This window comes from Anopheles coluzzii, chromosome 3 (genome assembly GCF_943734685.1).
Source record: "Anopheles coluzzii chromosome 3, AcolN3, whole genome shotgun sequence".
Classification (NCBI taxonomy): domain Eukaryota; kingdom Metazoa; phylum Arthropoda; class Insecta; order Diptera; family Culicidae; genus Anopheles; species Anopheles coluzzii.
Genome location: NC_064671.1, coordinates 63346109 through 63628660, shown reverse-complemented (window position 1 = coordinate 63628660; position 282552 = coordinate 63346109). Strand labels below are relative to the sequence as shown.

The following is a 282552-nucleotide window of genomic DNA, read 5'->3' as shown; positions in this document are numbered from 1 at the left end:
TTGATGTACGTTACAAAATCAATTTTTTTTGCTTCGAATGTAAAACTAAAAAAAATCCCATATGTGTTTCCTCATTACGCCAAGTATGACATTCATTTTGTCCCATTCAAGTGATTTGGAGGATGGTATTATTTACAATAAATGATTTTTTTTAATTGTATCGATATAAAAATTAAAATTTTATGCAATTTGATTTTTTATCAGCAAAAGGAATCGGAACAGGTTCAATTCAGTTGTTTATTAGCTTGTATACATTTTTTATGTAAGTCAATATCAAAAAATAAATTATTTTGTATGTACACTCTCATGTAATTAAAAAAATAGTAGTTAAAGTTTTTTCAGTATCCAATTTCATGAATGAGTAATAAAAATGTATTGAAAATACCAAATCTCCCGGTTGGTCGAATTATACAAACCGATTCCCATCATACAAACTGCTCCATTTCATATGGTTAACTGATGACCCGCGAACGATTGAAATCACGGTCTTAATTCCTCGAAACGGAAGTAATACCATGCGAAAGCGTCAGCGAAAACAGCAACCAACCAATAAAGTATTCTGTCCAAATCTGCGCCTGCGAATTACCCATTGCTAGTCGTTAAATAAGTTTGCGTCCTAACGTTGCCTTGTGCAACAGCAGAGACATGTTTGCCCTTGCCTATGCCACACACGCACACAGAAATACACATACACACATGTATCAGTTTGGAGAAGCGCTCAGCAACGTATGGTAGTGTGCATGGGAGAAGAATGTGATCGCCCGACCGTGTAGCACACGATGGAGGAACGGGCTAAAATAAATATTTAATTTTCATTGCGCAAAAACTGATGCTGAGCCATGCTGCTGCGAGGCGTCCGCTTCACACATCCCGCCAGCGGATAGGAAGGATCAGCTTCGCGGTACCAAAGCAGCACCGGAAGTTGAAACGTCCTTATACACATCCACAAACACACACACACACACATACTCGGAAAAGTGCTCAGAAAAACAGAACCTAGCGCTCTCGCTGTCACGGCGTGGCAGGTCATTTTCTTCCAGTATTTTGTTGCTGGCTCGGATCGCTTCCTTGTTTCACTGGTATGCTCCCCGCCCTGCACGCTCGCTTACACGAGCCGACAGGACGAGCGACGAACCCGGGTGCCCCGGTATGCGCGAAGAAATTTAAGTTTTCCCCCAGCAAATTAATGTGGCGCATTTCTTATCCATCCATCTTCTGTTTGGGTCACATTCCAGCAGCGACACAGCTCGGCCCGAGATGAAAAACCCCTGCAACCAGCCTTCCCTTGGCACACTTGTTCGTTTTTGTGTGGAAATGGAAAGTGGACCGAAACTTCACCGAGCTTTTGATTCGGCACGACTCGCCAGCTCGGAGATCGGGTGAAAGAAACGGAACACACACATACACAGAATCGCACCCAGCTTGGGCCAAAAGTTGACTTTATTATGAAAACGCGGCAAACGCACGCGACCGCACGCGTTCCGGTTCCGTCGATACTCGCATAGTGCTTGGTTTTTGTAACGAAAGAAGAAAGAGAGAGAGAGAGAGAGAGAGAGAGAGAGAGAGAGAGAAGGGGGAGTAAGAGCGAAAGGCCAAAACTGTAAAATTTAATTAGAACCGAGCCGATTCCAAGCGTCCACGCACACTGCTCAACTGTTTTGTTGTTTATTTGTTGATATAATACGTTTGCGTTGTTTTTCCTGTTTCGACCGTGAGGTTGCTTTCCGAGCTCTCAACTTGGTTTAATTTTTGTTTGCGAGCTTGCTGCTCCAAAGTTTCGTGTGTTCTTTGTGTTGTTTTGCCACTGCTGTCGCCGCTGCTGCTGCTGCTGCTTCTAAAGATAGGCAGGCAGGCAGGCTTTGTGCCCGGAGTGCATTACTCAGACTGAATTACAGTGAGTTTTCTTCATCGTCCTTTACATCTTTCACTGTGGCCTGTGGTTTGACGAACAAAAGGCACCGCTCGCATCGCACCACCGGGGAGGAATGTTCGTTATTAACAAATAACAAATGCGGTTACTTTATAAATCGCCCGGATGAACTCGATTCCGGATTCCGGTACGGTGCGCGCAAACAACGCCGCACTGCTGTGTGTCAATATGCATTAGAAATTGTGGAAGGCAAGGAAGGAGGAGAAAGGAAGATACAGCTGTACGAAAGCTTCAAATCAATATCCTCGGGCTAAAGCGGCGTAAAGCTGTAGTGTATTATTTATTTGAAGCATTGTAAAAGGAACCAGGCATATAGGAATAGTTTCACAGCCTCCCGATCACTTAGCAGCTGTATTACGGTTTGACGCACAGGCTTTTCATGCCTTTTGACATGAATGGCTTTTCAGCTTTTCAATTTAATTATTAAAATGTGTTACCTCTATTACTGCATGGAAGAAAACCACTCTATACATTGCATACATTTAGGCGTTAATTTTCTTTACAGGGTTTAATAGCTAATTCGATAATGTAAACCAGTTATCGGTTTTTGTCAAGTGTGGCTTTAGCGTCGTGAACCAATTGAGGGTTTGCTACGCCAAAGCCACACTTGACGAAAACCGATAGCTAGTTTACAATATCGAATTGGCTATGAAAACCCTGTATCAATCCGTCTGTGTTCGCTGTACAAGGATTTGCAACGCTATGTTTATCTTTCAGGTTTGAATCATTTCTGTCAGTAGTTCCATGGAACCTATTCGACAGTTTGCCTATTTATTGCTAACATTTCTATGTTTTTTTATTCATCACTACTACTGTACTACTAGGTCTAGAGTCGCTTGAAGCTTGACGCAGAAACACCCAATGCAGATGCACATGAAATTATGTTAAACTCGATTTAATAAAAAAATATTTTGAATTGTAATCAGAAACAGATGAAAAGTTATTTTTTCAATCAAATATTATAAATCAAGCAAATAATAATAATTACTAAACATTCTACAGGGTCTAACAATAGCTTTCATTTGCCTGATATTGAACCTTCATGCTTTGCCTTGATTTGGGTTTTGAACAAGTTGTCGTTTTTTTTTGTTAATTAAAACAATCAGTTACCTAATCTCTGGGATTTATTCATTAATTTTCTCCAATCTAGTTATACGCTCTATTGTTGTGTGTTTGAAAAGCATAATTAAAACATTCCACATAAATTATTTTAAAAAACATTAGATTTGGTCAAGAAGGGGTAAAAACGGTTTAAAAACAGCTTACAAAATAAATATGCAAGCAATAAAATTTAAGAATCATTTACCAACACATAAGAAAACACATGTATCAATTGTTAAAAGGACGAATAGATACAATATAATTTATATTACTTGATGCAGGTTTAAAAGATGTATGTACAATATTTCTGTTATATAAGTTCTTAACTCCAAATTTGAACCTATGCTATTTGTGTAACTAAAAATCACATACTTGATTACTTTTTCTTCTTATTATGCGTAACCGGTTTAGGCCTGTCAATGGACTTATTGATTATACACAGCAGGAGTCAATGAATTATATGTATTAATATTTGTATAGTTCTTATTATTATTTTATCATTATTATTGTTCCAGTTGTCCCCCAAAATAACACTGTATTTGAAAAAAAATCCCAAAGCAAGGCGTAAGTCGAAAAAGTTGTATGTCGAATATCTGTGAATATAAAGTTTATAACCAAAGTTGAAACGTCAAAATATTTCTTCTAAATGATAGCTTTTAACTGTCAAAATCAAAATCATCGTATCTGCGAATCGTCATAACTCGGGGATTGCATTATTATTTTTTATTATTATTATTTTATCATTATTATTTTCATTATTATTATTTTTATTATTATTATTACTATTATTATTTTTATTACTATTGTTATTTTTATTATTATTACTATAATGAAAACTATTTTCTTATCATATATTATTATTATGAGTAATAATCATACATAAAACATTCATCAACAACTTTAAAATTTTCATTTTTTGTTTGATAGATTATCTTGAATCTGTAAGAAATCAGCGTAACTTTTCCGCTTTGTTTCTTTATCCATAGCCGGCCACACTGACATGAAATTATCCAAACCAGCACATATGACAAAGTTGAGAAAAACCTTCTCTGAATAAAAGACCTTACACATGATTGATATGCAAACAACATTTCCGCACTAGTTCAACCTTTTGAAGCGTTCCCGCACACACACAAACACTAAAAAAAGCATCCATTCCACAAAAGCAAACAGAAAGCAGATAACGATGTCCAACGTATTCACTTCAGCAGCTAAAAATTCCCTCACCTTCGCTTCATTCCCACCTCAACTTTCAACTTCTTTGATAAGACGAAATCGGTCCCACCAACGTCAACTTGGGAGGAACGGCACGCTGGGAAAACTTTTCACTTAGAATGCGTTCCAGCCGTAAAAGGAAACGTTTGCGATACCGACGACTTTCGCCACCAAGGGATCCAAGTTAGTGATCCAAGGCCACACGCAGGCCTCGTGGAACGCGGGATGGTTTGGTGCTGGAAATCGTGTAATCAACACTTTTCTGCCTGAAAGAATGTTACCAAGCTTGCGTTACATCAAACGAAAAGACATAACTCTCCGCAGATGATGGAATAGGTAGGGTTGCGAAGGGCGCTGCTAGTCAACAACGAATGAATCTGCGGAAGAAAAGAAAAAAAAGCAGGTGCTTTGTATCCAACATGGCCCAGACCCCGGCCAACCCATCACGCATGCAAACGAGCAAAACCAATGCAAAATGAAAAGTGCAAACAAAATCCCAAAACTTCACCACTGTCACTCAGGCGTAACCTAGAGCAGGCCGGAAAAAGATTCCTGTGGGTTTGATCACGGCACGAAGAACCTTCCACCCCGTCCCCAACGGTCTGTGTGAGTCGCTGGTGTCGGATGAAACCAGTAAAGTTTTTCCACAGTAATCAAACGTCTCTTCAAACGACTTGGGCACCGCCTGGAAGGGGACGTTTCGCTGGTACTGGTTGCTGGGCTTAATTTTGTTTTCCTGCATGTTAATGAACATGTTACTTTGTGAGGAGAAAAGTCGAGAGAGAGTCGAAAAGTTTTTGTCCCTAAGATGCAAGACAAGAGATAGTTGAAATCTTCTAAACAATTAGTCAGTAACGAGTGACAGTAATGCTGCAGGGTCGAATGAACATTGCAGTTTTGTGCCTTTGAGTTGTGCCCTTTTGCTGCTATGAAACTATGGGTCACAAAATTAAATGGAGTTATCTCCAATTTTACTACCCTCAAATATTATAATCTTAAAAAATCTTTAATCTAGTTTGTGTAGATCATGCACTGAAAACTACAGATATTTCGTACTTCTGCTATTATTTTTTTTATTCCTGCACAGTAAACCAAGATAAAAGCATAATGAAAAAATGTTGATGATTATGATTTGAAATGTCTCAATATACTACTTGAAGTAGTAACACGAGTAACACGTAACAAGTAACGTAACAAGTAACACGAGTATGCCATATTTATTGAGTATAAGTAAATCTCATAATCGATAAGTGGCAGAATGTCAGTTTTATGTAATACCCTCGCGGGTAATTCGACTGGAGTTCTTTCATGTACGGTTGAGTTTTTAATCTTTTTAGTTTTTTTTTTTTTAAACAGCAACACTGTGTGTGATTTGTGCCCTGCATCAGTGTCCTATGAAGATTTCCCCACTCGGTTAAACCGGAAATGCAATGTATATTTTAGTGATGGGCTCTGTGGAGCACCATCAGCTCAAAACCGACTCCGGCAGTTGTTTGTTGCGTTCCGGCCGTAGTTGAAATCGGTTGCTTGCAAAAACTTCTAACAAAAAAGTGAAAACAAATCTGAATCCATGTTTAGATTTTTTTCTGTATTTTTTTATACCTGTTTTTTATCGAGTTTAGTTAAAGGTGCCGGTTAATTTAATTTTCAGAGTCGTTATGCGACCTTCATGATCGTTCTTTTTGATAAAAAAGAACAGTTTGGTCTTATAAAATAAGATAATTATAGTTATTTATTTTTTGTTCGCAAAGAACGCCTTGGACCGTATTTCTTAATATAATTGTAGTTATAACACATATAAAAGTACTACACATTACAGGACACGCTATACAAATAATCTCATGTACTATTCCATTTTCTGCCTATTCATTGAGAATAAAAGCCTTTCAAACTAAATGCAGAAAGTCAGGTTCCTTGAAAGCATTGCCATTTCTATAAATGACAAAAATACTTAACTGCGAAGCTTCACAGCTAAAAATACAAAAAAAATCCTTCACCCTGCTGGCATAGGGAAACGCGTGACGCGTTTGATATGTGCTCGAACACAAATCTGCTTTATAAATTCGTAGAAACACCAACGGTAGCTACACAAAATCCAATACACCTTCCATTTGAACTTCTGACTGGACGCGTGAGCTCAGTTATCAGGGAAGTCAAACACCACGGTATGACATAAGACCCACTAGAAAACCGAGCGCACCAGTATCCTCATGCACCCAAACGAATGACTGTTGCTTTTCGTTCTCGTTCCAAGAAACTGGACAAAACTAGCAACAATGTGAGCACAGTGAAAGACGAACCCTTCACTTCCATGGTAATGCCATTCAGGGCAGCTCGTATGAAGATCGATCTATTGTTGGAACTCAATCCCGAGGAAGGGAGGAAGAATAGTACTTCGAACCTAAAAACTGACTCTTAAAGGCAATGCAATGGGACAAAATAGCTAAATCGATGTACCAGTAACGCACAGCATTGACGCAACCCCGGAGAGAGGCGGTTTCTTGTGTATTTGAAAAATAAGTCGAAAAAGAAAGACTTCTCACTCTTCGTTGGCTAACCGAGCGCAAAGCAAAAGTCTTGAAGCGAGACTAGCAAAGATGCGGTACTTTGGCAACAATGGAGCAGCACAAATGCAACAATTGATTCACAATCCTTAACACTCTAGCAAACTCTAGCTTCTATACTATTCCGATCGCTCCGACACCGAAGTAGCAGCTACACCGAAAAGAAGTATGTTAAAACTGAGGTAAAAGGGTAACCAGGTAACGGGTTTCGTCGTAAGAAGATGCTCTCCCAACTATCCCAACAGGTAGGGGAACAGCAGGACCGAAAAGTTAAATCGAGCAGGTCGAACTTGCCAACCGTCCCAATCCCCAATCCCTTAGCCACGCTGCCCAACGCTAATGCTTCTTACCGGTTCCAGCGAAAGGAAGAAAAGCTTCCATCCTGACATACCGACATAGCCTCCAACGGAAATGTGAACTCACTGTGCGGAAGTGAAAACGCAGAAGCAACCGAACTGTGACGCTGGAGGTGCCGGGTGGTGCAAGCTGTATGCTTTTTACAGCGGAATTTCGTTTGCCAAGACATTTGAATAACAAAGAGTGAGCGTCTCCGGGTTGTTTGCAACAATGAGCAAAAGCAATGTGTGTGTATGCCAATACCACTGCTACTCCTTCTGCAACGGTAAGGTGAGCCAGCTTTTTCGCCAACTTCTTCGCTAACCTACCTTACCGTGTGGGGTGCAGGTAAGCAAGCGTTTACCCTCCATTGTCCATTGCATTTGCACGAAGCAGCGAGGACAATTCCTCATCATATGCACACACACACACACATGGTGTCGGTGTGTTTGATGGTTTTGCAAGACGGACCGCCGTGCACCGTTTTCATCACGGAAAACATCACCGCACCCGGGAGCAATGAACAAACAGTCGAGCGTGCTTGATGCTGCACGCCGGAAGCGCACAAGGAAAAGTTTTCCGTGGCGGCCGCCACGGATGGATGTGTGTGAGTGTGTGTGTGTGTGTGAGAGAGAGAAAGAGAGTGGGTGTGTATTTTCTTACAAGGGGTAACACCGGCTTAAATACCTTACTTTTAGTGCTAGTGTGTACTTGCACATGCGGCAAAGTTCACTTCAAGCGAGTGTGTCTAGCGGATAAAGCAGCTTTACATTTTCTCCATTCGGTGCGAAGTATGAACGTTTTTCTACTATGTGCGTACAACTTTTTCTACTGCCATTTGTAGATGGTTGAATATTGCTACGACATTCCAAAATAAAGCATTACCCACATGCAAAAATGAAATGAAAGCTATTGCATAATGGTTTGTTACATTTTTTATACATTTAAACAACCATGGTGGCATGACAATTAGAGATCTACTAGCTCATACAAGTCTAAACATTCGGTTTCCATGTGGTATGTTTGGGTATGTTCTCTATTTGAAAGAGTTTAATCATACTTCTTGTAAGGTTAATGTAGCTATAGTGGCGGTAGTACCAACATTGGTTTTATTTATTGCACTAAAATCCGTACTTTACAATAATTTAGAAGTACTTAAGGTATTTATGCTGAAATATTCGTTGGCCTTTAAATTACGTTGTCGTTTTGAAATGTTTTCGAATCCCTCTTCATGTAGTGCCGGCGTACCGCAAGGTAGAGGCTAAAATCCTTCGTTGTTTATATTTTTATGAATGATGTTCATACTGTCCTCTCTCCTGAGTGTTTCCTCTGCTACGCAGACGACCACAATATCTTTCTCCCTGTATCGTCTCCTAGTGATTGTGCTTCCCTGCAAAACATTCTTGGCCTGTTGGTTTTCTCGTAATTAACTCACTTTATGCCCTGATAATTGTAACGTCATTTCGATTAGTTGTTCTCAGTGTCCAATCGTTCACTGGTAGGTTCTAAATTCTGTGAATGTCAATCGTGTTTGTATCTTAAAAGACATCGGTGTCCGGCTTGACAAAGCTCTCACTTTCAACCACCACATTGACACAGTTGTCAATAAAGCGCGGAAAGCATTGGGTCTCCTAAAGAGTATTGCGATTTCTCCGACCCGATGTGCCTGAAGACTCTAATCTTATTCTCTCTAGCCAAATCGATTATGGAGTACTGACGAGTAATCTGGTTCCCTAAAGCTCAAGATCACGATGAACGTATCGAACGGGTGCAGGTACAGGTTTGCTATATGCAAAATTCTGGGTGGATTGTCCTCCCACCTGTCTCATTACGGGAACAGGTGCCAGTTGCTTAGCCTGTACCTACTGGAAAACCGCCGTTCCCATGCCCAATTCTACTTTATTGCCACCTTACTTCCTGATAATATTGATTCTCTATCTCTCCTTTCTTCTATCCCTTTCTACGCCCCTAACCGTGTGCTTCGTAACCATCCTCCGCTACTGATCCCGTCTCGCCGAACAGGAGTGGGCCGTAACGACCCCCATCTTCGTAGAATTGGTCAGTTCAACTGTGTACACTATATGTTTGAATTCAACTTTCCCTATTCCTTTTTCCAATCGCGCCATAGAACCCTCCATAATCCCGTTATGCATTATTTTTTGTTAGATTAGGGTCATATGTAATAAGTATTGTTTAAGTATTTCTCTAACCATCACGTAGGGAAATAAAATATGAATAGGAATATGAATAAATTAAATGGTGCCATTCCGTTACGTAGAAGCCCAAAATCCATCATTTTATTAAATGTGTCTACATTGTTCCGAAATGTACAACATTTCATGAAACTCGTGATTTTGTTACCGCCTTTAATCAGATATGTCAATCTCATCTCAATCTCTGGAATATCGATGCTCAATGTGTTCCTTTTCAAATATAGACTGGATTAATCGTAACTTCAATATACATATATTTCAATATTTTTGGAATACTGTTCTGCGTCCATAAAACCATAAAAGTGCGAAACTTACAGTATTAAAGCTAAGTCAGCTAAAGCGCTTGGAATAAGCTTATTACCTACATCATGAATTACATCAATCAATAGTACTTTTCCGATCATTTTAGAATCATGACAATGGAGTTCAATATCGAACATACACCCGTTTTCAATTTCAAGCCTATAAGTTGCAATTTCAGCCTGTCAGTGGAACAAAATTTATCATCGGGCTGTATAAATTAGAAAAATACGTTCTGCCATATTGGATTTCCCCATTTGTGTGCAAACAAAGATGCATTTTATAACCGTTTGTTTTCCTTTTCTTCTGTTTGATATGGGTCATAGTACTTATAATGCAGTTTAATCTTTAGAATCAAACAGTGTTTAACCTTTATTGATAAATGTTTTCGTTTAAATTAACAAACCTTCACAAGCTAACATTTGTTTACATATTTCACAGGCTGAAAAAAAATTATGTAATTCAAACTCGATGTAAAAAAAACTGCCTAGTATCGTAAAACTCCCCACAGCAATAAATCCTTCCAAACAAATTCAAACAACATTGAAACATGAACATTTTAGCCAAGAATTCTAAGCTTGAAATAAAGCTTAAAAAGAGCTTGGAAGATGGCTTGATCATTCATACTTAGCAAAAAAAAAAAACAAAAACAAAAAACAAAAGAGTAAGTCGTTACTAAAGAAAAAAAAGTTACCAGTTAGTGTTTATATTTCTCCAACAGATACGATCAAATACTTTATTTAATTCAAACACACCTTTGCACGATAGAGATATTTCAAAAAGCTTTATCGCTAAATGAACCAAACTATAATTCTTCGAACTTTTACCCTTTATCATGCTCTGTGATCTCATTTTACAGCACTAAACACCTGCTACAATTCTTCTTAGCCAATTTTCTTCTTCTTCTTCTTTGGCTCAACAACCGATGTCGGTCAAGGCCTGCCTCTACTCACTTGTGGGCTTGACTTTCAGTGACTAATTGATTCCCCCCATAGCAGGATAGTCAGTCCTACGTATGGCGGCACGGTCTATTTGGGGATTGAACCCATGATGGGCATTTTCTTAAATCGTACGAGTTGACGACTGTACTACGAAACCGGCTCAATTTTATACTCCGGAAAATCATCTTCTAAATGGCAAACATCGGAAAAGATCCTCTCGTCATTCAGGCGCAAATAATACTTTGATGTTTCATCTTTAACAACTTCAATGTTGTTTATGTTAATTGCAAACGTGTAATATATGAGGAGCTGAATGAAGAACGTCTGGTGAGCACGGTGGTTGAAATGGTAGAGAGCTTAGATTCTACTTTATTACGAAAATTCTTTAATTTCTAACACTAATACTATTACGTGACCGCTCGGTTCGCATCGGGTGGAAGCCGACGACGCCACTCTTTATGTTTTTGGTTGTATAACTTTAGGCTTCAACAAATGTTGTTTATCCACTTTGCGATTTAATTGCATCTTCATATTCTAAAATAGTTCCCTCTTCATGATGTGCCACATGAAACGTTCCCAACCATCCAATTTAGTTGCTTAAAGCCTGTACCTAGTTTAACACTTCGCCTCGTCAAAGCTGTCCACCGCAACCAGTATCCATTGACAGTAAACTTTGCCAACGCGTAAGTAAACATGTTTCACCGCTACTCAAAATTTATCCATTTCAGCACAAATCTCTACACCACCGTAGTTCGTAGTGTGAAACATTCGGATTACATCCAACCGATGTGCATATTCCTTTCACATCCTTCACCCAGGTAAGATGCAAGAGCGAAAAGCACTTACAACCACTCCTGTAAGCACTGGCAATGGTATCCGGTGCTATGGTGCAGAAGTATGTCTCAGATTTATCGCCTCAGGTGACAACAGATTAGTGTGATAGTGACTTTAGCGTGTTGCCAACCTGCACAAATTCGTGCTGCCATCCTGCGGGCACTACACCTGACACTACACTCGGCACCATTGGCTACCGAGGGTTCCGAGACTTCCCGTAGTTTATGTAGTGCTTATGTGGCCCGTATATCTTTGAAGGTACTGAGAACCATGTCTTTCACGGCATCTTAGCTCCTCCGTACCTCTATCACATTCGGTATGTTTGTTTTTGTGTAAGAAAATTCAAAATACGATGTTGATTAAAATCAAACAAACTTTATTCCCAATCTTTGGCAGTCCAACGCAATTCCTGGCGGCCAATAGCCTACTCCACATCAATTCCCCTACGAGTTCCCGGTAAACGAACTGCAATAGCAGTTGGTTCAGACTTGACGAGAAATGCAACAGTGCAAAGTGCTCTTCGCCTCATTCGTTTTGCCAGGAAGCTTATACTGAATACTTATGTGGGTGTGTATGTGTGCCGATGCGCTTGTTTTGTTGAACCAATGTTAATTGGAAAATGATGGATGGTAGCGGGTAGCAAGTTTGAAGAAACTATCTCTACCGCCCAGGCTAGCAGCAAGTATGGTAAGATTATTTATCCTAAACTACCATAACCATCACCACCACACAGACGGACACCGTTGGTCGTGGTCTAATGTTTGCTCATCAAACAGAACGAAGTAATTAAATTTCAAACACAACCACGAGCATTGGGACAGTAATTAGCGAAACTGTAACCGTTTATCGTGGACTGAAGCACTGATGCTACGACGTTACGGGATACGACGAGAATGAAATGTTTGGGAGATGGAATATGGAGAAACCACTGTTACCAACGAATAATCTTTTTCTACACAATTTACTGCACATACCGCACTGTTTGATATCTCTGGTTTGTAACGAGTCGACTCTTGATTCGTGGAAAGATATTGAATGATTTTAAAATCACTTCCAGATGAGCTTGCGTTTCCAATTGCTCCACGGCTTTTCATAAATAACAAATGATAAACATTCATTAAGACATTTGAACATATAGTCAAATTTTATTAAACTCTAATCAGTGTTACTGTCCAGCGGTCGTTTGGATGGCTTTTGCTGAATATACATCCATAAAATGGAGGCGGTCCTATGGTACAGCCTTCATCTCTATAACTATACCATGCCGGTTCGTAGTTCGATCCTACAGTGAACCCTCTCTGTAGCTAGAACTGACTACCCGGCTGCGTGCTACTAAATATGTCACGAAAACCTATATAGGCCGGCACGTCCATTTAGAACGTTACGCCAAATAGGAACATCCATACCATGGCAATCACTTTGCATACAGGAAACGTAACACAAACTAGGTTTTGAGTGTTTCGAGAAGTAAAGAAAGAACGATACAAATTTCATTTCATTTTTTGTGATACTTTTCTGTTATACTGTGATACTTTTCTGGCGGCCACCCTAAAACGTGTGTTTTTTTAACATTACACCATATATGTGCTTACTTTAAGGCTTCCGGAACAGTTCTTTCAATAAGAAACAAACTGTACAGAAATTAGAATTTTCAGAACTAGTGCTCTAAATGTATATTGTTTATTACGCTAAAGAGGTACCAATGATAACCCTGATGGACCCAGCATCGGTATCAGAACCAGAATGGTGTCATGGTCAGTTACAGGATCAGAATATGATCACCATTAGTTCCAGGATAAGTATAAGTTAATGATATTAACTTATACTTAACTCAGACCTGCAAGTGTTATATAAAATTTTCAGGAACGAAACGCGATAGAGAACAGTACCAGGATCGGCATGGGATCTGAACCAGATTCTTTAAATGTGTCTCTTGGATTTAAGTGGTACTTGTAAATTGCGTCATCTTGAAAACACTTTTGTGCGCATCATTAATTAAATATTTTGAAAATTAGATCTTATCTGGGATTTGGGTTCACATCTGATAAGAAATCATATCGGGTAAAAGCTAACAATCTCGAGAAGATAGATTCAGTCAGTTTAAACCCCCTCGTTGTTTCGAAGCCGTTAGTTCGGAGCCGGCTGCAGAGTTCTTACTGCGCTCTGAAGCGCACATCACTGGTCGGAACAGACGCAAAGGTCAGATGGGTGGTATACGCAAACTGCCCAAAGTGGCACTTTATGCAAAACTAGTCGAAACAAACGAATACAACGTTCAAATCAATCGAGATTGTAACAATGCTTGAATACGTCGCGCAACGAGTTCGCTTCAATCATGTTATCAACTAACCTAACGACGCCGAATCCGATGATCTATATCTGCTTCGCTTTTCACGCTGCATTGTATTTTCCTGTAAATACCCTATCACATTGAATAATGTGAATAGAATTAGTACGTCAAAACTCGTTCAACAGCTTTTATCTCGGCCGAAAAATGTTTTTTTTTTCTGGCCCAATGTATTTTCTGTTAAGAAGGAAAATTACACTGTCAATGTGTAAAACGGTATTTTTAGTGAGAAACACATAAACGAAATGTGAGAGTGTCATCGCCAAACACAGTCTTCTACACATAAAAGTTATTTGAAACTGAAAGACATGATTCACATACAATTCTGATGCATTATTCCGTATGTGTTATTACACTTGTGGAGTGGATTTTTCTGTCAAACGAGGTCAGGGACGGATAAATTCTAAAGTTATGCCTGCAATGTAATAGGCACTTAATATCTATCTTTGGGTTATCCGCGCATGTAAGTGTCCGATATAATGTGTAAACAACCTTTGTTGTAAATAATTTGTAATTAGTTTGCCAATTGTTAACCAACTTTATTATAAAACATCAAAATAATCAAAACTTAATGAAGTAATATTTCAAGAGTTTTTTTTATAATGGAGTCTGTTTTAAATTGTTATTAGATTTCAATTGCAAAACAGTAACAAAAATGGGTCACACGAAAACGAAGATGTTAAAGTAATAGGTAATGGAAATACTTCGAAGGCTGCAGCAGTAACCACTCTACACTTGTACATACACTATATAAACTGACGGATGGTCAATCGAAAGACAACAATCAAGCAAGATCGATGTGTTTGTAAGTTGCGTTGCGTTTTTCAATGACTTTGCAAAGGTTTACCAATCATAACATATTTCATAAGTATCAACGATTGCATTTATTCGTTTTATTCAAGAGAACCAACCTATGTGATACACATGATTTCACCATTACTGAATACAACTCACGTGGAACTATTACCACTCTATCATGGAACGAAATATGCCTTTGCGACGCACTGTACAGTATATCTGCAAGTTTAATAATGTTACGTTATCTTCTAATCGCCAATGAGCTGTTACTCTATAATCTCCCGCCGGTACAGAACGGGGTGACAATCGTTCATCCATCGTCCATAAAATATCATAGGTTCGATTCTAAAAATGTATTGTAAATATTTTTTTAAAGGCATTATCTATCCATTCTTCAAGAGTGATACGGTCCGACTGTATCACACTAATTGTGTTCAAGAATTCCAAATACTTACCCCATGCGGACATGGCCGAACCACTGTTGGAAGTGTTTCCTCAAAAATATTGTAAAGATACGTTGATAACGGATCGACTGGTCTTGTTCGCAAAAACTGACAGCCTTCGATGATTGTGTCGAAAAGAAATGGTTGATATAAGTTAAATTTGTACTCAATTTTGAATGATACAAAACACTTGCTAAACTCTTCAGGAATGGTCAATGAAAGATTTAATAAAGTTGGTTGATTTCGACGCAAGACTGTTTTACAGTGATGTAAAATAGCACGTGTATAAGGTTGATCTATGCACAACATTTTCACGAGACGTAATTGAAATGGTCTAGACAAATTATCTTCAGACGAAATGTCGCATATGCAGACAAACGTTACACACACCAAAATGTAACCAAAAGTCAGTTTTTTCATGTTTCTTCAATATCACCGGAATGTAAACAATCGTCAGAATTATATGAATCTTCAATATCACCAGAATGTAACCAATAGCCAGATTTTCATTACTCTTCAATATCACCAGAATGTATCCAATAGTCACATTTTTCATTACTCTTTAATATCAAACAGGTTTTACAATGCCAATCACAGTGAATATCATTCTAAACATTACAATATTTATACCCGTTCGTTCTGAATATATATTGTGACAGTTTGTTTGTAATTGTTGCTGAAAACAGAAATTATTAACGAGTATTTTGTGATCATAATCTAGCCCAATCAAAAACAGCTTAAACTTTTCCGATGCAATGATGCAATATTTTTGCTAAAGATTCATTTTTTCCAAAAATAAAATGCACTAAATAAGTAAAACATGTGTTTTTATGGTATTTTTGTGGTTTGGTATAGCCCAAAAAAGTACGCTTTTTTAGATAATTACAGTTTATTGGTGTTGCTGCTGGAAGTACTTTAAGTGGAGTATAAATTGCTTGGAAACAATCGAATAGAAGTTATTTTGCTAAAAAAAACTGTACGTAACAAGGTGGACGAACGACGAAAATCCAAACGCCGTTAATGGTTGTGATAATTAGAAGAGTCACTTGATTTTGAAAAATATCAAAAATACTTTGAGCATAATGGATTTTGAGTACATTGATTGCAAAAGAATAAATCTTTTATGTAACGAGTATTTGAAATTCAATTAGTAAGAAACTTAATTGGTCAAATATTTGTCTAGTTTCGCTAACTTTGCGCAATATAATCATTGAATGTAATTAACCTTTACTAAATAGCACTTAAAAATTATGAATTTTAATGATAAATTGTTTTGCAAAATTCAATCGATTGTGAGACCTAATCCAACAACAGTATTATATGTAAACTTTTTGATTTTTGTATTATATTATACGTAAAGGAATTACATTACACTATTATATGTAAAGGAAAAAAGATGGGTTAAACATGATCAAAATTGTATTCGTTTTTACTTTCTTTTTATTTACTTTATAAGTTAAATCATTGATCACACCGTTATTACTGTTCCAACTCCATGAGCATGGTAAAATTCTTTTTTTTTTTATTCTTTTTTTGCTCCATGTTCTTTTTTAAAATTTTTATTGTGCTTTTATACGATTTTTTTTTTAATTTTACATATATTTGAAAGGCTTATTTTTTCGATATACCCCACGATATATACAAGTATTTTAGCAAAAATATGGCATATATTTTTTTTCGACATTTTTCGACTCTTTCACAGGTAGTATAAAGTATGTTTCCATTGGTATTCGGTATGCGTGAAAACTCGAGATACGCTATTCTGCTCATTCTCCTACAATATAGTATGATGTGTAATTACTTGGCCGGTCTGGTGGTACAGTCGTCAACTCGAACGACTTAACAACATGCCCGTCATGGTTTCAAGCCCCGAATAGACCGTGCCCCCATACGTAGGATTGACTATCCTGCTGTGGTAACAATTAAGTCACTGAAAGCCAAGCCCACTTCACTAGTGGGTACAGGCAGACCTTGACCGCCAGCGGTTGTTGTGCCAAAAAGAAGAAGAAGTAATTACTGTACGTCACTTTTCTAAAAATTATTACCTAAACTAAATTCTAACTGCGATATGCACTAAACTAAATGCATACAAGAGGAAACAGCTAGTTGAAGCAAACCATCCCGTTTCTATGGAGGTTGTAGCTAACCTAACAAGCGGTCCGTGTTTGCCCGCCTTTTTAAATGCGTAGGTACGTTTTGGGCGTTTTTCAGTTTGATTATACGCCGTGATAATAGCAACGGTTTTGTCTGTGTTGTTATAAGTGTAACAATCTGTCAATCAGTTATTAGACAATTATATAATTGGCTTTCATGTGTATTCAACATTTGCTGCACAGTTAAAATATTAGTCAGGTCTCTCTCGCTCATTTTTTACTACTGTCAATTTGTGATTTGACCGCGATCAGTTGTTCCCCTTGACCCTATTTGCCCTTTTTAGTGATCAAAGCTGAACTACTCTGGTTTGTTCTGGTGGCAGTGTTATTGATATAATATACTAAAATATACAAATATTATCCTCAAAATAATCAAATATTTATTGGAACAAATTCAGAGAACAGGCTTGACAAAGGAAAAATTAAATAGTATAGTAGTATAGTTTATTGTGGAAGTAATTGGCCGAGCGAGGTGGCCTTATTACTTAATACTACCCTGTAACTTAAATCTAGCAATACATAGCTTATCAGTAACCGAACAAATACATTACATAACGCACAGTACAGTAAACAGTTTAAAAATGAGTCGCGTGATGCCAGTCAAAATTATCATAATTAGCATTAAATTTAAGAGCCATAGCAGTCATAGGATCATTTTCACTATAAGCACGTCTAGCCAGTTGAGTTTTAACTAGTTGTTAGTTACGAAATGTTCTAGAGGGTACATTTAAGTAAATTCTAGCTAGTAGTTCGGGTGCGTCAGTCTCACCTAAAATTAGCTTAGACATAAATTTCTGCTGAGCTACTTCTCGTCTCTTTTCAAGCGTCTCTAACCCAAACAGTAAACACCTAGTTTCATAAGACGGACGAGGATCAAGATTGCGACACGGGGTAAAACGTAGGACAAAACGTGTAAACTTTCTCTGTACTGACTCCAATTTTTTGGACCAAAAGCTGGATGAAGGAGACCATACTACAGAACAAGACTCAAGCAGTGGACGAACAAGAGACTTGTACAACATTAAAAGGAAGTGTGTGTCGCCAAATTCTCTCGATTGTCTGCGGATGAAACCTACCATTTTGTTGGCCTTGTTTAAATATCGGAGTAGTGTTGATAAAAATTCAATTTACAGTCTAAGGTAACGCCTAAGTCCCTAAAAGTCTGGCAACGTTGCAGTATGGTTCCAGATATATTGTAGTTATGGGTTATGGGACAGACAGTTCGATGGAACGACTTACACATACACTAACTACAGATATTACAAGGTCATTTTTCTCACACCAGTCGGAAAAGCAGTTCACTGAACTTTGCAGGGAGATAACATCGGATGCTTCACGGATTGGAAGGAATAGCTTAAGATCGTCCGCGTACAATAAATATTCAGAGTTGCTAACAGCCGAAGTAATGTCATTGAAAAAAAGTGAAAAGAGTAGTGGTCCCAGGTTGCTACCCTGTGGAACGCCAGAAGAGCTCTCAAACACGGTAGAAAAGAAGCAATCAACTTGTACGCAGTAGCTACGAGCTGTTAGGTAGGATCTAAACCACTCCACCATGAAAGCAGAGAACCCAAGACGTTCCAGTTTAGCTAGCAATAAGCTATGGTTGACACGATCGAATGCAGCTTTCAGGTCCGTGTAAACAACGTCCATTTGAGCTCCCGAGGTAAAAGCCGCATGACACTTTGATACGAACTCAACTAGATTAGTTGAGACACTACGTCGAGGAATAAAGCCGTGTTAGTGCGTTAAGATAAGAGAACGGCATCTGTTCATAATCGAGTTTTGCACGACGATTTCAAGAACTTTGGCACCAGCGGGCAGTGTGGTAATCCCGCGATAGTTAATGGCAGAATTTTTATCACCTTTTTTGTACACAGGAAACATCACAGAAGATTTCCAAGCTTCGGGAACAGTGCATTGGTTTAGCGAGAGTTTAAAAATGCGTGCCAGAGGGTCTGCTAATATGTCACCACAGTTAACAAGGACTGCCGTTGGAATGCCATCTGGTCCAGGGTTGAACGATGTTTTTACTTGCCGAAGAGCACGAATAACCGACTCCTCAGAAATATCTATGTCACGTGTATCTATGTCGACAGCATCACGAGGTACATTTTCCAGGGCTGCATCAAGTGAGAAACGAGGATCATCCGCAGCAAAACAGCTTTTGAAACGTTCAGCGAATAGATTGCACATTTCTTCCTTGCTGTTCGAGGACCGCTGGTTGTAAGTGAGAATGGACGGAAGTGAATTATTACCACGTTTCGATTCAACATACTTCCAGAAGCGTGTAGGGTGTCTTTTTAACGAGAACTGGATACGAATAAGAAATCGAGAGTGAAGCTTTCTGTTATAGCGTCGGTATGCGTTGTGTGCTGCAATGAATCTCAACCTCAAGCGTTGCGTTTTATTTCTGCTGAAGGACTGGTAGCACGAAGCGTTAGTTCTTTTCAGGCGGTGCAAGCGTGCATTACCCCAGGGGGGATTAGTTCGTGGTCATCTAAGAGGGCAGCAGGTTTCTATAATTTCCATAATGATGCAATTGAAACGTTCCAGCGCAAAATTTACATCAGGATTTCCCACGAGAAATGACCAATCTATCGACGACAATAACTGCATCATGTAAGAGAAGTTTATTCTTCTGAAGTCTCGTAAACCGGGAACATGTTGCAGCGAAGCTTCATGTATGCTAGCAGCACTCGAGGCCTGAGTAATACGTATTTCTAACGGTGGGTGATGGTGGTCAACAGCAACAACAGGAAAATGCGAGATTTCGGTTGCACACACGTTCAGGGTCTCACCGCACACAAAGATCAGGTCCAAAAGATTATCAGATGCGTTAAGGATATTATTGATCTGAAATAGTCCATTACTGTTTATGGAGTCGAGAAGATAACGTGAAGTCTCAGTAATCCGTGAGTTTGAGTGATCAACTTGTAGAGCAGGAGAGTGCATTTCATCGAGTTTCCATGTGAGCGATGGCAAGTTAAAATCACCAAATAAAATTCAACTTTCATTGGCATTGCAGGCAACATCATCGACAGTAGAACAGATAGTTTGTATAACGACCGGGTTATTAATCAAGTCCGGGGGAATATATACTGCGCCAATGACTAAAGTGCGTTTATTGCAGTAAACTTTTATCCATAATTGTTCAACAGTGCCGGGGGTTGAACACAATAACGTACGCAAATGAACGGCAACAGCGATACAGGGTTTACCAAATCACTTTGCGATGTGAGCTGCACAATTCATCTCACTTGAGACGTATTTCTATTCTGACGTGCTACTTCATTTGGCCCGAAATAATTTTCTATTCCGCCGCATTCATTTTCATCCATTATATGAAGTCTTTTCACAGGGGATGTTAGCTGGAGCCGTCCGCGATGTTTACATTTTTTCAAAAATAAATTTTTGGGCTTTTAGTGCTGATTTGTGATACAAGTATGTTGTTTAACAAAGAATAGAAGTTTATCTTTGCTCCGCTGTAGCATTCTAGCCGAAAAATGGATTATTCGTTGAGGTATTAGCAGTTGAACCTGCTCAGTCAAATCTGCTAATAATAACAAAAATTTTGCTGAAAAAAAACACAGCACCTGGACTGGATAATATGTATATTTTATGGCATGAAAATTAAACAAAAAACAATACAAAAAGACCAAACTGAATGCTTTACCCAAACCAGGGAAAGTTTAATACTAACGATAAAAAAAACTACAGTCCTTTATCACTGTTACCAACTCGAACAAAAATGGTCAACATGGCGTTAAAACTGGTTAATAACTATTGCATGAATGTGTCATAAAAAACCATTATCCCAATAATCTCACTTGGTTTTAGAGCAAACCTTAAAAATAGTTAGGATACCATCAAAAAATTAAGCGTAAAATTAGTAAAAATATTGTAAGGGGAACAAATATCTTTGGACCTAATCAGATGGATCACATCGTTCCTAAATAACCGCACGGTTGAAATATCATCAGAAAATAAAACTATAAGAAAACCCACCGGTCTCGTAGTACAGTCGTCAACTCGTACAACTTAACAACATGCCCGTCATGGGTTCAATCCCCAAATAGACCGCGCCGCCATACGTAGGACTGACTATCCTGCTATGGGGGGGGGAATCAATTAGTCACTGAAAGCCAAGCCCAAGTGGGTACGACATCGGTTGTTGAGCCAAAGAAGAAGAAGAAGAAGAAAACTAGCAAAATATGGACTACCACAAAGGGAATTTTATACAGTTACATAAACAAATAAATTGCAACCCATTATTACAATACGCAAACGATTTTGTCATCATACAAAAATCAAAAACACCTCAAGAGCTACAAATAAAATTATAAAGAGCCTTAATTATTTTTATAAAAGAAAGCAATAAACTAAAGCTGCGCACAAACATAGACAAAACCAAACCTATGATTTTTTGAAAAGTAAACAACCAATTACACTAAAAATAAATAACAATAACTATTGAAAAAGTCGAAATCTACAAATACCTGAGTGTATGGATAAATGAAAACATGAAATTGCACAAACAACTAAAGGAACAAATAAAGGCCAGAAAAAGATTACAAATAATCTGTTGTTACCACTCTATCATGGAACGAAATATGCCTTTGCGACGCACTGTACAGTATATCTGCAAGTTTATCAATGTTACGTTATCTTCCAATCGCCAATGAGCTGTTATTCTGTAATCTCCCGCCGGTACAGAACGGGGTGACAATCGTTCATCCATCGTCCATAAAATATCATAGGTTCGATTCTAAAAACGTATTGAAAATATTTAATATAAGGCATTATTTAATCATTCTTCAAGAGTGATACGGTCTGACCATATCACACTAATTATGTTAAACAAAAAAACCAAAATACCTACCCCATGCGGACAAGGCCGAACCACCATTGGAAGTGTTTCCTCAAAAACATTGTAAAGATACGTTGATAATGGATCAACTGGTCTTAGTCGCAAAAACTGACAGGCTTCGATCATTGTGTCGAAAAGAAATGGTTGATATAAGTTAAATTTATACTCAATTTTTAATGAAACAAAACACTTAGTAATCACTTCAGGAATAGTCAATGAAAGATTTAATAAAGTTGGTTGATTTCGACGCAAGACTGTTTTACAGTGATGTAAAATAGCACGTGTATAAGGTTGATCTATGCACAACATTTTCACGAGACGCAATTGAAATGGTCTAGACGAATTATCTTCAGACGAAATTTCGCATATGCAGACAAACGTTATACACACCAGAATGTAACCAAAAGTCTTATATTTCATGTTTCTTCAATGTCACCACAATGTAGCCAATAGCCAGATTTTTATTACTCTTCAATATCACCAGAATGTATCCAATAGTGAAATTTTTATTACTCTTTAACATCAAAAAGGATTGACAATGCCAATCACAGTGAATATCAATCTAAGCATTACAATATTTATACCCGTTCGTTCTGAATACATATTGTGACAGTTTGTTTGTAATTGGTGCTGGGAACAGAGATTACTAACGAGCATTTTGTGATCATAATCTAGCCTAATCAAAAACAGCTTAAACTATTCTTATGCGATGATTCATGTTTTATGCTAAAGATTCATTGTACAAAAATAAAATGCGCAAAATAAATAAATCTTTTGTGTTTATGGTATTTTTTGTGGTATGGTATGACCAAAAAAGTGCAATTTTGTTCTAGATCATTACAATTTTTTGATGTTGCTGTTGGAAGTGCTTTAGTGGAGGATAAATTGCTTGGGAACAACTGACTAGAAGTAACTTTGCTAAAAAAAACTGTACGTAACACGATGGACGAACGACGAAAATCCAAACGTCGCTGATGGTTGTTGTAATCACAAGAGTCTCTTGTTTTTGAAAAATATCAAAGATTCTTTAAGCAAAATGGATTTTTTAATACATTGATTGCAAAAGAATAATTCTTCTGTACAACGAGTATTTGAAATTCAAATAAAAAGCAATTTAAATGCTGAAATATTTGTCTAGTTTCCCCAGCTTTGTACAATATAACTATTGGATGTAATTAACCTTTACTAAATAGCATTTAAAAATTATGTATTTTTATGAAAAATTGTTTTTCAAAATCCTATCGCCTCTCTACTTGTAAGACCTTATCCAACAACAGCATTCTATGTCAACTATTCCATTTTTCCACACAATTTACCAAATATCATACAGAAAGGAGAAAAAAATGGATTAAATATGATCAAAATTGTATTCTTTTTCACTTTATTTTTATTTACTTAATGATTTGGAACATTTGTCACATCGTTATTACTGTTCCAACTACATGAGCATACTAAAATTAGCTCCATGTTTTTTTTGTGCTTTTATACTTTCGTTTTCTTATAATCTAGGGAAACATATGGGATGAGGAATCACGAAGACGGGATCGGAATTGGGAAACTGGGACGTTGAAGTCGAATAGGTGATACGAATCGTTGAATGCAGAAAGAGCGCGCAAGAAAGGGTCATTCTGGCCATGACGAGTTTGGCGGGAAGGAATAAGGAGCGGGGGTCGGTCACGAAGACGACGCGAGGGGGCATAGATAGGAATCGAGGATAGGAGGGCGGGAACATCTAAGTCATTGGAAAGGAGGCAGGCAATGAAATATGACTGGATGTGATAGATACGCGTTCTTAACGTCTCTAGCCCGAGCAAACGACATCGGATAGGATACGAAGGAATTCGATCCGATCGTCCAAGAAAACGACGGATAGCGACACGAGTGAATTTCCGCTGAATTCGTTCGATCCCATCGATCAGTGTTAGGCCGGCAGGCCACCAAACTACCGACGCATTCTCAAGTATCGGGCGGACCCAACAGCAGTACAGGGACCATAGGATCAGTGATTTCAGAGGACATACGAATAATGAGACCGAGCATTTTATTGGCCTTATTAAGGGTGATTTCGATGTGTTCTTAGAACGAGAGTTTCTCGTCGAACCACACTCCAAGGACCTTTGTGACAGTAACTCTGTTAAGTACAGTGCCACAAAGAACGTAATCGTGCTCGATCTTATTAGACGAGCGGCCATTTGAAATCACACAACATTATATATATTTGATACGCTTGATTATTCGAATGGTTGTTGTTGTTGTTTTATTTTTTTACGAGGCTTTTTAGAATTCGCCTCTCGTAATATAAATTCAGAAATCACTAATACTATTTGAGATAAAAAAATTAATTAAAAGTTCAAGAAATAGAAGAAAAAATACAATAGTTCTTATGATAATGGTGAAAGGTGAAAATGTTTGTGAATTCTAATGCTTTTTTCATATCAGTGATGTTTTTTATAAATATTTTTTTCCATATTAGCTACACTTGTTTCTAGAGATTAGTTTCCTTTAAAAAAATCAAAAGTTTTTCAATTTCCTTGCAATTGTTGGAAAGTACTATGTCCAAATGATCTTCAAGTTTCTTCCTTTCTGCGGAATATCCAAAACAATTAATTAAATTTTTTTCCACCGTTGTATCACATCCACAAAATGGGCAGATTAACGGTGATTCCTTTTTAATTACGTACGTATGTGTAAGTCTGGTGTGTCCAATTCTCAATCTTGTTACCACTCTTTGATCGCTGTGATCTAGTGAATCGTTCCAAGGTACCGTGTTTTGTTTTATTTTTTTAAGGTTGGTAATGGGTGATTTGTTCCAAATGTTTTGCCAGCTCTGATTTATTAACCCTTTTCGAATGGTGCAATGTATAGTTATGGATAAAGCGATAGCCATTTTTTATTGATGTAATGATCCGAACACAAGTACCTCTGATTTGCAACTGACCCGCCTCCAGTGTATCAGCCGCGCACGCATCTAATGATGTTCACATTCACTATCACGCGTATGCGTGCAATCCTACAGTGCACCGACATGAAGAACGTAGGCAATTCCCCAGCCAAGGGCAGGTGTGCCTCATGTACATATCTATAAACAGGTTTTTTTTAGCAAAAATATTACATATATATATATATATATATATACATATATATATATATATATATATATATATATATATATATATATATATATATATATATATATATATATATATATATATATATATATATATATATATTCGATATTTTTCGACTCTTTAACAGGTAGTATAAACTATGTTTCCATTGGTATTCGGTATGCGTGAAAACTCGAGATACGCTATTCTGCTCACTCTCCTACAATTTAGTATGTTGTGTAATTACTGTACGTCACTTTTCTAAAAATTATTACCTAAACTAAATACTAATTGCGATATGCACTAAACTAAATGCATACAAGAGGAAACAGCTAGTTGAAGCAAACCATCCCGTTTCTATGGAGGTTGTAGCTAACCTAACAAGCGGTCCGTGTTTGCCCGCCTTTTTAAATGCGTAGGTACGTTTTGGGCGTTTTTCAGTTTGATTATACGCCGTGATAATAGCAACGGTTTTGTCTGTGTTGTTATAAGTGTAACAATCTGTCAATGAGTTATTAGACAATTATATAATTGGCTTTCATGTGTATTCAACATTTGCTGCACAGTTAAAATATTAGTCAGGTCTCTCTCGCTCATTTTTTACTACTGTCAATTTGTGATTTGACCTCGATCAGTTGTTCCCCTTGACCCTATTTGCCCTTTTTGGTGATCAAAGCTGAACTACTCTGGTTTGTTCTGGTGGCAGTGTTATTGATATAATATACTAAAATATACAAATATTATCCTCAAAATAATCAAATATTTATTGGAACAAATCCAGAGAACAGGCTTGACAAAGGAAAAATGAGAGAAGAAAAAGAATCAATCAACATAAAGCAATCAGCAGCGAGATAGAATCTAAGAAAGCTTTGGCACAATTTTATTTTTAAAACTAAACTATCCAGAAAAAATTTGAAGATGCATTAGAACACATAGACACCAGTATATAGGTATTACACCAATAATAAGGAAAACTTAATTAAAATAAACATCGAAGCTGCCAAATAATTTCTAAATAATGACCTAAAATAACTAAGGGGATGAAAACATGTTTAAAAACATACAAACTCTCAAGTATTGCCACGGGTGTAGCTTTTCGTTTATTACAGTTGCTGTTACAGATTTTTTTGTAACTGTCGCTCGCGTATTGAGGGTTCCGCCGATCAGTTCAAAAATTGGTCTGCCTTTTCTTGTCTCTAGTTTGCAACTAAGCGTCTTCAATGGCGCTTTGTTTTTCACCAGCTGATCTACTTGACCCTGAGTAACCTCGCTTAGCGACCTTTCTCGAACTTTTCCCTTATTGGTTATGTTTTTCAACATAGCCTGTTGTTTCATATTTGGGATATATGTTCGTCTTTATCTAATCTTTATCTTTATCTAACAACGCCATCTGGAGTTTCTTTTGCGAATTATTCGAGCTGTCCTTGACAGCTCGTTGTTTTGTAAATATTACGGCAGCTAATCTGCACGAGGTGCACATCGTGCCAACACTCAAGAATATACTAAAAGAAGAAATCTGGCAAAATTTGCTGAAAGAAAGCACAGCACCTGGACTGGATAATATGTATATTTTATGGCATGAAAATTAAACAAAACAAAAACAATACAAACAATACCAAACTGATAATACCCAAACAAGGGAAAGTCTAATACTAACGATAAAAAAAACTACAGTCCTTTATCACTGTGACCAACTCGAACAAAAATGGTCAACATGGCGTTAAAAATGGTTCAAATCTATTGCATGTGTAATAAAAAAAAAAAAAAACCTTATCTCAATAACCTCACTTGGTTTTCGAGCAAACCATTTTTTTTAATTCAGGAGTAACGGTCCAAAAAGGCCGTATTGCTTGGAAACCATAAAATTAGTAAGGATACAAAAAACAAAAGCGTAATATTAGTAAAGATATTGAGAAAGTAACAAATAAATTGCAACCCATTATTACAATACGCAGACGATTTTGTCATCATACAAAAATCAAAAACACCTCAAGAGCTACAAATAAAATTATAAAGAGCCTTAATTATTTTTATAAAAGAAAGCAATAAACTAAAGCTGCGCACAAACATAGACAAAACCAAACCTATGATTTTTTGAAAAGTCAACAACCAATTACGCTAAAAATAAATAACAATAACTATTGAAAAAGTCGAACGGCCTCAGCACAATTTTTCGATCGAAAAAATTCGATAGGCGCTCACGTGACTGACAGTATAACTATTTCTTTTATACCCCTACATGAAGTTGCCCCCCCCCCCCCCCAGGTAAAATTTTTTTAAAATAATTAATAAATAATTTTTTATCACTCAAAATTCTGAAAAAGAACCAACACATTTATCAACTTGCTTTTACATAACGTTTTTCAACAACATCAATTTTGATTTACGGAATTTTTCTGATATTCGATAATTTCCGCAGCTCAATACGTCGCGGATTTTGCCCCATACAAAGCGGAACGATCGAATTTTTGTAGCATAGTTCATTTTGCTCGTGAGTGTCATGGTATACCAGTTTTCAAAAAGACCAGTAAAATGAACACCTTGACGGTGAAATGAGTGTCAAATGACACCAAAATGACAGCCGGATCGAATTTTTTCGATCGAAATATTGTGCTGAGGCCGGAAATCTACAAATACCTGAGTGTATGGATAAATGAAAACATGAAATTGCACAAACAACTAAAGGAACAAATAAAGGCCAGAAAAAGATTACAAATAATCTGTTGTTACCACTCTATCATGGAACGAAATATGCCTTTGCGACGCACTGTACAGTATATCTGCACGTTGAATAATGTTTCGTTGTCTACTAATCGCCAATGAACTGTCACTCTGTAGTCTCCTGCCGGTACAGAACGGGGTGACAATCGTTCATCCATCGTCCATAAAATATCATAGGTTCGATTCTGAAATAATGCATTGAGTGCATGTATTTTACAATTTTATATTACAAAGTAATGACCCGGTCGTAACGCACCTTTTGTATTCAAACTTACTTCCTCCAAATACTTACCCCATGCGGACAAGGCCGAACCACCATTGGAAGTGTTTCCTCAAAAATATTGTAAAGGTACGTTGATAACGGATCATCTGGTCTTTTTTGCAAAAACTGACAGCCTTCGACCATTGCGTCGAAAAGAAATGGTTGATATAAGTTAAATTTGTACTCAATTTTTAATGAAACAAAACACTTAGTAATCACTTCAGGAATAGTCAATGAAAGATTTAATAAAGTTGGTTGATTTCGACGCAAGACTGTTTTACAGTGATGTAAAATAGCACGTGTATAAGGTTGATCTATGCACAACATTTTCACGAGACGCAATTGAAATGGTCTAGACGAATTATCTTCAGCAGAAATTTCGGATGTGCTGAAAAACATTACGCACACCAAAATGTAACCCAAAGTCAGATTTTTCATTGCTCTTCAATGTCACCACAATGTAACCAATAGTTAGATATTATTTACTCTTTAATATCAAACAGATTTGACGATGCCAATCACAATGAATATCATTCTAAGCATTAAAATATTCATGCCCTTTCATTCTGAATATATAGTATGGCTCTATGTTTATTGTTGTTGGACACAACGACTAATAACAAGCATTTTGCGATCATAATCTAACCCAATCAAAAACAGTTTAAACTTTTTTCATACAGTGATTCAATATTTATACTCAAGAGATTTTTTAAATAAATAACATAAGTCCTTTAATTCATGGTATTGTTTTGTTGATTGGTATAAACAACATCGTACAAAAAAATGATTAAATAATTACAATTGATTGATGCAACTATTGGCAGCGCTTTTAAGCGATGAATAAATTGCTTGGAAACAACCGACTAGAAGTAAGCTCGAAACAACTGTACGTAGTAGCATGGTGGATGAATGATGAAAATCCAAACAACGCTAATGGTAGGACATCGTTGTAAAAGAGTCACTTTTTCGTGTTGTGTGCTATACTTTGAGCAAAAGTGAATTTTTAATTCATTGATTACAGGAAAACGATTATTCTGCCAAACCAGTATTGTAAAAACTAAAACTCGATACAAAGTGATAGGTTCTATATTTGTTTCTTTTTCTGTTGTTTGCTAAGTATTAAAATGGTGAAACATTTGTCAAATTTAACTTACTTTTTACAATACAGCCGTTGAATATAATTAACATTAACTAAATATCATTTGAAGTAGTAATAGCACTCAGGGTAGTATTTATTAAACATGATTTTTTTTTATTGTTTTCAAAATCCTAACGCTTCTCAACTTTTAAAGGCTTAATCGAACGACAGTATTTTTTGTGAACTATTTACATTTTCCAAAATATTGTACGAAAATGGGGACCAAAAAGATGGATTAAACATGATCAAAATTGTATTCTTTTTCACTTTTTTTCATTTACTTAATGAGTTAAAGCATTGATTACATCGTTATTACTGTTTCCACTATATGAGCACTCTTCAATTAGCTCCATGTGTTTTTTTTTAAATATTTTCATGTGTTTTATACATACTTTTGAAAAAAAAATACATTTTCCACTCCATGAGCACACCTCAATTAGCTCCGTGTGTTTTTTTTAATATTTTCATGTGTTTTATACATACTTTTAACTGAAAAAACTTAAAAACTTTAAAAACTTTTGTTCAACAACTTTTATTCTTTAAATAAAAAAAATATTTTATTCAAAAAAAAAAAATATGTCAGTTTTTTAGCAAACGTATTCCAGACAAAATTCAAATTTCCACCCTTGAACCGATAGTGTACCTTTTTTCCATAGTTCGTTTTTTTCATAATTGGAACTAGAGATACGCTATAGTGCTCTGTCCCATACGATAGCGTATATCGGATAATTACATCACTTTGCTGATAATTATCACCACAACTAATTGCAAACAAGAGAAAACAGCTAGTAGAAGCAGACCATCCCGATTCTATGGAGGTTGTAACTAACCTAACAAGCGGCCGCCTCACAATAAGCGATCGCTTTTTCAATGCACAGGTACGTTTAGTCCGTACTTGCTGTTTGGTTATACACAGTGATAATAGCAACGGTATATGTGTGTGACAATCTGCTAGTAAGTAGCGTTATTAGAACTTCAGATTTGTCGCACAGTTTAAAAATTGGTCAGTTCTCTCTTGTAATTTGTTTTCTTGTATAATTACTAGCAAAGATTCGTGCCCTCCAGCCACCAGCGGATAGCAAAAATTGAACAAAAAAGATTTCCCTCGAAGATGCTCGATTTCCCGTAGCAATTAGAAACGGTAATTTGAAGAGGAGTTTTCGAAACAGGAATCAATGGATTCAAAGGTACAGGATTCAATGAAAACAAAGCTAAACAATCGTTTCATGGAAAAGGTGCCTGACACAGACCCTCAGAACTGGGTATCATCGTCCTCTGTTGGCACAACATCCATTGTCGGTCGAGGCCTGTCTGTACCACTTGTGGGGTTGGCTTTCAGTGACTTTTGGATTACTCCCCATAGCAAGATAGTCAGTACTCCGTATGGCAGAACGATCCATCTGGGCCTTAAACCCATGATGGAGAGACTGCATAACTTTTTTCGGCAAAATTAAAGCATTCCCATGATGTACGAGTTGACGACTGTACCACGAGGCCGGCCCCAGAACTGTATATAGTTACGTAGACAGAATAGCTGAGTCCACGTAATAAGAAGCCAACACGTGGACACGCGCACCGAGCAACGACCGCATCACCGGAACACGCGCGCATAGCAACATGACGCGCATAGCAACGGGAACCGGCACGTGGACACGCGCATACCGGATATGCAGAGTCAGCAGCTATAGGGTAGAACCGAAGGCTAGGTGCATTGTAGAATTTAAGAAATAAGTTAGTTGTAATTTGGATCAGCTCAGTGTAAGAAGCGCTTGCGCTTAAGCAATAAAGTTTTTTTTTATGAAACGTGAAGCCTTGCACTTATAATTGGCGCAGCCGTCCGGAGTGATTTAAGTGAGTGTAATTGTGTCAAAAGTGGAAAAGTAAGAGACTGGAAAAACTCTAACTAAAGTGATCCCGCAAGTGATAAAAGTTATCCAACGCATCCGGAGTAACACAGGAAGACAACATCGATCGAAGCTGTATTCCGCCGAGGAGTTGAGGATCCCCCACGCAGTTACCCACCTGGAAGGAAAACCAGCATCGTTAAATCACGAACCCGCGACACGACAGCAAGAAAAAAAAAATCGTAAGTAATTCTTTTATTTTCATAAAAAGTGCAACAGTGTTGCGCGTTAGCACAACGCCCGGCCTGCAGATAAATAATTTACCAAAAAACGGCTTTTTTAAGTAATTCAGGATTATTTTATTTTGCCTTTAACAGCACAAAATTTTAGTAGCCGAGAGAGTGAAAAAAAAACTAAAAATTCGTCCGCTTCCACGCAGGTCCGGGATCAAAAAGAAAGCCTTATTTCGCAGTCCATGCGGTCACCGGCTATCCGTCAAACGCTCGGTCGATCCCTTTCGTTCAGTCCGAACGTTTATCGTCCAGTCCGAGACCTCTAGCGGCCGCTAGCTAAAATACGGACGCTCCTTGTCGATCCTCGAACGATCGCGTCGTCACCATAAGTGACAGTCCACCAGGCGTTTCGACGTCGTCAAACGATAACCCTCGGCGCGACGTTCAGCGATACCAGCTTCACCACTGGCCTCTCCAGCATCGTTCCTTTCGCTGTTTTGATGACGACCCGACGAATGACTCCGTCTTTGGATGGGACTACGCGTTCCACCCTTCCTCTCGGCCAACAGTTTCGCGGGCTGTTTTCGTCCACGATTAAGACAACATCTCCGGTCTCGATAGGCTTGCACGACTCGAACCATTTCGTCCTTCTAACCAGGGTGGGGAGGTAGGTTTTGATCCACTTCTTCCAGAGCTCGTTCATTTTAGCCTGTACAGCTCTCCAGTTTTGTTTCAAGCCTGCTGGCGAATCATCAGGCTTCACCAAGGGCTTCATTCCTGCGGAAGAACCTAACAAAAAATGGTTGGGAGTTAACGGTTCCTCATCCTCACCGTCGACTGGAACGTGTGTAAGTGGCCGAGAATTGAGCATGTTCTCGACTTCGATCAATGCTGCCGACAGGACCGCTTCCGTAGGATGCCTCTCCGTGAGGGTGCGCGACAGCATTCTCTTGACCGATTGGATCATCCTTTCCCATGATCCTCCAAAGTGTGGGGCTGCGGGGGGGTTAAACTTCCACACCGGATCGGGCGATCCGAATTCATTTAAAATCGCCGAATCAACACGTTCCGCAGCTTCCTTTAATTCACGATCGGCGCCCACGAAATTCGTTCCACGATCGGAGACTATTTCGATTGGTGTTCCGCGGCGTGCCATGAAGCTCCGAACTGCCATCAAGCAGTCACTCGTAGACAGGGATTGCACAAGCTCGATGTGGACGGCTCGAACCGTCAAGCACGTGAACAAAACACCCCACCGTTTTTCCGTCTTTCGGCCGTTCACGATTACCATCGGACCGAAATAATCAATGCCCGTATATGAAAAGGGCCTGGAGAATGCAGCAAGACGAGCAGCAGGTAATTCGCACATTTCCGGGGACGCTGGCTTTGCGTACAACAATGTGCATGTTCGGCATTGCAGGCGTACGTGTCTACACACAGATCGGAGAGCCGGTATATCAAAGCGTTGTCTCACTTCGTTCACTACAGTTTCTTGGCTGCCGTGCTTATAACGACGGTGGACATCGTCAACGATTAACTCGGAAACACGATGTCGTCTCGGTAGCAGAATAGGTCGCTTCCTCCCGGGGTCGACGTAACGGCAACGATCGATCCTTCCGCTCAATCTCAGCAAGCCGTCCTCGTCCATATAGGGGCTTCGTTTGAACAACAAACTACTTCTGGGAATCGGACTTTTCCACGACGGTGTTGTTGAGTTTTCCCTCGCCTTCCAGAGTATGGCATATTCATCGGTAAAAGCGTTCCTCTGAACGTCTCGCAGAATTACCGTTTCAGCCCGCTGGATTTCGTCGCGGTTAAGCGGACCTGTCGATGGAGATTTAGTTTTGGTAATAATGTTTACATACCGACACACGTAAGCCATCGTCCTGACCAGCCGCGTCCATCGGGAAAATTTCTCGTAGTCGATGAAAATCGGACGCGCTATATGGATGCCGACCAGCTTCAGCCTATCCTTTTTCCGCACCTCCTCGGACGTTTCCGATGGTACTCGACGAGGTATGTTCCATTCTGCTTCGGGTAGTTGCAGGAACTCGGGCCCACTAAACCATCGTTCGGAGGCGAGATGATGCTGCAGGTTGGTCCATTTGGTCGCTTCGTCCGCCACATTAAGTTTAGTTGGAAGCCATCGCCAATCGTCGACGTTCGTCGTGTCCAGCACCTCAGCAACCCTATGTGCGACGAAAATCGAGTACTTACGGTGGTCTGCGTTTATCCAGTCTATAACATCAGTCGAGTCTGTCCAGAAGTAGCTTCCACTAATAGTTTCTCGATGAGCACTAGTTATAGACGAGGCTATTCTGCAACCCATCACAGCAGCCTGCAGCTCTAAGCGGGGCACGGAAAGATACTTTAGAGGCGCCACTCTAGCTTTGGATCCAACTAACGACACCTCGATACGTCCATGGCACTCAAAACGGAAGTACGCGACCGCTGCGTAACCATCTGCACCCGCATCAACGAACACGTGTAGCTGTAGAGATGATTCGGTGAGCGACGCCAGCTGTCGGTAGCAACGTGGTATGATGAAACTTTCCAATTCTGGCAGTCGTTCCATCCAGGCGTCCCATTTATGTTGGATCTCTTCCGGAACTTCGTCGTCCCAGCCAAGGTGTAGGCGCCAGACTTCCTGAAGAAGTACTTTCAAATAAAAAAGCACGCCTGCGATCAAACCTAACGGGTCGTAGATCGACATCAAAGTCCGCAGCATCTGCCTCTTGGACGGTGGTTTGTCTTTGCGTGCCAGCTCCAGGTGTCTTACACGGGGTAGTTTAAAGCCGAAACTATCTGTTGTGGTGTCCCACCACATTCCCAGCACCTTCTCTGGCTTTAGACACGGTTCGAAATCCATTTCCTTGAGGGTTGACTCAGTGCCTTTTACCGCTGTCACGACTTTGATGCTATTTGAGAGCCAATTGTGGAGAGAAAATCCAGCATTATTGTGTATTACGCTCACCTGATACGCCAGCTCAATCGCTTCTGGTTCCGTTTCCACACTTGTAAGCATGTCATCCACGTAATGTTCTTCATGGATACAGCGAACTGCACGCGGGTACAGGGAACGATATTTCTCTGCATTCTCGTTCTTTACGAATTGCGCCGTACTTGGAGAACATGCTGCACCGAAGGTCATCCTCAGCATGACAAACTCCTGCGGCTCTGCATTTGTGTTTCCCCATCTCCATAGGAACCGTTGACTGTGGACGTCATCATCGCAAATGCGTACCTGGTGGTACATTTCCCGGATGTCAGCTGCCACCGCGACTCGATATTCACGGAAACGGAATAGCACGGCTTGCAGCGGCGTCAACAGGTCAGGGCCAGTCAGCAGCTTCTTGTTCAGCGAGATACCTCTAACTTCAGCTGCCGCATCCCATACTAACCTAACTTTATTAGGCTTGTTAGGATTTGTCACTGGAAACACTGGAAGATACCATTTCCTAGGGTAGAAGGTTTTCAGCTCATCCTCTCTTATCGGTCTGGCATAGCCTTTTTTCAAGTAGTCCTCTAGTATCGCGTTAATTTTCTCCGCAAGGCTCGTATCTCGGCTCATCTTACGCTCCAGACACTCCATCCTAGATAGAGCCATTTGACGGTTTTCCGGCATGAAAACGTTGTCGCTCCGCCAGAGTAAGCCCGTGGTGTACCGCCCGTCGACGTGTTTTGTGTTGTTTTGCAGAATCGACATCGCACGTTGATCCTCCTTCGACAACAAAGGCTCCTTCGCAGGACCATAACCTTCCACTTCGAAGTACGCTGCCATCATACGATCTGCCCGTGAGGTCTCTCCTTGGCAATCGCATACGTGGTAGCTAGACTCCGGCTGCACAATGGATGTGTCGTTAGCGTTATCCGTGCATTTGCCAAAAATGAGCCATCCCAAACGCGTCTTCGTAGCTGTAGGTTGTCCTGGCTGTCCTTCTATAGTTTTCAAAGGTCTGGTCAATCTGTAATGGTCGATACCGATTAGTAAACGAGGAGAAACAGCCTCATACGAGGCAGCTGGAATCGCCTCCAAATGCTTATATTTCCGCTTCAACTCGTTCACATCGACCGATTGGATAGGGAGCGATAACCGGCTGACTGTACGCACGTCGGCCATCGAAAATGCGGATGCATTTTCTTCAGCACTGGAGACTTGCACCGCTACCCTTTCCGAATCACGTTCATCGCGTCGCTCTCCCGCACTGTACTGCAAACACAACGGGTCAAGAACGCCGCTAACCCCAAGTTGCCTGGCGAGCTCCTGCTCCATCAACGTCACCGTCGACCCCTCGTCTAACAGCGCATGCGTGTAAATTGGACCATTCTCACCGTGCAGCTTTACCGGCACGTAACGCAGCAATGTACCACCGGAGCGCGTTCCATGATGATTTATCTCCACGCGTTCCTCGCTGGTGACACGATGCAACTTCCGGTGATGCTTAGCGACGCATCCTTGGACACCACAGTCGTCACGCTTCGAGCACGGGCCGTAGTGCTTGCCCAAACATCGTTTGCACAACTTCAAGGTGCGCACCTTGTCCCACCTATCAGCAACGCTTAACCGGTTAAACACCCGACACTCCGCGATCGTACCGCACGTATCACTGTTACACAACGCGCACTCTCGATGCCTATTGGGCTGGGGCTGATGCGTCTCCACGTGTTGCGCATGCACTTGTCGCGTTGTCGTCTTCTTCTTCAGCTGCGGAGGAGTTACCGCCATTGCTCCATCCGTCGCCTTCTGAATCCAGGCACCGAACTCGCTCATCGTCACACTTTTTAGCTCCTGACTATGCATGCCCCAGCTCCAGCGCAGATATGCCGGCATACGGTCCACCAGCTCTTGAAGCAGCGCTGCATCGTACAATCTGTCAGAAGTTCCGCTTGCCTTTATAGTTGAACATATTTCAGCAACTAAATCGCCGTATTCGATAAAACTATCGAGCCGCTCAGACTTAATCGGCGGTGATTCGCGAATTTGTTCGAGCAACGTATTCACTAACACATCCGGTCGCCCGTATGATTTTTCAAGCGCGCTCAATATTTCCTCCAGATTGTCAGCGTGCCGGAGACGGCCTTGCACCGTTCGTAGTGCTTTTCCCCGTAACGCTCCTTGCAATCGAAGGATATTTTCGTCTTCGGTAAACCCAAACGTACGAGACGATCTTCGAAAGGTAGACAGAAATATCGGCCATTCCTCGGGATTCCCATTGAATGAAGGGAGTTCATAGCGCACTGCTTGACGGGCTGCTATTTGGCTTTGGCTCAGGTCACCTTCTTCGTTGACCGAAATCCGTTTAGCCGTTGAGCAAGGAAGCGATTCCCCGGGCGAAAACGAGGTTCGCTCGCTGCTCTTACTGAGCCGAGCTACTTCCGCATCCTTCTCCCGTATCAAAGCTAACGCTTTCTCCGTCGTGGCTTTAAGAGCCTCCATCTCTCTCTTCAAGCGCGCTATCTCGTCGTCTTTCTTGCCGCTCGCTAGTTTGGTCTTCACTTCGCACTCCGCACACCACCATGCCCTCGTCTCTACCGTTTTATCCACGTGCGCACACTCGTAATGGTACCATTTATCGCAAAAATCGCACTGCAATAACGAATCTACCGAATCCGCCTTATCGCACACCGCACACGTAAAGTCCGCGATCACTGCACTTTCCTCTTGCATTTTTGCACTACACGATTCGGATGCGTTGGCTGTGTATTTGTATGTGCGTGTACCTTACCGAACAGTCCTTTGTTCTCAGCGCTTACCGCGTGGTATAATAGAGCAAGTAGAGAACGAGCCGAATTTGCACAGCTCGTGTGAGAGGAATTTAGAAGAATTATAAGACTGAGTTTTTAAATAGAATTTTAGCTGAATTTTTAGAATGTTGCGCGTTAGCACAACGCCCGGCCTGCAGATAAATAATTTACCAAAAAACGGCTTTTTTAAGTAATTCAGGATTATTTTATTTTGCCTTTAACAGCACAAAATTTTAGTAGCCGAGAGAGTGAAAAAAAAAACTAAAAATTCGTCCGCTTCCACGCAGGTCCGGGATCAAAAAGAAAGCCTTATTTCGCAGTCCATGCGGTCACCGGCTATCCGTCAAACGCTCGGTCGATCCCTTTCGTTCAGTCCGAACGTTTATCGTCCAGTCCGAGACCTCTAGCGGCCGCTAGCTAAAATACGGACGCTCCTTGTCGATCCTCGAACGATCGCGTCGTCACCATAAGTGAGTGATTTCAGTGGAAATCAGTGCTTGAAAAACCAGTTTTACTCGCGTCCTTAGGAAATACTACCAGATAGGTTTCTTAGGTAGAAAGTGACTTACTACCAGATAGGAGTAGCTTTTTCTCATCGTGGGAGTACTACCAGATAGGGCCCGTGATACAAAGAAAAGAAAGAGATCAACCCAGTGTCGTACACAACGAAAAATTCGTACATGAAAGCAACTGAAAGGTTCGATTCTCACAGAGATCTTTCAACCTCCGATAATCTTGAAACAGAAGGAGACAAAATGGAAGAGATCGCAACACAATTGGTCGAGATGATGCGAGCCATCACTTCTCTCCAGAACCAATACACAGCGCTAAGCGCAAGTACCTCATCAAGTAATGCAGGTAATAATAGGGCATTTGACGATTATTTTCGCATTCCTGACCCTATAAAATCATTGCCAACTTTTGAGGGCAATCGGAAACAACTAGCACCATGGTTATCAACCGCCGATAACACACTAGCTTTGTTTAAAGACCTAGTACCTGCAGCAGTGTACCAAATGTACGTTACTGCAGTAACAAACAAAATTTGTGGGATAGCAAAAGACATCCTATGTCTTTCAGGAAGTCCACAAAATTTCGACGAAATTAAAGAAATTTTAATTTCTTCGCTAGGTGACCGACAAGAATTGTCCACCTATAAATGCCAAATGTGGCAAAATAAAATGTCCGATGGGATGAGTATTCACAAATATTACCACCAAACTAAAGAAATTGTGCAAAATATTAAAACCCTTGCAAAACAAAACGAACAATACCGCACAAATTGGGTTGCAATCAATGCATTCATTGATGAAGACGCACTTGCTGCATTCATCGCTGGACTTAGAGGAAATTACTTTGGGCACGCCCAAGCCGCTCGACCTAAAGACATTGAGGATGCGTATGCATTCCTTTGTAAGTTCAAAGCGACAGAACAAAAAGCAGGCAGCCTTACCAAAAATGTTCAAACCCCATCCAATAAACCACCTTTTAAGAATAAATTCAACCAAAATGAAAGTACCAGTTATAATAAACCAACTAAAGCCATTTCAGAAAAGAAATTTTCAATCAAAAACTCAGATAAACCTGAACCAATGGATGTAGATGCTTCAATGCGCAGTAAATACGCACAAAATAAAAAGCAATTCCACAACAACGAGGTTGAAACGGAACAAGAGTCCAACGACAGTGACAGTGATGATGAAACTGATCATTTTAACGAAGTAAATTTTCGCCTAGCAGGAAGTCTGAAAAACAATACTTAAATTCCAAAAAGAAATACAACTATCTCCCATATTTACGCACTAAACAAGGTCTCAATCTATTGATCGATTCCGGCGCAAATAAGAATCTTATCCAACCAGGTGTTTTAAAAACAAAAAAGGAAATCAAACAGATCGAAATCACTAACATAGTGGGAAAACAAATTATAGATACCTGCGGAAAAACAAACCTTTTATACAAGGAAATTCCCTCACAAAAATATTACGAATTAAAATTCCACAATTTTTTCGATGGATTGATTGGCTCACAATTTTTAGCAGAAAATGAAGCTATTCTCAATTACCGAAAACAAACACTTGAAATTTCAAAGGTAATTATGCCATTTGAAAAATATTTCCCTAACGAGAAAAACTATAACCATGTAGTAACTCTCCCAACCAATACGGACGGAGAATGGATTGTTTACGAACCGACTAAACTTTGTAAAAAAATTACAGTTCAGCCAGGCGTATACTCAGCCAAAAATAAAAAAAAACTACAATTTTACTACAGACAAATAGACCAAAACCCCCTAATATACAACATAAAGCGTTAGAAATTACAGTAAATAATTTCGAAACTGTTACTCCTTTACCCATGAAACCCGAATCAAAAATTACAAGCGAAATGCTGAGCGAGATAATTCGTACATCTCATCTTTCAACTTTGGAAAAAGACCATCTTTTTAGAACAATTATTAAAAATCAGAACGTTCTATTAAAAGCAGGAGAAAAACTTTCAGCTACACCAGATGTTAAACACAAAATAACTACCACTAATGATGCACCAGTTTTTACAAAATCATATCGATATCCACACGCATTTAAAAATGACGTAGAGGAACAGATTAATGAACTACTACGAAATGGTATCATAACCCATTCGACAAGCCCCTATTCCTCGCCAATATGGGTAGTCCCCAAAAAGGTTGATGCCTCGGGAAAGAGAAAAATAAGAGTAGTAATCGACTACCGCAAGTTGAATGAAAAGACCATTGACGAAAAATTCCCCATCCCACAAATTGAAGAAATACTAGACAGTTTGGGTAAATCAGTTTATTTTACAACACTCGACCTCAAATCAGGATTCCACCAAATCGAGATGGATTCTAACGATAAAGGGAAGACAGCGTTTTCTACAGCACAAGGCCACTTTGAGTTCAATCGAATGCCTTTTGGGTTGAAAAACGCCCCAGCTGCTTTTCAACGCGCTATGAACAGTGTGCTAACAGGATTAATATGATAGGAAATATTTGTTTCGTGTACCTCGATGACATTATAATCATCGGTAAAAAGTTGGAAAACCACATAGAAAATCTAAACACAGTTTTAGAAAGGCTTTCAAAATTTAACCTCAAAATACAACTAGATAAGTGCGAATTCCTTAGAAAAGAAACAGAATTTTTAGGACATGTTATTACTCAGGAAGGTATAAAACCGAATCCAGATAAAATCACCAAAATCCTAGAATGGAAACTGCCATCAACACAGAAAGAAATCAAACAATTCTTAGGTTTATCAGGCTACTATCGCAGATTCATCAAAGACTATTCAAAATTAACAAAACCTCTTTCAAAATGCCTAAAAAAGGATACTAAGATAAACACGCAAGATGAAGAGTATAAAACATCTTTCAATAGTCTAAAACAAATTATCGCTTCGGATCAGATATTAGCATACCCTGATTTCGAAAGACCGTTCATTCTAACAACCGATGCAAGCAACTACGCTCTTGGCGCAGTTTTATCGCAAATCCAAGAAGGAAAAGAGCGACCAATTGCATTCGGAAGCAGAACATTAAACGAAGCCGAATCCAGATACTCCACTACAGAAAAAGAAGCCTTAGCGATTATTTGGTCTGTCCAAAAGTATAAATCTTATTTGTATGGTCATAAATTCACACTCGTTACTGACCATAAACCTCTTACATTCATCAAAACATCCACTAAAAACTCAAAAATTCTTCGCTGGCGCCTAGAACTCGAGAATTTCGATTTCGACATCCAATACAAGGAAGGAAAGGCCAACGTAGTAGCAGACGCGCTAAGCAGGAAAACGGAAATTCTTACAAATACCAATATTAACCAAGATTCTTCCATTTCAGACACTCCTAAGAACAATGTTTCCAATACAATTGACGTCAACTTCGAAGAATCATCATCTATTTCAGAATCCCTTCAGCATAATAACCCCTCACCGAACAATACTAACTCTGATTAACAAACCATGCATTCAGCTGATACATCCGACGATTATTTTATCCATTTCTCCGAGAGACCAATCAATTACTACAGAAATCAGATAATTTTCCGAAAATCCCATATAACAACTGACATTACGGAAACCCCTCTTAACAACTATAAAAGAGCAATTATTTGCAGAAATGATTTTGACGAATTAACAATACTAGATTCTCTAAAAAATTTCCACAATAACAAACAAACCGCGATTATGGCACCGGATGAATCAACTATTTCACTCATTCAATCCGTTTATCGACAATACTTCAACCAACATGGACATTTTGTTCTTACACACTTACAAGTAGAAGACGTTAGTAACGAACAACGCCAAGACATCATCATAGCTAAAGAACACGAACGCGCCCATAGAGGTATTCACGAAGTTCATAATCAACTAACAAGATGCTATTTCTTTCCACACATGATGACAAAAATTAAAAAACTAATTAATCTTTGCAAGATCTGTAACGTACACAAGTATGAACGCAAACCGTATAACATCAAAATCACACCCCGACCTATTGAAACAACCCCTTTCAGTCGCGTTCACATCGACATCTTTGGAATCGACAAACACAACTACTTAACGTTCGTATGTGCTTTTTCAAAATTTTTACAAACCATAGAAATTCCGTCCAGGAACTTGACAGACATAAGAAAAGCTCTTGCTCATTTTATTACAACGTTTGGCGCACCGAGAAAAATTATTTGCGATCACGAAACCACGTTTAGAAGTCTTCAACTTCAATCATTTTTAGCCAATTTAGGAACAGAATTAGAATTTTCTTCATCCTCCGAAACCAATGGACAGGTAGAGCGAACACACAGTACAATTATAGAATTGTTCAACACCAATAAACACAAGTTCAGAGATTTAAGCTCTCCGGAGATCATAAAAGTAGTGACAGCACTATACAACGAAACAGTTCACTCCTCAACAGGATTCACGCCCAACGAAATCATTTTTAACAGAACTAACAATCGGAATCCAGAACAAATAATTCAAACCACTAGAAACATTTACGAAAAAGTATCCCAAAAGCTCCACAATGCAAGTAGAAACATGCAGAAATATAACGTTGAAAAAGAAACACCACCGGAAAAAGAGACAGGTAAACAGATATTTGTAAAGAAAGGCGTTAGGAAAAAATTAGACCCGCGATTCAACGAAAAAACTTGTCTTAATGCGAATGATAAAACAGTTACAATGGCAAGAAATATCAAGAGGAACAAAAACAAGTTAAGGAGAATCAAGTCCCAGTAATACGTTCTTTCCGTTTTCTTTATCTTTCCCAGGCTTGGAGATCGAAAATGCAATACTTTCCGATAACATTCATGCTAATCCTGCTTACACAAGTCTCGCAAAGTAAAGAATTAGAAATCATAGATTTGAAGAGGCAACCGATATTTTTTCTTAAAACCAGAACTTGTAGATTACAAACAGGAAGCATAAAATTCATACATCCTATAAACATGTTAACCCTTGAAAATGCTATTAACACCATTACACACTTTTCGTACGAAAACATTAATAACGAACTTAAAGAAATTGTCAGACTAAAAGTAAAATTATTGTACTCAAACTTCCAACAATTAAAACCTAAACATAGAACAGCTAGAAGTCTAGAAACCTTAGGAACAGCTTGGAAATGGATAGGAGGAAGTCCTGACGCCGACGACCTCAGAATCATCAACACCACAATGAACGAGCTAACCGAGAACAACAACAAACAGTACCGAATCAACAAACAGTTCGATCACAGGCTACGAACCCTCACTGAGACCATAAATCAATTGACAAAAGAACGAGAACAAGTAATGCTGAATGAACTAGAAACCATTAAAACCATAATGAACATCGATATCATCAACCATGTTTTAGAAGAAATTCAAGAAGCAATCAGTTGGACTAAAGTATCAGTAGTTAGCAACAAGATTCTATCATCACCAGAGATAAACTCCATCAAAACCATACTAGAAGACCAAGGAGTAAAAGTCGAATTACCAGATGAAGCGCTAAAGCTAGTACAACCAATTATCGCGATCAACTCGAATTCGATACTCTACATACTGAAGATCCCTCAGCTAGCTGATGAAGAAGCAACAATGCTTGAAGTATTTCCTCTCAGTATCGATAACAGAATCATAGTAGAGACTCCGACGCACCTTATAAAAACACGGAACAAAGTGTTCAAACCAGCCAAACCTGATGAATACATCCAAAACCAATACAGGGAGTACATCGATAAATGCACATCCAATCTCATCCTAGGGAGAAAAAGCGATTGTTCTACTGAAAGAAAGAACAACACGACGATAAAGCTAATATCCGATGGACTTATCATTGTCGACAACGCAAAAGGAGCAGCCCTGAGTTCAAGCTGTGGACCCGATGATAAACTCGTCTCCGGAAATCTTCTGATACGCTTCAACGATTGCGAGGTAACGATAATGAATCAAACATTTTCTTCTAAGACTATCTCCAGCACAGTAGAGCCATATTGGGGAGCAGTATCCATCACCGAAGTCAGATGGCAACACCATAAACCGATGATAAGGCAAGACGCATTCGAGAACATTGGAACGATGCAGCATTCTTATCTCCAGCAGTTCAACAGCGCATGGAATTGGAGCCTACTTGGAGGAGTATTGGTCTCAACAATCTTCACGTTATCCCTGGCGATCTTCGTTTTCACGTTCTACAAACGATCGATACGGACCATCGCAGACGTTCTACCGAAAATAGCGGACGCATGAGGACACGCTCTTCTTCACCCCCCCGAGGAGTTACGTAGACAGAATAGCTGAGTCCACGTAATAAGAAGCCAACACGTGGACACGCGCACCGAGCAACGACCGCATCACCGGAACACGCGCGCATAGCAACATGACGCGCATAGCAACGGGAACCGGCACGTGGACACGCGCATACCGGATATGCAGAGTCAGCAGCTATAGGGTAGAACCGAAGGCTAGGTGCATTGTAGAATTTAAGAAATAAGTTAGTTGTAATTTGGATCAGCTCAGTGTAAGAAGCGCTTGCGCTTAAGCAATAAAGTTTTTTTTTTATGAAACGTGAAGCCTTGCACTTATAATTATATACTTAGTGTGTGTGTGTGTGTGTGTGTGTGTGTGTGTGTGTGTGTGTGTGTGTTTGTTTGTTTGTTTGTTTGTTTGTTTGTTTGTTTGTGTGCATCACGCATTTCATCCAAGGTATTATTGATAAATGGTTATTTTTATTTATTTTGGTACTGTCTTGATATTGTCTTGACAAGTGTCAAAATTAAAAATTCACGTAGCTTGAATTCGCCTAACTCGAGTGTCGCGTATCTCGAGGAGAGACTGCATCACTTTTTCCCCAAAATTCAAGCATTCCATCGCATTCGCTGATTCAAGTGGCTTCCTCGTTGCTGCAATTGTTTGAAATATTCATATCATTAGCCGGCAGGCAGTTTACCACACACCGAGGAAATCAACCAAACCGACCGGTAAGTAATAAAATAAAAAACCTTCAAATCGTACCACATACGTAAGGGTTTGTTAACGCTAACGCTAACGGTCCGGAATATTGCTAAAAAGCTACCCTTCCACCCGACAGCAAACACACACTCGCACACACAAGAAAGATGAGGCAAACTTACAAACAAGAAAAGCAAACAGCATCTCTCCTCACCTAACATCCAGCGTGTCGCACTGGTAGTAGAAGGGATGATCCTTTCACGTTAGCGGGTTGCGTAGAGGTTGGGAGATTTGGTGGCGTTGCCACATACCGGAAAATGGGTTCCAATTATTTTTATCTCACTTTCCGTTCCAACCTCCAACATTGCCAACCTTATCCCTGAACTTTCCCTCTTTTTTTCAAACCCATACTCACTCCTGGAACAGTGAAAGGTACTGGGACAGTTGGAAAAATTACACTCGATACAACCACATACACACAAACGCACACTCCGGTGAGGAACTGTTAGCGTTTATTCATATGTGCGTACTGTGCTACCCGCTTCTGTGCGTTTTCCTCCCTTACCGCACACAAACTTTGACCTCATCCCCTCAAAACAAAGTAAAAAAAGAAGAAAAAAAGAAAACGACTTACCCATCAGGGCCAGTGCAATACCTTCGCCGCAATGCCGAAACTGTGCCGCACACAAACCGAAAGCTCAAACTCATAATTCAAACAACTCATAATTCCATTATCCTAACGAAGCGTCGCAACCATTTATTACACGCATACTCAGTGAAGGGTCGTTAAATTTGAATATTTCATCGCAAATAACAACAATAAACAACCCTTTGCCAGTCAATTTTACATTTTTATTTGCCCGCTACAAGAAGGTTTTTTGATTCTCACCTCCTGTCTTCCTGGCGTGCGTAGAGGAGCAGCGGTGCAGACTCGTCGACATCGTGCGGGCATGTGTGACAGTGTTGTGGTTTAGACGCAGTATGCATATGTTTGTAAGCAATTCGAGACCGGGTTGAGCCTGCGACATGTTGCCATAAAACAAGTTGCTTTAAATGAATGACTTGTTCGGGAAAGAATTGTTTTTGTTCGCGTAACATTTTTCTTCGCCCCTTGCTACCCCTTGGGCGGATATTTATTACCCTGCTTGGGCAGTTGTATGACTGGCCACACTTGATAGTGCTGGTAAATTGCGAATGGCGTATTAAATTTACTTGAAGGAAAACGGCCGAAGAATGGAGTGGAACAATTTGCTTGAACAATGATTAGGCACAAATGATGACCAAATTGTTATAATCGATTTAATATTTTATTACAGCCCTGCCGAATTGCCATATTATCAATTTGTTTGTGTGTTTTTTATATTTATCTTATGTTTAAAATGTATGTTCGGTCGTGCGTTGTACTTTTTCCTTTATTTCAAATGCCATTTTGGCTGTTTCATTTATTGTAAACATTGAACAAAATTAACGGCTCACTCAAATTGGAAATGATAGCCGCCACCACCGCGAAAGAAATCGCTAAAAATAACCATAGTTGTTAAAAAAAAGCTCGACGTTGGCATCACGAACGCTTTGATTTCATTTGTTAATTTTAATGACTGGTCCCAAGCAAACGACCGTCTAGAGTGTATGTTTATTTATATAAAAAATTTTATGTATGTTTGCTTATAGGCGTTTTCGAACAGTCATTACCTGTTTTCACGGTCGTTTTTTAACAGGAGTGAACAACAAATGAACTTAATCAAACCAAATTGAACTTTAAACTACTGTTAAAATTTAATGATGGCTTCGCGATGCCGACTGATGATTGAAATGCCTAAGCGAACTTAAATTTGTATGAGCTGGAGTACATAGCTGGAGTACATACATAGAGAGTTTAGTCCGCGAACGGATTCTAATCGGCTTGCGAGATGATTTTATGAGAAGTGGGGGTAGCTTCGACCATTGAAATATGCGAAACAAATGAAGTAACAAGCAATAACAAAAATCATTACAAATAGCATGGAACCAGGCTCCAAATAGTAGAAGCTGCGGAGTAAGCATCTCGTTTGCGGAATGAATGGTTCAGATTCCTTTAAAAAGTAATCTTGCAGCCAGTATCCAGCAGTTTTTTTTTTCCTAAAATAACCCTAAAATAACGCACTAAGCGTCTGTATTGATAAATGTGCCATAATCTCATTCAGCCGTTCAAGAGCTCCAGCGCTGTTTAATTATACGCTTGATGGTCAGAACCTCGACAGAGTGAACTGTGTAAAGGATCTAGGAGTCCTCCTAGATGCTAAACTCTCCTTCGAAGAACAGATAAACCAAGTAGTCGCTAGTGGCAATCGGCTACTTGGCTTGGTCATAAACATGACGCGCGAGCTTCCATCGACTGTCCCACAATCCCCAGAAGTAAAGATTTACATCGGCTGTCAATCAAAAGCACCATGAGTTTGTTTTATTATTTATTTTGACAACTAAAACGGCGAGATGTCGATATTACCTGTGTCTAAACTGTGCTATTGAAATGCAAGACTGGCACAATTGCTTGATCTATAGTATAACGTTCAGATGTTTTGAGATCGAGAAAGTTTGCTGCATTCAAAACTCGCCGTCCTGAATATCGTGAACGTATTCATGCATAGTGGTGAAGCAGTAGATTTTGACTCAAGACAAATTGTCCCACTGTCTTGAGCTGAATCGCCAAAACCTTGTATTGAGACTATCATCGATATCTAGGCCTTCCTCGTGGTGCAGTCCTAAATAATAACGTAGCCGTCACGTGTTCAAGCTCTAAATAAACCGAACATCCTACACAGGAAACTTTTTTTTACAGAACTTCAGTAAAATTTTACTGAATTTTTTTGAACTGAAGTTTCAGTAATCCTTTCAGTAAAAAGAATTTTTACTGAATCAAAAGTTTTTATAAATTATACTTATTAAATGCTTCGAGTGCAACAAATTAAATTATCCATTACGGTGCAAAATGGGCAGATTTGTTAGAAGTAATATTATTTGTACTGCTGTGGGCTTGCCAATTGTACTATTATTATCATTTCGCTAGACACCATGCATATTAAAATGCTTTAACGAATCACCAGTCAAAAAAGTAATAACTTTCTCTGACATTTTTATTATTTGCTTTTTTGAAATTTCTTTTCCGATTCTATAGAAAATTAAACATTTTGCACATAGAAATTACACTCATGTTTTCCTTGATTAGTAAAATTAATTAGTAGTTTTTAGTGCTAAAATGTAGGAAATGATGCCATTTTTTAATATTTAAGCCTCAAGTTACATAAAATTACAAATACCTGACATTAGGAACAAGTATTGAAATATATAAAACAACATATTCTGTTTACTCTAGATAGCCTACTAACAATACTGTCTAACCTTGGCTCACGCATTCATGTTACAAGTGCCATTCGCTTTGTCACTAGTGACATGCTCTAGCCTGTGAGAGTTAAAATGAATTGTACGCAATCAATCTCATCAATAAACCCAATCAACCAGAACATGTGATACAATTTTCGGTGATTTATCAACTCTATAAAAATTTCCAAGCTCACAATTCACACTGACAGAGATAGCTCTCCAACACGCAAGATAGTTTGCCGAATTTTTTTTTTCCATTGCAAGAGCAATCTAAAATTTAACACTAAAAGAAAAAAAACCCTTTTCTTCTTTTTAACATTTGTCCGTACGGCCCAATGCCACCGAGTAGCACATACTTCCACGTAGCGTATCGAGGGCACCTGCTTCCAGCCGATTGGCAAACACGAAGCGTTCGAAGGATAATTATAATTTTATTTCAGTTTTAATTTAATTTCTACCACATTGCCCACAATCGTGCGGTACTACACACCAGGTCGAATTCTGCCTTATACAAGCACACACACACACACACACACTCACATACACTACAAACTTCCGAGACTGCGTTTAGCAACTTGCGTATTCGATGTTCGCATTGTTTCACTAGTTCGTGGTCGAAAAAGTTAAATAAAAAGCTGCACAACACTCGAAACACATCCTTGCCTCTGCCACTTACCACTCCCTTCCGCTGCTCAAAAACACAGACACACATACTCATGCACTTGGTAAAGCACTTACCTCACGGCAGATTTTAACCCAATTCGAAACCAGATGTTGAATTTAATTTCGCTCTTAACCGAGCACGGCAAAACTTTCCACCCGTTCACGAATGGGCCGGTGAAAACTCGATCCAAATACGGCGTAACGATTGTTTTCGGGCCGATCTGCCAGCCATGCCAGTGCGATTGTTCGTTGTATTCTGGCTCGTTGTGCCAATATTAATTGTTAAACGTTTCGCCTATGCCAGCCTAGTCTTAGCAATTGGAATATTGTTTATGGGTTGTTAGTGCCTCATGAATCTTTGGAGAAAAAAATATGACATGATTGTGCTCAGCATGATTTTTTCCTCTCTAAGCAGCTAAATGGTACATCGAGTTAAAATTATGATTGTCATTGAAAGTTCTTTCTATGAGTATCTTTCTATGAGTAATCTTTGTTCCAGTTTTAATCCCAGTTTTTCATTATAGCATGTGGCTAATTGTTCGATAACATAATATAGCAGTTAATATTTACAATTTTATATGCGTCCTTACCATTTTTCCACCTACATATTTACCAATACAGGCTTCCGAGACCTGGATCTGGTTTAAAAATATAAAAAAATAACAACCATAACAAAGTGTTAGATGTTTTACCATAAAAATACGAAAAATCTGAAACATAAATCAGTGTTTTATTAAATCTAAACTGAAGAGTCGAGGCTCGATGAGGTCTTTATCCATCCACAGTTCGCACAAAAGAGAGCATATCTAATGGTTACCGCTTTGTCGAACCGTTCGTAGTTGACACATACGTACACACGTTCGCTTAACAATGTCGTACGAGCTTTTTACGTGGTGCAGTCCACTTCTGTGGTACAGCTTTGATATGCTTACTCTTTGGTATATAAGTCTAGCGTTCCAAAACCATGAGCGAACCAACAACAAGAATTTTATTTGAAAAGCAACAAGGAATGTGAGTTAGTTCATGTGCTAGGAATCTATAAACCACAAAATTGGAAATAATTCAAAAAGCTACAACTTTTTTTATACAGCACCATGAGCATAGTTAGAAACATTATTAAACATTTCGATGCTGGTACACGGATCAGCAGAATAGTCAAATTTCAAACGTAGGTCAAATCATTTTTAGGTAGAGATTGTATTATTTGTTTGTAGGTACTTTTAGTTGTTCTTAGCATTCTGCATTCTGTAAGAGAAAAAGTTTGATGGTAATTTTAAATTAAAAAAAAAGAGTTTCTTAGTGGCGGGAAAAATCAACTTTATGATATTAAACTCATAAAAATAGGTACATTGCACAGATCCTCATTTTGCATTTGAATATCTTTATATTTTCCAAGAGTTTTCTTAGAGATTTTTTTCCAACAATATAACAAACCCTATCACAGCCCATGTTATTTAAATTGATACATGTACATTGTGGATTGTCGAAATGTTTAACCAATAGCCTCAGTTTACTTGCTAAATACTGAAATACTGCTAAAACTTTTTACACGTTTATTTTGATATGTTTTTATTCAAAAGTTCAATTAGCCATTCAATTGCATCCAAGTGTATACAGATAGAAAACAATAACGTTTGGATTAAAAAAAAGACATACTTCAGCTGACTATAGAACAAAACCTATGTCCGATAGTTGTTCTTCATAAACATCTTTTGAAGGTAATTACTTACACAAATAAATCTACGGCCTTGCGCGCTCCCTGTCGTCAGTTAACCAGAATTATCGTCATGTTGGATGAAGACATGCGTGTAAGCATGCTTTTATATTCTACCTTAGTTTTCTTATCAATTTCTCAATATTAATATTCAATTTCGATTCAATATCAATTCCGTAACAGGCTTATACTACATCTGCAAACTGTTGCACGATGTCCGTTTTCATCGTGGCGGGGTGCAGTTATTTGATCGCGCACCCTTTCGAACGATATTGCTTCACGTATCTGGCCATCACGGATAGAGTTCAACTAATAGAGCTTTCAAATGTTGGCTTATGAGAAAGTATTATTGAAAATCTAATTAACAATTCCTTACTGCGTTTTTTGAATACAATCGTTAATTAGCGGAAAGTTTGCGCGTTTGGATAGAAAAACTGAGTGTCAAAAAACTCACAAAATGGCCTTACAAGATTTGAATTGATTGAAGATTGAATTGAACTAAGCATGCAACTAAGCATTAAAGTTCATAATATTTTTTGTCCAAAATGTCGCTTGTCAGACAGCCACGACTTAAACGGACAGCTGTCCCGACTTAATAAAGTCTCCTTCCGTTGATTGAGGAAGAAACTAAGTAGCACTCGATTCACGGTCACGGATTGCATACTTCATTTAACCTCAACACACTTAAATTATGAGAGGCATAAAAACGGAGATGGCACACTCGCATGTATACACACACAGACCACACACTAATTTATGGTAGCTCATGATTGTAAAGTTTTATCATGCCACGCATGTACCCAGCACCACCCTATCACACAGGGAAACAAACCACCGATTCCGAACCAGTTTACGATCGTAAAACATCGTAAATTTAGCAGTACTTTACATTTTTCCTCTCCTCCAGAGCATCAGGAACACCCGTTCGATGCGTTTTCACTTGACACTGGTAATGTGTCCATTCGCTTTTCATACCACCCGTATGGAAAGCGAAATGACACAGCAAGAATCTTAAACTGTTTACAGTCTCGCGTAATTGTACTTTGAGGTTAATAAAGCAAGATTTCATGTACGGGAAAACCTCGGATTCGTAAAATCAATTGCGGCCAGGTTTGAGAAATGTGCAGCTGTCTTCGTTTGTTTATGCGCTTTAATGCACAGTTTTATTACATTTTAAATTCTAATTTTATAATTAAAAACTGCCATTTTATTCACTTTAGCAAGGATGATGATTCATTTAAATTTGTGACAGTATTGCATTGGAATGATACATTTAAGTTCTGCACAAAAATCGAAAGATGTTAATGCAAGGCTTATGTCTCAGCGATTTAAACCGTAACCAATCAAGAACGAAAATACTGGTACCAGGTCATTCAATTAAATAAAAACGTGTAATAAACTTAAATAAAACTCCAAACAAAGGACCAACATGGATTACGTAGATCCACACATTCACCATTATACGATGTCCTAAGATTAATTTGTGATAGACTCCTTTCAATATTCTTTACAAGACAATCCCCGTCTATGATTTAAGTGCGAAAACTGAAAATTCACCCTTGCAGTAACTTGTTCCCTTATTCCCCTCTTCCAAGAGATACTAAAAAACAATAAGGAGAGAAGTTTATTTCGGACCCATTGCCCAGGTGGGCCTTAGCAGGAAAGAAACCTTGATAATAAAAATCTTCTTTTTGTCAAGTTATCTTTTTTTCAATGCCAAAAGATTTAACTAAATTTTGGAAAGTCTTACATTTGCTATGCCTAACAAACTGAAGCATTATTTCCAAAACCTTTTTTAAAGGTTTCTTGTTATGTTTACAAAGACCTCAACAACCGCGAGTTTACGCGATTTCTTATTTCATGCAATAAGTACCTGCCGCTCACAGTTGCATCGCGGTTATTGTTCCAAACTACCAACTGTGCATTGTAGCATCCATACACCGCAAAAGTATGAATATTTTGTAAAAAAAATTGTAAAGTAAATTAACAAACTAAACTATCTTACCTTGCGGTAAACCATATGCAACATCCAGAATGTATTGTTACTTACCGAAAATTGTATACAAATCTTTGTTTCATCTCAAAACCACATAGAAGGGTCACACTCGATTAAGTATGTTTAATTACCTGTCCTGAAAAATATTTTTCCTTCGGTTTTTGGCAATACATAGGTATTCAATAAAAAAATAGTGGGAAAATTTCAGTAGCGATCTTAACAAGAAATAAAGTCTTTTGCCCATGAGGAGAAATGGGTGTCGCTTCATACGAGATTTGAACTAAAGATAGACATTGCATTGGGTTGTACGACTTAACGATTATACCACAGACCCGCAATTAGTATCAAATGCACGGAGATCAAATATGGGTTTTACCAAATTTGAAGAATAAATATCATATTTAAACGACGAAAATGATTGGAGCTAATGTCTGGAATTACTGAATTTGTCGTGATACTTCCGTTTGGTAGTTTTATAGTATTTTTTATCATTTTTTTATCCGTTGCACTTGATGTATTATTTAAAGCTATAAATTAGTGTTGGGTCATACGATTCATTTCACGACCCGACCCTGAGTCGGGTGCGAGCCAGCCGGAATCGATTCCGACCCGTGGGTGCAGCGGGTGCGCTAGATCGGAGTCGGAATCAAATCCGACCCGCGGGTGCAATGAGTTCGGGTCGACCCGAAAGATCAGTAGGTGCAAGAAAGCATAAGCGACTCCGACCCGTTGGTGCAACGAGTTCGGGTCGGATCGGGCCACGGTAGATTCAGTTTGACCCGAGGGTGCAGCGAGTTCGGGTCGACCCGAAAGATCAGTAGGTGCAAGAAAGCATAAGCGACTCCGACCCGTTGGTGCAACGAGTTCGGGTCGGATCGGGCCACGGTAGATTCAGTTTGACCCGAGGGTGCAATGAGTTCGGGTCGACCCGAAAGATCAGTAGGTGCAAGAAAGCATAAGCGACTCCGACCCGTTGGTGCAACGAGTTCGGGTCGGGTCGTGCCACGGTAGGTTCAGTTTGACCCGAGGGTGCAGCGAGTTCGGGTCGACCCGAAAGATCAGTAGGTGCAAGAAAGCATAAGCGACTCCGACCCGTTGGTGCAACGAGTTCGGGTCGGGTCGGGCCACGGTAGGTTCAGTTTGACCCGAGGGTGCAGCGAGTTCGGGTCGACCCGAAAGATCAGTAGGTGCAAGAAAGCATAAGATAGGTTAATAAGGTCAAGATAGGTGCAATCCGACCCGACCCGACCCGAACTCGCCGCACCAACGGGTCGGAGTAGCTTATGCTTTCTCGCACCTACCGGAGTCGTTGCACCCACTGAACCTACTTGTACCTTTCGGGTCGACCCGAACGACTCCGGGTCGCTTACGGATGGCTCCGACCCGATAGGTTCGAGTCGACCCGCCCATCACTACTATAAATGCATGTGTAAGTGAACAGATCCGACAAACTAACTAATAAGGAGAAGAAACAGAAATCAGTTGGGACCAGAACACTCTACAAGGCACGATGATATCAGATAAATCAGTCATCATAAAGCGATCGAAGAACAATAAGTAAGAACAAAACAAACGTGTACAATTTTATACTAAATGTCTCATGAATACAGTAACTTAATTTCGTATTTTTATGTGTCAAATTATTAGGAATATTTTCAAAGACTTTTGATGACAAATTAATTATCGATAAGCGTAATGAATGAATGAATGTGAAATGAAATGAATGAAATGAATGAACGTAATGAATATGAAGTGCTGTTTATTCTATGTACTATAGCTATCGCTTTCTTTAAATCAAGTTTCTAATGAATGGAAAAGTAATGATACATAAAATACTTTAAACCTAACTCCCTTTCTCCGCTTCTGCATTATAATAAATCGTAATGCTGAGCTATCCTTTACATTAACCGATCGTCACCGAGCGTTGTAGTTGTAAATTTCAATTTTCATTACACACTATTAGCAAAGCTTTGAAATTGCTAGGATTCATCTGTAAACTCGCCAAAGATTTTAATAACCTGACTTGCCTGAAGGCTATATATGTGTGTTGCGTCCGATCTTGAGTCATACTTGAACTTGAGTAATACTTGAGTCAAACTGTGTGGAATGGAATCACTACTCTGAACTGTGGATAAACAAATTTGAAGCTGTACAAAGTCGGTTCACACATTACGCCTTACGTGTTTATTTGCACGTAATGTCTAATCTCATTTAGACTATAGAACGCGCTGTTTGCTGTTAGCATTAGAATCTGAACTGCGTAGGCATGTCTTCAGTTACAATGACCCTATTCTCGTCTTAATGAGAAATTTCAATGAAAGCTATCATTTATATGATTTCAATTTATTGACCTCAAACTATAAAAACAAAGAGCTTCTTTTGTATTCGGCAAATAGTACATTATTTAAACTTAAGTTAGTGTTCAAGCCGACTAGATGGCCATACACTTATGAATGAAACACTTTAGCACGTTTTTCTTGCGTCCTCTAATATTAAAAAATGAGAAGGGCCCAGCTTAAAAAAGTAAAACACAGATTACCACCTAACAACCAAAGGCAACAGATGTTTTAATATGTTTCATGTTTTAAAACATTTATTCCATCCAAGATCCTTAATCCTTCCCACAGGTGAAAAAAGCAAATACATCGTTATAATTGTGCTGCATCTTCACGTAGGCATAATTTCCACTTATCGAAACTGTACGCCTATTGCCTTTCTCACCATCGGGAAAAGCCATGCTAACCTCCAATCACAATTAATTTTGCCACAGTAGGTCGGCTCTCCCGGTTTTCTACATCATCTTACCTTAACCGCAATAAAGAATAATCGCCACAATCTTGCCACCGCGTAATGCTACCGCACCGTAATTCAAGCAAAAAAGCAACTGCCGGTTTTTCCATTCACCGAAAAGCGCATTATTCCTCTTCCTTCCTCCCAAGCCCGCTGCGATAAAGAAAGAGAGTGGTCGTTGGAGGCGAGAGGGGGGGGGGGAATGGTCGAGGTCTGTAATGTTGAGGGCAAATCCTTACATTACTCGAACCTGCTCGGAAAACAAATTCAACCTCATTGCATTCGTTTTACATTTCATTTGTTAAAATAACTGGGCGGGATTTTCTCGATGAAGTATGTGTTGTTTATTATTATCAAAAGCGAACCATGGCTAAGCTTCGGCTCATCTGTTCCTGTCGTTCGCAGCCGCGGCAACTGACCCGGCACCATTCCATTTGTGGGTCGTCGTACCATTTTCTTGTACGACTGTTTCCTTCCGGTTGCGCTGTTAATGGTATGGCGCTGCGTTTTGGGCCGGCCAAGTTGCTCAAATGTCGCTGGTCCCCACCGGCCACCGGCCACAAGCGGTTTGATATAAAACGCAGAAGACTCTCTATTTGCAAGGATTATGATCATGAATATACAGCTTACTTATGGGGCACTTCATAGCGGCCCGTCTCGAGTGCTTTTATTGTCGTCCGTGAGCGGTAGGGTGGGTAGAGGAAGAAACATGACGTTCACCGAACGACTGCGGACATTTTAGGAGGTTGACCAGAAAGTTGGGTTCCGCTCCTTTTCCGTACGTCTTTTTCGCCCCGCGTTGCATCTTACTTCTTTTGCTGGCTTTTTCAATAGCTTCCCTTCACTTTGCTCCCTCCCGGGTGGTGTGTCCGGCTCTGTGTGACAGTCAAAAAGCAATGCTACCATACCTCCTTCCACCGGAGAGCCGTGCCGTTTACGGAACTTAAATACAAATTAGACGAAACCGGCCGACTCAAAAACCTAAACAACGGGGCACCATAAATTGTACGGGAAAGTGGCGATGACAGCAGTTAAATTTTCACACCGCACATTATGCTTCAGTGTGTGGCGGGAGAGCGTGAAACGGTAAATGGAGTGAAGTGTACGCGCATTCCAAGATCCCTATTTCTTTCGGCGTACTTACACGGGCAGGTACGTTCGAGGGGTAAGGGTTTTCGTGGCCAAGAAAACTTTGCCTGCTCGAAGTTAGGAACTTACAGTGGACGAGCGTATGGTTTTCAACACAACCGCACAATACCCATAATTGTCTCGGTTGCGCTTGAACGTGCTGCCGAATCGTTTCATACATGTAGACATTATTAACCTCGAGTTGATTGTGTAATGTCGAGCTCTCAATTCAGAGGGGACTATTATCATTTAATCGTGATGCATTGTTTTACATTCAACTGAATGTTTGCTAGTGTACCTATGATAAGCTTGCAAAATGAAGCAGAAAAACTACATACAATATTTAGTTACAGTTTTAAAACACATCCATGCTCACAATAATGTAACAATGCAATAAATGTAAGATAGTGACGACGAAGACGGGCGAGAATGAATGGAAGGAAGGGCGACGAATACTTCATCACTAGAGAACAATGCTCGACACAACCGTATTACGACGACCGAAATCCGACCGAGGGGTGGAGGAGGTGGACCGAATGAGGGAGACCGTTGACACAGACTTCTTTCTGTTCTGACGATGTTTCTTTATTGAGTTCTGATCAACGACTGACTGCTCAGCCCAAGTTCTCTTATTTATAACATTATTCCGATTCGCATCAGGCAATACCATTTTGCCACTATTCTTACATAAATATTAGCTACATTTGTTTGTAAAGAAAATTCTTGGGCAAGAAATTAGGGATCTTAATTTGTAAATTAGCAAATTATTATGCAATCGATCCAGATGCATCTCAACAAAAGTCCTAATCGATGAGACAAAATGGGGCACGAAGTAGTGTCCCAATATCAAAGTTAATATTTATTGATTCAATGTTTTTCTTAAAGTCCATAAAATAAGCCAATATCAGCATCAAACTATTAAAATGATAATCATTTCCAATTTTTTAAATAGTTTTTTTTTACAAATACCAAACACTTAGTCTTAAGTTTCTATGATTAAGAATAGGGTGAATGATTATTCTATACATGCGTTCGTATTAGTGATGGGCAAAACGGCTCCGAAGCCGGAGCCGGCTCCGACCGGCTCCAGACAATTTTGGAGCCGGCTCCGCACCAACGGCTCCGGAGCCGTTGGTGCGCTCCGAAACGCCCATCACTAGTTCGTATATTCTTTTATATGCAAATTTTTTAAAGCTAGGAGTTCCATTTTGAATCCAAAGAAAAAAATAGATTTTGTTTCATTTGTACATCAGAATTTGGGTACTTTTTTATCGCAATTTAATTGTAAACATAAAGGGTAAATGTTGTTTGAATAGTTTATAGAGGCTTTGGCTCCAACGGAGTTCTTTCGCCTCTTAAACATAAGGGGTAAATGTATGGATCTTGAGCTCGGACAACCCTTTATACATTTTAAGTAACTAATTAGGCGTCATCCGTCAATTGCGTAACGCAAAACTTACCAATTTTCGACCCCATCCCCCCTAGTGTAACAAACTGTAACGTTGGAAGAACCCCCCCCCCCCTCTATTAATTACGTAACCCACCCCCTCCAACAGCTAGTTTATTGAAGAAAACCAGTTTTTTGTGTGAATTTTTCTTGTTTGTCCCATGCAGCAATCAAATACAAAAAGATTCTGAAATTCGGACCCTCAGCATGTTTTGCAATGTTCTTGCATCACCATTATTAGAAGCGTTTTTTTATCCCGCCATGTTCCTGATCCTCCATAAATATGTCCATTTTTCCAGAAATGTTTGTTTGGCTTTAGATGTTGTATTTCACAGAACATGTGATGTTTATTAAGTTACGCATGTCCTACAAATTACAAATCGGCAATGTTTTCAAAAGTTTCGGCTGCATTTTCGATGTATTTATAAAATTACGACCAACCATCAACTCTGACAAAAAACGGCTCACTGCATCACTCCATTTCTAATTTGTTTTAAATGAATTGGATTTGTTTTAAATGAGTGCGATTGGTATAACACTTGTTTACAGCGTTAGAGTTGATTGTCGTGCCATTTGCCTCCAATCGCGTGTCGTCACTTGCGAATCACATGCTACTATCATGAAAATCCTTACATCACGAAGATGAATTCTCGTTTATTACTCATTTGTTATTCTAAAATAATAAAAATGCAAATATTTTATTTTGCGCTACCTAAAAACAAATCAATTAATTTTAATTTGGTTTCCAGACCAGTAATTTTTGCGTTCTCTTTGTAGTAAAGAGGATCTTTGAAATTTAGCTTTTGTTTCGTAGCCCTTTAACCTGGTCAAATTAACTAGTTTCAAACAAAATGTGCAGACATGTTTCGGCAGATTTGCTGTCAGCCAATAGTTCGGCAGATTTCGTTATTAAGAGAACCAGAGCAGTAAAACAATCAAAGTGTAGTTTTTATGAAAGATTATATGGCTGCAGCAGTTATTCTAGCCCGCTTGGAATTTTAAAATCACGAAAAAGAAGTTAAAGTTTAAAGTTTAAGAAGTTTAGAGTCTCTTTAAATGCTGCCGAAAACAAGTGCACGGTAATTGTTGATTTGACATATCAATGCTGCGGGCTCCTGCCGAAACTTTAAACAATAACACACTTTTATAGGGAGTAGGCGGGAGTGAAGTGTGGATAACCACTCCCGTCTACCCCCTATAGAAAGTGTGTTATTGAAATAATTCAACCACTACAATTATTTTACGTCAATTCCTTTTTTTCAATACCATAAAGAAATCAAATGCCTTTAAATCTTACCCATGTAAGAGATGTGTTAATTAAAACAACCAATGAATTGTAAACACAATTCACACTCCCAGATCAATAAACAGCTCCAGTGGCAAGGGACTGCAACATTGTCCAAACCGTGGACATGATTACTAGTTATAAAATTCAATTAGACCTATGTTTGTTACTGAAATGTTATCCGCAAGCTGTACCAACATACTCATTAAATGATTTTTTTTATTTCATGCGAAAGTTAAATTTTCAACCACAAACAAAACACATTGCACATTAACACCATCTCCCTTCACTATGCTAAATCTCACCAGATGAAAGGAATGCAGGCTCCCGGTTCCGGTAAATAAATTAATTTACCGTATTGCGGAACGCATAAACAAAACTATTCACATATACAGAAACATTTTATGCCAGTTTCCATGAGTAGGGTTTTTTTCGTTCACTCAAAAAAAATAGTGCAAACATTTACCAATTGTCACACCCGAGTTGACGTGACGTTCTGCTTTGAACGGGACAACACACAAACGTATACGCATACATGCCAATACACACACAATGTATGCCGAACGATAGCAGGCAAAACCAATCACTATGCAAAACAGGCCAATAAACATGCAATACTTCAAACGAACTGATTATGGATCAATTTTGCATTTATTTAATTACTGACCGCCATTAATCGGTCGGGCACCGGGATTTTCTCGTATCTTTCGCAGGCGCGCATTTCGTGGGGTGGAAATTCCACAAAATGGTACTAATTGCTTTTAAGCTCTGCACGAGCTGGGTGTACATTTGTACTCCGCTCGAACTTAGAACTGACTGGCGCTATCCAGTATCATCCGTCATGCAAGTCACATATTAGACCCTGCTTCTGGAATATGTAGATTCACTCTAGTATTCAGCAAATGCGTTGGTTGTGCTTCGTGTGAACGGTGAAACTTACTGGCAGCGGTACAAATTACTGTTCTTTCCATCAAGTGCATAACATTTCATCTAGATTCATCACACGACAATTTTGACACGTACGCCTTAAGTCGCCTGTCACAGTGAACTTGATAAAAGTGAATAGTCAATCACCCGACGGTTGGAATTCGTTTAAAGAATCTAAATTATTCGAATCAATGGTGAATTTTTTTTTTTTACTTAAAGAATTTTGTCGATTTTTCCCTGTTTCACGTATGTGCATAGATTATTGACGGTGAAATGAAGTAAGAATCAAGAGCATATGACAAGTGATATTGTTTCATTATGTTATGAAAAAAGCTACATTAAGATACTAGATATATAACTTTTTTGCATTAAAAAATTCAAAAAATATTCTTCGATACAACCATTATTTTCAGAACACCAGCCTTAATATTTTTATTGAGCTGCTGATTATTTGACATTGTTTAAGGTTGAGTCCGTGCTGAGACGGTGTTTGTTCCGTGAATTATGAATCCCATTAATATTTTTTTTTATCATGATTCATGATAGTAACAAGAAACTTTCAATTTAGTAGCATAAACCTCACATTGAATCGCTATCGTGGTATAAGCCCGTCACGGGTTCAAGCCCTGTATGAACCGAGCCCACCAAACTGTTTATCCAGCTATACCTTACAAAGTCATGGATAGTCAAGTTCATTAGTGTCATTTAGAAATCTAAGATTAATAATTTTGAAAAAAATATAAATGAAAATAGAAACCAATTTCAAACCTCGTTCACTAAGCACACCCTTCGCTTAATAATAAATAATAAATAAATTAATTAATTCATAAAAATATTTTACAAATTGTCAAGAACAAAGAACGCTTCGAGAATACGCTCGAGAACACTAAACACGCTGTCGTATAAATGTTTATTAAATTTATATATTTTACATGCTTTTCCGATAGTAGCTTAATTGTAAGACACATAAATACTCATTATAACATAAGCTCTTTACATCAATAAAATAAAGCAATATCACATAATTTTGACACGAAACAAAAGTAATTTTTCGTTGATTTTTTGATTCGGCTATAGCATACAATTTATTGTTTCCTTCAGCTATAAATTTACATTGATTTTACACTTTTAATTAACCTCCGCCCTAATCGTCGAACTTCCGGTTGTACAAAAGCATCATTAAATTCCAATCAACCTTCCCGCTCGCATACAATTCACAAACCACCAGGCTTCTCCATTTGAGGTGAACGACTATTTGCAAATCCCATTTCGAATGTCCGGCTCTTTCTTTCTTGCTTGTTTTTTTTTTCGCCCTCCTTCTCTCTCTCTCTCTCTCGCTCTCTCTCTCTCTCTCTTTCTTTCTCATTTTACGCTCGTAGAAAAACGAAAAGTTTTATAATTTTCAACAATTTCCAACGGCACAATGGGAAACAAGTGAGAAAAGCACAACAGCAACCAGCAAAAAAACCAGTAGACCCCCAAAACCGTACACACAAACATCGCTAAATTTGTTCAACTTTTTGACATTAAAATAACAAAACCACCGAGCACTGGGCGAGTTCGAAATGATCGTTACGTGGTGCTGAATTCGATACAGCCCAGTTCGGGAGCGAACGAACTTTTCCATTTTCCAAGTGCGACCGAGCAAAACCGATGCAACGGTGCCAACTCGCCATTTTCCGTACTTTTTAATCAAGATCCTAGCGGTGAATAATGTTTATTCAAATGAATACCCCAAAAGCGAAGATAAAACAACTTGTACAAGACCTGAGATTCTGTTGGGGGGGTTGGACGGAGAGTTGTGCAGGGAGAGCGGCGAGCTTTCCAACGACCCGACGTCTATGCCTTGAAACAAGTCCGAAAATCACACTATAGGGCCTACCGTGGTGGGAAAGCAAAATCCATCCGTATATTCTGCTCGATGACGACACTGTCGACGGACAGCGGGCTCGTTGACACCACCACCAACACCACCATCATCATCGTCGTACACTCACCCCAGCATCACCCAGCGAGCGGTCGCTTCATCAACATAATGCGCCATTATGCTCCAACCACAGGGCTGGTGCAAAACTTAGCAGAAAAAGGTCGTCGGCCAGTCTGGTGCGATGTGCACGTGTGTATGTATGTATGTATATACCGCTTCCGGTCTCGGGCATTTTCCAAGCTGGTCAAAGTTTTTCCTATTGTCCCCGGAAGCTGGATAAGCACAATTTGAACAACATGATTTTCGAGCCGCTGTCATTTGTTGCCCAGCATGGTTTCGTTTCCCTCCGCCACTGGCCTCCCCTATTGATGGTCACTCTTTCGTAAGGTTGGCATTGTGAAATCGGGTCAATTGAAAATTGGGCTCACAGCCGTACAATGTTGCTGGAAGTTAATTTTTGTTTCTAATTTGTCATATATATATTTTCTAAATGAACCACCGGTAGTTGTTTTTGTATGTTCACCGTGTTCACCAGATCTGTGCACTGCAAAGTTACTTAATCAATGTAATTAAACATACTGTATAGTTGAATATAGCAGCGTTGTACACATTCCACGAATAATACATTTTTTATCCGTAGAATCAAAAGCTTTAAAATAATTTTATTAGTTCATAGTAAATAATGTCATAGTTCACAGCGATGCAAAAAGGAAACATTACTTGAAAAATTTTCTAAACAAAAAGCCCCAAATTAATAAACTGTGTAAAGTGTAATTGAAAAGGTTTTAAGAATAAAAATATGTAAACATAAAATACGCAAACTACATGCTGTTTCTTGGAACATAAGTAAGTAGTAGTTAGTTCGTTAGTAGTAAGTAGTTCTCTCAAACGCTAACAATGAACGTTTTAAGCAGGGATCGGAAAAAATTGTCATGAACCCAAGGCTGGTTTTTACAAACTAACAAACCTGTGAGCTAGTTTCTCGTTGAAAATCATTTATTTCTCTATCTTATTGTATAGTTGTAAAAACCACTGATCATGAAGCATTCAAATACTATTTTTGCAATGATACCGTCTACCGTGAAAAATCAAATATTTTAGATATTTCGTTGTAATTAGATACTGTCAAATTTGATAATTTTTATCGCTATTTTCATATTTTTTGTTTTATCACTGGTACTTTGTTTTATTAATATGCATTTGTTGTTTGTTTAGTACTTTGTTTTAGCAATACGCACAGTAAGCTATTAAATACACAAGAGAAAATCCTTCAAATATGTTTATACATCACCATTAAAACATTCTATAACGTCAACGTCAAATAAAATGTAAATACCTCTTATAGCGAGTTTTGATGAGTTTATTCTTGCATGCATTCTTCATCTACTTGCTCATGAGGGCGAGCATTTCGATACTAAGAATTGATCAATGCATTACTATTGCCACTTGCTGGTGTTCTGTATGGTTGTGATGATCATAAACCATTGATCTTGATGATCTTGACCTGGAACCATTTTTGTCACTTTTGATACAAATTCTATGAAAAAGAGCCTCCCGCATAACGAGTGAGTCATTGGAACGTATTAAACTCATTATGAGGGGTTACACTGTAATTATCTATGTTTTTGTAGCACACTCCACTGCAATGATAATATTGCCTTGATGTTTTTCTATTTTAGATTAAATCTAAAAATTATCAATGCCATGGGTCAAACTTAGATTTCATTAATTTCATTCATAAAAATATTTTACGCAAATACAACTTACATTCAATATGTGTATTATACCAGGAGTTCAAAAACAATATTTTTATGTTACACCATATGAATGAAGCGTACCAACATTTTTCCCTAAAGTTCGAACAAAACAAATCTTTAAAGGTTATGCGTACAATTTATCAGGATATAATTTGTATACAATCGTGTATAACTATCATTATTGCTGTAAGTATTGTTAATATTATTTAAGCAAATTCAATAAGTCATCTTGTGCAAGTTGCTATAATACCAACACAAACAAAGCATTTAAAATGCTCGTTTTTTCATCTTGTCTTTTCTGTTTAATCAATCACCAGTTTTAATCAATGATCAATGATTTTTAAATGGCTTGTAGTATACCTTTTTATTTTATCAATTCATGTAATTAATAACGTAAAATTTTTAATAGCTATTTCACTGGATAGAAATCCGATTCCTTTGATTCGGACCAAAATCAAAATCACAAAACGTCCTACTACGCTCACCAGGCCTGGCCAAATGGAAGTGAAGCACAATTTCAAAGGCATGTTGTAATTTTGATTTGGTAAATGTAATAATAATCAGTTGGATTATACCATCCGCTGATTACCCATTTCACCGAACTGCAGCAGCAGTGCTCACGCCAAACTGCTGGCAATTAAATTTTCTCCCATCCCCTACATGTTGCAAAGTGCGATGTACCGTATTCATCCAACGAAGGTACCGTTCCTGCACATGCTAGGAATAGCCAGCCAGGAACGCGTGTATGAGCTGTAGCTTATCCCCGCACGATGGAACGATTTGCAGGAATAGAAATACACGCTTGCACATTACAAACTGACCGTGACTAAAACTTTTGACAGCTTTCATCCAGCGCGAGTTGAAGGGCTTTACTGAAAGCGGTGCGAGCTTGCCTGCTACCCGTTCCCGAATGATAAGGCGCCAATGGTAATCGGCGTGGCAAAAATTCCTTCTAAAACTCTTTTGCCCTGTTCCCGTTTTTCTGCTGGCCCTAAACCACCGGTACAGCGTGCCACGTGAACCTTCATGGTTTCGTTCTCGTACGACCGCAGCGTACGAAGCGGCAGAAAGGAAGCATTTATGGATTTCGTGTGTGGTTTTCATAATAAATTAAATTATTTCACTCAGTTCTAATGCATCCTTTTCCAGTGCTGATGCAGCTAACATTTCACTTGTAATGTGATATTCATGTTGGCCAAATGTCTTGCTTGTGTTTTGATGCGAGCATATTTCGGGATTTATGCAAAACTATCCCATGATTCGCCGGTCCGAGCAGAGCAGTGGTTACTGTTATTAGCAGCAAAATACTTTAGCATATGCTTATCCACTCAGTACAGCAGCGGGTATAAATCCCCATCTACTCGTCGCAGCCCAACTACTATCAGCATGGTGAAAGGCGGACGAACTACCACCGCCCAATAGTTCCATCTTTATTTTATTTTATTTTGTCTGACGCGATGCTTCCTTTCAAGCGGCAGCTCTTTTGTAGCAAAGCATAATTGAATAAGTTTTGAAATATCATATCGAAAAGAATAAACATAAATTGAAAAACTTACAACGCATTGCGGGCGGCCTCAGCACTGTCTTCGGCATCGAGAAACACCATACCACTACGCGCGGTATATTACTGAGCTGTGTTGCTTGTATTTTCAGAGACGCAATATTCTCTCCAGCTTGTCAGCAATATCCGTAGAGCAGTATTGTTGGTCATGTTGCTTTGTGGTGAAATTATTAGTTCCATTGACCATGGTTTGAAGCTTTGATCTAACTTTTCCAATAAATTTTCTAACAGCTTGGTGGCGGTGATCGACAAAGAGGGTAAAACAATTGTTGCTGCTCGATGCTTGTCAATGGAAATGCTCCACACAGGATTGGTGCAATATTCGAAGCAGCAAAGTAAAACAAACATCTACATGGCGAGTAAATAATATGGCTTAAAAGATTGCTTACCACCAAGTGATGTACTTCCTGAATCAATAAAAGATAGTGAATTAAATCGTTCAATCAGACCGGTTTGCTTGACATCATCTTTTTTTTTTAATTATTTCTGATTTATTTCATATTTTAAGATTTTATAACAATTTTTAAATTCGGTCAGGACGGTTCATTCTAAACTTGAGCCCACGACGGACATGTTGTTGAGTCGTGCAAGTCAACGAGTTAACAACGGGATACATGAACTGCACAGCAGATAAATTATCACAAAGACCACCTCATACCACCTTTCATTTGATGTAATAATTAACAATGGAAAACTATGATTTTTAAATACCGAAAAATTCACGGACCTTTCTTTTGGTGCCTCCCAACAGCGGCCACTCCAAGTATTTGCCTTTTTTGTATAGTATTTCAGTTGAGCAACTGTTCTTGTGTGTTTTCTTGTCCTTTTTAACTTCCGTTTCATTTTTGCCCAATATTTTTTTTTTAATTGGCAAGAAATCTAGACAGTATGGAAGGTTCATAGGGCTTGTCGATCAAATTCACATTTTTGTTGGTGTATCATATAACAACAACCTGTACCACCTCACAACTGTAGTGAAAGCTAGCCAAATCAGGTCATAATTTTATTGGGCCTTAGTAAAGCCTTTGATAAAACTTTCGAGTTCGCGGTGTGATTGATTATAAAAATCAGTGTTTTGAGCCCATACTAACTTAACATAACTTTATTTTGCTGGCAAATTTCTGTGCAAAAACGAACTTAAATTATTGGGAACATCGCCCCGTACCGTAGCAACATACAATTTTTGGCCGTTTCACTATGGATCCAACAGTTGAAGGCGCAATTTTGCAGAAATTTACTATTGAATATTGATCCGCAGTTGAATTTTCTTTTTCAGTGTGTATAATTAATTTACTACGTTAAAGCTACTACGTTATCCTGAAATTGAATACTTCTCCTAATGAATTTGATGTAGATTGTAGTAAATACTTTAAAACCCTAGATAATGTGAAATAAGCGTATAACATACATTTATTATTCAGAAAGAACGGCTTCGGCCGTATTGCTAACGTATAACATACATATTATACATAGAAGTAGTTTTGAGTTAGTTAGTTTTGAGTATGACGGCTTACATTTGTTTTTATTCTGTTTTTAATTATTAGTAAACAGGAAGTACCCTAAATATCAAAGAAATAAAATTTTATTTGCTTGTGGCTTGTTTATTCGCTATATTTACATAAAAAAGTAACCTTAAATTCTCTCAAACGCTAAATAGGGGGTTAGGAATTTTAAATGTACAGTCATTATTCGATATACGCTATCGTACGGGACCGAGCGCAATAGCGTATCTCGAGTTTTCGCGTATAGCGGATTTGTATGGAAAAATGGTTTACACTACCAGTTCGAGGGTTGAAAAATATCGCCACAGAGTTTTGCATTAAAGTTTTTTGTTGTAAAACAGGTATCTTTTGTACAAATTTAATGCAAAATGCAAAAAGAACATTAAGGAAACTCAAAAAGAGCATAAAATATTTCAAAGTATTAAAATATTTGTAAAAAACACATGGAGCTGTCAAATTTAGAGCAATTGCGTACTGCGAATTCGCGTATATCGAGTATCGCGTACTGCGGATAATTGCTGTATATGAGGATACTAGTGGTTTTGTCAATTGAGTTTCAGAACAAATGACATAAACGAGTATAATCCTGCATGGTTCAAACACCCAACAGACAGAATGTTTCTGACGTATTGCCATACGATAAGTGCCAGTTTCTTTTGTATCTTATGCCAAGAACTGCAGCATGTACTTCCATACGCCTTAATTAATGATTTATTTCTTACTGCATCATGTAACATTCACACACATACACACACACACATATATAGACTTATGAACAATTACAAAATAGAACGCAAATTGCTTCATAATAAATTTCTTGCAATTTAGCAACGTAAATTCTATCCCATTGCTTTCTCTTAGCTATAAATTAATTACGTCAACCAATCAGCAATGAAATTATTGTACCATTTGTACCACAAATCTGTCGACAATTCCTTCACTGCAATGCCGATCGTACGTATCAATCATCATGTGTCATGGTTTTTGTTTCTACCAACTTCCACTTGCTAATGAAGAAATTGTTGGAATAGACAATTAAGAAGATGGATGCAGTTCATCAACACAATCGGTAGTATTGATTATGAGGTGAGATCATGCTTATAATAAATTGGATTGCATAACATGAGCATTCTCACTGTCTTTCACACCACACTACCCGCAGGATTCCAAAATTCCCAGCATTACCTAACAAGGGCGATAGAAAACGTCCCCAAATCAGTAACGAATGAGAGCACACACCGAAAAAAAGCCACAAAGAGCCTCTCCTTCACCGGTGCCGTGAGCAATGATTTAATTTACATAATTACTGATTTACCCCGTTATCGATGGCATGCTGTTTGCGTTGTAATTAAGGTTATAAGTCAGCCAAACACATCCATTTCGTACACGTTCGAAAAGCCGTCCGTCATTACTGCTTCGCGTCACCAACGGGCACGGGACACGCGACACGCGGTAAACAAACACACAAACCGTACATACCAACACCGCGGCACGGACAGACGCGCGGGGACACGCGCGCGGTCATGTTGTATGGTGTCAATTTAAATTTTGGGCTTTGATTAATTAGTGTTTCGTGTGATATTTCGCGAAAAGCGCACGCCACACTATTCGTGCCCGTCGCACCGAGCCCCACGGACCCTCTGCCCCGCTTTTGCTCGTGGCACTAGAGCGCTGGCTGGTATTTTTGGCGCAAGATAAATTGATTTTACTGATTGAACAATGGGTACCAAATTTTGCCCGATACTGGCCCGAGTACTGGTACGTGCTGCGCACCGGATATGAATGTTGAATTCTACCGTGCTGAAAGCGAAACGGCGAACGATCACGCGGTGATGGGAGGGAGAGAGGATAATATGCTATCAAAATAGCACCGGCATGAAACATCAAAGCTCAAGCGCATTGCCCGCTGACGGCGCGGGCTAAAATCAATTAAAAGATCCGCAATCGTGGAGTGCAGCAGTGCCCAGTTTGCAAAATTCCATCAAATTATAACCATTTATTTTCAGCTCATCGAATCATTCAATTCCATTCGGATGTTTTGGTTTTTTTAATATATTTTTATTTCAGAATTCAAAATTAACGTTTCTTACTTCAACGATTGAAAACACCCGTTCAGAACGTACGTCAGCTTTCGAGGGGGTGCTGCATTTGGAAGTGCCTCAAACGAACGCCACACACTGCGCATGCTCTCCGCTGGCGATGTTGTCCAAAGCATTTTGACACACACTCGAAATAGTGGAACCGTAACACAAACAGAAGCGGTCAGTGGACACAGGTATTGCGTGCCTAGAGATATCCAGCTTCAAGCAGCTTTCCTCCAGGTGGTAAAGGTAAGCATCGAAAGCAAAAAAGCGAAAGGGAATAAATCCAACTAACCCAAGGGCCTGTGATGAAACGACACGAATCGCCCAGTGTCAGTGACGAGTTTGATACACTGCGTGTGACGAGTGATGAGGGAAATAAAAATGGAAGGGATCAGATCCCGAAAACGCTGGTTTGTGTTTGGTGGCTGCCGAAAGCGGGTAGATGGGATTGCCTAGTGGACGTGTGTTTGTTGTTAACCAATTCTAACCTTATTAGTGTGTTGCCCTGCGGTACGATTTTGCCCATCCTAACCTCATCAGCAATCGTGGGATTTCTCGGAAGAACTTTTTCTTTTCCTCCCAGTGTGGTTTCCCTGTTTGAGGGGAATAAATTATCGTTGTTTCATACCGTGCAATCTGGTCGCTGGATGAGCTGGGGAAGCATCTTGGCAAATGACAGCGGGCTGTCTGTATATGTTGACATCACGGGCATGCGGAATCAGATGTTTCTTGCGGTACCACATGTGACAACCGGAATGAGTTCGTGTTTGTTTGAGTTTTTTTGCCTGCTCACGGTTGCTTTCTTCAAAGCTGTTGAAATTCATTTAAAAAAAGCCGTATTATTTTAGGTGATAATTATAAGTAATACGGATGGCCATTCCTAGTGAATTGAGGTCGTTGTTAATTATTTCGTGATAAATATCGAGAAACTATCTTATATGCCTTAAATAAATTAAAAGAGTCAGTGTTAATGCACCTTTTTATTTATAATATCTATTTTCCAATGTAGCGGAATTTTGGGCAAGAGTGCCATAGGGTCAAAAGTGCCATAGGGGCAAAAGTGCCATAGGGGCAAGATCTTTATTATTTTATTTTAGTAAAACTTTAGTGAAATAACCAAATGAGTATATAGATGGTTTCGTTTGAATTGCTAGTTAAACTTTACCGACTGTCATACATAATAGTCGATATTTCTCCTTATTTTCAACTATTTTATGTTATGTTATTTTATGGTTTTTTTTTACTTATATTAAATAAGCACGCAAAACACATAGGTGCAAAGAGTCGAGAAAATATGTAAAAACCGCAAAGCATACAAACAATGACAAAATTAGTTTCAAACTCATACGGTATGATTAGCATTAGCTTAGGGATTTTCATAGTATTAAACCACAAAGACAGACACTTATACTTAAAAAAGAAATGAAGACTTGTAAAAACATATACACTAGTGCCACACACGTAAAAGTCTCCAATTACCGAAGAAATTATGTTATGTTATTTCATTCAGGTAGCCGTATTACTTCATACGGGTTGTACTCTTGCCCCATAGCCTTAACATATTACGTCTTGTTCAACAATTTTGTAAACGCTTATAAAACAGATTTTTTGAGGATTAATTCTTTCTGATATCTTTTTATAAACCAAAAGATAAGTGTAACATGACAAATTCGTCGGCTTTTATCAAACATGTTTTACATAAGCTTTTTAGAACATGCGCACATATATTATTTTCTTTCATTTATCTGTAAAGTTTTGTCGACAAGTACTTTAAAATACAAACTACGCAAACTTGCCGTTTTTTTCAGTTGAAATAAAATCATTGAATTATTTATGTTTTTATTCTTATTGTTAAACCAACATATTTCTAATACAATGCAATATTGTTCAAATGAACTCCACGTTTAGCGCGAACATGCCAGGAATTTATAGTGTTTTTTTTCCTTTTGTCATTTTTCTTGATGATCAGTAGATGATAATTTTTCATAAATGTTAAAAAAATATTTATTTGAAGTTTATTTTTTACAAGAAAAGTATTGAAAACCAAAAAATGTATAAAACATTGCAATAATGTCCTGTTAAATTCTGCACAATTCAGCGAAAAGTGAGATAATGTTAGGAATTTATTGAGATTCATATTCGTGATATTCGAGAAATTCTTTTCATTCGTCAGGTTTCCCGATGAGCGGTGAATGAGAGTTTTTCGTGTATGTATTATTAGAAAATTTTTATTTGAAGTTTATTTTTCATACATATTGCATTGAATTATGTTTTATTGGTCATTTTCAATGTATTTTTACGCTAAATTGTTTTACCAAATTGTGACTGAAATCGTAATTATTGAACATGAGTTTTCTAGCTAGAGTGGGTACATTCATCCAACTGTTTCTATATTTCTTTTTCATATAAAATTGAGTTTCCACGAACAACGAAAACTACTAAATACAACACATTATGTGTTTTGCTTCCTAGACACAATACTGCGTTTATTGGTAGCTAATTTGTAGCTTAAAGCGACACATTTGTAGCTTAAAGCGACTACCTTATTGGTTGTTTACCTAATTTTATATTTATCATAGAAGAAATATCCACAAATCGATCGTTATTCATCACTTGATTCTTCTCCCCTATCGAATGTCATATAAAATTGTAAATGAGTTTTATACTTTCAACAAACATCTCACATTCACTGCAACTCCTCACCAATCACCGAGCTTGCTTTTGATTTGGCATGCCCTATCGCACCATTTTAGACACATTTACTGCCTCGTTTCCATTTTAATTTTACGATTACCGCAATGCAATAAAACCTTGGCTTGATATCACCCGAACGGATCTGTGTGTGTGTGAGTGTGAGTCTGTGCATATAAGTGTTGTTTGCGTGTTTTTTTTTTTGTATTCTGTGCCATCAGCCTTTTCGTATGCTTCCCATTTTAAATGATGCAGCGTGCTCGGTCAAGATGCCTGTACCGGTTTGCGTCGGCAAACAATGGGCATAAGGCGTAATCCTTGGCCAATCATGCAAACATTTTTAAAGCCACTACTATCCATTAAGCCTACGGTTGTATGTCCCCTCCGGATGCCGCCGTGATGCATGTGTGGCTTGTGGCTTCCCTGCATAATAGTGACGGCCGCCCTATTTATGCTGCCCGGAAACGATACCGATATATTGCTTATGAAATGTCGGCACCCGGCAAACGGCCTTGCACGATTCTTTTCTTCATAATACCATCGCAATGAACTGGATTGTAAAATTTGTCAATCCTTTTTTTCTTGTTTGCCATGAAAGAATGGACAGTAGGTGTTGGGGAGAGGTAGGTATAAACACACACATACACACACACACAAACCCCTAGCCGGGATTCGAATATAATCCGATTACCGGACCGGCGATAAACACCCAATCATCGTTCTACGGTTCGCCACATAGAAACGAACATACACATACGACACAACGCTCTACACACAGAGGGAAAGAGAAGAAGAATGGTAAAGGGTAAGGTCAATCGTCCCAGTCGTCCCTGAGGTCCTTGTGTTCGTGTCGTTCGTGAGCGTCTTGGCGAATGGCCGTAAGCCGCTCTGATACCGTGCCATATCTGTCCGGTTATCTGCTCAAAAATGGGGATCCTCTTGCTCCCAATCAACTGGAAAAATAATCTGGTCACAATTTTCATCGTTTGCTTTGCTTTGTTTCTCATCCTTTGCGATCGTAATCTTTCCGGCATTGGACGTGCGGGTACGGTCCCGGCATTGGCTTCCGATCCGTTTTCGGCAGCTTCGACGTGGAGCGGAATGATGTTTCTGGTGACGAAGTTTTGCTGCTTTTCAATCGTCGTGACTGCTGGTAAGTACCGGATACAAAACAGCTGGCTGTATTTTATATGCACTAGCTGATACGATGAAAAAATCAGCATCAAAGATGATGGATGTACGGTATGTACGATAAAGGGATGATATTGTTTTGCTTAAAAAGTTCTAAACAGTGCATATGTTCACTGTCAAATAATTAATCAGTTAAAATACTTACAGAAATTTGATTTCTTTAAAAGAATACTAATAATATAAATCTTATAATTTTTCAGCAGCAAAACTATATTTAAAGCATATATCTCTTAGCATCTGATCTGAGCATTGCTTTATCAATCCATAGATCATTATACTTATCGATCTAAATTTAAATACATTCAAAATAAATACAATTTGGGTTTAACTAACCAAGCGAAATTCATGAAGTGCTCGAAAATGGATAGCGTAATAAAATATAAATACAGCAATTTTAATACACCTCACACATATTTCATCTTGCAAACATTTGCTAACTGCTAACTGCTCATACACTAAATACTTAACATACTCAACCAACAAAATCCCAATCGAAATCAAACATTTCCAATAAACAAAGCAACGGTTCACTGGACAGCCTGGTGTTGGCGGTCAAATAATATTTTTAGTCATAAATGTGCTCTATGTGGTCAGTTATTCTATTTGAAAAAAGTACTGGATTTTACAAGGCCGGACTGATTCAATTCCATTCATCTTGATCGTCCTTGCATTGCTACAACAAATTATAGGTGTTAAAAACGGATCTTTTTGAAGATCGGCTCTGTTCCGGTTCATTTACAAAGTTGATCATTTGATCGGATCAATCATTCAACCGTTCGTTCCCTGTTAAACCTGTCAGATAATGCCAATTCTACAGTAACACAGAGAGACAGTAAAAGAGAGAGACATCTTTTACAGCGGTTATCCATGGTTTTTTGGTTTTCTCCCTATTTTTTTATGTTTCTCATAGTTTTTTGGTTCATTCTAAGGGTTACCCATATTTTGTATGTCCAATAGGGCGATAGCTCAAATATATGTGGGAACGATCCAAACATATATGGGCAATCGATCATTCGCCTCTGTTTTTCTCAGAGAAGCGATGATTCGGATCTTTCAAAAACTGGTGCATGTTTCACTCGCTCACTTTAAAGATCCGGATCATTTGAACGAATCTGGAGCTGATCTCGCATCTCTACAATGAATTTTCCAATCTCTACAATTCTAGGAAACATTAAGCGGATTGATTCTTCATTTTAGGATAATGATCTATGCCGTACGTTTAAACACCAAAGTGTTACACGAACAAATTTAAGGACCACGTGTAGGAAGAGTCCTTGACAAGAAGGTGAAGAGATTGGAGAGATTTCTTTCCTGGTCCAAATATGCGAGAGAAAAATACGTTTCTCTTCCATTGGTCAAATATGATTGTTTTATTGCAAATTTAGTCTCTTATAAATCACAGGAAGCCCATACAGTTTTTAGTGTTAGTATTTATGCTATTCAAGGATAAGTAGTACATAAGTATACTAGTGATTAGTGCCTGTTAGTGTTTTTATTAAATTTTACAGTAACGTGTTAAGATTCTAGTTTAGAGTGATTGCGCATCTGGAGCTTTTTATTTATTTAGCGCAAGTTTTATTTATTTTGCATCAATTGATGATTCATCGCTTACCGCATATGCGGGCAACCGTTTTTCGCGATGTGCGTAACAAATAGACAAACAGATAGCATTGAATGTATGAATTATGCAAAATGCTATTTCACATCTTTTTTTATTTCTTTTAAATTGTTAGGACTATTTATTACGTAATTAGTAGCAGGACTATAAGTAATTTGCATGACTTATTACGAAAAAACGAATTCAGGGTTGTACCATAACTATACAGACACTTCAAAAAATAGGTTTGTTGTACATACTAATGCATTTAATAATGGTCCAAAACGTCCAATAACATATTTTAGAAATGATTCACGATATACGTTTTTAACGATTTTAATAAGTGTTTGAATCACTTTCTTCAAGGTTTTATAAAAATAATAATAAAACTGTTTTATTTTTTAAATAAAAAATAGCAGTTGATTGTTGATAGTTTGAATGATTGCTCTGAAAATACAAACCAAAGTATGTATAAAAATGTAAACTGTCGTGAAGCCTTTGTAAAAAAATGTAAAGCCTTTTCAATTTAATAAATAACGATTCAAAACTGATCCTATCAAACAAAAACGACTCAAAAAGCTCAACAACAATTTTTAGCAGAACCCGAATGTCTCCTTCAAAGAAGAATCCTTCAAAGCCGTTTCTTTTCAAAAACACACACTCTTGTCCAAACATTCCTACAGATGTTTTAGATCGAAGGTTTTATTGATGACGGATCGAATTTATTGCCGATTACACTGTTAAGCTCAAATCCGTTCCGTTTCATGTAATCAATATTGTATTGACATATCGGCTGCAATGTCTACCACTGGCAACAAAACGTTCATTTTCCTTACAATAGCCTGTAGCTTTGCTATTTTAATATACAATTAATTTAGTTTTGCCTGAACACATTTTCCACAGAACAAGATCCACATGCAAATGAAGCTTCTTGCAAGAGAAACAACTAATTTATTATAAGGAGTCACAATCCGAGAGTTGAAGAGCTGCGCTTTCTTAGAATTCTTAGAATACAGCTCAATATTATGCTAGCAATAATCAATCTCAAACTTACCAGGCTAAGCCTTCAGCTGCTTCTGTCCCGTACCAATCAATTGAAACATCCATACCCTGAACCTACCGATTTGATGAAATTAAATCAAGACATAAAACTAACCTTCAACCGTCCGTTGCATCAAAACTCCGTTCCACGCCAACCTTTCAATCAAACGACTCAAAGCGCTCAGTGCTCGTAAATGCACTCCAGTGCACCCGGACAAACAGGGAGCCCCTTGTACTCCGAATCAGGTATCATTTGATTAAGGATCCCGGCATCTACGCTTCCATACGCTTCATAAATTGGCTTCATATTGTGAGGTGCAGCGGCCGTGAGTGCTGGTACGCACACTTTGAGCGACGTTCGATGAAATATATCTTTCCAATGAGAACACAAACGAACAAAAGCAAAAAAACAAGCCCGATTTACCGACACAAATATCTCTACGATTGATAGCGTTGATTAGCCATTGCTGCATTCGAGTCAACTGTTCTTTCTCCGTGTTCCGTACTAATTGGCACCAAACAGCACGAACTTGCACCGGAATTGCAAATACCGTCTGATTGAAGTTGCCACCGAGCCTGGCCAACCACAGTTTGTTCGTGAATTATTAGATGGCACGATGGTAGAAACCGTACCGTATAAAGCGGGGAAAGGTCAACACGAAGCGTGCCGGATGAAATGGACGACAAGATTTATTGCGCACGTTGATTGCCGGAGAACAGAGTTGTTGTGAGGAGGGGCTTTTTATTTTTTGGCTACAATAATTTAGCACATTTTGTTAATTGGAAATCAACGCCCGCCCGTCTCGTCTGGGGGTGCAATTGATACTCAAGGTCAGCTGAGGAAACTGGCACGAAACGGGAACGATCTACCGATTAGCAACATTCATCTCCGTTCCCTCTTCTGTGTGGCATTGATTTGTCATGTTGTGCTTTTAATTTTCAGCTTTTCACTTCAGTCGAGCTTTCGTCTCGTTCCCATCAATCGTTTGTTTTCGCTGTTTTTCCTTCTTTTTTATTTTGTTGTGCCTTAGGTGTCCTTATCACTCGATGTACAACAATCCGTACCAGCGTCTTTTTTTTAGTTTAATTACTGTCAAATAAAACAACCGTTCACCCTGCACGACGTAATGCGATTTTATTACCCCGACGGAGATGGAAACGATTTTTCACGATCGTGAATCTAGCAAACCAACTGAGCGAATGGGCCAAAGCGTTGCCGGTTGTAGTACAGCGGGCACACGAGCTACTCTGATTGAACCATAAATTACAATTTGCAGCATTAGCACTAGCCACTCATCCCCCACCCCCGTGCGGGGATTCACTTTTCTCACGTACTTGCTCGGATGTGTGACCTTTTGGCTTTTTTTCTGTTGCTCTCTCTTTCGCTCTCTCGCATTCTCCCTGCCTCTCGAATGTATTGCAATGTGAGCTTCTTTTGAGAGTGGTATTTAAAAAGAAAAAAGAAGATCGACATTAGATTCCCTGGGCATCAAAGCTGTCCATTGTGACGTTGCTATTATTCACCGTCAGTGTGCCGGATATAAAGGAAATGTGTTGCCATTGCACCTTTTCAATCTTTGCAAGGGAAGGGCCAGTCGTTTCCCTATTTTCCAACGGTTTCATGTAGTTCAAGTAGTGTAGTAGCGCAATATATTGAATGGTACGAAAAATACTAAACAATTTTAGACACCAAGCATTGTAATATATTTCTTATCCTATACTAATTTAATAACGATTAATTGTGATTCAACAGTCTGAGTAGTTTATTTATTAAAGTGTCCAAGCTTTGGTTTATGTAGTTAGTTATTTGAAAAAGATGTATTTTATTAAATCACAAATAAAATAGGCATTTTTTATTATTATTATCATCATTTGACTGTGCTGGGGATGATAATGCTGATCATTGCAGAACGGGTGTAAAAGGGTGATTTGACAATGGAGGCGCATGGTTAATTTCAGAAGCTGGTAGACAATACAAATACAGTCTTTGCCGCCAAATGTGGACTCTACCTCACCTATTTTTGTCTCTAAAGCACCAAATTTTGACAGCGTGTCTTAATTTTTGCCTCCAAGGCATCAATTATTGACTGTGAGTCAATCGTTATTTACAAAATTTTACTTAATTTCTAAAACTTTGTGGTTTAGAAATTATTGAAATTATATTATGTAGTGAATAGAATTGATATTGACATTGATAGAATTTACAATATAACAATTGTTATGCCTATTTTTGAAGCATTCATGGAGATAAATAATTTGCATGTATTTTTGGGCATAAACAATGGCTTAGAATTTCTAAAATTGCATCATTTTTTCACTAAAAACAATCAAATTGGCATACATTGGCTTTTGGTTTTTAGTTATCTAACGATCTCCTGATATAATACCCTTCAGTTCGTGTTGCTGAGAGTTATTGAGACAAAGAACACATAGTAAATAAACACATTAACGACCTAAGCAATTATGTTCACGTACAATGTCCATTGTTATTATCCTTATTACTATGGAAGGACGGTCCGTATGGGAAACAAACCGTTCCGGATGGATTTTTGGTGACTAATTTCAAAAAGAACATGACATAAAGTATGTTCATTTATATCGTTGTGAAAAAATGTATACAGTGGTGGTCATCCTAAGTCGGACACCAAATATGTTCACCTATTATCTAAATTTGTGGCTCCCTGAACAGTTCTCAAGACCACTCATCGGAAAACTTTTTTCACCCAAAAACAAAACAAAAATGTTCAACCAATTCGATGCAGTAATTATTCTATCTAAATAATGAACAACGGCATTGAGGCAATCAGGTATTTAATGGCAGGTAAGACAGTAAATTTTCACTACTCCTTTATTTATGGTACTTCTAAAAGTTTAAGTAACTCTAAAATCATGAAAAGCAATAACACTCTCAACAAAATTACTATTCTAATTCTGTTGGAGCCTTGCCTTGCTGATATAAAATGATTTTAGAACCATATTGGTCAATATTGACATGCTATGTGGTCATTTTACTATGAAATGAAGACTGTTTGACTTTCAGTGGAGTGCATAAATTACATACCTCTTATCACATTTATGCATGGTGTTGCGATATTTTAAAAGATATCGGACTGATTTTTTGCAAAAATATAGCTAAATTTTTTTTTCATTAATAGGTAAAATAATTTTTTTCCGATGGGCGTTCTTGAGAACTGTCCAAAGTGCCGCAAAGTCAGATAATTGGTGAAAATATGAGGTGTCCGACTTTAGGTGGCCGCCACTGTACTTTTTTTTTCATTCGATTAAATATAGCGGAATTTGAGGCAAGTGTGCCATACGGGACAAGAGTGCCACCAAGCATTTTTCCTTAAAAAACCTTAGTTTAATGATCAATTGTGTATACAGTTGGTTCCTTTCCAATGACTAGGTATACTGAGCCGAATTTCATATAGACCAATCGATATTTTCCATTGTTTTGAACTGATTTATGTTGAGTTTCAAAATTGAGCAGAATATTCTTCTTCTTCTTCTTTGGCTCAACAACCGATGTCGGTCAAGGCCTGCCTTTACCTCTTGTGGGTTTGGCTTTCAGTGACTAATTGAATTCCCCCCATAGCAGGATAGTCAATCCTACGCATGGCGGCACGGTCTATTTGGGGCTTGAACCCATGACGGGCATGTTGTTAAGTCGTACGAGTTGACGACTGTACTACGAGACCGGCCTATAGCGAGACCGGAGCAGAATATTATAATTTTTTAATCCAACCAAATAAGCTCTCAAAAATCATGAGAACAATCAACCGAGAAAATATTTACACCACCGTATAGCTGAGAAAACGTGAAATTTTTTGTGGGGTTAGTTGAAAAAAACTTTCTTTTTGTCACTGAAAAATTCAATTTCAAAAAAGTTACAACTTTTGGGGCAAAAGAGCCATCTCTATTTGGGGCAAGTGTGCCACCATCTTTCATAGGCGCGAGCTGTCAAAAATGTAAACATTGTTGTAGCGTTCAGCGGTATGGTGCGCTTTTACGAGCGGATTCTACTCCGGAAAAACAGACCAGCAACAACCCATATTGCGATACAGTTTGTGATGAAAAGGGGATCATTCGTAACTCAAGACATGTAGGAATACATACACTAATGGTACAAACGTGATAATTTCCAATTATCTAAAAAATACGGTTATTTTAACCAGGATGCCGTCTTGCCCCATACGAGTGGCACTCTTGCCCCATAGCCCAAAAAACAACGTCTTTTTGGACCCTTTTTAAAACGCTTCAAAAACTGTTTTGTTTGCACTTTTTTCAAGCGAAATTCATTGTTAAGTGAGGAAATAGATGTAAAATGGTTATGAGATTTCAATCGGCTTTTGAAAATCACGTTTTAGTGAGTTATAACTTGAAATGCTTAAGGTGGTTCACTTGCCCCAAATTCCGCTAGCTGTTTTGTTGTCAACCAATAGTGTTGTGAAACATTTTAGCTCTTAAAAACTACAAAAAAAATTATAATAAAATAAACATTCATAAAATCATTGATAAAGTAAGCAGAATTCACCAATGATTATTGGAATACACTACACCGGTTTATACAAAGCAGGTGATTTACATGCAAGAATTGGTGCCTTAGAGACAAAAACTAAAAATCGCCAAGAGCGCAAAAAGCATGGCGTGCATCATAGTAATCTTCTTCCTTAACAAACTAGAACATCCCATACCTTCAGTCAACCCATCACAAGGTTACTTCATCCTCACACAACCAATGTACTGCGTCTATAACTATTAGCTGCCATTATTGCGCTAAATTGATTTAAAATTAATTGATCTTAAGATTTATTTCCTACTTACTGCACGCCCGATGCCAACGTTAATGTCCATACCACAAGATTGCTAAACGAATCTTCACTTTCTAACATCGTACCTTCTTGCTTGTCTTTTCCCCTTTCAACGGTTTAAATATATCTCTCCTCACACACACACAAACAATGCTTTCTCGGGAGGGTGGCCGAACGTGTCCACATGTCCATCACCGACCGGATTATCTCCGTCCGCTGGCCGGTTGCGTTCTGTATGCGGCAGTGTGCGGTCGATATGTGACGTCGACCGATGCCGAACCGCAGCAAACCTTCCGCATCACGCCGAACGACATCGAGGCGAACCAGGGGGACGAGGTGGTGTTGCGCTGCGAGATCGAGCACCTGGCCGGGCGGGTCCAGTGGACCAAGGACGGGTTTGCGCTTGGCTTCAGTAATGAAATCGTCGGCTATCCGAGGTTCTCCCTCAACCAGAACCACAGCGACGGTGTCTACAATCTGCGGATCACCAACACGTCCTACGACGATGCGGCCCTCTACCAGTGTCAGGTTGGGCCAGCCAAACACAACCATCCAATTAGAGCGCAGGCGAAGCTGACCGTCCTCGGTACGTATCTGGCTGGGAGAGGGAAAGAAAGGACGGGAGCGGGCGGGCGAGCATTTCGGAAATGCCTCGGAACCTCGGAGGGAAAATGGAAATGAAGGAACAGAAGAGGAGCCGCTGTTTGGCAGGAATTAAAGTGACAGTTTGATGGGGTAGAATAAATTTCATCGCATGCGATATACTCCAGCGGCAGAGAAGGGCACAAATTAAACCACCGGCAGGCTAAACCCTTACCGGGAGGGATACCGAAGTGGGGCCTTCGTTTGGGACCGGCTAGCGAACAAAAGCCAGGGGTTGAGAAAGAGTGAGCTGGAATTAAAAGATAATTAGCGAAGGCTCCCTTTAAGGTTATGTATCCCGTCAAAACCTGTCGTGTTGGATTCAATCTTTCGCATTTCATTAGTTTATTTCCTTTTTTTTCGATGGTGCTAACTACTCTGATTGGTTGGTTTTTAATATACTCCTTGGAAGGTTTATTATGTTAGGCAGAACTTTTATGTTACCTCAATAGTTTAATTATATTTTAATTAGATTTCAGATTATGTAGTTAACATCATAAAATAGATCAAATTTAAAATTCTAAAAAGTCTGTCTAAGAAGCAATGTACTTTTTGGATCATTTATGCATTTGTTTTTTAATCATTTTTTCTATATTATCTATAATAAATAATAAATAATAATAATAATAATAATAATAATAAGTCATATTGTAATGTTATTTAAACGTCTGTATTTCGTAGTATTTAAAATTATGCTCAAATTTTTCATAATTACGTAATGCAAAATCCAAAAGTTGATTTATTAGTAATTTTTGTTACAATAAATCAAACAATCAAGAATTTTCAATTAAATATCTATAATATATAGAAATCAAATGAATAATATATTATTAATAAATCAGAGAGATACAGCATAGGAATAGGATGGGGAACACCAAACGGTTCTTTTTTTGTTCTTTGACGCAACAACCGTTTTCGATCAGGACCTGCCTGTACAACTACTGAGCTCGGCTTTAGCCAGTCCTACGTATGGCGGCACAGTCCATTCGGGGCTTGAACCCATGACGGGCATGTTATTAAGTCGTAGGAGTCGACGACTGTACCACCAGACTTAATAATTGTCTCACCAAACGGTCACGTACATAAAACAGTTAAATATTGTTACACAACGTTGAAAAAAGGGGATAATAAATACCCCACTTTTAGCGTTACGTTATTTATGAATGAGCCATTAGAGAAAACTCTTCACTTGCAGCCAGTTTACCAAACTCAACCGAAGAGAACCGTTCTCTGCAGTTGTCTATGGACAAGAATATTCTGTTTAGTAATGTGTACAATATGGGGAAAAAGTTCTTAACATAGCAAAGAAAACCATTAATGTAGGTCATTTTAGTCTGGGCAATTGGCTATTGATATCGCAAAAGAGTCATATTTTATCACAATTCCAATAAATAAGCAAAATAATTTAAATTTTGAATAGCAGCTCTAGAAGAAACTTCCTTACACTTCAATAAGTTTGGTTTTCTTAGATATGTTTTCCGAGAATTGTGATATCAATAGGATTTTGTAATATCATGTGGCTCATAGTAATTTACTGTGTACTTTATGAGCTTTTTAACATAAATGCTAATTTTGTATGGAATGTTTGGATAATATTAGTAGTAAAATCATCAGTCGTTCATTATCTATAACAATATTTATTTGTATATTTTTCTCCTCTTTTCAGCTACACCAAAAGACTTGCACGCTAAATACAGTCGAGCGTAAAGAGCTTTTTGTGAGAAATAAACACTTTGCTGAATGCTACTACTACGTTCAATTACACTTAATAGTAACTTAAACACGTCCTGCACTTATATTAGTGTTTACTTTTAGCACATGAGAGGTAGAAAATGAACAATGAAACGAATGATCATTTTTCCGCATTAATGAAACATAAAGTGGAATGTTAGCCGGGAAAAGTTCTAAACATTAGCGAAAAAGAGAGTAAGAGAAAGAGGAATAATTTATACCTTATCTTGTACCTTACTTTATCTTCCCTCAGTTTAAGTGGTCAAAATTAACCCAAAAACAGAACTGCCCGACATGCCAAACGCTTTGTACGCAGACGAACGGATGATTTTAATTGCAGCATGGTAGCACCAAACGGAGGAAAAATCACGCTCAGCCCACAACTTCTACAGCTCCCTTTCGCTTACGTCACTGCGGACACAGACACACATACACTCGGACACATACAGACCGATAATGTGCCGTGGCAAGCTGATTAATGGCAACGATTGTGATTAAAATGTAACACTGCAGCGCGCCCGTACGTACACGCAGTCCGCATTCATTTAACATTCGGCACGCGGAATCGCACATATCACCCCGTACTTATTAATTGTAGGTTATCGATAGGAAAGCAACAATAAAAAAAAGTCCAACCTTCACCCTTTGAAGTAAAAGCTTTAAACAAAAATGTACCCAACACACATACAGTGTTGCTTGTATAGAACTCCGAAAATTGCTGCAAACGGTGTCCCCGCTTGATGAGAATGGGAATGGAAGCCCCGTACGCACACCTACTGATCAAATATCGATAGCGATAACGGGGTAAAGTCGGTTTGCACCGAAAAGCTCTGAAAAATTGCCTCCACCGAAAAGCTCCACCGAAACAACAACGGCAAATGGCAAAAAAATCAGCAAAAAATGCCAATTAAACGAAGAGGAAAATAATTACCGGCATGCCAGTTATTTGAATTTCGAGCGTACGTTAATTTTCATTGCTTTCGCTTTTTAGCCGACCAGTTGCGGAAGCTTTTCTTTCTCTTTTTTACCCCCCTCGCAGTCTCATTTTCCCCTTTCCTGTCCCATCCATTACGGTATATTGGATCATTCCAATATTGTTGTTGCGTTACTGATCGCGAGTTTTTGCTTTTTTTTCTTTTTTTTCTTAATTTTTCATCCCATTTGCTCGCGATTATTGGTACAACACGCGATAAAACAAAGCCCCATCGGCTCAGGCACGCCGTCGGAATGATAAAGCACCGTCGCATCGCATCGCAGCCCCGTGCCGGACGAAAAAACGAAAATGATGGCGAAACGCTTGCACCGACTTTTCACGGCTATCGAGCAACATCCGTTAATGCGAATGCGATGTTTTCCTCCATTGCTGCTGGACTTTTGGTGTTTTCTTTTTTTTCCCGCGCTGTACTGTACTGCGCATCACTATACGTCTGCATTCAATCCGCTCATTGCGCTCTATTTGAGGCACGCATTAAATAACGCCAGCAGAGGCGCCTGTGCTGCTGCTGGTATCCCCCTGTCAGTATGCAATCGTAACGCATGTGCTGCGAAACTACACCGCAAGTAGGTCCACCTACAGTAGGCCGATTCAAAGGTTTGTTGAATTTAACGGACAATTCTTTAACCCACTCTTCCTACGAAGTACACCCGCTGCGGAGACAGGGGGACCGTTGTCGCAATGCCCGAACGAAAATTTATTAATATGGGCTTAATATTTCCATAGTAATTAAAAAACGCTCCTCCTCCGTCCGCCTTGTGCTGAGCCTATCATCCCTTGCAGGTGACATACGGGCAATGCCGAAACAAGTGGGCACGTTTCTTTGCGCATCGAAACGAATGGCACGACATGTTGAAGTGTGTGGTAAGGTGTTATTCATTTCAGAGGATCATCTTTTTGAGTGTGCTTGTGAACACGATCTCATTTCGTGATCATCGTGTGATATGTGGAAAAACAGAATAAAAATCTTATAAAAAACCAAACCACAACTAACTGAAATGGATCGCCAACGTATACAGTAATGATTCTATTCATTTGCATTATGATATTGATTGCTTATATTTTAAAATGATTTGAATTGCTTGACGAAATCTCAGAACTACAGAACTCTATAGTCAGGGAAATTATATCTATTTCGTTATGTGGACATTATATAGCACAAGGAGCTGTACTAGTCCCAATTAAATTCTTATTTCGGGCTGATATATGTCGCCGGTTAAGGGAGTTTACTATCGATAGGGTGGCTGGACTTCTGTATTTAATGGGACAGTCCCGTTATTTAAATCAAAAGTTAATGTCCCGTCTACCATAACTATATGGACCATAGCTTTTACGATTTGCGGAAAATCCGGAGCAGATAGATAAAAATAGTGAATTATATAAAATACTATTTTACAAATTTTTTAAAATTTTAGGACCATTTTTACATAACTTAGTACAAAAAAAAACGAATTTATGGTCGTACCATTAAAGATACTTTGCAAAATAGGTTTTTTGCATTTAATAATTCATTTAAAAAATGTTCAAAATATAAATAACATACTTTAGGAAGGTTTTATAGCAATACGTTAAAAAAATGTTTTTTTTTAATTTTTTTTAGGTTTATATGAGTTTTATAAGGATAATTACCAACATATATTTTTTTATATACATATTCTCATATTCTCAGAAAACTCATTTTTTGCAGTTAATATTTTTTTTTTAAATACAAACCAAAGTGAGGAAAAATATTTAAAAAATAATAATTTTGAACTGCCGAGAGCCTTATCATTTTAGTAAATAACGGTTCAAAACTGATCTGTTCAAACCAAAGCCACAAAAAACCTCATTAACGATGTTTTAGCACAATCCAGATGTTTTCTATTGTTATATACATAGTTAAGGAATCATAGCCTGATATTTTGTTTCCTCCCAACACCCAATGCACCATAGATGTTCTCTTAGAAAGATGAGAAATAAATACAAATCGTTAGTGTGCTATGCTTGTTAGACGAAAGAAAATCAGTACGTACCATATCGTTAAAAAATAATTACATAGGGATTCATTCATACACCACGTAACACAAAATGGGTAATGTTTTACACCCTTTCTTGTCCCTAATACATGTAATGTAATGTTGTGAACAGACCCCCTCCCCCCTCCCCTCACCCATTCACAATGTTCTCTCATTTTTAATTATCTGAAATAGGAAGCTTCCCTTTTTGTGAACGCTACGTTTTTAATGGAAAAGCTTTTACTCCATTTGATTTATTTATTGTAGTCTTAAGATGAAGATACGGGAGGTTTTGAACTAGTGATGGATTTTTGGAATCGTACCCGCGCTTTCGAACCACTTCCAATCATCGATTCCGGCTGAATTCAAAGCCACGTCGGCTCTGACAGGCTAAGAAAGTTTCCCCGGATTTTGGCGATTCCAACGGTTCAGGCTGCTGTTTCCGGTCGCCTTCAAACGGATCTACATGGTTCTGAGCTTACAGCGTTGCTCCTATATTCCGAATTTTGATGAAATCATTCCGAAGTGATTCCGATTATTGTCTAATTTTCACATTGAAGCATCAATTACAGATTTCCAGCACCCTTCATTAATTAATAAGCATCTGCTTTCTCATTGTGATTATCTTACCCCATTCATAGCTCATTATTTGTGTTTGGGGACGATATTGAATTGTAATTGTCTTACTCCTGAGCTTGCTTTGAAGACTCTTATGGCGAAAGAACCCCATTTGAAAGCATCATTTCAAATCACGGGAATAAACGAAAGGAATGTCAAGAATTTTCTTGAATCAGCCAATAAACAAATTGGAAACAAAAAGGGTGATATAAGCCTGAATGTACGGTAAGATGAGTGCAATGTTAAAGCCCAGAGCTTGTGATTGCAATAATACCCAAGGGAAAGCATTAACCGATTAGTGCCCGGCGTATGAAATTTCATACGCAAAATATTCCATTTTTGGAAAGCTATTTTCTATGAAACTAAACTGTTTAGCGTATTGTAAATGATAGAAGCTGATCATCTAAGAGAGTTTTTTGTGTCAGAGTCACATCATTTGTCTTTTTTCCGTTACGTATAAAGCGAATAAAGTTTGAAGGTAAATGGATCCCCTAAAGTAAGTATTAAAGTTCTATTTTTTTCTCCTAAAAGAAACAAATCTAAAAAGAGATATCTAGCACAAGATCTAAAAAACAGTAAAATGCTCAAAAATTTGCGAAATTTCATACGCTGGGCTAGTACACTACAGTCTTTCCCCGAGATACGCAACACTAGAGTTACGCGTCTTCATCAAATTGTTACTGAGGTGTGCGATAGCGAATCGATGCCTTGTGATTGCAATCTCGGCATCATCTACCCCATATACAAGAAGGGAGACAAGTTGGACTGCAACAACTACAGGGGTATTACGGTGTTGAATACCGCCCATAAAATATTCTCCCTGATCCTTCAGGATCGCCTTGTTCCGCACGTCGAAGAGATAGTCGGAAACTATCAAAGAGGATTCCGATACGGAAAATCAACCACTGATCAGATCTTCACCATGCGGCAGATCTTGGAGAAGATGGCTGAATACAGACACGACACATACCATCTCTTCATAGACTTCAAAGCCGCATATGATAGCATAGCCAGGGTAAAACTGTATGACGCTATGAGCTCTTTTAGAATCCCGGCCAAACTGATAAGGCTAATCCGAATGACTATGACCAACGACACTTGCCAGGTGAGGGTGGATGGAAAATTCCCATGACCTTTTGCTACCACCAAAGGCCTGCGCCAGAGGGACGGGCTTGCTTGTCTCCTATTCAACCTGGCGCTAGAGAGGGCCATACGTGACTCGATGGTGGAGACTACGGGAACCATCTTCTATAAGTCAACCCAGATTCTGGCATACGCTGATGATATAGACATCATTGGTCTGCGGCTCTCCTATGTATCAGAAGCCTACCAAGGGATCGAGCAGCCGGCAGAGAACCTCGGATTGCAGGTAAACGAGGCGAAGACCAAACTGATGGTGGCAACATCAGCGGGCCAATAATCAGAATCTACGTAGGCGTGACGTGGAGATAGGTGAACGCTCTTCTGAAGTCGTCCCATCTGGAGTCAAAGGTCAGCAACGACAACAGCATGGAAGCTGAGTTGCGCGCAAGGATGCTGGCTGCCAACCGGTCATTCTACAGCCTGAAAAATCAGTTCACCTGAAAGAACCTGTCGCAACGGACGAAGCTGGGACTATATAGTACCTATATAGTACCGGTACTCACATAAACCTCTGAGATATGGATACTGTCCAAATCTCAGAAAGGAAGATGCTCAGAAGGATGCTTGGCCCCGTATGTGTAGAAGGACAATGGAAGAGCCGCTATAATGACGAGCTATACGAGATGTACTGCGACCTCACTGTCGTGCAGCGTATCAAGCTCGCCAGGCTCCGGTGGGCTGGACATGTTGTAAGCATGGAAACGGACGACCCAGCCCGTAAAGTCTTTTTAGGCCGTCCACAAGGACAGAGGAGGCGTGGTAGGCCCAAATTGAGGTGGCAAGATGGCGTGGAGGCGTCCGCCATTAAGGCCGTGTTAACGGACTGGCAGACGAAGGCGCGAGACCGTGAGCGGTTTCGAAAGAGAAAGAGAGAGACGTATCTGAACATCTTAAAAATTCTAAACAATAAAAAAGTGTTTCACCCTTGTTTTGGCACAAACCTAAGTGTAACAAAAAGATTCATTTCATTTGGATCGAGTTTTTGTACACTTACGCAGTAATGGGTTCATAACGCGTAACATCAAAATCATGCGCTATTTTACATAAATACGAAAATATGTTCAACATATCTCATCGAAATCGCTGCGATTTTGTCAAAATAAATATCATAAATCAATATTTTACATTCCATTGAAACAAACACTCTTCGAAAAATAAATCTTAGAACATATTTGGTTAAAATACGGGGAAATCTTCTCGTACCAGGCTGCTCCACCTCAACAAATCGCAACCGTGCGCCCAGAATAGCAACATCTCAACGGTGCCACCCGCATCCATGTTTAATGTTTCACTGCCCTGGACCGGCAATTTGCTTCTCCGATTATCGCACCATGACATTTAATTTCATCGCCGCCTTTCCCCCTAGCACCCGTAGCCGGCCATTGTCACTCGCCACGCTTCTCGTTCGCCCAAGTCATTTATTATCTAATTAAGAGGCGAGTGGGAAAACAAATGACACCAATACCCGGGTTCGCGATAATTCGTCCGGTCGGTTTTGCAGCGTTCCGGGACACCAGGACCGATGGTCAGCGCGGTACGGTCAATTACAGACGCACGAAACGGAATGAAAATAGAAATGGAAACTAGCAGCAAACGCCCAAAACGTGGAACCCAAAACTAAGAGCACACGGAAAACCCCCCAAGCAGCGGCGGTTTGCGGAATGAGGGAAGCTACCAGTGGGCCGCGATGCAGTTGGGCACTGCCTGTCTGCCTTCTTGCTTCCTTAGTACGGCAACGCGTCACATCATTAATAAATTTAATTCCCTTTTCTGCCTCGTGCAAAGATCGTTCCCATTCGCACGCTGCTCGCGCACCATTAATCATTGATGCGTTTCGAGCTTGGGTAAGGGATTGTCCTTCTTCTTTTTGGCGCTGCAAGTCAAGCCCGCCGCCAGTCAACTTGTCGGAAAAGTAGGAAACAATACTAAACGCCACACATTTTGCGCGAATCATTCCATTCGCTCCTTCCTGCCCGCCCGGACACAGGAAAAGAAAAGGAAAGAATCATTTGCTAGGCGAGCTGAAGAAAAGCTTCACTAATTTGCTTCGGTCAACGAATTTCACCCCGAAATTCAAAGCGCCGAGTTGTTATGTTCTCTATTGCGTACATTTTTTTGCGTTTTTTTTTTTGGCTTTTCCTCATTGTAGCATCCTTCTTCGTGCGCTGTGAATTATTTTTCATTTTTCCCGTCCGGTAAGTCACTGTAACTAGTCCGTCCATTAATCGGAACCTACGGAACCGTCGCTTCGGTCACTCGCCTTTCGTCTCTGTTAGGGAACTAAAAATGTGAATGAAAAAAAAGTTTCTACAGTAAAGATTGAATCGATTATATTTTACAAAGAGAAAAACAGACTTACATTCATGATCAAATAGTAGCGTCGTCAACGGTTTTCTCATACTGCTGTGCTTCCCCTTCACTATTGAGCGTTCGTCAGACGAATCGGCACGGTGCAATTCTTCGAATGAACGACTTTTCCTCCCATGATTGATTGCTTCACTAAATTGCACTATAATTGAGCGAACTGGCGCGACGAATCTGGGCCTACGGGGATTCCGTTTTCTTTCCACATAACACACACACATTAGAGCGTCTTCTTGTATTCGAATAAAAATTAAATTAATCATCACAAATCTGGACAACACACGCGAAAACCGAACCACCGCAACGACCGCATCACGATATGGAGATGGCCAAAAAACAAGCGCCAACCCAACCCCAACGTCAACGCCAATGCTTAATGATCTATTGAATGGTTTGAAGGTTGTCGCCGCGTTCGCTTTCTCTCTTGCTCTCGCTCTTTTTTTACGGTCATCTCGCTGCGATCGTGCGGTTTTCGTACCAATTTTCCACCAATCTCCAAATGGGTAAAATGGGTTGGAATACGCAAAAAGGTAGAGAAAGGAGTGGGCTTCCACGAAATATTGCTCCACATCAATAATTCTATGCACCGGGGTTCGGGTTCATTTCCATTTATCACAACGCCTTTTGTCCCTTTGGAACCATATACTCGACTAAGCCCTTTTGGCGGGGAGCTCGAAGGAACGGCCGAGCAATAACAACAAGCGGTGATGGGTACAAACAAACAGACAAAAAAATCCACCACCCAAGAAGAACTTGGTACTGTGTGGGGTCCGTCACGATGCTCGTCACGAAATCGTTACGGTATATTATGGGCAAATAACGCTGCCCACCACGAAAAAGCACGCTGAAAAATTGCGCATGATGATGACAAGACAAATCACTCGTTGATGTGTTTTTTTTTTCTTTTTTGCTTCATACTCACTTATACTTTCCCCAAATTGTCCGGTCTGCTGCTCTAAATATGGAAGTTTTTTGTTTGTTTTTTAATACACTCTTCGGCTCTTCTCAGTAGCGAGCGTGCACGAAAAAGCTCGCCGTATTGAATTGTTTTGCGGTGTATAAAACAAAAAACCCCGTTCTAGGCACAAATTTCTCAAGAAATCATTATACTAACAGCTTTCTAATCAATATGTATGCTTGCGTGAAGAATGTTGACTACTGATCGTGGGAAGAGCGCACCGTTGTAAAAAAATGTGGACAAGGACTGCGAGCTGCTACAAGAAAAATGCTTACTTCGTTTTTATTCTCAACGATCAATACAAAAACGGTTAGTTCCAAAAAACAGACGAAGAAAATGCATTACTTTGCCATTGCCTTAAATACGAGGGGTTCCGAAAGAGGTTAACAAACAACCACACAGAAGGAGGAAGGGGAATGATGTAAGTAGTCGCGTAAGTGGAAAGTAAAGGGTAGCAAAAATGCCTAACGTGTTCTGTTTGACGTATGTGTGTGTGTGTATAAATAAATAACAATGCTTTTCCTATCAGCAAACGCCCGCCATTCGTATCCACCAGCCACCAACCAGATCCTTCTCCTGCTCAATGCTTCTGATGCCACTTGTACGAGCCGTAGTACTTGAAGTTGTTCTCATCGCACTTCCGGTCCGCTTCCTTCGGGCCGCGCGACCCGTACACATACTTGATCGGTTCCGGACGCTCCCGCTCGATGTAGTGCAGCAGCGGGGTAAAGATGCGCCACGCCTCGCTCAGCTCGTCCGAGCGCACGAAGTGCATCTGCGAGCCACAGAACACGTCCAGTATGAGCCGCTCGTACGCGTCCGGCAGTGCCACGTCCTTGTACCGATGCCCGTACGTCAGATCCAGCTCCGTCTCTTCCATGTCGAACGTGATGCCGGGCGATTTCGTCATCATCTTCACGTACAGCGCTTCGCCCGGCTGCACCCGAATGACGAGCTCGTTACGCTTCGGCTTGCCGTCGAAAATGTCCCCCGGCACGTCGTGATACTGGATGCGCACTTCCGCCTTGCGCTCGTTCAGCGCTTTGCCGCAGCGCAGTATGAACGGCACCCCGTCCCACCGCTCGTTGTTGATCTTCAGCACGGCCAGCGCGTACGTGGGCGTTACCGAACCCTTCGGCACGGTCGGATCGTCCAGGTAGCCCATGCGCGAATCCTCATCCGCACCGTTCGGATCACCCACGTACTGGCCCAGCACCACGTCCTCGATCGCCAGCTCGCGGATGCTCTTCAGCACCTTCACCTTCTCGTTGCGGATGTCGTCCGGGTGGCAGGTGGCCGGCTTTTCCATCGCCACCAGCGACAGTATCTGCAGCAGATGGTTCTGCATCACGTCCCGTATGATGCCGAAGTCGTCGAAGTAGCCACCGCGGCCCTGCGTCCCGAACGGTTCCTTGAATGTGATCAGCACCGAGGCCACGTGCGCCCGGTTCCAGGTGGGGCTGAAAATCTGATTACCGAACCGGATCGTCATCAGGTTCTGGACCATCTCCTTGCCTAGATAGTGATCGATACGGTACAGCTGATCCTCGGTGAACAGCTTCGCCAGATGGACGCTCAGCACGTTCGAGCTTTGCGCATCGCGACCGAACGGTTTCTCCACGATGATACGATTCCAGCCCCTGCAATAAAGAGAAGGAGAGAGAGAGAGAGTTAGCAAGTGATCGTAAAAACACACTGCTCGGCTGCTTTCACTTACTTCTCGCCCATGCAGGTGTTGCGAATGTGTACCGTCACCGACTCGAAGACGGATGGTGGCAGCGCAAGGTAAAACAGCCGATTGGCCGCACGGCCCACCTCGAACTTGCTGATCTCCTGATTGAGCAGCTCAAAGTCACGGCGCGAATCGTAGCTGCCGGCGACGTAAAAGTTGACCGACCAAAACTCTTCAAACTTCTCCACCTGATCCTCCTGCACCTGTATGGAGGAAAAATTCAGAAGCAAAATTGTTACAAATATGTTTTCTTAAAATGATTGGAAACTTTAACACATTACCTTCATGTACTGACGACATTTCTCCTTCAGCTCGGTCACCGACAGCTTACTGCGTGCGTAACCGATAAACTTCGTGTCGGAAGGTAGCAGATTGTCCCGGAACAGCCACCATAGGGTTGGATAGATCTTCTTCTTGGCCAAATCTCCCTAAAAAGAAATGTTCAAATGAGACGGGTGAGTTTCTTCCAATTACGTAGTAATAAAGGTGAACGTTTAATTTTTGTGTTAATAGGATCCTATTAACTGAATATATTAAATTTCTTCCGCTTTCAATTATTGAAGCTTGATTTTCGGCTTTTTAAAGCAAAATTTAAATTAGGATCATAATAGTCAAAACAATAGACTATTTATTTTAAACACTACACAGTCATCGCGAGCCGCATTACAGGCTCTCTATACTGACCGAGATGGAATAAAGAGATCATGAGGGAAGAAACTCAACCCCTAAAAAAAGCTTATAATTAGGTAAATTAGTTTACGAATACTTATGTTTTCCATCTCACGACAGATAGAACTCTATGGAAAATATTGCTCTGGGTACGAAAAAGCTAGATAATTGGGCACAAAATCGTCTTTGCCACATGGAAATGGCATTTAACTACGGCACTTATCTAATATCTCCACGGGTAAGTAAATTATATGAAGGGTATACTAAACTCACATATGTCTCATAAACTCAAAACCACAGCGATACTTGATACATTAGCGGTTTCTTGCTGATCTTCATATCTATCATGTTACTATTATGACGTCGGATTACGTGGCTAATACTAACAACGAGAGAGATCTCATGCGACTACAATTAATTATATAGAACACGAACACGTGCAACGGGTTAGATCGAAGCCAGCACATTTGCGGAATTCCATTTAGCAATGTCTAATTCTGCTCACATTATTTAACTAAAAAATAAAGGTATCAATAGCGTGCGAGGGTCATTTTTTCTCCACCTTCCCGAGCATTAACTTTGCTACAAAAGCACACGCACAAACGAACACACGCGTACAAGAGCAAAACGAAAGTATATGCTCATGAATTTATTCCACACGGTCAAACCGACCCAACCGTCAACCAATATTGTTACCATAAATTATCGCCTGTCTCACTTGTCGGTCCTCCAGCCTGAAGGTCTGAAAGTTCTAGGGCTAAAAAGCACTCCGTTCGTTCTAAAAAAACAATCAAAGCAACAAAAAAACACCTTCCACCATGTTGCGTGTTGTCTGTCACGCGGCGACCGGACACAGCAGTTTGCTCGCCGGCTACACTTACCGATGCGCCGAACACGACGAAAATGTGCGGACAGTTGCAGTCGAAGTGTGTGCCCTCCGTGTCCATCGCGCTCGACTTTAGGTTGCGCCGGATGATGGCCAGCGCCTGTTCGCCGTCCAACGATTCGCCGTCGAAATGGCGACCGCTCGGATGATGATTGCTGCTACCGGACAGTGCTGCACAGACACGAGCGTCGTGACGAGCGTCATATGCAAAGAGAGGAAAGAGCAATAAGCGACACGTGAGCCATTGGAAACGTTCGATGATAATTTAGGTAATTAGAACCGTGACTGGGAGTTAGCTGCTTCCGCGGAAGCCAACAACTGCCAATAAATTAGATGGAGAGATAGAGAGAAGGAAGAAGAGAAAAAAGTTCTAAAGCACCTAAAACTGATCTCCCAAAAAACAAATCCACCCCAATCGAGACTTGCCGGACGAACACGATCTTCGCACTTGTACGGCCGCGACGCGACTAAGATGGTTCGCGCTCGCGCATTGTCTTAGCGCGAGGTGTGCGCGCGAGACCACACACAACCTAACACACGCTGCTACTACTCAACCACATGCGTACGATTTTGTTGATTCTTTTTTTTTGCGAATCAAAACCACGCAACCTCACACAAGCACACAATATAGCGCAAATCATCAACCGTGAAGGTAACGTTCGATCAACTGGCAGTTACACGAGAAGGGGAAGGGAGAGGTTAATCGAGGATAAGAAAAAGCCTCGTTTCGTTTTTTTTCCTTCCAACAGAGCAAAGGCCACCACCGTACAAGAACAGGCTGGGATGCGAAGGGCCCACAACATTTGTTGCAAATTCTGGTGCGCGATCCACTTACAGGACGAATCGGCGTCCGGTCCGGTCGACGATGGTATGCTGGACGTGGAATCCGTCCGGGCACGGAAGCGAGCATGAAGCCAGGAACTTAACCGTCTCATGATGTGTGTGTGTCACTGTGTGTGCATTGAATTGAGCACTCCCGAAAGAAAAACGGTGTACAAAGCGCGCAAAACCCAAACTGATGCTTCGTTTCTTTTTTTTTCTATGAGAGTTTGTGAAAGGGAAAAGACGAATAAAACAATGATTACACCACTTTCGCGACCGTTGTAAAATAAAATAAAACGGTGATCGCAACCCCAAAAGAAAACAATCACCACCACGATCGGCTACCGATCGACTGACTGGGCGGCTGGGCTAGCGATCGGCTACAGCCGTGAAGGTGTGCGGTACCCATCCGTGTCGTATATGTAACAACCGCTACCGCGCGGAGGGTGGCATGCAATTAAAACCACCCTTTCCTCCCACTCCACCTCAGGTAAGCTCAGTAACTAGTAGATGCAATATATTTTCACCTCTTATGTGCTTACTTACTTATATATAGAAATATTTATTAGAACTACCTTCAAAACAGTGGGTGCCTTTTCGTTCAACCTCTTACGATCGGGTGGACCGCCGCGTCAGTCACGTGTACGGCACGCTTCGGAAGTGAAGATCATATATTAGCACCCGCTCACCCGTGATAAGGGAACACGTTCTTCAGGGGGACGACGCTTGAAGTGTTTCGCCTTCCCGCCCCTTTCTCTACACACATCACCGATCGTCCGGTGTGACGTAAAGGATGAGAGTCATTTTTTACCAATTTGTCAAACACATCTACATTCACACACACACACAGGCACCTTTACCCGCGGTTGTGGAATTACGTAAATTAGAAGAAAACGGAATTGGAACTGAAGGAAGTTAGCAAAAACGAAAAAAAAAGCAGAAACCTTGCACGAAGGTTTGGAGAGGTTGCTGCAGTTCGTGAATCGTCCGATACATCACCGTCACACACCGTCTGCTTCGAGGCGGTCGAGTGTGTAGTTTCAGAAACTTGACGAGTCACTCTTTTGCTTCCTTTGTCCACCCCGCCGCCTTCGTTGCCCTCGGAACTGCAATCTCAATGAGGGTAAACACAGTGGACGCAAACAGTGAGTGTGCCATCGATTGCTGGGCCGCGACAGTGTAAAGGTGGCCAGTCTGATCGTCGAAGAATTACCCCGTGGTTTGCACTAAATGTGTGTTTATGTGTGTGTGTATTTGAAGATTTTTAGCAAACAAACAATAGTAGTAGTAGATTGTGAATTGTTGTGAAAATAGGAAGAGTTCGATCGTTTGAAATCTCGCATGTTATGAGACGCCATTGTCATTATGTTCATCATTGTTCAAGCAGTGTAGAAGAAGTTGCTATAACGTGTTAGACCAACGCATAGTATTATTTTTTACTTCAAATATTATGTGCCTTTGCAAAAAATGTGTTTGCAAAAAATTACAAACATCCACATGGAAGAATATCTTAATTTACTCAAAAAAAACCTTTAAATTTGATGTATAAAAACCAACCACATTCTAGTGAAAAAAATATACCAATTAACAGTCTATATCACAAATCCCAAAGATCCAATAATATTGTGAGAATTTGGGAAGGAATCAGTTCATATAATTCAAGTGCGGCCTGATACGCAATTTGAATTTAATCCCAAACGGTAGGTGATGATCAATCTATCCGGCACAGAAGCGATCGATATCAGGAGTATTTTTTTGAGGAAAACAATTTAAAACCTCTTTTTAGTAGTAACATTCACGTCATCTGAGTATCTTTACCGGTTATCAGGTCTCGCTGTGTCTAATTAGGCAGCTCAAACGATCTTCACAACCTGGAACAGTTAGCGCCATCGTAATGACATGGCTGCACAACATTGACGCAACTGTACAGTTCACATTGATGTGCTCGTCGAACAATTATCTTAACATCTTCATATCGATCACAAAACATAGAGATTTGCCATGATTGTCTTACTTTTCCGTAATATTTTCTACATATTTTACTGTTGCATTGATCAAGTGACAGGATTTTGATTGTTTAATCATTTTATATTTTAAATCACATCACAGTAAAGTTTTTGTTCGCGTTTTGATGTACTTTATACCTTTTTGATATGTATAATAACATGGTAGAATTTATATGTTTTAAATACAGATCAACTTACTACAACTACAGGGATTTGTATTTTACGTTTAACTTTCATTTACTATGCTTTAATAAGTCCACACATCTAATGAAAAACAATCATTTTGATTTTTACTTCTCTCTTAATGGTTGGAGTCATTTTTGTGGACCAAAGTCAAATAAAAAGATAAATAAATATTTCCCATTCGTTATTTTGACAGAAAATCCATAATTAAATATATTTAACTGCATTTCACGATTACTTTATAACAAGTGCTTTCAAATGTACTTAATTCGAATAACTAACATAAAATTGAGGACAAATAAGGATAAAATTAATTATGCAACGTTATTGAATATAACAAATTTAGAATACTGATGTGAAAAAGTTCTCTGCAAATAAAAGACTTGATCATACATTCTTTCAGGTTCATCGGAGTAGGTTTATTGTCCTGAGAAATCCTATGCCATATCCTTCGACTATTCCTAGTAACTCTTTTTATAGATCACAATGATTTAAATATCTAAAAGGCAAATAGCAACAAAAAAAGTTCAACCCCATTTCGCAGTAACTCAACCCATTCTTGCTATTTCGGCATTTAACTGATCTTTAGATCTCCAACCATTGTTCCGTTCACATTGTTCCTTGTGTCCCAATTCCAGGTAGTCTTAATAAATCATGCAGAATTCCAAACATTTAAGGCATTGATCTAATGTCGAATGTTTATTGAACTCAGGGAAACAAGGAGGGCCAGCAGTAGTGTTGAGTGCAACAACATTACAGGGTTTCCCTTGCTAACTCAACACTGTAAGCTTCATTTCCAATACGTAAAATCCCAATTCAACTTTGTCAAATGTTAGTCGAACGTATACAAAGCAACCAATGACAGATCATTCGAGTTTCCATTGTTATTGTTGAAATGTATTTTACGGGATTGAATTGTTGGCTTACGTTGTTGTGCTGGCTAGAGCAACCCTGTAAACCAATGCTTAGCTTAGAATAAAACAGTACACAAGGTCGGTCTCGCGGTAGAGTCGTTAACACGCGCAACTTAACAACATGCCCCTCATGGGTTCAAGCCCCGTGGACCGTGCCCCCATACATACTGACTATCCTGATATAGGCCAAGTCAATGAATCACTGAAAGCCAAGCCCACACTAGTGGTACAGGCCGGTCTTGACCAACATTGATTTTTGTGCCAAAGAAGAAAAAGAAGAAATGTACACGTATAAATCAGTTAATAACATATATGCAACGAGACTAGCCATAAAAAACATAAACACATAGATTTGATTGTAGATATAGGTGGATTTCAAATTTTCCATCAACGATTTTCATCTTGAATGTTCTGATCGTTGAATGTTGGCCCTAAAGTTGAATTTTTGAACTGTGACACACCCTCACCGAAGATAGCACTTGATCAATCACCCCAAAATCGTGACAAAATCTAGCTCAAATCACTTCCCCATCTCTCCCAGCCGATCCTTCTCACTCTCGGTGGTACATTGTGGTAAAGATCGTAACAGGAACCACACCGTGCATCACAAAGTAGCCACCGTCAAGCGTCACCCTTCTGAATTGACCTTTACTTTTGTTTTTCACTAACCTAAAATAACGAGATCAATCGGAACTTGCAGCTCGAGAACCGTCCCAGAGGAAGGTTTCCTCCGATGATCCGTTCACTTTCGCAGCATTCGCTACATTCGAAATTCAACCTCAGTCCGGAGCGAATCGTGCACTGGCGAGCACGAATTGCATTGATCCGCCGAACCAGAGCCCTTGGCCTTGAACGGGAAAAACTGTGGAACATGCGAGCGGGGTCTTGGCAGTGGACCCGGTGCGGTAACAGTGGGACGGCGGAATCTGAAACGTAAACATAAGCGCGGACGGGGTAGGACGCTACACATACCACCACACCGGCCTTAAACCGTTGCTATGCAACATGCGGTCGGTGGCATTGGGTGCACAAGTAAGTATCGATACTAAAAGTGCGTTTAAAATGGATAGCTTTCTTAAATAAACCAATAACAATATAACAATATAATGATCTTCTAAACGATGATAGAATTTAATAATCATTCGGCAATTTAGAAATTCCATTGTTTTCCATTGAGTTTGTTTATCTTTTCCATTCTGAAGAATGTGTTTCGAATTATGTTTTTACTTAATTATAATAAAACTGTTTTTTTACAAGTTGCTTTAAATAAATAAATAAATACATTCATTATCCGATATACGCTATCGTACCGGACCGAGCGCAATAGCGTATCTCGAGTTTTCGCGTATAGTGAATTCTTTTGGAAAAATAGTTAACACTACCGGTTTGAGGGTTGAAATATATCGCCGCAGAGTTTTGCATTAAAGTTTTTTGTTACAAAACAGGTATCTTTTGCACAAATTTAATGCAAAATGCATTAAGAACATTAAGGAAATTCAAAAAGAGCATAAAATATTTGAAAGAATTTAAATATTTGCAAAAAACATATTGAGCTGTCAAATTTAGAGGAATCGCGTACTGCGAATTAGCGTATATCGAGTATCGCGTACTGTAGATAATTGCTGTATGCAATATACGCTATTGTACAGGATCTTGCATAAAAGCGTATTCCCGAGCTGTTCTCAAAAAATTGGTATGTTTTACCTAAATATCATGATATATTATTTTTAATAATAACTATGAAATTCTGCCGAGCATTAAATATGTCAAAAATGTAAACAAAAAAGTACATTCACAAAAAACAGGACAATGCAAAACAAACAATCACATGCTGCAAATTCGCGTGTATCTCGTTATCCGGTTACTAGCTGCAATTAAAAAAACAGATTTGTATAGCAGCTACAGCCAGCAACTTCACACCTTGTTTTCGAGCCCATACAGGCTGCACTTATTTTATATCTTGTTATCGAACAATTGCAATTCGGCCCATTTCAATCAACTCCAAACACTGGATGATTTAATTATCAACACTTTTTTACAAAAATCTATAGGCGCAAAAACGGGAGTGACAAAATGCTATTTTTTTCGAAAACGTGAGCTTTTGTCACTTTTTTTAGCTTTTGTCAAAATTTCGTAACCTGGAGCAGCCTGGAAATAAAGTTGACAAAAGTTGACAAAAAGTGACCAAATTTGACGTTCGCGAAAAAGCGTAAGCGTAGCTATTTGGCGCAATTGTGACCCATTGCTATGATAATAATGCTAAAATGCATGTTTCTATTTGATTTATGTACCTATTCAGTACTTCTCAAACAAAATATCGATGATATTCAGATGTTTGAGCTTTTGGTCGTTCATGCATAGATTTTTTATGTGGTCACGAGAAAAGCTCTTTTTTGCAGTTTTCTAACAGTTTTCACAAAGTTGAAAATTTTTTCAACATTATGTCACTTCCGTGGCGCCGTGCCATTGAAGTAAAGTATTTTTTTTTTTTTTAAGATGAGAACGAAACTAAAGATTTTTCGATTGTTCTGGGTTTGACAATCAATTGTGACATTAATTTTTATTTTTTTATTCCAATTTACAGAATAGGGATTAAATTCCAACAATTCACCTGATGATAAAATAATCCAATTCAAAATGTTTCTAGAAACATCTTCATACCCACATGTAGCAGCGGACATTATTCGGCAAGTCACCGAAACCCCGCAAGCGCTTTCTTGTATACCCCACCTGACCGCATGTACACACACACATACACACGCGCCCAAAGCGGCCACCGTACGTACGCAGCACGACGCGCAGAGATTACGCTTGCCGGTTATGTATGATGTGTTCGCCCTGTCCAGGTTTTCCCTCGTCCCTTCCCTTCCCCCTCAATCGAACCGACCCGGTTCCCCCCTCCAGCAACACATTCCATGACATGACGTATGACTAATACTATCGGGCCACGCTTCGCTATCGCACGGCGTCGTACACGGCATCGGTGTGCGAATTTACCCTTGTCCCAAAGTCACATTCACCACAAATTCGACGCGTTCTTTTCTACACGCGGGCCACAATGCTCGAATGACCTCCGCGGGATCGGATCACCACCATCCAACACCAGCAGGCGTTTCGCTCTGACCTTATCTCGCGCCCAGAGCAACTGGAACACGCCACGACTGCAGCCAGCCGTCTCAGATCGCGTGTAGCGCCACCAAGGTGTACCTTCTCGCTCACTCCATACGAGACACACCGCGTACGAATCACGTGATTTAAAAATGCAGGATTCCTTTCAATCCCAATTGACCATCCTCGTCATTTGCGGGAGTCAAAGGCTTCGCACACATCCGTCCCAATGTCAATGCGGAACCACCGCAGACGCGCTTCCCGTATCATCCCGATCGCTTCCCTTATCTTCCCGCAGCGTGCTTGATGTGGAAGATAGGGGCGATTGTAATGATGACGCAGGCTGGCTTAAATGGGGTTGTGAGAGTTTTTGTATTTGTTGATTTGTTTACCTGTCGTCCCATTGGAGGACAATGATTTAGCAGGATTCATGGTGCTGGGAATAAGCGGGAACGATCGGGAACTGAATTCAGGAACACAAGAACAACAACAACAACGACACGGCTAACAGTAGCACAAACGGAAGTTGACCTCAGACACGGCAGTGTGCAATTGTGGGTTTCTTATTTCTCTTCTTCTAGCCTCGGTACGCACAACGAATCCACAGCGCGACACACAGCGACGTAAACGCACAACCGCACGGCACAAGCGAAACGTCGAAAATAAGTGGCTGATCGCTTGGCTGAACGTTCGTCTCTCTCGCCCCAGCACAAAGCAGCGCAACGCAGTTGCTTGAGCCCCGTGCGGAGCAGTGATCATGAGTCGGCCTTTTGGCTCTTTCGCTGCGTACAGCACAGGGCTCGTCGACGTGGATGGATGGATGAGCGAGGGTCGCAAATTTCGACAGTTTTTAAAATTTGCATACAACTCACCAACGGTCAGGTTTGTTAACAGTGTTTAAATAACACTCCATTTAGGACAGTAAACAACTGAGATACTTTAAAAACCTTCTAAACATGCTGGTTTCGTGGTACAGTCGTCAACTCGTATGACTTAACAACATGCCCGTCATGGGTTCAAGCCCCAAATGGAACGTGCCGCCATACGTAGGACTGAATATCCTGCTATGGGGGGGAGGGGGGTAATCCATAAGTCACTGAAAGCCAAGCCCATAAGTAGTACAGGCAGGCCTTGACCGGCGACGGTTGTTGAGCCAAAGAAGAGGAAGAAACATGCTGGTGGCGCGCCATCTGTTGATGAGTAGCTAGTTCCCTTTTCATCGCTTTGAAAGCGTTTACCTTCTCTCTTCCTCATCTCTCCCATGCGGCACATATGTCTTAAATGACTTCTCAATGGGGTTCACACAATCTCCAAATTTAACTCCATTTAACAGACACTAAATAACTGCAGCATTTAAAAAATGCAAAACAGCTGTTGCCCAAGTTCCGCAGATGCACTAAACGACTCCTACGGGGTCTAAACGACTCAAGTTGTTGGGCTAATAGGAATCCTACTGGTGCATTTAAAAATATAAAAACAGTCTTCAGTGTCTACTTAGTGGAGCAAACCAGAGAAACTTTATAGCTTTAGATACATTTTTCTTTTTTAGATATTTAATTTTCTACTCATTTAAGCTTAATCTGTGGAGGTTGTTATGTGGATTGGATTATACACACGCTTTTAGGTGCAACTATATATCAAGCTGAAGGCTAAAGTTAAGCAGTACTGAGCGCTATTGTTTCTATTCGTGCATTCCTTATTTTTTCCACCAAACTTTGCAATGGCATTTAGTTTTTTTTTCCGTTACGGTCAAACGGTGTAAAGTTCGATCAACGATTAATACACTTCCCTTCATATACTCACTGATTGGACTGCGTCCTCATTCCACTCGCTATTATCTCTTTGGAGCACTTGAATCGCTTACCTTCATTGTTTAGCACTTTAACTTCCACACCCGCTTCAAGTCACGTTACTTCCGCAATAATATAAAAAAAAATAATCGGAAGTGTTTTTGAAGTTAACGATAAGCGTATAGTCCTTATCTAGTCCAAACAGTGCCCAATCAGCTTTGGTGTACACTTTATCAGAAAAGTATGTATCGCGATAATAAAGTGTTACATCAATGTTGAAGAGGATAAATATAACAAAAAAAAACCTTACGACGATGCACACAACGGTTTGTAGGAATGTTTTTTATGTGTGTGGATCCCTACCAGCATTAAACGGCTTCTTAATAATTTCTTGCTATAATTAATATAGACAAAAATTTTTGAGAAGCAAAATTAAAGTCGTACTTTTTCAAAAACCTTTAAAATTTCACTAAGTTCACCCCTCATTATCAGGATGCGAGAAATATGTATCTCATTTCTTCTTTAATTAGAGCTATCAAAATGAGTTTGATATATTAACACCTTTCAACGGGTTGGTATTTAAGAACTGAATAATGCAGACCATTTTCAATAAACTGAAATATCTCAGGGTTTGACACAAGAAATCAAACCACGTAAATCGTGCTATCGAATATCATGCTCATATATGGGAACAATAAAACAGTGCAGTGTGTTGAAGACGCTTGTGAGGTTTGCTTTTGGCAGTTGCAAATTCAAGTTTCAAATTCAAAGCGAAATTTTTCAATGACATATTTCAAAGGCATTTAAATCCACTGCTAAATACCTTCAATTCGCCCGCGATTACAAGTCGATTAGAACGCATTTAACGGAAATTTGCAGGTAGGATAAAGAAGGAACATGGAGTTAATTGATTATGGTTTTTTTTTAATAAAATATGTGAAATTACGTGAAAATCAAGAACGTTTAGAATTTAAAAATAAACACACCTATAAAAAAAACACAAATCGTGTTGTTTATTTCATTGATGACGCTTTGCTTGAAAATAAATGGCAAAGAAAAAACCAGCATCCGGCAACCTGGCTTAAGGAAGCTGATTAAGCGCTATTTAGAAGGACCAGCTGGAACGTTGATACTGTTTTACTACTTTCATTCAATCAGCGATCTTTAGCGTACCGAAATTGACTGCTTAAGCAAATTTGACTTTTTGAGTGTTTGCATTTGAGTGTAGTATTTCAACTTTTAACAATCGTATTGCCATTTTAGTTCTAGCATAACTGATGCATAACTTCAATGCGAAACCATACAACAGTACATGTGGAAGAAGAAAGCTCTTACAGCGAGGAAAGCTCCACAGTCTAGCTATATCTCCAACAGATGGCACCACTAGCTTTTTGCTATTTTAAAAATGCGCCAGTCGTTTACCGTCTACTAAACGAAGTCTTTTTAGATTCCTTTTAGGCTGAGAACTTGAGTCGTTTAGAACCCGTTTAGTGGTCGTTTAATGGATTTGTGGCACTTGGGTACCCAAGTGCCACAATCCACTAAACGACCACTAAACGGCTTCTAAACGACTCAAGTTCTCTACCTAAACGGAATATAGAAAGACTTCGTTTAGCAGACGGCAAACGACTCATGCATTCTAAAAATAGCGAAAAATCTGGTGGCGCTCTCTGTTGGTGGGATACCCCAACCAGTTGAGCTTCATCGCTTGGAGGAGAGCTTTCTCATTTCCTCTGTACTGTTGTATGGTTTCGCATTGAAGTTATGCATCGCTAGAACTAGAACGGCGATACGATTGTTTAAATACTAAACTCCAACCGAAACCACCAGTACTGAAGCAAGTGAGATTTGAGTAATGGTCGTTGGTGTTGATACCCACGTATCTGACCACACGACCATTCATATAGATTTTTGCTCAGAAAGTTAGAAGGCTATATAGGTCATGATAAGATGAAACTTGTCGAAACACATTGCAAGAAAAGGATAGCAATATAATGATGAGTTGTAATACGCCATCTATTGATCAAACCAATGAAGCTGTGGAGCTTTCTTTTTTTTCTATGGATATTCAATTTTCCAGTCGTTTAAGCTTAATCTGTGGCGCTTGGGTAAAAAGCATTTTACAATTGAATTCAGACTGTACTCACCTCTTTTGTTAAGATTTAACACACTATTCGAACAAAATTTTCAAGATATCTTTGAGGAAAGGCCGTATTGCTGAATAATATTAAAAATTATAATATTAAATAAAACGCACTAAATATTAAAAAAATAATTTTCTCACTCACTGTAAACGAACTACTTCTACATTTACGTTACGCACTGTTGATCGAGCTGTCACAAAACTGTCGACCGGGCTTTACCACAGTACATTTTCCGTTGCAAACTGCGCCACCTCCGTCACTATTCTTTGTACTCGTTTGTTTTTTTTTTGTAGGAATTTTATTTTTCAGACTCTTTGTACAAAGTGCCAAAGCATTTGCCTCGTAAATCGGTGTACCAGCAGTGACCATGGCATTGTGCAATCCGTTCAGTGTTGCCACGGGAGAATACAAGAACAGTCAGCCGTACTGCCCAGGGGAGCCACTATTTCCAGCGTATTCACACGCTGCGGATAGTAGCACCAACAGCAGCAACAACAACTACAACAGCAACGTGGGTGGTCTTTCTGACTTCAGCTACAACTCCATCACGACCACCCCCACCGATGCAAGCATTAGCACCACTGCTATCTGCGCCGCCAGCACTCCGCTGTACGAAGCAGGGTCAGCTCGCCGTAAGCTGTTCAAAAAAACGCCCAAAACACAGCAGCTCTCCAAGCTGGCCAGTGTGCTGAAACCGTACAGCTCCGGTCTCGCGTTGCACAATGTACTCAGCCCAGCCATGCCGGAGATCACCGTCGCCAAGCAGCGGGATCTTGAATTCAAGGCGGAGATCGTCGTCAATGCGACCCGATACGAAGCGATCGGGCAGAACAAAAAGATAGCGAAAGCTAATGTGTCCGAGATGGTGCTGCGTGACCTTTGTTTGCAACATTTGTCGGCCCGGGGCGACGAGGAGCAGCAGCTTGACGAAGTCGAGCCAAACTCCTACGAAGCGTTGCTGATGACGAATGTGACCTCGTTTGCCGTCCACAAACTGCTTGAGGAGTGGAACGCGAGCCTGCTGGCTGTGAACTGGCAGCCGACCGTTTCGAGCCCGACGGCCGACGGCATCAAGATCCGGTCCCAGCTTCCACCGAATCCGACCAGCTACGTTCCGACCTCGCTGCTGGTGTTCATGGTGCCGCAGGCGAAGTTCGAGGATGATGGAGTAAAGATCCTCGGGTCCACGGATCAGAAGATCTACAAGGCACGGGCACGGGTACACGAGCAGTGCTTTTTAGGCACGGGGTCGTCGAAAAAGTTGGCCCGCGTGGCGGCAGCAAAGGACGCGTGCAAGACACTGTTCGGGGTTGAGTACTAGAATTTGACGAAATTATTACCTCCGGAGGTATTTGGCAACGAAGTGGAAAGGAAGTGTTTTTTTAGTGTTAGATACACTATTAGCCTTCTCGTCTGGATTACGAATACGAACTACAGTGACGAATAATGTTTATCGTTAGTTTTTACACCAAATCCAAACTGAACTGAAATTCAATTTAAATAAAACTTTACCATCACGTATGAACCGACAAGTGTAAAGAAGCTTCAACCATTTCAGCACGCAAAGAAAGATGCATCAAATCTGTTCAAACCCTCGGACATTTCATATGCTTACCATTGCCTACCGACGAAAATGATCCTAGTAGCCTGGGGTAACAAATTGTGCCCTGCATAAACTATCCTATTGAGCAATCCCTGCCAATATCAAGCTGCATAGGGTATGTGTATGCCCTTGGTTCCACGTCCTCACGTCAAGTATGGCGAGAAGCATTTCAATTTTCATATTTCCCTACCGTATTAGCATAATATTTGACTTGTTTTTCTACCATTCGTACGATGCGCACTTGCATGCGTACGGAGCGAAGAAGGGAGGATACAACGAAAGGCGAATCATCTTCTTAGCACGACGTGCTCCTCTGCCTGAGTGCATTCGAAACAGACACACACGCACACAAACCACACTAACCACTCTAATCTGTGTTGCGTCTTGGGAGGAAAATTGCGGCCGGAAAGAATACGTAGGACTTTTAGCGGTAAGTACTAGAGAGTCACGTGTGCCTAGTCTTTTTGTGGGAATTTACATGTTTTGAGCTAGGTGAAGTTGAAGCACATGCCTTAAGAATTGGCGTATACGGAGAAGAAGGCTTGCGATGTTGGAAAGGAGCTTATAGGTTCCTAATAAATCAGAAGCTTTATTTAACGGTAAGATTTTTGCCCTATTTTTGCACCTTGCAATTTGTAGGTTGAGACGTCTCCTCCAAAGACACTCCACTCTTTTCTGTCCCTAGCTTTGCCAATGAATTGCACATCAGTATGAACACGTGTGCATAGCAATGGCACGTTTTAACTATTCGGCTACATAGAGGTTTCGGTGGGTACCCAACGACGTAAGCAAATAACCAGAAAAGTAACATGAACAGCAGTTTGAGATTGAAGCGTACAGTTGATCGATGTACTATATTAGTACTAACATTTCGAGATTAAGCAGACTTTCGGAGGGCTCCAGCTCCTCTTTCTGCTACTGAAGCTCTTGAAGCTCTTAAACAACTCCAGATATTCCTAAGTTTAAAAAGGCTCAAAGTTTATTTTAAGAACAAAGAGTTCCAGGGATGATAGAGCAGAAATATTTACTTACCTACCCCGCACTGCAAAATTGTCCAGAAATCGCTGCTGATCTCGCGCCTTCGTGTGCTAATTTGTTATCCCATACTTGATGCCAGACGCCACTATGCCATTTTCCTACCCGTACTTGGGTCTACCATGCTCCCTCTGTCTTTGTAGAAGAAATTGGCCAGAGACCCCGGAGCCAGCGCTTGATACTAGTGGAACTGGCCATATTCTGTCGCAGTTGTATCCTGATAAGTAGTGCGCCGGATCCATCAGTTGGTTCATGGCGAGCTACGTAAAGGATGCTAGAGAATTCCATTGTATTCGATGGATAAGACCCATTTATTCTTGATGCAGGTCGTCTTGGGTGTGTGTATGACTCGGACAGTTCCTCTGAGAGTTTTCCGATGCCCCACCATTTGCTCGTTTTCTTTATTACAAATATTCGAGTAGAATTATCTTATAGATACTTTCGTCCCTCTCAAACCTGTGTTTGGGTAAGAGGTGGAACTTATCATCATCATTTAAGGATTTTACAGGCTTGGTCGTCCGGCTCTTCCATATGTTCCGCGGAGCAAAATGTCTAGCAAAAATGTTAGAATTTCGGTGGCAGGCAAGTTGAATTTTTACAAAGTGTTTATTCGGTCTGGAAACGTCTACTTGCACAATCGTAATAGAAAGATAGGGATCGCTAATTAATACAAAATTCAAACGCATCATACCATATTCATTTGCGGCCATATTTAGCCATTCACGATATTAGTCTTTATTTGCAGGATTTATCGCCCCACCGTTTGTCGATCGTTTGTGGCAGTCTTTGGGAAGAGAAGTACCCACAGCAATACCCAGCATGGGACGAAGATGAGCGATACCATATCGAACAGCCAGTTACCATAGATCTAAAGAATAAAAGAAGAATTTATTGAAACAAAATTATACCAAGTACAGCAATGTGAACTTACCATTGAATCCACCACAGAGAACGTCAGTGCATCCATCGTGGCTGTAAGGGCTTTGTTAAGCATTGGCTTAAAAGCTAGCTCGGGAAACAGATACCACGTGAGAGCAAGCAGCACGCAGTACAGCACCACCAGCGGGTTTATCAGCAAGCAGCACAGACGGGAAAGGCTAAAAAGTCAACACAAAAACAACTCGTTAATGTAATGTAATTTTCCCTAATTTTCACACGGCTTTTTCCGTCACTTACAACATCGCACCACGTGATGCTGCCGGTCGGATAAGAATAATGAAAGGTACGAGCAGCACGGAAAGGCTGAACCCGAGGGAAAAGTTGAGCATTCCCACCGCCAACAGTACGGTGCCGAGCTCGAGCAGTACGGCCACATGTAACGCTTCCCCGTTGATGCCGCTCAGTGAACAGAACGCCGGAAGGGTAAGGGCCACTACCAGTACGGCCACGAACAAACTGAACAGTCCGAACTGTGTGGAGAGCTCGGCCTCGTGTAGATAGTGGCTTACGGTTTTGCTTTGTGGCAGAAGCACAACCAGCGCACCGATCGTATGCGCTACCAGCAGGACGATCCCGACGGAGAAATACCCTATGTCGATATTTCCAGCCTTCTGTTTCGTTTCTACCGCATCCGTTTCCTCGCTCTTTTCGGTCTCATCATTGTCCCCGGTGTAGTACAGCGAGAGGTAGTGGATGAACGCTTTGATTAGCAGCGCACCCGCCATCAGTGCCAGACTGGGCATGTAGTCGCCGATGGATACGAACCGATCGTTCGAGACGAGCAGATAGAAGAAAAAGCTCTGATGAAAGCGCTCCAGCAGATTGTTCAAGCTGCGGCTAATTCCCTCGATGATGCGCAGCATCGAACCGACCTCCTGAAACTGCTGCTGCTGCGTCCGTTCCCGCTTGACCGCTTCGAGCGTTAGCGCTTCGATGCCGTACTTGTGGAAAAGACCATGATTTCCCGTCGGTACGCCGCTCGCCTGCGAAAACACCATCGACAGCAGGTTGAGCAGCTTGTCCTGGTAGCGGAAGGATCGTTTCGGGCTGGAGGAGGATTGTTTGTATCCCGCTATTATGCCATTCTTCGACGAAAGTTTCTGCACCAGATTGTGAAGGTCCAGATTGGGAAGCTGTCCGTTGAGTCCTTCAATTTTTAAGTTTATATGACTAATGTCCAAACTTTGCACTTCCAGATTGAGGGCTGCTTGGATGGAGCCGGCCCGAGCACGCAACAGTCCCGAATCGAGAATGCGCCCCTCGTCGCCGCCATGGTACGCCTCCAGCCAGGCCTGCATTCCCAGCTGCTCCTGCTCGGTGACGAGGAAAATAATGTCCTTCGCCCAGTACTTCTTGCGGCGGGCAAAATCGGCGAACGCGAGCATTAACGGCACACCGGCCGAAACGTCCGTGTGGACGGTTTCCGGTGGCCGATAGGGTACGCTTATCACAATCGCTTCTGTGGATGCAATGCGCGGGGCGCGCAGTATGCCGTACACGTTTTCACCTTTAAAGCGCTACAAGAAAAGAGGGGAATTGATGTTGAAAAAAATCACACCGAAGGAGAAACATTTTCATACCTTTCCACCCCCGAACGGATAGTTGAGCGTAAAGTTGTGCGTGTGTGTCTCCAGCCCGAACCGTCGCATCTTTGCCAGCAGCCACGGGTACGGCATCCCTTTCGGGTAGTTTTCCCGCTCCCGTTGCAACTCACTGGACAGCGATTTGACCAGATTGACCGTTTCCATCTCCAGCTCGGAGTTTACCAGTCCCGGCAGTAGCGCATTCTCGGAAAAGTAGGTGCCGGAGTTAAAGTTGGCATCCGGCAGGGCGCAGAAAAAGCCAACGCCCAGCAGATACAGCGTCAGACAGATGGCCGTATTGTAGCGGACCAGCTTGCGGCAATATTTAGCCTTTTGCGAAATGGATGGATTCGTTAGCAAACCCATCGTGCGCGTTTATCGATAGGTTTCCGGCGCTTTTTTCCACTCCGTTCTAGCCGGTGTGCACAAAAACCATGTAAAAACACACCAACATTGGATGGGAGGGGGGACAATTCTGTTTTCAAAACAGAAGATGACAGCCAATGGAACAATCCCTTCGGGAACGGAACCGAGCTCACTGTGAAACGTCAAACCGGCAGCCGTTGACAGTTTGAAATGTTTTGAAAGCGCCAGGGAAGGAGCGCTGCGTCGTTTTCCTGTGCGTGATTTAGAATCGAAAAATGTTTCCCGAGCTACGGGAGTGTATAAAAGCGGCGCAGGATAATCTGTACCGAGGTTTCATTCCGACGGACAAGGCCGGTCTGCAATGGCTCGACGTAAGGGAACATATTCTTCCGGCAAACGGTTTTGGTTCGTTCTGGAAATCATTCCCTCCGGTTTACATTTTCAGTCCGTCTGTGCCGATCTGCATCGATTGCTGCGATTCGTCCACAAGCATCTGATCTTCGACGGAAACGGTAATGCCGGCACGCTCGAAACCTGCTTCCTGTGCATCTCGCAGATCGTCATGTGCATCCGGTGGCTGGAGAAAACGATCGCAGTGGAAATGGAAATGCCCACTGGCAGTTCCCGCTCGCAAGGACTGCCGCAGGCAAGACAGTGCTTTCTGGATCGAATCATTTGGTGCTTGGAGCGGTTGAAGGCCGTACTCGAGACAGACGACGCGCCGGAAAGTGTAACGGATTCCAACTTTGTCAGCTACCTTGACCTGGCGCTGAGTCTGATCGCTCCCTTGACAGTGGCAAGTGACGAGGGGTGCGGAGAGGATGAGTACGCAACCCGGTACAACGAGGTGATTGTGGAGAGTGGCCGAATTCGGTCCGTTGTCGAGGCGCTCATATCCCAGACGTTTAGCTTTTGTAACGTGCTGCCCGAGGAGGATCGGAACCGCGTGACGGGCTTCTGCCAGAAGGTGCTGAAAGAATGCGTGGCCCTGGAGCGGGATAGTGAAGGGAAGGATACGAGCGACAAGAAGCTACGGGTCAGCGTGCTGGAAAGTGCCATCTACCAGCTGGAAACTCACGTAAACGAGTGCCTGTTGCGGCTCGTGTACGACACGTTCGGGGACACGGATCGCACACTGCTAGCGCAACTGCGCACCCACATCGCGGGCGTAAGCTGCGAGGAGCAGATCGACGAGCTTACCAAACCGTTCGACAGCTTCGTGGAACGGTTGATGCAGATCGGGCTGTTTGCGATCTCGTACGCGGACAGTTTAAAGATAGCCTCCTCGATACGGAGCTGTTTGGCGTCGCTGGAAGCGCTCGACTCGTACCTGATACCCTCGCTGTACCTCGGGGCGGACCGTAACTCCATACTGCTCGAACGCCACTGGCTCGAAGAATCGGCCAATCTATGCCGGCTGGTGCACAAGATTATCGACACGAATGCATTTGCTCTATCTTTGTTGGAAATGCTGGACAGTGCGTTGGATGCGTGGCAGCAAAGCTTTAACCTGCCCCAAGCACTGGAACTGTCACGAAAGGCGGACGTATTTTTGCAGCATCTCGAGCTGAACGCGTCCGAAATAAAACTACACGAGGAGCGGATTAGCCTCCATTTCGCGGACTACCGTACGATGGTGCTGGAATGTCGTGCGATCGTGCAGCGCGCGGAAGGGCCCGATGCGAGCATTGACGCTTCGCGCATCATCAAGCGGTTCCGCGTGCTGCAGGGGAAATTGCGCAAAGTTCAATCGGCCATCAGCACACAAACGAAGGAAACGCGGATGGCTCCCGCCGAGGAGGGTGCGTCATCCCCGGGTGAGGAGAATGGCACCTCGCCCGACCGGCACACGATCGAGGCAAACGTGCGCGAGCTTTTTTCGGCCAGCCAAGCACGGCTGTCCTCCACCAACATTCTGTATCGAAGCCGACGCGGTGAACCGGGCAAGCGACGGTTGGAGGCAGCATCACTGCTGGAAATTAACACATTCACCGATATTATCGCTCACCGAGCACGGGATCGAGCCGTTACGACACCCGAAAAGGGTTCGGTTCGGCGGAAACCCTTAAAAAGTAAGAGCGCGATGGAAATACTGTACTGTACTGTTCTAATTTATCTGGATTATATTTACAGGAAACAGTCTACGGGTGGCAATGTTCAAAAAGCAACAGCGCGATCAAACGGCGGAAATGTATGAGAGTATTAAAAGTGACATTGATCTACAGATTACCGGTAAGATGGCATCTGCCGCTTACTTTCTTCCTAATAGGCATTATATTTAATTATTTTTTTTTGCATTTTAGAAATTCTCGACGAATTAACGGATTTGTCACACACCTTCTCAACGCACCCCCCGGGTAAGTCAATGTCCACCGACGTACAGCAACCGCCAGCGGCGCCAGTACGCAAATCTATCACCAACGAGGAGATAGCGATCGTGGATGATAATAAAATAAGAATCAATATATACACCGACATATAGGGATAAGGAAAAGCCACATAATCCTATACGATAGGAAGTCGTATGGATTCGGGGAGCAATAGGGCCATGCAAGGGGGTTTGATTAATTACGACAAAGTATTAAGTAGACTCAGTTTAGACGGTTCCAGCGGTGAACCATCTAAACCTTCTTATTCGTCGGTTGAACGCACCATTAAGACAGGTTAAAGTGAGGAAAACTGTCTTAGGATCGAAAAAAAATCTTGATAATATTTAAATAATCTAAAATTCGTTATAATCTTTCGAATAACATCCTTCTGCTGTTTAGTTTCTGCTGTGTCTCATTTATTCCTTTTTTAACTCTAAACCTGGACTTTTACCTAGAATCTCATTTTATGGGAGTAACTTGTTTAGGAGGAAGAGGAATTTTTAAACCAGTTTCCCCAATGTACCCATTATGCATTTCCGTTTCTCACACAGCCATGTAACAGTGACCACATATACCGACACATTTTAATTACAAAAACTATTTTATTTTATTAATTTTCTACACGATTTTAAGTTTAAAAAAAAAGTCTCATCTTACGAAATCGACCTTACATCTAAGGAATGTCGCAATTAAAAGAAATTGTCGTATAAAGTATTTTATATATAACCTATAAAAAGTTACACACTTTCCACCAGGCAGACCGTAGCCTGGGAGAAATAATGCACCGCGGCTTTTACCACACACTGACGTTGAGCGAAATGTTTCTGTGGTGTGAAATCTGTACATTTGAGTATAGTTTAATTAAGCTTTAAAAAATGCATTTCCGAAATCTAACCATTCTCGCCTCAGTCTGTTCTGTACGTTTCCTTTTATGCTAACGTTCATTTACTAAAGCCGAAATCGACATACGCTAGCATCCGCAGTGAGATTTAAAATATATATTCCGAAAATAATCAGCTATCACACACAAATTGCCCTACTCCACTTTTTTTTATCTTAAGCGCGGACACGTATTGTCTATTGCGGGGGTATGCTTACGTGACTAAAAGGGACTTGCAGTAAAAAATGCAGCCAACTGTTGTGTCGCTTCCGTTGGCACAGTGAAGGGAGGGATCGATATCTTTTGTTGGTTCTAGGGGATGCTACGTTGAACGGGACGCAATAAAAACGAACACATACACACACACACAAACTAGTAACTAGCAAACGAACCAACCGCACCGTAGCGGGTCATGGACGCCTGTCACCATTGGGATGTCTCTGTCGGTTGCTCTTACCGTGTAAAGGCAGTGTAAAAGATGTACAGCAACATGTAGTAGCAGATATACCGCAGGGTCAGTTCGTTTGCTACCAACCGTCATATGAGGTGTGTAATGTAGGGATGAGCGCCACCTCCACCACCGTTGGTGCCATTCGTGGTCGTTGGCGTGTTGGCGGTCGCCGCCGTGACGATGGTCGGCGAACGCATTCCAAAGTTGGCGGGCGGTGGCATCAGCAGATGGTTCATGGACGGCCGGTAAAATCGCAGATAATGGATGTACCCTTCGTCATCCATGGTAAGAAATTTGCTAAACTCCCGGTTCATTATCAACCGCTTCGCCCGGCCGATCAGCTTGATGCAGGAGAGCAGATGCGGCTTGACGGTGGAACCGCGCTTGTCGAACCACTGGGACGACTCCTCGAACCGTTCGCCCAGAAAGCTTCGGCTCACGGGACTACCCACGACCGGGGTCGAAAAGCCGGAATGGTTGCTACCGTACGATCGGCGGTTCTCGCTCGGCGATGACACGTGTGCACCGTCGGGTACGGGCGCCGTTCGGCGCGTGTTAAACCGACCGGACAGCCGTATGCTGGTGACACTTTTGCGCGGCTGATTGTTGTACAGATAGTCGACGCTCCAGAAGACGATCTGATCGCCGACGCTGACCAGTATGTGCGGTGCGCTCGGGTCCGTCCAGCTGCTGAAGTACAGTGCGGACACCGGGAACTGGTGCGATTCCAGCACGCCCAGCTGCCGGTTATGCTCCATCAGGTGCAGTATAATCCGGCCGTCGTGGCATCCGATCGCTAGGAACTCGCCGTCAGCCGATAAGGCACAGCTGCAGATGACGGTCGTTGCAGCGTGGTGACCCACGTCGGATGGCATGCTGTGACTGCTGCTGCCGCTGACACTTTGGGGCGGTTTCACTGTCAGCAGCATGTCGAACGGGGCCAAATCGAACGACTCAATGGCGGCCTGGTGCAGTCCAAGATGGTACACGATCCCGTCGGCCGTGCACAGTATCAGTGCGGCGCGAGGCGGTGGCCCATAAACTGCCGCCCCGTACGTACGCTCCATTTCCTTCTGCACTAGTTCCAGTGTTTGGTTTTCAAAGTCGTAGATCTGCAAGAAAGCAAGACGAAATATGTTAATCTCAATGAATGATTCAAACATACGGATCAAATGAATCAATTGATGTAATTTGACCGACTTCCGATGCGGATAATGCGCGGACGCCTTACCTGTATCGAGCACCGATCGCCAATCAGCAGCAGATAGCGATCGTACAGCAGGTAACAATTGCGCACCGTTTCGCTCAGCTCCAGCTCGACGCGCTCGTCCACGCAAATCCTACATACGCCCTTCCCCGATGCCACCAGTATGTCCATCGCCTCGAGATCATCTTGCCGTACGCGACGGAAACATTCCAGATACGTTATCTCCGTACCCAGTTCGAGCACGACGTGCACCACAGCCGGATCCGCATGCCACTGGGTCATCCCGAGCAGCTTGCCATTCTCCAGCCCCACATAGTACATCGATCGTGTTTTGGCCAGACACAGAACCGGTGCGTCGATCGCACTGTTCTGAAACGTCTTCTCGTGCGACACGCCACCATCCTCGTCGTGGAGCAGCGTCTGCTGCAACCGACAGTACCGATCGACCGTGTTCAGCTGCACCGGATCGTCGTCCAGCGTGGCCAGAAAGGCAGTCGTCCCCTCCAGCTGGTACTGATCGCTGACCGGGCCGAGCGGCAAGCTGTACAGGTTCATCGCATGCTCCCCATCCTTCGAGATGGACGCGAGCAGCACCTGCGACATGCCGTCCTCCATCAGCACGTCCAGATCGACGATCGAGTGGCTAATGTTCATGCGCCGGACCTCCGCCCCATCGCCAATGTTAACCACCGAGATGCCCCGCTCGGTACCGAGCACGAGAAATCGCTTGTCCTCCGTCACTACGCTGCACGTGTTGGTGCACGCCTTGCGCTCGTACACCGTTTTCGCCTGGCCCAATCCGTACGATTCGAGGGGTCGCAGCCGCACCTCGTGCGTGCTCACGAACAGGAAACCCTCCGGCAGCTGGTACACGTTTAGCGGCGGCTGCTCGTCCACGAAGCACGACTCCACGCTCGTCGACATCATGTTGAACACGATGCCCCGTGCCGTACCGTCTTCGCTTCTGACCAGAAACAGGCAGCGTCGTACCGCGCCACCGTCCGGTTTGTCCAGGTCGCGGAACGGTTGCAGCAGGTACGCGTTCCTGATGTTCGTCGGGTGCTTGATGTCGGGCTTCTCCGTCCGGAACACGGAGCTGTACACCTTGTACACGCACAGCACGCCCGACTCGCTGATCGCGATCAGTTCCGTGTGTCCGGATCGCTTCAGCACGCTGAAACAGGCGAACCCGCCCGTGATCGTGAGCGTCATTTCCGCTTCCCGTGGCGATGCCTCCCACATTCGGTAGTCGGGCCGGTCGGGCGGGTTCTTCGTGGACCACACCTTTATCAAGCCGCGCCGATTGAGCGCGACCAGAAACTGGTTGATGCGCTGCACGTCCTTAATCTGATCGCCGTCGCAGCCCTTGAACGTCATCGGCGGCAGCTCGTACTCGACCGACAGATTCCACAGCTGGATGTCGTTGTTGGCGAGCGACACAAACACGTGGTTCGCATCCTGGAAGCGGACCTTGTCTGGTCGGTGGCAAAGCTTTATGACTGACGATTCGAAACAGTGCACGCTGGAAAGACAAAAATCGAATTAAATGTTACATGACGCCATCTTCCGAGGCGATCCAGCACACGTCCCGAGCACTTACACATCACGTAACCAGACCCGGTTCTTGTACCGATCCACCTGCTGCTTCGCTAGGTTGCCGATATGGCCGGGAAAGTTGAGGGCTCGCTGCAGCAGGCGCGTATCCTCCGACAGCAAGCATTCCGCCGCCATCAGGAAATCGATCAGCGAATCGATGATCACCTCCCGATCGTCCACCGTCGGAAAGATGTGCTCCTGGTACTTGCGCAGATCGCCCACCGTGTTGGGGAGGCCGGCAATGCGCAGCTTCTGCTCGAGGAAGCCAAAGTCTTGGTACAGCTCGGGAAAGAGATCATGCTCGCCGGCCTGCTCGATGTGGTAGGCGATGTGGAAGTGGAAATAGTCATCGTTCGGGAACACGTTGGTCAGCTCCAGCTCCCGGCGGTTGGCGAGATTCTCCCGGATGCTGTGAACCGTGGTGGCACGGTGCGTACACCAAATGGGAAAGAGCACAATATAGATTAGTCATATAAAAAACAAACACAAATTATACTGCAAGCGTTCGATACCGTACGATCTCGTGTCGTTAGTATGGAGCTGGAGCGTTACAATTAAAGAATCGTTAGTTCCGCGTGCACGCGTGCGATAGTTGCTTGCGGATATGTTCTGAACGGAGTGTGCATATACAGTGGTGAAAAGCGTGCAGAGAGACGTACCTATAGTTTTGGAGTAGTCGGCGATGCAGATTGACCATATTGGAGCCGGGCGGAAGCTTGATATCGTTATAGCAAATGTATTGCATTATGTAAAACATCTTACTCTTGCAGACACGCTTCTCCAGCAGCCCGCTGCGCTCCAGCCTCGTTAGAAGCGCCTCCGTTGTGTCCTTGTCCAGCTCCCAGTACATCTCCAGCAACTGCATACCGTGGCGTGTTGGGTGTGAGAGGAGCATGTCAGTATTGAGGTGCAGCAAATGGAAACGTGAAAAAGGGGGAAAGTGTTAGTTAACGGTTACTCCTATAACTCTGTGCCACGGTTGTGAGGGTTAATGGACAGTAGTAAATGGTTTAGTTGTGGTTAGCGTTGGGTCGCGAGCAAATGAGCGTTCTTTAAGTGAGTGATGAACGAAATTTACGAAAACTTTCATCACACCGCTCATTCAAAAGACTGCTGCTACTAGACCCAAACACTAATCAGTGACTTAAAATACTTAAAATAAGTTTAAAAAGAAAAGCATCATTACACGCAACGACATTGGCACATTGTCCCGGAAGATCACCAGATCGCGGAAACGCTGCTGCTCCTCCACGCTAAACTGCTCCAGCGTCGAGGCGATCGTGCGCGACACCCGCTCCGGCCGCGGCATGCTAAAGTTCTCCAGATTGTCAATGTGCTGCTGCCAGTTGATTGGCACCTCGTGCTTGCACTCCTCGCTCATGCGCAGCGCGATCAGGTTGATGAGGAACGGGTTGTACTTGCAAGCCCGACACAGTTCCGTCGCTTCCGGCGGCAGCATGGTGTTTTTCTTCTTCAGCGCTCTTGCGAACAGCTCCAAACCCTCGGCCTCGGTGAAGCCCTGCGGAAGCATCACCACGAACCGCTCCGACTCGCTGACCGCGTTCACCACGTTCGTGTCCTTCGTGATGACGACCGTTTTGCACTTAAAGTCGAAGTCTTTGATCAAGCTCGGCCGGTTGACGTGCGCCAGCACCAGCAAGCTTTCCGACAGCTCGTTCGCGAACGCCTGCGTAAAGGTGCGCTTCCAGTAGTCGATCTTGTTCGACGGGTAGCTGTAGTTGTTGCCCCGCTCCTCCTGCTTCACCGCGTCGCCCAGCTGGACGCGCAGCTTTTCCAGCAGCTCCAGTATCGCTTCCTGCGTGTTGCAGTACGCCAGATCTAGGTAGAAGATTTTGTAATTCATCTGCGTCACCACGGTGTAGTCTTCGCAGGCGTGACAGACGAGCGTCTGCTTGCCGGTGCCGATTATGCCGCACACGAAGAGGTACCGATGCTCCGCCACACCGTGCCGCAACGACATCAGGTGCTTGTGCATCGTCCACCTGAGCTTCTGCCGGTACACGCTGATCGATTCGTGCGAGGGCATAAACGACTCGTTCCGGTACGCCACGTATCGGTTGTACTCCTTCGTTTGCACGCCCCGGCACTGCTCCCAGCGTTCCACGATCCAGTCGTAGTACAGGCGGAGCGCGTCCATAAACCGGGCCACTATCTGCGAATCGCGCTGCTGCTTTTCCTCCAGCAAGGAGAACATTAAATCGATCTGAAACATTTCGTTCGGCTCGTTGGTAATGTCCATACACTCGTCGTTGTTGAACACGCGCTGCTGCTGAAACTCGTCCAGCACATCGTACACGTCCAGATCGCGCATCATCGGGCGGAGCGACTTGAGGGCGGTAAGGTCGTTCATCTTGAGAGTGTGGGTGGAAGTTGGACGGGAACGGATGGATTTCTTTTCCTATGTGCAATAGTTATCGATGAGTGCTGTAAGGGGGAGAGAGAAAAGAAGGACAACACATTAGGTAGATCATGATTGTTTTGAAGGAATTTGATATCGTTGCGACCTTTAATCGCTATCGTATGATGAGGGCTAACGAAATGGAAACTATACGTTGTACATGCAATGAAAGTGCTTTTAGATTGTAGATTCAGCTTATCAGGCTATTGACTAATCACACATACTTGAAGTTTACCGCGAAGATAACATGTGCTTGATTGACATAGGTTTAACATGTCACTGGAGAGAACTATCAACGGAACTGAGTCATGAATTCTTTTCAACAAATATCTATGCGGTGTTGAGATAATGAACAGGTATGAACAGTTGAAGATTGCTCCATTTACAACAGTGTTCAGAAGAGTATGGAAGATTGGTACGGTAATCTACTATTCCGCCCACGGATTTGATGATAAAACTATATTTTAATGGTTCAGTTATCATTTTTTCTCGGATTCTATGTAAGAAGCTTCGAAGACATTTTATACATAAACTTCAAAAATATTCTAATCTTTGAATTTAAGTGTTTGATATTGAAAGACCTTGGTCAGTTGTATATTTATTTCATTCTCAAATGGAGATAAATTTAAAAAAAGCTCAAAGTGCGTGTTTCTTTTGCCCTGCTTAAGTCCAAGTCCACACAGGTTGAGTCCCAGTATGCAGGACATATTATGCTGTCTATGGCACCCAATCAATAACTCATATATAGCCAAGGCGATCGTTGGCTGGTTTGATGGTTTTAGTTGACCAATCCGGCTGTCCAGTATCGCTGCCGCCTAAGTGTTTTTAGCACATCTTCTTTAAAATCGTTAAATAAAACCAATTGAAATTCTAGTTGAAAATCAAGTTGGATCAAATTTGGATGAAATCTATCGCAAAATTCCACTATAAAACTGCTCGATTTTGCTCTGCGATTTGTTGAGCTCTATAAGAATGAACAAGACTCGTTTTAAAAGAACTAGGGCGTAGTTGAATAAATTTCAATATCCTATGATTCCAATCCAATACAAGTTTATCATCAATTGACAATATTCACTAATGTCTTGATAAATACGTATCCAACTGTATCCCGAGGACAATATTTCAAGTTGCAGTATGAAGATTGCTTTCGATCTTCAATTATGGAATAACACAACATCTTTTCACGATAGGGAGTTTTGAACAACTTTCGACAACATTGGTATATAGCTTTTCTATATGCTTGACGTATACTAAGGGATTGGCGGCAGGTTTCAGGTTGGCGAAGAAAAGATCTAATTGATTATGGCATAAAGAGTGTCTCTAGTAACCATCTTAGGATTCACTTAAGGGAAGTCGCCCAAAACATAATCTTTCCTGGGTAGAAAGCCAGTATTGCACAAAATCATATATGCTAAGTAGAACGCCTCTTGATGTCTCGATGGATGTCAATACTTCTCCTCAAGATACCGCTAGGGTATCGATCGTTACTATAGTTGTACAGGACCAGTATTCTGTTCTTAATACATGGATTTTGTCCAAATCTGACAAGCCGCGACAGCCCACACATGGGGAAAGGATGCCCTACAGTCTATTTTAGTCGATACCCAATATTTTGTGGAGATACTAAACGAAGAACATTTATTCTAACGAGTTATGCGAGCTGTAGTATGCTTTTACCATAATGCGTAACATGGCTATGGACAGGGAATTAGATGAATCAGTTGCTATCAGTTGCAGTAGACCTTATTATTCCAGAAGATAGAAAGACCCAAGATGACGAGAGTTTAAAGAGGTAGCAAGATGTAAAGATAAGCTGGAGACGACGTGTCCGTGATCGATTCCGGGCAACGAATAACGCAAGGACAATCCAGTCTGAAAGTCACGTATTCTACACCATCTTAACGTTGTTTATCGACTGGAAATGGTAATATCTCATATCAGATGAGTTTGATATCATCCACCAGAACAAAGAATGATCATCAGCTGAGCTTTATTCCACTCCCTGTTCTAACTCAAAGTGCGCAACACCGTGCTTGTATTCCACCACTTCAGCGAATACCACACCGTTCTAATAAAGAACAGCGGCTGGTATGACCACCACACAACAAGGCCGCTCATGGCGGTATTGCAAAATCACATTCTAGCATGCTCCTAGCATCGCATTGCCCCATGGCCATCGTTTATGTAGCTGAGCCGTACACACGACCCGAGCGTGTATGGAGCCGCTCATGTTCCGCTCAAGTTTGTCATCAAGAAGCTGATGACTACCAAATATAGCTGAATCCGAAAAACCTTCAAACAGCCACTGAATGGGGACAGTTTCAGAAGCGAAAGCAAACATACCTTAATAACTATCGATAAAGTCTAAAATGTGTTTTCAATTTAAAGCTAAAAAAAGCGTTTAATTGTTTCAGAACGAATCTAACGATCACTTCACCTTCAATGCAATTGAGCATACAATCCAATTCAACATCTTCATTGTTGGTGCAGTGATTTCTATCTAATACATTGTTAACACGCGCTTGAATGAGATGACATTGATGACACCCCTTTTTGCGAACGACACGGCGATCGTGCGATCGATTAAACTTTCCCTCCTATTAGCATTGCGTCTTACAAGCAGCACAAAAAAAACGAATACAACTTTATAGGCTGCGGAAATTAAAGTGCGACAACACACTTCTCTCAATCACCTTTGCCGGGTTACATTATATGGGGTCGTTACTGATGATGTTTGAGTCGCGCTTGATAACGACCAGGGCGCAATAAAATCCAATTACTACACGTACGCCAACGAATCGCTCGCGAGAGCGCTCTACTCAAGCAGCTATGATGAGTCAGTGCGTCATCGTCGAGACATTCTTAATCGAACGACAAACCTGTTCCACGAATGAAATGGGTCGATGCGGTAAGGGAAGCAAATAATATTCTAATAAATGGTTGAAATTAAACCATAATATATGATATTTAATTGCTATTTTAACATACGGACAGAATCGCGTCATTCACTGGAGTTGGAGTTCACCGCATCAGAACATTGGTTGCTTCTCACAGCTCTCACACAGCTGATAAAATAATGTGGTTTTTATTTACCAATTTCCCAAATTAACTCCTATCTCACATCATTTCACTCAATGCCAGATGTCCGCGATTCATGTAAAAACAACAAAATCTCATCGATATATTTACCGACACGGCCAAGCAACAGCGAGCTACTTCAAACTGTTTGTTCAAACAACAGTATCGACACTAGCTAGCCGCTACACGGTTTGACCATTGGAAGACGAACCGGTCTCTACACACGACTTCAGCTGTGCTTTCACCTCCTTGTGCTGTCTTCTCCTCTTCCAGCCAGTATCACAAAACCAAGACATATGCAATGCGCAACATTAACTTGCACACACAGCAGCAGCGCGCGTTCAAAAAGATAAGCCCCCCCGACAACGATCGTTTGGTCCACATAGCCGTATGCGAATGATACCCTCAAGAATAACAGAAAAAACACACACAAGCACACACTGGACACCCTTCCATCAGAGCGGTTAGTTTCGCCCGTCGTTTGAAATAAAACTGAAAAAAACGCACGAGAAGTTTCTCCCAAAGGCACCTTCATTAAGGAGGAAGATCTTCTTACTCCAGTGAGGATCGAGTCGTTCGGTGCAGTCTTTCTCTCGATCTGCTGGTTCCGATGCACAAACGAGCACAATTTGATGCGCACAAAACATAAAAAGGCAGCGTACGTACACAGCCTGATGGACCTGACATCGAGTTGGGGTTGATGTGAACGAACTCCGGACGCGTGTTTGGGGGGTTTGTTTAAAAATATCTCGATCCCCTTCTGCGCTACGATCGCAGATCCTTCTCTTTATGCGCTAAACGTCACCATTTTGAAGCACTTTATCTCAGTCGCACACGCACCACAATCCGTCTCTCTCTTTTGTAGTTTGAAGATGTTTGGTGTTTCAATCCACGCAGCAGCACGCATATTTGCATAAAAGTTTGAAACGTGCTAATCAAACTTCTTCTGCCTCGACTACTACGAACGGTTCGTCATTTTCGGCCATGAGTCAGATTTGAGGTGAGTTAGATAGCGATCTTGAGCAGCAGCTTAGAATGTTGATTCCCCAAAACGTTACCATTCTTACGTCACTTGTTCGCAAAAACACACTCATATGGAACGACACAACACAACATCGGGCCCATAACGAGCGGAGGCACCTGCCTTTAATGGAAGTTGGGCCAACAATTATCCAACATTTTCGTTGTAAAGGAAATTCCACACGACACGTCGCGAACAGTGAGTGGGTCACTGGGGTAGGCTCTATTCGAATGTTGGGCTTCTCCTGCCAAAGCACGCGAAGGAAAGGCCACCGGTACAAAAGTGCACCGCCAGCGTATCAAACGTACACCCATATATGGGGAATGGCAAAGGGACACTACACACAACACACACCGCATAGTAGAAGAAAAGAAGAAAAACACACAAAACCGTGCACGAACCCTTCAGATTAGCGGCGTGATCACTGCACTCGATCGCGTTACCTTTTTTGATGCTGCACTTGGGAAATCTACTCGGGGTAGAAAAGTGGCGACGTGCCGTTACGGCTGTGTGACACACCGGACACACACACACGGTTTTTAATTTTGCTGTGCTTTGCTGACAACGCGAAACTGTCCAGCCGAGCCTACTGCTCAGACCTCGCAGCTCACGGACGGACACTTTACACGGGGAGCCTGCTGCTCTCGAGCTCCATCCACCAAGGCACACGGACTACGACTGAGCGGTAGCAGAGACCCGCACGAACACGAACCATCATCGTTTGAAACACACTCCACCAACACCAGCACAACGACATGGCCATCATCGAGCATGGTAGTTGGTGGGAGAGGGGAGGGAAGGGTTTGAAGACCACCAAGAACTGGTTTAAGTTTTGCACAGCGCCCTCCGCGCCTTGCCCTTACGCGCTACGCGGTTTCCGTTTTCTTTTTTATCGAAATGTATGGCGAAGCCCCTACAGACAGACTCGTTCCGGGTGCGGTACGGTGCGGTGTTGAGCACATATATGCTTGTCTGTGTTTGATCGTGCGTATCCGCGTCCAGTGAGGAGGGGGGCTCATTCCCATACACCCTACTGCTGGAGCAACATAATGATGAGCACAAACAAAAATCGTTCCGAAAATCAAACCAGTGCCGAATAAAAGGCGTCTTACACTGCTGCTCATTGACCAACCTTTCTTTGTCCCATGCGTCCCACCGGTTTGGGGGGCAGGTGTATCGATGTTTTCGGCACCAAGCATCGCTCGGTGCGCACAGGTGAACGAACTGCGGCGCCACCCACCATCACCCCACAACAATGACGACAGTTGACACAGTGCTGGCTGGCTGGCTGTTGCATTTCCGCGGCGGTTTTTCGGTTGCGCGGCCCCCTCCTGTGGGGATGCAATGACCTGGCGCGGCACAGTTTTTCTTTCCCACTGTCAAGGACAGCGGACCTGCGCACCACAATGTTTGTGTGTGTAAGCAGGGAAGAGCGCGCGCTTTATTCCATTCAACAGCGTACCACCAAAACGTAAAGCGACCAAAACGAAACACTACAATGCAGTGCATTGTTTGGCGTTTAGTAATGGAAAAAGGGAGGGAATTTTATCGTGATCGTGATTTTACGTTACACCGCTCAATACACCACTACGACAAGGTGGTTGGTAGCTAAATAAGAGAAGCTTTCGTTTCGTTATCAGGTTTTTTTCTACAATAACTCGGTAATACAAACTAAATACCTTTGCGGTTACTTTTTCCTGGAGTGTATCTTATCTTATCTAGATCTATGCATTACTATTATAAAGCCTTCCAAACAGCCTAAACCAGGGAACCAGGGCTTTGCTACCAAAAGAGCCATATTCTACAAAAACGTTCGCAGAGCTCTACGTGAAGAGCCAAAAAGATAAAAGAAAATAAAATGTTTGAAACTTGTATGAAATATACGAATGGCAAAGAGCCACATGCGGCTTGCCAGCCGTACTATGCCGATCGCGAGCCTAAAAGCCTCCAAAACAAATAAACAGAGTTTGAAAATAATAGAGGCGTAAAAGCTTCTTAAAAGTTTGACTAAACCATGGATCGCTTAGCGAAAATAATGAAAAATATAACACTTTGTAACATAACCGACATAAAATACTTGAACAAGTAGTCTAGCCAACTAGCGATGAGGCTCGTCATCTACCAACGTTCACTCGACATGCACTGAAGTGAATTACATCCACGATGTCCTGGTACATTTGGGATACAATGCCGTGCTGCATTTGAGAGCATGAAATGTACTGAAGCCAATGTGTTAAGTGGCGGCATTAATTTACGAAATAAAAATTCATTACTTATCATTGCAGGTAATTATTTAAAAAAAAAACATACAATGCTGAATAAGACATTATTTTCATAAAGAATTATTCAATTGTTATCGTATTAATCGTTAATCGTAAAGGGAACATAAACTTTGTTTGTCCATTTTCGGAGTTTGTTCAGGAGCGTTACAATGTTTTTTTTTTCTATGACAGTTCTGTAAGAATATTAATAAATCTTATCAACGACCCATACAAACTGGGTTTTATCAACGACCCAGGAAATCTGAAAAATGTTTGTTCGATACAGAAAGGAGAACTTGTTGCTTGTTTGGAAGCTGTGTTGAGCGTAAAGCCAACTTAAGGTATCCGTCAAATAACGCAAATTAAAAAGCGCTGAGCATTTAGATGAAGCATTAAAGCAGAATTTTCTTGTGCTTTTTTATTAATAAAGCCATAAAAAGAAAGAGCTAGTTCAACATAAAAATTTAAACGATCTCGCCAGTAGATTTGCAATCTCCTTGGAATCATTCGCGAAACGATCTTTGTTAACTAGACGAGACCTATAATTCAACCCAATTAATGAATTAATTACCGCCACTTAGCAACTAGCTATTTGTAATTTAATACACAAGCAGTTAAACAACCACGCCACACAATCTGCCATCGCAAAACGCAAAAATCTCACACATGCTTTTGCAAAGTACTACACCGCCGACGGTTGATTGAAACGTTTAGTAACGGAACCGTATCCACGGTATCGGATGACCGTATCATAACACCGCAAACAGCCACACGCGGTGGAAGGGTGGTTTCAGTTCGAATTTCAAACGACGGTAGCACCTAACCGCAATCCCGCGGCACATTCATTCCTGCGTGTTTTCCACCCCTTGGCACTCAACAAAAGCCGTACGAGCGCATTGCGAGACAAAGAAATGTGGGCAAGCACGGATATTCACCACGGATTCACCATCACCAACAGTATGCGAAAGACATGCCCCAAGATCACACACACACATTCACTAACCTTTCCTTGGTGATGACACACCGGTTGCGCGGTTATGTGGGAAAATGCACCGGACAAACGAAAAACTGCGCCGGAAACTCCCGTCTGGCCCCCCCCCGAGAGGTCATGGGCGAATTTCCCACAAACTAGTGCGCAAGCTAGGAAGCTAACAAATAGAACTGTGTCGGTCGTTCGCCCCTGCATGCCGGCACCGGGCCGAGGGGTGGTTTTTCCACTTTTTCCACACGTGTGACAAAAAAACCCCTTTGTTTGGGCAGGTCAGTAACACGGTTAATGTCGATCGTGTCGAACTGTTGGAAGCGTTGTCGCTTACAACACCGCTTTCTCAACCACTTACTACACACACGTCGTCCATCCCAGACACCACGAACGACATAACTTGCAAAGGAAGGTGTACCACCCACCCCGAGCTGGAAGATCCGGTTATTTGGGGTTTTTTTGCCGCACTTACACATCAACACTTGCGGCGCCCTGAATGCAACACAAAGCCAGCCAGCCAGCCAGCCAACGTGCTGGGGGATGATTTGCCTTGTGGTGGGGAGCCATACCGTACCGAAAACGGTGCTAATGATGAGGGTGAAGATGCATTTCTCGTCTGGTTGTGGCGTTTGTTTTTGTTTGTTTTTGTGTGTTGTTACAGACGGAAGGTCGTTGCCTTCATGGTTGGGTGATTTTTACCGCCACCCAGTCCGATGCAGGGTGGCAAAGTTACGGCGGCATCTTTTTTTTGTGTGTGTCATAGATTAGCTTTGTACGCCGAAAAGTGTCTGAGGGTAGGTCAGTTATGGTTAGATTAGATGTTTTTTCTCTCCCTCTCTCTTCCTCCCATTCGTATTTTCTTTGCATTGTTCAATCCGGTGACGAATGACTAAACGTCACCGAACCCGGGTCGACGGTGTGAATGAACTGGGTCGTGTTGCCCGCATAACAACGACTACCGGTTGAATGTGGCACATTGGTTCGATCCGGTGGGCAAACTCGTCTATGCAGGGCAGAGGACGGTAACCTTTTGCATATGCACAAGGTCTTGGAGGTAGTGGATTGAAATTATATTCATTTTCATTATATTCATTTGTTATTTCTTCAGCATGATTTTCAACACTTCATGGATCTATTTCTATCGTTTTTTCACCGGGGGTTTCTAGCCGGATCCCATCACCCGTTGAAGTGTTGAAAACATTATGAAGGAATTAAAAAATATCATGATGGAAATGAAATATCATATTGATATGGATTAACATCTTACACGCAGTGAATAACAATGTTTGCAATCGAAACTGTCTTGGAAACCCTGTATTCTACTTACCGGATTTCTCCAGTCAATATCCAATGTCCCCAACATTTTTCATTGTTTGCGAGATGGTTTTCAACAGTAGTCAAATGTTGTAGTTTCATTAAAAAAAATCAGTCCTTTCGCATGATGTTCAACACGTCACAATCTGAATTGAGTTTGACAGGTCTTTGTGATGTGTTGAAAATCATGTGTAAGAACTAAAATGTTATTGTGATACCTCGCAAATACCTCGCCATGCCAATTGACAGTGATTTGCGAAGGCGCATGAGGGCTCGCACACCATACAAGTTCACAGCCCTCGCATTAAGGAGCTTGCGAGCCTAGACAGTTTTTTCGTCCCTAATTTTAGCAGTTATAATTATAGCACCCTGAGAGTAGGTATAACAGTGCAAATTGTAGCATACTAAACACCTGAATTTTGACATTATATTTTGCAAAAATCCACAAAATTGGAAATAGAAATGTTTTTGACGAAAAACACCTCAACAAAATAAATATGAATGAATAAAGAATATTTAAAATACCATAAGATTTCGAGCAGATGATACTACTCGTAACCCTCGCAATGTTTGACGGGACAACACGTGACTGTTGTTGAAAAACATCTTGCAAGCGGTGAATAATGGTGTTCACATTCGAAAGTGATTGGAAACCGCCTGTAAATTTTGTCGTGTGAACAAATACGAAAAAGCTTTCATTCGATTTTATTATTTGGATAGCATAATAGTAACCGTATCTGTTATAAAATACAACATTAGGCTTGAATGAATGTATAATATTTTTAAGAATTGCCTTTTTACCAACTATGCCTTAGTTCAGCGTTTGTTATCATAATATATCTTCTGCTTCTTCTTCTTTGGCACAACAACCGCTGTCGGTCAAGGCCTGCCTGTACCCGCTAGTGAAGTGAGCTTGGCTTTCAGTGACTTATTGTTACCATAGCAGTATAGTCAGTCCTACGTATGGGGGCACGGTCTATTCGGGACATGAACCCATGACGGGCATGTTATTACGTCGTACGAGTTGACGACTGTTTCACCAGACCGGCCCATCATCATAATATATACTTTTTCTGAAATTCTTATTGAATTTCTTGTACAGCAATTGTTCGCAGTACGCAATACTCCATATGAGCGAATTCACAGTACGTGATTCCCCTAAGTTTGACAGCTTGATGTGTATATTTATTTATTTTAAAATATTTTATGCTCTTTTTAAATTTCACTAATGTTAAATAAGTTTATTGCCTCGAATGTATGCAAAATATTCTTGTTTTTCAATTAAAATACTTAATTTAAAATTTTGTTTCGATATTTTGCGACCCTCGAACTGGTAGTATAAAATCTTTTAACATAGGAGTCCGCTATAGGTGAAAACTCGATATACGCTATTGCAATCGGTCCAGTACGATAGCGTATATCTGATAATGACTGTACGTTCAAAATAAATAGTTATCAAACCCAAAATTACTCAATGTAAGTGCTTTTTATTACACGCTTTCAAACTCCTAACACAGAAAAATGATTGTTTTGCGTTTAACATTTTCGTTTTTGTTTAACACAATCGTTAAGAAAGTAAACGCGTAGAGCAGTAGTTGCCCATCCCTGACTGTTTAACGCATTCGTCAACCTGCACTGTGCAGCAGTACATGTTTGTTTGCTTCGTTCGCGTAGGAAAATATTTGTTTATCTTTTCATGCAACGTTACGCTCAATCAGTGTGGTACGCGATTTGTTTGATGCGTGCAAATGCAACATAGGCTATTGATTTACTGAATCACTTGCCTAACGTGTTAATTAATTGAGTGTCTCAGAGTGCAGATTGTAAATTTAAAGTGGTTTTTTTTTCAATGATAACCTTATTATTGTGGCATATTGAGTGGAGGTGATAACCTAAATGAATGTTTCCTACACGAAACAGCTGTTTGATTAACCGAACGACCCTTCCCAACGAATTCTTCAAACTAAGCAATGACATATTCATTCGTAAACAGACCACAATAGAATTGATAATGACGACTTTGTATCAAAACACTTAACAAATAGATGATAATATATTGATTGTTACAAGCCTTTAACGACATTCCAGCTACATGATGTTAGACATTCAATCTTTCCAAATTGCCCTCGATTGCTTCTTCTTCTTGGATTACAATTTATTATTTTTTCCTGTTTGTAGATTATTATTATTATTATTACTAGTTATTTTCATATTGTCAGCCGCCTAGGGTTTCACAATAATATATCTTACAAACTAAGGAAGAAGGAAATGTTAAGGATGGGAGATTGATGATACAGAAAAGGACTCGAAAAAACGAGAGCGACTCGAAAAAAACTGGACAAGGGAACATGGTAGTCGTATATATCATGAACTTGATTAAATGAGGCGCAAGCTCCCAAAAACGGATCTTTCTGATCAAAAGCCGAACGACTGGCGATGATAAAGTGGAATATAGCTGAGGAGCGTGGGAGCATCGATATTGGAGGACTGTGCATCGATATTGTGACTGCATTATATCCGTGCAGAAATCTAAGTATTGCGATACGCGTAAATTTCCTCTGCATTCTCTCCAGTGTCTGCATAGTGGCACCTACAGCCGGGGCCCACACAACACCAGCGTAATCCAGCATAGATCGAACCCAGCACCAGTACAGTGCCTTAAGGTATAGTGGATCTCTCAGCTCAGAGAGTAGACGAGTAATGAGTCCCAGCACTTTGTTCGCTTTATCAACAACATGGTTGATCTGGCCGTTGAATGCGAGGGTGTCATAGAGCCAAACACCAAGGTCCTTAATTGAAGACTCTCTTATTATCTGAGTTTGACCAAAAAAAGTAGTCGTATGTAATTTTTCTATCAGGATGACCAAAAGATAAAACACAACATTTAATAATATAATAAGATAATAATTTAATATTATTTCGATCTCTCTTTCACCTGCACCAACATGCCATTGCTATGTTTTCGATAAGGTACAGGTATCCCGCATCGCAATGATCAAGGACTTTGGTATATGGCTTGAGAATCTTCAATGATCATCTGTTAGGAAAATGCTAGGCACGATTGATCACACGTGATGCTTGCGGCTTATCCGCTCTGCTCTGCCTACAAGCACTGTTCTGCTCGCGGGTACGATCTTCGCTGAAGTCTTATTTTGTAATCTGGGTCGCTGTGGCCCTACTGCACAAAAAACGCCACGATCAGGTGTATACAGTATTTAGCAAATTTACCGTTTGCTGCATATGAAGTTGATCCATTTTTTGCATCCTTAACTGGCTATGAGTCCAGGTGTCCACCAGTTCGTCTCGACTCATTCGAAAGCCGCCGCACAAACGCTAAACCCTGATTTGTTGCATCCCTCTTTATTGCACGCATGTACGTTACTCAGCAGTATCCCAATTTATGAGCCCAACCGAACAGACGCCACTCGTCGTTTGACCTTAATGATCTTTTTCACATACGTTGTCCTCATTTAATTCTGTCGTCCTACCTATTTGACTTTCGTATGTAAACCTGTCCTTTTTGTGAGTCCTTAGTCATAATTCAGTCACCCAGTTCCTATTCCTTGAGCATAGTTAACAAAATGAAATTAAAATGAAATTGAAGATCCTTCGTTTTGAATAGAAGATGCGTTGAAGACACATTCGAAGTATGTACCCTTTTTTAATTCAAAACCTAGATAACTATAATATGGTTGAAGAGAAATTCATTGCATAACTCTTTTCAAATGTTTAAAAAATAGTTTATAACATGATTACATAATATTCAGATTAACCCATACAGTCGAATGTTTAATATTTTCTACTACTCTTCATAATGACACTCAGACTCTTAAAACATGATAAACCTCTATTGAATTGAAACCCATTGTACACAATTATTCAAAAGTGAAGCAATATCATTCGAGCTAAACGGGTGTTTATTTTGCTGCAAATTCCCATACAACAAGGCGGAAAATCATAACACATTAACTACACATACCAGCAATGTTGGTTAATGATCCATCGCAAAGTGCAGCTATCATTTCCGTGCACATTCTTCTTTGTTTCGAAACATGTACCGTGCGGCAGAAATCACTTCCGCAAAGTGTAAGTACAGAATAGAAATAGAAAATAGAAATCATTTTACGAGTTTGTAATACCACTCTAATCGGTAATAGGCGACGATAGGAAATTGGTTCCTTTCCATTTCCCATTTCCCCGTTCACCAATGCCTCCTCAGCCTGAGCTTATCCTTGGGCACAAGTGGGAAGGATTGCATCCGAAAGGAGAGGTCAAATACGGTTCTCTCCAACCTCCGTGCCCAACAAAGGACCGTCAGGTTGGGATGGTTCGAGGCCAGGTATTTGGCATAGCAAAAAATAGTCCTTCCTTCCGTTCGTTCGGTCGGTCGGTCGGTTTTGCTTTGTACGAAACGGGTCTTCCGGACGGGGTCGAATATACCAGCCCGAAGTCAAGGTTAGTAGTAAAGTAAAGGAAGGAAAATCTACAGCACGTGAGGGGAAAATGCAAAACGGATGCACTTTAGCGAGTACGCGGAAGCAGTCCAGCCCATATACACACACACATGTACTGTAAACTGTTGCACTTGCAATGCGACATGTATGAGGGTGTGTGTGTGGGTTTGTTTACGCGCATCCTCACGTACCTCTGGAATGGTGACGCCGTTGTCGTTGTCATGGGCAACGCCTTACAACCGTACGGTGTGTTTCGTAGTGGTGTGTGTGTGATTGCTGTTTACTTGGTGTTAGGATTACAGCATAACCCCGCGCGCACACCACCACAATCGGGAGGGTAAATGTAATGTTGGCACGCGGTAAATGAATCAAAATAATTCCAAAACGGTCTCCCATTTAGCGTTTATGTTTTATGAAGACTGCACGATTCTAGTCAGCCAGGGCCGAAACCGTGTCAACATAATCCTAAAAAAAAAGAATGAAAACAACCCTTACAAGAGCAACCGTGACACGAAGAAACGCATTTCAACGCAGAGGGTGAGCACGAACACGCTCCTTGAGCATTCTTTGTTTGGGGTACGAAGAAATTCCCTCATTTTTTCCGACGTTGTAGCAGTGAGGATGCACCAAAAGTTCACGGACAACCATTCGTCAGTGTGCATTTGACTGTGTTAGGCGAGAAGGTTCAGGGTTGTGGCTGGGACGCTTACCTTCGAAATGTGTCAACCGTTTTCCCCCCAACATCAGCCACAACAGTACCGCGCCGTTGTTCCTTGATTGTAGAGAACGTGGCTGCTTCTAGCGAAGATTATTCAATTTTCTACCTATTTACAATAACACTGCACACCGAAAACACACATTTATACGAGACACCAACACACATACAAAAACGCAACACAAATTGGCTACCCTGTACTGGGTATTTTTATAATATTGACTAAAATAAATTCACTAAATTGTACATCGCACCAAGGAAAAGGTATAGCAGCACCACACCATCGCTACAGCCGTTCACTCACGGCAAATGCACCACACCACACAACACAGATCGGATCAGATGCAGCGTATGCATCGTTGTTTTTTTCTTTCCTTCTTTTCTTTACCCGACAATCACTACACCGAGAGGATCGAACCGCCGCGTCGTTACGATGCTGTACCACTGCATCGCGTAAACAAAATGAAACGCACTCGACTGACTGGTGGCTGCTTCCGTGCAGCTACTCTAACGTTGCTTTTGCCGTCCAAACCTCTTGAGCGTCCACACACTAACGTTCTTTGTTTCCCTCCCCTGTCCTATCGGTTCGCGTACGCTCCTACGCGGTACGTCTGTGTACGTGTCTGTGTACCAGTGGTGGTGTGTGGTTGTGTAAGTGTAGGCGCCAGTCGTAGCGTTAAGGAACAGTGCAATGTAGCTGTGTGCGTACGGACCAGCACGACTCACAGGGTGTTTTGCAGGGGTGCTCGACAGTGGTAAGTGAATGCATCGTTCTTAGTTGCAAATTTTAAATGAAACGTTGTTTTAAAGTTTGTTAAATATTTTTTCTGTTTTCACTGCAGTGCAGATACATATTGTCTTACAATTTAACGCTTTATCGAATGGTTATTTTGTGTTTCTTGAGTACTTTCTGATTATTCCGTTTATACCCATTGAAATAACCTACAGTGTGTGACACAATTTAAGATACATTTGGAATTTAAAAGTTGAATGTTTTTAAAGTTGAGACGTGTTTTAGAAGGCATTTGTTTTGAAAATCATACTTGCTAGATAAATGCTAGGAAATGAATGCAAATTGTTTTAAAATAATAAAATATTGTTAGTTGTAAATATTGTTAAAAAAAATATTATAAATCCTTTGAAACTAATTCTATTTGGCATGTTTTCTTACCTTATCTAATTAGATTTATATCATTTTTTGTTCACCTAAGGTAAACAAAAAATTTCAACTAAATAACGTTTGCATTAAAAATAAGGATATTTTTCGGATGGCTGGAGAAAAAAAAACTAAAACAGATAATTGTTTTTCATAAACATGCTTTGAAAGCAAATTGTTTAAGCTTACTTGCCAAAATAAATCTACGACCTTGCGAGCTGCCTTTCGTCATTTATCCGAAATTTTCACCATGACAGACATGCGTGTAGACAGAGGCGGATTTTCCTATAAGCGGACTGAGCGGCCGCGGGGGGCTTCGAGCTAAATCTCCAGATGTTATATCTCTTTTATAAGCGATTTTTTTTTTTAATAATACACATATGAATTGAAAACTAAATCTTTCTCAAAGTAGTAGATTCTTACAAGTAAGTGTGTAGAATATGATGATAACGTTTGTAGCAACCAAAAGTTGTTAGGTACTTGAGAAATAATTTTTGAACGCTTAGAAAAACTTGACATACTTTCCTACTCTTCCCCATCAGCAATAAAACATCTTATATTCATATTCATATTCATTCATTTATTTTTTTAAGAACTTCGTTCATGATCTTGATTGCAAGGACGACAAGTCTACAAATACGCGTGTACAGGATAATCGTTGTCGGACACTTGGAATTCAGGCAATTTTCATGTATCTATGAGACAAGAAATCACAATAGCTTTGTGCAGTGGCTTTCAGCTCTCATATACATGATTTAGCAAACAAATGAATAGCCAAATCTTCTTTACAAATACAAAAGTACAAAAGAGTAAATTCGGTTTTTTGTTAGGCTTTCCAAATATTTTAAGTGTACTAGACCAATTGACTGGTTGTTACAGTGGGCAAATTGGCCAAGTTCAGGGCAACTGCATCAAGCTAAACCAACTGGATCAGTACTGACGTTTCGGGAAAGTGTGGAGTTTTAATGACGACAGTTAATCTTTTCATTGTTTAGTTCATTTCCATATAAACTTCACTTCGATTAGAAAAACGACACAATGCGTATTTATTATGAAAGATTTCTGTAGATTTTTTCCGCCAAACACTGGCTAGTATTTGATTATAGTTTTAAAAAAATCACTATCACAAGCACCGATGATAAACTAAAAATATGCAAAACACGTAAACCTGATTACATGAAAACTGTAGATACCATTACATTAATATAATAACTGCCATATAAAAGGACGAAAGAAAATTAATTAAAATTAGTTAATTAACAATTTCAGGATTATGTATTTGGTATTCGTAAAAGGTATTCTTATGCATCATGTTGGCTCAAAGATTCTCAATAAGATGTAGCTGGAGTCTTATCGTATCCATCCGCAAAAGATCGTCACGAATTTCGGCTTCATTGGCTGCAGCTCCGAAACCAGTGGACGCAATTATCGCTTCCTGACATGTATGTTCCAGTTTTACAGGTACTTTTTTGTGTCTGACCGGTATCATCAACCTCTCGGCCAAGCGAACACAGCGATGTAGCCACTTTTCCCACAGTCTTAAGCTTCTTTAAGAACTGGGCTTTCTTTCGATGCTCTGATTGTTGTCTAAAAGTGCCAAAATGTTGTAGATGCCGGAATGGATTTATCCGACTTTCACAAACCGCCGCACATTGTCCATTTTCGTCATGGCGGGGTGCCGTTCTTTGATTGTGCATGCTTCTAAACGAAGTTGCTTCACCTTTTGGCCATCAAGGTGCAACTGAAAGAGGTTTTAAATCTTGGCTGCTGACTTATGGGTTTATTATAATTGAAAGTGCAATTAATATTTCGTCAGTGCATGAACATAAACCTATACAAAATCGATAATTTGAATTTACATTTTTTATTAATATTTTTTTTAAAATGTTATAAAATAATAACGAATCAAAGCAACTAAAACATAAATTGTGTGCATAATAATTGCATTTCCATGATGCAAAAGAGGTGATACATACTTACCAGAACATACTTTCTATTTATGTGCATGTTTTTGTTCGGCATTAGGTGTTTGTTTTGCTACTTTGGAAAAATAGTGAAAACCGCATGGCACTGAAGTAAGTTACGTTTCCTTTAACTGTAACGTCCTATACGGAAATGCCGGCCTGCAAAGACTCGGGACTTCGAAACTGATTCAGTACCACCAGCCGGATAGTCCTTGCTACGGGAAGACTGTCCATTCTAGAATTCACCCCATAATGGACACTGCAATTAAAAAATCGTAATGTATTAAAGACTGCAGAAAATATTGTTGCAAACCTATTCTAATTGAAAAAATTTACCGTAGGAATTAGATCGATTAGATTAGATATTTTAAACTGACTTATTGCATACCTTCAGGCGCTCAGAACGACTGTCGAGGGAAAAGGTTATTTTTTACCCAAATAGAAAAGAAAGATAATACCGTTAAGACTGGCACCAATACACATTGAGTTTACTTAGTATTATTTTTGTTGTCTTTATAGTGATCTTAATTTTGAAAAAGTACCGGCTCTAATCCTATCTCTATCCAACTATAATTCATATACCTAGAGACGAAAAGAGATCCTCGCAAAGGCAAATTTAGTTTATACTATCTCAATGAAATCAATGACTAAAGAAAGCCAAAGGAGAATGTGATGTAGATTCTAGAACCTGCAGCTATATCCCCGCCCAAGTCTTAAAATGGGTTCATAAAGCGTACGCCTATAGCTGCACCGGAGACCTTGAACCACTAGATGGTTCCCCTCACCAACTTAACATGAACCTCGCAGTTTTACAAGTCATTCAAAGCATTGCGAACGAAAAAGCCAATTTCTACAAAAATGTTCGTAGAGCTGCATGTATAGAGCCAAACAGATACATGGTTTTACAGTCCAATAAACAATCGTCATGCTGCTTAAAACAATGCTTGATTTGAAAAACATATTTGTCTATCACTTGTAAATACGTCAATCCACATTTTGTATACTGTCCACATGATTTTAATAATTGTCGACTTCGATTGAATAGCTGTCCAAACCGGTACGGTTTGTTTGCCGTTCGCTGAGCTAGGCCATAGTGGAGCAACTGAAACACGGTATACATTTAGGAGTTATACACCTGGTACTGATGATGATTCATAACCATTGCAACCAGGCTGCTGAAATCAATTGCTGCTAGCCCAAAGTCCATTGTTCTTAGTCTAAAGCATAGGATGCTAGTCAAGAATATATTGCAATGGTGCATAAAAAATAATGCCAATAGTCGAAACTCAATTCAAAAACCCTATAATGTTTAAATTTATAAGAAAAAAAAAAGACATAAAGATATTAAAAAATAAATAAAATAGTTTACCGAGGTTACTGTTTCAACAAAATAAGTAAATAAGTAATAAATAAGTTATTTATTATCACTCAGAATCAGCTTCTTGTTCAATTATTCATTTAGCATGGCCTTCATGAGAGGCGGATTAAGTAGTAGGGGAAGGCGAGGCAAAAAGGCACTGTTAAGGATTTTGCTATGTATCTCATCAAGTAAACCACTTTAAACTGATATTTTGTCGGAAATCGATGCTACAAATAATACACAAAAAAAAAACAAAAATAGTAGTAAAAATAGTAATAACAAATATAAATGCATAAAATGAAATTTAAAAATCAACATCCAGGGTCGTAAAAATATATTGAGCATGGGGCAAAATGGTCATACACAAAATGTCAAGACACATCAAGTGGAAAAATGGACCATAACATTGGACACAACTTGATGGTAAATAAAAACAATTTCATACTTTTGTAATTCTACTCGTTACTTTCAATTTTACGCAAAGTTTTTTTTTTATTTTCTACAATGATATTTCAATTGTAAAAAGTGGAAAAAACCATTGCGTCCAAATTGAACGCAACTACACCTATGAAAATGGGCGTCAAACCGTGTTTGCAATCGAAGTTGTAATCGAAGTTTTGTATAAAAGTGTTTTGTTAAACAATTTAATAAATTTGTAGAATATTTCGATAATGCACGTGGTGTCAGCATTTGTTCTTGTCGGTATGGTATACATAAACCATAATTGTATGTATGTAAAACAAATATATTGTAATGATCTTTGCTTTGTTACGCCACAACCTCATCATTTCGCTTCCGTCAAAATATACCGACCATTTGGCCCCACCTGGAACGACCATTTTACCCCTATTTTACAAAATTTAAGTTGGCCTACTTAAAACATAACATAGATTGTTATGTACTTGGATACACATCCTTTTTTCTCTAATTATTTGCTAAATACTTACGAAAGCTTATTTTTCAGACGATCAAAATAACATCGTTTCTATTATTTACTTGTTTTTTTTTGTTTATTTGTATTGGTTAAGTGATTGGCCACCATTGGCCTGGGGAAGTTGGATTTTATAAACTATCTAAGTATTCTAGGGTAGCAATAAATAACATAAAGCATCACGGTACAATGTAACATTAGCACAAAATAAATAACAAAGAGTATCACAGAAAGAAATACAGGTTAAACCAGGGAATTCCAGTCAAAAGAGTCATAGTGTGCATTAAATCTGATAGCCATCACAGTTAAAGGTTCATTATCGCTATATGCACGTCTAGTTTGGTTAACTGTTAATAGCGCATAGCTTCTTAAATTACGAGCAGGTATGTGGAAATTAACTCTAGCTTAAAGATCCGGTGAATCTATCTCTCCTAGAATGATTTTCTTCATAAACATGATTTGCGCCGTTACGCGACGAGTAGCGAGAGACTCGAGTCCAAAAATTAAACACCTTTGCTTACACCACAACCTCATTATTTTACTTCCCTCAAAATATATCGACCATTGTTATTTATTTATTTATTTATTTATTTGTTTATTTTATTTCGAATTATTCATTTATTTATAATCCTTAGGTTATGAAATGTTTATGATGTGCATCTAACATTGTATTTCATGTTTTTCAACCATAAGAAGTAATTTTAAACGTGTTATATTCCAAAAATGCGATAGTGACCATTTCGCTCCATCTAACCACTTTACCCTGCGCCCCGGAGATTTCCTTCCGTAAACTAAGCGGCCACGTGGGGGCCCGATGTCTCAAGGGACTCCGGGATAAAGAACCCATCCCCCGATCACTAGTAAATTTCCTTCTCAATCCTTCTGTGGTTTAGAATCCCTCATACAACTTCTTGCTCGACAGAAAGCCTACATTCGTGTGACTGCTTAGGATCTCCATTCGTGTTAATCCACCACTTGGCTTCATTCCCTTCCATCGAAGTTGTGTGATCATTCCATTGTTCTTATTAATTGGAGCATACTCTTGTTCTTCCAGTTTTTTCATGCGTTATCATCTGTAATGACATCTAAGTCTACCACACTTTTGTACATATCCGATACCTTCGACAAAAAATGTACAGCAGTCGATCCTATCCGCATTCTTTTGTTTTTTTTCTTTATATTTATAGAGACTTTGAGCCAACATTCTTTGGCAGGAGTTAGCTCAAGTGGTAGCACCACTACTTCTCATAACGTCTAAGGCAGGGGTCTCCAAACTTTTCAGTTCGCGGGCCGCATTGCTTCACAATCAACTTTGTTGAGGACCATTTAGACGCTACCTTTAGAATGGGTGGAAGTTCAAATCTTGTTTTACTAAGAAAATACTAGCAAAATACATAAAATTTCTGGAGCTTTCTTTTATTGAATCTTGATTTTCGTCTTTAAAGAATTTTTAAAAAATAAATTTTGATTGATTAGTCAGAAAGAAAGCGATTTAATTTAACCTTTACCCAGTCATCGCGGGCCGCATTAACCTTTAAGTTGGCAACCGGATACCCGGGTATTTTTTTTTAACTTTAAACTGCAATAACTTTTGATTCATTGCTTTTATTGACCTGAAATTTTCCGTAGCCTCCCAACTTTTAATTTCTGATTTTTTGGTGCATAAGTTGTAATTTTAAACAGCCTATAAGTATTTTATTTTGATTTTTTTTTAACTTTACCACGTAAGTTGGCAACCAGCATACCCGGGTATTCCATACATTTTGTATGGAGAATGACGTTTCTCTTCTTCCTCTTTCCGTATTGTGCTTATTTTCGAGTCAAATTCAAGCGATTCCAAATTTCAATTTGACCGTTATTTTTATAATAAAATGAATAAACTAAATGAATAAATGAAATAGAAGACAATATATGGTCGGCATTACTTGCTTACAGCATTAAAATATAAAAGCATTGTTTACCTATGAAAATCGTTAATTTTTTGTATCAAAACGTGTGGAATACCCGGGTATGCCGGTTGCCAACTTACGTGTGTAAATCTGGTTGCCAACTCTACGGTTAAAGGCTATTGAGGGCCGCATGCGGCCCGCGGGCCGTAGTTTGGAGACCCCAGGTCTAAGGCATCAGCTTGAGTTCGATTGTCTTGTCAATCATTGAATGTTTCCTGAATATTTACATATTTTAAATATTTCTGAATTTACATCGAGACTTACAGTTACTTTTATCCACTACATCTATGTGTTTTGTATGTTTCATCAGATAATATACTCCTCCTTCGCGTTTTCCGGTCAGGTATACTTTTTCTCCTTTCATGACACGACATTTAAACCTATCGAATACTACTTCGTATCCTTTATCGGTAATTTTACTCACCGATATCAGATTTGTTGATAGCGACGATACATGATACACGTTATATAGAGAAACTTTTTTGCGGTTACTATTTCCATCCATAGAAGCTAATTGATACTTTTCAACACCGGCTGATTTGATAAACTGCCCATTCGCCAACAAAACCATTGATCGTTTTGTTTTGTCTATTTCTGTTAGAATTGGCGGATTATTTGTCATATGAAATGTTGCGCCTGAATCAAAACACCATTCTCTAGATGTGTTTGTTTCTCTAGATTGAAATCCATTGTATGATTTTGTCAAACTGGATAATGCAATGCAACGAACACTGGATCTTTCATGTCTATTCCAAGTGCAATCGATCGGAGTTGAAGCGACCAAACTTCTTTTAAATGTTCAGAAATGTCTCCACCTTCAGGGATTTAAGTGGCAAACATTTCAAGCATTACGTGAATTTTATTCAAGACAGATAACCGCTAGTGATAACCCTTCAGGGCATTGCATCTGTTGTTTGACGAATTCGTTTGCATTGCATGGATTATCTGGCTGCTGTTCAATGACAGGCCGATCAGTGATCTTGCTGTCTCATGATTGGCGATCGATATATCATAAGACATCGCTGGTTTCCTTATGACTTTCAGCACACTTTCCCTGGATAATAACAGTTCAATCCATAATTTCTTATCATATGTGAGAAATATGTGATTTCACAAGAACTGAGGCTTGTCAATCTTCTCGAAGATTTGAGGTTTAATCATTTTCTTCCAAATACAACCCAGTCGCAACGCTTCACTTCAGTATCCATAGCCTAAAGGTTTAAATATGCGATGGAAGTTGGAAGTTTTTTATTCTGCTTCACACGTTCTCTTTTTTTCACACGTTTTTTTCGTTCAATAAAATTAGTATATATCAAATTGATGATGTTCTGATATTTTATACACTACTGCGAAGGAAAACATCATGTTACACATGCTCACCTCTCCAACATGAATGATCACTTGCTTGCTCCGTCGATAACAAACTGAGCGACAGTTTGACAGACACTGTATTTGCTTGCAAAAGCAATACCAGAGCAGAAACAATAACAGTGCCAACTGTTCTAATAGATCGCCCAACAGGATAGGTAAACATAGTGATTAATACTGTTGCTACTGAATAACCGCAATAGATCGACCTGCTGGTACAATGACATATAGCCTACTATTAACTGTAGTTTACTGAACTTTTTTTTTGTATATTATTGTGTCCTCTACCACTCTCAACCTCTATACCTTTTACAAATCGTAAATATCGAAACGCTATCAAAATAGTACAGATATCCAATTACGCACGAAGGTACAATTGTAAGTACAGCAACATCGGATGAATAAAAAATCATTACATTATCTTTGAAACAATCATACTCTTCTCACTGCTCTGCCGATCGTGTTGTGTTCTATCGCAGATGGTATCCTGAAATGGATTCATTGATGCGAAACAATCCACATGAAACACTCACTGGCACTGTAACGCAATAGAAGCGATACAACCGCCCAGTATGTGTGCTATGGCAGGTGGAAGTTATTTGAAAGATCAATACAGCGCATTGTACTATCCAGGGAAAATAGTAACAGTGCAGTACCGTTTATCATACGTCGGCTACTTGCGCATGTTTACCGACTAAGACAAAATGGAAATGATCGATGCTCGATAGGATCGATATAAAAGCAACATTGCTTCGATCGTGCCGAGCTAATGCGGATCGCTACAAAATGTGGCTCGTAACGCGATTGTTTCTTGTGGTGAGTGCCATCGTGGTGCCTCATGCTTTGGCACAGTGTGACAGCAGTTCGCCGTACCGTACGTTCGACGGTACCTGTAACAACCTGCAAAATCCATCCTGGGGATCAGCCAACACACCGTACGGAAGATTACTCCCGGCCGAATACGGTGATGGTGTGTACGTTCCTCGCCGTTCCATAACCGGAGCTGAACTACCGAGTGCTCGACTGCTGTCGATGACGATGTTCAACGAGCAAAACATACTCGATTCCCAAACCACCCTAGTGAACATGCAGTTCGGACAGCTTGTCGCTCACGACATGGGTCTACGAGCAGGCAGTTCCGATCAGGTAGCGTGTTGCCAGAATGGAAGAGTCGTCGCCAATCCGGGTCGTCGATGCTTTGCAATTCCGGTCCGTCCAGACGACCCGGTCCTATCCGCTGGTGGGATTCAATGTCTGGATCTAGTACGCACACTCAACACCTGTGACGTTAACCCATCGAGCTGCGCCAACCGTCAACAGGCACAGCAGTTGAATGCGGCCACCTCATTTCTGGACCTGTCCGTTGTGTACGGTAACAGTGGACAGCAGAATGCGCAGCTGCGTGCGTTTGTTGGCGGCCGGATGAAGGTGGACAATCGGAACGGTACCGATTGGCCTCCACGACATCCGCAAGCCACTAGCGCCTGTACGTTGAACGCTGCCACCGACACCTGCTATTTGACCGGAGACGAGCGGAGCAACATTACGCCAGAATTAACGATCCTGCACGTGGCGTTCTTGCGCGAGCACAATCGCCTCGCACAGCAGCTGAGCATAGTGCATCCACTGTGGAACGATGAGAAAGTGTTCCAGGAGGCACGACGCATCAACATTGCACAGTATCAGCGCATCGTGTACTACGAATGGTTGCCGTATTTCCTTGGGATAGATCCAATGACCCAGCGCGGTTTATTGGTGCGTACGCGCGACTATGTTAATGATTACACGCCGTCGATTAATCCAGCCTCGCTCAACTCTCACGCCAATGGTGCATTCCGTTACTTCCACTCATCCATTCTGGGAAGCTTAAGGTACAAAGAACCAAAGGTCACTTTCAACATGATGCGATTGATCTTCACAAAATGAACTGCTGTCTTCAGTCTTTACCAGGAATCGCGAGCATTTGCCAGTGCGATCAACATCAACGATCACATGTTTAACCCCACGGTGCTGGAGCGAAATGATGGCTACCGGATGCTGACGCGCGGCATGACCACGCAACCGATGGGACGGAACGATTGGAGCTTTGATCCCGAAATCAAACACTTCCTCTTCCGGATGAGCGGTCGCTTCGGTACCGATCTGAAGGCGCTGGACATACAGCGCAGTCGCGATCACGGAATAGCGGGCTACAATGCATTCCGACAGTACTGCGGATTAGGTCGTGCTACTCGGTGGGAAGATTTTGTGGAGCTGCGTGTGCCAAGAGTAACGTCCATGCATCATGTATGGCTCACTCGGGAAATTTAATTTCTTAACTGTCTTTCTCTTTTTGGCAGGACATTCAACTACTTAGCTCACTCTATAGTACCGTAGATGATGTGGATCTAACGGTGGCTGAGTTCTTCGAGCGACACATACCCGGTACGCAGGCCGGTCCCACTTATCACTGTATTCTGATGGAGCAGTTCCTGCGTACGCGTAAGGGAGATCGGTTCTTTTTTGAAAACGGTAACAGACCAAGCTCGTTCACGCCACCACAGCTGAACGACATCCGGAAGGCCAGCATGTCGCGCATTCTGTGCGACAATACGCCAGGTGTGGCACAGATGCAGCAGCGTGCTTTCCAGCAGATCTCGGACGCGAATCCGTTGGTACCGTGCACGATGATGCCCGCATTGGATGCACGTTTATGGTAAAATGTTTTTCTGTTCCAACACAAGTCTACGGGTGGAACACGTGGTGGACGTTTTGAAAACTGTTTTTTTCTAGAAAATTTTATAAAGGAATCAAAACTATAGTACATATATCACGAGATTTCCTTTCCCAGATTCGTATTCCGTCTAGATAGATAGATTTAAAATTTGCTTTTTTAATTTCGTAGTAACTAAATATCAGCATGATTCCAAATACACTGCAGAACGCTAGCATGCGTCTAACAAGAACTACTTGCCAAGAACGCTTAAGAGATTTGTTAGCTAAGGTGATTAGAAGATATAGAATACATGTGCAGACTCGAGGATTTGTGCTGCTAACTGAATTTAATTGTTTTAATGAAAAATTACCAACTTATTTTATTTACTACGTAAGAGATTGAACACAGTTGTTGTTGTAGAGATCAAATTCTACATTTGATTTCCTGCTGCTAGCATGTTAAAACAATAACTTGGTGCTATAAATCCTATTTAATTGTAGCTTAATTTCGAACTTTTCTCGAATCTGAACGCATGGATTCTCTCACTGCAGAGCTTAGCTCTCATTTTTCTAACAATTATTGTCCCATATCATACGCATAACACTAATTTAAACCTAATTTAAACCTCATTATGAACCTAGATTTATTCTTAACTGTATGACTCTTAATTAATTGATTTATTTATGTCCAGTGTATGTAATTATTTACATAAGAATAATCTTTTAGTTGAACAGGCTCTTTATGGTAGCCATGCTGGATGTCAGTGACGTAGTTCTTAACCAAATAGTAAAACTGGTAGTATGATTTGCCGATTAACCATGTTCTTTCTGCTTAATAAAAGACCCGTACCTTTGAGTAAAGAGTAGAGACTCTTCAAACAACTTAAGGTTTTGTTACATACATGGTCAATGTGGAAATTAAATCGAAGCCATCGGCCAATGATCAAACCAGGATTTGTATCTGGTCTATTGTGCAGCGTAGTACTTCATCTGGTATGTTTCGCTTATAAGTGTACAGTATGGCTCACTCGGGAAATTTAATTTCTTAACTGTCTTTCTCTTTTTGGCAGGACATTCAACTACTTAGCTCACTCTATAGTACCGTAGATGATGTGGATCTAACGGTGGCTGAGTTCTTCGAGCGACACATACCCGGTACGCAGGCCGGTCCCACTTATCACTGTATTCTGATGGAGCAGTTCCTGCGTACGCGTAAGGGAGATCGGTTCTTTTTTGAAAACGGTAACAGACCAAGCTCGTTCACGCCACCACAGCTGAACGACATCCGGAAGGCCAGCACGTCGCGCATTCTGTGCGACAATACGCCAGGTGTGGCACAGATGCAGCAGCGTGCTTTCCAGCAGATCTCGGACGCGAATCCGTTGGTACCGTGCACGATGATGCCCGCATTGGATGCACGTTTATGGTAAAATGTTTTTCTGTTCCAACACAAGTCTACGGGTGGAACACGTGGTGGACGTTTTGAAAACTGTTTTTTTCTAGAAAATTTTATAAAGGAATCAAAACTATAGTACATATATCACGAGATTTCCTTTCCCAGATTCGTATTCCGTCTAGATAGATAGATTTAAAATTTGCTTTTTTAATTTCGTAGTAACTAAATATCAGCATGATTCCAAATACACTGCAGAACGCTAGCATGCGTCTAACAAGAACTACTTGCCAAGAACGCTTAAGAGATTTGTTAGCTAAGGTGATTAGAAGATATAGAATACATGTGCAGACTCGAGGATTTGTGCTGCTAACTGAATTTAATTGTTTTAATGAAAAATTACCAACTTATTTTATTTACTACGTAAGAGATTGAACACAGTTGTTGTTGTAGAGATCAAATTCTACATTTGATTTCCTGCTGCTAGCATGTTAAAACAATAACTTGGTGCTATAAATCCTATTTAATTGTAGCTTAATTTCGAACTTTTCTCGAATCTGAACGCATGGATTCTCTCACTGCAGAGCTTAGCTCTCATTTTTCTAACAATTATTGTCCCATATCATACGCATAACACTAATTTAAACCTAATTTAAACCTCATTATGAACCTAGATTTATTCTTAACTGTATGACTCTTAATTAATTGATTTATTTATGTCCAGTGTATGTAATTATTTACATAAGAATAATCTTTTAGTTGAACAGGCTCTTTATGGTAGCCATGCTGGATGTCAGTGACGTAGTTCTTAACCAAATAGTAAAACTGGTAGTATGATTTGCCGATTAACCATGTTCTTTCTGCTTAATAAAAGACCCGTACCTTTGAGTAAAGAGTAGAGACTCTTCAAACAACTTAAGGTTTTGTTACATACATGGTCAATGTGGAAATTAAATCGAAGCCATCGGCCAATGATCAAACCAGGATTTGTATCTGGTCTATTGTGCAGCGTAGTACTTCATCTGGTATGTTTCGCTTATAAGTGTACAGTATTTTGTAGGGTTTTATTTGGATTCTCCCTAATCTTCCAGTCATTAAGATACCTGATATAGGTATCCAGCGCTCGTTGAAGCCCATCACGGAGAATGTAGTGGTTCTTACAGCTATACAGAATAACCGTGTGGTCGGCGTACAGAGAAAGATAGGTGTGATGGGTAGGTCCAAAGTGTACAAATTATGCAGTAACGGACACTGCCCTGTGGCATACCGGCACAGTTGGAATATGTGGCAGAAATAGTATTGCCAATGACTTATTTTGAAGACTTCTGAGAGAAGCCGCAGACAATTAAATTGACTAGATAGGATGGAAATTGTAGTCGACGCAGTTTAAAAACTAGGCCATCGTACCATACGTTGTCAAACGCTTTTTCTACGTCGTTCAATGCCATCGCTGTGGACATTCCTTGGCGTTGTTAATAATACTGACGACACGTTGCAATTGATAAGCCGTGGAATGGCCCCTCCTAAATCAAAATTACATGTCAGCTAATGCGTTTGATTCATCACTTAACAGTGATATCCCTCGGTAGTTTTTTCTCTCTTTATTATCATAGAGACTTTGAGCCGATTGGCATCATTCGCCTCTTAACTCGGTAGTTGTCGCCAAGCCAAGGACTTTTCCCGGTTTAGGAATAGCAACAACTTTGGTTATCTTCCAGGCCTTTGAGAAATAACCAAGTTCCAAACATTTATTTAAAATTTTGATGATCAGTAGCAGAGAACTTGTGCTTAAATTTTTGTGCAAAATGTTGAATTGCTGAATTGAAGTGAATTGAATTGGCCAAATCCAGGTGCTTTAAAATTTGGGAAGATGCAGATGTGATCTTTAATCTCGTTAGGTGTTATTCTGCTCTCAAGTGACAAAGTGATAGTTGTTTGTGTTTCTGATAATTAGCGACCATAATTTGAGTGTGCGCCTTCGCTCCATACAAATAGTAAAAAAATATCGCGGCGACTGTAGTGAAGTAAAATTTTACTGATTTTTTTTTAATCTGATAGGGTAAATGTACCAATAGTGGTACCGATGTGTTTTAATGGATTTAAAGTGTCAGGAAGGACATTTTCTGAATATTTTAACACATAGCAATTGTAATATGTTTTATCTTTGCAATCACAACCATTTTTACCATGAAATACATCAAATTTACGAAAAAAATACATATTTTTGTGACTGCTTCGTTGTACCTATAATGGTGGTATGGTTCCTATAGTCGTCGTATTGTGTTCCTATAGTGGTGGTAAACAAAGATGCATAAAAACGGTGTATAATATCAATGAAATATAGTATCGAAGCTGTTTTCGTATGAATAGCAAGGATTGCTGCCATAATATTGGTTTCTTGCGTAATTTGATCGTAAAAAATGTATCAATTTGATTGATGAAACTATTCAATAAAGTACTGCATCACACCTGTCGTCAACCTACACCCGGAAGAGTGTCCTTGATTTGAAGTCAATTTTTCATTCAGCGATATAAGCGAATTTTGGCCTGTTTTTGGTAAATTACCTCCTAAGGATTTTGGAAAAAAAAGTTGACACATTTCACAAAATAATGGATTTTTCGGCCACTAAGTAACGGAATGGCCCCATTTAACTTTTAAACCCTTTGTAAAAGGCTAAAGAACATTTCACACTAACGTAAATAACTTAATTACTTTTAATTTGCCGTATGAACCGCATTTTAGTGCAATACCAGCACTATTGGTACTACCACCACTATAGGTACATTTACCCTAATTCATTAATGCTTAAAAAGGATGTTTCTTCATCCATTCAGGAATCTTGAATGCTGACCAAAATAACAATTCTTTTACTAAAATCATGGTAAAGCTTTTCTTATATTACTGATGTTCAGTCTCGTATAGATTAAAAAATGACGTAATATTTCTTTCAAAATGAGTTTTTTTTATTTATTACTAGCTTAAGAGGCCCGGTTACAGTGCTACGCACGGAAACTCCAGGCTGCACAGAAACAACTGGAGCATGCCACCTCGTTCCTCGTGGAAATTGGAAGTCTCATGGCATTCCAAGGAAAGATTGCTGGAGAGCCTGGAAATGTGGGGTGTTCAGTCAAAGTCAGGTGCGCATGGAACGTGGTGCATGAAGTAAAGCTCCACCTTCCAGCATGGAAGTTCAATTGATTGTCCCGTCGTTTACGTGATCGTTTTGGTTGCAGGCGCTGCATGAAACGAAAATGCAGTAAGGATAGCCAAGGAAGATGTACACATGTATTGTTTGTATTTTGCTGCCGTCTTGTTCTAGGTTCTGGTAGATGTATTGTTAGTGAATAGCCGGTTCAAACTGAAAGAATGGATATTTATATTTATGTAATGTCTAATTTTCTGTTTTCAGTAATTACGTCACACTCTGGTTCAGTAGAAGAATCATCTGTCAACGACCTCTCGGTAGACGATGTTGCTTGTGGAGACACCTTCCTCGTCAGCGCGTTTCGGGTTCGGTATCAGCACAGCAATGTTCGCTCGTGATGTCACCCGCGAGAGTGCAACGTATAGCTGGCCATGGGCGAAAACATCTTGCGGCAGATATAGGCCCAAATGGTGAAGCGATTGCCCTTGCGACTTGTTGATGGTCATCGCAAAGCACACTTGCACCGGAAACTGTTTACGGCGGATCTGGAACGGGTGACCCTTATCGTTGCTGTCACAGAAGATCCGTGGAAGCAGGACGTCTTCGTCTCTCCGCGTGCCTGTCAGAATTTTAGCGTGTAAAAAGTTTCGCTTTAGGCCTACAATTTGCAAACGCGTACCGTTACACAATCCCATGTCGGAATTAACCGTAGCAATAGACGATGCGCAATCTCAGATTGCGCATATATTAATCTGTCAAACGGGTCGGTTTGATATATTTATCTGTCAAAAAATATATATATATCTCGGACATATAATCTTGAAAATTTATGCGCAATCTTGGCGCAATCTGAAAATGTATGGAAATGACGTTTATAGCTCAGGGTTGGCTACGCGAAATGACTTATGTTTTGATAAAACGAATATATGCGCAATCTGAGATTGCGCATCGTCTATTGCTACGGTAAGATTGCGCAATAAAAGTACTGGTGCAAATCGTTTCAGCCGCAAGCGATGCACTGGGATGCCGCTGACATTGAGTGTGTTCAAGTATTCGGAAGGAAGTTGCAGATGCTCGTGTTCCTCCGGGTTGACCAATGTATCGACCGAACGGTACTCCTGTTCCGGTCCAGGAATTCGGTCTAGGACCAGGTTGTTCACGCTGGCAACATCCACGTTAAGCGGCGACAGAATAGCCCGATCCGAAAAGAATGACGGATGTTGGAAGTGCCGTTGCATGTCCGGGTAGATTTTGTCGATCAGGGTGTTAAGGTCGTTTGTCGGATTCGCAGTATGGGGCACAATCATATCGTGCGGTATTTTTGCCAACGATGGATCCAGTCCTGCAAACGTATCGTGCCGTCCTTCACCGATACGAAGCAGAAGGTTGGCAAAATCTCGCAACTCACTGGCTTGGTTCGCGTTTGGTGCCGTGCGTACCCGCATGTTATCGCGCAATTGTAGCGACCTAAACAGGGGCCATAATGTGCTCTTCTTGATGCACTCGTTGATGATTTGTGCATCCGTGCCCTTCGGTACGATCGGTAAAATTTGCCGAAAGTCACCGGACAGCAGCACCACCTTACCGCCGAAAGGAAGCTGCACACCCGTTATGTCCTGCAGGGTCCGATCGACTGCTTCGAGAGCAAACCGACTGCTCATCGACGCCTCATCCCAAACGATCAGTGCTGTTTGTCGAAGCATTTCGGCCCGTTTCGACTGAACCGTAATGCTACAGGTGGAATGATTGTTTAAGTCCAGCGGCAACTTAAACGTGGAGTGTACTGTTTTCCCTCCTGTAAGCAACAGTGCTGCTATGCCGCTTGCTGCAGTTGCGAGCGCAATTTCTCCACAGCGACGGACGTGTGCCAGTATCTTTTCTACCAAAAAAGATTTACCCGTTCCACCAGGGCCATCCAGGAAGAATAACCGTTGGTCACCAGCGTTCGCTTGGCTTGCCGCCGTCGCTAATTGACGATCGATTGCCGCCGTGACCGTTTCGTACACCATGCGTTGTTCGTCGTTGAGCTGATGTACGGTGGCAAGGGTAGCATCGAGATCCGTGATCAGATACGATCGTTCAGCGATAATGAACTCGTTGACATCATCATCGTCCATGATGTGTGCCTGAACGTGTTCATACTCCGAAAGCTGAGGCATTCCTGGGAAACTGGTCAAATCCTTCCTCGGCGAGAATCACGAGTATGTGTGCATGGGGAAGGCCACGTTTTTGGAACTCGATCACGTGAATGCGAGCTACCTCAATCCCGAGAGCTCCCATGGTTAGGTCATTCAGTATGGCTTTCAGCTTTAACCGAAAGACACGTACGATAACATCGGGTCGATCCGGGGCCTGCTGACGTGGAAGTAGGCACTGTGTGATTTCCGGCCACTTCGGATTGCACGTGACGGTGATGAACAGGTCCGGTTTACCCAAAGCTCGAACAATAGCCATTGCGTCTTGATATTGCGCTCGCATATATCGATTGCTACCGACAAATGATGGTCCGAGAATAACACGCGTGCCCGTACGCGACAGGTTCGAGGGCGGATCGATGATGGAACGACGGGGTGCAACAGGTGGTTCTTGCACTACAGGGATTTCCACAGCCACATTAGGCAAATTATCGGGATGAAGATCCGCGATGGTACCTTCAGCGCCGGCAAGATCCATAAAGCCCGTGTACGCCTCAGTGCGAAGTTGTGCCTGGTGCTCTCGCAAATATTTCAACCGCTGCATTTCTATCTTACAGTACTGGTCTACACAGTACTGCTGAAACAATCGTCCGGCACGATGCATAAGCGTTTGAGCGTTTTCCCGCCAGGCTATGCGATATGCGGCATATTCGCGTGGCGTTATTTGATTTGCTGAACGCTCTGCTCCATCCAACTCAGGATTAGGATCCTCAGCAGCATCATCATTTTCATCTATGTGCGCCGCTCCGTTGCTCGAACTTGTTGGTCTGCTTGGTTGTTGCTGCTGTCTGGTTCGGCGCTGTACCTTTGGCATACCGTAAGTCCAACCGGTTTCACCCCGCGGAAACAGAATCGGGTATTGGAGTGCATCTGCCAACTGGTTGGTATCAAACACAGGCTGCAAGTATCCTGTGGCACGATGCTGCAGCACAATATCGCGTGTATGTTCCGTGGCTCCGGTAGTATCATCGCACACGAACACGCCACCAACTTCATCTGCAGTCGGTGCATTGTAACGCCGTTGATCGATGCCTGGTATACGCGAGTGGATGCAAAGCCGCAGATCATCTCGAACAGACATCCGTTCGTACGCATGCTTAAACATCTCTGCAATCGGATTGTGAGTCGAAAAAACACGTTGCAAAATGGCCAATATTTCACGATTCAGCTCACTACCATATGCTATGGCCCGAGCGTTCAGCATTTCGTCGTACTGACCCTCCGAGCTTGAATCATAAAAGTACAGCTGTGCGTAGCATGGTGGACGTCCTGGAAGCACAGCGAGCGAACCGATTCGATGGCAAAGCGCACCTTGTATGCGATAGTTGTAAATTCCACCGTGACCGACTCGTAGATCCTGGCGTACTGGGTCATTTCCTCGTATTGAGGCACCGATAGAGGTGAAGGCAAACGCATTATTGTATCGCCGGATGTTGAGCAGAAATTGCGGCACGTCAAATAGTTGGCGCAACTCTGCTGGCGGTTCGGGAAACGGTGGAAGCACAACTTGTCCACTGTTGCAGCACACACTGGGCGGCTCTCCAGGCCACTTGAGAGCGGAACAGAAATTGCAAGGTACGCGTGGTGCAAGCGTATGAAGCGAGGGACAACTGTACGACTCATGGTTCCCATGTGCTACTCTCAGATGGCCGGTCATACGACGCCGGGCTATGAATTGTCGCTGCTGATCTGCTTCATGGTCGCGAAGATGGCGCACGTATGTTTGTAGCTGCTGATGTATTGGCACTCGGATAGCAACTGCTGCAGTTGGGTCTACCAATGCTGGTGTTGGTGCTGGTGCTGGTGCTGGTACTGGTGCTGATGCTGGTGCTGGGGCGCGGTTGACCACAGTTGCGACATTCGGAGTTTGCACCATGCGCTTCCTGGCATTGTACAGTGCCTGTCGCTTTCTGGCGAGCCTTGCCTTCTTCTCGGGTGGTGTTTCATCCGGTGGGGTGGAGTACCGTCCAGCGATTTCATTGAGCAAATCATCGTCAATATTCCTTCGTAGTTGTTGTTGTTGCAAGATTGCTGGAGCTCCTGATAAGGATGTCCCGGCCGAAGTAGACGGTACAGCCTGTTGGTCGTCCTGTACAGCTGCCACCGTAGGAGCTGCTCCCGCGAGGCGCTTCTTGGCCCTGTACAGCGCTTGTCGCTTTCTGGCGAGCCTTGCCTTCTTCTCGGGTGGTATTTCATCCGGTGGGGTGGAGTATCGTCCAGCGATTTCATTGAGCAATTCGTCGTCCGTATTCCTTCGTTGTTGTTGTTGCAGGATTGCAGAAGCTGCTGATAAGGATGACCCGGCCAAAGTTGAAGGTACAGCCTGTTGGTCGTCCTGTACAGCTGCCAGCGTAGGAGCTGCACCCGGGAGGCGCTTCTTGGCCCTGTACAACGCCTGTCGCTTCCTTTGAAGCCTTGCTTTCTTTTCGTTCGGAGTTTCTTCCGGTGGAGTGAGATTCTGTGAGACGATATCACTTACGGAGGGCTGCATGGTTTGTGGATAGGGTTCTGTAACTGGGGCTGTTGAAAATTGTAAAACAAAAAAAAAGAATTTTAGATAAGTGCTGTGAATAAAAGAAAGTAGGAAATATTATACCTGACATGATGTCAATCATAGGGCAACCGTTGCCCACACTTTCCTCATTATGCTCCATATCGTAGCAAAAACAGAATTGCAAGAAAACGCCGGAACACAGAAACACAGGAACACAGGAACACAGGAACACACGTTCCACGCAGGAACAACAAATTGAACCACAAAACGTACACGAAACGTACGTTACGAAAATAATCTCCTTACACTAAATCTACACTGCCCTGCGTACTAAACTACACTACAATACACAACACTTTTCTAAACTACACTACACTATACTTCACCATGCGCACCTAAAGAAATTAACCTAATACTCAAACTAAACTAAAAAAACTGGAAATCAACTTAAAAAAGTGTAAATCGCACCTATAACCGTATTAATACAGGGTTTCCCACGATTTATTGGTTGGTTCCCACGATTTATTGGTGCGTTCCCACGATTTTTTGGTCATTTCCCATAATTTTTTGGTAGCAACCCACGATTTATTGGTCGGTTCCCAAATATTATTGGTCGGTTCCCAAATATTATTGGTCGTTTCCCAAATATTATTGGTCGGTATTATATTATATTATATTTGGGAACCGACCAATAATATTTGGGAAACGACCAATAATATTTGGGAACCGACCAATAATATTTGGGAACCGACCAATAAATCGTGGGTTGCTACCAAAAAATTATGGGAAATGACCAAAAAATCGTGGGAACGCACCAATAAATCGTGGGAACCAACCAATAAATCGTGGGAAACCCTGTAAACGATATTCGTTTTGTCAAAAAATATATCATATCGCGTAGCCAACTCGATCGTTCGCTCGCTCGCTCGCTTGCTCGTACGCGCATGCGCTGGCAGGGGCTCGCAAGGGCGAGTCGATAGTGTGCGCACTGCTCGGTCGAGTTCGGAAAGCGAGGAAACGGTTGAGCACCCCTGCAGCGTTGGTCGTGCTCACGATGGTAGGGGTATTCGTCGTGCGGTCGTGCGAGCGTGATGGTGTTATACGGCAGCGAAGGCAGAACGGGCGAGATAGAAACAGCGTAACGCAAAGTGTGACATCGAGCGTCAGCGTTAACGAAAATTTATATATAGATTACTATTTTTATTATTACTATTTTTTTATTATTAAAACTTTTTTTCAATGGACAGTTATAGTCCTGATGAATTTTCTTTGCACATAGAGATTATAGGGTCTCCTGAGCCATAGTTCGTTCGATGACGAGGGACATTAAGCAGAGGTCGCGTTCGTAGAGGGGCCGTTGGAGTATAGATGTACAGTCGCTGGAGTAGAGATGGACAGTCGATGTTCCCCGTTAAGTGACCTCCAACAAACATTTGCTGCCCTATACGACGCCTGTCACTGAGTTTTTTCAACCCAAGAAGCTTTAAGCGTTCTTCATAGGATGATCAGAGATTGCTAGTTCCTCAGTTCGTGTTCATGTTTTATACTGTATTTTGCTGCAACACGTTTTGATCGTTCAGTAAGCCCTCACAGACGCCACGAAATTTCATCAAGCACAATGAATTGTAGCAAATATGTTATACACCAATATGGCTGCCAATTATTTCAAATTAATCCCGGAAGCCAAAATCTCACCAGAAATTTTACCGGGGTTCCTGTAAGCGCCTGCCTAATAAACTTTTTGTAAATCACGAGCTAGAGGACATCGCGTTGTTTTGTTTAGATGTTCTAACTGACTGGTCGATTTGACGGAATGATTTGCTGCATGTTCAGTAATTTCTTCTTCTTCTTGGCCTGCTCATGTATGAGCACGTCCAGTAGACATGGCCAGGTCGCCAATCCGTTTCCAGGAAACTTGGTCCTGGGCTGCAGTCCTCCAACCACGGCTGCATCCGATCTTCGACAGGTTCGACTCCACCTGATCCAGCCAACGAGCTCGCTGTGCTCCTCTACGCCTCGTGCCGAACGGGTCGCTGACGAGCACCCTCCTGGTGGGGCATGAGTCCGGCATCCTCATCACGTGTCCCAGCCATCGTATCCTTCCGGCTTTGATGACCGTCAGGATATCAGCACCGCCAAACAGCTCAGCTAGCTCGTGGTTCATTCTCCTTCTCCACACGCCCTGCTCGCACACACCGCCAAAGATAGTCCTTAGCACCCGCCGTTCGAAAATGGCGAGTGCATTGGCGTCCTCCGTCAGCATAGTCCAAGACTCATACCCGTAGAGGACTACCGGACGAATCAGTGTGCGATATATGGCGCATTTCGTGTGTTGCTGGAGTCTTCTGGATCGCAGGAGTTTGTGCAGCCCGTAGTAGGCACGACTTCCCTGAACAATGCGCCTTTGGATTTCGCTGCTTACGTTGTTGTCCGAAGTTACGATCGTACCAAGGTAGCAGAACTCCTCTACCACCTCGAGATCGTCGCCGTCAACTGATACTCTGCTTCCGAGTCGGGCTTTATCACGTACAGAGCCCCCGGCAAGCAGGTACTTTGTCTTCGTCGCATTGATCCTCAATCCAATCCTTTCGGCCTCGCGTTTCAGTCGGGTGTACGCCTCGCACACCGCCGCAGATGTTCGCCTGATGATGTCGATGTCATCCGCGAAGCCAAGGAATTGGAGAGTTTGGGTGAAAATCGTGCCCCGGATGTCGAAGCCCGCGCTTCGCATGACACCTTCCAGAGCGATGTTGAACAGCAAATAGGAGAGTCCGTCTCCTTGCCTCAGACCCCGGTGAGATTCGAACGATTCCGAAAGCATGTTCGTCACTCTCACCATGCACTGCACCCCGTCCATAGTAGCCCTCAACGACCGTATCAGCTTCCCAGGGAATCCGTACTGCTGCATGGTGTTCCATAGCTCATTCCGATCTATGGTATCATAGGCCGCTTTAAAGTCGATGAACAGGTGGTGCGTAGAGATCTGGTGCTCTCGGCATTTCTGGAGGATCTGCTGTAATGTAAAGATTTGGTCGGTGGTCGATTTGCCTCCAACAAATTCAGCTTGGTAGCTCCCGACGAAATTAGTAGCAAGGAACGAAAGTCTGCAGAAGAGTATTCGGGACAGGATCTTGTAGGCAGCATTCAGGACTGTGATGGCTCGGAAGTTGGCACAGTTAAGCCTGTTGCCCTTTTTGTACACTGGGTGTATGACATCCAATTTCCACTCGTCCGGTAGTTCTTCCTGTTCCCAAATCCTCACAATCAACCGATGAATGATGCCGGCAAGCCGTTCCGGACCCATCTTGAACAGTTCGGCCACTAAACCATCGCTGCCAGCTGACTTGTTACACTTCAGCTGTTTGATGGCACCAATGACTTCGTCCAAAGATGGCGGGGGCACTTCGTCATCGTCATGCTGGCTGTAGTAGGGCTGCTCTCCTCTGTTTCCTGCTTCTGCTCCCGTATCTGCTCCATTCAGGTGTCCGTCGAAGTAGCACTTCCACCTGTCGATCACCTCTCGCTCGTCCGACAGGATATCTCCCTCCTCGTTGCGGCAAATGGCGGTCATGGGAGTAAAACCGCTTCGTGCCGTATTTAGCAATTTAGTTTACTGATATCTAGTGAAACGACTAATTTGACACTTATTTTGCTGATTTTTATAAAATTTTGTTTTACTTAAATGAATTCATTAAATTGTTTTATCTACTTATTGTTTATTCCATGAATAAAAAAAAGTTTTGTTCCATGCATTTTTGAAATGTTCGGATAAGACGTACACCTGATATGGGTAAGACGGCCACCATTAAGTGAGAGATGGACACCTGTAGAAAACGTTGGAAATTGAATAGGTATATAGTATTTTAACATATTTCATTGAATCTGATGCAATCTGATGGTACGTACAAAAAATAATTCTTGCCCAATCGCAAGGACGGTTTATTCAGTCGTGAATTTAAGAATTGTAAGCATCACTTCTAACACCTCGTAGAATGCAGAATCTAAGGCATCATTGAAATATCGGGCACTAGCAGCTGGCGTTGGGGCGGTCTCGTGGTACAGTCGTCGACTCGAACGACTCAATAACATGAAGTAAATTTGTTTTTGTTCATTGTGAATTGTGAATGGTAAGTTCGTGAACCTCTAAGTTTCGCCGAGATCGCTCCATGTTAGACTGTTACTTAGCGTGGAGGCACGCCGCGCGTCTTTTGGTCCCTCCGATTCTTTACTTGTTATGTGTTGTGAGTTCAATGCTGGTAGTGATCGTTACGAACCTGAAATGCCGTGATATGCGTTTCCAAATTGTATTCGTTCTGTGCATCCTTTATCGACTTGACAAGATTGTATTTATTAAAATATAAGTAATTAAGATTGCTTCAAGGGGCCACATGTGGTCTGTTGAAATTCAACAAAAAATAATAATTCTCCAAGAAATCTCGCTTCATTTCACTACAATGACGCGGCTTTTCCGTATTATTTACTGATTCCTTAACTCCTTTTTTTCTTTTCGATTAAATTTCTTTTAAATGTTCAGAAATGTCTCCACCTTCAGGAATTTAAGTGGCAAACATTTCAAGCATTACGTGAATTTTATTCAAGACAGATAACCGCTAGTGATAAGCCTTCAGGGCATTGCATCTGTCGTTTGACGAATTCGTTTGCATTGCATGGATGATCTGGCTGCTGTTCAACGACAGGCCGATCAGTGATCTTGTTGTCTCATGATTGGCGATCGATATATCATAAGACATCGCTGGTTTGGGTTCCTTATGACTTTCAGCACCCTTTCCTTGGAAAATAACAGTTCAATCCATAATTTCTCAATCATATGTGAGAATTATGTGATTTCACAAGAACTGGGGCTTGTCAAGTTTCTCCAAGATTTAATCATTTTCTTCCAGATACAACCCAGTCGCAACGCTTCACTTCTGTACCCATAGCCTAAAGGTTTAAATATGCGGTGGAAGTTGGAAGTTTTATTATTCCCCTTCACACATTCGTTTAATAAGATTGTAATAAATCAAATTTATGTTGTTCTGATATTTTATACACAACTGCAATGGAAAACATCATGTTACACATGCTACCTCACCAATATTAATGATCACTTGCTTGCTCCAGAGTAATAATAATAAGTTATACCAAAGCAGACACGATAACAGTGCCAACTGTTCAAACAGATCACCCAACAGGATTGGCAAACATGGTGATTAATACTGTTGGCACAGAATAACTTTAATTGATCGACCTACTGTAACAATGAAATATAGTCAACTATAGCCTACTGAACAATTTTTTGAATGTATTGTTTTGTCCCATTTTAGAACTCACAACCTCTATGCCTATTACAAATCGTTAAGATCGAAACGCTATCAAAATAGTGCAGATATCCAATTACGCACGAAGGTACGATTGAAAGTACAACATCATCGGGCGAATAAAAAATCGTTAAATTATCTTTGAAACAATCATACTCCTCTCACTGCTCTGCCGATCGTGTTGTGTTCTATCGCAGATGGTATCCTGAAATGGATTCATTGATGCGAAACAATCCACATGCAACACTCACTGGCACTGTAACGCAATAGAAGCGATACAGCCGTGTGTTATGGCAGGTGGAAGTTATTTGAAAGATCAATACAGCGCATTGTACTATCCAGGGAAAATAGTAACAGTGCAGTACCGTTTATCATACGTCTGCTACTTGCGCATGTTTACCGACTATGACAAAGGGGAAATGATCGATACCGGATAGGATCGATATAAAAGCAACATTGCTTCGATCGTGCCGAGCTAATGCGGATCGCTACAAAATGTGGCTCGTAACGCGATTGTTTCTTATGCTGAGTGCCATCGTGGTGCCGCATGCTTTGGCACAGTGTGACAGCAGTTCGCCGTACCGCACGTTCGACGGTACCTGTAACAACCTGCAAAATCCATCCTGGGGATCAGCCAACACACCGTACGGAAGATTACTCCCGGCCGAATACGGCGATGGTGTGTACGTTCCACGTCGTTCAAAAACTGGAGCCCAACTACCGAGTGCTCGACTGCTGTCGATGACGATGTTCAACGACCAAAACATACTCGATCCACGAACCACCCTAGTGAACATGCAGTTCGGACAGCTTGTCGCTCACGACATGGGTCTTCGAGCAGGCAGTTCCGATCATGTAGCGTGTTGCCAGAATGGAAGAGTCGTCGCCAATCCGGGTCGTCGATGCTTTGCAATTCCGGTCCGTCCAGACGACCCGGTCCTATCCGCCGGTGGGATTCAATGTCTGGATCTAGTACGCACACTCAACACCTGTGACGTTAACCCATCGAGCTGCGCCAACCGTCAACAGGCGCAGCAATTGAATGCGGCCACCTCGTTTCTGGACCTGTCCGTTGTGTACGGTAACAGTGGACAGCAGAATGCGCAGCTGCGTGCGTTTGTTGGCGGCCGGATGAAGGTGGACAATCGGAACGGTACCGATTGGCCTCCACGACATCCGCAAGCCACTAGTGCCTGTACGTTGAACGCTGCCACCGACACCTGCTATTTGACCGGAGACGAGCGGAGCAACATTACGCCAGAATTAACGATCCTGCACGTGGCGTTCTTGCGCGAGCACAATCGCCTCGCTCAACAGCTGTGCAAAGCGCGACCACTGTGGAACGATGAGAAAGTGTTCCAGGAGGCACGACGCATCAACATTGCACAGTATCAGCACATCGTGTACTACGAATGGTTGCCGTATTTCCTTGGGATAGATCCAATGACCCAGCGCGGTTTATTGGTGCGTACGCGCGACTATGTTAATGATTACACGCCGTCGATTAATCCAGCCTCGCTCAACTCTCACGCCAATGGTGCATTCCGTTACTTCCACTCGTCCATTCTGGGAAGCTTAAGGTACACAGAAACGGTCAAATTCAACGGAGTACGATTGTTCTTTTTAATTTTTTATCTCGTCTCCTTAGTCTTCACCAGGAATCGCGAGCATTTGCCGGTGCGATCAACATCAACGATCACATGTTTAACCCCACGGTGCTGGAGCGAAACGATGGCTACCGGATGCTGACGCGCGGCATGACCACGCAACCGATGGGACGGAACGATTTGAGCTTTGATCCCGAAATCAAACACTTCCTTTTCCGGATGCGCGGTCGCTTCGGTACCGATCTGAAGGCGCTGGACATACAGCGCAGTCGCGATCACGGAATAGCGGGCTACAATGCATTCCGACAGTACTGTGGATTAGGTCGTGCTACTCGGTGGGAAGATTTTGTGGAGCTACGTGGACCAAGAGTAACGTCCATGCATCATGTATGGTTCACTCGGGGGATATAATTTTCAAAATTGTCTTTCTCTTTTTGGCAGGACATTCAACTACTTAGCTCACTCTATAGTACCGTGGACGATGTGGATCTAACGGTAGCTGAGTTCTTCGAGAGACACATACCCGGTACTCAGGCCGGTCCCACTTATCACTGTATTCTGATGGAGCAATTCCTGCGTACGCGTAAGGGAGATCGGTTCTTTTTTGAGAACGGTAACAGACCAAGCTCGTTCACGCCACCACAGCTGAACGACATCCGGAAGGCCAGCATGTCGCGCATTCTGTGCGACAATACGCCAGGTGTGGCACAGATGCAGCAGCGTGCTTTCCAGCAGATCTCGGACGCGAATCCGTTGGTACCGTGCACGATGATGCCCTCACTCGACGCACGTCTGTGGTAAAGTGTTTTTCCATTTCATGTGTGGTGCATGTTTTAAAATGTGTTTTCTAAAAAAAATATTAAAGGAACCACATTTAGAGTACAGATATCACGACATTTCTTTTCCAACAAATCTATCTTATATTTAGAGTCCTTATTTGTAATGCGAAATTATTGACTTCTCGTTTATTTACATTATACTGTGGCAGGTTTTGGTCTGTGCAGTCAGTTTGTCAGTGATAAGACAAAATATTCAAAATGTACAGCTGAAGCTGTGATGGACCAAGTTGTCATAGGTATAACTAGTATAATCTGATTTAATTGCTATTTGATGACAAGAATTGGGCATCTATCCAAGTTGATGATTTGATTTTAGAAAGTATTGGGAATAGGTTTTAAAAATCAATTAAATGTTTGATTAATCATTTATTTTGAAAATAAATTTTCTCCATTTATTAATAATGTACATATTCCATTTGTTACCCCTGGCATCGAAGCCTTTCTTTGTGGGCTTCTGAAGAGATCAGCTCCAGTTTCCTCAGCGAATTCTTCTTGATCACCTCAATAATTTAATTTAATTTAATTTATTAGGATGAATTGTCGGACCTCCGCAGGTCTACACAAATAGCTTAACTAATACTTATACTTATAAACTACCAGAATGGAAACGCTGAGGAAGACGGTCTTTGAACACTGACGTAGAAATATTAATCCTAGACGGTGCAAAAAAAATCACGGCAGCAAGGAGCGCAGGGGAATCTAGTTCACCTTTCAACAGTCGAAATGCGAATACACGCTGCATGTTTTTTCTCCTGACATTAAGCGTCTCCAAACCAAGCAACAGGCACCGTTGGTAATAAGGAGGTTGGACTCCGTTAGACCAAGGAAGGAGCCGTAAAGCGTAACTAGTAAACTTTCGTTGAACACTTTCCATGCGATTGATTGAGCGGCTTAGCACCACACTACACAACAATATTCTAAGAGGGACCGAACAATAGCGCAATATACGACTTTTAGGCACATATGATCGTGAAACTCTTGACTAGTGGTGGGTCATACGATTCATTTCACGACCCGACCCTAAGTCGGGTACGAGACAATCGGAATCAATTCCGACCCGTGGGTGCAGCGGGTGCGCTAGGTTGGAATCGGAATCAAATCCGACCCGCGGGTGCAACGAGTTCGAGTCGAGCTGAATGATGAGTTGCAAGAAAGCATAAGCGACTCCGACCCGTTGGTGCAGCGAGTTCGGGTCGGGTCGAGTCAAGGTAGGTTCAATCCGACCCAAACCGACCCAAACTCACTGCACCAACGGATCGGAGTCGCTTATGCTTTCTTGCACCTACTCATCAGTCGGGTGGACCCGAACTCGACGCATCCGCGGGTCGAAATGAACCCACCTTGGCCCGACCCGAACTCGTTGCACCAACGGCTCGGAGTCGCTTATGCTTTCTTGCACCTACCGGAGTCGTGCAAACTTGTACCTTTCGGGTCAACCCGAACGACTCCGGGTCGCTTACGGATGGCTCCGACCCGATAGGTTCGGATCGACCCGCCCATCACTACTCTTTACACATTTTCATTATGAGTCACATTTTCAATGTTTGGTTACTTCTGGATATAACACTTTCAAGATGTTCATGAAACTTGAGCTTACATTCTAGCAGGACACCAAAATCTCGTACGCAGATAGTTGATGTCAGCGAGGTATTAGAGATACAATAATTGTGTCTGATCAGGTGACGTGCTCTAGTGAAGAATATAGTCTGACATTTAACTGGACACAGCTTTAATCGGTTACGGTTACACCAATCTCCGAATAAGTCGAGCATTTCTTGTAGGCACTGGCAGTCACTTGTGTCTTTGACCACAGTAAAAATCTTCAGATCATCGGCATAAGCAAGATATGATCCCACGGGCAGTATAGACTGAAAGCAGCGCTCGCGAAGTGATAATTTCATTTTTGGGAACAAAGAGAAGTCACAGAGGGTTAAGTACAGTAGAGATTATAACTCGATGACATTAGTGCAATGTCCAATTCTTGAATTTTCTCTTTAACAAACTTTTTCTCTGACACGTTGCATAACTTGCAAGTAGTACTCCTTATTTATTTATTCCATTTTTACATATTGCATTTGCAATTAGAAGCCAAATATGCAGTGGTAGATCCGATATTTCTTGGTTGAGGGAGATATAAAGTATGATGTGCCTAGCGGTATGTATCTTCATGAAAATAGACTTGAAGATAGCATTTGACTCTCTACTTTGCTCTATTTTACTCGCTAAAGTTGCCAAATTGGGACTTGCTCCTCCAGTGGCTCAGATCATATTGCGTGGGTCATTTGTATAGCGTCATACTCGATGAGCGTCTCTAACGAGATTACAAGCGACTTTGGCGTGTGCCAGGGATGCAACATTGGCTTGGCTCTCTTCTTCATCTTTATGAATGATGTCACTCTCGCTCTACCTCCCGGCAGTGTCATCATGTACGCAGATGATGCCAAAATTTTGCTCCCGTTCGCCAGTGATCAGATGACGGGTTTCTTCAAGAATGCCTTGATTTGTTTTGTTCCTGATGCGAACGCCAAATGGCCTGACGGTGTATATCCAAAAATGCATGTTTGTATTTTATTATTTCGAAGGAGGAACCCGCTTTTAGCAATCTACAACATAGAGGACACTGCTAACAAAAGGGAATCGAATGTTAAAGTCCGTGGTGGTATGCTTGCCGCGAATTTGACTTTCAAAGAGCATACTGATGAAGTCATTGATAGAGAAAAAAATGGTGTAGTATTTACTATTATGGTGCAATTGTCAATATCTGCTATACTTATTTATTTGTTTTATTTATCCGGCGCAAAACCGCTTTGCGCTACAACATGGCCAGCCCACCGGAGCCTGGCAAGCTTGATACGCTGCACAACAGTGAGGTTGCCGTACATCTTGTATAGCTCGTCGTTGTAACGGCTCCTCTATTGACCTTTCACACATACGGGGCCATGAATTCTTCTGAGCATCTTCCTCTCGATCGCGACCAAATGGGTTTCTTCAGATTTGGACAGTATCCATGTTGTTGTCGTTTGAATAGTTTTGAGATGCTTTGGCTCCAACGGAGTTCTTTCGCCTACAGCGTCCATGTCTCAGAGGCGTATGTGAGTACCGGTACTATATAAGTGCTATATAGTCCCAGTTTCGTCCGTCGCGACTGATTCTTTGAGGTGAACTGCTTTCTCAGCCTGTAGAATAATCGGTTGGCAGCCAGCGTCGTGGCGCGCAGCTCAGCTATTATGCTATTGTCGTTACTTGTCTTTCACCCGAAGTAGTTGAACTCTTCATCGAAACACAGCAAACTCTATGATTTTTCTCGTACCTTTTATCCTTCCCAAATAACAAAGAGTGCGTTGTTTTTTTTCATTTAAGTTAGGAAACTTTATTCACAAAACAACATACAGCTACAGCTAATATAATTTCATTTCGTCTTTAAATAACACTATTTCGTTTTACCACTACACTATTCGGTATGGAAGAAGAAAGGAGCATGAGGATGGGAGGTCGTTCGGCGGATGATGAATCGTTTGAATGGTGCGAAGGCCTATCATGGCCTGGTCGGTAAGTGACATCGATTGAGTTTGCTCAATGTTTCGTGCTATCGTGTTGGATGCTGCATAACTGCCAGCATTTTTCACTTTTTTCATTGATTACTTTTTGTAAGCCGGTGATACGGTAGTTGTGTGATGGTCTGAGCCAAAACAAAATATAAATCAAATCATAGAAAACGTGCACGCCAGGAGGGATAATGTGGCTAAGTTTCGGCTTATAGCTCGGCTATACAAACCGGCCCAAAGAACGAACATATGGCAAACAAACAAAAAAATAATACAACAAAATCCGACAACAATCTTCTTCCAATTGGCTGCCTTTCTTACTTTAGTACGCACTGGCAATCGATTGTTTGGTATGGGAGAAGGTGTGAAACAAAAAGTGGAACGTGCCGGTCGCGGCTGAATGAGGTCGATCAGTGCACTAAGGATGTGGGTGTGTGTGTGTGCAATGAGTAGTTATCCAGTGTCGATCAAAGACTGAAGGGGGATTATGATTTTATGTGGCCCAACATCGTGGCATCGTGGTGGTACGAGGAGTATTTTTCTATTCACTTCACTTTAGATATGCAAAATCACTCACAAAAAAAGCGTGCGCCATCTCCGTGCGAGTCGCTGCAGGAGTACTTTTAGGTGATTAGAAGAAGATGGCCAAAATAATAATAACAAAGAGTGTGTGTGTGTGTGGGAAGGAAGGATGCGGGAAAAACACAATCTAAACAAACGTTATACACGTTGCGTGTGCAAAATGTCTACACACGTACTATGATCGCACTCACCCGCACGCCAAGCGAAGGGAGGGAAAGAGAGACACGGGCAGTGCGATCAATACTGGATACGATAACGAGCCTACTTCTTGTAGTTGTGGTAGTAGTGGAACGAGTTCAGGCTGTTGTCGTACGACAGGTCCTTCCACAGCGACAGATCGACCTCAGGGATCTGCGAGCACGGCACGACCTGGTTGCTGTGGGAAATTCGCAGGAACGCCTTCGGCTGCATCGACGCGACGTGGTTGCCGTTGTCGCAGAACAGTCGGGCCATGCTGGCCTTGCGCAGTTCAGCCAGCTGTTCGCGAGTGAAGGCCAGATCCTTGTCGCCGCGCTCGTAGAAGAACCGATCGGCCACACGGGTGCGATAGAACTGCTCGGTCAGGATGCACAGGAAGGTGGGACCGGCGAGGGCACCGTTGACGTGGGCCTCGAGCGAACCGCCGACCGTTAGATCGATATCGTCAATGCTAGCGTACAGGGACTGCAGTTTCGAAACGTCCTGCGGCGAGATCAGATCCATCAGATCCTCCCAGGTGGAGGCACGCTTGAAGCCGCAGAACTCGCGGTAATCGTTGTAGCCGGCCAGACCATGGTCACGGTTGCGCTGGATGTCGATGGCACGCAGATCACCTCCGAACGGACGACCGCGACGGAACAGGAAGTGCTTGATCTCGGCGTCGAAGTTCGTGTCGGTCAGCTCCTCGGGCTGGGTGGCAAGACCGCGCGTCAGGAAGTCGTAGTTGTCGCCGGCTTCAATGATCGAGGGACGGTTGAACCAGTCGCTCAGACGCAGCGAACCAGTCGGCTTGCGGATCTCCGAAACCAAACTGTGTAAGAAGAGGAGGAAAAGAAAAGCAGATATCTTGATTAGTAATGGGCTCTCCCAAACAAACACCTTTGCGACCGGTCACTTACTCCAGACGTCCTTCGATCTGCGAGTGGAAGTAACGGAAGGCAGCAGTAGCGTGAGAGTTCAGCACTGACGGGTCCTGGCTCGGGTCGTAGTCGTTGATGTACTCTCCGCCCTTCACACGGTAGATCAGACGGTTCTTGACCATATTCTCCCAGCCGAGGAAGATCGGCAGCCACTCGTAGTAGTTGATGTGCTGGTACTGGGCAATGTTGATGCGGCGCGCCTCCTGGAACAGCAGCTCATCGTCCCAGTGCGGGTTGTACTTCTGCAGCTGGTCGGCGATGCGGTTGTGCTCGCGCAGCAGCACGATCTGCATGATCGTCAGGCCCGGGTTCTGGTTGACACGCGAATCTCCGGCCAGATAGCACACCTCGTCACGCGACTCGTTCTCGCACTCGGTCGTGGCGTTCGGGTTGTTCGGGGGCCATTCGTATCCGTCGCGCTCGACCACCGCCATACGTCCACCGGTGAAGGCACGGATGCCAGCGTTCTGCTGATCCGAGTTGCCGTATACGAGCGACAGGTCCAGGTAGGAGGTGACGGTCGTCAACTGTTCGGCGGGCTGGCTCGGATGGGTCGGCGTGCACTGGTCCTCCCGGTCGGTAAGCGTGCGGACAAAGTTGATGCACTCCGTTTCCGTCTGCGAGTGGGCCGGATCGTGCTCGGGGACGATGATCGGGTAACAGCTGCTCGGTGCACGCTCCTTGCCAATCAGCTTGCCTTCATCGGTACAGCAACGGGTCGGGTGTTTCTCTGTAAAGGTGCAAGTAAATTAGTCAAGCCCCTCGCACATCACACACAATAACGCCACAAACGCCACACTTACTCGACTGAGTACCGCCAGCCTGCATGCTCATGTCGTGCGTCATGATCTGTCCCCACTGCATGTTAGCGAGAGTGTACTCCGGATCGGGGATGTCCTGCTCACCGAAAGCGACCAGCGAAACGACACGGGCATTAGGCAGCTCCTGGCCAGTAACGGACACGGTCGGCAGCGAGATACCATCACCGTACTTGGGCGTCAGCAGACGACCGTACCGACGGTTCGGCGTACCCCAGGTCGGGTTCTGCAGGTTATTGCACGAGCCATCCAGGGTGCGGTAGCGCGACTTCTCGCATGCCGGTGGTGCTGGGCACTGAGGCTGAGCCTGCAGCGCACTCAGGAACGGTACGGTGTAGCGGGTTTTGCTAACCAGCGGGCTGTAGAAAGATGTAGGAAACGTGGCTGGTTTAGTAAGATCTGAGCCTGAATGTCCTGAGAGCCAGCTGTTACTTACGCGTAGTGCGGAGCAGCAGCATGGCTGTAATGGTTGGCGGTAACGACGTGAGCGGCCGGTGCATACACGTGGGAAGCTTTCTGCAGCAGCCTTGGCTGTACGGCCGGTTGATCGTGATGGACCACGCTGTACGAGGTGGCCACATTCACTGCATCGACCTGGGCAAGGGCGATCAACGCTGATGCTACTACAAACAGCATCATCTGTAGAGAGGAGAAAAAGAATAAAGCAATGTCGATCAATAATGTTATCTTTACAGCAGGTAAAATTGAGTTATCACACGGTATAGAGGGAACAGTTGGTTACGGTTGGTTACCGCTTTACCAAACGCTCATACATAAATCGGCACACTTTGACCTCTGGTGTCAAAAAAGTTGCACACGCGCCACATCCACGGCCCGCTGAGAAACTGTAGTAACTTGGATTGTTTGCATTGGGCTCCGTTCGGGTGCACACAGCAGCCGTCAACAAGATGCAGCAATCAGTGCTGCAACAGTGCGCACGGCTGTGAGCTTATTACTCCCCAACTAGTAGCAGCACGCCAATGTTCTTACAGAATTCTTAATTCATCTACCCTTAGCATGGAGGGTGACCTAGACACAGCAATGAATACACACTTGCACACCAGCTTACAGGCAATACTGTCCACCGTTTCCATTGAGAATTCCCCGTGCCTAACTTCACTAGTAGTTTATGTAGTGACTACCTTCTGCCCCACTACCTCCTACCCCTTTTTTCCGCAGTCTTACTACTTGCAATCATGGAAGGTGTGTGTGTGGTTTGGAGGCCCGCTAGCTGTTTGCTCGAAGCACTGGGTGATGTTTATTCAATGTCGACAGCTTTGGGCAGGGTGGTGCGATCGCGGCACTTACAGTGGCGTTCGTGTGCGCATTTTATCAATTATCCGTTTGTGTGCAATGTAATTGGCATCATCCGGTATATGTGTGTGTGTCTGTGTGAGTTTGCTTTAAGGTTCGCAGGTTTGTGGCATTGCTTTGTAGTATGGCTCGTGTGTATTGATTTTGGTGGAAATGGGTTGCGTTTTAATTAAAAGCGCATTGTAAATTCCATCCATTTCTAACAGCAAAATCAGAAAAATGCCTCTACATGGCTTTCTATCGAACCCGGTGGTTCCGGTTTAGCCAGTTCCCATATGCTTCCCACAGCGGTACCAGACATCACTTAATTTACTTTCCAAGGCACACCGAGGCGGCCGTAGCGTATCATAAAGTGCACAATTAACTACGCCGCCATCACACCTCTGCGACACTCGCAAATCAAAACTATCATTTTGATTCACTTAATTACTTTCAAATGGTACCAAGCTTAATGCTACATTCCAACCTTAAACCGTACACTGGCAACTTATCTCCGAACGACAGTGTGATGCAGGTCGTAGGGTTGGTAAATTATGACGCCCCGACCTTCAAGCTTTCATTGCACCGGCCGAACGGGGAAGAGATTGAATTTAATCCTTTTGTGAGCGGGTCTGGCGTGATGCAGTGTGTCACCCTACGTTAGTTGGTGGGAGTTTTGCTGCCCCCATTATCATCATCATCAGCATCAACAGGCGGGAATGGAAAGCCAATTGACTGCTTGGTCAAATAACCGAATAATGGGTGGTATTGATCGTAACCCCCGCTTGAAGGACACACGAAGCTACGAAGTGACCATTATGTACTCTCTAGTCGGGTACTTTGGGCGTAGCCGGTATGATTGCGCTTGTGGCTTTTGTTGATGATTAATGCTCAGCAGCTTTTGCTTACCATTCCGGGCCAAAGTGCTCTTTTTTTGCTTTGCTTTGTGTAGCAGACTGCTTGACTTTGTGTAGCTACAAACCACGCGGGAAAAACGGGTCACCGTATTTATTTCTACAATTCAGGAAGCATTCGGACCACTCGTTGCTGACCTTACTTAAAAGTGGTGCGCGGGCGAGCTTACGCGATCGTCAGGCTCCTCCGCGTGGCCAACTGGATCGCGGTGCACGAACGGTTAAAGGTGCAGCTTGCATATGAACCGCTTTGAATAGTAAAGCCAGTCGGGAGGGCAAAGAACATTTTATCAGCTTGCCTGCATCGCAACAATTTACGTTGGTTGCGGTGGTACCAATTCCCTCCATCTCCACCACGTGTATGCACGAAGAACTCGCATGAGTTAGAAACGGCTCGGCAGCGCTACCCCGGGTAGCGCTTGTAACCGCGTCAACATTGCACTCAGCAGCAGCAGCTACTACCCCTGGAGTGGATTGTGATGGCATTCTGGTTCTGGTCTGGCTTCTTGTAATGTCATGAAACACGGCACGGCATCGCATCGGAGAGCGCAGACATGCCTGCCCTAAACGAGTGCGACAAAGGAAAAAATGGTACCGGGCTGGAGTGTGAATCGTGCCCCAGGAAGGGAGGGACGAACGCAAAGTGACGTGCGCGGTGACAGGGAACGATCGCACTGGGAAGCAGAGCATTATGCAATACCTGCCCATACTATTAAACATACTCTTCCATCGGCTCTCGTCGGCGTCGTCGGGAATCGAAGTTGGAAGTCGCTTGCCGATCGAATGTCGAAGCCTCGGCCTCCTCGGTCTGTGCTCACGTATCCGTTGCTCTGAAGGGCAGCTCAAGTTTGCCAGCCATCATTTAAATCAGCACGGTAGCAAAACTGCGATCGGTGGAATATTGTTATGGGTGTTGCGGTCCCTCACCATCCAATTCAGCAGTGTGCCGTTTAATTAATTTAAACTTTTGTCCACAGCTCGTAAATCGTACCGAACGGATTGGTTACAGTGCGCCCCTGCTGAGAGCACAAAGCATGGTGTGTCGGAGCGTTTTAAAACAACGATTGATTATCATGGTGTGATGGGGTGTTTTTATTAGCCTGTGCACACCTCCTACTACAGCAACAATAAAAAAAACAGGCGATGGAGTTTTGATAGAGCTGTTTTGTATCGCTATTACCGTAACGAAACCGGGTGTGTAATGTTTCTATTCGTTCGGAAGGCTTTGTCAGCTTCGATCGGCATGCTATGCGGTCTAGGAACCGGACGTACTCGTTGCTCGAGCTTAAACAGCCATTTAATTAGATCGTTTCAAATTTCTATGCGACCTTGGAGGAGATCATGTATCACTCGCTGCTGGTGGTCGGTTGCGGTGTCGTTGGAAGTGTTTATCCACCAATTAGCTGTGAGGGATATGGATCGACAAAGGAGTAGGCGATACCGATCGGTCGGGCTGGTCAGGCTGTCAGATTAGCAAAACGGTGGCGCTTGGCGATTGTACCGAGTATGCGGGAATGATAGATCGTGATCACCGCTAAGACGATCGTAGCCGATTCGCAGATAATCTTGAATCACGATCGTTCCTTTTCAGATACAAGGTAGAACAGAGTTGCTGGAGCAGCATTTGGTATCGGAATCGTACTCTCTTGTGCATTATTAATCGGAGTGATCGTCCGTACCAACCCTACCCCAGCAAAGGGAGCCAACTTTCACCAGACCAGTAACCTTCAACTTGTTTACCATCGGAACGGACTGTGTCCGGTGAATGGGTGAAGGCAGGAAAAGCTACAATAGCAAAGCACTGTTTTACCATTGTGAATCGAGTGTGAACCAGCTTCTTGCTTTTGTTTCAATCTTGTCCGCCTGCATGGATCGTGGCGGGAAAAAACATAATTTTACCGGAATCCTTTCACATACCATGCATGCGGCTTGTTATTGAGAGCGACCGGATTGCTGGACCACGCAATCGAGTGTTGATAATAATTGATTGGAGTTGGTTTTGTTTTGGTGATGCCGTCGATGCGAGTCCGAGGTCCATTAGTGGCGTGAGTGTAAATTATTGCTTTAAGAAGTGGTTGTGTGCGATCGGGAGATCAGGTTGTCATTCCCGCGCATTGTAATCCAATTCGAATGGGGGACAGCTGTGAGCGTTAATCTTGATTTTACTTTTCTATGAAACAGGATGCCTTTTAAGGTGCTTCTATCGATTGCTTTTGAGACCCAAGTAGCTACTGTATAATTGTTTCTTTTGTAATATAAATCATGCTTTCCAATGAGCGCTAAGTTTATTGATTACGATAATACACACACTCTACCTTTCATCGGGTTTTTCAAATTGTTTTTTAAAAATATAACCAGCAGAAAAGCTTTGCTTTACCCGCGCCACTATGTGGTTCGTGAGTGCAGGTCGCTTACATCATACCGGCGGCTCGTTGCATGCCAAGGCGACCGCCAACTTCCTTCTCTCTAGGGCACGATAATGACAGCTACAAACGCTCCGGTAACACTAGACAAAAGAGCCAACCTTGCCGATCTTGGGTGACAATTTACGGATTTAACCAGCACGAAAGTCAAACACCTTTCGCACGCATCGTTAGCGCATGGTTTGGCGCAAGTGAGGGCTAAGCCTGCGGTTACCTGTTGGTACGGTACGTGAACTGCGGTCAGCTTCGTCCAAGAACGCAGCGATTCATCAAATGTAACGACTGCCGGCAGTGCAAATACCGACGCATTATGTTGCATTATTAATTACCGATCGCCAAACCGTCAAGGGAGTAGTAATGCTATCGATACTACCACCGTCAGCATGTTTCGCCGGCGGCAACGTAAATCCAATTATCAGATGTCGTTGCACATTGCGAATTTCAGTGCCTGAGTGTGCCTTGGTCCTTCTAAGTCTTCCTCTGCACAGGTATTTTGACAGTAGTGTAGCGGGAAACTTCACTAATGAGTCCGTCGGTACAAATCATCGATCGAGCAGTGTAATTTGCACCTATTATGGTGGTTGATTCGTGTTCAGTCGAAAAAAACCCGATCGTGGAACGCTGTTTGGCTGTTAAGGTTATAATCTTGAGGTGATGGTAATGCACTAGTAATGAGTAGGGGTTAACACTTCACTGTGTTGGTTATTACCTATTATTGCCTCGGGGAAATTGGACTTGTTGGTGAGACAAACCGTGGCTGTTCCAAACAATGTTGACTCGTATGATTGAAAAGAATCTTTCAGATCATTTACAAACCGTTTCAATCATTGATCTTAGCTTCATAATGAACACATCAAATAACGCTGGCAGTTCTAATGTCGAACAAATTGCGACAGCAGTTTAACATCTCCGTCAAAAGCGTGATCTAAATGCATCACAATTGCTACACAAAACCAATCGCTGCCATTGTTCAGTTTTGATGTAGCGAAATGTACCAATCGGCGACTACTTCGACACTTCTCAAAATGCATCGATTTTTGTTTGGCGAACCATTTTTCACGAATCACGAATGCATTCCGTGCATCCAAGTGGATCACCGTTCGGCTGATCGATCGCCAAATCGATTGAGCAACCGGCTGGGTTTTCTCGTGCCCCCGTTATCCATTGAATCTATCGGCTGTTGGTAACGGATTTTCGGACTCAAAAGTCTAGGCTAAAATCTTCGTCACGACCTTGTACGTTGTAGCTCCCACTCAGCTCGACACACCAGGAGATGCATGCATTATGTTGCAAATCTACGCACCAAAGCCATGGGGAAAAAACGGTAACTAAACCACCAATGCTTTCATCGAATGCTTCAATGCCAACCGTGGCTCCGTCCTCTGGTATGTGCGCCAGGTGGCTGGAAGTTTAATTTTTATACGTCAATAAACTCAACGTTGCCTGTTTGCACGGACATAAAGCTGGAGGGCAACCCCGCACGGTTGATCAACAGGTTCGTGAAGTAGTTCAGCAGAACCTAAGTACCACAACCGCGCGCGAGGGACAGAGGGTCACCTACGTACGCAGGCGGGATTGTGTGGAGCCATAAATCAATGCTTTTAGCCTTAGCCGTGCACGGTACCGTGCTTTGCGGTGCAAGGTTTCATTCAGTTTTGCACCTTCAGCGATCACAATACAATAATGATCGTTATTGTAGCATTCAGCATAAATTCAATTGGATGAATAACAAGTGAGTGTCTGTCGATTGCTTTCAAATCGAATCCAATAAATCCATCTCTTAGTCCCACGAGCGAATTAGTGAAATTTGTACAATTCCATCGAGCTAATTCTCTGTTCATTTTTCCCTATCTGATTCACTACCATCTTGAGCTTTAATTTTACATCAACCACGATGGCATAAAATAAATAAATAAGTGGCACGATGGCAGTCACACCCGGTTGTCAAATCATTAAGCCATTAAGCCGCTATAAATCACCATCGTTCGGATGCGTCTCAATTTCAACTCAATCACCGGCTGGCCCTCTTCCAATGGTCCAGAGGCCAATAATGGAAGTGCCGGTGAACGGTGTCGATGATAATGATCTTCCTCATAATTGCCTCGCTAAAGATGCGAGGCGACTCCTTTCGGCTTCGTACGTGAAGATCAATATCATCGGCGATCGATGATGATCGTGTAAAAAAAAAGTTACATCGCTCCGAGCGATGTTTCGCCTAACAAACCACGGCTCTGTACTCAGACACTGTAGGGGTAGTAATGCTACCTGACATTGGCATTACTTTGCACATCAGCACACCGCTGCTGTAGTTCGGTAAAACTTTGGCCACTCATTAGCGAGATGTACACCGGTTTTGGTAACCCTCGGTTGTGTTGTATCTGAAAGGGTTTCCCATCTTTCCGTCCTTCCACACGGTGCGCGCGTTCCATTGTGCAAGAGAGACACACATGGTCGGTGCCACACAAATTATAGCCATTTAGGGCAGGCGAAACGAAACGAAACATAACGAAAAGCGCTCCCGCAAGTGCTCCGAAATATTTGCCATGTTGCGGCTGTGGTCGGGGTAAAAGAAAATCTAACGAAGGATGAAAGGATTGCTCCAACACACATTGTGTAGTGTGCGGGCGTCTCGAGATGCGGCTCGTTTGCGACAGTCAGGCAAAGATTGCAGGCACCGCTTCACCGGGACATGGCTTGTTAGCTTCATGTTCCGTTGCTTAACGGAAACTCCTCCCCCTTTGGTGCAATCGGTGCGAATCGGGTGCGTATTGTTTCGCGGCAGGATGCAGACCAATGGTGCAACTGGTTGTTGTACACAACTGAGTACACAATTGAGATGGAGATTTGAGGGTTGTTTTGGCCAAAGTGTGTTGATTATGGCTTTGGTGAGCGTTTTTCTTCTGCAATATCTATAGAGACAAGGTTTGTCATAATGCTCAAAGTGGGAAGTTTGTGTATTCTTTGTAGATACCACACTGTGGTAATTTTAAAACCTGTTAGTACTTAGTATTTCTTTCATATTTTCCAATAGATGGCGCTAGAGTTTGTTCTTAGTTGACTAATTTCGAAGCCATCATTATATCATTCCATCTACTAGCAAATGTAGCCTCTATTCTGAGCTTCCAATCAAAGCCTCTATTCTGAGCTTCTGTATCAATTTCAGCTTAGCCAAGATTGCCTATAATCGTTCATCACGGAAATATCCTCCCACCAGAAAAAGTCATTAAAATCATTTAACAACCTGCTCGAGTGCAATTTCATTTGCGGAAATGAAATCCAAAATGTCCCATGAAACCTGCTTTGAATCAAGCTAACTCGCTCCAGCAAATACCGCACGGTTCACAAAACATTGTTGCATATATACCTTACGCCTCACTTCCCCGTAGCAAAAAATGCACTGTAAACAAATCACCAATCATGCTCAGCAAACACGATTTCAAATGCGCACGGTCGCACGGTGTCACAAGAGACCGTGAATCCGGACCTAACCTACCGAGCCGCTCGATAACCCTCCCCCCCGGGGGTCGGGGTGCGTGGAGTGATGCATTGTAAACAGGCTCCCCCGTTCGGCAAACAGACAAACAAATCGGCAAGTTACCCACAGTGCAACCGATTGTGCCGAGAAGGGTGGATGGCTTAAAGAAGCATACGAACGGGCGCCCCAAAAGCGCATGTGGCACGTGTTTAATAGTAAGCTTTCGTGCGTTGCATTCAATGCAACCAAGGGGACTGTTAAGCATGAATCAAAACTTCGCAAACAAATGAACTAAGCTGGTGGCTGTGGGAAAGTGGTTGCTTTCACATCGTGCCCCTACACCTTCGATGCGTGCAGTGTGGCGCGGCGCAATGATCTACGTTGTATCGCGCACCAAGCGTGGCTCAGGGGGACGCAATATCGAGTGAGAACGAATCTCAGCGCGTGGCAAATTCTCATGCCGGGTTGTGATAAGGTTGGTTTTAGCTTAATTAATGTTGATTCAAGTAATGCAACGCTGGTGCGTTGGTAGGAGCAAACAATCGGTCTCCATTGCTCACTAGCAACCTCTTAGCAAACCCAACAGCAGCAACAATCGTTGCTGGTAAATGGAACAAAATTGCTGCAAGCTTCTAAATTACTTCACAACACACTTTCATTCCCTACTCCTACTGCCAATAAGAAATTCAATCCATCCATTCCGACGTGTGTAATGTCTATCATTAAACATCCACGGCAAAACGCTACCAACCATCTTCATGCAACCCCGCAATGCTTTTCCTCATTTCGGCCGGTGATAGTAATTATGCTGTACCACGTACCACTGGGGGCTGCAATTTGTCTAAAGTGTTACCGAGTGCGTCGCGCGTTATCGGCCATTTCTTCCGAATGGCCAGGGCTATGGGTAAAGTACAAACTCACTTCCGCGTAAGGCGAGCGGAATGGTTCCACAAACCCACAAGCTCCCCGGGGGTTAAAGGTTTGCCATTTATACACACATCTGCAAAGACGAACGCTTGCCCCATCCGATTGACCGTTGCGTAAGCGCAGTGGTTGTTAGATCGGTCAAACGACAGCTCACCAGCGGAAAGGAGTAATCAGTACCAACAACAGGAAACGGTGCTGCCGGTGATGTGATTGATTGGAAAGGAAACCTCGCATCAAAAGTATTGTGCCAACAAAACAGAATTAGATCGAAACGAAAATCGGACACCAACAAGCTTAACAACGGTACACAGGATGATGGGGCGCGAACGCTTTATGATGTAGCGAGATAATTCCAACGTCCTCGTGCCAGTAATGGCGCATGACCTTGGTGTGCGGCGTGCAGGGCGTGAAAGGCGCAACCAGCTCCGGTTTATAAATCATGTAACTTCACCAGGTGGAGCCTTCACCAGTTTTTTTGTTGTTGCTGTTGCCGTTGTGTCCACTTATTTTCCGAAAAAGACCAATTTCAAATGTAAATCATCGATTTGCGAACGTTACGCCGGACCACTGGACCGCGGACTGTCATCTTGGGGTGGTGCGTGTCGCAATGCGATCACATTTTACGCACGACCAATTAATCGATCTCGAATGACCCGCCATCGACTAATGATCGATGGCAGTAATCTTGTTCGCTACAGTTGGTCCCACCGCTGCTGGACCCTTGCAACGCTCTTGAGCCACTTCCTAGCAACAAAGTAGGCGCAAAGTAAACGGAATGGTAAGAGATGATTAGAATAACACAGCTTGAGGTTATGGATGTAGAGGAGCCATTGGGGGGCTCATTTTTAGTGTCCCACTGAGTGAACTCGACTAATTGCTGCCAACCCCTCTTCAAAATCGTGCGCTACTCGCGGTGAAGGGGAATTAATTCGAAACGGGCTGACAATCGCGCACGGAATGTGGCGTGTGATGGATTTTCAAACAAAAACATTGATTCTACACCCAATGTGCCAATCAAATGTGGCATATCAGGCGTTTTACTCAACCGGCAACAAGGAAGTGTTGAACGAAATTGGAAAGTTCGATTAGGTTTCCACGATCAATAGGACATTCTTCCCCCATCGAACGAAGTGTTTATTTCGAAATGTAACTTATTGGAGACACTCTGTGGAATGTGGATTGTCCGCTGCCAGGGCGCACATTTTTAATAGGAGGCTGAAAAATTGAATCCATGCATAAGGCAGCCGGCCAGAGTGTACTCATTACGGGCATGCAAAAATCAATCACCGATTCCAATTTTAACAAGCAATCACTATCACGCTCCGTGACACAGCACGGCCATCTGCATATGACGGCCTAAATGGGAGCGAAACATGACAACGCTGATCATGACCGGGCATAATACCCTGCCGACAAAACAACTCGGTCCCGGTCCCAGAGTGGACACCCGGAGCTGGATTTGGCCACGGTGTTTAGTCGCCTATTTTCCATCCTTCCCCTTAATTCATTCCACCAGCTTCCTTACACCACATTCGTTCCCTGCAATTGGCGCGTGTTTACATTGTAGCCAGAGTCGCCAGAGATAATATCGCATGGAGTGGTAATTTCAGGGCAATTTCACCAACGGGCCGGAAAACGAAGCAAGGCGATCCTGAAGGCAGCAGGTACTGTTACGTACCCAGCTGGTCCCGCACGGTTGAAAGTATCAATCAAAGCCTGACGACGGGAGCAGGTGGTTGTATAATTGATTAATCTTAAGCTACTCGGGTTGTGATGGTGGCCTTATTTGCGATCTGTGGCCTAAGCCTATAAAAACACACACACACGGTCCCACGTCTTCTAATCCTAGTTCCGTGAGAGATATGTGACGGTGATTGGTGGAATCGGGGGTTATGATTAGACGTGTGCGCGGGACTTTACGTAAAGTCACGCACTAATGTGACAACCTCATTTCGGGGAATTACACGCAGCCGGGAGATGTGGGTGTCCAAAATTACCTGAAATGAAAGGAAAGAAAACAAACAAGGTCAGTAAAAACGACACAAGACACGATTGACAGCGTGCACAGGAAAGCGTATTTCTTTTTGCGTTGCATCTAGTATTCACTGATCGAGTAAATGTTTAGTGCATTGTGTTTTTCTGAACCTTAAGCTACCCAAATTTGTTCGTGGTTCAGTGTGTTCCGCTAAATTCCAATTTCAATTTTGTTTTCGTAAAATTATTGTGAAAAAATCCACACCAGTTCTCAAAATCCTCGTACTACTACAATGTCATACATCTTTCTGTTCGAAGTTATCGTCGATGATTTGAATATCTTTTCGGACAGTCGAAATTCAATTGGTCAGAATGACCCCGGTACGGCACGGCAGGAACTGTGCGTCCGTCTGCAGCTTGCCAGCCTGGTACGGTGTGAGGTGTGTGAGAAAGATTTTGGCTCCGCGCTAGACATCGAGGTGCGTCAAACGGGTGAAAACTGTCTCTTCGCTTACAATCCCTCGTCCGAGCTGATGGAAGAGCAATCGCTCGACTTGCGAATATCGGCCCACGGAAAAGGTCCCGATGGGAGCAAACGATTGATCGGTAGCTGGAGGGAACCGGGGCATGAAATGTTGGTCGCATTGGCCCAGGCGTACGACCTGCAGAATGGTACACCGGCTCAGGACAACTCCAAGGAATCGTTGGCATCTGCCGAATCGCTTACAGCAGATGCCAAACGAAACAAACCCGTTTCGAACACACTGAAAGCAATGTATCCGCTGGAAGCTGAATCGAACAGTAGCAACAACAACAATACGGTCGTTGGGTTCGTCGTTCTCACCATCCGGATGTCTTGCCTTGGGCCGAACATCAATCAGAAGGTACTGTTCGGAGGGCGTGATCTGCAGCAGCAACCGGTCACTTGCTACAAGGTGCAAGACGAACCGGTCGTACAGTGTGTGACGCTCGAGGACCAGGACGAGCAGCAGCTGGTATGTCCGAAGGGAAGCCTTGCCAGCATTGTCGGAACGGCCATCGAGCCGGAAGTGCAACCGTACGATGAGTATGCGGCAGAACTGAACGGGAATGCCATCTGTATCCGGGTGGAGAAGGACGCCAACATTGCGGTCAGCCTTGACGGAGAGGAAACTGACGGTTGCACCAAAGGGTGTTGGGTAAGTTGAGTCTGAAGGTTGTTGTCCGTGTCCGAAAACATGATCAATTTCCACGTCTTTTTCTGTCTCTCTGTCTGAAAAACAGACCTCTCTTACCCTTCCGGATGGAGTGTACGGACTGAAGGAGGAATACGTCCGCCGGGAAGCGAACAACTGCCAGCTGCCCGTCATCCGCGGCACCCTCAAGTACCCGGCGTATCATTGGGCGGGCGATTTTATGGTCGCTAAAAAGACAACGCCCGTTACGGTGGACGACTACCGGAAGCGACCCGATCCTACGCGTACCGTCGGGCTGCAAGCGCTCCCGCCCGATCAGCTCGAGCGAGACTGTGCCGGCATCGAGATCTGTCGCAAAGGATGGCACGATCCGAATGTGGATGTGTTTGTGCTGAAGCTGGGCAAGAACAAGCGCACCACCGCGGCGGATGGAAATCCACGCAACGAGGTGGAAATTGAGCTGCGAACACCGCGTGGCCCATCGCGTGAGATACGGCCGAAGGAAACGAGGGGGGTGCAGGTGATCGAGGTCGAGTTTGAACCGGCCCGGGAAATGCAAAAGCCGGCCGCCGGTGAAGGTGGTGAACCGACCAAGAAAGCGAAGCCCGCCGGCAAGAAAGGCAAAAAGAAATAGAAACAAAACGCAGCAAGACAGAGACAGACACACAAATGGAGCCTTTCCGGTGAGCGTGGTTCGATTATTTAATGCACCTGTGCCATATGGGCACAAGGAGGGAGGGGGGGGGGGGGGTAGGGGATGGATGGAAAGGGTGGTAGTACTACAGCGTGCAAACGCGGTAATAAATCAGAGAAAGTTTTTTTGATCTGTATATGTTTGCACCGGTAGCGAAAGCAACACTGCTGGGGTGGCCGCGGCGTGTGGGCTTTAGTAACCCAGGGCTAATAAGACTCATTTGAAATGGGCTTTGTTTCCGTTTCGAATGCTGATCGGAATTATGCAATTGTGACGAGTTTGCTTCGAACTGATCAAAAACTGGTTCACCAATTGTTGAATAATATTTATGACGATTTTCTGTTTGTTTTATGTTACACGTCAGCCATCTCTGTGGAGCTTTTCATTTTAAGAGCCGTGTGATAAATTTTATGCTACTCATCATAATTTTCTCATTTGACAGCTTATGGATGGAAAGTGCCATAAGTAAAGAAAATATGACTCTATCGATACAACCTTCACGGGTGGTACCTTTAAGTAACCAAAAGCAGGACACAAAACAAGTGAACTTAATTGGTTGTAATTTGGCACAACACTTTTACAACTTTTTGGTAGTGTACCGTCATCGTTGAACGATGCGTTACGCCATGAAACGCACGCATCATGCAAGGTGTGGAACGAAATGTCCAACCCATCCCCGGTTACCACCAAAACTACGAACGAAAAATTTAGTGAGCCCCATAGCGCAAGCTGCTTGCGAATTTGTGTGTTTAATGTGTGTGTGTGTGTTTAATTTGTACCAATGTTTATGTTGAATTTAATACGAAATTTATGTGTTACCACACGGCGAGCGAAAAAAGGGTCAATTCTTTCGTAATTGTCCATAGTTGTTACTGTCAATGTATTGTTTAATTTAAAATGTTCAATTTGTGCCAAACAATTTACTCCTCGGCGGCTCATGCTGCCCACCGTACTCTTCTTCTTGTGATGTCAATTAGCTTCTGCTGCACCATATAAGTGCTAGATCAAAATCTGCATCATCCAACAATGGCTAAAGCCTTCACGTTTGAACCGCTGGTAAATTGATTCCACCAGCATCTAAATCCGCTGACATTTTGCCTCCGGAAGCGCGGGGGAATTATTATTTCAATTACATCGCCCACCTCTTCCCCTATGTCCGCACAAATGCCGTACCGCGGTAGCATCTCACGACGGCCATAAAAGCATGCGCGCGCAACTCAAACTTCAACGTTCAGCGCACAGTTGGCATGTCTTTCGTGAATGCCACCGCACCGACTCGCTGGTTGCACGCCCCAAAATCGACGATAAATAGATTTACCGAACAACGACGCCACGCCACGCTATGGCCGTTTGCATAATGCTCAGAATCAAGGTTTCCAACATCGTGTAATCAATTTGTTTGATGATTCGCTTTTCTCGATACCGGCGCCATCCACCGTGTACGCCAGTGGCACACGAAAAGTGCGGATGCGGATTTTGCTTTCGCCTTCGCGCACACAAACACCCCACCGTGGTGGCGCATTACCAAAAGGGTTCGTGGCTTGCTGCTGCGTTGAAGTCGTTTGATTGCCACTGTGTGTGCGCGCGCGCACTGGTTGCATTTGAATGCGTGCAGTTTTTATTGTTTTAGGCGCGCTTTCGTCGTGGAATTGAATTGAAGGAAACAAAAGAGCGAAAAACAAACCGTTGTAGTTTCGGGGTTAACTGCTTAACCTTTGCCTAGCAATGCGCTAGGGTTGTGTTTTTCCCTCCTCCGCATTCCAACTGAAAAATTGATTGCTCTTTTCGCGATGACATTTGACACCTGATGGAAAAGGTCTCCCGCGCACGCCAACATGATCATCATTTCGAGGTGCTGAAATAGGACACCAGTGCGATATGAATGTCATGATCGCGCGCGGCACGAAATGACATGAAAATTGACCCGAAAAAAACTGCTGCCGGACGGAAACCGTAAAAAATTGTGACGCTTCGAACTGAACATCTCTTCCGAAACGCGATAGATCGCTTCCATTTGAGTTTCTTCAAGCTGTATGAGAAGGTTTGCAAATCGGTTAATAAAACACGGTGTAACAATGTACAAAAAAAAAATGCCGATCCACCAAACAAACGCAGAGGCACTGTGGCACTTGGCAAGCAGGCGCCACGCGATCGATTCTGTAGACGATTCTGTGCGTGATTGGGTTGAGGTCGTGTGAAAGTGTTCGCCCCTACCGTACCGGGAATGGCATTGGTGCTAATTAGCGTTAATGTGGCCGCTTCGAAGGTGAGAAGCTCCAGCGTTCCCGCGCTAACCATTAATCAATTTGCAAACAGAGAAGGAAAAACAGTAACAACCTAGATGAACTGCGGTATTGAACTAATTTCGGAATTGTGTGTATGTGTTTTTTTTCATTCCTTTTTTATGTTTACATTCCTCCGCACTAAGAAAAAAGGGCACTAACTTCGCAGAGCGATGAACCTCTCCACGTAGCTGCTCGTTCCGATTGCCGCTTTGTTGTTTTGTTGCCCACATGCCTCGGATTATGCTTATGAAATAAACACGCATACACGTTGTAATTGGTGAGGAAAAGGGACGATTTACAACCACCGATAAGGTTTGGAGGAAATATCGCGTTGATGATAGTGTTTCAAATTAAGTTATTATCATGCATCGATCACCTTAGGGGGTAGGATCACCTTTTCCACTATGAAGTGGTTCGGTTGGCATCATCATCCTGATGTAAGCGCACACAAACACACCAACACCCTTCACATTCGGCCGGTGCAATGTCGCGTGACTGTTCGTCGTACTGTCTGTCCATCCATGATCCGTTAAAACAACCCGCCTTATAAAGTAAAAAGTGAACTTTTTTTATATTTTAAGTGACCAAATTTAAGCCATCACTGTCCAATTGACCTGCCGCCGCGGTGGGTTAGGTTCGTATGAAAAATGTATGAACCACATGGCAGAAGTAAAAACAAAAAAAAACTAGAGAAAGAAATATTACATCCATAATTATGCGCAGATGAGCCGCGCACGCGCATGAGAGAGGCTGCACCTTTCGGTGGCTCCGATCAATTGGAGCAAAACCACCATCACCGTAACAGGGGGCCAAAAGCAACAGCACGCTGAGTGAGTGGTTCGATCATGCCGGCAAAATCTTGCAATCCCCCTACCAGTAAACTGTATTACCAGCGGGTGGCGTTTATTTTTTGGATTTAGTGCTGCATTGAGTGAACTCGTACATCTTACAGGCGTAAAATTAGATGAAAAATTTATAAGTCAATAAATCATATCGCCCCCAACCCACCTCCCAAGTGCTAGTGCTGGTGGTGCGTGGTAACGAAACGGCGCAGGGAAAGGTGCATGTGAAAGTTTTGTTTTTGTCCTTTCGTTCCATCGCACCGGCACCTGACGGAAGATGAATAGCTCAAACGTCAATCATGATCGTGGCCCGTTGTCTATTGGTCCATTTATCAGGTTAGTGATCGGTGGAGTGGAATTTGACGCTCATTGCAGGGATGACAGGCTGCACACTTGCTCCAAATAATTACACCAGTAACTACTGGGCGCCTCGTGCAGGCCGTCCCATTATGGGCTTGCATTAGGGCATATTCTTACGCTCGTACCTGGCATACAAAAGGCTCTGGCATGTTCGCAGGAGTTTGCGAAATGTGGCCTTACCCCTCTAATAACACAAAAATCTTAACCTCTCCGAACGACTTAACCGACCCCGTTAATCAATCTTGTACTTGCCTGCCCCTTGCTTAAGACGTCACGTTTGGGAATGTGTGGTGCGTGTCTCGCGAAACGCGAAACCGCACGCAGGCACAGTGCGTTTTTGTTCAGGCTCCGTCTTCACAAAGGCTCACACATCTCACAGCGATCGTGAGTTTTTAGCGCGCTGCTACCTTGAGCAATCCTAGCAGCGTGCCCAGCAAACCACACATTAAAGGGTTTGGAGTTTTTCCTTCCCATTTCGTTCGGCCGTGTGTGAGCGGCGCCGCTGGTCACTGTTCTTTTCGAAATCGGCACAGCGCAAAACGCACCAACCCCGCCCAGAACGCAGCGAACGCGCCGGGTCGTCGTTTCATTAGACAAAAAGTGTCCCGGCTTCCCCGAGCACAGGCGGTAATTGCGAAGCGAGCTGACAATTGTGTGTGAGTGTTTGTGCATTCTGCAAGGGCCGGGTGGTAATTATCACGCGGTGGTGACCAACCCGCGGCAAACTGTTGCCGCAATCGCAATCGGTTCGGTTCTGGTTTTGTCTCCTATTGCCCACCGATGAATGGGAATGCGAAATGCGAAATTCTTCGAATGTTTGCGCATTTAACTGCGCCCGGGCATGAATGAAGCATGCTTCCGTCTATGCCGTTTGATTGATGTACTCTCGAAGGTTTAGCGAGTGTTGTTCTTACCTTCGCAGGGTAGGATCTATGCACGGTAGGGCGTGAATAACGCGTCCACACCTGTCATAACAGTGTCGTTTAAAGCGATTACAAAACGTCACTTGCTAACCTACTTTAATGAGGTTGCGATCTCTCGCTACAGATAGATCACAAACGCGCAAGCCCACACAGAGTTGTGGAGTCAATTTGAGCTGTTTATTGGAATTAATAGCGTTAAGAGATGAAATTGTTTTCTGCATTTGCTGCAGTTGCTCTCGCAGATCCTAATCAGATACAACGCATTCCAATTTGTAGTACGCGCGCTCTCTCCCAGGTTGAAGGGTTTTCCCTTCTATTCCACAGAACCACCGTCATCTCATTCCCGCAGATTACATTAAACCGCGGAATGTCCGTTAATTAACAGACCACCGCAGGGTTCATTAGAGTTGCATTTCAAATTGAGTTATTAGGAGCGTGATTGAAATGTCTCAACATTCCGGGAAACTGGACGTCCATATGTCTCGAAAGACCAAAACCTGATGAAAATCTGCTGCGCGCTGGACCACCCTAACCGAGGCTAACTGAAGTGTTACATCTGTTTTCCGCGATGCTGCGGTGTAATTGCTAGGACGTCATGCACTACACTCGTCATTCCCGATTTGGACGCGAACTGCGTGGCGATTTAATCAGCATGAAATGATCTTCACCTGAAAGTGTGTAAATTGGTCATGCAGCACGTGAAAGAACCGTACGAATAGCGCACCGTCTGAGTGTTTGATTGCGGGTTGACTCAAACGAGACAATAAGCGTAACAAACCCAACTTTACTCTGTAATTTAGCCAACAAGCAACTCAAGGGCATCAATCATAAAGGTCCAGATCATGCGTTTGGTGGACATTAGTGCAGATATCATGCTTCCAGAATGATACGCTTTTGAGGGTCATGAAACGAACGGTGAGTTGGTGAGTTACAAAATCCTCTCCGGTCGATCGATACAGAGCAACTTTCCACACAATTCTAATGTCTAATATCCACTGAAATGTGCGTAGGTATCGCAGCTACTGGCTGACATTTCGAGTATACTCTAAACGCATCAAACCATGCGGACCACCGGTCGGAGACTGTGATTATGTCGTCGCAAATCATAGCCCTACCGTTTGCTGCTGCTGCTGTTTTTGAATGAGGTTTGGAAAGTCGTTGGTTTTGCATTGAAAAATTGACATTCACTACCGGGCGAGGAGTGGATGATGGTGGTGGTGGGATTGTGCCACGGGCTCACCGAGACGCGAAAGTTTGGCTAATCAGTGAGAAATTGCTAAACAACTGCAACCCTTTACGTAAGAGCGTAAGCGCGGGTGAGTAATGTAACCAGATTTATGAGGTGTTAGAGACGTATAATTGAGCCTGGCAGATGATGATGATGATGTTGATGATGCGGGAAAAGATGTAATTAAAATGTCCCATACTGAGCGTAGGTAGATAATTTATGTGCGCATGCTTCTCAAGCACCTTTTGATAACAAGTCACTGATTCGGAGATGAGATCTGAAATTCCCATTGCACAATTTTTGATGGCGCATAGAAGGAAAGGGCTCTACCTAGATGGGATCCGCACAACAAACTATATAGCTAGTTGAGAAACTGTTTCAAACCCAAACACCTTCCAGCCCTATGATTGACAGATGTAGGTTACTAGTATATTCGTCCTATTGCTGTTCAGTTTGGGTTTCCAAAACTAAACATCCTCCAGAGTGGAGAGCGAACCTGTTTCGCTGCACGCAAAACTAATGGAAACCTGTCGCCCCAAGCTAAAACCTTTGTTTATTTTACACTCCTTTTGTGTTGACCCTCGGGTCAAACCTAACCATTGTCAGCCAGTCAGCAAGCCTGCGAGCCTGCGTGTATTTAATTACGCATAGGTACACGCACGGACACTCACACACGTGTTGGGAGATATTTATCTCCCGCACGCACTGATGCAATGCAATCAGCTGCGGGTCTCAAGATCACTCGCGCAACCCTTATTTCCAAGGATTACGAAATTCGCGAATATCCAAACACCCAGAACCTCCGGACACCTTGAAGGACGAAGAAGAAAGAGAGAAAGATACACGTGGGAGTGGAAAGGGGGATCCCCAACAGTGATCGCCCGCAAGTGAAAGCGATCCAAAGCGTTGGCCTTGCCAACGCCAAGGCTCTTCGCATCGCGACAGGGCCGAAGGCGACAGTGATTGGCGATGTGAAGCGTGAGAGAATGGGAAAGAGTGTCGATCGGTGTCGACGTAACCATCCGGTTTCCTTGTGCGATCAGAACCTTCCGTTCGCCGGTGACGGTGTGGCGTCAGAATCCAACACTCCATGGTGAATGGTGAAAAGTATTCAAAAAAGCACTTAACCAGTTTGGTGCACAGAAGTTTGGCCCAGCCTTTGTGAAAGTTGTTCTACCGAGCTCGGCTTGTGAGTCATTTCGGGCGTTCTTCAGCCCAACAACTCCAAACGCGCATAGGAAGGTCGTCAATATCGGGCGTTTTTTTTTGTTTTTACTTTTGTTCCTTTTTCCATCTTCTCCATCACACCTGTGTGTGAGATTGAGGAAACGCAACCGGAATGTGCACCCCTTGTGGCAGTGGGTCATTAAGAGTGGATGATATAATTTCCGAGCGTGAGGAAAGCGGTTGCCCCCGAGGCTTACTGATCCACCTACGTACTCTTCAACGATTTGCCATTGTTGAGAAACTGTGCAAGTAATCGGGCATATCGTCCCGAGACATCTCACGTACTTGCAGTGATTACATGCAGACAATGATAGGTGATGATCGTTTTGATGATCAGCAAATTACACTCACACACTATCGTAAGTCGGAGGGAGGAGCAGACCAGCGGTACCAGTAGTTCCGGAGATCCGGTCCGTTAGTGTGGTTTCTCTTTTTCTTTCTCTTGTATTTTTTATCGGCGAGGCTTGTTGGCAGCTGTTACAGGATGAATTTTATCAGATTTCCGCCACTTAGGCATTGGAACCGGCTCTAACGACAGAACCTGCTGTGTGTTTTGTGTACGGTAGCGCTTAAGCAGGTACTAAGGAGGTGCACTAACACCGGACAGGGTGTGTGACATTGCAACTTTGAATTATCGAACATAAAATCATTCGTTTTTATTTACATTTCTTTATCAAAACTGGTGTATAGAGCTTCATTAAATGAACTACTAATAGTGTTTAATTAAACTTTTAAATAAAATTCATCAGTTCAAGTTATTAAGAATAGTTCGTTAAATCCATTCATTCAATTTCTTCATTAAATAACCTATTAGATAACCTTGTAAATCTATTCTTCTATCGATATCTCTTATTTAACCCGTTTTATGTAAGTAAGCTTTCTTTTAAAATGTTTTTTATGACATCCTTTATCCAAAGGATGTATGAAACAGTTGAATTTGTATACCATATAAAATTTATTTTAAAAATTATATTTAAATTAAGATGCTTTTACACCAATTTTAATTTACCACGAGCTGTTTTCTAGGCTTCTTTGCCATTGTTTCATTTTATTTTAGCAACCATTTAACAAATTTCACCACAATATGTTACAATTAACACCAGAAGGATTATTTTACATCGCCCTTTGGTCAATTCGACCCTTTTTAGAGCATCGAAAACAAAAATCCGATCACACAACGGTGTTAAAAACTCAATTGACCGTTTTCCCTCATTTCCATCTCACACCCAAAATTCGAACAACACTTTGCTATTTAGAAGCGTTGCTCTCAATTAAACCACCATGCCTCAATGAACATAGTTCGGAGCGTGTGTTGTTTTACCAACATTACAAGGTGAGTCGAGAGCGTTCCTTTCGACCCGTTGCTCATGATCGGTTGCCTGCAGTGTTGGAGGAGAACGCTCGCAGGTCACTCTAGAATCCGCACCGGGTCAATGGAGCAGCAAATCATGTTCTTGAGCATGCTGCTTGCTCCAAAAACATCCAAAAGGTTAGTGTAGGGCATTTCATTGCGAAATTGCTTCCTTGTTGTTGTGTCCTTGCAGTGGTTCAAGTTTGCTTCAAGTTCCTTAACATCGCTATTTGTGCGAATGATCCGGTTCACTGACTAAACGAAATTCCGGAACTTTTCCCATGCACTCCCTTATCACAGTTTGTCAAGTTTTTTGTATATTTTCTTGGAATTGTTCTTTAAGCAAAATTGCTTCCATCTATTAAATGAAAAATCCTTCACTTCCATGTTCTTTTTTTCAGAAATGTTCACAATCACAATCACAATACACTTGTATTTCCGCTCACCTTGGTCGTGTATGTAAGAAAATCCTCTAATTGGGCACTAGTTAGCACTGGCCGCGCTGCAAACACTCGCTATCTTCTCCGCCAACGATGGTTTTAAGTTGAAATTATTTTGTGAAAGAAAAGCACACAGTGATGTACAAAATAGAGAAAAGGACACTCGAAGGAAAAGGTTGCCTGGTGCGTCTAGTTTCTTAGCACCCGCTGTTTGTGCGTGCCAAGAAGCCAAGATCGAACTGTGACTGAAACGGATCCGTTTGCTCCGTTTTATACGCGGACCACTTATTTTCCCCGTTTCGCCTAGGCGGTGGTGCAGCCGAGCCGAGGTTTTCTTCTCTTCGTCCCGCGCTCAAACGCCGAACACCGTTGCACCGTTGGGAAGGGAGAGGTGTATCGTAAGGGAAACTCCGAACTCCCCGAAGCATAGGCACACTTAAAAAACACCCCACAACCACGTAAACCGATCGAAACCCGAAGCCGGCACGCTATAGTACGGGCTGTACAGTTTTTAAAAAATCTCAAAACCCACCAAACGAACTGACGGTTACCATAAAAGAAAAAGAAACAACCGATCCGAGGCGCAAGCCGCTCGGTTCGTTGATCGTACGGACGAGAGCAAACGAAAGCGAGAGTAAATCTCGTTCGCCCATGCGGTGCTATAAAATTTATGCGCGCCAAACACCCATTACGCCGCGCTGCAGTGGAGAGCAAGCAAAGAAGAGAGAGAGAGAGAGAAGTGAATTGTAACGGATAGTTAAGTTAGTGAATTAATGCTCTGCGGAAGGGTTCAATTGTGGAGGGCTGGTGGGAGTGCAAATAAACATGCGGCCTAGGCTCGGGCACGTGAAAAACCCGAAGCTTAGTGGAACGAGCTTAAACAAGGGTGTCTTCTACTTTGGTGCGACGATCGTGTGCTGATCGTTAGTTATACCACTTCAGTTCATCTAATTTTATGCATTTTCTTTAAGTTTTTGTTTTTGATACAGTGAAGAAAAGAATAATGGTAACTTTTATAAAGCAAGCAAATCAATTTGCTACAGCGCTTATCAACAGAAAAAATATTGAATAACTAACAGTCCTAATCTTTAACTCTAGGAACCTATTTTCTGTTTTTGTCCGTGAATTTGTTTTATTTCACTTTACATTTCTTTTTGAATAATGCGCAATATTTTCCCATCGAGTGAAACCCTGTAAATTACGGGGAAAAGTTTTTCATAGTGCTGTTTTAATTTTAAATATTTTTTTTAAAATAAAAATCAAGATTCTTTCCCTCTACTCGAACAATACACTGATCCACAATCAGTTAAGCAAAAAACGAAGCACATAAAATTCTTTGGCAGGCCAAGAACGAATACGACTTTTGCGTCAAATAAGAAATAAAACCTTTACCTCCACCACCGGTTAAGCCGTGCACGAGGCAAAGATATGCTGTATTTGAGAGCAGTAGTTCAAGAGTCTTGGTAAAATCGAGCATTCATTAATCCATACTGACCGGTCACACCGTGATCCTGACCGTGACTGAAACAGGTTCTATAGATATTAATTTTGCAGAGTTATCATAGATTATGATGCGTAAAGAATGATAACTATCTTCCTTGATTGTTTGTAAATATATAAATATCTCCTATGAACAGGTATCCTAAAGACTGAAAGTCATTCTTGATATAAAAATAGCTTACTAGCTGAGATTAATTAAATATCCACAAAGCATGGAAGGAAGCTGGTATTTATTGGATTTAATTATTGAATTTGTATTTATAGATTTAAATTTGTACTAGAATTATGATGAAATTGTAGTAGGGTTTATAAATAACAAACAAAAATTATAATTGTTTTATTTTGCCTTGATGTTTATATCTCATTATCTCTATATTGTCTTCTATATTCTTAGGCGAAAATTAATAAAATTAAGTCTATATAGTTTTAATAACGAAGAACGTTCTTAAAACTCTCTGGCCACAATTGACCATTTTTTATGGGCTTATCTTCACCCGCACTAACAAAACGTGAATTGAACTTTCAATAATAGTATCCCTTGAATTATCAGACAAAATTTGACACTTCTATCAGTCGAACTCTAACCGTAATGGCCAAAAAGTGAAGCAAATTCGTTAAGAAGCGTGCGCAATCAAAGCATCCTGTAGCGTCTAAAACGGACTCCGGCGACGGTTTGTGGACGGCGTATAAGCCTGTTCCGATATCTACCACATCTTGGCACTATTAGACATCGATATTAAATATTAAATCAGAGCATCGAAAGAAAGACCAGCCCTTAGTGGCCGACGACCCTGAGCGACAAGAAGCTCCGAAGGATGTTGAAAATGAAAACCAAGGAACAAGTCGTTACATCGCGGTGTTCACTTGGCCGGGAGGACGATGCAAACAGTGAAATAGTACCTGAGAAACATTAACAAACATTTCAGCAATCATAAATCAAGCCCACTGACTTCGCAGCGGTAATCAATGACGCCAAAACTCAATGCAACTATTTCAGGAGAATTTCGAACGGATTTCGATATGACACCCTAGTTCGCGAACTGGTCCAACATCCCCCAGCTGTGTCCCATCGACTTTTTCTAGACAAACATGATACAAAAGCTCTATTTCAACAATTTTGTTGCGGAAACTTAGGATAAATTGAAAAAAAATCGAAGGTAAATCTGAAAACATACCTACACGCATGACTTCATCCGCCACGGCGAAAATCTTTCTTTTTCTTCATTTGGCACAATAACCGTTGTCGGTCACGGCCTGTCTGTACAACTTTTGGAGTTGGCTTCAATCCGTCCTACGTATGGCTGGTTGGGGCTTGAACCCATTAGTTAAGTCGTACAAGTTCACGACTGTACCACGAGACCGGCAAAAATCTTAAGAATATTAAAAAAATAATGGAACTAGAATAAAAATATTGGAAAAAATGGTTATAGAAAACGAGTTTCATTTCAAAAAGCAGAAAATTGATTAAAGTTAAGCTACCTAAACCAATTTGAATGAAAATGTAGGCAATACTACAGAAGAGTAAAATGAGAATGGAATGGAAAATGGGGAAGTAGTTGATTCATTGATTAATTGATTAATTCCACTAAATCCGTATAAAATAGGAAAAAACAGCTGTTAATTCAGTACCAACAAAATGCAGAAAAGAACTATGCGTTTTATACACACGCAAAAAAAAACTGCGCTATATACGACGTTTGTCTCGAATGATTTTCCTTACGTCTTTTTGTCTGTCGAAATCAATTTGCCACACGCAACTTAACCTTTAACGGGGCAAAAGAACCACTACACAATAGCGGCACGATTACTCCCACACACGAAATCAAACTATTAATTTCCCATCTCGTACGCACGTAACGAAAATTATGCGCCAGTATGTTTGTTTTCCGGTGCGACAAAAATAGTACCCAACCTCCCTGCGCCACTGCGAATCCATGCGCGGCAGCAAAACAAACGTGCGAACTGGTTTCTTTGAGACTGTAGCCCCCCTACCCCACAAAACAACAACAAAACGACCAGCACGCTAAGTGGATAATAAGCATCCTCCTCCCAGCTACTTCTGGGAAAGTGCATCCGTTTTCACTCAGCCTTCAGCGAGTTTGCCAAAAAAAAAGAATTTTGTTCACCCTGACCCTGGCTGCCGAAAGCCGTGCCACTTCGAACCAAGGATGTGCACCACCAATGGGCACCAACACCAGAGGGCCACCGAACTCTCGTGCCTTCGCCGCGGACTTGTTGCTTTTGCGACATCGCCCCATAGCCGACAATGGGCGACAACCGCCGGACGGTGATCTTAGATCGACTTCGGGTGCAATTGACAGAAAGAAAGAACAATGCGCACACAATGCATATGGTGGCTTGCGCGATTCCATTACGCGCGCTTTTAATTGCGTTTGGTTGCACGCAATCCTGTCCATCGATTACCAACGAGGCGTGATCCGGCAAACGATCTACGGTTTACGAGTGTACGTTGGAGTGTTTGTCGCTAGTTTGGCTTCAGCACCTTTTAGCAATTGATATGCCCTTGCAAAGTCCATACTTTGTGTGTGCCTTTGTGTGTGTGCCATGAACAATAAATTCAATTGCACATCCAATGCACATCCGAATCGCGATGACGTGCGCAGTGAACGCTTCAATGCTGCGATTTGGTGACTTGTTCGGTTGTTTCCCATATTTATCAACAGCCCAGCTCAGTGGCTCGGTAAAAATGGCATTAATTTAAACAAGCATAACGAAAGGCACCCTTCGTCGCAAGGTTTCCGCTTGGGCGAGGAATCACTTGAAAATGTTTGGGCAATTTGTCCGTCCTGTGGCCCTGTTCCAGTGGTTGCAAACATGTTTCTTCTCTTTATGTTGTGTTTTTTTCTTCTCCTAGCTGTGTTACACATCACATGTCAAAGTTCATTGGCTCATTGAAACTAAAATATAAAAAAAATCGATTGCCGATCACTGCCCTTGTCAATGCATTCGATAGAGGTTTGATGTGATGCAAGCCATTTTCATATGGCTGAAGATCAACCCTTTTCGTGGAGCTGTATTGTGTTTTATGACTGCGACAATCGCAGCCCCAATCCGATCGGTCTAATCACTCAAATGTGACGATGCACTTCGCAACCAGTACCGAAAGTTGCTGCTAAAGCCCCACCGCATATATCGATGACAATCGGATTTTGAGCGTCTCTTTTCCTTCTTCCTGCGCTACCTGCCCTGTTCCAAAAACGCACCCAACTGTCCAGCGGGTGCTTTATGCGTGCCCTACCGCCACCCACCAATGGAGCCGCATGGTGGTGGGTGTGAAAATGGCGGAAAATAAATACATCGATCCGAAACAAATGCGTGTCGCGAAGCAAAAGCTTGCCACAAGGTGACGGTGACGATTCCGCGGGTGAAAGGAATCGCGCACTCTCTTTCTGTCCCCGTACCGGTACGGTCCGGTCTCGTACTCTTTCCTCTGGTGGGCGGGTGTTGCGGGTGTTTGTGTGGCCCCCCAACCCGGTGGCCTCATCGTGCGGAACGGTATGCGTCTGCGCAACCAGTGAAAGACACACTCTCGCGCACATTGATCAGGGAGATCGCGCGGTAAGGTGGCGGTCCGGCAGACGGACGAACGGACGGACAGACCGACCGAAAGAAAGGATGAGCTTGTACGGTGGATGGTGTGTCGGCCGGGTCAACCCACCGGCCGTTAGGCTAGCGGTCGCGGCGGGACGGTTAGCGGCGATGATCTAACGTCCAACGAAACCGCACAATAACAACCCACAGCAGCAGCGGCAGCAACAAAAAAAAAACTGTTCCAGTTGTGAGTTTTGCGATCGAGCCAAGTGGCCGAATTGAAGCACTTGACGACTGTGCCCGGGCAGCCGAAAATGTGGTGTGCTGTGAGGTGAGGTTTCGAAATCGAGACTAAGCATTTTATTACACGTTCGTGCACGATATGTCCTGGTTTTTTAAGGTGATCGGTGAAAATTGGATAGAGGGTTGAGAGGGATTGAACGAGGAAGCTAAGAGTGGACAGTGGTTTTGTGCAAAATTTATTGGACGCATTTCTAGCGTCTCCAGGGAAAAGCACTCACCGTGGTCTATGGGGATAGTTGTGTAGTAACGTTTAATTATGTAGGGAAAAGGGAACATAATAATTCGGAGTTATTGCCATGCAACTTCGTTCGGCAGGTTGTCATACGATCCAAGACAGTTTTTCAATAAAGTGGGCAGGTTTGTAAAATCGTGAAAAATCTTAATTGATCTTGTCAATACTGTGTTTTATTCAGGATAAATTCATATGGGTTTTATATGTTTTATATTTAAAATACATTTCAGCTTAATCACCACAATCATACACAGTCACACTCATAAAAATAATTTGTAATGGTCCTTTAATATTTTATTTATATTTATTTCTTGTTATGTTATAAAATAAGAATTGATAATTTTTTCCTCATCTTATCTAGTTATAACATAACTAAATTGATGTGCATTCTTCTACTTCCTCTATTTGGTGTAACCACCAACCGATCAAGCCGGTATATATACAGGCGATTAAAGCTTACTATTAAATAAAACCGCATGTAGCCAAAAGTGTCTTTAAAATAAAATAAATATTAAGTACCACGCAGCAGCTCAATAATGGTCCATACTACGAGGGACGGTTAAGATGAGGCTTGAACCCGCGAAGGCTATGTTGTTGAGTCCTACGAGTTGACGACTGTTCAGCGTGGATCTTCCACTGATACACTTCTTCTTCTTCTATTTGACGTAACGTCCTACGCGGACATGCTGGCCTATACACAGGCTTTCGAGACTTAATTCATTACCACGCAGCCGGATGGTCAATCCTTGTTACGGGGGGACGGTCCATTTTAGGTTTGAACCCATAGCGGGCATGTTATTGAGTCGTTCGAGTTGACGACTGTACCATGGGACCGCCACTGATACTCATAAGCTGCATTATTGGGTTCAATTATGAACTTGTGATGTAGAAACGATCCCTCCACATACACAAGCAAGCAAGATGAACGTATGACATTTAATCATTTCAAATAAGATTGTTTTTTTTCTTACCTCAGTATTTTGCTGTTCCAATAAACTAAATTAAACAGAACAAAATATTAAAGATTATTATGAACTTACTTCCGTGGCACAACACACAAGATTTACACAGAACAGAATTAACCAAAGAAAATACTCAAGTAGCATCGAGAAGATGCTAGAGACTACTGTACATGTTCATTTATCATAAAATATTCTCCTTTCCTTTCTATAAGCATCGGACGGTAAGCGTGGCCACGGTTAATGTGATGTTTGCATGATCAGATCTAAATGTCATTCAGCCGAAGTTTGAAGCTCCAACACACACAGTGCAACAAAATGAAAATAGTATAGTGTATCATCATCTCACAGCACAACTGAAGTGTAATATCTTTCTCATGTTTGTGTCTTCTCCAAAATAGCGCACAATTAACGAGCGCACAATTAAATCAATATTCGATGACGATAGCAGCAGCGATAAGAAGCACAATAAGCAAGCCGTTTATTGCATAGCATTAATAACCTCAATTACTGATACACTACACTCCGGTCAGTTACTGTAGAGAAAGAGTAAGATAGAAAAGACGCGTGTAAGAAATGGCCCCACCTCCCCAGTAACAGTAACGTTTTATCGATCGTCTGCCTGATGCTGCTGGTTCAAGTTCGGCGTACGGTGACGGTGAGAAATGGTGAAATTGGAGAGTGTGATTTCGATGCGTGCAAAAACAGCGAACCTTCTCGCCACCATGCTTCGACTGGCAGTTGGTAGCGTAACAACCGCTGGTCAATAAAAAAAAACCCGCAACCAATGGCCTTCAATTAATTGGAAGAGGGGGGGGGGGGGGAGGTAAGTACACCGGTCTGCACGTATAATTTTGCCAGCAACCAGAACTGCCATCTAAAACTCCCCCCAATAACACACAATTGCAAACGCCAAATTTCATCGCGGTACAGATACAAGTAGGAAAGTCGTATTGCGCTCGTTTTAAAAACGTGCACTATTAAGATCCACATGTACTGTCGTGCGTCCCATAAAATCCTTCGTCACTGCCCTCCCCCCAAGGGAAAGTCGTTGCTTTTCTGTTTGTTCACACTTGCGCCGGCAGATGGCTATCGCTAGACGACAGGTCGCCCGCCGCCAGACTGCATGACTCCTCCACCGTCGTGTGGCGACGTGCGGAAACTGTTATGACTGACCCGGTGCATTTGCCGAGTAAGCAAGTGTAGAAGGATGAACCTGCCAATCATCGGACAGTGTCCGATTGAGCTGTCGAGGTGTGTTTGTGGGAACCGATCCGGAGAGGGTAAAACCCGTCTGTCTGTCTGTCCGTCTGGCGCACAAATGTCGCAACGAACGGAATGGACTCTCGATGCTTCCGTCAGCTGACTGACGGTGCTTCGGTGCAAGTGTTAACCGGACACACTGTTTGTTCAGCCTGTATTGCGCAAAGCGGCTCATTACAACCGGTACAAATGGACGTTGCGCGTGTTGTTGCTTCGTTCCGTTGCGCTATTATGCGATCGTGGTGGTGTGGATGTTGTTGGTTTAAATCTGTGAGGAATGTAATGTGTGATGTTGATTATACCCCTAGAGAGGTATGAAGAATTGTTTGAACTAAAGGCAACATAAACTAATAATATCATTTTAAGAAATAATATAAAAATCACAGTCTTTAAACCCCCGTTTCTAAAGCATCGATCACTAGTACTGCCCCTTGACAGCGGCACTTGTGATAGCGAACGCCGAACCGCTGCGCCACTAATTGCTCGTAAAACTTTTGTCACCCAGCACTGGCCAGAAGAACATTGCCACATAGAGCAATTTTCCAACTCAACCAGCTTGTTGTTGTGTTCTTGCTTTTTTGTTTGCTGAAGCCATATGCAATCGGCAACCTTCCATGCTGCACATTACACCCATTCCGTTCTGGGTGTTGTTAAGAGCTTTTAAGCAAACCAAACCATTGCTCACAAAAACGCAGAACAACAATCCATTGCGGGTTTTGCCAAATTGTGATATGTTGCTAGTTTGTTTGCACCAAAAAAAACCCCAAACCACGCACTCTCTAGTGGGACGATCCAAATGACCTGCCACCTGCCATTTATCACTCTCGCGCGCCATGAAAGTTGCACCACCATTCACCACTCGGCCAGCGAGTCCGGCGCACGTGTGCGGAGCGTCATATAATCTGCTACTATCTGCCGCAGATGCAGGATAAAAATTGCCAGCGGGTGCGAGTCTGTTACCGTGAGGTGTGCAAGTGAACCGTAGGTCGGCCGGCTGGTCGGTCAGCCAACTCGGAAGCAGTCGGCCGTGTCACGAGACTTTTCTTTCCCGATGTTTTTTTCACTCTCTCACTAATGTGTGGAGAGTGTAGGCGTTCGAATGCTGCATCCAAATGTGGATGTGAAACGTCTTGCGTGAGAGGGGCGTTATAGGGACGATCGGTGAAGATTGGATGAGCGTATGTAAGCTGATGCTAATTGTAATGAAATAATGATCCGTAAAATGATTCAGGTGTCTGGTGTAATCGTTGTTTGTTGTTTATTTTTGGCAAAATGGTTACCTTTTAGTTATGAAAACAGTTTTATTTGCCTAATTAATTTATTTATCCTTTCGTGAGTTTGAAGTTTAAAAAAATGGCATTCATTTTAATAAATCAACTGAACCATAATTAACTATGATCTAGATCCCTGGCTGCAGCCTCCCATCCATCCGATCTCTGACAGGTCTCGCTTCACCTGATCCAACCATTGAGTTCGCTGTACTTCCCCCTCATGCCGAACTGGGGATCGCTATCGAACACCTTCTTGACGGGGCATGAGTCCGGCATTTGGGAATTAATGTTAAAGAGTTTCTATTTCAACAACAACAGTACAACACCATATTTGTGCACTATTTTTTATTCAGAAGGAACGGCCGTATTGTTTAAGTTTGAAATGTACTAAATTCAAACTAAAAATTATTTCCTCTTCTTCTTCTTCTCCGCGGTCATGCCAGCCTATATAGACCGCCACAGAAATTCTTTAAAAAATTTTATAGAGTAAACGGTTAAACTTTCACAATTGACAAATACGAAATATTAGCATCTGAAGGAAATATTTTAAAAAATGCAATAATTGTTTGTTTGTTTGTTTGTTTGTTTGTATCGAACTATTCCTATTAGAAATGTTGTAACACATAACATAACAAAACATTCGCACATTTACATTTACTCCTTTTTATATCGTGTTGTAAAGGTCCTTGAATTTACCGTACGATTCCTTGGGGGTATAAAGTTTATATGGTAAATCATTAAAAAATAATCCATAATCATTCAATAGGGGCGGTCCCGTGGTACAGTCGCCAAATCGAACGACTCAATAACACAAGATAAGGCCGGCTAGTAAATCTATATGGGACAAAATGATTGTGATCATCGGTTACACAGATACAAATTAGATTTAACGCTACTTGTATGCTAAAATAGGTTTGTGAAAGTATTGAAACCTAACAAAACAAAACAGCTGAATCCGAATAAAATTTAATAAAACCTAATTTTGTGTTATTAAAAAAAGTAGATTTTTCTATAATTTACTATTTCAACAAATGAAATTCTTCAGTAACGCATAATGACGAAACGACATACGTGATCATGCCAGCCTATACATGCTTACAAGACTTCTTTACAAGACGCATCCGGATAGTCACTATGAGGCTTGACTCCATGGGTAAAAAGCATATACTTGATTTTTAGCATAACCATGATTTAATACAGAATCAAATTCATTTTGTCTTCACAAAACCTGAAAAACATAATGATATACTTCTTTCCTGGGATTATATATTGATCCATTTAATTGTATCATTGCCCTATCTCTTCATAAGAAAATGCCTAACATATCATCAAAACAAGAAAAGCTTCAGCTAACTACAGACAAGGTCATTGAATCTATGGTTTCAGTGTAGGAATAAAACCATAACACACGCTCTATCCGCTCTTTAAGCACTTCCACGTGCAGCAACCACATTGTTTAAGTGGCTTATCTCCTTCTCAGCTTTACAGATCAATAAACTGTGAAACAATTCTCAATTAGCTGCATGCGAACAGTTTCAAAATATCTAAAGCATGAATTTATGACTTCATAAATCACGATCATCCAAAGTCGTCAAACTGAACGGACACTCGCTCGAAAGCAAAACAAGGCGTTGATCAAACCGTCCGAAACCACAACACAGTACTGCGCGTTGATACCGTTCCTTTCTTAGAGGTCAATCTATTACCTGCGTCCTACACGCAGCCGCGGCCCCCAGGCAAGCGCACCCTGAGGTGCATTTTTATCGCCCTGGCGACCAGATCGTGGTCACTAGTCCAACGAGATGCATCGAGGCTGTAGCTGGAAATATAACTGCCCAACTGACTAAGCGACTAAGAGACGCCAACCAAACAAGGTCACACCGCTGCATACAAACATGCGTGGTGCAAAGGGGCTCCAACGTCAGCTCTCATTTTGCAAAATTCGACACATTCGCTCCAAGCTTTATAGCACCTCGTAAGTTGTCGCCTTCTTAGCCCTGAAATCTTCCGCCAAGATCAGGAGTAATCGTAGCCGGATTGCTAAAAAAAAACAGATGCCACCTGCCTTTTACAGCAAGAAATCGGTACGGAGCCGTGTTCACGATTCTCACACCGCAAAACGAGTAGGAAACCCATGGACAGACACAGGTGGCTTATCTGCATTTGGTCATTGGGGTGTAAGACATCGAGTGAATGTCCGGATGCTGTGGCTTGGGGGTGAACGATAGATCTATCCTCACGTTTACGACTCATTAATCTGGCGACCCGCCGTCGATCGTGCTGAAATGGATGGACGAAACTCTGAAGGAAATTGTACCAGTATCTTTACCCTGAATTGAATCTCCCAGCCCGGGCAAGGTAGTCCGTTTTCAAGAGAGCGCGATAGGCAAGGTCTCTTTGTAGTATTTTTTTCTGTATGTTATCAATCATCGTCGTCCATCGTTAGCTAGCCAGTGGGTGCGTTGTGCCGTGGCGATCGTGACGTTGAACGAGCGATCAAAAACGTTTTTTTTTCGAGGGTGTGAGCACCCGCTGTCAGCGACGTTGACGCATTAAACTTGAACTTCACTCGCCACGTTTTGGACGCACCCAGCTAACCGACGACTCCAATGATCTTGAACGACAGTGTCAACCGTACAAACAACTGTGATCGTTTTGATCAGAAGGTTACCCGGATAGAATTGATCACCATTGGCTCGATGATTTTCCAGCGAATAAAAGATTTTCTTTTGTTAATTTGGAAATTTGTCAAGCAGTTGACTGACAGCAGGGTATCGAGCTGGGTAGCAATGTGGCCAATTCACACCTGCCATCTGCATTCTTTAATTGATCGTAACTAATGATCTGGACCTCACGCTACCGAAGGTTGATTACCATCCGATCAAATGTTCATTAATAACAACACGCTGTTTGTGATGGATCAGATCCGATCGTTGCGAAATTGGAGTATGCATCTTATAGTCTTATTTTGCACCTTAGGGCATTCTTTAGACTGAGCGATCATTAATCTAATATTAAAGAATACCGAAGACATTAGAAACACGTGTCGACACGGGTTTATTGTTCCGGAGCATAACCATTCTAATTACTATTGAGATTTGGCCCTCTTATAAGATTCTGACGAAACCCTCTTTGGTTTTTTGTTTTTTAATGATCATAAGGTACATTTTGTGCAGTTTATTAAAATAGCCCTCGAAATAGCGTTATCGTTCTATATCTAATTGGTCTCCGGTGTGAAAACAAACCCAACTAAAAAGACTCTACAATGGCAAAACTGTTAGTCTTGAGACCTTTTGTGTAATGTGAATCGATTCAATGTGTATTTAATGTGTATCAATGAACTTTGTGTTTTAAAGAGAAGACAAACCATGTTAGATCATTTGATAGTCGTAGTCGACAAAGTACGGCTCGCATGTCTTTAGTAAATGAATTACGTTTTGTCATGAAAACTAGCAGGAATACATATTATGACTTCCTTTTTGAATCACTGGAAGTTGTGATACTATCACCTGCTAAGCACCTGACAATATCTAAATAGTTGTTAGTAATGGAATATACAAATAACATGCTGACTAACATACGTTAAACTAGCTGCAGATATTAGTATGATCTACAAAACATTTGTCTTTCAATTAAATTTGAAAAATACAATTTAAAACGTTTTAAAGTCGTTAAATTTGTGTGTAAAGTTAGATCGTTTTATTCAATTATATAAACTATAAATAAATACTTTAAATATTATAACTTTTACCTGATCACCGAAAAAAAAGCAATAATAGGCTACCGATTGGTAAGGGAAACGATCCACGTCTGATATTGTTGGTGCTGGTACGTCCACCATTAGACCACCAGTTTGTTCGTTGTCTACTAGATTAGATTGTGATTTAACTATGTGACCCTACGTAAACACATTAACGAAACTGTTACCACATTAACGACAGCGCGTTTAAACAATTATCTATGTTAAAACGATGTTTATTTATTGCCATTTAAGGCATAACCAAATGGAGTTATAAAACAGCGTGCAAAATCTCATGAATCACCGCTGCACATGTTCAAGTGTTTGTGTGCTGAAAGCAGTAACAGAGCACTAAGAAGAAAAGAAGGGCAGTGCTACCTAAGGCTTCCCATAATGTGCAAACGATCTAAACATTACGATAAGCCCGGTTTATGATGCCGAACCGCAACGCGCTTAGCGTCAAAACAAGTGCTTAGTGCGCTCGCCGGTTTGCCATTTTCCATCATTCCACAACGAGCCTGCGCGCCTGCATCACAAATGGAAAGCCCATTGTGTTGAATCAATAATCCATTTAGCTGAACTTACTAACCCCGCACATGGTGCCGGCCCAACGATACCTGTGTAAAGTAGGAAGAGAGGGGATCCTTTCCCGGTCGCATCTCGAATGCGCATCGAAAGGCTGATATTATACTCAACATCAACTAATTGCTTGATTACGAACCGGTATGTAAGGAGCGGAGCGTGCGCAAAGCGGGACTAATAAACGAACTACAAACGAACCAACGAACGCTGCCTCCGCGGCCGAGTGCCGAAAATTTTGCGGATTGAAAGCGAAAAATGATTTATTTATCATCGTGTGTTGAATTAATGGACGCTTCCGTATCTTTGCCCGTCCGCGGGTAAGGGTGCTTTTCCCGCTTTCCAGCATCATAACGGGCGGATAACATGATTGGATCCGGCTTAGTGCACGTGGTGTGTCGATGGTGACGTTTCGACGGTGGAAAACAGCCATCATACAATCACCGTCCCGACCCCGTTGGGTGTACCACCTCATCTCATAAATCATCGTCTTTCTTTCGCCGTACTACCAACACGGTGGCCGCCGCCACCTGGTCGGCTACCGGACTCGATCGGACAAATCGACATAATGGTTAGCTGCCACCAACGCGACGGGCGCGAGAACGCGATGAAACGCGACGATTAATTCGGCCCACAGCGGACGCACTCACCTCTTGGGTCAGCAGTACACCAGTAGCAGCATGAGGTTAGAGCGCAGGTTGCATAAGTGGCGCGGCTACACTTGAGCCGGGCCCACTTGAGCAAACTTCAATTTCGTTGGACCCGACCGGTCGCGTGAAATGGTGTCACACCACCAAATTGCTACCGTAGTTCTTGCCGTAGTGCACTTTTACCGTACGCATCTATCCCTTGCAGAGCGCGGGTTTGCCTTTTTGGACGTCATTATGCACATGTGTGTACACGGCACCCTTCCCTTTTAACCCTTGCCAACATGCGGTCGAATAATTATTCTGCCCAAGTGGACCAAATGGGGTCCATCGGTGGGGTTCGCTCTTATTTCGGCGCCTCCAAAATGTGGCAAGCAAATTGCGCCAATCATTTGGGAGCGTTCTCTTGGCGAAGAAATTTTGAACAACCCAAACGGTAGCCCTTTTGGCAGCGAATTTCAGGGGTATTTACATAATTAAAAAGACACAGCCTAGTGAAGTGACCTTAAGACAAAGGAAATATTTCGAAAACGTTATGTAAAATAGAAGTTTTATAATTGTTATAAGCGAGAAATACGAACATGATCATTCCGCGACTAGAAGATTGTGTCTATTTTAATGTCCATATTCTACTTGTAACTACATTATATATCCGTTCCAGAAGATCGAATCTGTCTGTACAATTATGTCTAGCCTGTTTAATTCCTGAATTATCTGGCTTTTTAGACCCTGTCATTAAAAAATCGATTAAGAGATATGAACAAATACATATTACAATCAATGAACACGTGTTTTCTCCAGGAATTGTGAAATTTGGATCATCTAACTTTTTTTTTTAGCCGGTCTCGTAGTACAGTCGTAAACTCGTACGACTTTAACAACATGCCCGTCATGGGTTCAATCCCCAATTAGACCGTGCCGCCATACGTAGGATTGACTATCCTGCTATGGGGGGGAAATCAATTAGTCACTGAAAGCCAAGCCCACAAGTGGTACAGGCAGGCCTTGACCGACAACGGTTGTTGAGCCAAAGAAGAAGAAGAAGAACTTTTAAAACATCGGAGTACAGTAGTACAATAATTTCATTCATTTTATTTCATTTCATTTATTAATTCAATATCCGCCATCAAGGCTAAACAAAACAGACTTAAAACTAATTAAACCCTAACAAATAAACAAAATAATTCATGAAAAACTAAGCCTAACTAAACTAGTCTTGACCTAGCAAAAAAATTAAAGAAAAAAAACATAATATGTTGTTAATATAATAGTATAATAATTATAATATAATAGCAGTGGCGGATTAAGGGTATGTGGGGCCCTAGGCGGAAAGACGAGCTGAGGTCCCCTCTTAATGGTAAATGGTGTCTGGGGGGGAGGGGGGGGGGGGGGTTTACTGGCACTTGGGTTGGGAGATTGAACAGTAAACATGAGGTCCATACGATCATGAGCCACAGGCTAAAATTTGCTGGCAGGAGGGGGGGGGGGGTGCAAATGACTCGCCAACCTTGGGGCCCTAACGTCCATCCTTCCGGGGGCCCTTGTCGCTAGTACTATGTCCATAAGGCATACATCTAACACATACGGCATACTATAGACTAGCGATCTATGGGGCCCCTCAATCGGCGGGGCCCCAGGCGACCGCCTAGTCCGCCTACCGTTAGATCCGCCACTGTATAATACCATAATAATAATAAACTGTTAATATTGTTATGCAAAATAAACAAACGAAAAAGAAAATAATGAGATGATAAGTCCCACCACCTCTTACGCCAACACAGGTTTCAGAACGAATGACGTATTTTTACGATAATATTTCACTAGGTAGGTAGGTAGTTTAGAATAAATCTAAAATTTACGAGCAAATGGTGGCATCGGACACCATTCAAAATACTTCACCGAGTCATACATACTCCCAAGACGACCAACGTATAGTATAGTTCCATCAAGAAAAAACGGGTCTAGCACACTCTTAAACAATCAGGACATAACTGCGACATAAATAGGACCAGTTCCACTGGTACCAACACCGGCTCCAGGGCACTACCTTCCGAATCAGAAGAACCTAATGTATCTGGAAATGGCCACTTACAATCATCAATGAGTGAATCTTGCTGTAACCTCCCAGACTGCATGCACACAGCAAACTCTCCAAAACTTAATTCGGTTGTCCACTTGTTCGCGCGCGTGTCTCAAACTTATGTTGTCTTTTTCTTATATATTTTTTGTGTAATTTGTTTAATATGTCAAGGAAAATCTTATCATCATTATCAAGCTCGTGATGACAAATGCAGTTGTACATTACATAGTGACATAGGACTTCTACAGTAGAATAACATTACACAGTTTGTTTAATATATAAAGAAAGCAACCAACGGATGGCAGTTAAACACTCAAAAATCGTTGATATTTTTAACATATTTTCCAACAGATCCGTTGTGCTCTCTCGAAACTGTATTCGATCAAAATTCCTTTTCTAAAATTTCCGTTTAATCATGACTGCAATTTTGAAGCGCGGCATTAATTGTATAACTTCATACCTACTATCACGAATGTCAGCTTTCAATATTCTGAGGATGTATTCTGCACATTCCCTATACGCCGAGATCGTTCTGCAAACGTCCGCCGCTTTTCTTTATATTAAAATTATATAAATTATTTCAATTTCAATTATTACAATTTAATCCAAGAATGTAGTAAAACTTTGGATGTCCTCCAAAGCTACCATACATGCATACTTTCAAGCAAACCGCACACTAAACGATCTTACTCTTCCTCTTGATAGTTGTGAGCTGCTCTAAAGCACGCAGGCAGTCACGGCATCACATTAACTGCAAGTAAATGAACCATTAGTGTCAGACCAACTTATTTATAACACCGAATCGCCATCAGCATCAGTTGGCCGACACGGTGAAAGACAAGGACAATTGTGTTATGTTGGGAAATTCTTGCACACATCCTGGAGCAAGGACGGGAATCGTTCCAAAACAGACGATGGGGACAACTTTCACATAGTAAGAGGAACGTTTGATTCTGTTGCAGGGTTGTGTTGGACAATTTAGGTCAAGTACTGGATCCATCAGATTGAAAAAAAAGGATTGTAGTACAGAGAAGAGCAAGGGTTATTATTGGACATTTCTAAAATAATTTAAAAAACAAGAATAACATCTCCCAATTAACAAATGGGATTTAAAGGTAAAACTAATTGCATTTTATTTGCACACACGCGTAAAGATGCGCTTGTAAATTACAAAGCAAATCAGATATGTTTTCCACGTGCTACGCCCTGCTCGGAAACGGTAAAATGGTTCCATTCCAAAAAGCTGTCTGGACTTTTGGGCAGCAAACCCAGCAGGGCGGAAAGTGCGGATGGTGCAAAAATAAAGGCTCCGATACATTATTTACCTTACATGAGAGCGTGTAAAATACAGAATCACACTAAATAATGCAGCAGTATTGGGGTGGTTGGCCGGCACGAGCTACCCTGAAACCCAATTAATCTTTCTTTTTTTACGGAACACGAAATCATTCGCCACGTGTGGCAGTGTTTCTTTCAATAAAGGAAAGGATCGGTCGAAAAAGAGAGGAATTGAAACTCGTAATTTGTATGTTGCACGTGCGAGAAATTAATGTAAACAAAAATCTAAAAAAAGTGTAAATTATAAAATGACAATTAAAAAGACAAACATACACGCACAGGCCCGGCTACACCTTTTGCTTATGCCGCTTTCATTAAATTGATTTTAATAATTTCGTATGCGTTTCACTCGTGTGCACGTTATCATCGCTATCAAAAATGTATAATGAAAAAAAATATGTCACGTCTTTGCAGCACTAGCAAATTGTCTGTTTAAACTATGATCACCGTTACGTTCTATACAATAAATTTATTATTAACTATACTGATATTTCATAATCTTTGATTCCCATTACTTAACCATTAGTTATATCATGAAAAGAAACGGTTTAACGAACAATTTAAAAATACCATTAAAACGCCTCCTACGATGAAAAACTGTCAAAGGATGTAACTTTCTATCAAACCGAAAAAGTAAGCTAAAGTAAAGCTAGCAATAAAAAAAAAACAAAGAGAGAGAGAGGACAATCGAGCAAATGATCGATCACATGCAAATACCGACCGGTCCCGACTGGGCTTCGGTAGCGATGTATCGAGAAGTAAAGTAATCGCCAACTTTATTTAGTTCGCTAATGTTCGCTTAGCTCATTTTACCGCGGGCCATTTCACGATTTCCACACGCGGAACACGCGGGAAACGGGGTGATCTCTATATATTGCCCCCCTTCTCTCTTTTTTTCCATCCCTTCGCGTTAAGATCTCCGCGTGCTCATGAAACAGTGAGTTGAATTGTGTTGTTTTTTGCTTCTTCCATAAGCTACTCCCTTGAGTGCACTAATCTATTGCTCCGCAACTGCCTCCACGCTTTGGATTTCGTGATCCACGTCAAGAATGCCGCTCTGTTGTGTGTCAAAAGCTGTGGCAACAGCAGCAGCAGCATAGGCTTGCAATGGGTGAGGTTTAATCTAGTTTCGTTTGTCCGAGAATGGGGAGGTAGAGGTGTGTGAACTATTTGGTTGTTTTTTTTATACCTTCATCTCACTCTCTCCCTCTGTCTCTCCTAGATCTAGTTCTAATTCCTTAGGCTAAATAAACGAAGTATGAGAGTTGAGAAAATAGATCAAACTATGATTGTTTTTTTTGTGTGCTATGTATGATGTGCTGCCAAATATCAAAGCAGCAATTTATAATTAAAGCGTAATTATTCGACGATTAATGTAACTGCTGCTGCCGCAGCTAAGAAAATGAATGCTATAGCTCATCAAAAATAGGCAATAAAAAGGCTACACATTGAAAGAATAATCGTCCAAACCCGCAGTTTGTTCCGCGTTGTGGCGCTGAAATTGAAACTACAAAGTGCGAAAACTTTGTCCGGTTCTAGTCATCAAAAAAAAGCCACCCAAACGTGGTGGCATGCAGCATAGGGGAGCAGAACAGGTGGACCCACCCTAGCCCCACCGGTTCGGGTCGTCCGGGGGTGAACAAACCTTTTTTGGAGTTTCGCTTCGGTCGCCCGTGCCTCGTACCATTCTCTTCCGAAACATACCGCGAATTAAAAAAAAACCAGAAAGATCGCGATTGCGTTTTGATCGAGCAGCAGCACAACATTAGCGTTAAAGCCGTACCGGGCGGGCAAGAGATGAGATAAACAAGAAAAAGAAACGCATAACCACACCGGAGAGGACAACATTAACTGCCGAAAACAAGCCATCAGCCAACAAACAAAAAACCGCCAAAGCAGCAGTGTGTGTAACGAAGAGGGTAGGGCAATGTCAATGCCAAGAAAACGGCAGCCAACGTGAAGCCAACGCGACCTTCGAGTGCGTCTGACACGATCGCCGGCGGGCAACAAGTGCACGCATGTAGGGAGGGTGTACAAATGAGAACGCATTACAAAAAATGGAATGGTTAATGCTAGAAGAAGTGTGTTGACCAAAAACGCCCCAGGAACTACATTTTGCGCAACTCGGAAGAATTTGATCGAGTTATGTTGATCCGTTTTTTTATCTCTCGCTCGCTCGATTTCTCTCTCTCTCTAGCTTTGTCGCATAATCGGTGTACCGTGATGGGGTAACTTAACCGTACTGTGCGGTAGGCCGTACGATCCCCACCAACTGCTTGTTCCTTTTGCGATTGAAAAGACTTTTCAATATATTTACATTCCTTCGATGTTTATTATTCGAGCAGATTCCTTGCATTTACTTTTAAATATTTACGCATTTTTATATGCATTAACCGGGTTACATAATGGTCCTTTTTATGCGTAACCTCTAATCTAGAATAGAAGTCATTTTGTTCTAATTCATCCGAAAGAAAGTTGATCAATCATACCAAACTTGTGGTTTACATAAGATTTCTTCCTCTTCAATGCATTTAGAAATGTTTTTCTTAGAACGTAAAACATATAAAAATTATAAAATAATCTATACATCATTGACACTTTTTAATGTGAGTCTTCTCTCTATAACTCCTCCTTTTACCCTCATCAAGATTGAATCTTAATTATTTCGGCGTATAGAAGACAAATTGTATGACAGACCGGATGATAATTTAGGTCCGGATTACAATCCAGATGAGAAATTTTGTTTTAGAATAGATAGATTTTGAAAACCCTCGTAAAAATTGAGAATTTTTAAAGATTTAATTAAATACTACATTCATTGAGAGATTGAAAATCAACATATTGAGGCGTTTCCGAGCATCCATTAACACGAAATATTGCCATTAACATTAATAAGGAATATTGCCAATAGAAAGAAGCGTGCTTGAATGATTTAAACCAGACATGCCAACCATACGACCAGCGGGCAGCATGCAAAGACTCTCAATCTGACTCGCAAATAATTAAGACTGTTACTAGAATATGAATCAGATACAGATTGTAGGATTTTATGAAAAGAAAATGTGTTGATGTGATTGTTTTAGATCCGGCTAACACAGCGGTCGGCTAACTTTACGACCGAAATAGTCGAATTCTACAATAGAGTTTCACGTGGAGAGTCAAATTTGGCAACAAGATATTTTTTACGAAATTATAGCTAGATTCTATGATCACCGAAACGTTGTTCGTTGATATTTGTTTTCCTATGATAAGTAACATGAAGTGTTTCGGTTGAAGAAATAATCCTGCCTGTACCACTTGTGAGCTTGGCTTTCAGTGACTTATTGATTTCCCCCCATAGCAGGATAATCAGTCCTACATCAGTATGGTGGCACGATCCATTTGGAGTTTGAATCCGTGACGGGCATATTGTTAAGTCGTACGAGTTGACGACTGTACCACGAGACCGGCTAACTGTTCTAGTTCTACTGTGATTACTGTTCTAGTTCTAATAGACATGAAGAAGTAGTAAAAAGAGATGCCTTTGCTAATAACAGAAATTCTCCGTCCCTTAATGTTTTGTTAGAGTAAAGATCAAAGATTTGATGTGCATCAATCAACCTAAAAATTATATGCGAGTGCATACAGCTTTTACAGACTATATTCACAATGCGATCATGCCATCCCCTCCAACGCTTATTAAGTATTAGTAACCAGTGAGCAATCAATATAGTAATACAATGGCAGGTCCTTGTTACGGAAGGCCAGAACTGGAATTTAACCCATTCGCCTTTGTAGGAGTCGAGACGTTCATCGAATAAATCCCCAGGCTACATGAATAAGATATATGGATAGTTCATGATCCTATGTTATAATTACTGCTTCTATTTATTATTATATCACACGCAGTCGTTGCTACGAAGTGCTGCTTCGTGTCCCATCAGTACTACCGATAGCAGCAAGTATGGTTATCTATCAGCCCTCTGAACCTTCCCGGTATTACATTATTTGAATGTAAACAACCTGGAAATATTTCTGCGTTCGGAGTTATAAATTTATGATTAAGAATATTATTATCAATGTGTCAATCAAATATCAAATGATTTGCATTATAAGTAAGAAGATTATTCAACCAAATTATTCAAACTTCAGTGTCACGTCAGAAGTTGCTATATCTTTTAATCCTATTTTCTCCGATCATTGCTTTGTTTTATTTTGCAAGTTGTCGACGTTTTCACGAAGCAGTTCTCGTGAAAGCGTTAATCTTTGATATTAATAAAAAACGAATAAAACTGCCCAAAAAACGTCGTTTGAAACCCACCATTGACTAAAGCAACAAAACTGTATCTCTAGGTCTACAATTTCAAGATGTAGGTAGATTACGCGCGAACTGGAAGTCTTTGCATCGTTTAATTGATGATCTTCACCAACCATTTGAATCATGACGAAAAAATGATCTTATGGCTTGTTCAAGACAAAATTTGGGCATTTTGCATATTGATGAACTATGTCTGTTCATTGTTTAAAATCTGGTTTTTGGTAATATTATAAGATTTCGTTGGCAATTTAGTTAGATTTAGGCTCGGCGTTCCTGCTAGTGCAGTCCATAACGTTCTTAATTATTTCGATATACGTTTCGAAGTAGCCAAAAGGGATAGGAACTGGACAAAAATTGCACTCAGGAGGCACTAGGGCGAAGAAAAAAGGCATTTTTTCAACAAAAAAAAATTGGTTCAACAAGCAATATGCAGCTGTGGTCGAGAGCAAGCCAAAGCATGATCACTATCGAAACACGGTATTTTGGAATGGTGTGCAACGAATGGAGTCCATATTGTAAGAATCGAATCCACGCAGCTTGTCTGAGTTGCAATAAATCGAGCTGTATTGGGATGAGAGCGTGAAAATCGAACTTTTTGGCCAAGTAACATGCATTTGATCCCTTATGAAGTAGAAATGTGATTTCCTGACAGGTTGAAGGGATCGCGCAGCTTAATTATATAGCATGATTTAAGAAATTTTGCAAATAAAAATCATTTCACATTATATATGGTAATAGATCAGTCTTTAAATAATCACAACTCATTTGCTCATGAAACACGTGATCAATCATGATGTTAAACAGTTGCCGGTACTTCAACTCAAGCTCGTTTAAGATTCCATTTCTTCCGGGCTCGTAAGACCTTCCCGATACCGGTTTAGCCACCTACACCGAGATCTTAACTCATATACCGCCCCCTGCAGGCATGAGAGCCGCAGCTATCGCACGTGCTAAACTTCAAGTTTCAACGGAAGCTTACACTTAGCCCCTTCCAATCGCTGTGTATTGTAACTTCCTTTTGCAATTAATTACAAACTGTTGTGAATTATTTTCAATACAAAAAAGAGATAAAACAAATCGTTTATAACCTAATCGATTCCCTGCCCAGGCAGCTCACATTGATTTTAAAGTCACACATAATCCAACCACCCACTGATAACTGAAGCTGAACGTTATCGACAGAACACTTGTTGGAATGTGTGAATGGTGAAGCAAGATTCGTTTGTTGTGACTAATCGTTCGTCCCTGCTTTTGCTTATCATCTACGATAGATTAGAGGTTCTTTATCTAGTCTTTGGTTTATTTTTTCGGGATGCAAACACAAGCGCTCGCCACTACGTCCTCCAAGCCATCCAAGGGTTGCCTTTCCGAATCGATAATAGCCGCTTCCTGCATTAGCATTGTTCAATCGATAGACCGTGTCGTTGTTTTTTTTTTGTATAATGGGGAGACTTGTGAAATTTTCCACCATTGGTAACAAACAGACAAGAAGTAAACACGACTGCAGATCATGGAATTGATGTAATAAGACTTTGCATACTTAAACTTTGGTCGCATCTGTTTGAAACGTGATCGACATCAGACGGTTTCTAGAATGATAATTACACCAGACATCCACCCCATCCAGACCACCAGATAAGATGATATAGAGAGGGGTTGAGATCAGAGTCCGATTGCTGAATACATTGTAGCTATCACTCACTCACACTTACCCCTAGGATGAGAAGGGCGCTTTAAATGTCCATTACAGCTTATCATACAGTGTCCTACACGTGGTGTTACCTTATTTTACTGCTAGTATTTTAGTGCATTCAATTTAAATTGTTGTTTAAAAAAGAATTGTTCCAATTCGGAAACTAACTGCCCTTGATGTCGTATTCGATAACTTCATTCCTTCCATTATTCACCTCGTCTCGAACGCGCGGGCATACTTTTTTCGTTAATCACTGTTAATAGCTTCTTCGCCGGACACGCTTACACTTACAACCGCCCGTGCATACGATGTAAAGTGCTCGTGGTGCTATCAGTGGTATTAATGCAATGGCGCTGCCGCCGGACGAACTTATCGCGGCTATATCGCCCTCAAGGCGAAACAACAGGTAACCCCCGATCGGATGACAACCAGCTGTCATCAGTTCCCGATCGACCAGCAACCGAAGCGAAGGTCGCCGTAGCCCCGCTCCCGTAACCCCGCTGTGCCCATCCGTACGCCGGGATGAACAAACAGCCAGTCCTATTTTGCATTTTACTGCTGCTCGTTGCACCGAGCATACAGGTACGTCACTGTTGCACGCTCAATTAAATGCACGCTCACTTCCGACCGCTGCGTCCGTGCTTGTGCCTAACCCTGCCATCTTCACCTTGCCTCTTTTACGCAGATCTCTACGCCAGGCGATCCACACTATTGGGCCGGTGTGGTAGAGTTCAGCTCCGATCGTGTGGATGGCGAAACGGCCGAAACCAGCACGGCGAACCGTCTCGCCCAGTATCTATCGATTATAAACTCCCCCGAGGCGGACGCTACCGATGTGCTGGCATTTCCCGAGAGCACGCTGAACCGTGTGGCAACCGCTTCGTTCGTACCACACCCGAAGGATGCGATCGCACCGTGCAACATCCTTGAGTACGAGCCGGTCGTCCGGGACATTTCCTGTGCCGCACGCAACCGCAAAAAGTACGTCGTGATTAATCTGACCGAGAAGGCCCGCTGTCCGGAGGCGGGCGATGTGCGCCCGTGCAGTGCCGATGGGCTGTACCACTTCAACACGAACGTGGCGTTCGACCGGGAGGGTGTGGTCGTGTCGCGGTACCGAAAGTTCAACCTGTTCGGGGAGGCCGGTATCAACACGACCGTCTACCCGGAGATGGCGAGCTTTGAGACGGACTTTGGGGTGAAGTTTGGCCACTTTATCTGTTTCGATCTGATGTTCAACCAGCCGGCGCTGGAGCTCGTACGGTTGGGCATTACCGACTTTATCTTCCCGACGATGTGGTTCTCCGAGCTGCCCTTCCTAACGGCGGCCCAGATCCAGCAGGGGTGGGCATTTTCGAACAACGTGAATCTGCTCGCGGCCGGCGCTAGCTTCCCGGGGGTGGGCAGCACCGGTACGGGGATCTACTCCGGTCGGCGCGGTGAGCTCACGACCGTCATGAACCACGAACCGCAAACGTGCGTATATTGTTGACCGATGCCGCTATTGTGAAGGGTTTGAGTTTTCATTTCATTTCGCTCTTCTCTTTTGCAGCAAGCTTTATGTCGCACAGGTGCCCAAAATGACATTCCCGAATGCGGCGATTAACAAGATCCCGCAGCCGAAAGGTACGCCGGCACAGATGGCCAAGCTCTACCTGAAGCGTGACCAGATCGACAAGTACGCGACGAAAGATCTGCCGATGACGTCGAACGCACTGCTGCAGGAGTCGGTCTGCTACGAAAGTCACTGTTGCAACTTTACGATTAACTACAGCGTCAAGCCGAATCTGCAAAATACGGTAACATCTTGGCGCTGTTCCGCTTATCACACCTTGCCGGATGGCTTCCTAATAGATATGCGTTAAACGGAGATAACTCTCTCGCATGCTCTCATTTGCAGAACTACTATCGCTACAAGCTGGCCGCTTACGATGCTGGCCGTACGTTCGACGGGTTTGCCGATGGCCAGATTACGACGTGTGCCATTTTTGCCTGCTCCTCCGCCAACTATAGCGACTGTTCGCGCCGGTTCGCTGCAACCGAAGCGTACGATGAAGCGGTCACGTTCAACACCATCACGATACAGGCAAAGTTCGCTAACAACGATGAAACGTTTGTGCTGCCGAACAACGTGGATACCAGCATCGTACCGTTCGACGTGTCCGAGACGGAGTACACAGTCGTACCGAGCGTTGGCGATTCGTAAGTTTTTCTGCCGCTTTTATTTTGTCCTATCATTTCACTTAGTAACGGTTTCGCATTGTTACAGGACACCGCACAACATTGTGACGTACAAGCTGACCCGCGCTCATTCGGACCTCTACACGTTCGCGATCTGGGCGCGCAAGTTCGAGCAGTACGCATCGGCCGGCGCCAATCCAGCCGGTTTATTCTCCGCGTTAGTATTGATTGTGAGCGCCGCGGCGATGGGAGGGCTGGCGAAGAATCTGTGGCAATGTTAACGACACTTCCACCCTTTTTGCAGCATTCATGGTGCAGAATTGTAGCGAGTGCATTTCACCATCACATTGCATCCATATCTCGTCATGCGATCGCTTCACGCCATCAAACATTGCTTCATTCAAAACACATTGGTTCATGCTATGGGGTGAGATGAGGTGGGTAAAGTAAACGTTTTTGATGAATCGTTAATTTATAAATGACGATATTTGCGATTAATGCTAATAATCGGTTTTCAAGAGATCAAAATAAAAATAATAAACGTTTTTTACTATTTGGAATCGTTTTCGACTTAAACTTCTTGTCCAGCCACAGCACATTGATCGACACACTACTTTAAAAAACTAATTCTTCGGATATTAAAACACTCGCTAAAATGGTTCGATAACGCCACGCGCATATAGTTTCACATACAGCTCTCTACAATTGTTTTGATTTTTATTAATCAATATTTGCTTTCCTTTTTTTCTGCACGCGTAATAATTGCTTACCACCCACTGCTACTGCGCTACCGCGTGTCGTGCCGAAACGTGTGTGCGTGTGTGTTTGGATTCTTTGTTTGCCAATATACTTTAGAGTTAATTATGCTATACGAGCCGTATCGCGCCGCACGCTGCCTATTTCCGAGCGTGTTGAAACGATACATCGTCGCCAACGGTCGCCATTTCAAACGGAGAACACTACGCTCTAAAAAGGGTGTGATTTTTCCTTGTTTTACATTCTACTTTTACCGGGATGAACCTTCACTGGTTGAAGCATTCACGTTATAAGGTTTCACACACACACACACACACACACACGTACACGGGAGGACGCATTTGTTTTTTGTTATCAATTTAGAAGCATTAATTTTGAAATTACGAGTTGATTACGTGCAAACACTGGGGGAATTTGAAGGGCCATGCCGTTTGAGTAAGAGAAACGTTATAAGAACGGTTACAATCCAATGTGTTACCAGCTGTGTTCGGGTGGCAAAGTGACTGTATTTAACGGTAGAAGTGCGTAACTTCTAGTGTTTCAGGGCAGGTGGAAGGTTGGCGGGAGCTTAACTATTGGGAATCGAACTATTATTGTGTTGAGAGGGGGATGAGGGAGGGGGTGGGGGTTGTGTGTGATTTCCACGATCCGGAAAACACACATCTGGCATCTCCTATTGGTTTTGGTCGCTTCTGGGCTTAGCGTTTGTAACGATACTTTGAACTTTGTGCTAGTAACTAAAAAAACATAAACGACGTATCGTGTGTAATGTAAGCAGAAGACGAAATAACATTCCGCAATGTTGCAAAGCTGCTCCTGCTGCTGATGCTTCTCGCATTACACGCACTCTATAAGAACTAGCGCGATCCGGGGTAGGTATGGGGGGAGGATGGGGAATCCAGAGAGTGATAGGACCTAGCCGCCGGACGACACACTACTGACTGTATAATCGTTTTTTCTAATATATAGGAAGGTTCTTCTTTAGTGTGTGAACACCACACAAAAATGCGATTGAAAGAAAGAAAGGTAGTGAGGAAAGGGAAAGGATAAAGACAGGTTTTTTTTGTTTTTGAATTCTCAAAGAAAGTCACGGAACAGCAAACGAAGAAATGCGGGGAAAAGGACCGAAAAAAAGGAAACGGAAAGGATACATCTAGTTCGACTTGCTGTTGCAGAAGTTCTTCTTGTGGATCTTGAGATGGTTGGCTTGGGCGAACGATTTGCCGCAGGCCTGGCACCGGTACGTCAGCTCGGCCGTATGGTGCGACGCGTAGTGCTCGGTCAGCTCGTTGAGATCGCTGTAGTTTTTACCGCACATGCTGCAGTCAAGCGGATTGTCCTTCTTGTGCACCTTCATATGGTTCTTTATATGGCTCTGCTGGATGAACGACTTCTGGCAGATGTTGCACCGGTACGGACGCTCGCCGTTGTGTATGCGGATGTGGTAGATAAGGTTGATCTTCTGGATGAAGCTGATGCCACAGATCAGGCACTCGTGCGGCCGCTCGCCGGTGTGTATCTTCGTGTGGTTCGACAGGGCCGACGATTGTACGAACGCTTTGCCGCAGGTTAGACATTTGAACGCACGCTCACCTAGAGCCGTAAACAAGAGCAGGGACAGTGGGTGAGTGTGAAAGACTTTGCGAGGAGGATTTGTGTTTTGCCGTGCTGTTGAAGTTTGTTTAAAGTGCAGCCTTTTTAGGGAAAAAGAACGCAGAAGCAAGTTAGTAGTTTGTAGTGACTGGGTACGGCAATAACGGACATTTGAATAGTAAATTTAATAGAGAGTAAAGATACGATTTATAAATTTTGTTTTTGCAAAACTCGATATAACTCGTTGCAGCCAAATTCTACTAAATTAAATAGGAAATACACCATTCGTAGGGAATATAGGACAATCATTAGACTGTTGAAAATGGATTAATCAAGAGGGAAGCGTGTTGAAATACATTATTTGTTCGTTATTTTCTGTATGACAGTTAAGTATTTATAAAATCAAATAACACTTTTCATGATTTCGCTGTAGACTTTTAACATGCCGTTCACTAGTCTAATTGGATGAAAAATATTGTTTCAAAGATTTACTAGAAGCCATTAGACAGAAAGAAGCATCATTTTCTTATGTTATCTAAACTATATAAATTTTAGCAAAAATTGGTTAAAAAATGTTAATGAAATATCCAAAATATACCCACACCATTGGATCGTACATTAAACTGACCGTTTATTGACACACCTAAAACACCCCCCCCCCCCTCGATTAGCCCGCCCGCCACTTACCTGTATGGATGCGCTTGTGATTATGCAGCGTCGACTGGTGCGCAAACACCTTGCCGCAAACGTCGCACCGGTGCGACAGTTCCGGCACGTGGATGCGCACGTGGTAATTCAGCTTGTACTTATCCTTGAAATACTTCCCGCACACATCGCACTGGTGCTCGCTGACCGCGTTGTAATCATGGTACTTCCGCTCCTTCTTGCCGGGCGACTTGACCGTGCGGATAAACTGCTCCTGCAAAGAAAGTAACACCGTATGCGAACGAAACGGGAAAAAGGAATAGGGGGGGAGCTTAACAACAGGATCGGCATGAGTCGCAAACAGACCTGGTTCCACCATACTTCCGGGATTTTCGTCACGGTGCGGACGTAGTTTTCCGTGTACTCTTCCTTCACCTTCACGATGAACCCTTCCGGCAGCTGCGGGATGACGATGTTCCGGTTCGCTTTGCCTTTCTTTTTCTTTTTACCCGTACCGGTGGTGGTGGTGTTCGTGGTGCTGGTAGTGCTGGTGGTCGTTGTCGTCGGTGTGGCCGTGTCCGTTGAAGCCGTTGAGGTTTGCGCCTGAGGTGTTTGTTGCTGTTGCGTTTGCGGCGGCTGCTGCTGCTGTTGTTGTTGTTGCTGCTGCTGCGGCTGTTGTTGCTGTTGTTGAGGCTGCTGCTGTTGTTGTTGCTGTTGCTGCTGCTGAGGCTGTTGCTGCTGCTGATGTTGCTGTTGGGCGGCCAGCTGAGACTGCATCTGGGCAGAGATGTGCTGCTGTAGTCCCACCATCTGGGCCTGCTGTTGCAGCTGCAGCACATGCTGCTGGTTGTGCGCCTGGCCATCCGGCAGCTTTTCGTACGGATCGAACTGTTCCTTTTTCAGGTTCACGATCATTCCGGGATGCGCGAAACCGAGCAGCTGATGCTGCGACTGCTGGGGCAGTTGGTGGTGCTGCTGGTGTATCAGCGGCGGGCCAAGCTGATGCTGAAGGTAAATACCTTCCCGTTTCACCTCGTTCGGTATGAAGCTAAAATGGGTAGGGAAGGGAAGAACAACAACAAATGAATTCACTCCTGTTAGCAAAGATTTCCGTTCGAAAAATGTTTTAAAACACTCAAATTTCTCGCTCTTCGCATTCCGTAAGACACAGTTTGAACACCCGCCACCGTCACCCAGCAACCGCTCCCGCCTACTCATTCCCCTACACACAGCACTGGGAGCAGGCAGGAGGTCTGCACCGACCCACACTTCACTTGCTTCGCGCCACCAGTACTTACAAATTCATTTTCACTCGCTGGCTATGGGACAGGGGCACTAAACGACGCTCAAAAGCATAATTTTACAACAGTTCTCGCCCAGTTTTTGCACTCGGTTACACTTAACAACGCCAACGAAAATAAAACAATAACATTTTCTACTTTTTTCTTGCTGACAGCACTCTTGACGAAACGTTCCCAAATAACCCGAAAAAAACAAACTTAACGAAAGAGTCAATTTTAACGATGACGGCTGTGAGTGCCTAGTGAGGTGCATCTAAAGGAGGAATCCGAACCATTGCTGCTTTGAAACAGTTGAGCAAGCTTGGATGTACCAACTGTGTGTGTAATGTTAGTTGAATTTTGCCAATTGCTCTAAGGTGAAAATAAAACCAATTGCGCATTAAATACGAAGGTAAGTGCAGAAAGAATTTACATACATGAGAGATTGTTGCAGCACATTGTTAGGACAATGTGTTTGGTGCATTGGTTGAACAAGATTTCTGAAGAGGTTTCCTGGAAATCCAGTCAGGTTCTACGACACCGCTAGTTGTTTGATATCCATACTGACTGTATCCACGTAGCAAGGATTTATAATTCCTTGGTGTTTTAATAAGATCTGGAAATACTACGTAAAACCTGCATGGTCCTTTCGTTAGGAGAAGAATATGGTATCAAAGCAAAATCATGGAGACCAGCTCACGCTACATAGTGAACCAAGAACCAAGTCTTTCTCAGTGTTGTCGCAGTGTTTGTGATCTTTCAACTTGATCATTCTTTCTTCGTATGAAAATGCAACATATTCTTCTGCAATCCGATCCTTTATTCGGTAACACATTCTCCATCCATGGCCATTCGCTTCCAATCACTGACAATCACAGTATTCCCTCGATTGTAGCATTAATCCACGTTACAAATCGTGCCACATTCACGTAAGCACCGGGTACGTTCTGCTGATGGCAGCTCAAGCCCCACGAAACAATTCCCGCCAGAACGTACGCACCCGACTCGTTCGGACAAGCCAGCCCGGAACCGCCATCACCGTCGCACATGTCCGCACCTTCCTCACCACCGGCACAAAGAACGCTCTTGTGCAGGCGGAAGAACGGTCCCAGCCGGGTTTCGGCAAACAACTTTTTGCAGGAAGCTCTCGCTATTACCGGCAGGTCGACTCGCTTTAACACATTCGCGTAAGCGCTGGTTAGCGCCTCGATACCCCAGCCGGTGGAAATGCAGAGTTGGTCGTCGAATCGATCGGTTGGATTGGGCAGACATATCGGCCGGATATGCTTATCGTAGACCACGTTCTGTTTTAGCTGCGCCAACGCAATATCGTTCAACAGTCCCACGCTATTGTACTCGGGATGAACAATTATGGTCCGATCGATGTCAATGTTCTGGATTTGGAATGAAAAAGGAGCAGGAAAAATCATTATCCACCACTTATAAGAACATCACTTGCTGTTCAACCTGCTATTACCTGTTTCGGGTACACGTTCTCATCCCGGTTCATGTCCCACTCGCCGAAGCTAGCGACGAGATTTTCGGTTTTGTTAAAAATGTGTGCAGCCGTAACAACGAATCTCGGATGTATAAGCGTACCTCCACCAACGTAGGTAAACTGCTGCTCGTTGGACGAGTAGAAGGCTTCCAGAATCGCCACAACCCAAGGAAATTCACCGTACTGTGCGTACGTACGGTTTCCCTCCACTTGATAAATCAATCCTCCCGGATTGCTTATGCCGCAGCCATATTCTACGGGTTCGTTGTTAGTCACCTAACAAAATAAAAAAGACGCTTTAATAAAGCAGCTTTCCCTTTTTCCACTGCTAGCTACCATATCCCTACCAACTCATATCGCATGCTCGTCGCATTTGAGCAGCACACTTGCATATAGTCCTGGCACACGTCTTCCTCGCCGAAGCGCAGCATAATGATCTCCTGGTTCTGCGCATTCGCCTCGTTGTACGTACCGTTCGGGCAGAGATACTTGGGCGAACAGAATCCTCCCGGACATTCCTACGCAAAGAAATGAAAGATTTGCTTTACAAAGCGACAATACTAAACGTGCTTACTAACAGTCGTTTCTTTACTTGCAGTTCATCAGAGCCATCGTTCTGCGCACTGCTTGGGACGATCATCCGCTGAGCGTACAGTAGCACGACGAGACAACAGCAACACCACCAGCTAGGCATCGTGAGTACCTTTTCGTATGATCACCGTATTGCAACTGAACTGTAGAACAGCTTGAGGCAGCTAGTACAAGAGCGAAGAGGATTCGATTGAATGATAAGGCATAGGTTAAAACGAGATACTCTAGCGTGGCACAGGGTTTGTCGTTCAGTGAGGGTTCTAGCACCAGAAAATCGAAATAATTTGCATCAACGACCAATTCTTCAATATTCTGACCATTACTTTCCATACTGTAAAATTATGCTCTATTTCGTCAGCCTTGTTTCTTCATGCGATGATCACGCTAAAGTGCCATCTTTCTACATTTACATCTGGTTTGACTTTTATGATGATTTAATGATTAATTGACAATAATTTGAATTTATTAAGAGTGATGCGTAAGCCTGCAATCACATCGGCGAGCGCCGCACACACACAAAAACCCCTACGTAACGCATCTCTTGATAAGCAAATCCCGCGTCGGGAATCCCCGCGAATCGAAATCTACCGTAGGTCGAAGGTCAGTACAGCAAAGCAATATGATTGGCAGCCAGCAGCGGCGTTCGTGCGCGGCATTTGCATTTATTCAACCATAAGCATGACACAGACAGTTTATTACAATTTTATATCAAAACTCTCGTTCAGCGCTTGGTCGACGATATGTTCGTTGAGCCACTGCACGTACCGGTTAACGGCCACGTACACGCCCGGGGTGTTGAAACCGCCGCAACCGATGCCCCACGATACGATACCAGCCAGCACGTACGTTCCGCTCTCCGTCTGGCAGGCGAGCGGCGATCCACCGTCCCCCTTGCACATGTCCACGGCGTCCTCGCCGCCAGCGCACAGGAAACCCTCGCGCAGGGTGTAGAACGGTCCTAGCCCGGCGTACCGCAGCATCCGCGTACAGTTGGCGCGCCCGATCACAGGGAGCGTCAGTTTCTTCATCACGTTCGCGTACACGCCCCGTTCCTTGCCCCAGCCGTTGGAGACGCACCGCTGGCCCACGAACTCGTCAGTGGGCTGCGGCAGGCAGATGGGCCGTATGTGTGCCGCGTACTGGACGCTTTCCGCCAGCACCAGCAGCGCAATGTCGTTCTGTATCGGGTTGAACACGTACTGAGGATGTTTGATGACCTCCGCGACGTCTATATCCTGGTGCAGGAAAATGCACTCATTGGTGTTGTTTTACTGCATTAAAAACAAATTATATTGTATATCTGCCCACTTACTTGCTGCGGGAACGGTTCCTTGGTGGTGCTGATGTCCCATTCGCCGAAACGTGCCACCAAATCCGTCTTACCATCCGTATTGTGTGCCGTCGTAACGACAAGCCGTGAATGGATCAGTGTACCACCACAGACAAAATCGCCGGAGTTTGCCTCCTGCTTTTTGAGCGCCAAGATGTACACCACCCAGGGATATTCGGCATACTGGGACAGCGTCTCGTTGTTGCGCAAGTCGTAAATTAAACCACCCTCGTTTGCCTGACCGCAGGCAAGGTTGGTGGACGGCGGTGGTTCAATTAGCTCCTAAACACCCAAAAAAGAATAGTTCCAGGCCACCATGAATCTGTGCCCAAACGGCTGCGATCATTTCGTGCATCGTGTACTCACATCACTAGTGGCCGGTTTTTCCGTACTGGTGGCCGTCGGTGCGGGAGCCGACTGACAGCACACCAGCAGATAATCATTGCAATCGTCGAAATCGTCAATGTCGAGCCCCGCGCGCAATCCTATCAGCTGCGTGGTTTGGGCATGCTTGATATCGTCGATGAAGGTCCCGTTGGGACAAAGGTACTTCGAAACGCAGTACCCACCGGGACATCTCTAAACACGAGCGAAATATTAAATACGTTAATGTGTGTGCAGCATCACGGGGATGATCGGGCCGGCTGCTGTTCTTACCAGTTCTTCTTCAATGTCTTGCCCGGAAGCAATGAGCGTGGTGAGTGAGATAACAATACAGAATAATAAAACTTTCATTGTGCTTTTTGTGCCACTCCGTTGATGTGCATCGATCGAGCAGTTAAAGCAAACTAACGCGGTAAGGATTTCGCGAATCGTTGATAAGTACGGATTGTAACCGGTTTTGATGTAAAGCACAATACAATCGTACATTTCACTTCTTACTAACATTCTCTCACTTGACGCTTATATTGCCGCCGTTGGCGATGCTGGTTGAGCATAATCAGCCATGTTAGGCTAGGTCTCAGCTGGGGAAAAATTACGACTGGCAATTGGATTTGTTAACGAAAATTATGTTTCGAACAATTGCTTGACCTACATTGACATTTTGAAATCCCCACATTGACGCACATTGCTTACCCATGGACGGAGCTGAGGAAATCCCCAACTCATTCTCGGATTTCAGAAAGGTCCTGACTGAAGAATTGGTTTGGTAAAAATGTGCAAAGTATTGTTTAAGTAACTACTAAGCAATCCAAGATCATTTAGGAACCATAATTTATTTTAAAAAAGTTTCTTAAACTGAACAACACATCACACAGCACGCATAACAGCCAAAATGCAAACTGTTGCGATTAAACTGAAATAACTTCGAAAACACCACAGGCGTTATTATATTTCCCAAACATGCTTAAACAGAGCTCGACTACGATCTTAAAAATAGTAGCACACAGTATCGTTTGTTTAATGCCTGCTTGCACGCGACGATCGTAGATTAAAGCAAAAGATCCTCCAAAAACTCGTCAAACTCTTCCTCACGTGTCTTTTCTTCCACTTCATGGCCTGCAGAAGAAAGAGCATTAAACAGTGCAATATGGTTAATCATGTTCAGTATCATCATCGCCAGCAGTTTCCTTACCCTTCGTCCAACTTCCTCCAGCAACTTCCGGTGCACAGGAACCATCTTGTTCACCTACCGCTTCCGGTACTTCCTCCGGTACGGTGCTTTCCTGTGTTGCCGTGGCGACAAATGTGCCTTCCTGAGTAGGCGCAGCCACGCTACTTGAGGAAACAGCATCATCGCTTACCCTCCTACCGCCACTGGAAGATTTTGCTTTACGATCTCGTTTTTTCAGCCGTTTGATTTCCCTCTTTTTCGAGTGATAGTTAAGTTTGTCGGAACATTTGGGACAAAGGCCTGAGACGGGGGATGGAATGTGACGGATTTAATATTGATTATCAGTGGAACACCATGCAATGCCGCCTTACTTACGCAGCTTAACCAGTGCGTTCTTTTTCTGCCCATGCTCCTGGTAGCCAAAGTTGACCTCCCAGCTGCGCAGCTCGTTCCGCTCCTCGCAGTGCCGATCGCCGCAAACGAACTGTCCCTTGCCGACAACCACCTCCTTCTCGATTCTCCACCGCATAGCAACCTTCGGAGGGTGAGATGTCAGATTTGTTTTCACCGTACAAAGAACGCGAGGCTTCCCACCGTCTGGGGACGGCACACTTACCTTGTTCTCTTTGTACCGGCTCAGGTCCGCTATGCAGTACTCGCGGAACAGCTTATCGTAGTACTTCTTGGCCAGCTGCTTCTCCCAGCTGTCCACCGTTTCGTCATCCCACAGAAACCGGTGATTCTCGCGCACTACATCGTGGTCCGTTTTGTCGCGGGACGTATCACGCTGCAGCAGCTTCGTTGCACCCGGCTTCGTGAGCATGTACTCGTTGATCAGATGCTTGTGCAGCTCGTACGGATTCAGATGGGCCAGATTCCGGTGATACATCTTGGATGTGGATGGTAAAGTAGCCGGCCGCTCCGAAATCAAACAACCGGTGGCGTAAACTAGCTCGTGTTGCGCAAACGTCCAGGCACGTTGTCATTCGCGCAAATCCTGTGATGATGATCGTTGGTTACAGCAGGATGATAAATGGAAAGAAGACAAAAGATTTAAAAATTCGTTTCTGTTTAAAGAGTAGCTAAGCAGGCTGTCTTGGTTCGATACACCAAGCAGGTCGAGGAGGTATAAGGAATCAGTGAACCTTGTACTGAAAATTATAAATAAATAAATTAAATAATAATAACCATTATACATACCGTATAAGTTATTTCCACCAACCACCAACCATTGACCTTCACAGACCCTTTTTTGCCCTAAAAAACTTGCAAATTAATGATGGGAAAGCACCATCACGGCACCGGATTTGTTTGTAAACAGTGGAACGGTGTGACAGTGTGCATGCGCTCGCATATCGCGTCCGCCACTGACATCTGCGTCCATCGTTGTGTGCGTGATGTTTGTGTGCTGTGATTGTGTCGAAAGGGTGCGAAGGGTGCGATGTTCTGGGTAGGAAGAGCGACGACGGGCAGCGGCAGCAAAAAAGAAGAAAAGATTGATCGGCCATTTTCCATCAGCAGCATCAAAGCATCTTTTTCCACCGCCAGGGAAAGGTTTGTAGCTGGATAATGCGTGTGTGAAAGAATTAATTCTCTCCACCCCACCCGCGTGTAGATTGTGTTGTGTTGTGAATACACACAAAAAAGCGGCGAAAAGTGTAATTGTTTCTAGTGGAAATTGTGTTGAACTAAAGTGTGCCGCTGCTGCAGTTTTGTTTGAGTACGAAGATGAGCGCGGTTGACGAGAGAACGATTTACGCAAAGCTCGAAGCGATGAAAGACATTCGGTAAGGCGGCGAACCCATCGCAAAGGCGGAGGTGGTTCTGTTCTGTGGTGAAGCGAAGTTATTTTACATTCTCCTCGTTACTCGTTTTTTTCTAGCTCCAAAACGCTACAGCTGGAAAAGCTGAAGCTGAAAATTATCCGCGAGGTGGAGAACGGCGATGCGGAGGAAAAATGTCTGTCCGAGTATCGGCGCGAGCTGGAGCTGCTGATGCAGGAGAAGATGAGCCATGTGGAGGAACTTCGCCAAATTCATGCCGACATTAATGCTGTAAGTAAATTGGCTGTTTTCTTCCTGTGCAGCTGTTTTTATTCAACAGCAATTTATATGCTAAATTCCCCATTTTTATCTTTTTAGATGGAAACCGTTATTAAACAGGCGGAAGAAAATCGTATCCGTTCGATTAATATGGCCAACCGCGTACACGAGGAATACGTGCCGCTGAAAACCGAGGTGGACTCTATGCGTCGCGACTATCTCGGGCTGGAAAGATTGCCGGAACTGCACGAAGAGGAAGGAACCATTATTTCACCCGAGTGCGTACAGTTTGTCCGTCTCGTTTCTCGAGCTAAAATAATTTAATTGAAATATTCTTTCGTCCTGTTTCAGCCGCTTCCAAAACTATTACACCGCCAACAAATCGCTCTCGACACCTTCCGCCACCTTCTCTCGTCCACCGCTGTCCGCCCACCATCCACTGCCACCCGATGCGCCGGCCACATCGCTGCCGCCGTCCGCACCGCCCGGATTTCTTCCACCGCCCCCGGTAGCGATGCGAATCAACAAACCTCCGGAACTGCCTACGAACCGGCTCCAGCAGGCCCCATCAACGATCGGCATCGGCCATCCGACATTCAGGTCTGATTTCAATGTGAATTTAAGGTGATTTTTCGTTCAGTTTTGTTCTGTTCTTATATGTTCCGATACACTTTAGTACTTTATTTTATATGTTTTTATTATGTGCCTTACACACATCCCGTTTGTCACTATTGTATTTCTTTCCTCTATACATTGTATTCGGGTTTTCCCAGCTATTGAGAGCTTCGTGTTTGGTTCGATTTTTTTCCTTTTTCAGCAGACAGCAGCCACCCCCGATGAAGTCGTGTCTATCGTGCCATCAGCAAATCCATCGCAACGCCCCAATCTGTCCGCTCTGCAAAGCCAAGAGCCGTTCGCGTAATCCGAAGAAGCCGAAAAAGAAGGACCATTAGTCGCGTACCCAGTGCGACGGCTCACCACATATTCTTCCCAAATTTTAAGCTTGATGGAGATAAGTATTTACTGCATATTGGAGTGGTTTGATTCGATTGCTTTGCCCGTCTGTGTCTACCTTTTCTCCCCTCGTGTGGGCAGCGCCAGTGTGTGGGGCGGAAGGTTAGATTTGTAAGCATATATTTTGCATTTTCGTAGCATGTTAAGGATACGTACAATTTTATGTAGCGCGAATGCGTATGGTCAGCAGTATAGATGTAGCTGTAATGATTTTGCCCAAGTCGGCTCCGGGCAAAATCTATAAATCTCAAACATTTTAACAACAAACAAGCCCGCCAGGAAAGTCGTAGTAGCATTAAGTTTCAATCGTCGATCGGCAAACATAAATAAATAATTTTCATCATCGTAAACAAAACATTTCTGCACATAATCAATGCGATGGGAGCGATACAATGGGAAGGGTAGAGGGTAGAAAGAAAGAGAGAACCGAAGGATTTATGCTGAAGCGTCAACAATAGAACTTGTTCATCCGGTACATTTTTCGCAAAAAAAAATTATGCTATGTATAACCATTCAAAACCACCTTTGTACATTTTTATACGGTTGCGAATACGCAGAAAGTGTTTTTTCAAGGAAATTCTTGAAAATGTTTTTTTGCCATTCCTGGAACGCATAGGAACAGATAGCCCGCGGATGGTTGGAGCTTTCAACCCGCCTGCTGTAAACGTAAAAAAAATCTAGATCGCTGAAACCTGTCAGCCCCAGCCGTCATTCGTTTGTTCGGTGTGAATCGGTCCGGTCGTGTTTTGTACGAAAGCTAATTGGTGCAGACTTTATTGTCTAAATTCCGGCTAAAAACCAGCAGGCAAGTTTATTCTTTACAAATTTCATGCACTTTTAACGCGTATCACCAACATAAAGGAACAATTAAGAAGGGAAAGCCCTTTTAGTTAGATATTTTTTTGCATTTCGGTCTCGAACGTAATTAGCACAATCCACCACCTCCACACGCCAGAGTAGCACCTACACACCTCGCTTCTCACACACTTACACACCGCCATTAGCAGCAGTGCGTTGCAATTTTGTGCCTCTCGCAAAACGCGTTTTTTGCGGTAGGAACGAGGGAAGAGGCAAAGTGGAGGAAAGCTTTGTATTTATCCATTTTATCTTTATATTGTACGTGCCGGAAAAAGCATCACGTTCCTCTCTTTCGAGGCTTGTGTTTGTGTGTGCATCCTGTGTTGCTAGCTAATTAAAATAGACGATTTGTTTTATTTCTTATTTTTACAACAAGCAGCTTCGCGGCCAACGCTTCTCGAAGAATTCGGAAGAAAGTCCAGCCAAAGAAAAAAAGCTGTTAGATAGTCCGAGAAAATGATTCCGATGTTCGTAAAGGGTGCATTGCTGGCCGCACTGGTTGCGCTGCTCACGGTGAACGCATTGCCCGCGGAGGAAACGGCAGGTAAGAAAATATGGGAAAGTGATTCGGGATAATTCTGCAGCCAGCCCATTGTGGCACGAATTTCTTAGAATGGTGCAATTCACCACACATACACACACAGGCACAGGTCAGCCGTGCATCCTCGAGCATGATTTGCATGCACATGGCATGACGCCGCGTTGCATATTTTTGCGCAAGCAAGAGGAGGTACCTGCTGCTCCACCAAAGAAAAGGGGTTAATCTAATTTTCAGCGTATTATTGATGTGTTGGGAAGAAGGAGAGTGAGATGAATCATCACTCGTTCGCCTCGGAGCCGCTTCAACGGTTGTACAGTTGTTTTCGTGTTTGGTGCGTTGCCGTGGCCTCGCACTGGTTTGCATTTGCGTATATCCCACCACCACCACATCATCATCATCATCGTGATCATCCCGTTCGCATATCGAACGTGTGTAAGCGGACAGAAAGTCGTTCAGAGAGAGCCACCAAACGGGTATTATGCGGGCAAAAGGTGGCGTGCGTGTTTTGGGTGACTCTAACCCTTCTTCCGTTTCCCCTGCGCACTCACTCCCCGCTGGAATGTCGGTTGAATTAGTCAAGCTTAGGAGGAGGAGAGAGGAAAGACGATGACGACGTTTTGTGCGATAAGAGTGTAAGCGTTCGCGGAATCCCGTGGGGGTTGTTTGAAAGGGCTGGGGGTTTTATTTTTTGCATCCATCCATCGCGCACACAAGTGCAGCTGTATAGTATTATGCATCCATCAGCGGTTTTGCGCGAATGTTTCTCCGAGAGAGCCCTTCTGCCTCCTGCATGACGTCTGTTTATAGTTTGCTGCTTCCACCGAACAGCGTTTGTGTTACCAAGCCCCTCTGCCAGATGACCGATGGAGTGGGAGGGATTGAAGATTAGCTGACCGGTGGGGGCAAACGGCTGGACTGAGCGAATTGTGTGTTTGTGTGAAAAAGGCTTGGTATTTGCAGAAAATGGCTTACGCGGCAGTAATAAATTGCGTCTTGTGCTTCATTTGCATCGTAAACAAACAGATATCGTTCGGGCTAGCTTTTCGCGTGCATTAGAGAAATGATGGCGCATAATCTTGTAGATCGTTTGCAACAAAATATTGTCGGCTTTTTCAGCATATCAAATATGTCTTTATCGTGTAATGAATTTAGTTTATCATTTTTGTTATCTTGAAAGTGACAGTTTGCTAAAAAAAAATATATAATTTTCCGCTCTTCCCAGGTGTTACTGTAACGCCGAAAATCGAAGCGGCTAACGTCAGCGATGATCTGCCACAAACAACTTTAGCTCCCACTGGTAAGTTTGTCCGTGTATAATTAAAAAATAGTTGCACGAACAGAAAAGTGAACTTTGCCATTTGTATAGGGGAACATGGTACATTCCCGTATCCGTATTCCCCTATACAAGCCTTTTATTGTCGTGCCTTTCGCTTCAATTCTGCGGAATTTTATAAGTAATTTTAGCTTATACAGTCTGTTCCCCAGTTGCGCGATTTTCAAAATTTGTCAATGTTCCTTTAAAACTTTCGCATCCTTTCGAGCTTCTCGATCTCCGTTAACTCCATACAATTTTGACCGGTGCTCGGTGGATTTGAAATTGAAACTTAGCAAGTGTTAGCCAAATCGGTACAATTTGATACAAGAATTGTTTTAAACATCCTAAATTACACTTTTTCAAAACCATTTAAATCCCAAAAAAACAGTTCTATGCGAATTGTGCGAACTTAAAAAAAAATATGTATGACCACTTATGAATGACCGTTTTGACTCAAAAATAAAATATTCGAGTAACGCGGATGTTTTCGGACCGCATTACCTTCGTTTCTCGAGAACAGACTGTAATTGTATTTTTGAAAAAATCATTATTTTACTTTTAATTGCATATTTTTTAGATTCAAACATGCAATTTAGAATGCAAATCAACAGAATTACAGAACTCTACGATATCTCTTATCATTCGTATGCTTTTATTTTAGATGATAAAAACACGACAACGTCTACCACCACCACAACTACTACGGAAGCAACTACCACCACCACCACCTCCACTACTCCGGCCACCACCTCCTCCACGACTCCGAGTTCTAATACAACCACCACCTCCACCACTCCGGCCACCACCACCTCCACGACCCCAAGTTCTAATACTACTACCACCACCAGCACCACCCCAGCTACGCCTACGACGTCGACGGTGGCTCCCAGCACTACGCCGGCGCCAACACCGGTGCCGCACTGTAACCGATTCGACCCGTACTCCTTCGTTGGCGGTATGATCCTTGCCTACGGCTCACTGGCCATCTCGCTGGTACTGTACAAGTTCTACAAAACGCACACCAGTGCTGGTGCCATCAACAATTCCAACAACTATCGTACGCTGTAAGCGATCGCAAGGGCAAGCGGGCGAGTCGTCAAGTGTGTCCCACCATCACCAACCGCCCTGCGATTCACCAGTGATCGCCCCCGGTATCAGTAGCCCACTTTTTTATCATCTATTTGCGTTCAGCTTTTGCTAGTGTGGACGTGGGTTCTATTCACTGTCCCAAAAAGACACACACAACCAAACCAACCGTTTGGTGGTGATTCAAAGTAGGGACAGCAAAACATCTCTTTTTTACTTCTTATTATTGTCCAATCTATTCGATTTTCTATTTTCATTTCATTTCCATCAGCCCACTATCCCGTGGCAAAGTTTGTTCAGAGGTATTTTATATTTTTTTCCTCGTGCTTGTTTTCGTTTCGCCCCCGGAAGCCATTAAAATCTAAGTCTGGTGCGGATAGGATGTTGGAAGTAGAAAGAGTGCGACGCGTGCGTAACAATATCAATCAATTTAGATAGGCACTCGTTTTGGTGAAAAAAAAAGAAAAACCGACCGCTTTCAGTAGCATAGAAGTAGCTTTCAGTCGCATTTTTCGCTTCCTTCTCGTTAGTAGTACCAAAGTGCCAGGTAGCAAAACATAAAAATCCTACAGAATTTTACACCCCATACCTAGGACAGCAGCGTATGAGAGAGAAAGAGAGTGCATTTAAATCAGGTTTTCAAGATCAGAATCTGGGTCTGTAAAGGATTTTTTTTATACATATTTTGCTTTTCCTGTACGGCTGAAGGGAAACGGTTGGGCACGACCATTTAATGAAATAAGAATTATTACACACACACACAAACGAAAAGGAAGAAAGATTTACCACTCACAGTTTGTTTTTTTTTTATAACCAACGTTCCGATCCAAATTTTTATACCAAAACTATCTTTCTATTATATTAATCATAATCATACTTTATTAACACACGTACACAAACACATCTTTATTCGATAAATCCTGCATCAGCAGACTTTCTGTAGGTTTTCGGCAAATCCAGTAACAGTTCAGGAACAAACAAAAATTAACAGGGAATTAGACAAAAAATATACATATAGAAAATATGATTCCAATTGGCAGCATAAGATCGGTGTGGGTAGTAGATCCCACACACCTCCTCGAAATCCGCACCCAAACACACATAAGTATGTCTACTATTACTCACTGTTGTTCTGCTGCTGCAGGGTGGTGCGAGAGAAACAGAGAGATGGAGAGAGCTACATAAGCTAAATTGTTACTGTAAAAAGAAAATCGTATGAAATAAAAAGGCTGAGACAATGTGTGAGATCGCTCTGGTTTGTAGCGAGAGATAGGAGGAAAACGAAACCTGGGAAAATCGTAGCGATATGTATGTTATCCGTTCGATCCGAAGAACAAATCATCCGTAAGGAAAGGAAAGAAGTGCTCTTAAAGTAGAATGAAACCGGCCACGCGAGCACCGTTGTGTTGCGTATTAGGCGGTTGCACCCAAGTCGCGATTTCAAATAACCACACGGTGCGCGGTGATGCAGCGTGTTTAGTATGGATTTCACGCTGCCATGGATCTAATTGGATATCCGCCGAAAATCGTTCAGTACACTTCGGCCACTTCGGGAAGAAGCATAAATCGTAGACCAAAAAGGCCTAAATCATTAAAACATGTGTGCGTAGAACTATTTGTATTCGTTGCAAAAAAAAATCCTTTACTTGACATTTTCTCTTTCGCACTACAGCGGGTTATCTTTCTCCTAATTGCAATGAAGTTTATATATCTTCATTTATTGATGAACTCTCTGAATGTGGTGTAGCTTAAAATTATAGGTTTGCATATTTCTAATTGCACTAAAGACAGGGCATATACATCAAGATTAGATTGTTTACACGAATGTGGTGCATAATTTTAAAGAAAATCTTTCAATCCATTTTATGTTTGAGCTCGAATATTACTGTGTCACTTTCAATGTATATGTCGCGTATGGGCCGGTAAAAGAGAAATCGTAAGATATTTTTACTGTACAATATTAAGCGTCACTAAGATTAAAATAAACTTTCACCCTTCAGTTAAACCATGTCACAACAATAATTTCGTTTGGAATCCACATTTTGATTATTTTTTTCATTTACACAAAATATTTCCCTATTGTAAACGCGTAGAAGCTCTTTATTTCCTTTTAGTGTTGTTAGAACAATCTGGGGAATCGAAACAAAGCGGTGATCTTCAAAAAAAAAGATGATAACTAAAAATGTATCACAGGAATGCATGTGTTGATTGCATAGTTTTTCGGTTACAAGGCAAATTTTTGACCAATATAACGCGACTTGTTTGGCCGTTACAAAAGGTACGATTCAAATTACGTTTTTATTTTCGAACGTAATAGAGCCCTTTCAGATGTCGATAAAAAATTAAAAATGATTACATTCAACAAAAGTTAAGCACTTTTGGACAAACAATGATAAAAAATCGAAACCAAAACTCCTTAGTGTAAAATGATAGAAACAAAATTACATACCAAATCAAACCGAGATTAATCGGACGGATTGTTCTTTTACGTGTATGAAGTCATGATTTTGAAATGATCGCGTTTGAATTTTTAGCTCCAAGGCTGTAACACTTGCATATGCTTCATGAACTTGATGTACAGTTAGTACAAATTGCTTTCAGCCAAAAAACAACAAAAAAACCCTATATAACTTTGTAGAGCTACTCAAATAATCATCTTATCAATTAACTGTCTCTAGGTTTGCTTTTATTTTACTTTGCTTCACAGTAGCTGTTCGACGATGGAAATGCGGCAGTAGAAGCGACAAATCACAAGCCGCACGTGAACGTTGGCGGGAAAGTATAACACGATGATAAGCAGCAAACCGAACGGTTCAGTTTCACTGTTGTCAGACAGGGGGCTCGCTGTATGCCATCATGCACCATCACCCATTCCCCCGGCACGACTACTCACTCCCGTTCCCGGTGAGGTGCTGTGTCAGAGAATTGACACGGGCTGGACGGGTAGCCGAAGAACCGTGTGTTGTGTGTGCTGCAGTACCTATCAGTGAAGTATCCCGAATGGTCGATCGTCGATCGCGCTTCGCTTCGCCTGCGATTTGCAGGTGGATTAATCGGACCACAAGCACCACTCGGCCGGCAGTCAGAGCCGAACCGCGCAGCCGTCTCTCGCTCAATTTCGCGTGTGATTTTGTGAAAAGAAAGAACCATCAACCCTCCACGGGCTTGTAAGCCCGCGGGCGGCCGTAGCAGTGTACAAAACCTGAAATCGTAAGTAAAACCTCGTCACGGTTCATGTGTGTTCTTCTGTACGCTGTGTTGTTTGCCCCACGTCTAGGGAGCAGTGCTTGCACGAACGTGTATATGGTTACAGTCTTTTTTGCGTTCAGCGACTCGGACGAACCCGTTACGGGTCGATCAGTCCATCGAATCTGTTTATTCAGTTGAGCTTGTTTTTTTCGAGAACAAATTTCTTCATCTTTGTGGCTGCGAGAAGCATAATAACATTTTTTACCTTTTACCGACCTTTCCTTTTCCCTAGTGGATGTTGTCAGTAAGGTATTCGTCCTGACCGACCCTCCTAAGAGCAAAAACAAAAATCGCGTGATTTGTGTTGCAAACAACTTGTTTGTTTTTATGTGTGCCACGATCTTCGTCCTCGTGCAACGACACTGCTATCGGTTGGTTGGAAAGCTAGCCTCCCTATATTCCCAGGCTCTTTCGGTGCGATTAGCTTGTAGTAGCGCCCGCAAAGAACATCGCGCAAAGCGTGTAACAGATCAAGCGAATATGACGCTATCATATGAATTCTAGATTGCTATCGGTTGGGAGATGTGTACGGCAAAAGGACGCTTCCATCTCGGTGCTTCGGATCCCCCTCCCACGGAAAACGTAAATCTTGTTTTCGATTGGGCACTCTTTTGCGCTTCGATTCGCGCCTCAATTTGGCTGGCGCAGCCTACGCTACTTAATGGACAAAGGAGAGTCCGTGAAGAGAGCGAGGAAGAAGAAACATCCCAAAATTCTTGTCAGAACCAAAAAGAAACTGGTTTGCATAAAATATTCCCGCAGAAAGTCTGTTGTTATTGTGTTTCTGTTCTCTTTGACGTCATGATTAATTGCGATTATTTGTGCGTTGTTTGTTGAAAATCAATTTTCATATTCCCCACCACCTCTAGCGATGCGGATGCAATATTTTTGTGTTGGTTTGTTTCGGCTAAACTCGTAATAACTAGTTTTATTCGTATAGTTGTAGATGCCCTTACACGCGTGACCTTCGCTTTGGTGGCATGAAATGCAGATTTGTTGAGAGTACTTCGTCGTTATTGCCCGATCGCTTCAATCAAAGCGAGAACAGTTTGTTTTGGATACACACCAGTCGGGAACGTCGATGCAAACGTGTAACGGCCACGGGTTGTTAAAGTCGCAGTTTTAAAGTCGTTACGAATCAGTGTGTTTGTGTGTGTGTTAAGTTTTCCCGTACGTAGTTTGACCAGTTACTGAGTTTCTTTGGACCCCCGATTCTTTGGATCACCGATACCAGAGAATTTATACATTTCCACGACTCTTATTTCAAACATTACTTGGCACGTGGCTTTCTTGTGTACATGATGGAGAGAGAACCCAAACAAAAAGTTCTGTTGACAGTTAAGTGTGTGGCACAATAAAAGAAATAAGATGAGTTTAGCTTCTTTTGAATACCAGTTTATGATAAGCAAGTAGCATGTATTCATAATCATAAAGTAATCAACACAACAATCTCAAGCATAAGTTCATTCTCACTCCCCCACACACGGATACTCAGTATCTTGGAGTTGGAGATAAGTGTTCCAGTTGGGTTGCTGCCCAACAGTGAATGAATATTTAAAACTAGGACACGAGCCACTATTAAGCAATTAAAAAGTGAGAAGCTCCGCACTGGTACAGAAATAGATCCAATAAAGGAAGGACAAACATAAGTCGCTGTAAATAACCACCAATGACGATCGCGAGTGTTATTCTACCCGTTTGTTTGACACCGTATATTGGATGAAATTATATCTCACGAGTGAAATCTGTGGACTCCGTTCTACGGAAGGTGGCTAGACGGTGATACTCTCGGTCAACTAAAGATATCGCTCCCAGAATAGCTACTGTGTCGAGAAAAGGCCTCAGAAACCGTCTAGGCATGTAACTACGTGTTGTTGTTTACAGGCTCGTGTCTGCCTTATCAGTATATTGTTTGGTGCCCAAATTTCGTCATCCGGCTCTTTGGGACGATATCGCTCACGATTAGCATAGGTCGTCCCATACGGGTGCTCGTGTCTGTCTGTTTCCTTGATAACTTCCATCACCAACAGATCAGTAATGGAAGGAACCATGAGTAGTAATGGATTGCTACCTGCTATCGATACTGTGATTGCTATATCTCTGCGGTACGCTGCAGAGTACATCGTCTTATTCAATCTCGATAAGACCTCAACTGTTCTCCAATATTAACGCTACATCAACAATCTGATCATATTTTCATAAGCTGCTAAGAAGAAATTCAATTTTCGCGCCTGCATTCCGTGCAGTAAATGGAGCTTTATCGCTGTTATGACGAATTGAGCACAGATAGCGTGGCCATCGTACTCCTTCTCATTCAGATGTTGGACAGACTTCCTTCGAAATTCATTATACAGCATCTCGAACATATATTGATTTTGTGTAATGAACGTCATACGACAGAGATGATAACGCACACAGTTCATTGGACGAAGTTGTCCCCATGCGTTGAAGTAAAGTAATCGAAGAAGTCGTCAAACACCACCACAATTTGGGTCCAACTTTGCAGCGCAGATCTCGTCGCGTACATTCAAATCCTGCGCTCGCACTCTTTTCGCGTGTTGACGGGTACCGTGCGACTTGTAAACCGAACCACCACAATATCTGCTTTCACCTCCATTGCTCACGTGAGGGATCACGGTTTCGGTAGGATTAAAATTGCTACCCAGCAGCGGGGCTACGCCAGTGTTGCGACGAAGGCCGCATTTGCTGCCACCACGCCGTCCGACGAAACTAGTTTCCCGCAAATGCGCAAAAATGGTCCGCGCTCACTGCTGACCTGAACCCTTGAGCCCATTCTTACGTTCCACGGTTTCGATTCCTTCCCTTCTTGCGGTGCTAAACAGTTTCTGCCAACTCATGGCGTGAGCCTTTTGGGTGCTTTTGTACGAGACACCTCAAGACCTTCTGCTTAGATTGAAAAATGTTCCCCCTACCCAATTGCTATTCAAAGTCACATTGTGTGACTCTGTACCTTAAATACCCAGTCAACAATGACGACGACATGGAGAACCTGAATTCATCTCGAGGATTGTTACTTTCCTTTGCAAAAAATAGCCAAATACTTTAACACTCTCCACGGTAAGCCCTTGCCTTTCTAGCGTGGGCTTGGCCATGGGTTTTGTTTGCTTACCCGTGAGATCCCGGTTGCCACACACGGATTGTTCACGATTGGTACACAGCCCACCACCAACGACTCATCACATCTAATCTATTGCTTTTCTTCAGCCTGCCAGCAGGACCCGTGGCAGGAAATAGAGATAACTCGGAAGCGTATCGCAGCCTCCACAATCGGTGATGTCGCCAAGAGAGCGGAGAGCAGCTACCTGGCCTGCGAGCAAACAGTAACCACTGCCAACCTTCACCGGGGACAGCGCACCGTTACGAGCGGCTCGGGTTCAAGTTCTCGGCAAGATAGTTCTTCCCTTTCGTGCAGCCCGCGCTCACACGCTCGCGCGCGCTTCTTCGCCCCTTCAACCGTGCTATTAAACCGTACACACAAACCTGTCGCGCAGCTCGAACGGATTCGCAGCCAGTCTTGTTAGTGCCGTCGCAGCGGAAGGAACGAACGTGTCGGACGCGCTCTATGTGTGACGTGCAAACTGCTATCGCACGAAAATGAAGCACGATTCGGTTGGAGCGGAAAGTGGCATTGTGAATCCCACCTTTTACCAGGAGCTATCCGAAGAGCAATCCGTCCCGGATGTGACGCCCCGTGGTGACGCTCTGCCGCAGGTGACCGTTTCGCGACCACTCTATCAGCAGCATCAGCTGAACGATGCGTACCAGTATCGAAAACCGAAACGGGCACTCCAAAGGGAGTTGAAGACGCGAATGCGTAAGGTGGACGCAAAGAGCTGCTGTAGCACTGTGTTTCCCCTGATTACCTGGCTGCCGGAGTACTCGTGGGGCAAGGACCTAGTGCGCGATCTCATCAGTGGGTGTACGGTGGCGGTGATGCACATACCGCAGGGTATTGGATATGCGCTGCTGGCCAATGTGCCGCCGATCGTCGGCATCTATATGGCGTTCTTCCCGGTGCTGATGTACTTTCTGTTCGGTACCTCACGCCATAACTCGATGGGTAAGTGTTCATGTGCATAACTAATGGTGATTTCAAGCTTAGTTAAAGTTCCTCTAGACAAATAATCACCAACTATTGGCTCCAGATGTCTAACACTAAGTTGTTTTTTTGAAATTTTACATCTCTCCTCAAACCAGGAACGTTTGCGGTCGTTTCCATTATGGTTGGGAAAACGGTGCTAGCGTACACCGGTACCAGCGAACCGGGCGAACCGCCCCGCACCGCACTGGAAGTGGCCACGGCCGTTTGTTTCGTCGTCGGCATCATGCAGCTAATCATGTGCGTCTGCCGGCTGGGCGTAATATCCTTTCTGCTGTCCGATACGCTCGTTTCCGGCTTTACGACCGGCGCGGCCATCCACGTCGTTACGTCACAGATCAAGGACCTGCTCGGGCTGACGCTACCCTCCGTCGGCAGTATGTTCGAAATTGTAAAGGTAAGCATCCCCAAGTGGCGTGAATCATACTTATGCACGAATGTTCTGGACAGTTGTATTAACAAACTTGGCCTCGTTTTGGGAGTACTGCAAGCTGCTTGTTCACCTTCGGCAAAGATGCTATATACCTTACGCGTACAAAACAACACATTACTAATACGTTCCCTCTCCCCGTCTCTCGCCGTGCATTCCCATCCCCAACAGATTTACATCGAAATCTTCAAGCAAATCGTAAACGTTAATTGGGCCGCCATCATCATATCGACCATCACGATCGTGGTGCTGGTGTTCAACAACGAGATCCTGAAGGTAAGAGAGTATTGCCAATTTGCGATTCGCCTGCGTCCGAAGGATGTCAAGTTTGGTTCGCTTCACGCACGTTAAGCGACCGTACACTTGGTGCAGCTTGCAATTACAATCTGCCAATCGATTTTAACGGAATCCGTATGTGTTTGTTTGTTTGCTTGTTTAAAATTGTTCCGGTTTCCCCCCAGCCGAGGGTCGCTAAGCGCAGTGTCATTCCGATACCGATCGAGCTGATTGCGGTCATTGCCGGGACGCTGCTGTCAAGGTATCTGTATTTGCAGGACAAGTACAGCATCAAAACGATCGGCACCATCCCCACAGGATTGCCCGGTAAGTGTCGAAGTGGAGTTGTGGAGAATTACACGCGTACCAACCTTACTAATAATAATCAATTTCGCGACATTGTTAGTTTTTAGATGTATCTTTTTTTGCAATAACTAATAATGCGTCACTTCCGAAGGTAATAACGTCACTTACGGTGCGAGCAAATGTATTCTAGCTAGCCACATTGTTATTGAGATGATGTTATACGAACACCGGCCCTGAGAATGAATGGAAGAAATTATTGTACCCAATCCCTATCAAAGAAGAAAAAAAAATTGAACACACAGTTTGTTCCACCAGGTGTGTTACTCATGTGCTTTTTCTCCCCCCAAAAAGTACAATTGGTTTATTATTCATCGCGCTATTTCGTGGATTTTGTGTAAGAGCGTATGTGTGTGTGTTTTTGTGAATTCCAGATTAGTGTAGGAAAAAGTAACGCAAACATTGTTACTTCGAACATTTACGATCGTTCTATTTGGTTAGAAAAAACATGTTCAGTTTTCGCCGAACGCCGAGGGGATGACAAATTTTACCGATCGCGAACCGTATGGAGTGCTTCAGCTCTTTAGCTCTGGGCAATCCGATCGCACTTGATCAAAAACGAGCTGGTAATGCTGATTCCTTTTATTTTCATTGGAATCTTTAAATTTGAACTGAATCGGTAAGCTTTTGAGCAACTTTAAAAAACTAAAAACGGATTTATTCTTGCACAGTGAATGTGATACATTGTATTGTTTAATTCAATTGCAAATGATCTTACAATATTGAATTGTATATCAGAGTAGCCGCAAATAACAACGGACTGGAATTAATTTTATTCTAAAAAAAACAAACAAACAAACAAAACGCGCTTATTTCTCAATAGCTTTTTACATGATCGAAAGATAATTTCTGCTAAAATGGATGTACTGAGAGATATACTCGAAATTACTCGAAGGCATGTTTAATTCATGAAATAACGGCTTGATTGGATAGGTAAAAAAACAAGTTGATTATAATATTTGTTAATAATACAAATAACAAATAAGATTTGTTGTATACAAAACTTCATGCATTAATGTTGTAATACTTCGACTAAAAAATCCGATTGGCTAGATTTGACTAGAAGTTGACTTTAAGTTGAATGCATCATTACAAAACTTATATGTCTATTAAATTTGATTTTTTACTCCCAGATGTTTCGCCAATGACTGGTCTATTTCTTTACGGCCTTCTCGTTTAGCACCAAAACACTCCTAATTAAATAATTCCCCTTGCAATTCGCGCAAATTCAGTTTTATTTAATAATAAAATAATGCAAATTTAGAAATTAATTGTTGAATATTTAACTTCATTAACGACCGTCTTACCTTTGCTTCTCGTTACCTATCCCTTTCAGCACCCACATTGCCCGACTTCAGCCTGATGCCGTCGATACTGATCGACAGCTTCCCAGTGGCAATGGTCGGCTACACCGTGTCCGTCTCGATGGCACTCATCTTTGCCAAGAAGGAAAACTACGAAATCGGCTTCAATCAGGAGCTGTTTGCGATGGGTACGGGCAACGTGTTTGCATCCTTCTTCTCCTGCTTCCCATTCGCGGCCTCGCTGTCCCGCTCCTCGATCCAGTACTCGGTCGGTGGCCGCACCCAGATTGCGTCCGTCATCTCGTGCGGACTGTTGGCGATCGTGCTGCTGTGGGTGGGCCCGTTCTTTGAGCCGCTGCCCCGCTGCGTGCTGGCCGGCATCATCGTGGTTTCCCTCAAGGGGTTGCTGATGCAGGTAACGCAGCTGAAAAGCTTCTGGCGCCAAAGCTGGATCGATGGGATGGTGTGGATACTGACCTTCCTGTCGGTGGTGCTGCTCGCGATCGACATCGGTCTGCTGGTTGGCATCGTGCTGAGCATTTGCTGCATCTTCTTCCGCGCGCTCAAACCGTACACCTGCCTGCTGGGAAACGTTCCCAATACGGACATTTATTTGGACGTGAATCGTTACGATGGAGTAAGAGATTGAATGAAACCCGTGGCGTTTGATTAAAGATAATAACTTTATTTTTTCTTTGTCCATTTTTTTAGCTGATTCAACACGCCGGCATAAAAATATTCCACTACTGCGGTGCGCTTAATTTTGCCTCCCGTGCAGCCTTTAAAACGACAGTCTGCGAAACGCTTGGCATCAATCTTACGGAGGAGATTAAACGGCGGAAGGATCCGGACTGGAAGCCATCCATGGAGCAGAGTAGCTGCCGGGTGCTGGTATTAGACTTTACCTCGCTCAGCTCGATCGATCCATCCGCCGTCGGAACGTTCAAGGCGATGGTGCGCGAGTTCGAGGAGCTTGACATACAGATCGTGCTGGCCGGATGTCAGCCGCCCGTCTTTGAGGTGATGCTGAAATGTGGCCTGGTGGGCGATATCGAAAAACCGTACTGTCGGGTGTTTACCTCCGTTCACGATGCCGTCCAGTTCGGAAAGGAGTGCGTTGGAATGGGTTCGATCAGTGGTAGCGTCGTTTCCGGAGCAACCGGGATTGTGTAGCCGAATGTGTAGAAAACGCACGTGTATAGGGTAACACGAGCCTAAGCTAAGAGTGCATTTTTTCTACGTGCCATGCCAGTCGTACTTAACAGTTGCGGCTCGCCGCAATTGGGATAAAGTATTTTCCTTAGGGTTAGGTGACCATTTTTTGAAGCAATGATAGTTATTTTTCTGTACAGGTATAGTAGATAAGAACTATTTAAAGGACATTCAGGTTTCTAATCGTTCAGTTACACCTCAGACCAAAATACACCTTTTAATAATAGTTACCTGAAACTGTTTTGGGTGATGCAGAATATTGAGAACTTTTATGTAAACACTTTTTGAGAATATATTCTTGAACACCTATCGGTAAGAGGCGAATGAAATAGGCCAAATAGGTTCGTTGAAGTGTTGATGATCGGTTTGAATCCGAATTTTAAGACATGTTGACCGATAAAGAAAACAAATATGTAGATAATTGTTAACAGCATCAACACATAATGCTTAAAGTACAAACTTGCCGAAACAATCGAAAGAATGAAAATAAAAATGTACTTTCATTTACATTGTTTCCTGTGCGAAGTTTGGGGATATTCACAACATTTCCTATTTTTAAACCCTGTTTTTTATTATTCTATGCTACACCATATATTTATAAAATAAGAAGTAAGGGGAAAATACCGGATAGGTAGCGGCAATATCATTGGAAAAAGCTACAATCATACGGAAAAAGATGAAGGGAACAGTAGAATTAGCATATCCAGATCGGCGTCAGAATGATAGGGGTCCTGAAGATTGCAGGGTTGCATGTTTTTCTTGACGTGTCATATTTTATGTTTTATCATACACTAAACGCATTTTATATAATTTAAAACAGGAGAATGATCGTCTTCGTATTGCTAACATTCTTAATAATTATTTTAAAAAATCACAACACCTTCGTAAACTTGTAGGGTATTTTCACAATATTATTTAATTATTTTGCACATGTAAAGTATTAAACATGTTGTGTTTACCCCATTTATCTGTTTTACAATTCTCGCATAGGTATAAAATTTTAACTGCTTTTAATAAAAACTCATAAACTCTGGTAAAGAATGCTTTCCAAATAGACGAATTTAAAGTAAATAAAAAAAACATCCAAATTCAGAATAATAAGTCTGCTTACAAATTAAATGTAAATGTTTAGAAAATAATATGGCAAGCCCTGTAGGAGGTAGCCGAATCGTCTCGATTTCTGCCCATATGTTGGACTGTTTTCTGCGTTGTTAGGTCCAATATAATAAAATTTTAACCATAAAAATGCCCAAACCCGATTAAAATTGCTGTGTGGATGTGTTTTAAAAATTATTTAAAAATCATCTCAAATTAATATTTTCTCAATAATATCAATCTCAATAATATTTTAAAATAAGTCGAAAGAAGGCACATACTCCAATCAATATGCGACAACATGCGATGACAAAATAATCAGTTTTCTAAATTTCATGTAAAAAATCATACGACCTTGAACATTTCAATAGAATTTGCTGCTTTTCTACCTGCATAGATCGGACGCCTTGTTGTGCCGTGCTTTTGGCGCCACAAACACTTCAAGCGCTGACCGTTGCAGTGTAAACATCTGGCGTTTCTCGTGCTGCCAACCTAGCGAGCTGTGCGTCTGGGCAGCGGTTATAAAAAGAGCCGATTTTCCCAGAATCCCCTTATTCGTGTGTGAAAATCTCGTTCGACACACCGTCGCTGTGCAAGTTTGTGAAGCTTTTTCCTTCGAAACCCCACCAACACCAACACCAATACCAGTATGACCGGTCGCGGCAAGGGAGGCAAGGGACTGGGAAAGGGAGGAGCCAAGCGTCATCGCAAGGTGCTGCGCGATAACATCCAGGGCATCACCAAGCCCGCCATCCGCCGTCTGGCTCGCCGTGGCGGCGTGAAGCGTATCTCCGGCCTGATCTACGAAGAGACGCGCGGTGTGCTGAAGGTGTTCCTGGAGAACGTGATCCGCGATGCGGTCACCTACACCGAGCACGCCAAGCGCAAGACGGTCACGGCGATGGATGTGGTGTACGCTCTGAAGCGCCAGGGCCGTACGCTCTACGGATTCGGAGGTTAAGAAGTTTGCTGTGTGCTATTGCGCGTCCGCGTGTGTGTGCATGTGCCCAGTCGCGGGACCGTGTGCGCCGCACGCGCCGTCGCCATCACCCCTCGCTCATCTCGAAACCACCACGGATCATCGGCATACAAGAAAAACGGCCCTTTTCAGGGCCACTGATTGAATTGCAGTAAAAAGAACTTCTCTATCGTTCATTCCAATTGGTCCAAAAGGAGGGGGGTTGTGTGTTCATATTCATTGTTTTATTACAGCCACATCGCCGGTTTAGGTGATGCGAATATTCGCAAGCCATTTTTGGTTTGTGCAAAGATGGCGGCGAAAGCGTCATGTCTGGCTTGAGAGGAGAAAATTCTGATACACACTCTCATCTATAGCTACGTACAAGTGTGTGTGAAAGCCTTCAGCCAAGACTGGAAAAGCAGCATCATCATCGCTTGCTCTTTTACAGCGGTCTCCCGTTTGCATTTGTCCCTTTAATTTATTCAGTTCATTTTAAATAAAGCGCCAATTAAACTAAGAAGAGTTTCTTGCAAATTTCTCTTGACTACAAATGCAAAGACTACTAGTAAGTGTGTGTGTGTGCCGTAGCCCATTTTTTTATCTGGCATCAGATTCTCTCTTGTTGGCAGCAATTCGCATTCGATTACAGGATGCGCATCCGACTGTTTTGTTTGTGCGTCTCGAAGCCGAACCGGTAAACAATTCGTTTTCTCCATTTTTCCATTGTTTTGGCAGAAGCAACGATTCTTTTCATTGCATTGCCCTGCGCAGATCATGTACCAACATGTCTGGGTGTGTGTGTGTGTGTAGGGTGTGTAGACGAAAATCGCAAGATGATCTTGCATGTGTGCGTGCCGTCCGAAGTTGCGATGTCTTTGCTGCGCGCGATGAGTAGGCTGTGGTCTCGTCCGAACATCGATGGGTGTGTAAAAATGAAAGTGATACAATTATTTTATTACAACTCATTTCTGTGTTGGAAGAATACAAAAAGTAACAAATCAATGTGATCAAACTGGCGTAAATAATCCAGATTATAGCATAGAGTCGTTGAGTATTATTTTGGCTTATCCATTTGAAATAGACGGTAGCGTTTGTATTGGCCACAGCACATTATCAGTCCTGTACTTCCTAGTCTATGTTCTGCAATCATGATGCCTTGTTCTAGCTTAAGATAAGGTTTTAGCCAGCATTAGCTAAGTATCTATAAAACAAAAAATCTGCCTAGTTTATTCTAGTTCTAGTTGCTGAATGCCTAAATTTACGCAACACAATGCTTTCTTAATTGTTGGTACGTATTAAACCTTACCTGCTGGATAGCCAGTAGCATTGCTTAGCGTCTATTGTACGAAAGTGAAAACGCACCCTTTACGCAACGTAATTTATTTTCGTTAAAACAATCTCTCACCCATAACAAATCAAAATAAGAAAAAGCACACGCCGCTACGCCTAATCACCGGCACATTCCGGTCATTTCCCGGCAAACTGTATCACCCCGTACTCCCCGGTCACCATCCACGAGGCGTCCTTGCGCGTCAGCTCTTCCGCCATCCCATCCGGCAGCCCGCAGATCAGATCCGCCTTTACCGTGCGCAACGTGCACAGGCTGGTCGGCAGAAAGCCACGCAGCGCCTCAAGGAAGGGCGTATTGTACGGGAAGTTAAAATCTCCCAACAGTTTCCGATAGTTCAGATCCCCCTTGAACACGAGCAGCTTTGCCTGCGATAGCTTTTCGTACAGTGCCGGTGCAATGTCGCGCATTCGGTAGAACTCGTACGGTGAGGTCCAGAAGTGATCGACAGGGCGCATTTCTAGCGCCCCGGATGCAAAGTGGGCTTTCAGACGCGTACCGAACTGTGCGAGCAGTGGCTGCGAATCGTTCGAGGCCAGCGTGTCCAGCGTCCACTGCAGGTCCTTCGGCGTTACGTCCGATATGTACCACGGAATGGCCTTCACGTTGAAGCACACCTGGGGGGCGAGCTGATGACGAACGATAAAATCCGCCAAACAAAGGTCGGTGAACAGTTCGTACCCGGAGTTGTCATTTATGATCTCCACAATGCCAGAGGAGCCGTTGGTCGTAATGCACTCCCAAATGTCTTGTGTCTGATCGCGCACAATGCACTGGTCGAGCGAGTCGAGCAGACTGAACGGGTCACCGTCCTGTTTCACATCCTGACCGGCGCTGATGGACAAGTCGCATCGATTGCCCCAAAGGTTCAACTACCAATCCGGAATAGATGATAAGTATGTTGACAATTTTTTCAAATTCAAAACGCTCACCTTTAACAGATTGCGGAAAAAGGAACCGATTTCTTCCGTTGTTCTGGTTTCTCCGTTGAATGCTTCGATGGATCGCAACACCGCAACCATGGCATCGTACGAGTTTGTCAGCGCTTTATGCTTTTGCTGCTGAAAGTAGTCCAGCTTTTGTAGCGTTTGACTGCAAAAACATAAGCGATGGATGTTTGTTAGTTAAAGTCCACTTAAAAAAATGGATAAAATCATAGTTACGTGTTCTCGAAGATGTTGTTTAACCGCCGGTACATGTACGTTTCCGCGTACAGCCAGCAGGCGGAAAAGTAGGAATTGTCCTGCCCAAGACCCTCGAGAAAGCTGTTCCACACCGTCTCGTCCCCGAGCGCCGTCTTTATCGGGCGAAAGTCCTTATCCGTCTGCAGCTCATACTTCAGCTTGGAAATTTCCCCGATCGCACCCTTCAACTCTTCGCGCGCCGTTTCGCCACCAAAGTTGGCCACAATCTGCTCCTTGTCCTTGGACAGCTGATCAATCACCTGCGTCAGGATGACGGGCAGTCGCTCGCGCATGGTGTAGTAACCGAAGCCCCTGGGTGGGTATGGGTTTAATTGAATTAAGCAAACGCATTAAGAAACAATTATTTTCAATGCTTTTGGGGAAGCTTACTGCGTGTATTGTACCATACTTACTGCTTGTATTGTCCCTTCAACGGTGCGTTAAAGGGTGGCTTTTCATCGATGATATTGTACTTGGTCGTTAGGTCGGTCATTGTAGAAGCAGAGGAACGACTTCTTCGAGCACAAAGTTACGCAGAAATTGCTTCGCTTGCAGCAGCGCTAACACTACTCCAGCTATGATTTGTCTCAACGATCGCAGGTTGCCTTGTTTCAGATCTAGCAGCAACAGCAGCAGCAGCAGGGGAGCATAAATTAAGCACCCCACACAACAGTGTGCACTATTTTTAGAACCGCTCCTTTCCCCGGTGTGTGTGTGTTATGCTGTGAAACGACTTTACGTTCGATACAGTCGATTGGATCGCATGACGCTTACGCAGCAGATAAGGCGAAGGTACACAGGCAGATAGTGTGATGTTTATTGTGATAAGTTTCGTGTAAACACTTTATGGATTCGGATGGATTGGAGATGCTGCTTCGGTAAGGAAATGCTGCTGTGTTGTTGCTGCAGCTAAAATCAAGGGGGAACTGAACAACCTGCCGCCGTATGCAACAATCAGCTGTTTTGCGGACTGTCAAATCCTGGCAGATTGCGCTTGTGGAGGGTAGGCTGAAAAGTTGTTATGGTACGTATGTTGATTAGTGTTATTTAAAATTTCCGTTCGTACAAAGCAACGAGTAATTACCATTTTTCTTACTGTTTTTTTTTAATTTTAAGAATACATGAAAAAAAAAATTCAACATTATTTCTCTTTCTACCTCACAGACCATCAAGCCCAATAGAGCGAGAAAGCAGGGTGATTTTATTGTTTGAGTTAGGCATCAATACTTGCTTTAGTCTTGCTATATTACTGATATAAAATTCATCAAACATATGTTGAATAGCAGCAAAACAAAAGCAAAAGCAAACAACAAGAGCTATTAATTTACAGTGGAGCGCCGTTTATCCGGGTACCTTTTATCCGGCTTTCCGTTTATCCGTGCTGTTGAGAAATGACAGTTCAATACAAAAGTGACATTGCGTTATGAGGAGGATATTTGAAAAGGCGGTTATAAGAGCACATTGTCACAACAAAAACACTATAATGCATGGCAAATTTTAAACATTCTTTTTGGAAAAACATGAAGTTAGTAAAAACTGGGTTATTCTATCAAAAAATAAGAAAAATTTCCAAAACATAACCAGGAATTGGTGATAAAATATATCATTTGACTCATTATCCGTGTTATTCGCTTATCCGGGCGAGGTTAAGTCCCGAGAAGCCTGTATAAACTGCGCTCCACTGTAACTTATATTTTAATCGAATGAATTGGGCACATTTAAACAAGCAGCCTGTTTCCTCTGTTCGCCTAAAGATATGCAATTTGTGTTGTGTAGTTAATTCACTGTTCCCAACTTGCTTTATTGCATATATTTAGGCGTCAAGCAAAAACAAAATTCGTTAAAATAACCCCATCAGGTGTTGAAAAACGGCAGACAGTATGCTGGCCAATGTTTAATTAGTTTTAAATGAAAACAAAAGTAAATTAACATTTCTATCCCATAAGTTTGTCAGTAACTCTAAGCCTAATTAGCAAAACACTGTTTACTTAATCCTTAACTCAAAAATCTTCAAATTGCTTATCGCTTGCAATGGAACCAATTTTTAAGTGTTCCATTTACATCAGGCTTTGGCGAGCAAATTATTGTTGATAATACTCAAATTAATTATAAAAAAAGTCTATTGGAGTTGTATTTGACACAATATTGGCACAAATATACTAACATAATACTAATTCATATAAAACAATATAATGTTTATTGATATCTTTGAAAAGCAAATATTTCACATGAGTAATGCCTCATTTGTCTTGGATGAAAATTTTGTTTTTGTTATACTTATCTTCTAATAAACTTCTTTTTGTACGCTTTTTTAATCACCGTTTTACCGTTTATCGACGATGTAACCGTCCTCTTAGAAATCGAACCGATGCTCAATGTTATTCAGCTTGTCGCGATTTTATAAGAGCGGAAAGTTCGTGCAGATTTAACACCGTGTAGGTTTCCTCTTGTTCCGCACCGGGCAGCCCCACCGTGACGGTTTGCTGGCTTATATCCGCACAGATCGGTTCATTCTCAGGCAGATAGATATCCAAGAAGATTGAATCCAGCGTTAGTCCGCCCGCCTTTGCCTCAGCTAAATGTTCCACCACGCCATCATGAGTTCGCATCGTTTTGGTCGCCAGCTGGGGCGGTATTTTGCGTATGTTGGACAAATCTACCAGCGTCATCGAACCGTAATCGCAAAGGAAGATGGCCGGTTTACCATCACCGGCCGTTTCGTAGCAAACGCCACGGTACCAGCGGTTCAGGCACCGCACTAAACACATTTCCCCTTCGCGCGGTACGTACGATTGACGGAATTCGGCCACCTTCTTGCCGTAGGATTCGAGCATTCGCTGCAGATTCTCTAGGTAGGGCAGATCGCTCATCGCTATCCACGTGATACGGCTGTCCAGCAGTACGGTTGTACGGTTCAGTATCATAATCTGCTTGCTTTCGCCGAACGACGGCTCAGATTGTGGAATTTCCTGTGAGGCAAAGTAGAATGATGTAACGTTATTTTAATTAAACATGACAATAATCGAATAAGTAAGCCTGCCTTTCGGTCACTACCACGTACCTTGTACATAACGAACGCTCCATTTTTGGCATCTCCCCGTCCGGTGCTGTCGTATTGGTTCGAATCACGGCCAAACGGAGGAATGATGATCAACCTGTTGATCTGTTCATTAACACTCTCTCCTTCGGGGGTTTGCAGCTGCACGTCGACGATATTATTCGCCTCGAGACGATACTTCATCTGCAGTGGGCGGTCCCGTAGCTTCGTCAAGTACTGCATCGCTTTTTCGTGCTCTCCATGCTCGTCCGTTATGTCCGTTAGGCACACCTTGTAGATCAGCACCTTTCGGTACATCAGTTCGGTGTCCTCAATCAGCAGAAGATCGCCATTGCTAACGAAATCAACCTTTCCATGGTCAATGAAGGCACACTTGGACCTTTCCGGACCAACTTCCGTTACCAGTACCCGTCCGTGAACCCCCAACGGTTCGTACATTGCGAGATAAATGTCTCCAGCCGTCGGTTCCTTGCTGTTCTGCACCGGCACAGCCGTAAGTCCTGCGCAGGCAAATTCACCAAGCGTGGCCAGATACATCGTGTCGGCTGCTGGGTGTGCGGAACGTACATAAATACGATCAGGCGTCAGGATTGCGGTGATAAACACTTTTGCCTTCTCAGGAAGAGGATCTCTTGTGAGCACTTCCTGCGGTTTGGTCGCAAGTTCCACCTTTTTCCCCACTTCACTTGCATCATTTTGCGCAGCCACTTCTCCTCCCGCTCGCTTATGGCAAATGCGATTGTGTTCGTCGTAGTGTTGTCTCTGGTGCTGAACCGAGCAGTAGTACGTTTTGCAGCCCTTGCAGTAACTAAACCCGTACCCTTTACATACCACACAGCGTGTAACGTCGAACAGTGCGCTCTCCTTAGCGGTGAGGCCTTCGTACACTAACGTCTCCCCGTCGAAGCGATTCTGCTCGTTGGCGTATGATTTTTGAAACGATTCCACACGCTTTCTCAGCTCCTCTGGATTGTAATCGAGTGTTTTCTTGGTTTCGAACGATTCCCACACTTTGTATATGCGAAAGAACGACTCCGGATCGGTCCGTCTCAGTGTTCCTTCCTTCGCCCGGTAGTTAGCATTCGTGGCCAACGTGTCCCGCTCGGGGAAATTGATCAGCAAGGGCAGTGAAAAGCCCACGTTGAAGCGACGCTTCGCACTAACCTGCTCCCAGTCCTCGTCCGGTTGCGGTGGAGCGGAAGCGTCTGGCTCCACGGAGGGTAGAGTTTCCTTCGGTTGTGCCAGTTCCGCATTGTAGTTGAAGCCAAGCTTCTGATTAAGTTGTTGAATTGCCAGTCCTGCTTCGCTGCAAATGAATTAAAAAAAGATTAATCAATTGTCCCGTTTTATCTTAAAGTTATTACTGTTGCTTGTTTTTCTTACGTATCGGTGGAAAATTCGATGAACGCAGTGCCGCCAGATTTGATTTTAAACACATCCACCACCGTACCGTAGTGGCTGCACATTCGCCTTAACCCTGCAACCGTCAGATCGTTCACGTTGCGCATGATGATTTTGGTCAGGCTTTTTTCTTCCTCCTGGTCGATCGTCCATGTTTCGGCCGTTGCCGGATCAGTACCGTCCATTGTGCCTGCCATGCTTTAATTTTCGCTCTTGTTTGTCCTGGACGCGACCGAACGCATTTACACGCTGCTCGTGTTGTTTGTTGTTTTATTTGCCGGCACTGCCAGTGTGGCCAGATTATTTTGGCGGTTTTCGGTAGGCGCACCAAAATTTTATCGGTAGTTTTCGGTAGGTTAAAACTCGAAACTTAAAAGAAGTTTTAAGCGGGATGGGAGGGGGTGCTAATGCGGAAAATTAAAGTTCCATATCACGAGAATATGCATCCTTTATTTACGATATGGATTAGATTTGGTTCAGCGGTTACACAAATGACGATTTTTCTGAAGTGTCGATCTCAAAATTGGAATTCTAAGCCAAAGAAATACTAAGATGCACATTTTTTTTTGTGGTGACAAGTTCTTTTTCTCGGTTTCTTTCTTAATGAATGAATTATATGAATTATAGTGTTTTTTGTTATGACAATGTGCTCTTATAACCGCTATTTCAAATATCCTCCTCATAACCCAATGTCACTTTTGTATTGAACTGTCATTTCTCAACAGCACGGATAAACGGAAAGCCGGATAAAAGGTACCCGTATAAACGGCGCTCCACTGTATATGCTACAAGACTGTTGTGTGTGTCGGGTCGCGGCCTATGATCGAGTGCCGACCCTCGGTAGCCCGATCGCTCCCGAAGCCCTTAACGGCCATTCGGACGTCGGATGCTGTCAGTTGCACCCCTACCAGCATTAAACGGCTTTGAAGGCATTCAGAAGGCATTTAAGGCGTTAGTCGCCTTAGAAGGCGAATAAAGATTTCAACCGAAACTTTCACGGCTGTAACGGGTTCTCTTCGAAATCTTTCAACTTTTTGATTCAAGGAGAACAGATAGCTTGCCGTCATCTTAGCTTGTTTATATACTGAATTTGCACCTGTACTAATGTAGCTGCCAAATAGAGCAGTGACAACACTTTTGGTTCCGAACCGAGAAAGCGTGTGTTCAAATCCTGATTTTTATGATCTTTTTTCTGCGTTTATTTCTTTTTAAATTAATTTTTTCTTACTATAATTACTTTAAACAAAATTTATGTGAAGCGAAATTAAAATAATACCTTTTTAAAAAACATAATAATTACACTATGTTCACCGTTCATTATCAGGATGGGAGAAATATGTATCTCATTTTTCCTTTTATTAGAGTTATCGAAATGAGTTTGATATATTAACACCTTTCAATGAGTTGGTCTTTAACAACCGAATAATGTAGACCATCTTTAATAAAGTGAAATAGCTCAGAGCTTAACGCAAGAGAACATAACACGTAAATCGTGCTATCGAATCTCACGTTCATATCTGGGAACACTACAACAGTGCAGTGCTGAAGACGCTTGTAAGGTTTTCTTTTGACAGTTGCAATTTCAAATTTCAAATTAAAAGCGAAATTTTTCATTGACATATTTCAAAGGCATTTAATTACTGCTAAATGCACTGCTGATCGCCTTCAATTCGCCGGCGAATACAAGGCGATTAGAAGGCATTTAACGGAAATTTGCGGGTAGGGACGACAGCATCGAGTCGCGGTTACACTGCACCGTTTCTGTACACAACAAGTACAGAGGAAATGAGAAAGCTCTCCTCCAAGCGATGAAGCTCAACTGGTTGGGGTATCCCACCAACAGAGAGCGCCACCAGCTTTTTCGCTATTTTTGGAATGCATGAGTCGTTTGCCGTCTGCTAAACGAAGTCTTTCTATATTCCGTTTCGGTAGAGAACTTGAGCCGTTTAGAAGCCGTTTAGTGGTCGTTTAGTGGATTTGTGGCACTTGGGTTGTCTGTCGGGTAAGCTTTAACCGCCGACAGCGAGATTCAAATTCAAATTTAAATGATTTTCTTTGACGAGCAATTCTCGGAATCCACGCAACTGACATTTTCTACTTATTATGAACATTACATTTTAACGGATAAAAATTAAAAAGTTTCAGGCAAACAAACGTGCATCAGCGCGATAAGTAACAAATGAGGTTAGCAATCCTTGAAACATCATCCCAAGCGCCACAGATTAAGCTTAAACGACTGAAAAATCAAATATCTGTGATTTTCGGTAGGTTAAATGAAAAATCGGTAGTTTTAGGAGGCTTATCTGTGAATCGGTAGGCATATGAAAAATCAGTAGGAATACAGATAAATCGGTATTTCTGGTCACTCTGGGCACTGCATCGTTTTGTGTTGACAGTTGCTGTCATGCTGGAGGTTACAGTAGAGGGCTTGCATTCACTGCGCTGGTTTCACTGGACCCCGTGTAATTTTATCGTGGAGTGAATGTTCACTGAATTTAAGCGTTGTTATCAGATCATGTATTTCTGTTTTAACATGTACAAATAGATTACATCATAAAAATACTTCCACATTATTTCGGAAAACCCACCAACCAACATGCGCCACATATAGATATCACCGTTCTGTAGGGCTAAAGTTGTTCACCCCTGATGTAAACAAAGCTCGGCCAGTCAATCTTGGAACGAGCGTCTTTTCCCGCAATACAACAACGCAATCCCTTGTTCCAGCCACTGCCACTGCACGATGGTCTGTGAAAAGTGTGAAAAAAAACTGGGCAAGGTAATCACTCCCGATCCATGGAAGGCGGGTGCCAGAAACACCACCGAGGGCGGTGGTAGGAAAATCAACGAAAATAAGGCACTCTCAAGCGCGAAGGCACGGTACAATCCCATGGCAGGAAACTTTGCACCTTGTCGGTAAGTTAGCAATCCCTTTGCATCTTCGTGGAGTATTTTCGTATGCTAATGTATCATCAAACATTTGTTTCACATTTCTTTCCCCGTAGAATATGTAAGCAGAAAATTCACCAAGCCGGATCACATTACTGCCAGCAGTGTGCGTACAAGAAGGGCATCTGTGCGATGTGCGGCAAAAAGTTGCTGGATGTGAAAAACTACCGACAATCTTCAACGTAGGACACAATGCGCACGCACACACGTGTTAGGATAATTGTTTTAACCGCTAACGACGGCAAATATCGGATGAAAGAACGGCATTCAGTACTGCACGGAGACTCTACTTGTATATTTATGACTCACTTTACTCTTGGCAGTTTGAAATGCAATCTGTTTTTTAACGACCACTACACATTTTGTTTGCTTTCTGTACACTACTACCTTTCGCTGGCGCCTGCATTCCACCTTAAAACGCTCGTCTAAACGTCCGATCAATCTGCTCACTGCCAGCCGGCCCTTCGTTCGACCCTCCATCATCACCGTCCGGTTTTTTCTTGCGCTGAGCGTAGCTGAGACTTGCCTTGTCGAAATCTAGCGGCATAATGCCAAGATCGCCGCTGTACCGGTTTTTCGCTACCTGCAGATACTTCTTGCCCCGCACGGACGTTAACCGCTTGTCCTGTATGATCAGCACATTGTCCGCTTCCTGGGACGCTTTCGCCCCGCCAAAGATCGAGCTCGTCGTCAGCTCGTCCGTGTCGCGCTCCTTGCGCGGATGGATCACCAGCGTCACGTGGCAGTTGCGCTTGGTGGCGAACGTGCGAAAGGCGGCAATGATCGCATCCTGCTTCCAGTATCGGTCCAGATGCTTCGACTCGTCCAGCACCCCCATCATAAACTGCAGATTATCGATGATGACGTGCTGGATGTCGTGCACGTACTGTGCGTGCTCGATCGCTTCCATCACGATCTTGATCGGCTGCTGGCCGTGGAACGTCATGAAGTAGATCGGCAGCCGCTCGAACGCATCCGCCCACTGCTCAAACTCGGAAAGGTTCTCGTCCAGCGGTCGGCCCACCATCTGCCGGAGCAGCGTTACGGCGAGCCGGGTGTTGCGGATTTCGAACGAGCCCCAAAGCGTCGAAACGCCCTGCTGTGCCAGATCGAGCGAGTAGTCCGACATGAAGGTGGTCTTGCCACAGCCGGTCGGTCCGGTCAGTACGGTAAGCTCTCCCTTGCGATGGCCTTTAAGCAGCTTGTTGAGCGTCGGGTAGCGTTTCCACTTGACGCCCTGCACTTTGTCGATGTTTTGCAGATCGCTCAGCACGTCCTGCCGCAGCGAGCGGAACGTCGTGATGGATTGGTGCAGAATCGGTTGCGCTTTCGAGAGGATTGCCTTTGGTTCGAGCGTACCTTCCAGCAGCGCCCGGTACGGCGTTGGATGCTGATCGGTCGGGCGCACAAACAGACACCTTCGCTCGTCCAGCTTCTTGGCGTAGTTACGGGCCGTATCCCAGCCGGCAGTGTCGTAGTTGAACCACAGCGTTAACCGCTGGAACCGTTCCAACCCGGGCAGACACTGTTGAGGTAGTGCTTTAAGACCGTGCGGAAGACATACTGCCGTGGCTAGAGGTGGAAAAAGAGAGAGAACAAAAGCACAATTTGAAATGGTTTTGCTTTCAATGAGCTTAAATGAGCTTACCATTTAGCTTCACACTGCCCAGGGCAAGCAGATCGAGCACGTTAAGTACGAGTATGGCATTGTGTTGACTAAGGTCTTTGGCCTTCGCTACTGGGTTTGAAGGGTTGCATCTAAGATAAATGAGACCGCTGGCATTCGTTTCTGGCACGGTACGTTCAAATACTTCTCCATCGGAACCCACGTGGAGCGTCTTGTAACCGATCGCCCGATCCTCCACGTCCACCAGTGGTATGAAGAGCTCCCGTTTGTCCTCGTTCCAGCGTGCTTTCACGCTCACTAGCGTGTCGGGAATTATATTCTAAAACAACAGCGACATGTTTAATATGTTTATAAAGCAAAAGAGTCATTTGCCAACTTACCTCCAAGCTAAGGAACTTAATAACCTCTCGCGCTCTCTCCACCGTGTCCACCGCAATCGCATCGCCCGGGATAGGACACACCGTACCCACGTGCTCGCCTTTCAGCTCTAGAAAGGCATCCCTCAGCTTGCGCAACTCCTGCACCGTCTTCGGCGTCCGGCTGGTCGGTGGGAAAAACTTCTCTATATGATCCCACCGGCCGAGATACTGGCACGACGAGCACGTAAAATTGCCCGTCGTTTTGTTCACAAAAATTTTCCTCCGTATCGCGTCGCTGATGGGCTTTCCCTCCGCATCCCCCGGTACGACGTGACACACGGGACACACCGTCTGTATGCAGGTGGGCCCTTCGACACTTTCGCCCAGCACCGTACCGGAAGCTTTTATTATTTTCTTCATATGGTACAGTGACACCGTCGTTACCGGCTTTTGTCCATCGTCGGGTGGGTGGTTTGCATCGATGCTGAAGTTCCGCACCAAGGAACGGCATTCGAACGGCGCAACATCGTTGTAATCGGAGGCGGTGTGTTTACTTCCGCTCGGTGCACGCTGTAATCGGTTCAATGCTTTTGCGTACGAACAAAACAGACGCTTCACGAGCATTACGCACTAACATCACAGTCGGCCGTTACGTGGCGTTACGAAAAGAGAGGGAGTGGAAAATGCTAACAGAATATTCGATTCGAAATACAAAATTAGTTAAAAATACTATTTCATAACATTGCTCCTTGAGGTATAAGATCTAACAAAAAAAACTATCTTCAAATGGCAACAAAGCGAGCTGCTGGAAAGTAACCGCGTAATAAGAATGTGTGCGAATGGGGTTATGTTATTGTTTTGATTACAAACACAAGATGTCTGCAGATGAGGTGTGCTGGTTGTGCCACTCTCTATAAACCTGGGACTGTGGATTATGGGTTTGAGGGGCAATATGCGCTTACAAAGGATTGCATTAAAAAGCTTTTAATAACTAAAAAAAAATTCAGTTGAACAAAAAATAATTCGTATTGAAAATGCAATTGAAAATTTGCAAAAATTTACTTTAATTTAATTTAATTTAATTTAATTACTTCATTGTAGCCCTTTCTTTCTTTGTTTTTTTTTTGGTTGAATAAGCGCTCAGAGCTGTTTACAAACATATCCATCATACAAATTACCATATTACCCAGTATTCTAATAAACAGGCTTCTGACAAGCCTTCATTGCATATTCTTAACCCAGATCTTCATTGCATTTTTATATATATATTTTTAAATTCAATGCATTATTGAAGATCACCCGACATGTGATATACTCAGCCGAAAAGATCGAATCTGTATGATTTTTTGAATGCATTATTCCATCATTGACTTCGAACAAAAAGACATCTTTATAGATAATTTATATTTATTTACCTTTTCATGTTTGGGTTACTTGTTTATTTTTTATTCTCGCTCTCACTCTCTTCTCATGCTCATAATTAGTAAACTCGTCATCGTACAGCTTTGCTAATTGTAGAATGTTTCCCACCGCTGTGCGGGTTCCAGCGTGTTTGATAAGTTGCTTTTGCTTAACATAAAAGTAGCACACGCACGAACGAGAGAGGATGTGTATATGCACTTGATAAAAGAAAATCGAAATAAAATTGCTATGTCCACCCTACTGCTCCAATAATCAAACGCAACAGGCATACAGGAAAGTGTTGATCTTGAACGCTACTACTACCATCATCTTATCCATGAGAGTCCGTTGCTCACAACGACTCAAAGGCAAAATTCGCTATTTGAACGAGAGCGCGCGCACTTACACAGCTTCTCCGAACAGCTTCCCTATTTATATTATTATTTATTCATTTTCTTCCTATACCCCTCGTCTCTGTACTGTGGAATTGCGGCATCAAGTGTAAGCAGAAATATAATGATATATGTATAATTCACGCAATGATCTGTTACCGCGATCGCGAGAAGAAACATTGCAGGACAGCCATCCCGCGACACAGCTTACACTATTTCAAACTTATCCGTGTAGAAAACTGTTTCGGCCGAGAATTTCACCTCGCTACCGTCGTCGACCAGCAGTACCTTTGCGGGCGCTAGCTCAGCATAGGGAATCTTTGACGAGAATGTAACCTGGGTTAAGAACGAACCAAAAAAAAAAAACATTAGATGAATGGGCAACCGCCAACACAATGTTGCGCTTACATCAAGCGGGAAAAAGTCACCCGGAATGGAGCTCGGCACACTGAATTCCATCGAGCCCTGTTTGCTGGAAGCATCGATCACCGGAAGGTTCCACAGCAGCTGGTTCTTTCGCGAATCGTGATTGTAGTCACCGTCGCATTCGGCAATCGATGGCGTAATACCCATTCTGAAAAAGGAGCGGCCAAATCAATTTAGCAAGGAATATTCAAGTGAGAGTGGTCTCCTTCTTGTATCGCAGCAACTTACGGTAATGGAATCGTGATGCAAACGTCCTGCAGCTCCAGCCGTGTGTGCTCGAGCTCGTACTCAATATTCACATCACAACCGCCCTCGGCATTTTCCGATGGCCAACAATTGACTGCAAAAAGGGAGAAACAGGGAAAGTTATAATTTAGTACATCTCCGAGAGCTTTTCTTCAACCGTCTTAGTGTACACTCACTCGTCAACGGAATGGCAGATTCATCCTGTGTCTGGTAGCGCCACTTCAGCACACCCACGTCCGTGTTGAGCGGGAATGGTTTGGCCGGATTTTTCAACCCAATCTGATTCGAGCTACGGAACAGTTCCTTGTCTACGTTCGGGTGCGTCTGCAGCTGTATGCCGCGCTGGTCCGTATTATCCAGCTGCACCTTGATCCGGCCATACTTTTCGTCCGATATGCGCAGCGACAGCAGCCCGGACAGCTCGAACGTTTGCAGCCCACCGTCGCGTCCGATGCGGATCACCACCTTATCCTCCATGCGCAAGTGGACGCTGCAAAATGAGAAGGAATTTGTTAATATAATTTTTATGGGCTCAAAAACAACAAAGCAATGCATGGTACACGTACGAATCCATTGGCACATCCGACACTGGCTTTGCCTTTGCCGCGGCCGATGCTGCTGCTGTGGGCAGTGGCGTAGAAACCACCTTTTCCCCTTCGTTCTTCAGTTGATCGACGAACGTGTCGGCATCGCGTGTTTTTCCTCCAAGTTTGAGCGCGTTTCGAGGAGCGGTCGATTTTCTGCAATGATAAATGTAACGTTAATTACATTCAATTGAAGAAGAAGACATTCCCTTGCGCGTTACTTACGATGCCGCCGATGCTGGTTTGCTGATTTCCGCTATGTTAGCCGATGGTGTGCTTAGTGAGGAAATGCTGTCACTAGATATACCACCGCCACCACCACCACCGCTGCCGAAGCTGTTGTTGCCAAATCCACCCGCACTACCCACACCACCTCGCCCTCCCGACTGGCCCTTCTTCATCTCCATGCGCTGGCGCTGCAGTTCCTTCGCCCGTTCGCGCATCTTCTGCTTCGCCTCACGTTCCTGCGTCTGGCGCACCGCCTGGTACACCTTCTCCTCATGCGAATCCATCTCGACGAACGTTTTGATCTGGGCCAGATTGACGCTCTCGCGGTATCCGAGCGCCACAATCTCGTCGAACGCAAAGATCAAATCGAACGCGTTCTCGATGATTTCCTTCTCCTCGAGCGTGCGGCAGTACTCGGGAATTACCTTCGAGAAGAGGCGCAGCGTTTCCAGATCCTCCAGGATGTTGCTCGCCTTCGTAGTGATCAGCAGCATGTACAGCTTCTCCAGCGGCTGGTACACGTAGCGCACCGAGTCCGTCTCGACGAAAGTGTGCTGCTTGCCCGAGGTCATTAGCTTTGGAAACGCGGCCAGCAAACCTTCGATGCGTGCCTTCGTCATCTCGACAAACTGCCGGGAAACGATTGCTACAAAGCGGAGTGGACAAACATGAGTAAAACATTAAGCGGTATTGCTGGAAGAAGCGATAAGCTCTCCCCTTTCCTTCCCGGATGATACATACTTTTCCCTGCCTTCGTACACACGGCGGCTGCTATTAATACCTGCAAAGGTGGGTGTAAAAAGTGGGATTAATGTCACGAACTCGCACCGATTGCACAAATTCCATAAACAATACCATTTTTAAGCCAAAACACTGCTTTTTCCCTGTCGAGCCCGAGAAGATTCACCCGCTTGTGGCTGGGCAAGTGTTTTTTTTTAACAATTAGTGTGTGTGAATTCCGGCTGACGTGTGAGCTAGTGACGTGCGCTCCTCCCCACTGAACGGGATACGAAATTTGCAGCGATTCCTACAACCCGTCCCCGGCACAAAATAACACAATTCCACCGAGTTAGCACTTCACAGCCGAACCATCATCTACCGGGCACGATTTGTCAAAGTGATTTTATTCGCGGACGTGATTGGATTTATTCCGGGATCAACAAAATGCAAGGATCGGCCCGCAGAACTGTTCACAACAAATGTGGCAAAGAATTGGGCTCTCCGAACCGGCTGTAAACGTAATGGGCCGAGCTCGTGAATGACGGGATGAGATTTCGAAGTGAACTGTCATCGTTTCGAACTCACGGACTTTTCAAAATGAACGTTTTCTGACCTGATTTAAAGTGTTATCTGAAAATTAAACTTAATCATATGTTCATGGTTCATAGGCTGTAAACCAATGATTGTTCTTTTTTTTATCTGCCCAAATATCGACGTTATTTTTCTTCACTACAGCTTATTGGCTGGAAAGGGACTACTATTTGCACCGGGATAGGTTCTGGATAAGTTGCAATAATGGAAATGATTCAAGTAAAATTCCTCAGCCGATATGAATTCAGAATCCAATTAAGAATCTATATTAGATTCCCATGGAAACATCTCGAGATACATTTAGACTAAATACAGAATCAGTTGTATTTCCTGGGTCGCATTATAATCGGTACTAATTCTTGGACTAGAATAGACTTGAAAACTTGTAAACAGTGTTAAGGCATGGAATATGTTAAGAATTTCAACTAAGGTCAGAATAATTTCTAAGGCAATTCCAGCACCCGGAATGTTCTAGGCCTTAATTTCACATTAATATTCGAACAAGGTTTAATTTAGAATGCTTCTAGTTAGGAATCAGGTAGAAACACATGAGTTTTTTGCGCTAAGACACTTGTATTCCTCGACCAATGATTAAGATTCTATTCATTGGAACGACACAATTATCTGGCAAACACGTTTACAAGAAATGCATTGATAGCAATCCAATTTATTCGCCCTTATCGGCCACTTATACGCCCATCATTTAACTCTGTATAACACCTTCCTAAGCTGTTTCTCCAAATTTCTTATTCTTCTCCTCCTTGAACTGGAAGTGCAGATCCATACAGTCCTGGTTGGAGATGTTGACCCATCCAGAAGGCTTGATGTGGTACACGCGCACAATACCGCCAGAGTACGCATCACGGTGTGTGGCGTGGTAGATCGCACGTCTTCCCAAGTCTTGCGCCTCCTCATCGGTCAGATCCCAGTGGTAGCCTGAATCGAGCACACCGTAAGCGTAAATCGAACCGCTACCGACGGAAAACACTTTGCCAGGAGTGCGGGTGCCTTCCGAGTCGATGTAGTACAGCTGTGGTCCCTATTTAAATCAAAACATTCAGCATTAGCTACCTTTTCTTGTGCGTAATCCCTTCATTCGCATATGTTACTTACCCGCTTGTCGTATCCGGCCAGCATCATGCCCATGCTCAATCCCATACCCTTGTAGTAGTAGACAATGTTGGACATAATTTTGCTTGCGGCGGCTACCGAAATTCGCTCCTTGTTGCGCAGCTCGTAGATGCGACACTCCTTGGCGAGCACGCGGTCCCAGTACACGCAATCGGCCGCACCGCCAGCCAGCGTGCCGAGCAAATAGTCGTTAATCTCTACAATCTTCTTCATCGTCTGCGAACCAATGAACTGGCCACCGGTAGCACGGGAGTCGACGGCGAGAATGACACCACCCTGGAACCGGAAGCCCAGTGTGGTGGTACCGTGGTCGAAGTCCATCTTGATGCCGCTCGATTCGCCTGCAGCCTGCAGTTTCGCCAGATTTAAGGCGGGCTGTGAAAAATACACCGAAAGAGAGAGTTTAAGCATATGGACCGGAAAACTGTTTGTCACCAAAACACACGGCTTAACCCTACATCTTGGAACGGTGGAACAGCCAGCGACATGTTGTTCTGTAGATTTTGCGTGTTCAGTGCGATGTCCCGGTGGAACATATCGTTGCCCATGGAAGCATCGTGAAAGAGACCACCCTGGGACAATCCGCACAGTTCTGCTAGAGCCATTTTTGCTATACTTTTCACTGAATTAAGCTGGTGAAAACAAACTAAACACCTCTCGATCGGTACGCGGTGAGATTTTGGACGAAAATGATGACAAACAAAAATCTTTTTGACAGCTCGCTGACAACGGTTGCAAAACCTTACAAATGTATCACGTGCGATTTTTTGTAAGGCTTTACGTTTGAATTTTAATATGAGAAAAACGGTTAAATTTGATGGTGGTTAAACTTGGCAGTTGTTACCTTTTTCAAGATACATACTGAAATATAGGGTTATTAAAGTTACTTTCGAATGTAAACATTGTTATTCACCGCATCCAAGATGTTGTTCAACAGCTGTCAAATGGTGTATTTGCATTATATGAAATTTCAGTTCTTACACATGATTTTCAACACATCACAAAGAACTGGCAAACTCAATCCAGCTTGAGACGTGTTGAAAATTATTCTGAATAAATGAAAAATTATGATGATGGAAATGAAATATCAGATTGATGTGGTATAACATCTTGCATGTGGTGAATAGCACCACATAATCTGCAATCGACGGGCAGAAGTTTAAGTGAAATCAAGTAAAATGTGATGCACACAACTATAACATATAGCAGTGTCATGTTAACGCACCTGAAAGTATTTCGACCATGTGCGGCATTCGACGGAAAGTGAAAAAGTGTCAAATGTGCAAATTTATATAGAACATTCTACACCGCAGCTGGCACAAGTGACCCATATATTAAAAAAAACAAAATCGATGAATGAGCGACGAGAAACAAGCACAGTATGGTGTATAAAATGACAATTCATCGAAAATATAAGTGATGAACCGTTTGAAAAAATAATGTATGCGGTGAACAACAATTATGCGTTATGATGCAAAAAAAAAGGTTGGTGACAACCTACCTCAACGTGCAGAAATGCAACAAGTTATGAATAAACACTTCAGTGATCGGTTTGCAAAGTAGAGCAAACTTGAAGTGAGGCAGAACGCATAAAGCCCAACGTAAGCGGAAATAACAAATAACGATGTTACCATCATACAAACACAGTGCAGTGAAACCATAAGCGATACGTATGTAAAAGTGATGTTCATCTGAAAGGTGATAGAATGAACGGCGAGACTACGGTCAACGAGATGTAACCAGCGTAAATGAATTGAACAACCGTTCCCAACGTGGAAGACGAAAAGACAAGGCGAGCTCACTGCCCAATATGGATTGGCAGGCGCGAATGGACAAAGGGTCCCAACCCCGACAAGACATCGAGTGACGACTGAAACACCAAGCACCGATTAAACACCAAGCACCGGTAACGAGCATCATCATGAGCAGCAACAACAAAAATACATATTATGTATATAAACAAGGTACCGTAAATTTAAAATTTTACTGATGAGATTGTAGAAATGTGCAAAAATAGCAACAACAAAAAACAGGCTAGGAATTTATTAAAATTGTCTATAAACTATGGCAATACTAACAATAACGAAACTGAACAGGTGAAACAGCTAAAATGTAGGCTCTGCGCATTTACAGCATTAAGGGATAATACTAAGGAAATTTACGACTTTATCAGAGAAGCAATTTGAAATAACAATGGAAACGAAACCTGACAAAATGGCTGAAATTATAGAATTGATTAAAATCACCACTTCTCTCATATCAAAGTATGACGGTAATGAGACAGATTTGAAAAGTGTGGTATCAAATTTAAACGTACTAAAGAAAATAGTAGATCCGGGAAATAAAGAAACAATAATAGAACTGGTATTAGGGCGTCTTACAGGAAAAGCGCGAATTGTAGGGGAAACCCCATCCTCAATCGAAGAAATAGTTAGCAAATTACAAGACAGGTGCAGCATAAAGGTAACACCAGAGATCATAGTATCGAAAATGGATAATACTAAACAGACGGGAACGATAGAAGATTTTGGAACCATTATTGAAAAACTAACGCAACAACTTGAAGAAGCATACATAGCGGAAGAGATAGCACCAGAAGTAGCCAGAAAAAAGGCAACTAAATCAGGAATCAGTGCATTGAGTTATGGACTCAAAGATTTCGAGACCAGAATTATAATGAGATCGAGTAAATTCGAAACCTTGCATGAAGCGATAGAGCGAGCAGTAGAGTTGGAGCTAGAAGACAGAATGAAAAAGGGAAAAAATGACCATATAAAGATCCCATATTTAAACGCTACCAGGAACAATAGAGGGTATGGATACAACTACCAAGAAAGGAGAAATTTCAGCGAATTCCCAAATAATACTAGATTTCAGACACAAAACCCACCTAGGTTCCCACCCGTAAGATATAGACAGAACAACGACAGAAACAACAATAGGGATTTTCAACATAAAGATGCTCTAATTAATTATCAAATTAACCCAAATTTTAATCAATCAATAACAACTCAAACACCATCCGACAACTACAAATATAGTAATAATAGCTATCAGTTAAACAATTGTAGTAGTAACAATCAAGTTAACCAAGGTTATAATAATCGCGAGAACATCTATAACAACAGTAGGCAGAACAAAATCCAATGCTTTTATATCAGAACAGAACAAAACAATCATACACAATTCAATAATAATATCAAACAACATATAAGTCGTACTTACAATCAAAATTACGAAGACTATACAAATACTAATCAAATGAACGATCGAACTCAAAAAGACTATAATAATATAAAAAGCATAACGAACTATAATAACAGAAAACTTAAAGATAAATCAGAAAGAAGAAATGCATTAAATAATGAAACAATTAATGATATGAAAGGGTCAAGAGACTCTGAAAGAATATTTAAAGAGAATAATAACTTAACAAAAGAATGCGAAAATGATACTAAACATTATTATAAACGTGAAAACAAACAACAAATACAAATGAATACAACAAGTAATGACAATGAGAAAAATATTGTTGAAGAACAAGTAACGGATAGTTTATTATTGCTAGACAACATGGAAATAAATGAGGAGAATCCTTGTAATGAAAATCATCCCACCGAGCTAAAACGTATGAAGAGAAGAAAGCATAGCATCAAATCAAAGAAGAAGTATATAAAAGAATCTAATAATGAATTATATTGCCAGGATAAAAAGGCTAGAAAAATGAATTATTCCACATTATGTGAAGAAAATGTAAAAGAACCAAGAAGAACTATTGCTTACAAAAAATATATAAAAGAGCTCCTTGTAAAATTTCATAATTTTATCTCCATGCTAAAAGTCATAAGATCTATAAAAGCAGAAAACTCTAGAAACGAACCCAACAAAGGAATCATAGGAAAATCTAAATATTGTAGAAGAAAATTAAATATTCCCAATTCTTTACCTCTAGATAATAGATCTATTTACATAAAATATTACCCACCTTAAGAGATAAGAAATGATTTTATTAGTTAACCAAAAAAAAAGCATACCAAATACTCAGCTTAATTAAATGAAAAGAATATCTTCAATCATTGTAATTCATTACGTTATTCTATTAAACAGGGGAGGTGTAGCATATCTGCTATACAGAACTTATTATAATACACACTATCAGCTATAGACACATTGTAACACACTTCGGAAAGCCAAATCACACCATTGCAACACATTCATTATAACACATCAGCAAATCAATCCACACCATAGCAACACACCCAGACCATACCGTTCATAGAAAAAACAATTGAGAAACATTTATCGAAAACAACCGAAACGCGCAACATAAGCAATTCAAGCGTTACTGCGGCAAAGTGGACAAACAGAGAACGCATAGCAACTTATTGCTAAAAAGCGCAGTGTAGGCAAAGATCGACCAACGCACCCGTTCCTTGGCTAGAACAGTTGAAACTTTCCAGAACCTTTGTAAAAACACTAAAAGCGCAACATAGGCACAAATTGATAGACACCTCACTCCAATACAATGTATGAATTGTACTTCATATCAATAACCTTTAATTAGGACAAAAACACATTCCAAAACCAAATGTACGAAGCCCATTGAGTATAAATAAAACCAATTCCGACCATGGCAAGTCAGATTCGTTCGGACTGTCAGGATAGGACTATGCCCATCCAACATCTATCGACTTCTCATTTAAAGAGTTTAGTTATGTCCCCCTACCCAAGGTAAGGCCTCTAAACTCCAACGTTTCCAGTAAGGGAAACCTCCTAAAGGTTTCTATGATCGCCTGGACGATCAAGTGTCGAAAAGTCCGCTTCGAACAAAGTGTTATTCAACCTCGATACTTGTCAGCGAAACACTGACCTACCGCGATGGTACGCGTTGATCAGTTGTACCGTTGTACGCCCATCAGATTACATGGCAACCGTATCAAAAACCGAACATACTATATGGCGACTATAGCTATCTCCAAACCTACTACACAACGTTTATATTCGAAACCGACGTGGAAACCTTATGTAAGTATTGCTTGCAATTCTTTTGAATCATGAAGTTAGACTGAAGATTTGTCAGAACCGACTCCGGAAGGTATGTCCGTCCAACATTATCTGGAATCGTCCGGAGTCGCGCAGAGTTGGTCGGAGTCGGAGTTGACGGAAGTCTGACTTGCTCAGAATCGGGCAACGGCGGGGCCGGAGACGGCTCGCTAAGCGTTATTCTTAGAAACAAATGCCTGTCTACGACGTTCAAGTGCAAAGTGAAAGAAAAAAAAATTAAAAGAAATGAAATGCTCTGCCTCGAGAGTGACCGACTCCGACCGAATCCGAATCCGGTTGAATCCGGTCAATTCCGGTCGATTCCGGTTAACTCCAATCGACTCCGGTTCCGACTGACTTCGTCTCCAGGTGACTTCCACTCCAAACGCCGAGTCAGTCCTTGCTACGGAGGGACGGTCCAGATGAGACTTGAAGCCATGAGGACATTTTATTAAACTCGTATGAGTGGACAACTGTACTGCGGAAGCACCCAAACTAAGCTTGCGATTCCGATTTTGCCAGAGTCGGAATCGGAGTAATAATAATCGGAGTTGGATCGGGGTCATGGGTACGCTCCAAAGACTCCTTCTTTGCCTGTTCGGCCCTTTTCGAGAACTATTTTTACCAACAGGTGGATAATCCGTTCGGCTTACACGATGTCGGTCCTAATGGGAATCAAACTAATTACGTATCGAACCCTCTATTATCAGCGCAGTACCCTGCATCAAAATGTGTTTATCATACAACACATAGAGCCAATAGCGGTCCTAAAAGTTAATTGCAATACCCCAAGCGCAGAACCGCCCGGAGCAATTAGTTTGTCCATGATTTAAACATTTAATATTAACGCACTTCATCCGGTAAAAACAATTGATAGTACGAATACGAAGGAATCTTTATTCAGTTTGGGATATTTTTACCGAAAATCTATTGTCAGCTTTGTATTACAACTTCTTTTTCGTCCATTAAGTCTTGCCCCCTTCGTAGAGCGTTCTTCTATTATTCTAAAAACTGAGTTCTCAATTTAGTATCTCTCATTTGAGTAGTACCAGTAATTATTAACATTTCAGATACAGGGTTTTCCACGATTTATTGGTCAGTTCCCATGATTTGTTGGTGCGTTCCCACGATTTTTTGGTCGTATTCCATAGATTTTTGGTTCGTTCCCATAATTTATTGGTATTTTCCGATTGAATATCAATACAATAGGACCAACAAATTCTGGGAAACGGCCAAAAAATCGTGGGAACGTATCAAAAAAATATGGGAACCCACCAAAAATTGATGGGAACCAACCAATAAATCGTGGAAACCCTGTAACATAGCATTTCATAAGAATTTCCTACAAATTCAAGAACATCTTAAATATGTGCGAAACATTAAAAAAAATCCGTACCAATCAATAAAAAAAAAACATAAAAAAACCTGTGGGCAGCTGGATAGCGTGGAGTGGTTCAAAATGTAACTGAGCTTACATTTCGATCAATTTTAAGATTACTATTGAAGAGAAAGTGGATATTTGATTAAATTTTTTATTCATTTTCTAGAACATGGCAATCACTACAAAAACGCCCAACATAAGGCATAGGCTTCAAAATAGGTAAACACATACACTTACGGTAAAACAATTGCAAACCCCACAGCATACACCCCCAAACCAAACCAAAAGCCACACCAACCAACCATAAAACCCTTCTTCTGCGCAACCGGATCACACCGGATTGGGACTGGCGGCATCGTAGTTCTTCAGCACGGTCGACGTTGGCGAGGGCGTTTGGCTGATGTCCGGACTGCTGCCAAACAGGCTCGGGCTGCTGATGCTGATTAGCTTCGGATAGCTCTCTATTGGCTGGAAGCCGCACGTTTTCGGCAGCTGCTGCCGGGGCAGACCGTTGTTAGTTGTACAGCAGACGCGGTACGGTTGTGGTGGCGCCTTATCGTCCTGCACCGGACGGTTGCTTGTATCGCTGTCCGTTGGCTCCTGCCCGTGAGGATGCACCGGAACGCGTATTCCCCACAGCTCGGTTACCTTCCTTCTGTTCCACTGTGACTGCAGATTTTCCTGACTGCTGCTTGCCGCTTCCGGTGGCGCTAGCCGGTGCCGGTACGGATGGTGCGGATGGGGCTGATGCTGCTGCTGTTGTAGGGGCAGAAACTTGCGTTGGGGATTGTGATGGAATGACGGCAGGTGCTGGTGCGGGTGCGACGGCTGCAGGTGCTGGTGCAACGGGCTGCTGCTGTACGGTGCCGGTTCCGGTGGCGTAGCTGGACTCATCATAAACTTGCTCAGGGGCGTACTGCTGTGCATCATATGGCTGCTGATAGCCCTGGTACTGCTGCTGATCGTATGCCTGCTGCTGGTCGTACTGCTCTGCATAGCCTTCGTACTGCTGCTGATCGGTGTACTGCTGTTGCGCAGCATCGTATCCGGCTGCAGATTGATCGTCCAGCGGCGCATACTGCTCTCCTCCGGCGGGGTACGCGAACTCTCCGTACTGTCCCTGGGCGGCGTACTGCTGCGATGGGGCGGTGTCAGCACCATCCGCTGCCCCGTACTGTTGCGATCCGGCCAGCGATTGCATGGATTGGCGCGAGGCTCGCTGGTCGGCGACGGATTCGCGCGACAGTCGGCCACTGCTGCCCGATGCTCCACCGCCTCCGGCTCCGGTGCTGTCCGGTTTAGTGGTGTCGCTGGTTCGGGACAGCCGCTCCGGTTCCACAGCACGTCCATACTCTGGCTCCTTTGAAACGGTTCCGGATCGCACCGCGTCCTCGTTGGTGACGGAGGAGCGCGACAGCCGGGACTCGCTGCGCCTAGGATCGACATAGTCGGCGACGGAATTGTTTCGCGACAGTTCGGGCGGTTGCTTCGGCTGGGAAGCGCCGTACTGCCGATCGGAGGTGCGTGATTCCGGTCGGGAGGATTTGCCGCCACTGTTTCCGTACGCTCGTCCAGCTGTGCCGGCGGTTGATGCATCATCGTATGTGTCCGCTGGCAGGGTTCTACCGTTGGCGGTTGGGTACCGGGCGGCGGTGCTACCGGGCCGTGATCCTGAGTTGACCGCTGTGGAAGAGAATCGGAAAATTAGTGAAATTTCGTGATGGTGCTTTCAAGCATAAAGAAGGGAAAATGCAGCCCGGGGTTGTGTTGCAGTGTCGATGAACTCGATTTTCCCTGTGCAATGCAGAACCAAAACAAAAAATCCAAAGCTAGGTCAGCCTGTGCTTCGAGGGGAAATTTTGTGTGCCACGAAACGCCAACGGCAATGCGCAGCCCTCTTGCGTGAGAACTTTCGGTAGCTTTGTGCAACCGACCCACAAACGGGGCGCACTCGGCACTCTGTTGCCGTGGTCGTGGTGATTAGGAACATTTTCAACAAACAATAAATCGCCCCAAAGCGTAAGAATTATGCTAATAAACTTGCAGAACCGATCTTGCGAGCGAAGCAAACAACGCACGTTTTCCCATGTTAAGGTGAGAATGGGAACTACTGGAAGGCGGTCCCATAGGCGTGTGTGTGTGTGTGTGCGTGGTATGTGACTTCCTACGCGTGAGGGTGGCAGGCGGATGTCTTATTTTTGTGCAAGAGTCGTCCATGTCGGTACCTTCGTAACTGTTCACATCATCACGCACAATCGATTGGTTTGGGGAGGGGCTTGAGTACGCTGCGGTTGCGCTTGCATCAGGCGCTACAGTGGAACCGACAGCAGCAGCAGCAGCAGCGACAGCGCCACCGTAACTACTACTGCCGTTATCAGCCTGATTGTACAGCGATGCCTGCAGCTCATTGGTATAGCGATTGTCATCCATTGCGGGATTGGTCGAAGCGTACGGATTAGTGTCGTTGCTAGTAGTAGTATTAGTAGCGTTAGTGGGATTGGTAGTATTAATATGCTTTGAGAGATATTCTAAGTTTTCCTGCAAATAATCTATCTCCTGCCTGGGTACATCACAACCATTCAACAGGAAAAAAAGGTTTATAAAGAAAAAAAAGAGAGAGAGAGAGAAGGAGAGAAAGAGAGAGAGAGAGAGAGAGAGAAAGAGAGAAAGAGAGAAAGAGGAAAGTTAGAAGGGTTTTCCGCCCCGTCACCGTACCTGTTCGTGCTTCGATGCGGAAGCATCGTCATCGTTCAGCGGTTCTTCTGGCAGATCTTCACCGTAGCTCGCCCCACTAGACTTCCGAAATGCGGGACTGATCTGTTTGTAGTTGTGCCAGATCTGCTTCAACCGTTCCATCAGTTCGGAATTCGTTTGGCGTAGCTCACGCTTCTCCTCTCTGCCAGGCCGTGTTTCGGACATTTTGGATTCAAATGAAAATGGCGTGATGAAACGAACCGGTAAAAAAGCAAGCAAAATATGAGTGATGATGACAGGTGTACTAAGGATGTGTACTAACAATGAGGTAACTAAGCATTTAGTGGCTATTTACAAAAAAACTTGTGAATTAAAAAAGTAAGAGAATGCGGTGCAACAAACGACACTCGGGAACAAATGGGAAATACGTACTATCTCTTCCATAAACCCTAGATTTAACGCTAGGAAATGAAGCGTTGAAGGAGTGTGTTAGAGTGTGGTACAAATGCTGGTCCTCTTAGTGAGGCTCTGCTCTTAAGACACCGTGTCACGCTGGTCTTCTCCGGAGCTATCGTTTCCGGTAGCTTGGCGACCAATGCGTACGTTGACACCGATCTTAATAGGGTGCAATGGTTGGCCGCACTGTATGGTTGGCCCTTCGCTCAACGTGTTCCCTTTGCCATCGGTTACTGTCACAAAGGGACGCGAGCAGGGGTGAGTATCGTTGCAGTTGGTGCTGTTGGTTGTTGCCACAAATTGCTGATGGCTGATCCGGGATGCTTTCGTGGTGGTGTCCAATTCCCGGTCTGGATTCCGGCGATGGGTAGCGGGTTGGGCAGCGTTGTTGGCAGTGTTCGTAGATGGAGTTAGTATCCGTGAAACGGACTCGTTTCCTTCGCTCGCGCCTTGTGAAGTAGATGCGAAGGGGGCGGGCGTGTGTGTGTGGAACGAGCAGAGATGGATGGGATGATGATGGAGATGACGCGCGGGGGGCATGGTGAATGGAGGATCCGGTGTTAGTATAAGGGATGTCAACGCGTGCAGTAAAATCCAACACACACAGAAGTGCAAAACACAAACCACTAGAGGGTAGTTGTTAGCAAGCAGTGTGAAAAAAACGGAACAAATAATGTCCTTTCTAATTTACTCTTTTTAAAATCTATGTCAAACTAAAGATAAAAGCTTACTAAAGTGCTTTCAGTGTAGGAAGAAAACACCATTTTGCGTATACAATATGTACCATTTACAGAAAACTCAAACCAACTCAATTTAATGCATCTTTTCAAGCAGCAAATGCACGAAACAGTTAATACAAAACAAAACAGGACAGTTAACAAGACTGTTTCTTCAAGTACTTATGCTTCTGTGTGGTGTCCTCTAACTTATGCGTCAAGCTTTTGCATTCTGCAGTTAGTTTTTCCATGAGCTGTTTTTGATCTTGTATCATGCCCTCGAGTTCGGAAACGGTGTTGGCTGGAACGGCGTGACGCGCAATGTGTGTACCGGAAATAGAGAGAGAGCGAAAAGAAGAACATTGATTTGAGCGGTTACGGTCGGAAGTTTACTTCATGTTGCGTGGACGCTGCTTATGGCAAGGAAGCTTAACTAGACAAGTCACCATGGTTTAATGAAAAGAAAATTGATCGATCTCTTCATAAAAGACGCTTTCTGGTACGACGTACTTGCAATCTGTTTCCAAAATGGATTTTTTTTCAACGGTTCACAGTGTAAAATAGCTCATGGATAAACTATTGAGAACGATTCCGTGATTGTTTTGTTTTTGCATATCGTTTAAAAACTGTTCAAATATTCGATTAAAACGTAATGAATGTTGCATGTGCACCTATCACACTACGGCAGTACATTGAAACATTCATCGTGAAGATGGGGCGGATATCGTATTGGAAAACTTACACGTTGTGGTTATTGAATTTTTTTGCTATAAAATTATAATTAAGCAAAAGCAGCGTGCTTGTACCGAATAATTTGTATTTTTACTTGAAAATCAAGTGAGTATGGGAAAATATCAAAGCCATTGTGAGCATACAACGCCATTGGGCACCTTTTACATCTGAATTACTGTTGGTAGTAAAGCATTTTAAGGTTTTAAATTATAGAATGCATTGGTTTAATAATGCAAATAAATTTTTATAGGCCAGTGTTTGCTTAAAATTCAAATAATACGTTAATGAAAATCATACATTAATATACTATCAATTAATATTGTTTTGTACAGACTGCATATTTGGATAATTAGCAACAATTTGGATAATATTTGGGATTTTATTAGAAAATTTTTATATCTGTACACGATTTTACTGAATACGAAAATACCTAGTTGCTCTACACACTGAATCTTGTAGCAGGTTGATGAATTTAATGTTCAATTCAACTTTTAAGTAAAAGCGATTTGAATTTAAGAGTTAACCAACACCTTTACTAAGTAAAACAATTCCTCAAGCATATTCTTTAAAAAATCCAAAAGAAAATATTTTATAAGCGTCAAGAGTACATTTCTGATAGTGATTTATACCAAACTATAAAATATCAATATTTGTGAATTTCTATTTTGTCTCATTTTTACTATGTGTTTTGATGTCATAAAATAATCACATGGAATGATAAAACATATTAAGAAGTGTCAATTTATAGCCCATGTCTCATATAGAACAATTCTCAATAATATACACTATAAAATTATTATTATTTATTGTGTAATATTCAACGGGCCGTATGGCCTAATTAAGATAAGTAACAGTACATTAAAAAAAATACATAGCATCCATAAGATTTGTATCGCAATTCACTACGGCCACGGCAGAAGCCGGAGACATTCCTTGAAGCACTGCGTTGAAAAAAATGTCTGTATATCTAATATTATGACGCTAAGCTTCTGAATATTTTTTGTTTGAATATTCTGCAAAGCATAGAACTGCCTGAGCCAGAATTGCACCGGTGTATTTTGAAGATTTAACCTAATATAATTGAATTAAATAATAAAATTATAAGCATATGCAATGTACAACACAAGATCACAATTTTCAAGTTGGTACTGGTAAAATGGTACTAAACTCAACCATAATGTATTTCAGGAAATTTTGACTGTAATATCATTAAGTCATAGATAGAAAAGAATGTTAGTGGCTTATGGCAAACCTGGACAGATTGCTATTTTGTCTAAAAAGAAGAAAAAGAGGAATAACATTGAATGCAATTCTCAGCATGCTCAAAATGCCCTATACTCCCATGCGTCAACTGTGAACCCTGCACAGCAGCGCAGCTATAAGCAAACTTGTACACCCGCAAATAAGAACATAATATTTTACTAACAATGAATAACTGGCATTAGAATAGCTAACTCCAACAGACAACAAACCAGCCTGTGCATGCATATTGATTGCAAATGATACAAACAAAAAACAATAAGATGCATATTGCGATGGGAACAATGACCGATGTTTTGCAGCACTGATGTGTTAACTGAAGTGGCTTGTGTGAGACTCTGGGTAAAATTTAGGCTTTCAATAGCTTACCCATAGCGTGTTTCGTACAATTTGAATCATGAACATGAACACAATTGAACATTAGACGGATAGAGTGTGAACAGTGGTTACTTACTGTGTTTCGCCTCCATGTCGGATATGATTTTTGCCAGCTCCTTGGAGGGTCGAGTTTCGCGGTTAAGCTCGCCAAGCGTTAGCTGTAGTGGAAGATAAGCATTGTTGATTATTTATTTAGAATAATGCATCTGAACTGTTCCGAAGAGCGTGATTCGCTACCATACCTCTTTCTCTAGCGAAGCGACATCATCGGCAAGCTTAAGATTTTCTCGCTTGGAGTGCAACAGGTCAGCATCGGCACGATCGAGGCGTTGGCGGAGGGACGTTATTTCGGCATTCAAACGAGACACTTCCACCTTTGATTGACGTTCGGCACGCTCCAATTGAAGTCTGCCATGCAAATGGGATTAAAGCAGCTTTTTTAAATAGAAAAATAAAAAAAACCGCTAAATAACATACCTCAAAGAAGTAATTTCCTGCTCGAGCGACTGTTTTTCTGCGCTGGCCTGGTTGAGATCGGACATAAAGATGGCCGACTTGTTCTTCAGCTCCATCTTTAGCTCGTCTATTTGTGAGCTCTTTTGATTAAGCTCACGTTTATAGTCCGACTCGATGCGCTTCATACGCTCCACCTCTAGCTGCAACTTGGTGGCATGTTCCCACTGGCTGCTAAGGTCTCCGCCCAGCTGATCCACGTGGTAGGTATAGCGCCGTTCCGCACTGGCCCGCTCGTCTGCGATGCGTTTGGCCATCTCGTGCTGTACCTCACGCACTCGCTCATGCTGACGCTCCAGTTCATCCTGTAAGAAAATGAAAACATACTCAGTAACTTGCCCTTTTTTAATTTTAAATTTTCAACACACCTTTAAACGACGAATTTCAATTTCTGCTTGATTACGTTCGAAGGCAACCTGCTCAATCATATCACGACTTCGTTGTGATTTGCTGAAATTACACGCCTCCGAGTCCTTTAGCTGATCGATTGACAGTTGCAGTTTGCGAACCGTTTCTTCTAGGTTTTGTTTGTCACTGGAAAAAAGTCACAGACACAAATTTTGTAAGTCATCATTTTAATCAATTTGTTAACCAAAATCAGTTTACTTACCGCTGTAGATTTTCCACCTGCTTCCGATAGGCGTCTGCATTACCCACATCACTCGCCCCGTGCAACAGTTTGCGCTTATTCTCCTCATTCTCGTTGAACAGCTTCTTCAGATCGATCTGTGACTGGGCCAGCTGCGCTTCGAGCTCGCTGATGCGTGACTCAAACACAATGCTTGGCCCGGAAAGGTGCCCTTTGCCTTTGCCACGCTCCGCATAGTCGACATCCTCGCTTTCGGATGAGTCGAGCTGATACAGAGCCTTTGAACGGGATCGATCATTGAGCGCTTCATTCTCCGATACGACTTCCTTCACTTTCTTCAACAAAGTTGAAAGCTCTTCCTACAAATGTGTAATCTGTTTTAGTGAAATGGTTTTATGTTTTACTAGATATTGTGAGCACCAACCCGACAGTACTGAGATTCACGTTCTAGCTGTTCGATGTAGCTTTCTTGCTTTTCAATAAATCCCAACAGCTCAGGCGGTGGTTGTGCCACCTCAAGGCTCTGCGCTGCAAGTACTGTAGCAAACGATAAGAATGGGATGCACTATACTCAATTGCACTGGTATTTTACATTGAATCTTACCCGATGGAGCTGGATGTAAGCTAGAGTTGGACAGTGCTGGCTTCAGCGCTCCAACTTGCCCAACCGATAGGTCCTTGTTAAGAAAGCTGTACCTTCGACTCACCGGACCGCCCCCGTAGCGTGATACAGCGGTGGACGGAAAGTATTTGGACACCTCCGTTATGGACGGCCGCTCAATGACGGACTGACTGTCGGACATTTCGGATTTGCCATCGTCAACGCTGCGATAGTAGAAGGTTGTGGGTGCCTTTGTCGGCTCGTACGCTTCCGTCAGCAGGAACTTCAAGCGGTTAACAGCCTCACGATAGGCATAATCCGTGAAATCGAAGGTTTTCTTCTTGTACAGCGGTGTCTCAACCTTTTCGGTTGATGTTTTTCTGTTTTGGGGAGGAAAAATGATGCATATTTGTAATCGACACGGTCTGTGGCAGGTTTACCAGTTTCCATAAAGTAAATGAAGCGTGTAGAAATCGAAATGTTTCACTATCAAAATGAACTTTATTACTCTGTATCCATGATTATCGGGTTAATACTGTAATACACACTACACTACATTCATTTTTGTAACTAAATTGCCATCAAAAATCACAATTTACACATTACAGTAACGTACTACGCAACAGAATGAAGGTGTCATTTTGCTTCGCAGGAAATCGTATGCGTCTGTTTGGCTAGCGTAAACAACGATCGCCATGGCGCAGGTTGCCCCTGACAACGCATATGTACACGCGCTTGCGCACGGTGTCATTACTGGGTAGCATGCGATCCTCCTCGTCGAAATGCGCTATCGCTTTCAATGGGACAGGGAAAGTTGTTGCATGTTCAAGAATTTGCACACTGTTTTTTTATGTTTGCACCATTTGAACGGAAGACATTTTTAAGGTAGTATGACTGAAGCAAAATTATTTGAAACGATTTGAAATTTGGAAATATTTTTTTATGTAACATTGGTATTTTGTAATGTAAGGTGTAACTCAAAGCATAGTCCATATATTCAATAAGCCGTGAAATTTGATCGAACTGTAGGAGTTAATTAATTCGTTTAGAGAACTAATAGGCGTCTTTTCCGTATTTTACGCATAAAATCAAACTACAAAGGGAAAACTGTGAATACATTGGTTAAATGAAACAAACAAAAAAGACTTTAACAAAGATGTTACTTTAAAGAACCACTCCTCATTTTTCTTCTTGCTTTACGGTGCAACAATAGCCCTCTATGTATGTTTTTTACTAAGACCACGTCAAGACAAGTAAGTCCGGTGAATTGGTTGATATCTCAGTTGGACATGTTAGTATGACTTGTATTTAACGGCTACAGAACCGGCCTGATGATGAATTAAAGAAAGAATTGAGAAATTTGATGAACTTGGATTAAAAGAGGTAGTGATTCAAAATTTCTAAAAATGTAATATTTGTTCCTAATTAGCATCGAAAACTATATTTTTATAAAGTGTTTTAAAGGTTTTTAACAAAAAATAACTAGGAGTTAAAGAGGAAGCGATGCAACATTTACAAAATTGTAATATTGTTTATCCTTAATCACAAACTGTTTTAATTCAAACAGCTTTTGATATAAAGGATTTTAACGAAACAGTATGGTTTTTACAAAACTGTGCTTTAGATCTTAGTTATAATTCTCTAACGTAGGATCATGACTTTTTCATTCAGGATTCACTGCAAATGCATTTCACATGTGCTAATTTGATAAACATATTGTTAATACACCACATCTCTGTTAAACGTATGAAACACAAATTTCACTATCCAGTTGTTCACTATTCTATGAAACCAACTTAATATTTTGCCGCAAATTAGCTTTTTCCTTGCCTTAGCTTCGGTTTCTTCACTTTGGGCGTTATCACGTCTTTGTCGAATGCACTTTTTGAGCGTACTCCGGTTGCGGTCGAGCTGTATCCTTTGCTGCCGAGATAGCCGAGTGACGAGTACGGCTTCGAACTATAGCCTAAGTATCCGAGTGAATCTGCCGTATTTAATCCGTATCCAGTTTTCATTGTGCGACGTTGTGTGACGTTGGTACTATTAGACAGTCTTTATTACAGAGTCTTTCAAACATTCACTATCACACAACACCAGTTGAACTAAAACTAAAATTTCCACTTTCACCTCCTCGGCAAATTAGAAGCCGAGCCTGTCGAGCTAAACTTCGCGAGCTACCGGAACTGAAGAACCCGCGGACAAGACATGTCAGCCTTTTATAGGTAACCGGCTTGCTACAAAGCGTATGGGAATCCTTATCCCACTGTCGTCCTTTCGCACGCCTTGCCCAAATCAACAACGTCCTTAGCAACAGACAAATACACGAGCAGTATTCATCGTCCGATCGATCGTTCCAAGCTTGGGTCTATTCGTTATAAACGCTTGTTAGCATCCGCAAGCAAAGCAGCAACATTCCTTCAGTCCCATGCCCACTGCAAATGCGACGATCGACGAGTGCTCCCCGTCGGTCGGTTAACCGTTCCATTTGGGCCCATTTCCTCGGCAAGCACCTCTGCCAATGATTAATCATAGTTGCGTGCAGGGCTAGCATAAAACCCGCGAACGAGGGGAAAGGATAAGGGATTTGGATGGCAAAACTTTTAGGACGAACTTGAGCGCCGCCCGCGTTTGAGTTGACTGAAGAAGCTTTTATGATAAATAAAAAAAAATGGCACAGAATTTATGTGTCGCTATCGTGAAGAGACTGTCCGGGAAATCCACAGCCATTTAGTGCGCATTGATTTCATGTTTTATTGTGTTTTTTTTGTGGTTTTACATTGCCCAGTGGTTCCAACGGTTCATGGAAAAGCGCACCTTTTATGGGAACTTGCAAACTGTTTGTCGTTTCGATTTTCAACGAACCGGTGAAGGCGATTAGGTGACATTTTGTGATGATGGAATAGAATTGGGATACATGTGATGCGGATGTACATTAACAAAAAAACATTCATAGAATCTATTGTAAATCTGTATTTAAAAATAGCTTTCAGTACAAAACGATAGTTCTTGAGAAGTTAGTAGCATAGGAAGCTTTTGTTTTTCACTTCATAGTTTTGGATTTTTTGGATAGATTAATGAGCAAATGAGAAATATGTTACCTCTGGATAATATAGAACGGTCTTGGTTATTAATCGAAAAACTTTATACTCCTATACTTATTGAACTACTTTGTACAGTAAGGGAAAAATGAGCATGTTATTAATGGCTCCGCTTGTAAATCCTTTCCATTATCAATTGTCTTCTATATTTTATCGTTCAGCTGGCCTATACAATAAAAAAGCGCCTGCCACATATGAAAGCGTCATAAACTATACGACTATATGTGAAAGGCTCGTACGACACACATATAGAATCATTCGTACGTACCACTTGACATTCGAATGTAATAAAGAAATAAATATGGAAAACTACTCTCCAGCAGAAGCGTTCACGCTTGTAGTGCTAGGTCAGTGATCGGAGGAGGTGTATCCCAAAGAGGCTTGGCATGGAATGAAGGAACATTTGAACGTTTACAAAAATAATAATAATAATCAAATTTTATCAAACAATATTCCACTGCATCAATTGAGCTTACCACGGAAGCGAGGTGGACGGAACCCGCATATACCAGGAATAACAACATTCGTCCTCTTGGCGAATCGATATCGAGCAGAGCGCAGCTCTCTTAAACACAGCGAGCCTCATATCGTGCAAGCTGGTAATCCTCCGGATCTGACCACCAACCATGGCCACCAACTTAAGAATCGTGGTAAGACAACTGGCATATTTATCACCGAAATATGTAACAAACACCACTTCATGTACAATTAATAACATGCTTGGAGAGGCTACCAGATGTCAAAGTAGCACAAACATATCCTCAACTCTGCTGGACCAGAATCTGGGAAAATATTAGACTGAGAAAGATTAGACTTAAATATTGGACTGAGAAGGACTTCCGATCATTTTCGTGTTGTCCTCAAATGAAAAGTCTGGAACACAAATTTGCTTGCTCTAGAAGAGTATGTTTATGTTTATTTGTCTATAGATGGACAATAATGCCCTCTCGAACCATTTTAGCAATATTTTACAATGAGTTCTTTACAATGGATTACAATAACATAGAACATAAAAATGTGCACTATGGAACCAAGTTTAACACAGAAACACGATCATTAAACTCAGTTGGCGAAATCATCGGCTCAAAAGCGTCGCTGACTGCGTTGAAAGCACGGCACATGAGTAGGAACGGGTCAGAGGAGCCAAATTGCGTTCTACGGTCGTCGAGGGCCAACATTGCCCGAGTCCGGAGCGGCCTGGCCGGAACGTACAGTTTGATGGCAGCCAGTAGCGGCGGCTCGGGCATTGTGGCAGCAAGAAATAGTTTCAATAGCTCCAGGAGGCTCTTATCTCTTTACTGGTCTGCATATTCCATAACTAGCAGGAGTTAGTCCGGGAATGCGTATATGTCTTCTTAGATTGTTTGCTAACTACATTTTCCACAACGTTGATAACAACGATGAATCGATCAATTTTTGATTCCCATATTTTTTTTGGTGCGTTCCCACGATTTTTTGGCAGTTTCCCAGAATTTTTTGGTTCAATTGTATTGATATCCAATCGGAAAATTCCAACAAATTATGGGAACGAACCAAAAATCTATGGGATACGACCAAAAAATCGTTTGAACGCACCAACAAATCATGGGAACTGACCAATAAATCGTGTGAAACCCTGTATTGTTTTATTACAACGTTATGCAAAACATTAAAACAATCCAGTATAATAGAATTGAGCTCTGTTTGTATTTTTATTTTATTTTGTATGATCTATGTCTACATTTTTGGAGACCAATTTCAAGAGTTTTCATTATGACTAACATTATACTTATACTTTGAAACAACAGTTCAAACTGATGGCCTTTAGTGGAATATTTTGTGAAATAATAGCACCGACAAACCGACGTGACACTGGCGTTACAAAAGTGTCCCACACCAAGGTGTATGGATATTAGGAGGTGAAGTGCTTCAGAGCAAATTGACATTTCACGACTTGACATAACAATACTGGGGGCTCCGGTATAAAAATCGGGAAGGGCTGGAGGGGGGTATTGAAAATTGTATGCGATTTGACATAACAATACTCAATGATGGCGCCCGGCAAACGCGCTAATAATTCACCTCCTCAATAAATACACCTTGTCCCACACGAAAGTACTGTCATTTACCAGTGAGGCGAACACTTCTGTCAAAGTAAGCTCTGTTCACTGCTGCTTTGATGTAAACAACTTTTCTAAATACAAATGGCGAAGGAAGTGTGAGGCAAGATTTTGTGAGAATAATTGGACAAAACACACAGGAAAATCATTTTATAAGTTTTCAAATCAATGCAAAAGATGTGAGAAGTACATAAAACAATACGCATTGGAATTTGCGAAGAAAAACAAAAAAGGGGTTTAGCAGTTTCTTCTCTGTGTCAGTGTAGTAAGCGAATCATTATAGAGATGGCGCTAGTGTTTAACGTATTTTCATTTGAAATAAGGAGACAACTTTTGAAGCTGATTTTGTTCGAAGTGTCACGTCGGTTTGTCGGTGATAATAGTGCATAATTGAAATTGAAAACGTTTATAAAATGCCACCCACTCTGGTAGGTGCACGAAATATTCACATAAAAATAATCCATTTTCCATTAAAGTTAAATGAAGTACGCGCCATTTAGCACGCGCCAACTGAACGATCAAGGTTACTGGATCAATATCGAAAGGTGACGCCAACAGCTATCTACTAGCCCGAGAAGGCCCGTAAATATCTTTCCCATTACAAAACACCACCCTTTCCTGGGCAGTGTTAAAACGCGAATTAATTTTTAGTAGCCAGAAATATCCGCCCTAAAGCTAAACTGTTGCATGCTTTAACTGCACTTGGGATCGAATGCGAACTGTCCATTCTTGGGGCCACACTCTCAATAAAAGAGTAGGCGTTCTAATTGGTTCAAACTTTGAACGTTACAGCACGTGATAACGCGTTTGCTGTGTTACTTCAAGACTTAGATACGCTTTTCCTCCTTCCCATAACTGGCGGGGAAATATCTTAAATTTTTGTTTCCTACGACACTATCGAAGCGATGCTGCGCCCTTATACCTTATGCCCTTCGATCGTGATTTTCTGGCAGCAAACAGTTCAAAGCTCTTGTCGCGTCATTCCCACTTTTTCCGGAACGTGTCTCTAATCGTTCGTGAACGTGAGCTGCCTAAGACGGGGAACGATGCGTACTCTACATTGCCGAGGTTTCGGAGTACAATCGAAAACCAATAAATAACAATCAACACGGCCAATATAATGCAACCGTGTAAAGCGAGCGTTTGCAACGCATTGTGATTAATCGTCTTTATCCAGACTGTGTTACAGCGGTTACAGCACAATACTACCACAACAGTACCCCTGGTCGGTGCCGACCACCGTCTGGGTCCGTCTGGTTCTGCGTTCGGCGGTGGTGAGTGCGTCCGGTCTGTGAACGCACCTCTTGCTAATGGCCCGGTGACCATTAGCCTGCCGGAATCAAAGAGGTGCTGCGGGTACCATGTAATTGACGCATTGTCGACACGTTCGGGTGCGGTGGTCACGGTCAATCACCACCAGGGCGACGTGTCGTTTGAGCGCCAGAGTGACGTTAAATTTTACGGTAAACATGCCGACAACTTTAACTTCGATCGAGTTTATTGATTAGATTGACCTTCATACCACAACAGTTGTCAGAGCTGTGTCTCTATATAATGTTTATATATTGTAGGTAGTTTGAAAGTACCTATAACA

General features: G+C 42.5%; 28 protein-coding genes across 43 annotated transcripts; 12 read left to right on the top strand and 16 right to left on the bottom strand.

Moving 5' to 3' along the window:
- Positions 1-33161: 33161 nt before the first annotated feature.
- Positions 33162-37015, bottom strand: LOC120956074 (uncharacterized). The gene is made up of 2 exons (XM_049608969.1): positions 33213-37015; positions 33162-33171 (listed from the first exon to the last, which is right to left on the bottom strand). The coding sequence occupies exons 1-2, from the start codon at positions 37013-37015 to the stop codon at positions 33162-33164; spliced, it is 3813 nt and encodes a 1270-aa protein (XP_049464926.1).
- A 31796-nt stretch (positions 37016-68811) lies between these two features.
- Positions 68812-82551, top strand: LOC120958981 (irregular chiasm C-roughest protein-like). The gene is made up of 4 exons (XM_040382083.2): positions 68812-68941; positions 72471-72539; positions 80271-80612; positions 82335-82551. The coding sequence occupies exons 2-4, from the start codon at positions 72488-72490 to the stop codon at positions 82373-82375; spliced, it is 435 nt and encodes a 144-aa protein (XP_040238017.1). The 5' UTR covers positions 68812-68941; positions 72471-72487; the 3' UTR covers positions 82376-82551.
- Positions 82552-90727: 8176 nt separating this feature from the next.
- Positions 90728-101519, bottom strand: LOC120956698 (glucose-6-phosphate 1-dehydrogenase). Of its 3 annotated transcripts, none has more exons than XM_040378376.2 (5): positions 101183-101519; positions 93753-93928; positions 92484-92630; positions 92188-92405; positions 90728-92110 (listed from the first exon to the last, which is right to left on the bottom strand). In XM_040378376.2, exons 1-5 carry the CDS (start codon positions 101220-101222, stop codon positions 91051-91053), a joined length of 1641 nt encoding a protein of 546 aa, XP_040234310.2. In that variant the 5' UTR covers positions 101223-101519; the 3' UTR covers positions 90728-91050. The 3 variants fall into 3 exon arrangements, with proteins under 3 accessions (XP_040234310.2, XP_040234309.2, XP_040234311.2); XM_040378375.2 differs by lacking the exon at positions 101183-101519 and adding an exon at positions 94593-94934; XM_040378377.2 differs by lacking the exon at positions 101183-101519 and adding an exon at positions 94137-94244.
- A 3287-nt stretch (positions 101520-104806) lies between these two features.
- Positions 104807-106771, top strand: LOC120955193 (uncharacterized). The gene has a single exon (XM_040375798.2). It carries the CDS (start codon positions 105092-105094, stop codon positions 106043-106045), a length of 954 nt encoding a protein of 317 aa, XP_040231732.2. The 5' UTR covers positions 104807-105091; the 3' UTR covers positions 106046-106771.
- Positions 106772-107949: 1178 nt separating this feature from the next.
- LOC120955192 (glycosylphosphatidylinositol anchor attachment 1 protein) lies at positions 107950-110343 on the bottom strand. The gene is made up of 4 exons (XM_040375797.2): positions 109882-110343; positions 108539-109818; positions 108294-108459; positions 107950-108230 (listed from the first exon to the last, which is right to left on the bottom strand). The coding sequence occupies exons 1-4, from the start codon at positions 110248-110250 to the stop codon at positions 108111-108113; spliced, it is 1935 nt and encodes a 644-aa protein (XP_040231731.2). The 5' UTR covers positions 110251-110343; the 3' UTR covers positions 107950-108110.
- Positions 110344-110447: 104 nt separating this feature from the next.
- On the top strand, positions 110448-114069 carry LOC120955191 (serendipity locus protein alpha-like). Its single transcript, XM_040375795.2, has 4 exons — positions 110448-110621; positions 110696-112322; positions 112384-112482; positions 112554-114069. The coding sequence occupies exons 1-4, from the start codon at positions 110526-110528 to the stop codon at positions 112730-112732; spliced, it is 2001 nt and encodes a 666-aa protein (XP_040231729.2). The 5' UTR covers positions 110448-110525; the 3' UTR covers positions 112733-114069.
- LOC120956220 (uncharacterized) lies at positions 113202-127877 on the bottom strand. The gene is made up of 6 exons (XM_040377593.2): positions 127842-127877; positions 117940-119172; positions 117413-117612; positions 116758-117162; positions 115182-116679; positions 113202-115062 (listed from the first exon to the last, which is right to left on the bottom strand). Exons 1-6 carry the CDS (start codon positions 127875-127877, stop codon positions 114037-114039), a joined length of 4398 nt encoding a protein of 1465 aa, XP_040233527.2. The 3' UTR covers positions 113202-114036.
- Positions 127878-142490: 14613 nt separating this feature from the next.
- LOC120958493 (peroxidase-like) lies at positions 142491-146019 on the top strand. Of its 2 annotated transcripts, none has more exons than XM_049609071.1 (3): positions 142491-143596; positions 143666-143993; positions 145490-146019. In XM_049609071.1, exons 1-3 carry the CDS (start codon positions 142512-142514, stop codon positions 145847-145849), a joined length of 1773 nt encoding a protein of 590 aa, XP_049465028.1. In that variant the 5' UTR covers positions 142491-142511; the 3' UTR covers positions 145850-146019. The 2 variants fall into 2 exon arrangements, with proteins under 2 accessions (XP_049465028.1, XP_040237277.2); XM_040381343.2 differs by lacking the exon at positions 145490-146019 and adding an exon at positions 144065-144594.
- A 3235-nt stretch (positions 146020-149254) lies between these two features.
- LOC125907369 (uncharacterized) lies at positions 149255-149653 on the bottom strand. The gene has a single exon (XM_049609077.1). The coding sequence runs from the start codon at positions 149651-149653 to the stop codon at positions 149255-149257; it is 399 nt and encodes a 132-aa protein (XP_049465034.1).
- Positions 149654-151078: 1425 nt separating this feature from the next.
- On the bottom strand, positions 151079-154126 carry LOC125907368 (uncharacterized). The gene is made up of 2 exons (XM_049609070.1): positions 153750-154126; positions 151079-153673 (listed from the first exon to the last, which is right to left on the bottom strand). Exons 1-2 carry the CDS (start codon positions 153805-153807, stop codon positions 151095-151097), a joined length of 2637 nt encoding a protein of 878 aa, XP_049465027.1. The 5' UTR covers positions 153808-154126; the 3' UTR covers positions 151079-151094.
- A 5295-nt stretch (positions 154127-159421) lies between these two features.
- Positions 159422-161458, top strand: LOC120958491 (peroxidase-like). Its single transcript, XM_040381342.2, has 3 exons — positions 159422-160545; positions 160614-160941; positions 161014-161458. Exons 1-3 carry the CDS (start codon positions 159461-159463, stop codon positions 161371-161373), a joined length of 1773 nt encoding a protein of 590 aa, XP_040237276.2. The 5' UTR covers positions 159422-159460; the 3' UTR covers positions 161374-161458.
- Positions 161459-164804: 3346 nt separating this feature from the next.
- Positions 164805-189608, bottom strand: LOC120957734 (peroxidase). Its single transcript, XM_040380082.2, has 5 exons — positions 189012-189608; positions 167911-168113; positions 167460-167833; positions 166636-167386; positions 164805-166547 (listed from the first exon to the last, which is right to left on the bottom strand). Exons 2-5 carry the CDS (start codon positions 168111-168113, stop codon positions 165800-165802), a joined length of 2076 nt encoding a protein of 691 aa, XP_040236016.2. The 5' UTR covers positions 189012-189608; the 3' UTR covers positions 164805-165799.
- LOC120957735 (uncharacterized) lies at positions 178607-189047 on the top strand. 2 transcript variants are annotated; one of them, XM_040380084.2, is made up of 3 exons: positions 178607-179658; positions 179744-180338; positions 188967-189047. In XM_040380084.2, exons 1-2 carry the CDS (start codon positions 178774-178776, stop codon positions 180287-180289), a joined length of 1431 nt encoding a protein of 476 aa, XP_040236018.2. In that variant the 5' UTR covers positions 178607-178773; the 3' UTR covers positions 180290-180338; positions 188967-189047. The 2 variants fall into 2 exon arrangements, with proteins under 2 accessions (XP_040236018.2, XP_040236017.2); XM_040380083.2 differs by lacking the exon at positions 188967-189047 and having other exon boundaries at positions 179744-180396.
- A 23221-nt stretch (positions 189609-212829) lies between the features above and the next one.
- LOC120957808 (vanin-like protein 1) lies at positions 212830-215188 on the top strand. Its single transcript, XM_040380176.2, has 5 exons — positions 212830-213040; positions 213144-213934; positions 214011-214257; positions 214359-214660; positions 214728-215188. Exons 1-5 carry the CDS (start codon positions 212981-212983, stop codon positions 214918-214920), a joined length of 1593 nt encoding a protein of 530 aa, XP_040236110.2. The 5' UTR covers positions 212830-212980; the 3' UTR covers positions 214921-215188.
- A 129-nt stretch (positions 215189-215317) lies between these two features.
- Positions 215318-219111, bottom strand: LOC120957809 (adult enhancer factor 1-like). 3 transcript variants are annotated; one of them, XM_040380178.2, is made up of 4 exons: positions 218932-219111; positions 218000-218681; positions 217676-217901; positions 215318-216988 (listed from the first exon to the last, which is right to left on the bottom strand). In XM_040380178.2, the coding sequence occupies exons 1-4, from the start codon at positions 218937-218939 to the stop codon at positions 216549-216551; spliced, it is 1356 nt and encodes a 451-aa protein (XP_040236112.1). In that variant the 5' UTR covers positions 218940-219111; the 3' UTR covers positions 215318-216548. The 3 variants fall into 3 exon arrangements, with proteins under 3 accessions (XP_040236112.1, XP_040236113.1, XP_040236111.1); XM_040380179.2 differs by having other exon boundaries at positions 217676-217907; positions 218015-218681; XM_040380177.2 differs by having other exon boundaries at positions 217676-217907; positions 218932-219110.
- A 601-nt stretch (positions 219112-219712) lies between these two features.
- On the bottom strand, positions 219713-221191 carry LOC120957810 (phenoloxidase-activating factor 2-like). The gene is made up of 4 exons (XM_040380180.2): positions 221004-221191; positions 220759-220929; positions 220391-220687; positions 219713-220307 (listed from the first exon to the last, which is right to left on the bottom strand). Exons 1-4 carry the CDS (start codon positions 221103-221105, stop codon positions 219786-219788), a joined length of 1092 nt encoding a protein of 363 aa, XP_040236114.2. The 5' UTR covers positions 221106-221191; the 3' UTR covers positions 219713-219785.
- A 429-nt stretch (positions 221192-221620) lies between these two features.
- Positions 221621-225221, bottom strand: LOC120957812 (phenoloxidase-activating factor 2). Of its 3 annotated transcripts, XR_007452590.1 has the most exons (6): positions 225088-225221; positions 224504-224884; positions 224263-224422; positions 223909-224187; positions 222990-223832; positions 222880-222911 (listed from the first exon to the last, which is right to left on the bottom strand). XR_007452590.1 is itself a non-coding variant. In XM_049609072.1 (4 exons), the coding sequence occupies exons 1-4, from the start codon at positions 223065-223067 to the stop codon at positions 221698-221700; spliced, it is 1131 nt and encodes a 376-aa protein (XP_049465029.1). In that variant the 5' UTR covers positions 223068-223136; the 3' UTR covers positions 221621-221697. The 3 variants fall into 3 exon arrangements, 1 of the variants encoding a protein (XP_049465029.1); XR_007452591.1 differs by lacking the exon at positions 225088-225221 and having other exon boundaries at positions 224504-224923; XM_049609072.1 differs by lacking the exons at positions 223909-224187; positions 224263-224422; positions 224504-224884; positions 225088-225221 and adding exons at positions 221621-222237; positions 222315-222614 and having other exon boundaries at positions 222699-222911; positions 222990-223136.
- A 158-nt stretch (positions 225222-225379) lies between these two features.
- Positions 225380-227298, top strand: LOC120957811 (zinc finger C4H2 domain-containing protein). Of its 4 annotated transcripts, none has more exons than XM_040380182.2 (5): positions 225380-225674; positions 225770-225941; positions 226029-226207; positions 226281-226553; positions 226750-227298. In XM_040380182.2, exons 1-5 carry the CDS (start codon positions 225616-225618, stop codon positions 226880-226882), a joined length of 816 nt encoding a protein of 271 aa, XP_040236116.1. In that variant the 5' UTR covers positions 225380-225615; the 3' UTR covers positions 226883-227298. The 4 variants fall into 4 exon arrangements, with proteins under 4 accessions (XP_040236116.1, XP_040236119.1, XP_040236117.1 ...); XM_040380185.2 differs by having other exon boundaries at positions 225381-225674; positions 226281-226529; XM_040380183.2 differs by having other exon boundaries at positions 225381-225674; positions 226281-226529; positions 226747-227298.
- Positions 227299-227647: 349 nt separating this feature from the next.
- LOC120957813 (integumentary mucin C.1-like) lies at positions 227648-232029 on the top strand. Of its 2 annotated transcripts, XM_049609074.1 has the most exons (4): positions 227648-227752; positions 228178-228345; positions 229565-229639; positions 230319-232029. In XM_049609074.1, the coding sequence occupies exons 2-4, from the start codon at positions 228258-228260 to the stop codon at positions 230723-230725; spliced, it is 570 nt and encodes a 189-aa protein (XP_049465031.1). In that variant the 5' UTR covers positions 227648-227752; positions 228178-228257; the 3' UTR covers positions 230726-232029. The 2 variants fall into 2 exon arrangements, with proteins under 2 accessions (XP_049465031.1, XP_049465032.1); XM_049609075.1 differs by lacking the exons at positions 227648-227752; positions 228178-228345 and adding an exon at positions 229073-229481.
- Positions 232030-233501: 1472 nt separating this feature from the next.
- Positions 233502-241923, top strand: LOC120957807 (solute carrier family 26 member 10-like). Of its 3 annotated transcripts, none has more exons than XM_040380173.2 (7): positions 233502-233953; positions 237229-238073; positions 238211-238509; positions 238714-238818; positions 239004-239145; positions 240518-241122; positions 241197-241923. In XM_040380173.2, the coding sequence occupies exons 2-7, from the start codon at positions 237608-237610 to the stop codon at positions 241656-241658; spliced, it is 2079 nt and encodes a 692-aa protein (XP_040236107.2). In that variant the 5' UTR covers positions 233502-233953; positions 237229-237607; the 3' UTR covers positions 241659-241923. The 3 variants fall into 3 exon arrangements, with proteins under 3 accessions (XP_040236107.2, XP_040236106.2, XP_040236108.2); XM_040380172.2 differs by having other exon boundaries at positions 237226-238073; XM_040380174.2 differs by lacking the exon at positions 233502-233953 and adding an exon at positions 234966-235162.
- A 1403-nt stretch (positions 241924-243326) lies between these two features.
- On the top strand, positions 243327-243947 carry LOC120957014 (histone H4). The gene has a single exon (XM_040378917.2). It carries the CDS (start codon positions 243442-243444, stop codon positions 243751-243753), a length of 312 nt encoding a protein of 103 aa, XP_040234851.1. The 5' UTR covers positions 243327-243441; the 3' UTR covers positions 243754-243947.
- A 1170-nt stretch (positions 243948-245117) lies between these two features.
- On the bottom strand, positions 245118-247264 carry LOC120957013 (damage-control phosphatase ARMT1-like). The gene is made up of 4 exons (XM_040378916.2): positions 246699-247264; positions 246265-246597; positions 246034-246193; positions 245118-245973 (listed from the first exon to the last, which is right to left on the bottom strand). Exons 1-4 carry the CDS (start codon positions 246776-246778, stop codon positions 245221-245223), a joined length of 1326 nt encoding a protein of 441 aa, XP_040234850.2. The 5' UTR covers positions 246779-247264; the 3' UTR covers positions 245118-245220.
- Positions 247265-248461: 1197 nt separating this feature from the next.
- On the bottom strand, positions 248462-251251 carry LOC120958636 (uncharacterized). Its single transcript, XM_040381576.2, has 3 exons — positions 250727-251251; positions 249347-250649; positions 248462-249254 (listed from the first exon to the last, which is right to left on the bottom strand). Exons 1-3 carry the CDS (start codon positions 250939-250941, stop codon positions 248664-248666), a joined length of 2109 nt encoding a protein of 702 aa, XP_040237510.2. The 5' UTR covers positions 250942-251251; the 3' UTR covers positions 248462-248663.
- A 2075-nt stretch (positions 251252-253326) lies between these two features.
- LOC120958246 (cysteine-rich PDZ-binding protein) lies at positions 253327-254051 on the top strand. The gene is made up of 2 exons (XM_040380896.2): positions 253327-253660; positions 253750-254051. The coding sequence occupies exons 1-2, from the start codon at positions 253488-253490 to the stop codon at positions 253877-253879; spliced, it is 303 nt and encodes a 100-aa protein (XP_040236830.1). The 5' UTR covers positions 253327-253487; the 3' UTR covers positions 253880-254051.
- On the bottom strand, positions 253968-256531 carry LOC120958245 (mitochondrial DNA helicase). The gene is made up of 3 exons (XM_040380894.2): positions 255701-256531; positions 255342-255639; positions 253968-255265 (listed from the first exon to the last, which is right to left on the bottom strand). Exons 1-3 carry the CDS (start codon positions 256301-256303, stop codon positions 254106-254108), a joined length of 2061 nt encoding a protein of 686 aa, XP_040236828.2. The 5' UTR covers positions 256304-256531; the 3' UTR covers positions 253968-254105.
- A 535-nt stretch (positions 256532-257066) lies between these two features.
- Positions 257067-260191, bottom strand: LOC120955945 (coatomer subunit delta). The gene is made up of 8 exons (XM_040377212.2): positions 259812-260191; positions 259698-259737; positions 258954-259602; positions 258711-258884; positions 258321-258634; positions 258127-258238; positions 257881-258046; positions 257067-257808 (listed from the first exon to the last, which is right to left on the bottom strand). Exons 1-8 carry the CDS (start codon positions 259812-259814, stop codon positions 257680-257682), a joined length of 1587 nt encoding a protein of 528 aa, XP_040233146.2. The 5' UTR covers positions 259815-260191; the 3' UTR covers positions 257067-257679.
- A 712-nt stretch (positions 260192-260903) lies between these two features.
- Positions 260904-262098, bottom strand: LOC120955946 (proteasome subunit beta type-5). Its single transcript, XM_040377213.2, has 3 exons — positions 261857-262098; positions 261381-261773; positions 260904-261306 (listed from the first exon to the last, which is right to left on the bottom strand). The coding sequence occupies exons 1-3, from the start codon at positions 262001-262003 to the stop codon at positions 260992-260994; spliced, it is 855 nt and encodes a 284-aa protein (XP_040233147.1). The 5' UTR covers positions 262004-262098; the 3' UTR covers positions 260904-260991.
- A 5855-nt stretch (positions 262099-267953) lies between these two features.
- On the bottom strand, positions 267954-276396 carry LOC120955944 (nucleoprotein TPR). 2 transcript variants are annotated; one of them, XM_040377210.2, is made up of 11 exons: positions 276270-276396; positions 275765-276141; positions 275585-275697; positions 275182-275519; positions 274940-275105; positions 274536-274876; positions 274301-274466; positions 274135-274216; positions 271872-271989; positions 270538-270718; positions 267954-269505 (listed from the first exon to the last, which is right to left on the bottom strand). In XM_040377210.2, the coding sequence occupies exons 1-11, from the start codon at positions 276278-276280 to the stop codon at positions 268153-268155; spliced, it is 3246 nt and encodes a 1081-aa protein (XP_040233144.2). In that variant the 5' UTR covers positions 276281-276396; the 3' UTR covers positions 267954-268152. The 2 variants fall into 2 exon arrangements, with proteins under 2 accessions (XP_040233144.2, XP_049465043.1); XM_049609086.1 differs by lacking the exon at positions 270538-270718 and adding an exon at positions 270048-270382 and having other exon boundaries at positions 268253-269505.
- Positions 276397-282552: the final 6156 nt, after the last annotated feature.

What these genes read in the sequence shown, in the direction of transcription:
- LOC120957810 (XM_040380180.2), bottom strand. Translation starts at nt 221,105, where the DNA reads ATGCCTAGCTGGTGGTGTTGCTGTTGTCTCGTCGTGCTACTGTACGCT. An exon ending in ATGGCTCTGATGAACTGCAA is followed by an intron (nt 220,930 to 221,003) that starts GTAAAGAAACGA and finishes TTCTTTGCGTAG; the next exon opens with GAATGTCCGGGAGGATTCTG. An exon ending in AGAACGTGTACCCGAAACAG is followed by an intron (nt 220,308 to 220,390) that starts GTAATAGCAGGT and finishes TTCCAAATCCAG; the next exon opens with AACATTGACATCGATCGGAC.
- LOC120955945 (XM_040377212.2), bottom strand. An exon ending in GTGTACGAAGGCAGGGAAAA is followed by an intron (nt 259,603 to 259,697) that starts GTATGTATCATC and finishes TCCGCTTTGTAG; the next exon opens with CAATCGTTTCCCGGCAGTTT. An exon ending in ATCTGCCATTCCGTTGACGA is followed by an intron (nt 258,239 to 258,320) that starts GTGAGTGTACAC and finishes CCCTTTTTGCAG; the next exon opens with TCAATTGTTGGCCATCGGAA.
- LOC120957735 (XM_040380084.2), top strand. Translation starts at nt 178,774, where the DNA reads ATGTCATACATCTTTCTGTTCGAAGTTATCGTCGATGATTTGAATATC. An exon ending in GTTGCACCAAAGGGTGTTGG is followed by an intron (nt 179,659 to 179,743) that starts GTAAGTTGAGTC and finishes TCTGAAAAACAG; the next exon opens with ACCTCTCTTACCCTTCCGGA.
- LOC120955946 (XM_040377213.2), bottom strand. Translation starts at nt 262,003, where the DNA reads ATGGCTCTAGCAGAACTGTGCGGATTGTCCCAGGGTGGTCTCTTTCAC. An exon ending in CTGTTCCACCGTTCCAAGAT is followed by an intron (nt 261,774 to 261,856) that starts GTAGGGTTAAGC and finishes TATTTTTCACAG; the next exon opens with CCCGCCTTAAATCTGGCGAA. An exon ending in TGGCCGGATACGACAAGCGG is followed by an intron (nt 261,307 to 261,380) that starts GTAAGTAACATA and finishes TGATTTAAATAG; the next exon opens with GGACCACAGCTGTACTACAT.
- LOC120958981 (XM_040382083.2), top strand. Translation starts at nt 72,488, where the DNA reads ATGATGTTTCTGGTGACGAAGTTTTGCTGCTTTTCAATCGTCGTGACT. An exon ending in TTCAATCGTCGTGACTGCTG is followed by an intron (nt 72,540 to 80,270) that starts GTAAGTACCGGA and finishes TGTATGCGGCAG; the next exon opens with TGTGCGGTCGATATGTGACG. An exon ending in GGCGAAGCTGACCGTCCTCG is followed by an intron (nt 80,613 to 82,334) that starts GTACGTATCTGG and finishes TCCTCTTTTCAG; the next exon opens with CTACACCAAAAGACTTGCAC.
- LOC120955944 (XM_040377210.2), bottom strand. An exon ending in CAGGAAATTACTTCTTTGAG is followed by an intron (nt 274,467 to 274,535) that starts GTATGTTATTTA and finishes TTTGCATGGCAG; the next exon opens with ACTTCAATTGGAGCGTGCCG. An exon ending in GACACCACACAGAAGCATAA is followed by an intron (nt 270,719 to 271,871) that starts GTACTTGAAGAA and finishes ACGGCCTGGCAG; the next exon opens with AGAGGAGAAGCGTGAGCTAC.
- LOC120957734 (XM_040380082.2), bottom strand. Translation starts at nt 168,113, where the DNA reads ATGATGCTGTTTGTAGTAGCATCAGCGTTGATCGCCCTTGCCCAGGTC. An exon ending in GCTGCTGCTCCGCACTACGC is followed by an intron (nt 167,834 to 167,910) that starts GTAAGTAACAGC and finishes ATCTTTCTACAG; the next exon opens with CCCGCTGGTTAGCAAAACCC. An exon ending in GGCTGGCGGTACTCAGTCGA is followed by an intron (nt 167,387 to 167,459) that starts GTAAGTGTGGCG and finishes GCACCTTTACAG; the next exon opens with AGAAACACCCGACCCGTTGC.
- LOC120957811 (XM_040380181.2), top strand. Translation starts at nt 225,616, where the DNA reads ATGAGCGCGGTTGACGAGAGAACGATTTACGCAAAGCTCGAAGCGATG. An exon ending in GAAGCGATGAAAGACATTCG is followed by an intron (nt 225,675 to 225,769) that starts GTAAGGCGGCGA and finishes GTTTTTTTCTAG; the next exon opens with CTCCAAAACGCTACAGCTGG. An exon ending in GATTTCAATGTGAATTTAAG is followed by an intron (nt 226,554 to 226,746) that starts GTGATTTTTCGT and finishes TTCCTTTTTCAG; the next exon opens with CAGACAGCAGCCACCCCCGA.
- LOC120958493 (XM_049609071.1), top strand. Translation starts at nt 142,512, where the DNA reads ATGTGGCTCGTAACGCGATTGTTTCTTGTGGTGAGTGCCATCGTGGTG. An exon ending in TCCATTCTGGGAAGCTTAAG is followed by an intron (nt 143,597 to 143,665) that starts GTACAAAGAACC and finishes TGCTGTCTTCAG; the next exon opens with TCTTTACCAGGAATCGCGAG. An exon ending in TGGAGCTGCGTGTGCCAAGA is followed by an intron (nt 143,994 to 145,489) that starts GTAACGTCCATG and finishes TCTTTTTGGCAG; the next exon opens with GACATTCAACTACTTAGCTC.
- LOC120958245 (XM_040380894.2), bottom strand. Translation starts at nt 256,303, where the DNA reads ATGCTCGTGAAGCGTCTGTTTTGTTCGTACGCAAAAGCATTGAACCGA. An exon ending in TTAAGTTCCTTAGCTTGGAG is followed by an intron (nt 255,640 to 255,700) that starts GTAAGTTGGCAA and finishes CTGTTGTTTTAG; the next exon opens with AATATAATTCCCGACACGCT. An exon ending in GGGCAGTGTGAAGCTAAATG is followed by an intron (nt 255,266 to 255,341) that starts GTAAGCTCATTT and finishes TTCCACCTCTAG; the next exon opens with CCACGGCAGTATGTCTTCCG.
- LOC120958636 (XM_040381576.2), bottom strand. Translation starts at nt 250,941, where the DNA reads ATGGCAGGCACAATGGACGGTACTGATCCGGCAACGGCCGAAACATGG. An exon ending in ATCGAATTTTCCACCGATAC is followed by an intron (nt 250,650 to 250,726) that starts GTAAGAAAAACA and finishes ATTCATTTGCAG; the next exon opens with CGAAGCAGGACTGGCAATTC. An exon ending in GAGCGTTCGTTATGTACAAG is followed by an intron (nt 249,255 to 249,346) that starts GTACGTGGTAGT and finishes TTTGCCTCACAG; the next exon opens with GAAATTCCACAATCTGAGCC.
- LOC120957807 (XM_040380173.2), top strand. Translation starts at nt 237,608, where the DNA reads ATGAAGCACGATTCGGTTGGAGCGGAAAGTGGCATTGTGAATCCCACC. An exon ending in CTCACGCCATAACTCGATGG is followed by an intron (nt 238,074 to 238,210) that starts GTAAGTGTTCAT and finishes TCCTCAAACCAG; the next exon opens with GAACGTTTGCGGTCGTTTCC. An exon ending in GTATGTTCGAAATTGTAAAG is followed by an intron (nt 238,510 to 238,713) that starts GTAAGCATCCCC and finishes CATCCCCAACAG; the next exon opens with ATTTACATCGAAATCTTCAA.
- LOC120956698 (XM_040378375.2), bottom strand. Translation starts at nt 94,692, where the DNA reads ATGAGACGGTTAAGTTCCTGGCTTCATGCTCGCTTCCGTGCCCGGACG. An exon ending in ACCGGACGCCGATTCGTCCT is followed by an intron (nt 93,929 to 94,592) that starts GTAAGTGGATCG and finishes GTGTCTGTGCAG; the next exon opens with CACTGTCCGGTAGCAGCAAT. An exon ending in TCGTCGTGTTCGGCGCATCG is followed by an intron (nt 92,631 to 93,752) that starts GTAAGTGTAGCC and finishes ATTTCTTTTTAG; the next exon opens with GGAGATTTGGCCAAGAAGAA.
- LOC125907369 (XM_049609077.1), bottom strand. Translation starts at nt 149,653, where the DNA reads ATGGGATTGTGTAACGGTACGCGTTTGCAAATTGTAGGCCTAAAGCGA.
- LOC120957809 (XM_040380177.2), bottom strand. An exon ending in CGGAAGTATGGTGGAACCAG is followed by an intron (nt 217,908 to 217,999) that starts GTCTGTTTGCGA and finishes CTTTCTTTGCAG; the next exon opens with GAGCAGTTTATCCGCACGGT. An exon ending in TCACAAGCGCATCCATACAG is followed by an intron (nt 216,989 to 217,675) that starts GTAAGTGGCGGG and finishes TTACGGCTCTAG; the next exon opens with GTGAGCGTGCGTTCAAATGT.
- LOC120957808 (XM_040380176.2), top strand. Translation starts at nt 212,981, where the DNA reads ATGAACAAACAGCCAGTCCTATTTTGCATTTTACTGCTGCTCGTTGCA. An exon ending in ATGAACCACGAACCGCAAAC is followed by an intron (nt 213,935 to 214,010) that starts GTGCGTATATTG and finishes TCTCTTTTGCAG; the next exon opens with CAAGCTTTATGTCGCACAGG. An exon ending in AGCCGAATCTGCAAAATACG is followed by an intron (nt 214,258 to 214,358) that starts GTAACATCTTGG and finishes TCTCATTTGCAG; the next exon opens with AACTACTATCGCTACAAGCT.
- LOC120957812 (XM_049609072.1), bottom strand. Translation starts at nt 223,067, where the DNA reads ATGAAAGTTTTATTATTCTGTATTGTTATCTCACTCACCACGCTCATT. An exon ending in AAGACATTGAAGAAGAACTG is followed by an intron (nt 222,912 to 222,989) that starts GTAAGAACAGCA and finishes GCTCGTGTTTAG; the next exon opens with AGATGTCCCGGTGGGTACTG. An exon ending in AGGAACCGTTCCCGCAGCAA is followed by an intron (nt 222,238 to 222,314) that starts GTAAGTGGGCAG and finishes TTCCTGCACCAG; the next exon opens with GATATAGACGTCGCGGAGGT.
- LOC125907368 (XM_049609070.1), bottom strand. Translation starts at nt 153,807, where the DNA reads ATGGAGCATAATGAGGAAAGTGTGGGCAACGGTTGCCCTATGATTGAC. An exon ending in TATGATTGACATCATGTCAG is followed by an intron (nt 153,674 to 153,749) that starts GTATAATATTTC and finishes AATTTTCAACAG; the next exon opens with CCCCAGTTACAGAACCCTAT.
- LOC120958491 (XM_040381342.2), top strand. Translation starts at nt 159,461, where the DNA reads ATGTGGCTCGTAACGCGATTGTTTCTTATGCTGAGTGCCATCGTGGTG. An exon ending in TCCATTCTGGGAAGCTTAAG is followed by an intron (nt 160,546 to 160,613) that starts GTACACAGAAAC and finishes TCGTCTCCTTAG; the next exon opens with TCTTCACCAGGAATCGCGAG. An exon ending in TGGAGCTACGTGGACCAAGA is followed by an intron (nt 160,942 to 161,013) that starts GTAACGTCCATG and finishes TCTTTTTGGCAG; the next exon opens with GACATTCAACTACTTAGCTC.
- LOC120957013 (XM_040378916.2), bottom strand. Translation starts at nt 246,778, where the DNA reads ATGACCGACCTAACGACCAAGTACAATATCATCGATGAAAAGCCACCC. An exon ending in AACAACATCTTCGAGAACAC is followed by an intron (nt 246,194 to 246,264) that starts GTAACTATGATT and finishes ATGTTTTTGCAG; the next exon opens with TCAAACGCTACAAAAGCTGG. An exon ending in TTTTCCGCAATCTGTTAAAG is followed by an intron (nt 245,974 to 246,033) that starts GTGAGCGTTTTG and finishes CCGGATTGGTAG; the next exon opens with TTGAACCTTTGGGGCAATCG.
- LOC120955192 (XM_040375797.2), bottom strand. Translation starts at nt 110,250, where the DNA reads ATGGGTTTGCTAACGAATCCATCCATTTCGCAAAAGGCTAAATATTGC. An exon ending in ATCCGTTCGGGGGTGGAAAG is followed by an intron (nt 109,819 to 109,881) that starts GTATGAAAATGT and finishes CTTTTCTTGTAG; the next exon opens with CGCTTTAAAGGTGAAAACGT. An exon ending in TCTCTGTGGTGGATTCAATG is followed by an intron (nt 108,231 to 108,293) that starts GTAAGTTCACAT and finishes TTTATTCTTTAG; the next exon opens with ATCTATGGTAACTGGCTGTT.
- LOC120956074 (XM_049608969.1), bottom strand. Translation starts at nt 37,015, where the DNA reads ATGCAAGAGGAAAGTGCAGTGATCGCGGACTTTACGTGTGCGGTGTGC.
- LOC120955193 (XM_040375798.2), top strand. Translation starts at nt 105,092, where the DNA reads ATGGCATTGTGCAATCCGTTCAGTGTTGCCACGGGAGAATACAAGAAC.
- LOC120958246 (XM_040380896.2), top strand. Translation starts at nt 253,488, where the DNA reads ATGGTCTGTGAAAAGTGTGAAAAAAAACTGGGCAAGGTAATCACTCCC. An exon ending in GGAAACTTTGCACCTTGTCG is followed by an intron (nt 253,661 to 253,749) that starts GTAAGTTAGCAA and finishes CTTTCCCCGTAG; the next exon opens with AATATGTAAGCAGAAAATTC.
- LOC120957014 (XM_040378917.2), top strand. Translation starts at nt 243,442, where the DNA reads ATGACCGGTCGCGGCAAGGGAGGCAAGGGACTGGGAAAGGGAGGAGCC.
- LOC120956220 (XM_040377593.2), bottom strand. Translation starts at nt 127,877, where the DNA reads ATGTTGGGGACATTGGATATTGACTGGAGAAATCCG. An exon ending in ATATTGACTGGAGAAATCCG is followed by an intron (nt 119,173 to 127,841) that starts GTAAGTAGAATA and finishes TATTGCACATAG; the next exon opens with GAAAAGAAATCCATCCGTTC. An exon ending in GCGATCGGTGCTCGATACAG is followed by an intron (nt 115,063 to 115,181) that starts GTAAGGCGTCCG and finishes GCTTTCTTGCAG; the next exon opens with ATCTACGACTTTGAAAACCA.
- LOC120957813 (XM_049609074.1), top strand. Translation starts at nt 228,258, where the DNA reads ATGATTCCGATGTTCGTAAAGGGTGCATTGCTGGCCGCACTGGTTGCG. An exon ending in GCCCGCGGAGGAAACGGCAG is followed by an intron (nt 228,346 to 229,564) that starts GTAAGAAAATAT and finishes CGCTCTTCCCAG; the next exon opens with GTGTTACTGTAACGCCGAAA. An exon ending in AACAACTTTAGCTCCCACTG is followed by an intron (nt 229,640 to 230,318) that starts GTAAGTTTGTCC and finishes CTTTTATTTTAG; the next exon opens with ATGATAAAAACACGACAACG.
- LOC120955191 (XM_040375795.2), top strand. Translation starts at nt 110,526, where the DNA reads ATGTTTCCCGAGCTACGGGAGTGTATAAAAGCGGCGCAGGATAATCTG. An exon ending in CCGGTCTGCAATGGCTCGAC is followed by an intron (nt 110,622 to 110,695) that starts GTAAGGGAACAT and finishes TTACATTTTCAG; the next exon opens with TCCGTCTGTGCCGATCTGCA. An exon ending in TCGGCGGAAACCCTTAAAAA is followed by an intron (nt 112,323 to 112,383) that starts GTAAGAGCGCGA and finishes TTATATTTACAG; the next exon opens with GAAACAGTCTACGGGTGGCA.